The sequence below is a fragment of the Glandiceps talaboti genome, chromosome 21 (genome assembly GCF_964340395.1).
Source record: "Glandiceps talaboti chromosome 21, keGlaTala1.1, whole genome shotgun sequence".
Taxonomy (NCBI): Eukaryota; Metazoa; Hemichordata; class Enteropneusta; family Spengelidae; genus Glandiceps; species Glandiceps talaboti.
The window spans coordinates 17,055,669-17,307,435 of record NC_135569.1 but is presented as its reverse complement, the minus strand read 5'-3'; the positions used below and the strand labels follow the sequence as shown (position 1 = coordinate 17,307,435).

Genomic DNA, 251,767 nt, shown 5'->3' with positions numbered 1-251,767 from the left:
GTCATAATATTACTTGATAAAACTGACATATTTTCACAGCTTGAAGTCTGACGACTTGGGCTCTTTAAGGGGTTAATATCTAAACATCAGCTATTTTCAACTTTTTGGATCGATCACACTATCTTCATAATCTTTTTCGCAGATTTAACTACATAGAGGCAAGGGATTCACTGGGTTGCTAGCAATGTGAAAATCAAGAGTCTATTTTAGCGACCTATATCCAGTGTGACACAGGGATAATTCTAAAACCGACAATCTATTTGAGCGAACTATATTCAGTGTGACACTGGGAAAATTATTATACCTTCAGTGTTACCATGTGGTTAGAAATTACCATTCGACGGCTGCTACCCCGTGTGTACCACAAAAGGGGTGAGGGGAGGGGGGTAATGTGTGATTTTTTTAATATCTTCCTCAAACCACCAACTGAGCATCTTCTCAAGTGATCGAATTGGGTTGGATATAAAATAATGTTCAAGTCGTTAACTTTTCTTTGAATGTTACTGCTTTTATCAAATACGGCATTTGAAAACGAGAACGCTGAGAAAAAAACTATTTATCATGTTTGAGAATGAATGAGATATACTGTTTTAGATTAATATACCAAATATTCTTAGATGCCATAATTCACAGTTCAATTCATGTAACGGTTTGTAAAATATGGCAACACGTTCTCTGGTTATTGTTAGACTTTTTACAAGTCAAGCAAAACCTACCATCTGGTTAGCTGTAACGTGTACGTTCTTTCTATAACTTAGTATGTTTTATTCATACAAAAATATGGTCCCCCTCCGCCGTCAAGATATCAATCGTAACTCTTTATTTTGTTTAATTAAATTTAATCCGTTCATTCAATTGTACATAAAGTTAAATATTTCAATGGTAAAAATCAACAGTTGGCTACTAAATTAATCAAACGACATGAATTAGAAAGACGTAAACACATCATTTGTATCAGAAGGGGAGTCCACATGGTCAGGTCGTATTCGTGTCAACGTTAAACATACTGCTAAACGTGCTGCAGTTGTGTGAAGGGGTAAGAGCCGACTTAATCGTTTTGGGGTCTAATGTTTGCTGCATATCTATTTAGCTACTCGCAGTATTCTACTTACTGACGCACGGTTAGCCATCACTTGAAACTGACTGAACTCAAACCTGGTATTAACGATCATGGGACGTGATTCAGTATACGTGTAAAAAGACGTTCATGAAATGCCTAGCATGCAATCAACAGTTTTAACAACGCCAGAAGACACCTGTAATGTCATAGAAGCCATGCTTCAACATTAACACTATAAAAGAACAGTTTAATGATGGAAGTATGTGGGTTATACTTCCATGGTTTAATCAATAATTTCACTAGTCTAGTTCCTATACGACGCGTTACAATATTAATTACTACGATGATCGTAGGAACGAGACTATATTTTCTCCAGCGTAAAAAGCTTATAAACTCAGTTTGTGGTAGTTAAAGCATAGACGTCACCGGAGAGAGTGTCTCTAACGTCTATGATTTTACCTATAACTAACTGTGTTAGTTGTCTGTGTCTAACTGTAACTAACTGTGTTAGTTGTCTGTGTTTTTACCAATCGCCCTCAAAACAAAAGCGCTCAAACAATATGTCTCATGCTTGACACATCTCATTTTACCTGACAAGGTTGTGAAGCAGTAAAAACGTTCAATTATATTGTTTAGGGAGTGATATTTAAGTCTAAAATATACCATTCTGTAACAATCAATTCTTTAAAAGACAAACTTTATTTGTTTGTTTGCAAGTACTCATAACTGCCTCATATGTGCCTATATCGGAACAAACTCTCAATTTCAGTGACTTGTTCTTGGTCCCCTCCTCCAAACGGTGTTGTTATGTTCTGAAAATAGCAGTAACCATAGACGCAGACCCTAGATTATATAGGGCAAACCATAAAGTTAGTATGAAGGACCCGTCCTACCTACCTCCATGCATGGGCTAACCCATGCCCAAACGTACGTAATATATGTAAAGACAATATAGTTTATTTTGTATTCTTTTTTTACTGTGGACACTTTTTTCGAAATATTTTATTAAAATCGAGTCCATATTTAAATTTCCCCAACATTTTCCTGTCATTATATGGGTTAAAGCATGCACAGGTTCATACAGTCAGATTTCGTTTACACAGCTCTATAGTTAAACACCCACTACCCGATCACGACGTTACATACTCTGGCATTTTTTCACGTGATACACAGCGAACATAATTGATGCGCTAATCCGACCGCTCCCTCAAACACACAAACCAATGTCATCTCCTATTTACAGCCTATCTCTTACTATTGTACACGACTCCTTAAATGAATTTGAAGTAATTCTTGTTTTCAAGGGAGACGGCTTATTTTTCACGGCTGACCAGTCGATCAGGTGAAGGGGAAACAGTTTCTTTACATTTGTATTATCTGTGCTTTGTTACAGGGGTCTTAAGTATCTTCAGGCTGAGCTCTGTCTGAGATCCGGTCCCTTTCTCTGTCTTTTCAATAGTATCAATAGATAGCAAATAATCACTGTCGCCTCTCTATGACCGCTTCGACGAAGCGATAAGATGTGCTGTGCCCACTAGGACGAATTATCTCCCTAAGAGCGACTCAAGATTCTCACCGGGACGGCGGTGTCTTTTATCCCTGGATCGTTCCCAGGGAGATTGCGTACTCTCATGTCACCATTGTTCAAACTTTGTGTATAGTAAGCGGCAAACAACGTACGTGTCTTCACAGAATACCTAGTTCGTTTTTACGCGACGATGGAAAAACACAGTAAACTGTCCTTGCAAATCCATTCCAGAAGATAACAAATGAACAATAAAAATATCTCAGATTAGTTGAACAAAAGGAAGACAAACAGCTGTGATCTGACTGGATGACGTCATTATCTTCGTCGTCTGGGTCTTTCTCAGACAACGATAACAAATGTTTTATCTTTATACGAAGACAACGATTGACTGTGCGAACCTTATATCTCAGGACAATGGATCTACACCACACGTAGTAGAAATACAAAGTTCCCAACTCAAACGATACCTTTCCGACAATACTATGATTTTTCATTGGTCTATATAGTAGAGATTATCAAAACGGGCCATACACGAAATGCTTCTGTGGTTTTATATGATTTTAACATTGTCATACCAATGACCCCTTATTAGGCTCACGTGTCCGCAAGGTCACGTGTACTGAATAGCATGTCAATCTGTTGACAAAGACTGAAATGTGCAGTCGAAAATTTCACTGAGGTAAATTTTCAAGTTGTGTTTGGAACAAAAGTTCAAATTGAATACTATGGTTTACCAACACAAATGAATTTCTATTTGAAGATTGTCATATCAAAATTCAGAAGTGGGTGACTTTTATGATCGTGATGATGATGGCGATTGTGGTGATGGTGATGGTGGTGGTGGTGGTGGTGGTGGTGGTGGTGGTGGTAATTAATGGTGATGATTTCAAATAAATAGTAGGAATTTGAAAAGCATAAAGAGCGCAGGGCCTTCATGAGTATCATTTACCAGAATTGACACGTGACAACAATTGGTTGACACGTGACAAATATGACCTGTATCGTAATGCCTAGCGATAGCGTCAGCCAGCATCGAAACATCTGTCTGTTCCCCTATTTCAGCACAGTTTTGACGATATCAGATTTGATTTTTGTTTCTGCCTGGCTTTGTTGTGTACTTGTAGTAACTTGATTGCCTGTGAACATTGTTAACAACAGTGCTGAAGTAAAGAATTTATTTTTTTCTTCTGTTTATAAATTTTCTTACATTGTTGCTGTTTATCAATTTTCTTACATTTTTGATGTTGAAATTGAATGTATGGCCAGCTTACGTCATAGTCGCAAAACCACTATCCCTCTTTGCGGCAACATTAGAATACATTCCAATAACTCTTTGTTTCACGACAGCGCAAAAAATACAGTTGTGGCTTGCGACTAGTTCAATCGTAGACCCTTCCTGTAGGGTCTATGGTTGATGTGATATATAGACTGATAGGGTATATAATATATATGTGATGTATAGACTGATAGGGTCTATAATATGTATGTGATGTATAGACGGATAGGGTATATAATATGTATGTGATGTATAGACTGATAGGGTATATAATATGTATGTGACGTATAGACTGATAGGGTCTATAATATGTATGTGATGTATAGACTGATAGGGTATATAATATGTATGTGACGTATAGACTGATAGGGTATATAATATGTATGTGATGTATAGACGGATAGGGTATATAATATGTATGTGATGTATAGACTGATAGGGTCTATAATATGTATGTGATGTATAGACGGATAGGGTCTATAATATGTATGTGATGTATAGACTGATAGGGTATATAATATGTATGTGACGTATAGACTGATAGGGTATATAATATGTATGTGATGTATAGACGGATAGGGTATATAATATGTATGTGATGTATAGACTGATAGGGTCTATAATATGTATGTGATGTATAGACGGATAGGGTCTATAATATGTATGTGATGTATAGACTGATAGGGTATATAATATGCATGTGATGTATAGACGGATAGGGTATATAATATGTATGTGACGTATAGACTGATAGGGTATATAATATGTATGTGATATATAGACTGATAGGGTATATAATATGTATGTGATGTATAGACGGTCAGGTTCATTACAATATGTAGCTGAACAAGTTATGCATTTTTATATCATAGTTTGCAATTCTAAATCTTACTATTATTTTTATAACATAGTTTGCAATTCCTTTATTTTTCTCTCTCTTCATAGTGAACTACACAGTCACTTGTCAGTTTTGTGGGCTAGGATTTTATTAATGAACAATTTTAAACCAAAATTTTAGCGATTACATCGATTATGTGTCTATCAAATTATTTCGATTGGTTACAATATACACACGGCTGTGAATTTTATTTTACGAGAATTTAAGATAATTTAACAAGATGATACATAAAATTGATTATAATATAAACACTAAATTGTGGTTATAAGATCAGATTGTTCAATAACATAAAATCCAAAATCCATGTGGTACATATGCTTATATTTACAGACGATAGCGACTACGAGAACGAAGGCACGGATAGAGCAAATAAACACAAACAAACAAACAAACAAACAAACAAACAAACAAACAAACAAACAAACAAACCACATGACAGAATGCTTAAACAGAGAAAAAGGCAACGTGAGCAAATGAGTTATCTAAATATTCAACTAAATATGCGATGAATATACAATGTATACACATTTTTATACAGGATTAAAAAAACTTTCAGTCCAGAATAGAATGGTTATTTGGTCGTCTACAAAATTAAGAACTATGTCTGACAGCAGCATACACAAGTAACCAAACTGAGCTGTAACTGGGACATTTCTTTCATCAAATAACCAAATATACATTCACTAAAATTGGTCACTTACTTATGAAAAGACATTATATCTATCAATTAGTGGTAAGCTTTAAATCTTGCTAGGTTTTCAATCTGTCACTGTGTTAAAGCTATACCATTGCAACATGTAGTCTAGTATAAGTCAGGGTGTAAAAGATGGACATGTTAGAATTGAGACAAGATGTCCAAACTCCTTCTATGCAATATATTTCTATCTCTGTCTTACTCTCTTTCTCTGTTTCGCTCTCTCCGCATCTCTCTGTGCTGTGTATGTGTGTGTCTCTGTCTCTCTGATTCTGTTGTGTCTGTTTCATACACACATACACACACTCCCCCCCCCCACACACACACACACACTCTCTCTCTCTCTCTCTCTCTCTCTCTCTCTCTCTCTCTCTCTCTCTCTCTCTCTCTCTCTCTCTCTCTCTCTCCAATACAAACATTCAAGACTAAATTTCACGAGTCACTATCAACAGCCGAGATTCGTTAATTTTAACGCTTTAAATCAAATACTGTATATTGTAACAACAAACCTACGACTTGTGCAATTCAAAGCTCGTAGAAAAAACATATAACGACTTTTTATTGTTAATTTTGTGTAATTTGCAGTGCATGTGATGACTTGCAACGTGGTCTATTCTATAATATATCCGGTCATACATATGTAGTCGACAATAGTTTATAGTTTAGCTTACATAGGCGTGTTCTTCTTTCACAATGCAAAGAACACAACACGTGGATTGTTCCGAAATGCTGTTCCCATGCTAAAAAGACAATGCCGCGTTGAAATTGAGTAATTGTATAAAACGATCAGGTCTGCTCAAATATTTACGTAATTTTCTAAAGTTTTATGGAAAGGAATATAACAAAGTACAAGTTGAGTTAATAAATTAACAGATTATGGCGAAAATACTATATTATTCTAATACATTCTAGTACATGTATAATATATATTATGCATTAATTACAACTGTCTTCTGTCTCCAAGGTTGGTAGAACTGTTGATTGCAAAGTAGGGATTTCGTCCAAAAATTGTTTATAACGTAATGTGGTAATAAAAATTACGTCATCGGATCGTTTATAAGTTATATCTTAATACCAGGTTTGAGTTCAGTCAATTGATGATGGTTATGGTTGAGTAAATAGGAATAGTACGAGTACCTTATATATGGTTGAGTATATAGAAATACTACGAGTACCTTTCTAACATGCAGCACATCCAAAAACGTCTTTGTCACAATTGTATATAACTAAACGAGTTTAAAATACCATATGTTTTATTTGTTGTTGTTGTTGTTGTTGTTGTTGTTGTTGTTGTACATTTGTATATATTAATGCATCAAAGGGGTACAAGCCGAATGTATATATTTTGAGGCGTATGGAACCTTATAAGGGGAAAGAAAAAGCATTCGAAAATATATTTTCATTCTCTTTATCAGTCAATGTAAGCTTAGATTGTCGATACTTCAAATATTGCATATCTATTGGAAATATAACATACAATGTACAAGTGTACTTTCTGTAGTTGAAGACGAAAATACGAAATCATTTTTGATGTGTGGGAACAAAATTGGTGACAAATAATACGAAATCATTTTTGATGTGTGGGAACAAAATTGGTGACAAATAATAGTTTGATATAAGTTTTGATATGTTTAGACATGCATGGAAACTCAATGCTACAGGTAGAGTAAAAAAAACGGACACATCGATTGCAGTGTGACAATTAACGTTTTGGTGGATTGAAAACCGTTAACCGGGGAAGGGAAGTTAAGAGGTACAGAATTGAAGATAAAAGGGGGAAATCCGTATTGAATGGAAAGTGAAGGATATACATTGAGGCATGATACAGCATGTATCTGTCCGTATTTATATGTACCCTTTGATTTGATTTATTAATATAATATAATAATTTAAAATTTAAAAAATGAGAATAAAAGATATTATATCAATATATATTAAACAGAGTATATCACGGGTAGGGACTGGTTTCGTTGAAAATAACGGTTACGCATGCGCTGTTTCTTTGGGTACGTCTGTTGAATACACAGCGTGAGGGTGATATTGACTACGAAGTGATCCAGTTAATAGTTAATATATGCCGTATTGCCTTGTGTGATGTTTTGCTAGGACGTTGTGCCAAAGTTATTTTACATTAGAGTCCTGTGCTTAAATGTGTCTCAGTATGCTGTCCTAGCACAAAGTGGAGCTGTGGTGTTCTGATGTGATGTGCTGTGATGTGATGTGGTGTGATGTGATGTGATGTGATGTGGCATGGTATGGTATGGGGTAGTCTGGGTCCTGACAGGGAACGTATTCCGTACTGCAATGTACTCCACACTCTACTCCCTGTACGGAATATGTTCCCTACCGGGACCTAGACTAGGTATGTGGTGGTTACTGTGCTGTGACGTGCCGTGACGTGGCTACATGCTGTTACATGGTGTAGTGTGATGTGATGTGATGTGATGCAATGCCTAGTGATGCGATGTGGTATGACAGCAATATGGTATGACAGGAAGTGGTGTAATGTGGTGCGGTTTGATGTGACGTGGTGTAATGTGGTGTGGTTTGATGTGACGTGGTGTAATGTGGTGTGGTTTGATGTGACGTGATGTAATGTGGTGTGGTTTGATGTGACATGGTGTAATGTGGTGTGGTTTGATGTGACGTCGTGTAATGTGGTGCGGTTTGATGTGACGTGGCGTTGTGTGAAATGTAAGTATGAAAGACTATATTTTCACAAGCAATGATATTATTATTTCCAGGAATAGAATTCTCATTATCTTGGGTATGCGGCTTGAAATAAACTGTTCATATACCAGGTGTTGGCATGTATACCAGGTGTTGGCATGTATACCAGGTGTTGGTATGTATACCAGGTGTCGGCATGTATACCAGGTGTTGGTATGTATACCAGGTGTTGGTATGTATACCAGGTGTCGGCATGTATACCAGGTGTTGGCATGTATACCAGGTGTACAACATATCTAAGATACATATGTTTTAATAATCTGAACAAGTGTAGCAAGGTGAAAAGTGAAGATGGTAAAATTATTTTTCAAGTAAGAAATTAGCCTTCTCGCGAACCATTGGATTGTTGTCCACTCTCTCAGAAATATAATAAAACATTAGCCTATCGAATCGGCGCGTGATCTATTGTTGCCGTAAAGAGGGGTGGTGGTCTTGCAACGACCGCAAAGAGGTCTAGTGGTTTTACGACTATGTAAAGAACACACAAAACCTAAAAAAAAAAAGTATACAATCACAGCATTAGCACATACGGGTGTCCGATTCGTTTGAGTATCTACCCTAAAACTGGTTATGGCTCTGTGACTAATGTTTCCGGTATTTCGTCAGAAGCGAAACATTTTTGACGTGTAGACAGCGCAATGTAACGTAAAGTCACACATACTGTTGTTATCGTCGTTTGCTATTCTGTAGGAAGAGGCGGTCTATATTAAACAGAGCTACACAAAAAATATAAGAACGAAATATCAAGGTAAATAAAGGAGTGGTATTCCTACATCAGACTTGAGTTATTTTCATAATATATTGTTCCAAGGAGTTTTGTACAGAAGAAACTACTGTCGATAACAATGTGGTTGTGATGAAAACTTGAATATAAGGCTTATTTATATAGAAAGACAACGTTATCCATCTGAACCGTCAACTACCATATAGACGCACGTAAACGAAAAATAAGGCAAATGTATCGAACAATCCATAAAGCAAACAGTCTAAAAACTGGTAAAACTATAATTTGACGACTGAAATATCATACATTGCCATCTCAATGGCTATACGTCATGGTTTTGGGTTTGTAGACATTGTCTTCACACGACATCGTCAACCCCTGATATGTGTTTCACTACACTATTCAAGTTAACGCCTCAATGATGTGACGATGAGGACTTCACTTCTGACTTTTTTTCTAGTTCGACGTAACCATTTTCATCTAATATTTGACACCAAATGCATGACAAATGAGTATATCTAAACATCCAATCTAAATGTAAGTTTTAGAACTGGAATGTGTTCGTGAACAAATTTTGGCGGGAAAATGAAGGCTTCGCTTTCGACAACTTTTTTAGTTGGATGAAATCATTTCCCCCATCAGTTGACATAAATGCAACAGACTTATTCTATCTAAAACTAAAAACTGAGAAGTGGAAAATTATCCCTGGAAAACAATAATTTTTGTTCAACGATTTTTTTGGTGGTAAAATGAAGACTTCACTAAGATATAATATTTGTTTTCAGCCATCGCTTAGACACCGGTGGTGGAACTATAACGAGTTATTTACAAATAGTAGTTGTTAAAATGCATGGTGATGAGGACTATGTGTAAATACATGGTGATGAGGACTATGTGTAAATACATATCAACTCAATGTTTACTACATGATTTAAATTCTGTGAACAGGTCAGATTTATCGTATCAAAACGTATATTTCGCGACATTTGTCACTGAAAATGATATGGTACACGAATAGGATTTAGGACAAAATAGTTGTCCTTAATATCCGACCCCGACCCCAACCCGACTCCTACTCCAACCCCCCCCCCCCAAACACAGTAAAACACTGTCATTTACAAAATCATAAGTTTATGTAGTGTATGTATGTATGTATGTATGTATGTATGTATGTATGTATGTATGTGTGTGTGTGTGTGTGTGTGTGTGTGTGTGCGTGCGTGCGTGCGTGCGTGCGTGCGTGTGTGTGTGTGTGTGTATGTTTGCTTGCACCAATGTGTTTCTCCGTGCAAGTGAACGGTGATGCATCGCGATGGTAAAATGTTTGAAAATAAAAAATATAAAACGAATGTTACAAAATTTAAAGGGAAATCGACAATTTGAAAACCATGTTTTAAGGTGGAGAAAGAAAGATTCATTTATCAGTATATGAAGGGAGCGATTGAAACGATGATATTGGAGTGGTTAAACCGCAGGCCAAGCTTTTGATAAATGAATTATTGTGGGTGGAGATGCATGCGGTGAACATGTGCCGTGAAATTTCTATACCACAAAGTAAAACTTGAAGAAGAAAAAAGCACAAGAATGCTAAGATCTTGTCGGAATAATTCACCTGTCTCTTTGTGTATTGTATCAAAAGAATGTGATGTATCATTTTTTTTTTTAAATCTTGCAACTAATTACAAAACAAGTATGACTAACATCATCGTAAGCGCCGTTTTCAAAATAAGCAAATGACAGCCATGGAAATAAAAAAAAACGAACCATCGGGTATCATTGTTATAATTCCTATTCAAGAAACACAACGAAGAAGAGTGAGAAGTATGAAGGCAGTGCATCGCCACCTACCTATTGTCTGGGTGGATATAGCGTTGCCAAGAAGTTGTAGTGTGCCAGCCGCTTGCGAGACAGAAGGGCCATCTCCAGTGAGATGCTCGCCATATTCTAATATGATATACAGCGCCCTCTAACGCCTCTGCTCTCGTTGTCGCCTATTACACCCGTTTTGCTACATCAACATTCCTACATGCAATTTATCAGGTTTATTTGGTCTAAAGCAATTGGTATTGACAATACTATAAACCTTAACTTCAATGTGATCCTGTTTTAATGTAAACTATATTCGTCCGAAATTGATAAGCGGCAAAATGGCACTTTAGAGGATTTGCCGCTGTTGTAGTAAAATTAGGACACTTGACAGTATTTCCGTACAGTATTCGTTGTTGTTTGTGTCTACTTGTTATAGTTCACAAAATGTGCACGTGGTTGCGGTAAAAATCAAACGAAAGATAATCATTTTTGATACTAGAAAGGATCTAAGAGTAAGACATCACCTTCCATCTCCCCATCACCTTCTTGATCTTCGTTGTCTTCTTCTTTTTCACCTTCACCTTCATCGTCGTCATCCTCATCCTCATCCTCCTCCTCGTCATCATCATCATCATCATCATCATCATCATCATCATCATCATCATCATCATCATCATCATCATCATCATCATCATCATCATCATCAATCAATCAATCAATCAATCAATCAATCAATCAATCAATCAATCAATCAATCACCACCACCACCACCACCACCACCACCACCACCACCACCAGTATCATCAATTATCAAGAACGCTATCCCCAACATCAGCACCACTACACCAACACAACCATCATCAACCAACAAAAAACAAAACAAACAAACAAACAAACAAACAAACAACAACAACAACAACAACAACAACAACACCACCAACAACAACAACAACAACAACAACAACAACAAAAATAACACAACATGAACTTGAAGGATGGAAATAATGACAACAGATGAACATTTATCTTCTACCGAAAAGACGTTACATTCTACATTTGAAACCCCTTTGACGTGACGAAAAATGTACGTATTCGGAATGTAACGAGTGTAGTATTTTCGAACGTATTCGGAATGTAACGAGTGTAGTATTTTCGAACGTATTCGGAATGTAACGAGTACAATATTTTCGTACGTATTCGAAATGTAACGAGTACAGTATTTTCGTTTCGTTTCGTGTGTAAAGGTTATGTGAATGACACGTGAAAGTATTTTTCTAACAATTACGGAAGTCTACTTCTTTTCAGAAAAGTTCAAGTTCATGTATTTGTTGTAACATTAAAAATCCATCCATGCTGTCAACTCTGGCTGATCTCCGTTAATTTCATTGGCTTAATATGTACAAAATATTAGCATAACACGGCTAAACTGTTAATAGTAAAGTCTATACTGGTTTCATGTCCGTGTATGTAGACAATCCTGATCGTGAAAGATGTGCGGAGGGTACTTCCGTGTCAATAATCTCTGAATCTGTGAGATACCGATAGATTTGGATCACTATAGTAACCACACACGTGCTTCAGTAAGTACAACAATATGAACCAGTCAAACGTTCCAGTTACAGTTTGGGGTGAGGACTGAATTACTCCATAGAAAGCAAGACACACCTAAAATGTGATCACTGCAGACGATACAGAATGAATGTATAAAATGTGATCACTGCAGACGATACAGAATGAATGTATAAAATGTGATCACTGCAGACGATACAGAATGAAGGTATAATTTAATTAGACTTTGATAGGATGGCAATTTTTGAGAACAGTCAAGTCACGTTTTCTGTACTTACCCTAGTTTTCCACTCTCGGGGTCTTTTTTCGTTTCTGCTTTCGGATGATGAAGGAGTGGGGGGGGGGGGGGTGGGGGTGGGGGGGTGGTGATATTTTCTTTGTATTAATAATTACATGGAAACTTGGTACTCTTGATAGCGTCACAAAATACACAATATATATAGTATATATGCTCCGTTGCTAAAAGTATACTGGATCACATTGCCATCACGACTAATGTCACCTTATCTATGTGAATAAAGATCTTTGAATTAAGTATTATACACAGATATCTGCTATCTGTGTCCATTGAAATTTATACCACTACGATACATACCACTCTTAGGGACCGGACAGAATTTACGGCAGGGGGGGGGGGGCTGGGGAGAAATTATCTCTGACTTGGTTTTTTTTCCTGGCCCCCCCATCCACTGTGACCAAAATTTCACAGCCCCCCCCCTTTCAAAAGTATAAAAATTTCATGGCCCCCCCCCAAAAAAAAAGAAAAGAAAAAAAAGTGCACAATATCCTGCCCCCTACAATAACTGAAAAGAGTACACATTTTTTTGTTACTGTAGCACAACTGTAATATTTCTTTTGGTACTACTATTATGTTACTATTTCAGCCCAAACAACTTAGTAGTTGTAGAGGAAGTTTTTTAGAAAACAAAACAAAATAAAACATTTTGACCATACATGTAATCATACACATGTGGTATAATCTTGTTTATTTCCCAACTAGACACCATAAGTAGTCATCACTTAATACCAAGGCATTTGATGTGGTGGTTTTAACTGTCATTCACTGTTACATACACAGAAACACAGACACAGAGTAAACACACATTCACATGCGTGATTTGTGAAAAACTGTAGTGAGGACATTTGTGGGGAGTATCTAAGGACATCACATCACCTACATAGTGTATTCAAATATCTATTTATACTCATAACACAATAACTATCTAATGTCAGACATTTGTGATGTCATGAAGTGCTAGCAAACTAAGGATTTTATGCACACTGAGGTCTGACAAATATAGCTTTCACTTTCCTACACCAAATGCATTACCAATACACATGTAAATGTAAGACATTTGTGACTTCATGAAAGTGCAAAGAAATTCAGAATGTTGTGGAATACTTTAAATGTAATCAATATGCTTTCAGTTCCAAAACCATACATATTTAAACCTATAGTGTCAGGCATTTGTGACTTCATGATGGGGACAGCAAATTCAGAATTGTATTCAATACACTGTACAGTGATCAGATGAGTATTACACACAGTTTTCTAAACCATTCACATTAAGCTTGAAGTGCAGTGTCAATGATGAATAGCCTTTGCAATACAATCCCTTTATTCATAATCTTGAATTTATATAAAGGCAAGTTTCCATGATCCAGCCAGTCTACCTGATCTAGTTTGAACAATAAGGGAGCCATCCTGGTCTTTTCAAATCTTTTCTAATCCTATCTAAATTAATCTGGCCAGACGTTTTTGTATTTACATTTTTCACCAAAAGGTCACTTTTTAATCACATAAATTACAGGTCCTATGCTAGTATATTACCATATATATATATATATATATATATATATATATATATATATATATATATATATATATATATATATATATATATATATATATATATATATATATATATATATATAATATATATATATATATATATATATATATATATATATATATATATATATATATATATATATATATATATATATATATATATATATATATATATATATATATATATATGTTGAGGGTAGAAGAAAATCAAGTCGGGTTTTTCGTCTCTACAAGCCTGTTTCGTGAGTAAATCACTCGTCAGGAGATGTTGATGTACACTCCTGACGAGTGATTTACTCACGAAACAGGCTTGTAGAGACGAAAAACCCGACTTGATTTTCTTCTACCCTCAACATATACTCCGCTCTGCGTGCAGACGTATCGAGCACTGTACTACGGACAAATCTTACCACTGACTTCCTATATATATATATATATATATATATATATATATATATATATATATATATATATATATATATATATATATATATATATATATATATATATATATATATATATATATATATATATATATATATATATATATATATATATATATATATATATATATATATCCTTGATGGTAATTACACACTGAACCTGTTTCCACAGTGCTAAAATGTATGTATGTATGTATGTATACATATGTGTGTAAGTGTGTAAGTGTGTGTGTGTTTGTGAACAACTTGGAGTATATAAGAGTAATTCAGGGTGTATCAAATTAATCTTGAGTAGTGTTTTTATGCTTCACTAAATAGGTAAATACAAACGTACACACTTCCATTTTAATACATAAATGAAAGTGTAGACATTCAATATTAAAGGCGATATCAAGTGCTATCTCATGCAATGCTAAATTTTCTAACATATTAATTTTTTCAATGACAAAATATTTCGCGGCCCCCCCCCCCTTTCAAACCATGAGAATTTTCATGGCCCCCAATTTCTCCCCATGCCCCCCCCCCTTGCCGTAAATTCTGTCCGGTCCCTTAGTAGCTATGATCCATTTGCATTATTTTAATGACGTAAAGAGTATCCACATTTAATACTAATGACGTAAAGAGTATCCACATTTAATACTAATGACGTAAAGAGTATCCACATTTAATACTAATGACGTAAAGAGTATCCACATTTAATACTAATGACGTAAAGAGTATCCACATTTAATACTAATGACGTAAAGAGTATCCACATTTAATACTAATGACGTAAAGAGTATCCACATTTAATACTAATGACGTAAAAGAGTATCCACATTTAATACTAATGACGTAAAGAGTATCCACATTTAATACTCATGACGTAAAGAGTATCCACATTTAATACTAATGACGTAAAGAGTATCCACATTTAATACTAATGACGTAAAGAGTATCCACATTTAATACTAATGACGTAAAGAGTATCCACATTTAATACTAATGACGTAAAGAGTATCCACATTTAATACTAATGACGTAAAGAGTATCCACATTTAATACTAATGACGTAAAGAGTATCCACATTTAATACTAATGATGTAAAGAGTATCCACATTTAATACTAATGACGTAAAGAGTATCCACATTTAATACTAATGACCATTAATATGATGAAATCAAGTGCGCTACTGTAAATTTGTTTGTCCCAAAGTCAACATACTAAATAGAGCAAATAAACGTAGCTCTAACTATACACACATGTAAAATGTCGTGTTTGTGAAACATACTGTAGGAAACAAATGATCAATTTAGCATTGATGTGGATATCCACAGATCTAATTGATTGATGGATTGATTGATTATTTTGGCTGAATAATTGGTCGATTGAACCATTAATTTTTGTGATGAAATAAAACTTATTTTTGTGTGATATTGAACTACCTCTAGTCTCCAGACAGTCAGACTACCACTAGCCTCCAGACAGTCAGACTACCACTAGCCTCCAGACCTTTAGACTACCACTAGCCTCCAGACAGTCACACTACCACTAGTCTCCAGACCGATAGATTACCACTAGCCTCCAGACCTTTAGACTACCACTAGTCTCCAGACAGTCAGACTACCACTAGTCTCCAGACAGTCAGACTACCACTAGTCCCCAGACCATTAGACTACCACTAGTCCCCAGACCATTAGACTACCACTAGCCTCCAGACCTTTAGACTACCACTAGTCTCCAGACAGTCAGACTACCACTAGTCTCCAGACAGTCAGACTACCACTAGTCTCCAGACCGATAGATTACCACTAGCCTCCAGACCTTTAGACTACCACTAGCCTCCAGACAGTCAGACTACCACTAGTCTCCAGACAGTCAGACTACCACTAGTCCCCAGACCATTAGACTACCACTAGCCTCCAGACCTTTAGACTAACACTAGCCTCCAGACAGTCAGACTACCACTAGCCTCCAGACAGTCAGACTACCACTAGTCTCCAGACCGATAGATTACCACTAGTCTCCAGACAGTCAGACTACCACTAGCCTCCAGACCATTAGACTACCACTAGTCCCCACACCATTAGACTACCACTAGTCTCCAGACAGTCAGACTACCACTAGCCTCCAGACAGTCAGACTATCACTAGTCTCCAGACCTTTAGACTACCACTAGTCTCCAGACAGTCAGACTACCACTAGCCTCCAGACCTTTAGACTACCACCAGCCTCCAGACAGTCAGACTACCACTAGCCTCCAGACAGTCAGACTACCACTAGCCTCCAGACAGTCAGACTACCACTAGTCTCCAGACAGTCAGACTACCACTAGCCTCCAGACAGTCAGACTACCACTAGTCTCCAGACCTTTAGACTACCACTAGCCTCCAGCCAGTCAGACTACCACTAGTCTCCAGACAGTCAGACTACCACTAGCCTCCAGACAGTCAGACTACAACTAGTCCCCACACCATTAGACTACCACTAGTCTCCAGACCTTTAGACTACCACTAGCCTCCAGACAGTCAGACTACCACTAGTCTCCAGACCTGTAGACTACCACTAGCCTCCAGACAGTCAGACTACCACTAGTCTCCAGACAGTCAGATTACCACTAGTCTCCAGACAGTCAGACTACCACTAGCCTCCAGACAGTCAGACTACCACTAGCCTCCAGACAGTCAGACTACCACTAGTCTCCAGACCTTTAGACTACCACTAGCCTCCAGACCTTTAGACTAACACTAGCCTCCAGACAGTCAGACTACCACTAGTCTCCAGACCGATAGATTACCACTAGTCTCCAGACAGTCAGACTACCACTAGCCTCCAGACCATTAGACTACCACTAGTCCCCACACCATTAGACTACCACTAGTCTCCAGACAGTCAGACTACCACTAGCCTCCAGACAGTCAGACTATCACTAGTCTCCAGACCTTTAGACTACCACTAGTCTCCAGACAGTCAGACTACCACTAGCCTCCAGACAGTCAGACTACCACTAGTCTCAAGACAGTCAGACTACCACTAGTCTCCAGACCTTTAGACTACCACCAGCCTCCAGACAGTCAGACTACCACTAGCCTTCAGACAGTCAGACTACCACTAGCCTCCAGACAGTCAGACTACCACTAGTCTCCAGACCTTTAGACTACCACTAGCCTCCAGCCAGTCAGACTACCACTAGTCTCCAGACAGTCAGACTACCACTAGCCTCCAGACAGTCAGACTACAACTAGTCCCCACACCATTAGACTACCACTAGTCTCCAGACCTTTAGACTACCACTAGCCTCCAGACAGTCAGACTACCACTAGTCTCCAGACCTGTAGACTACCACTAGCCTCCAGACAGTCAGACTACCACTAGTCTCCAGACAGTCAGATTACCACTAGTCTCCAGACAGTCAGACTACCACTAGCCTCCAGACAGACAGTCAGACTACCACTAGCCTCCAGACAGTCAGACTACCACTAGTCTCCAGACCTTTAGACTACCACTAGTCTCCAGACCTTTAGACTACCACTAGCCTCCAGACAGTCAGACTACCACTAGTCTCCAGACCTTTAGACTACCACTAGCCTCCAGACAGTCAGACTACCACTAGCCTCCAGACAGTCAGACTACCTCTAGCCTCCAGAGTCAGACTACCACTAGTCTCCAGACCTTTAGACTACCACTAGTCTCCACACCTTTAGAATACCACTAGCCTCCAGACAGTCAGACTACTAATTGTAAAGCGCTTTGAGCACGGAGTGGGAAAGCGCTATATAAGAAACCAACATTATTATTATTATTACCACTAGCCTCCAGACAGTCAGACTACCACTAGCCTCCAGACAGTCAGACTACCACTAGCCTCCAGGCAGTCAGACTACCACTAGTCTCCAGACCTTTAGACTACCACTAGCCTCCAGACCTTTAGACTACCACTAGCCTCCAGACAGTCAGACTACCACTAGCCTCCAGACAGTCAGACTACCACTAGTCTCCAGACCTTTAGACTACCACTAGTCTCCAGACCTTTAGACTACCACTAGCCTCCAGACAGTCAGACTACCACTAGCCTCCAGACAGTCAGACTACCACTAGCCTCCAGACAGTCAGACTACCACTAGCCTCCAGACAGTCAGACTACCACTAGTCTCCAGACCTTTAGACTACCACTAGTCTCCAGACCTTTAGACTACCACTAGCCTCCAGACAGTCAGACTACCACTAGCCTCCAGACAGTCAGACTACCACTAGCCTCCAGACCTTTAGACTACCACTAGCCTCCAGACAGTCAGACTACCACTAGCATCAAGACAGTCAGACTATCACTAGCCTCCAGACAGTCAGACTATCACTAGCCTCCAGACAGTCAGACTACCACTAGCCTCCAGACAGTCAGACTACCACTAGCCTCCAGACAGTCAGACTACCACTAGTCCCCAGACCAATAGATTACCACTAGTCCCCAGACCATTAGACTACCACTAGTCTCCAGACCATTAGACTACCACTAGTTTCCAGACATTAGACTACCACTAGTTTCCAGACCATTAGACTACCTCTAGTCCCCAGACAGTCAGACTACCACTAGCCTCCAGACCATTAGAGTACCACTAGTCCCCAAATCATTAGAGTACCACTAGTTTCCAGACCATTAGACTACCACTAGTCCCAGATTATTAGACTACCACTAGCCCCCAGACAGTCAGACTACCACGAGTCTCCAGACAGTCAGACTACCACTAGTCTCCAGACAGTCAGACTACCACTAGTCTCCAGACCTTTAGACTACCACTAGCCTCCAGACAGTCAGACTACCACTAGCCTCCAGACAGTCAGACTACCACTAGCCTCCAGACCATTAGACTACCACTAGTCCCCAGACCATTAGAGTACCACTAGTTTCCAGACCATTAGACTACCACTAGTCCCAGATTATTAGACTACCACTAGCCCCCAGACAGTCAGACTACCACGAGTCTCCAGACAGTCAGACTACCACTAGCCTCCAGACAGTCAGACTACCACTAGCATCCAGACAGTCAGACTACCACTAGCCTCCAGACAGTCAGACTATCACTAGCCTCCAGACAGTCAGACTACCACTAGCCTCCAGACAGTCAGACTATCACTAGCCTCCAGACAGTCAGACTACCACTAGCCTCCAGACAGTCAGACTACCACTAGCCTCCAGACAGTCAGACTACCACTAGCCTCCAGACAGTCAGACTACCACTAGCCTCCAGACAGTCAGACTACCACTAGTCTCCAGACAGTCAGACTACCTCTAGTCTCCAGACCTTTAGACTACCACTAGTCTCCAGACAGTCAGACTACCACTAGCCTCCAGACAGTCAGACTACCACTAGTCTCCAGACCTTTAGAATACCACTAGTCCCCAGACCATTAGAGTACCACTAGTCCCCAGACCATTAGACTGCCACTAGTCCCCAGACCTTTAGACTACCACTAGTCTCCAGACAGTCAGACTACCACTAGCCTCCAGACAGTCAGACTACCACTAGTCTCCAGACCTTTAGACTACCACTAGTCCCCAGACCATCAGACTACCACTAGTCCCCAGACCATTACACTACCACTAGTCCCCAGACCATTATACTACCACTAGCCTCCAGACCGATAGGTTATCACTAGTCTCCAGACCATTACACTACCACTAGTCCCCAGACCATCAGACTACCACTAGTCCCCAGACCATTACACTACCACTAGTCCCCAGACCATTACACTACCACTAGTCTCCAGACCTTTAGACTACCACTAGTCCCCAGACCATCAGACTACCACTAGTCCCCAGACCATTACACTACCACTAGTCCCCAGACCATTACACTACACTAGTCTCCAGACCTTTAGACTACCACTAGTCCCCAGACCATCAGACTACCACTAGTCCCCAGACCATTACACTACCACTAGTCCCCAGACCATTAGACTACCACTAGCCTCCAGACCGATAGGTTATCACTAGCCTCCAGACCATTACACTACCACTAGCCTCCAGACCATTAGACTACCACTACTCCCCAGACCATTAGACTGCCACTAGTCCCCAGACCACTAGCCTCCAGACCATTAGACTTCCACTAGCCTCCAGACCATTAGACTACCACTAGTCCCCAGACCGATAGATTACCACTAGTCCCCAGACCGATAGATTACCACTAGTCCCCAGACCATTAGACTACCACTAGCCTCCAGACCATCACACTACCACTTGTTTCCAGACCATTAGACTATCATTAGTTTCCAGACCATTAGACTACCTCTAGTCCCCAGACAGTCAGACTACCACTAGTCTCCAGACCATTAGACTACCACTAGTCCCCAGACCATTAGAGTACCACTAGTTTCCAGACCATTACACTGCCACTAATGGTCTGGTCTTGGTAGTAGTGATAGTATAACAGTCTGGAGACTACTGGTATTGTAACAGCCTGTAGACTAAACGTAATGTACAGTCTTGAGACTAGTGGTAACCTAATGGTCTGGGGACTAGTGGTAGTGTTACAGCCTGTATACTAAAGGTGACGTAACGGTCCTGAGAGTAGTGGTAGTCTAACGGTCTGAAGATTAAGTTTTAACCAGAATACATTTACTATGAGATAGAAAAATAAAGTGTTGGAAGTAGGACGATATATTTAGGAGTAGAATGACATCACGTATCGTACAGATTAGGACACAGGGGACAGCATGGATGTAATTGATTGATTGATCGATCGATCGATCGATCGATTTATTGATTTATTGATTATTTGATTGATTGATTGATTGATTGGTTGGTTGATTGATTGATTATTTTTTGTGGTTAGATACAACTTTTTCTGTGTGATATTGATCAATTGACTTTTATCGTGATATAAAACGTTTGTCCTTTTATCAATCAATCAATCAATCAATCAATCAATCAATCAATCAATCAATCAATCAATCAATCAATCAATCAATCAATCAATCAATCGATCGATCGATCGATCGATCGATCGATCGATCGACTAGTTACTACGTATTATACCTTGCGTTCATTATTATTTAGTTTAAGAGTGGCGGGGACCAGAAGTGTGAATTTCGTTCTAAAGACCACTAAAATGAATTTATAATTATATAATCGTTGTATCCTGTATCTGTTCACTAAATATTTTCCTAAGTATTTCGTTTCTAGACCATAAAGAAGCAATTATTTGACGTGTTTAAATGATAATTTAATAATAATCCGGAAACCATCATATGATATTTGCCCATGCCAACACGAAGGGATAGTTACGATATCAAAGCTGTGTGGCTTTTGCTTTTTACCACGTTTCCCCGGGGATTGCACGGTATATACGATGAACAGTTCACTGATTCGATCCGTTCTATAACTTAATCAGATTTCGTGTTTTACTATTGTTTTCAATAATATGCGTATAATTTATTATGTTAACTTACATGCCATACAACATTGTTAATCTAACACGAACGCGTATTACTCACTGGAATTCATCACGAGTAAGTTTTGCGTACCGTTTACAAAGAATACACAATATTGTTGTTAGGTGGCGCTATGACCATGAAAGTCTAGGGTGGAGTATAGGGTAGCATCAAGTATAGGGTGTAGTAGCTATTTCAAAACGAACATAGCACCTTCAGTGAGGGTCAGTTGCTCCCACTGGGAAGGCGGGGATGGAGGTGGGGGTGGATTGTTCCATCGGGTCTTTAAAACATCTCCTTCTGTAAAACCCACACAGGCTGACCCACCCTGTCATTAATTTCTAAAACATGATGACACCCCCATATCATATTCACATGCCAGGTACATTTATTATACCCGGATATTATATCGTAACTCAGTAAATGGACTACTTGACTGTGTCTCGCATATCAAATACTTTACAAGATAGCACTATCATGTAATTGACAACATATTTGTATACATAACGTTGAAATATTCAATAAAAAGTTAAAAGGTGGGTAAAAGGTAAGGGAAGAGCTTGAACTGGGAATGTGTACCTCTCATGGGGATCCCATGGGGGTCTTCCCCTAAAAGCTCTAGAAGTTTTTGACTCTTAAAGCCAATTTTAGGCTATTAATTTCTATATAAACGGAAACATTGTCTAAGCTACAGAAGTTGCAATATTGTAAGTTTTCTTGGATGTTTTCATGTCTTCCTCTCTCAATATTCAGATCATGAGAGGGACAATGAAATCTAGACATAGCAATTCTAAATGTACATGGATAGACATAACTTGAATATTTCTCAGGTTGCAAAATTAACTTGAAAGATGAGTAAGTTTGCAGTTTTGGGGAGGACGTTATTTCAACATTCCAAGTTTGCATTGCAGTCTTTCATTCTTTGAGATAATACTATTAAAAAATCGATGGTTAAGCCCCCCCCCCCCCCCATGAAAACCATGTTGGCGATTAAGCTTCCATTGGTGAATTTGGCCTTTATCCACTATATGTATTTTATTTAATGAGCTTTATTAAATATTGGTTAAGAATACTTTAAATGGACCCAAATAGATATCCATACAGATGCTTAAAAAGGTTAGAAGAAAATAAGGAGATAAAATAGTCAGTTTACCGTGTGAAGAATGTGTTATTTCGTTTTAGTTTTGGACACATGTGATTCAATCGTAGAGGAGGCGATCAGGCTAAAAAATGTAAACATGTACCAAGAAGGTCAATTCAGGCAAAATAACGAAGGTAAAATAGCAATGAACGATTAACCGACATCTACATCGGATTTCAATCAGATTGGGTTAAACCTGAACATTCGGTCACATCATTTGCATACATTAACATATTTAATAATCTCCAGGCTCTACAAGACACCATCATCATGTAGTTAGCAACTAATCCTATTACATAGGGTTGAAATATGTTCTTGAAAAGTTAAATGCTATCATTATAGTAACAGTCAGCCCATCTAATGATTTTATCATTGGTAGAGGGAGAGTTGAAGAGTTTGCAATATGTGTGCAAACTGTGCATGGCCTTTTAAAAAATACTTTCACAGCTGGAAAGGGGTTTATTTTTTGTACTCATAACTTGACAGCAACGGATTTTGTGAGTGAGGAGATAAGGGACCGGACAGAATTTACGGCAGGGGGTGGGCCTGGGGAGAAATTATCTCTGACTTGGTTTTTTTCCTGGCCCCCCCCATCCACTGTGACCAAAATTTCACAGCCCCCCCCCCCCTTTCAAAAGTATAAAAATTTCATGGCCCCCCCCCCCCCAAAAAAAAAGAGAAAAAAAGTGCACAAAATCCTGCCTCTACAATAACTAAAAAGAGTACAAATTTCTTTGTTACTGTAGCACAACTGTAATATTTCTTTTGGTACTACTATTATGTTACTATTTCAGCCCAAACAACTTAGTAGTTGTAGAGGAAGTTTTTTAGAAAACAAAAAAAAACATTTTGACTATACATGTAATCATACACATGTGGTATAATCTTGTTTATTTCCCAACTAGACACCATAAGTAGTCATCACTTAATACCAAGGCATTTGATGTGGTGGTTTTAACTGTCATTCACTGATACATACACAGAAACACAGACACAGAGTAAACACACATTCACATGCGTGATTTGTGAAAAACTGTAGTGAGGACATTTGTGGGGAGTATCTAAGGACATCACATCACCTACATAGTGTATTCAAATATCTATTTATACTCATAATACAATAACTATCTAATGTCAGACATTTGTGATGTCATGAAGTGCTAGCAAACTAAGGATTTTATGCACACTGAGGTCTGACAAATATAGCTTTCACTTTCCTACACCAAATGCATTACCAATACACTTGTAAATGTAAGACATTTGTGACTTCATGAAAGTGCAAAGAAATTCAGAATGTTGTGGAATACTTAGATGTAATCAATATGCTTTCAGTTCCAAAACCATACATATTTAAACCTATAGTGTCAGGCATTTGTGTCTTCATGATGGGGACAGCAAATTCAGAATTGTATTCAATACACTGTACAGTGATCAGATGAGTATTACACACAGTTTTCTAAACCATTCACATTAAGCTTGAAGTGCAGTGTCAATGATGAATAGCCTTTTGCAATACAATCCCTTTATTCATAATCTTGAATTTATATATATATATATATATATATATATATATATACATATATATATATATATATATATACATATATATATATATATATATATATATATATATATATATATATATAAATATATATATATATATATATATATATATATATATATACATATGTATCCTTGATGGTAATTACACACTGAACCTGTTTCCACAGTGCTAAAATGTATGTATGTATGTATGTATGTATGTATGTATGTGTGTGTGTGTGTGTGTGTGTAAATGTGTGTGTGTGTGTGTGTGTGTGTGAACAACTTGGAGTATATAAGAGTAATTCAGGGTGTATCAAATTAATCTTGAGTAGTGTTTTTATGCTTCACTAAATAGGTACATACAAACGTACACACTTCCATTTTAATACATAAATGAAAGTGTAGACATTCAATATTAAAGGCGATATCAAGTGCTATCTCATGCAATGCTAAATTTTCTAACATATTAATTTTTTTCAATGACAAAATATTTCGCGGCCCCTCCTTTCAAACCATGAGAATTTTCATGGCCCCCCCTTCAAGCCTCCCATTTTTTTCATGGCCCCAATTTCTCCCCAGCCCCCCCCCCCCCCCCCCCCCCCCCCGCCGTAAATTCTGTCCGGTCCCTAAGCAAGAAGATAAAATTTGTAATTTCTTCTTTTTTCGTTATCTCTGCCTTGACACGACACTATACCCACATGTTTAATAAAGAAAACCAGACTTACTGTTATATTTCCGCATCCAATCATGATAACACACCCCCTTTAAAGTACATAAATTGAAAGAAACGTGTCTTTTGTGATTACCCAACTATAGTCTCTGTTACCAAGACACCTTGTAGCTAGTGGCTCTGCTCTCGACTTCAGGCTACCCAGCAGAGCGCCACAAGTGGTAGGTTTGAGTTGACAAGCCTGTAACACATGTTGAGAATTCTTGGTGAATTATTTTAAAAAAAAGGTAAACAAACAATCTGCATTTTTAAGAAGTGTGAATTAGAATGCCCGTACTTTATTGTATGTTTCTCATCGAAACATCTTAAAAGTTATGGGTAGGTCATTCAGTTCTGTCAGACGTGTCATTCACTGCTTGTTCCATGGCAAATAATTCATTCGGTCTTGAGCTAAGATGATACAAGCGACAACACTATAAACCGATTTGCACAGAAATACTCAATTGTCTCAAGAAGCTTGGGAAAAGTAATGTATTTCAGTGAACAGGGTCACTATGTAGTATTGCGTAAGCTCCAAGTGAGGGGTGCACTCAAGGAAAACAGTATGGGTTTTATGATAAACAGGGTTACTGAGTCTTTAAACTACCACCAAGTTTTTAATTATTTTTTTATAGACATCGGACAAATAACTCAGATTATCTTCAAATAATTAAGAAAACTACATTATATCACTCATTAACCATCCTCCCATTATTTTCTGCTTCATCTCTGTAACGTACATTCTCTTAATAACTAATGCTAACAGATTACAACAAATACAAGAACTTTGACGTTCTTCATTACTTTACATTTCGCTAGTCTGCAATCTTTTGTAACATTTTTGATTCTTATTTTATCATCGAAATATCATTTACAAACAGGAACCAACAACAGCGTTATCTAGTATTCGTTGATTTGTCTACTAATCTCGAATTAATTGGAATTATCTCTAGTAGTGAGTTTTGACATAGGCAGGGCTCCATAGTTTTAATAATTTGAAAAAGACAAATAACGCAATGTTACCCCAAGAAATTAAATCAAATATAATCATGATTGATTTCGACAACAAAGTTATAATTACCTTAGTTATAGTTACCTTATGCTTGCAATAAACTTCCCACTGATGTTTTCAATTGTTTGAAGGAATATAAGATAAATACTAGAGGCTGTTGTCTGGAAAATGTACTCGTCGTAAACCTTCTATAATCGAATAACTGGAATAACTGTTGGACATACAGAACTGTATTCTAATCCATTACCTGTACATTCCCGTCAAAGTTTAAAAGGACAAACTAAAAGAGATGATCTTGAAATCTGATCTTTTAACTCTAGCCACATGGAATGTTCAATCATTGGGCAATAAATCTGTTGAAGTTGCTGATTACATTGTTGAAAAAGGCATAGATATATTTTGTGTTACAGAGTCGTGGCTACCGGAATCTGGAGATGATCCTATTTTCAATGATTGCACACCTAATGGTTATTCTTTCAAACACCTTCCCTGTGAAGCTAAATCAACCACTGCTTCTGCTATTGGGGGCTTAGCTCTTATTTATAAATCAACTCTGAAACTTAATTACTTCTTGGAAACCGGTTCATAATATTTGTACATTTGAAGCCTCAGATCAGAAGTCACCGTTCAATACAGCGGTGTCTCACTAAGGCTGCTTTCACAAAAACTTGTATGGGGGGGGGGGGAGATTTTTTGTAAAACCCTAATTTTTTTCAAGTACCCCCCTGCCAAAGCCCCAAATATTTCAAGTACCCCCCCACCTGAATAAATTTTCAAGTATCCCCCACCCGAATAAATTTTTTTTGGAATACTCTTCCTGTGCGTTAACATTCCATACTAAGTACAAAACTGTACATAATACACTTAATACCAACTTTGTCCATTACATATATAATCAATTTGTATATTGTGTGTATATGTACACAAACACCAGTTAAAACAAAATGTTATGTTAACCAGTGCACTGCCTTTCCAAAAAACAACATATACTTATAAATAAAATTATACATAAAACAAGTCATTGAGAATGACATAGTCCCCGCTATGATTGGGTTTTAAGGAATTATCACTACTCTGATCACGCAACAACACTTGTGAACCTAAATCAAACAGACTTAGATATGTTGTGTCTGCTTGTTGGACATGGAACATGCCTACAACAATAAAGGATTGGTCGGGTATGGGGGATCATATCACGATGAAAATGGATATGCACATGCATGTCATAGAACACTGTCCTAATATCAACTTTGAATGAGATCTGTTCAAGCATGTCTGAGTTATGGCTTTGGACATGGAATATTCACAAACAAAATGGCTGCCAGGTGGCCATATTGGATCGTATCACAATAACAATGAATATGCACATGTATGTCATAGAACACTGTCCTAATACCAACTTTGAATGAGATCTGTTCAAGCATGTCTGAGTTATGGCTTTGGACATGGAAAATTCACAAACAAAATGGCTGCCAGGCAGCCATATTGGATCGTATCATGACAACAATGAATATGCACATATATGCCATAGAACACTGTCCTAATACCAACTTTGAATGAGATCTGTTCAAGCATGTCTGAGTTATGGCTTTAGACAGGGAAAATTTGCAAACAAAATGGCTGCTAGGCGGCCATATTGGATCGTATCGTGAAACAAATTGAGGTGCATATGTATGCCATTGTATGTTGCCCCTGTACCAAGTTTGAAAAAAATTGGTCCAGGCATCTCCAAGAAACGGCTGCGGATGGACGGACGGACGGACGGACGGACGGACGGACAGACGGAACCCAATCCATAAGTCCCCGTCCCGGACTTCGTCCGGCGGGGACTAATTACACTTTGAACAACTCTTGTAAAATGATCAGCAGACCAACTGAGTCTTTGTTTTCTGTTCAATATTGTATTAGTACATTATACTAGTAGTGTTACAGTTGAATGTCATTTTAGTTGTATTTGCAAATATTGTGATGCACATGTTATCTAAAGAGAGTTTTATACTGTATTGTTCCAGTTCAGTTTCCTAAACGTGTGCTAAAAGAAATCAAATTGGTCTAAATAACACTGAAAAAACTCTTAATAAAATGCATTGCCATGTATCCTGTTCTTGTTTGATGTAAATTAGTTCAATATAATGTCAAAAGAAAATAAATGTATGACTCAAAAATGCCAGCCACATTTCATCTAACAGAATAGGAATCAAGTGATGTATATTAGTGGTAATGATAATTAAGATGGCCCTATTATCATAGTAATTGTATATCTTAATGAACCTGGTAATACATTTACCTTGTAAGAGCCTGATTATTGGACTGGTTTTGACGTTTGATTACAAAGGTGAATGCAGGATTTTAAACAAAGTCTCAGAATGTGTTTATTCAATTTTTTGATTTCCAAGTGGTAGCTCACCTTCCAGATCTTGTGTATATAAACATGGCATTGTCATCATCATCATCATCAGACCCAATTTCTCCTTCAACTTCATCAGAGTTGGAACTAGCTGTATCATCATTCTCACTGTCACTGTCATCAGATGACAAATCACTCTCACTTTCTTTAGATTGATAATAGTGGCATCTTACAGCCTCAACTTTGTCTATTTTGTGCATTCCTGCCACAGCTGGAATTTCATAGTTGGAAAGGTACTTATCAAGTTCTTTCACTTTCAATTTGGAAATGTCACTGTTTCTGACAAGCGCATCCCAGTCATATGCATCAAATTCAGATATGTTTTAAGCATTCCAAAAAATTCCACAGTTTGTGCAAACACTACTTTATGAAAATGTTTATTAAGACTATATTGGAGTATTTGCTCATATTGTTTCAGTTCACTACCTCATTCCTGCCATATATCTTTAGGGTAACTTTATATTGAGAGTTATGTCAAAGTTTATTTATTTATCTTTATATTTACAAGTAATAGTATATTCATGCAAAGTTGAAAAGTATGTGCAAAAACTTATTTGACTTTTTCTCTGTTAACTCAGCTTGTGAGATATTGTCTTCTGTTTCACATGTAGCAGACGTTGCCAAAACTTCACCGGTCAGTTGAGTAGTGGTACTAAACGCAGACTCGGAGCTGGTTACTATGATATATATACTACCACTCTTCTTATTTGGAAAACCACAATTATCTTTTTTCCACACTGTTACGTTCTTATCTTCTACAACCTTTCATATTGTCATTATTCTATACTATCCCATCATTGAACTAAAGTGTTAGGATTTAACTGATTCCCGAAACCTTTAAACTGTACCGTGTACATCATACAACTTAAACTTGGTGCACAGCCTTCACGATGAAGGGGTTGACCGATGTATGTTTTCGCAAGGCTATTTTATCTTTTTCCAAATAAATTCAGAAATTTGTTGAATAGTTTCTACAAGAGCAGTGTCCTCCTGTTGAAAAAGCAGGACGAAACCGAAGTACCCGGGGAAAAACGTGCATTGTTCAGCAAGGTCAAAATGAGTATTACCCTTGTCTTTGAAACAGCTATAATGGATTATATTTTGTTTAGCACCTTTGACAATTACTGGGTTATTTCTTGTTCAGAACCTTTGACAGTTATTATGTACTGATTGATTGGTTGAATGTATTTTCAGAGTTTAAAAAGTTGAGTGTATAAAGTCTGGGTTTGGGAGATATTGCTGGTGAGTATAGTACATGTAGAATTGTACGTATTGCAGCATATGTAACCATCATATAGAAAATGTAGAATTCTACATATTGCAGTCACTTGCAGCATATATGTAACCATCATATAGAAAATGTAGAATTCTACGTATTGCAGTCACTTGCAGCATATGCAACCATCATATACTAGTAGTATGTAGAATTCTACGTATTGCAGCATACATAACCATCATATAATACATGTAGAATTCTACATATTGCAGCCACTTGCAGCATACGTAACCATCATATAATACATGTAACATTCTACGTATCGCAACATACGCAACCATTATATAGTACATGTAGAATTCTACGTATTGCAGCACACGTAACCATCATATAGTACATGTAGAATTATAGGTATTGTAGAATTATGTAACCATCATACATGTATAGTACATGCAGAATTATGTAACCATCATGAAGTACATGTAGAATTCTACGTATTGCAGTAGAATACGTAACCATCATTTTTGGCAGAACTCTCATCTAGTGTTTCGATATAATTAAATGACTTGTCAACGTATAAAGTTAGTACATATGTACATATATTAATACACTAAAGGTCAGGCTTGCCTAGAAGACGATTTTCAATGCCTTCAAAGTCAGGCACATTATTTGACACAAGTTCAAGTTTAGTTTTTGTGTTTTTAAAACCTTATAAAACCAGTTTGTGTCACTCTAAGAAAGTTTTGGGATTTTGTATCTCTTTCACACAAGTCATCATTTAACGTGCACACCACAAAGGAGAACCAACTTTAAAAAAAGTCTGGTGGCTTTTATTGACTATGCATACGATATTGAACTTTGAGAAAAAATGTGAGCAAAGAAGGTGAAAGGTCAATGAAGTAAATAGAATGCAACCAGACTTTAGAGAGAAAGAAGAAAACAACCTGGCAATGAGGGTAGGCTTCCAAAAAATACCACCAATGGCGTTGTAGCACAACTGTACAGTTTTTAAAAATGTTTATCCAGGTGTTCATTTGCTGAATGACTATCCAGTTGCCTATCCAACCATGTTGTTATCTTTGCAATATACACAATCATTTGGCTGTTGCTATGGGTGTAGTCATGTTGCTAGATATATTTGCATACATTTTTGAATGTTTTTGTTCACTTGTGTATGAATTCCTGATATTATCTTTTCAATGTTTGTGATCATTTGGCTGTTGCTATGGGCATGGTCTTGTTGCTAGGCACATTTGCATACATTTATTGAATGTTTATTCATTTGTCTTTCAATTCCTGTTATCTACAGTATACATGATTATTTAAGTGTTGCTATGGGCATGGTCTTGTTGCTAGGCTAATTTACATACATTTTTTGAATGTTTATTCAATTGTCTATTAATCCCTGCTGTTATCTTTGCAATATGTGTGATCATTTGGCGGTTGATGTGGGCGTGGTCTTGTTGCTAGGCACATTTGCATTCATTTTTTGAATGTTTATTCAGTTGTCTTTCAATTCCTGTTATCTTTGCAATATACATGACTATTTGGTTGTTGCTATGGGCGTGGTCTTGTTGCTAGGCAAATTTACATACATTTTTTAAATGTTTGTTCAATTGTCTATTAATCCCTGTGAAATATACTGCCATTCGGTTGTTGCTAAGGGCATGGTCATGGTTGCTAGGGCCAACTGTGTCAAAATATTTTGAAGAAAATCTGCAGAATAACACTTCTAAAAACATTTCACCAAGTTTCAGTCTCATTGACAGTACTTTTTGAGATATAAATTTTTGACTAAAATTCACATTTTTTACACCTAATTTGCATATCACTGATGAGATCATTATATGCTTAATATTTCTTCATCTATACACCCCTATGTGCATCCCCATTAAATTTCAGCCCAATCTGCAAGTCACATTTTTAGCCCTAATTTGCATATCATTGATCTTAATCTAAACACCCCTAAGAATGTTCCCACCAATTTTGAGACCGATCTGTGCAGTAGTTTTTGAGTTTGATTTTTTTAAAACCAAAAATCACATTTTTTGACCCAAATCACACACCGGTGGTAATAAGATCATTTTGATTTGATTTCCCAACTAGATACCCAAGGTAATACACCCACCAAATATCATGACAATCGATCCGGCAGTTTTGGACTTTATGTTGTTTACACACACACACATCCACACACACACACAGACAGACAGACAGACACTTTGCTATGCCTGTAGCATGACTGAACCTTATCAGTTCAGTTGTGCTAAAAACAATCAAAGGTTCTCAAATTGCAATCTCAATCTAGTTCTGTCTCAGTAATTTAATGAAGCAATTCTCTTATTTACATTAACAGCACAAAGCTGTTTTTTTAAAAACACAAAATAATCATGACTCAATAAAAGCAAACTGTATGTAGAACATCTCTCTTCTCTTTATATTCAAATTTTTGCAGTAGTTCATCAATTTCATTTTCTAAATCTGTACTGTCCTTCAGCTATATAAGAGAAGAGGATAAAACAAGATTAGACAAGTATAAGTTGAAAGGTCATCAAATGGCTCTGTCAGAAATTCTGTGATTGAAAGCACAACAATATTTTTTACAACATGGTTTGATGTCGGATGCTGGATGATCGCCATTTGTTTAGATTACACTTTAGGATAAGTGTAAAGAATTTGGGTTGTAAGCAAACCTGATTTTTCTATTGACACTTCTTGGCAATATTTGAGTTGAGGAGAATGGAAGCATTGTTTTATTGGTTTTTGTTTTTTCTATAAACTTACCAATTGACATAGATTCAAAATCTGAAATGCTCCTATTACAGCATCCTCATGGTTGTCTTGTATGTCAATGTTTAATACATGTACTGACTGACCGCTTTCTTGCTCTCGGCTGTCAAAATCTGCAGAAAGAACACACAAAGGGAGTGTTTCAGTAAATACATAAGGGATGACTCAATATAAAACACGAGATGGTGAAATAAGATGCACAAATTTGATGTACGATGATGCAATAAAATCAAATATGATGTGACACAATAATATCAAATATGAAATAACGCAATAATATCAAACATAAAATGCAATAATATCAAAGGAAATGACACAATATCAAATACGAGATGTGATAATATCAAATATGAGATGCCGTGATGTCAACTATGTGATGACGTAATATAAAAATACCGCCAATGGCGTTGTAGCACAACTGTACAGTTTCTAAAAATGTTTATCTATATGGTAGTCCATGCTAACAATAAGTTAGTTTGTTGAATGTTGAATGGCTACCCAGTTGCCTATCCAACCATGTTGCTATCTTTATGATATATGCTATCATTTGGCTGTTTCTATGGGCGTGGTCATGTTGTTAGATATATTTGCATACATTTTTGTATGTTTTTGTTCACTTGTGTATGAATTCCTGATATTATCTTTTCAATATATGTGATTATTTGGCTGTTGTTATGGGCGTGGTCTTGTTGCTAGGCATATTTACATATATCATTTGAATGTTTATTCAATTGTCTATTAATCCCCGTTGTTATCTATGCAATATATGTGATCATTTGGCTGTTGCTATGGGCGTGGTCTTGTTGCTAGGTGCATTTGCATACAGTTTTTGAAATGTTTATTCATTTGTCTTTCTATTCCTGTTGTTATCTTTGCAATATACGTGATTCTTTGGCTGTTGCTATGGGCGTGGTCTTGTTGCTAGGCAAATTTACATACATTTTTTGAATATTTATTCAATTGTCTATTAATCCCTGTTGTTATCTTTGTGAAATACACGACCATTTGGCTGTTGCTATGGGCGTGGTCATGGTTGCTAGGGTATTTACATACATTTTTTGAATGTTTACTCATTTGCCTACCAGATGATGTTGTCATTTGACCAAAAAATACTGCCATTTGGTCGTTGCTAAGGGCATGGTCATGGTCGCTAGGGCCAATTTTGTCAAAATGTTTTGAAGAAAATCTGCAGAATAACACTTTCAGAAACATCTCACCAAGTTTCAGACTCAGTGACCAAATACATTTTGAGATATAAGTTTTTGACCAAAAATGAACATTTTTACACCTAATTTGCATATCACTCATGGACTCATTGTATGCTTAATATTTCTTCATCCATACATCCCTAGATACATTCTCATTAAATTTCAGCCCCATCTGCTCGGTACTTTTGGAATTAGAGATTTTTAACAAAAAAGACACATTATTAGCCCTAATTTGCATATCACTGATGGAATCATCATGTCATGAACAAATCTTACTTTACACCCCCTTAAGAATGTTCCCACCAAATTTCGCACCAATCTGCCCAGTAGTTTCTGAGTTTAAGTTTTTTGACCAAAAATCACATTTTTTGACCCAAATCACACACCTGTGATGCGATCATTTTGATTTGAACAATTTCCCAACTAGACACCCAAGGTAATGGACCCACCAAATATCATGGCAATCGGTTCAGCAGTTTTTGACTTTAAGTTGTTTACACACACACACACACACACACACACACATCCACACACACACACACACACACAGACAGACAGACAGACGCCGGGTGATCCCTATAGCACTACTGAACAAGTTCAGTTGTGCTAAAAAATGAAATAACGCAATAAAATCAAATATAAAATGCAACAAGTCATTGAGAATGACATACTCCCCCGCTATGATTGGGTTTTAAGGAACTGGAAGTTTATGTTGTCATTTTCTTGATATCACTACTCTGATCACGCAACAACACATGTGAACCTAAATCAAACAGACTTAGATATGTTGTGTCTGCTCGTTGGACATGGAACATGCCTACTCTTCAAGATGACATGATGGAATAAACCATTTAACAATAAAGGATGGGTTGTGTATGGGGGGGGGGGGGGAACGACTGTTCAAGCGTGTCTGAGTTATGGCTTTGGACATGGAAAATTTGCAAATAAAATGGCTGCCAGGCAGCCATATTGGATCGTATCACAACGAAAATGGATATGCACATGTATATCATAGAACAATGTCCTAATACCAACTTTGAATGAGATCTGTTCAAGCATGTTCAAGTTATGGCTTTGGACATGGAAAATTTGAAAATAAAATGGCTGCCAGGTGGCCATATTGGATCATATCACGATAACAATGAATATGCACATGTATGTCATAGAACACTGTCCTAATATCAACTTTCAGCCATATTGGATTGTATCACAACGAAAATGAATATACACATGTATGTCATAGAACACTGTCCTAATACCAACTTTGAATGAGATCTGTTCAGCATGTCTGAGTTATGGCTTGGGACATGGAAAATTCGCAAACAAAATGGCTGCCAGGCAGCCATATTAGATCTTATCACGATGAAAATGGATAGGCACATGTATGTCATAGAACACTGTCCTAATACCAACTTTGAATGAGATCTGTTCAAGCATGTCTGAGTTATGGCTTTGGACATGGAAAATTCACAAACAAAATGGCTGCTAGGCGGCCATATTGGATAGTATCATGAAACAAATTGACGTGCATATGTATGCCATTGTATATTGCCCCTGTACCAAGTTTGAAAAAAAATCGGCCCAGGCATCTCCAAGAAATAGCTGCGGACGGACGGACGGACGGACCCCAACAGATGGAACCCAATCCATAAGTCCCCGTCCCGGACATCGTCAAAGGAGATGATGCAATATCAAATATGAGATGTGATAATATCAAATATAAGATGAGGTGACGTCAAATATGCGATGACGTAATATAAAATATGAGATGACGTAATATCAAATATGAGATGATGCAATAATATAAAATGAGATGACATAACATCAAATATGAAATGCAATATCAAATATGAGATGTGATGTCAAATATGAAATGACATCAAATATGATGATGCAATATCAAATATGAAATGATGTGATGTCAAATATGAGATCACACAATATACAAAATGAGATGACGTAATATCAAATGAGATGATGTAATATCAAATATGAGATGTAATGTCAAATACGTGATGTCAAATATGAAATGACAAAATATCAAATGAGATGATGTAATATCAAATATGAGATGACGTGATGACAAATATAAAATGAGGAAGAGAAGGGCAGTTTTTAAGTTTTGACTTTCGACACATTAGTATCTGATATAAGCTTACGTGAAAGAAACTTGCGTTTTTCTTTTTTATAAAAACATTATTTTTTGGAGTTCATTTTTTTAAATAGCATATTGCTGAGTCCTGACCCTTGTGTTATTTGGGTGAATCTCAAGTCATGTGACTTAGTCATGGTTCACCTGTGGAATCTCAAGTCATGTGACTTAGTGATGGTTCACCTATGGAATCTCAAGTCATGTGACTTAGTCATGGTTCACCTATGGAATCTCAAGTCATGTGACTTAGTGATGGTTCACCTATGGAATCTCAAGTCATGTGACTTAGTCATGGTTCACCTATGGAATCTCAAGTCATGTGACTTAGTGATGGTTCACCTATGGAATCTCAAGTCATGTGACTTAGTCATGGTTCACCTATGGAATCTCAAGTCATGTGACTTAGTCATGGTTCACCTATGGAATCTCAAGTCATGTGTCTTAGTGATGGTTCACCTATGGAATCTCAAGTCATGTGACTTAGTGATGGTTCACCTATGGAATCTCAAGTCACGTGACTTAGTCATGGTTCACCTATGGAATCTCAAGACACGTGACTTAGTCATGGTTCACCTATGGAATCTCAAGACACGTGACTTAGTGATGGTTCACCTATGGAATCTCAAGTCATGTGACTTAGTCATGGTTCACCTATGGAATCTCAAGACACGTGACTTAGTCATGGTGCACCTATGGAATCTCAAGACACGTGACTTAGTCATGGTTCACCTGTGGAATCTCAAGACACGTGACTTAGTCATGGTTCACCTATGGAATCTCAAGACACGTGACTTAGTCATGGTTCACCTATGGAATCTCAAGACACGTGACTTAGTCATGGTTCACCTATGGAATCTCAAGATACGTGACTTAGTGATGGTTCACCTATGGAATCTCAAGACACGTGACTTAGTGATGGTTCACCTGTGGAATCTCAAGACATGTGACTTAGTCATGGTTCACCTATGGAATCTCAAGACACGTGACTTAGTCATGGTTCACCTGTGGAATCTCAAGACACGTGACTTAGTCATGGTTCACCTATGGAATCTCAAGTCACGTGACTTAGTGATGGTTCACCTATGGAATCTCAAGACACGTGACTTAGTCATGGTTCACCTATGGAATCTCAAGACACGTGACTTAGTCATGGTGCACCTATGGAATCTCAAGACACGTGACTTAGTCATGGTTCACCTGTGGAATCTCAAGACACGTGACTTAGTCATGGTTCACCTATGGAATCTCAAGACACGTGACTTAGTCATGGTTCACCTATGGAATCTCAAGACACGTGACTTAGTCATGGTTCACCTATGGAATCTCAAGATACGTGACTTAGTGATGGTTCACCTATGGAATCTCAAGACACGTGACTTAGTGATGGTTCACCTGTGGAATCTCAAGACATGTGACTTAGTCATGGTTCACCTATGGAATCTCAAGACACGTGACTTAGTCATGGTTCACCTGTGGAATCTGAAGACACGTGACTTAGTCATGGTTCACCTATGGAATCTCAAGTCACGTGACTTAGTGATGGTTCACCTATGGAATCTCAAGACACGTGACTTAGTCATGGTTCACCTGTGGAATCTCAAGACACGTGACTTAGTGATGGTTCACCAATGTTGTAGTCTTGGCATCTCAAGACATGTGACTTAGTGATGGTTCACCAATGTTTTAGTCTTGGAATCTCAAGACACGTGACTTAGTCATGGTTCACCTATGGAATCTCAAGGCACGTGACTTAGTGATGGTTCACCAATGTTGTACATGTAGTGTTGGCATCTCAAGACACGTGACTTAGTGATGGTTCACCAATGTTGTACATGTAGTGTTGGCATCTCAAGACACGTGACTTAGTGATGGTTCACCAATGTTGTACATGTAGTCTTGGCATCTCAAGACACGTGACTTAGTGATGGTTCACCAATGTTGTACATGTAGTCTTGGCATCTCAAGACACGTGACTTAGTGATGGTTCACCAATGTTGTACATGTAGTCTTGGCATCTCAAGACACGTGACTTAGTCATGGTTCACCAATGTTGTAGTCTTGGAATCTCAAGACACGTGACTTAGTGATGGTTCATCAATGTTGTAGTCTTGGAATCCCAAGTCATTTTTACACCAAATTTGCATATCACTCATGGAATCATTGTATGCTTCATATTTCTTCATCCATACATCCCTAGATGCATTCCCATTAAATTTCAGCCCAATCTGCTCAGTGGTTATGGAATTATAGATTTTTGACCAAAAAGACACATTTTTAGTCCTAATTTGCATATCACTGATGGGACCATCATATCATGAACAATTCTTAGTAAAAACACCCTGAAGAATGTTTCGCCCAAATTTCAGCCCAATCTGCCCAGTAGTTGTTGAGTTTAAGTTTTTTGACCAAAAATCACATTTTTTGACCCAAATCACACACCTGTGATGCGATCATTTTGATTTGAACAATTTCCCAACTAGACACCCAAGGTAATGGACCCACCAAAATCATGGCAATCGGTTCAGTGGTTTTTTACTTTAAGTTGTTTACACACACACAGACAGACAGACGCCAGGCGATCCCTATAGCACTACTGAACCTCAGTTCAGTTGTGCTAAAAAAGGATTGTTTTCTGGTGAGTTTGCATCACTTAAATACCCCGCCTCGGTCTTTTTTTTCTCGTATTTGTCCAGCCAATGCGGACTGCAGATCCATGGGTAAACACAAAATATCTCTCCCTACATTAATTGCTACTTCAGGGAAGACAACTGCACAACTAATCATAAACAATTAACAAAAAAAATTGCATCGTCACACTACTTTTGGCAACGTTTCCTGACCAGAAACAACAACTTTCTTTTGTGTGGCCATGGCGTCTCATTACAGAAAATATGCCAATAACTTATGAAAACTAAAAGCTGAATCGATACTATTTTCAGGACAGATGCGCTTTGGTATCGCAAATGTATGTACCAAATTATAATGAATTTGAGGTGTGCATTCTTGAGATATAGCCTAATTACCGAAAACCATTAATTAAGTAAATTGCTCATTAATATTCCTGAGATGTTTACCAAAACTCTTGCCATTACCCTACGGAACACGTGCAGAATTTCGTTTGAATTGAGCCAGCCGTTTTGGAGAAAACAGACAAACAGACAGAATTTCCACCCCCTAAAGTATCTCCTTCCTTATGGAAGGAAAAAATGGGATTACCTTCTACAACTTGGTCATACACCCTTTCTTCGCATGTGACGACAATGTCAAACTTCTCTTTGGAATTCTGAAATCGTTCTGGTTTTGACTTGATTCGTTTATTTCTGTCCAACATATGAAGAATCCCATTCTGAGTATATCTGAGATTAACTGGAGTTAAGGAATTATGCATGTAGTTTGTAATAATTACAATCTTTAATAATCTAATACACACAGAGAGACACTGTCAGACGTGCATACATACAGACATATACATACGCACACTGGCGCACCAACAGACACAGATGCATATATACAAAGTTCTATGTTGGTAATTCACACATAAGTCTTACACCTCTATAGATAGGGATAACATATGCATAGATACAAAGTTCTATGTTGGTAATTCACACATAAGTCTTACACCTCTATAGATACAAAGTTCTATGTTGGTAATTCACACATAAGTCTTACACCTCTATAGATAGGGAAAGTTCTATGTTGGTAATTCACACATAAGTTTTACACCTCTATAGATAGGGAGAACAGATGCATAGATACAAAGTTCTATGTTGGTAATTCACACATAAGTCTTACACCTCTATAGATAGGGAGAACAGATGCATAGATACAAAGTTCTATCTTGGTAATTCACACATAAGTTTTACACCTCTATAGATAGGGAATTCACACATAAGTCTTACACCTCTATAGATAGGGACAACATATGCTGATAATTAATTTCATGCTCTCTTCATCCATGGGCGATGGTGGAGCTTGTTGGTGGAGGGGCTATGGTGTGAGAGGATTATTCAAGGAAGAAAAATACTGCCAATGGCGCTGTAGCACAACTGTAGTGGGCATGGTCTTGTTGCTAGGCATATTTGCATAGTTTTGGAATCTTTATTAATTTGCCTACCCTTTCCACTTTCCATCTTTGCAATATAAATGATCATTTAGCCATTGCTATGGGCGTGGTCCTGTTGCTAGGCATATTTTTTGAATATTTATTCACTTACCTAGCCATCCCTGTTCTTATATTTGTAATATGCATCATCATTTCACTGTTGCTAAGGGCGTGGTCATGGTTGCTAGGACCAATTGTGTCAGCATTTTTCAATAATAACTGCAAAATAATACCTCCAGAAACATCCACATGAAGTCCCCCCCCCCCCCATTCACCATGCAGTTTCAAGATACAAGTTTTTAATCAAAAATGAATTGTTTAGACCTAATTTGTATATTACTAATGGGCTCATCGTGTTGTGAATACAGCTTCATCTGCACATCCCCAGATGCATCCCCATTAAATTTCAATCCAAACTTGGCCATAATTCAACTGTAGCAGTACACACTTGGCCATAATTCAACTGTAGTAGTACACACTTGGCCATAATTCAACTGTAGCAGCACACACTTGGCCATAATACAGCTGTAGCAGTACACACTTGGCCATAATTCAACTGTAGCAGCACACACTTGGCCATAATTCAACTGTACCAGTACACACTTGGCCATAATACAACTGTAGCAGCACACACTTGGCCATAATACAACTGTACCAGTACACACTTGGCCATAATTCAACTGTAGCAGCACACACTTGGCCATAATACAGCTGTAGCAGTACACACTTGGCCATAATTCAACTGTAGCAGTACACACTTGGCCATAATTCAACTGTACCAGTACACACTTGGCCATAATACAACTGTAGCAATACACAGTTGGCCATAATACAGCTGTAGCAGTACACACTTGGCCATAATACTGCTGCAATACACACTTGGCTGTAATACAACTGTAGCAGTACACACTTGGCCATAATACAGCTGTAGCAGTACACACTTGGTCATAATACAGCTGTAGCAGTATACACTTTACTAGTTCACACTTGACCAAAAAGCCAACCTTACTAGTACACACTTGACCAAAAGCCAACCTTACTAGTACACACTTGACCAAAAGCCAACCTTACCAGTACATACTTGACCAAAGCCAACCTTACTAGTACACACTTGACCAAAAGCCAACCTTACCAGTACATACTTGACCAAAAGCCAACCTTACTAGTACACACTTGACCAAAAGCCAACCTTACTAGTACATACTTGGCCAAAAGCCAACCTTACCAGTACATACTTGACCAAAAGCCAACCTTACCAGTACACACTTGACCAAAAGCCAACCTTACTAGTTCACATTTGACCAAAAGCCAACCTTACTAGTACACACTTGACCAAAAGCCAACCTTACCAGTACACACTTGACCAAAAGCCAACCTTACTAGTTCACATTTGACCAAAAGCCAACCTTACTAGTACATACTTGACCAAAAGCCAACCTTACCAGTACACACTTGACCAAAAGCCAACCTTACTAGTACACACTTGACCAAAAGCCAACCTTACCAGTACACACTTGACCAAAAGCCAACCTTACTAGTTCACATTTGACCAAAAGCCAACCTTACTAGTACATACTTGACCAAAAGCCAACCTTACTAGTTCACACTTGACCAAAAGCCAACCTTACCAGTACATACTTGACCAAAAGCCAACCTTACTAGTTCACACTTGACCAAAAGCCAACCTTACCAGTACATACTTGACCAAAAGCCAACCTTACCAGTACATACTTGACCAAAAGCCAACCTTACTAGTACATACTTGACCAAAAGCCAACCTTACTAGTACATACTTGACCAAAAGCCAACCTTACTAGTTCACACTTGACCAAAAGCCAACCTTACCAGTACATACTTGACCAAAAGCCAACCTTACCAGTACATACTTGACCAAAAGCCAACCTTACCAGTACATACTTGACCAAAAGCCAACCTTACTAGTACATACTTGACCAAAAGCCAACCTTACTAGTACATACTTGACCAAAAGCCAACCTTACTAGTACATACTTGACCAAAAGCCAACCTTACTAGTACATACTTGACCAAAAGCCAACCTTACTAGTACACACTTGACCAAAAGCCAACCTTACTAGTACATACTTGACCAAAAGCCAACCTTACTAGTACATACTTGACCAAAAGCCAACCTTACTAGTACATACTTGACCAAAAGCCAACCTTACTAGTACACACTTGACCAAAAGCCAACCTTACTAGTACATACTTGACCAAAAGCCAACCTTACTAGTACATACTTGACCAAAAGCCAACCTTACTAGTACACACTTGACCAAAAGCCAACCTTACCAGTACATACTTGACCAAAAGCCAACCTTACTAGTACATACTTGACCAAAAGCCAACCTTACTAGTACACACTTGACCAAAAGCCAACCTTACTAGTACACACTTGACCAAAAGCCAACCTTACTAGTACACACTTGACCAAAAGCCAACCTTACTAGTACATACTTGACCAAAAGCCAACCTTACTAGTACATACTTGACCAAAAGCCAACCTTACTAGTACATACTTGACCAAAAGCCAACCTTACTAGTACACACTTGACCAAAAGCCAACCTTACTAGTACATACTTGACCAAAAGCCAACCTTACTAGTACATACTTGACCAAAAGCCAACCTTACTAGTACACACTTGACCAAAAGCCAACCTTACCAGTACATACTTGACCAAAAGCCAACCTTACTAGTACATACTTGACCAAAAGCCAACCTTACTAGTACACACTTGACCAAAAGCCAACCTTACTAGTACACACTTGACCAAAAGCCAACCTTACTAGTACATACTTGACCAAAAGCCAACCTTACCAGTACATACTTGACCAAAAGCCAACCTTACCAGTACATACTTGACCAAAAGCCAACCTTACCAGTACACACTTGACCAAAAGCCAACCTTACTTGTACACACTTGACCAAAAGCCAACCTTACCAGTACACACTTGACCAAAAGCCAACCTTACTAGTACATACTTGACCAAAAGCCAACCTTACTAGTACACACTTGACCAAAAGCCAACCTTACTAGTACATACTTGACCAAAAGCCAACCTTACTAGTACATACTTGACCAAAAGCCAACCTTACCAGTACATACTTGACCAAAAGCCAACCTTACTAGTACACACTTGACCAAAAGCCAACCTTACTAGTACACACTTGACCAAAAGCCAACCTTACCAGTACACACTTGACCAAAAGCCAACCTTACTAGTACATACTTGACCAAAAGCCAACCTTACTAGTACACACTTGACCAAAAGCCAACCTTACTAGTACATACTTGACCAAAAGCCAACCTTACTAGTACACACTTGACCAAAAGCCAACCTTACTAGTACATACTTGACCAAAAGCCAACCTTACTAGTACATACTTGACCAAAAGCCAACCTTACCAGTACATACTTGACCAAAAGCCAACCTTACTAGTACACACTTGACCAAAAGCCAACCTTACTAGTACATACTTGACCAAAAGCCAATCTTACCAGTACATACTTGACCAAAAGCCAACCTTACTAGTACATACTTGACCAAAAGCCAACCTTACCAGTACATACTTGACCAAAAGCCAACCTTACCAGTACATACTTGACCAAAAGCCAACCTTACTAGTACACACTTGACCAAAAGCCAACCTTACTAGTACACACTTGACCAAAAGCCAACCTTACCAGTACATACTTGACCAAAAGCCAACCTTACCAGTACACACTTGACCAAAAGCCAACCTTACCAGTACATACTTGACCAAAAGCCAACCTTACCAGTACACACTTGACCAAAAGCCAACCTTACTAGTACACACTTGACCAAAAGCCAACCTTACCAGTACACACTTGACCAAAAGCCAACCTTACCAGTACATACTTGACCAAAAGCCAACCTTACTAGTACATACTTGACCAAAAGCCAACCTTACTAGTACATACTTGACCAAAAGCCAACCTTACTAGTACATACTTGACCAAAAGCCAACCTTACTAGTACACACTTGACCAAAAGCCAACCTTACTTGTACTGATGTGAAAGCACCTCTGATCAGTACAGTTGTCATACAGTTAACTATAATAGTACATACTAAATATACCAGTGTAGACTTAACCTAAACTTACGCTTACCAGCAAACTTGACTATATGCTATCCTTCATATAAATCATATCGTATAATGTGCTAGTAATAATTCTTGTTGGTCTACACGAGTTGGTAATAGTTATTGTTGGTCTACATAAATTGGTAATAGTTACTGTTGGTCTACATAAATTGGTAATAGTTATTGTTGGTCTACATAAATTGGTAATAGTTATTGTTGGTCTACATAAATTGGTAATAATTATTGTTGGTCTACATAAATTGGTAATAGTTATTGTTGGTCTACATAAATTGGTAATAGTTATTGTTGGTCTACATAAATTGGTAATAGTTATTGTTGGTCTACATAAATTGGTAATAGTTACTGTTGGTCTACATAAATTGGTAATAGTTACTGTTGGTCTACATAAATTGGTAATATTTATTGTTAGTCTACATAAATTGGTAATAGTTATTGTTGGTCTACATAAATTGGTAATAATTATTGTTGGTCTACATAAATTGGTAATAGTTATTGTTGGTCTACATAAATTGGTAATAGTTATTGTTGGTCTACATAAATTGGTAATAGTTATTGTTGGTCTACATAAATTGGTAATAGTTATTGTTGGTCTACATAAATTGGTAATAGTTACTGTTGGTCTACATAAATTGGTAATAGTTACTGTTGGTCTACATAAATTGGTAATATTTATTGTTAGTCTACATAAATTGGTAATAGTTATTGTTGGTCTACATAAATTGGTAATAATTATTGTTGGTCTACATAAATTGGTAATAGTTATTGTTGGTCTACATAAATTGGTAATAGTTATTGTTGGTCTACATAAATTGGTAACAGTTATTGTTGGTCTACATAAATTGGTAATAGTTACTGTTGGTCTACATAAATTGGTAATAGTTACTGTTGGTCTACATAAATTGGTAATAGTTATTGTTAGTCTACATAAATTGGTAATAGTTATTGTTGGTCTACATAAATTGGTAATAGTTACTGTTGGTCTACATAAATTGGTAATAGTTATTGTTGGTCTACATAAATTGGTAATAGTTATTGTTGGTCTAAAGGAATTGGTAATAATTATTGTTGGTCTACATGAATTGGTAATAATTATTGTTGGTCTACATAAATTCACCAACTGCTATTCACAGTATGGAGTCCTGCATCCATGATATCAAGGCATGGATGACACTTAATAAATTACAGCTCAATGACAGCAAAACTGAAGTTCTTGTTATTCGCTCAAAATTTAATCAGCTCCCAGATCCTGTTCGTTCCGTCAATATTGGTTCTGCGTCTATCACACCAGTTACAACAGCACAAAATTCGGGTGAACTCTTTGACAATACCCACATGTATAACCAGCACATCAAGAATACCTGTAAATCAATGTACTGTCATCTCCGCCGCATTGGATCTATACGTCAATACGTCTCAAGTGCGGATTGCTGTACTTTAATTCATGCTGTTGTATCCACTAATCTTGTTTACTTTAATTCTTTACTGTATGGTCTCCCTGAATCAGTCACAAACCAACTTCAGCGCGCACAAAACACAGCTGCAAGAATCATCACCTGGTCAAAGAAATATGAACACATAACTCCTACTCTCATCAAACTCCATTGGTTACCAGTTCATTCTAGAATCGACTACAAGATCTTACTCCTGACTTACAAGGCAATTCATGGTCTTACACCAAAGTACATTTCCGACCTTATACAAGTATACATACCAGCTCGCACCTTACGCTCAAAGAACAAAAACCTTCTTACGACAACAAGTTGCAAGCAAATCAACTACGGTGGACTTTCTTTCGCTTATGCTGCTCAAAAGCTTTGGAATTCACTGCCAACTGACATTAAACTTGCACCAACTATTGATTGTTTCAAAAGAAAACTTAAGACACATTTGTTTTGTAAAGCCTACGGTGTGGATTAACCATCCAGCGCCTGGATTTTAGCACTCTACAAATTATTTTGATTGATTGATTGATTGATAAATTGGTAATAGTTACTGTTGGTCTACAAGAGTTGGTAATAGTTATTGTTGGTCTACATAAATTGGTAATAGTTATTGTTGGTCTACATAAATTGGTAATAATTATTGTTGGTCTACACGAATTGGTAATAGTTACTGTTGGTCTACACAAATTAGTAATAGTTATTGTTAGTATACATAAATTGGTAATAGTTATTGTTGGTCTACATAAATTCGTAATAGTTACTGTTGGTCTACATAAATTGGTAATAGTTACTGTTGGTCTACACAAATTGGTAATAGTTATTGTTAGTATACATAAATTGGTAATAGTTACTGTTGGTCTACACGAATTGGTAATAGTTATTGTTGGTCTACATAAATTGGTAATAGTTACTGTTGGTCTACATAAATTGGTAATAGTTACTGTTGGTCTACACAAATTGGTAATAGTTATTGTTGGTCTACATAAATTGGTAATAGTTACTGTTGGTCTACACGAATTGGTAATAGTTATTGTTGGTCTACATAAATTGGTAATAGTTACTGTTGGTCTACATAAATTGGTAATAGTTATTGTTGGTCTACATAAATTGGTAATAGTTACTGTTGGTCTACATAAATTGGTAATAGTTACTGTTGGTCTACATAAATTGGTAATAGTTACTGTTGGTCTACATAAATTGGTAATAGTTACTGTTGGTCTACACGAATTGGTAATAGTTATTGTTGGTCTACATAAATTGGTAATAGTTACTGTTGGTCTACACGAATTGGTAATAGTTACTGTTGGTCTACATAAATTGGTAATAGTTATTGTTGGTCTACATAAATTGTTAATAGTTACTGTTGGTCTACATAAATTGGTAATAGTTATTGTTAATCTACATAAATTGGTAATAGTTACTGTTGGTCTACACGAATTGGTAATAGTTATTGTTGGTCTACATAAATTGGTAATAGTTACTGTTGGTCTACACGAATTGGTAATAGTTATTGTTAATCTACATAAATTGGTAATAGTTACTGTTGGTCTACACGAATTGGTAATAGTTATTGTTAATCTACATAAATTGGTAATAGTTACTGTTGGTCTACACGAATTGGTAATAGTTATTGTTAATCTACATAAATTGGTAATAGTTACTGTTGGTCTACACGAATTGGTAATAGTTATTGTTAGTATACATAAATTGGTAATAGTTACTGTTGGTCTACACGAATTGGTAATAGTTATTGTTGGTCTACATAAATTGGTAATAGTTACTGTTGGTCTACACGAATTGGTAATAGTTATTGTTGGTCTACATAAATTGGTAATAGTTACTGTTGGTCTACATAAATTGGTAATAGTTACTGTTGGTCTACATAAATTGGTAATAGTTACTGTTGGTCTACATAAATTGGTAATAGTTACTGTTGGTCTACATAAATTGGTAATAGTTATTGTTGGTCTACATAAATTGGTAATAGTTACTGTTGGTCTACATAAATTGGTAATAGTTACTGTTGGTCTACACGAATTGGTAATAGTTATTGTTGGTCTACATAAATTGGTAATAGTTACTGTTGGTCTACACGAATTGGTAATAGTTACTGTTGGTCTACATAAATTGGTAATAGTTATTGTTGGTCTACATAAATTGGTAATAGTTATTGTTGGTCTACAGGAATTGGTAATAGTTATTGTTGGTCTACAGGAATTGGTAACAGTTATTGTTGGGCTACATAGGTTGTTTAATATCTATGGATACATATTATTTGAACGACATACAGAGGTTCTGGCTGAGGATGCTTTTTGATGAAAGGAGAGATAAAGTTTTGCATACCAATTTCAGCCCTCACTAGCTGTACCCATCACCTGGAATTGACCTATATGATAGTATATATTGTTCGTAATGTTTCCCTTCCAATGAAGCGCTTTTCACACTTGAACTCAACATTAAATCATGATTGATTGGCATTCACTTCATCTGCCAGCTTGGTTATTCTATCTACAGTGGCTTACCCCTCTCAACCATATTGTAGTTAGTGTACAGGCAACATATGATTACATGTACATACATGCACTACATAATGCACTGAGGGGTAACAAATGTTAATCAGAAAAGCTTGGAGAACTTGCATCTTTATCTTGAATATTTATAGAGGTGGGCAATAGGTCCAGTTTCCTTTGTTTTAAAGTGGATCTAATGTCGTACATTAGTGAGGGCTGGTTTTGACATGATTGTGACTGGCTACGGGGCGAAAAGCTAAAATATTTCAATGTGTGGTCACTGTAAAGTTGGTATTTGAATGACTGTTTATAAACATTTACAATCTATCAAGTCTGTATACTTAATTTGTTAATGGCTGATTGGTCAGTTACAGTGTCAAACAATCTGAGTGGATGTTGACACTACACTGTGTATCTAACAAGGGGTCCAGTGAACACTATACTGTGTGTATCTAACAAGGGGGTCCAGTGAACACTATACTGTGTGTATCTAACAAGGGGGTCCAGTGAACACTATAATGTATCTAACAAGGGGGTCCAGTGAACACTATACTGTGTGTATCTAACAAGGGGGTCCAGTGAACACTATACTGTATCTAACAAGGGGTCCAGTGAACACTATACTGTGGTTATCTAACAAGGGAGTCCAGTGAACACTACACTGTGTGTATCTAACAAGGGGGTCCAGTGAACACTATACTGTGTGTATTTTACAAGGGGGTCCAGTGAACACTATACTGTATCTAACAAGGGGGTTCAGTAAACACTATACTGTGTGTATCTAACAATGGGGTCCAGTGAACACTATACTGTGTGTATCTAACAAGGGGGTCCAGTGAACACTATACTGTGTATCTAACAAGGGGGTCCAGTGAACACTATACTGTGTATCTAACAAGGGGGTCCAGTGAACACTACACTGTGTATCTAACAATGGGGTCCAGTGAACACTATACTGTGTGTATCTAACAAGGGGGTCCAGTGAACACTACACTGTGTATCTAACAATGGGGTCCAGTGAACACTATACTGTGTGTATCTATCAAGGGGTCCAGTGAACACTATACTGTATCTAACAAGGGGGTCCAGTGAACACTACACTGTGTGTATCTAACAAGGGGGTCCAGTGAACACTACACTGTGTATCTGACAATGGGGTCCAGTGAACACTACACTGTGTATCTAACAATGGGGTCCAGTGAACACTATACTGTGTGTATCTAACAAAGGGGTCCAGTGAACATTATACTGTATCTAACATGGGGGTCCAGTGAACACTATACTGTGTATCTAACAAGGGGGTCCAGTGAACACTATACTGTATCTAACAAGGGGTCCAGTGAACACTATACTGTGTGTATCTAACAAGGGGGTACAGTGAACACTATATGTATCTAACAAAGGGGTCCAGTGAACACTACATGTGTTTCTAACAAGGGGGTCCAGTGAACACTATACTGTGTGTATCTAACAAGGGGTCCAGTGAACACTAATACTGTGTGCATTCTATTAGAGAGCTCAAAAATTAGGTCAAAGTTTGGTGTCTGTCATAAAATCTAAATACATCATCAAGACTACACAAAAGGTTTCCTATACAGTTCAGTTTTAATGTGCTTTATGTTTTGTAAATTCTGATGATTAATAATTAGGTAGTGTTCAACTATATATGCATGCAGTCAGAGAGATGTATTTTCATTAATGTGGTCCATATTTAATTTGTTAGCAGCTACCACAACTTAGTGAAATGTGTATGTGTTCATAGGGCCCATGTATTTTTGTGTGTCCAAGTCCATGAATTGATAGTTTGCAGAGCAACGTACAAGAATAATAGTGGTGAAAGGAAAGTTCAGTTAGACTTATTTCTGTCTTTATTTCATTTATATTCATTACTAATCACAAATTACACATGATTTGGGGTGATAAGACAGCAACTTGTTATTAACTCATTAAGCCTTGAATCAATATGGGCACTTCCTGCAAGGGATTCTGGGAAAATCTCAGATGATGACATCACATTTACCATAGTCTTTGTTACGACAAACACAATGGGTGTGTTACCATGGTAAAGAAACTGGTATATGTGGTGCCATAAACCCGTACAGGAAATATCCAAGGTGGCTGAACATGTGTTAATTGCAGTACAGCTTCTTCAAAACATTTTTAACCTGAATTACTTACCAAGGTGCTATTTTATTCTATCACCCAAATCACGTCATGCAAGTTTATAGCAATAACCAATACAAGTGTCGGAACGGCATAAATGTCTCACTGAACTAAAATGTAATTGGTGGAACTCCCCATGGTAAGTAAGGATTACAACACATCTGGTGTTGATCAAGTAATTCAGGTATACTGATGGGATGGATTAATACAAGTATGCAAAGTCTAACACATGTCAGTCCATCTGTTCTGGAATGTGCATTCTACATGTATTTTAACAAACATATATATTACATGTTATCTGTGGGAATTAGGACATGCACCTTGCATTACAAGCAAAGTGGGATCTTAGAAAACATTAAATTTAACAATATAGTATTCACTGGAACAGGTTGTGTGCCAAACTACTTGGACATGCAACCAAGCTTTATACTTAGGTTAATTATCATAGGAATTCAGTAAAGTGGAAGAAAAGAATTCATTACCTTGGAGAATGGAGAGAAACAGACAACTTGACAATATTATAACAGTGCTCTCAATGTATTACAGTTCCTATCTGTACATAATGAGAGCACTGCTACAATATAGTCAAGTTATCTGTATATAACCAAGTACAATTCAAGACACACCTTGGATTACCATGTGTGAACATTCTCAAAGTTTAGGTGTAGTGGACGTTCTAGGGTGATGAGACTTCAACGACAGTCAGCTTCATATTCCATCACCAGCAGCCCCGGCTAATATGGACCAATAAAACTTTGAGTTCTACCATCACTGAATTTCTTCCTTTAGGGCATGGGTAGTGGTAGTTAAAACTATAGTCAACTCACATTGGTTTGTACTGATTTACAGGACTGGACACACTACATAGTCAACTCACATTGGTTTGTACTAATTTACAGGACTGGACACACTACATAGTCAACTCACATTGGTTTGTACTAATTTACAGGACTGGACACACTACATAGTCAACTCACATTGGTTTGTACTAATTTACTGGATTGAACACACTACATAGTCAACTTACATTGGTTTGTACTAATTTACTGGACTGGACACACTACATAGTCAACTCACATTGGTTTGTACTAATTTACTGGATTGAACACACTACATAGTCAACTCACATTGGTTTGTACTAATTTACTGGATTGAACACACTACATAGTCAACTTACATTGGTTTGTACTAATTTACAGGACTGGACACACTACATAGTCAACTCACATTGGTTTGTACTAATTTACTGGATTGAACACACTACATAGTCAACTCACATTGGTTTGTACTAATTTACTGGACTGGACACACTACATAGTCAACTCACATTGGTTTGTACTAATTTACAGGACTGGACACACTACATAGTCAACTCACATTGGTTTGTACTAATTTACTGGACTGGACACACTACATAGTCAACTCACATTGGTTTGTACTAATTTACTGGATTGAACACACTACATAGTCAACTCACATTGGTTTGTACTAATTTACTGGACTGGACACACTGCATAGTCAACTCACATTGGTTTGTACTAATTTACTGGACTGGACACACTGCATAGTCAACTCACATTGGTTTGTACTAATTTACTGGATTGGACACACTACATAGTCAACTCACATTGGTTTGTACTAATTTACTGGACTGGACACACTGCATAGTCAACTCACATTGGTTTGTACTAATTTACAGGATTGGACACACTACATAGTCAACTCACATTGGTTTGTACTAATTTACTGGACTGGACACACTACATAGTCAACTCACATTGGTTTGTACTAATTTACTGGACTGGACACACTACATAGTCAACTCACATTGGTTTGTACTAATTTACTGGACTGGACACACTACATAGTCAACTCACATTGGTTTGTACTAATTTACAGGATTGGACACACTACATAGTCAACTCACATTGGTTTGTACTAATTTACAGGACTGGACACACTACATAGTCAACTCACATTGGTTTGTACTAATTTACTGGACTGGACACACTACATAGTCAACTCACATTGGTTTGTACTAATTTACAGGATTGGACACACTACATAGTCAACTCACATTGGTTTGTACTAATTTACAGGACTGGACACACTACATAGTCAACTCACATTGGTTTGTACTAATTTACTGGACTGGACACACTACATAGTCAACTCACATTGGTTTGTACTAATTTACAGGATTGGACACACTACATAGTCAACTCACATTGGTTTGTACTAATTTACTGGACTGGACACACTACATAGTCAACTCACATTGGTTTGTACTAATTTACAGGATTGGACACACTACATAGTCAACTCACATTGGTTTGTACTAATTTACAGGATTGGACACACTACATAGTCAACTCACATTGGTTTGTACTAATTTACTGGATTGGACACACTACATAGTCAACTCACATTGGTTTGTACTAATTTACAGGATTGGACACACTACATAGTCAACTCACATTGGTTTGTACTAATTTACTGGACTGGACACACTACATAGTCAACTCACATTGGTTTGTACTAATTTACTGGACTGGACACACTGCATAGTCAACTCACATTGGTTTGTACTAATTTACAGGATTGGACACACTACATAGTCAACTCACATTGGTTTGTACTAATTTACTGGACTGGACACACTACATAGTCAACTCACATTGGTTTGTACTAATTTACAGGACTGGACACACTACATAGTCAACTCACATTGGTTTGTACTAATTTACAGGATTGGACACACTACATAGTCAACTCACATTGGTTTGTACTAATTTACTGGACTGGACACACTACATAGTCAACTCACATTGGTTTGTACTAATTTACTGGATTGGACACACTACATAGTCAACTCACATTGGTTTGTACTAATTTACTGGATTGGACACACTACATAGTCAACTCACATTGGTTTGTACTAATTTACTGGATTGGACACACTACATAGTCAACTCACATTGGTTTGTACTAATTTACAGGATTGGACACACTACATAGTCAACTCACATTGGTTTGTACTAATTTACTGGATTGGACACACTACATAGTCAACTCACATTGGTTTGTACTAATTTACTGGACTGGACACACTACATAGTCAACTCACATTGGTTTGTACTAATTTACTGGATTGGACACACTACATAGTCAACTCACATTGGTTTGTACTAATTTACTGGACTGGACACACTACATAGTCAACTCACATTGGTTTGTACTAATTTACAGGACTGGACACACTACATAGTCAACTCACATTGGTTTGTACTAATTTACTGGATTGGACACACTACATAGTCAACTCACATTGGTTTGTACTAATTTACTGGACTGGACACACTACATAGTCAACTCACATTGGTTTGTACTAATTTACTGGACTGGACACACTACATAGTCAACTCACATTGGTTTGTACTAATTTACTGGACTGGACACACTACATAGTCAACTCACATTGGTTTGTACTAATTTACTGGACTGGACACACTACATAGTCAACTCACATTGGTTTGTACTAATTTACAGGATTGGACACACTACATAGTCAACTCACATTGGTTTGTACTAATTTACTGGACTGGACACACTACATAGTCAACTCACATTGGTTTGTACTAATTTACTGGACTGGACACACTGCATAGTCAACTCACATTGGTTTGTACTAATTTACTGGACTGGACACACTACATAGTCAACTCACATTGGTTTGTACTAATTTACTGGATTGAACACACTACATAGTCAACTCACATTGGTTTGTACTAATTTACTGGACTGGACACACTACATAGTCAACTCACATTGGTTTGTACTAATTTACTGGACTGGACACACTACATAGTCAACTCACATTGGTTTGTACTAATTTACTGGACTGGACACACTACATAGTCAACTCACATTGGTTTGTACTAATTTACAGGATTGAACACACTACATAGTCAACTTACATTGGTTTGTACTAATTTACTGGATTGAATGTACTTCATAGTCAATTCACATTGGTTTGTAGTAATCTATTGGATTGGACTAAGGGAAGAGGTCCATTTCAAGTTGCCGGTACCGCAGGTGGTTCCCACAGAAAACACACCTTTATCGCGGTGACAGCGGTACCGGGTTCAGCTGTCAGTAATGAGCTTGTGTGCATACGGGAAACCGTCGTTACCGTGACCACTACATTATCTCCACAGTTTTTAGTGTGGCTTTTCTTTGATTATGCCGACAACACCTAAATTCATTATTCTTGAGAGAACAATAGATCGCAAACATGTCGCACACGATGCTATACGGAGATGTTTTGCAGGTCCAAGTATTTGTCGCAGGTTTTTTTTCCGAATTCAGTAAACCACCAATTATCCGAACTCAATGGGGACATGGGTGATGTTCAGACACTGAGATTGATGTTCTAAACTGACACAACTTAAACAGGTACCGACATGCACTCTCACGTCACAGTATCGATAATATGATTAAAATAATAATGCCCACTTGCCAAATCGTAAAATGTGAATAAAATCTGCAATTTAAATAGGGGGGGGGGGGGTACAAATTTATATTTTCAGCGAAAGCTCGATGATGGGAAGCAAACGATCTGTCCAAGTCACGTAGATTGTAATAATGTGGCGATCAGATCTGTTCACACGTGTAGCTACGTCATGATTACTTCAAGGTCGGTCAGAGGTCATGTTACGTTCCCCTTGCCATGTGCGCTTGGTAAAAAAAATGAAAACTGCCCTTATAATAAAACGTGACTGCTTTATTTTAGGTTGTACATACTTCAGAAAGGATTGGCTGAAAAATCATGAGGTTACACGAGACCAAATCGTCGCGACCACCCGAAGACTTTGTGTATGAAATAGTTGCACATTTTGACTGACATTTTTTTGTACATGTCTTTTTTCTACTTGCGTGTACATGTACATCATTTGTGTCTAAAACTTTTTTATCCTTGTAACCATTTGTTTTTGGTCACATTTCTCAAGTAAAGACTAATTGTTGTCACCATAGACTGGACAATTAATAAGTCGTTTACAACCTCTTACTACACTTTAATACGGAGGGTTTAATTATATGAATATGTGGTCCGTTTCACACTATGTTGCTTAGGCATACTTTGATAATACATTATATCAATTAACACGCAGCATGCACCTTTCTAATTTCACTATGCCGCCCAATATTTTTTTGGTACCAAACGTCGATGGGGATGGTTTAACAATATGAATAAGTCGTATCGTATTGACTGGTATTCTTCGTGCATGTCTTTATTTTGTACTCGCTTGACAATGTACATGTACATCATTTGTGTCTAAAACTTTTTTTATCGTCATAACTATTTGTTTTCGGTCACACAAGGCACTTGTGTCTGAATTTTCGTCGCAAATTGATTACATGTTCCACCAACTTGATTCGTATGGCAATGTTTATTCTTGACTTGAAATCGTCTGATGATTGTTTCACGTACGTCGCAGTTAACCAATTGTAACATTACGTGCAGTGAATTTACACGATCATATAAAACGAGCATATTTTTACCCCTACCATAAACGTTTGGCTTATACACGTCTATATTATCTTTATTATCACCATTTTATCGTTTTCTCATAGAACCATAGACAGTAACTTTTTACTGCCTAAAACCTCTTTGCATTGACGGAAGAAACCGAGGTTCCCACGGGACAGAGCAGAAACAATGATCTGATTAATATTCAGGTACCCCATTCACACTGAATTCATTATGCCATGTCAAGCGGTAATGAGTTTTCATGAATATGCACGGTAACAAAGTAGTAAAACTGCCAGCGGTAAGGGAGGGTTTGGATTCCCACGGGAACTGCCTGCAGTACTGGCAACTTGAAATGGACTTCTTCCCTAATAGCCTTACACTTACAATAGACCATCCTTTAATTAAGGGGCTTGCATAAATTGGAATCACTTGGAGTAAATTTTGTGAGTGTAATTTACGTGTTTACTCAGAGAATGGCAGGAAATTTGGATTTGAATTCTATTTCATTTTGAAAATAAAAGATTAGAACAAGTGGTCTACTGCTACTCAACCCCCCCCCCCCTCCATGTAGCACTTGTGGTCTACTACTACTCTGAACCCCACCCCCACCCATGTAGAACTTGAGGTCTACTGCTACTCTGAACCCCACCCCCACCCATGTAGAACTTGTGGTTTACTGCTACCCTCCCCGCCCTTCATGTAGCACTTGAGGTCTACTGCTACTCCTAGATCCTAGCCCCCCTCCCTCCATGTAGTACTTGAGGTCTACTGCTACTCCTAACCCCCCACCCACCCACACACATATGTAGAACTTGACTATCAATCTTGGGGTACTCAAGGATAGCAGAGGAAAAACATTGGGAATGCCAAAATATAACATTACAAAGTCGAGAATAGTTCTTATAAGCTTAAACGATTTCACATCCCCTCCTTTTATATGACAAATTGATAGATAATAATGTTAGCATGTTATTGATAAGGCCTACTGGTGGAGCCGGGTTATAATTAGTGACCAGTCCTTTACTAAAATTGGCCTTGTACAAAATAATAAATTAATTACCACTCATTTACTAAAATTGGCCTTGTACAAAATAATAAATTAATGACCACCAGTCATTTACTAAAATTGGCCTTGTACAAAATAATAAATTAATGACCACCAGTCATTTACTAAAATTGGCCTTGTACAAAATAATAAATTAATGACCACCAGTCATTTACTAAAATTGGCCTTGTAGAAAATAATAAATTAATGACCACCAGTCATTTACTAAAATTGGCCTTGTAGAAAATAATAAATTAATGACCACCAGTCATTTACTAAAATTGGCCTTGTAGAAAATAATAAATTAATGACCACCAGTCATTTACTAAAATTGGCCTTGTAGAAAATAATAAATTAATGACCACCAGTCATTTACTAAAATTGGCCTTGTAGAAAATAATAAATTAATGACCACCAGTCATTTACTAAAATTGGCCTTGTAAAAAATAATAAATTAATGTCGTCATTTACTAAAATTGGCCTTGTACAAAATAATAAATTAATGACCACCAGTCATTTACTAAAATTGGCCTTGTAGAAAATAATAAATTAATGACCACCAGTCATTTACTAACGTTGGCCTCTTACAAAGACAACTTCGGTGAGAATGTTCTAGATTTTAATAGCAATCTTCGTTTCAACTGTCAATCATCAATATTACCAAGTAGCTAATGCTAATATACCACCTGTAATTATGTTAATTCTATTCTTAGTCCATTTATCAATTGCTAATGGATAATCAATATAAGCTGGGCAGTTTAAAAACCATGTGATGGCTTATATTTTGTCATCACAATGTTTGAAAATAGCAGAGATTTCGGTTTTATTCCAAAATATATTTAAATATCACTGAATGAAGACATTTCCTGTCTAGTTGGTGCAAATCCCTACACATTCTGCAATGCTGCAATCTTTCTCTCAAGTGCTGAAAACCAAAATGTCTACCCACTATCTCTGCCCTACATTTCTTCAATAAGGTTGTAAACCTTGGAATGTGCTTGTAAATATATGTCAACTGTTGATTAAATAATAAAGCACAAGTCAACTGCATTTTAAAAGTTCACTCTACACTGAAGTGCAATAAACACTTGTGAACCTTTTCCAAGTTTATTACTGACAATGCATATAAATTACACCAACCACCTTGTTTTCCCAAGTGAGTTTGTTGTATGTAATGTATCTACATGTATACTGGACTGAAAAATTGGGGGAATATGTGTACTTTAACTGAAAAATGACACACAGCAAAGATATAAAATTAGTTTCTTTATTAAGCTTGCAAAATCAAAATGCATGATACAGTTTGTACATTATCATATGAAGTAACCCTGTACTACGACTCCAACAACGTTGGTGGTCAACTAGTAAGGAGTTACTGTTGCTCCAAACCCTGTCAAGTAGTGTTTTCTCTAACCATTTCAAAATTGTACAGTAGTCACAACATTAAACAGACCAATGATTTTCTACTGGTGCTGCAAAAATGGTAACAAGACGTATAGAAAACAAATGTTCTGCTTTGGCATTTTGACAGAACTTGTTGTAAAATATTTTCATTTTCTAATAATATTCTCTTCTTTCCTTTGGCTTGTTCACATCTTCAAAGAAGGTGATCCCTGTTGTCTTTTTTTTCAGCTTCACTTTTTGACATATCTTTTTGGAAATCTAAGCAACTTGTGAGAGAGAACTACATGCACTGCTATATAGAGGGTTTGGAAAATATCAATAATTCTGAAAAGAAAACATTCTATCATTTCAAGAAGTTGACAATATACAACACTTACCACCCGATGGACTCTCCTTTGAATACACATGTTCAATTGCTTAAAAGGAGGATCTAAGAATTAAAAAATTGTCCATATGTAAACCAAGACACATACACATGCACACACACACACTCCTCTATGTGATATGCCATTCAAACAACAAGCATAAAAATAACGCCAATGGGCGTTATAGCACAACTGTACAATTTTTAAAAATGTTTATCCATATGCTAGTCCATGCTAACAATAGGTGTTCATTTGCTGAATGAATATCCAGTTGCCTATCCTACCATGTTTGGGACCATTGGGCTGTTGCTATGGGCGTGGTCATGTTGTTAGATATATTTGCATACATTTTTTAATGTTTTTGTTCACTTGTGAATTCCTGATATTATCTTTGCAATATACATCCCCATTTGGCTGTTGCTATGGATGTGGCCTTGTTGCTAGGCATATTTTCATACATTTTAAAATGTTTATACATTTGTCTATTAATCCTCGTTATCTTCGCAATACATATGATTATTTGGCTGTTGCTATGGGTGTGGTCTTGTTGTTAGGCAAATTTACATACATATTTTGAATGTTTATTTAATTGTCTAAGAATCCCTGTTATCTTTGTGAAATACACGACCGTTTGGCTGTTACTATGGGTGTGGGTCATGGTTGCTGGGATATTTGCATACATTTTTGGAATGTTTACTCACTTGCCTACCAGATCTTGTTATTTGACCAAAATATACTGCCATTGGGTTGTTGCTAAGGGCGTGGTCATGGTTGCTAGGGCCAATTGTGTCAAAAAACTTTGAAGGAATTCTGCAGAATAACACTTTTAGAAACATTTCTGTCTCATTGACCAAGTACTTTTTGACAAATTTTTTACCACAATTCACATTTTTACACCTAATTTGCATATTACTGATGAGATTACTATATGTTTAATATTTCTTCATCTATAAACCCACAGATGCATCCCTCTTAAATTTCAGCCCAATCTGCTGAGTAGTTTTGGAATTATAGGTTTTTGACCAAAAAGACACATTTTTAGCCCGAATTTGCATATTACTAAGGGAATCACCATGACCAAATCTTAATTTATTCACCCCTAAAAGTGTTCCACCAAATTTCATGCCAATCTGTCCAGTACTTTTGGAGTTTAAGTTTTTTGACAAAAATCACATTTTTTGACCCAAAACCCACATCTCTGATGCAATCATTTTCATTTGAACAATTTTCCAACAAGACACCACAAGTAACATGACCAAAAAATATCAAAGCAATCAGTCCAGCAGTTTTTGACTTTTAAGTTGTTTACATACACACATACACAGACAGATAGACAGACACCGGTTGATCCCTATTATAGCATAGCACTACTGAACCTCAGTTCAGTGGTGCTAAAAAGTATCTGCTCACAACTATTCTGACATCTACTCAATTTTCTTAGTGCTCTTACCAAGGCCTAGGAACTCAAGTAACAGGAAGAGGTAAATCTGGTATAACTGGTGGTTTCTCATACATTATACCATAATACTGGTGGGGACCCCTGGTAGATTTTACTTACTTACTGCCCAAAAACACTGGTAGGGAACTCTGGTAAAATGACAGGTAAACTCAGGTAGATTTTACCTGGTAGGGAACCCTGGTAAAATGACAGGTGAACTCAGGTAGATTTTACATTCTTAGTGCCCGTAACAAAAACAGTTTCTCAAAACCAAACTTTCAAACATCTTAGACTGAATGATTTTGTCTTCATCCACACTCATCTAACCACTCACTTCAAAGGACTCCTTTGGCCATGCAGTTCAAAGAACTCTACATCATGTGATGAAAGGAGTGTACATAATATACAATATTTCAGTTTACCATCTTTGCAAAAACCAAAGATGCAACTATGTGAAAGAACAGGTAGATTACTAGTAAGAACAATTCACACTCATACACATGAAAAAATAAAATAAAATACAATTTCCCTTATTTGCTGACACTGTAGAATGAATGGAAAGCTGGATACAAATTAAAATCTTTGTTTGTGAGATCCTTGTACATTTGGTCATAAGTAGTTTTGAAATCATAGACATTGGGTTTATCTGGTGATGGTCCTGGTAACTTCACATGGGAACCTGTTCCAAATGACTTCACATTGTAGCCCTTCTTGCTGTAACAGAAAAGACAGACTAAGTTACAACTTACTCATGAAGTAAATATATCATGCAGAATCATAACAGAGGGAAATCAGTAGCAAAGACCTTCATATTGGTGGATTTAGACTTTGTATTTTCTACAAACGCTTACACAATTGAATTCAACATTTTACTTTAGATATTGACCAGGAAACAGGCACTAGTGTTTACTGTGACTGTGTTTTAAATCTACCAACTGTGTCAGATGATGTCAGTGGCATCATCATGTGATGAGAACCAACAAGGAGGGTGAAACTGTGCAATGTAATCTCTAATGGTAGACAGGATCAGGAACAAAGGAAAATATTTCATGGTGGACTATTAAAAAATGTATTTCAGTGGAGTTGAGTTGTTGCTATGTGAAATTAGTAGGATTGAATATGAAACTATCCCTGGTAGTCTAAGCGTTTGTAGTGAGGACAATAGTTCAAATCAATCAGCATGAAGGTCTAGACTTGGAAATTATGGTAGTTTTGTGCCATACAACAACAAAGATATAACCTTTTTGCTAAATCAGAACCTTTTGGCCCCTCATCCACTGCCCCTGTGATCATGTAAAGTGTGTTTCTTTGGTTTGTTCAGTGACTCCTTCGCTGGTACACATACATTTAGTAATGTAGTTAATAGTTTTCTTTACTTGTGATATTGTCACCCTATTTACTAACAAGTCATTGAGAATGACATAGTCCCCGCTATGATTGGGTTTTAAGGAACTGGCAGTTTATGTTGTCATTTTCTTGATATCACTACTCTGATCACGCAACAACACTTGTGAACCTAAATCAAACAGACTTAGATATGTTGTGTCTGCTTGTTGGACATGGAGCATGCCTACTCATGTTGTATCTCCTCGTTGGACATGGGACATGCCTACTCTTCAAGATGACGTGATGGAATAATACATTGAACAATAAAGGATGGGTCGGGTATGGGGGGGGGGGACCTGTTTAAGCATGTCTGAGTTATGGCTTGGGACATGGAAAATTCGCGAACAAAATGGCTGCCAGGCAGCCATATTGGATCGTATCACGATGAAAATGGATATGCACATGTATGTTATAGAACACTGTCCTAATGCCAACTTTGAATGAGATCTGTTCAAGCATGTCTGAGTTATGGCTTTAGACAGGGAAAATTTGCAAACAAAATGGCTGCTAGGTGGCCATATTGGATAGTATCATGAAACAAATTGACGTGCATATGTATGCCATTGTATGTTGCCCCTGTACCAAGTTTGAAAAAAATCGGTCCAGGCATCTCCAAGAAACGGCTCTGGACGGACGCACGGACAGACGAAACCCAATCCATAAGTCCCCGTTCCGGACTTCATCCGGCGGGGACTAACTACATGATGACTTGCTTTTATCTGGCAATGTGTGTGGTGAAGACAAAACACCACCAAAAAGTTAATGAAACCTATATTCATTAATCAGGTATGTCATGGCATAATATTAGAATGGATGTCCAATTTTGATTTAACAGATCAATTCTAAAAATAGCATCAATGGTGTTGTAGTACAACTGTATTGTTCATGTGTTATTTAAAAAACAAGTGACCTATCGGTCAGAATAGCTCTGCTGTTTTTTTGTTTTTTTTGTTGTTCTTTTTTTTGTTTTTGTAATGTGGAGAAGTGGTTCTGTTGTTCAGCTCTTCCACTATGCAGTTTTGTTTTTATTGAAGTAATAAGGTGGTTGTGGCTTCATATGATGAAACTATGGTCCTCTTATTTACTATACATTTAAAAAAAAAATCATACAGATTGATTCGAGTGCCTGTGGTCCGTATCGTACGTCGAACTTTCAAATAGTGTAACAATTGCTTAGTACACTGATGCCTTGATACTCGTTACAATGTTACAACAACCGTGTTAACAGACCTACTGTTACAATATTGTAATGCATGGCTGTTATGTCAGCGATATGATGACCGCTGTACACAGCAGCATACATGTACATAGTATGCAAGATCAAACAAATATGGCAGCACCCAGTGAACTGTATACACATGTTCTATGGGCAAAGTATTTCATGGAATGCGTTGCAAAAGACTTTGAAGGTGGGGGTAAAGGCTAGGGCGTCAGTTGAATTTATATACAAGCGACCTATCGGTCAGAATAGCTCCGCTGTTTTGTTTTTTTTATTTTATTTTTTATTTTGGTGACATGTAGAAGTGGTTCAGTTCTTCAGCTCTTTACTATGCAGTTTTGTTTTAGCGATGCAATAAAGTGGTTCGTGGTTTCATATGATGTCTCACTATAAAACACATTTTACACAGAAGTTGGTAATGTATTGTACTTTTATACCATAGTCACCATTTTATAACAAAAATCTACAGTTATGAAAAATTGCACAAAATCTCAGAAAAAAATGACTGGGAAATGCACACAAGAAAAAGAAAAAAAAGAGGATTTTGAGGTTGGCTATAAATAATTCCAGTGTCTTACAGCTTTAACCCTGGAAAATTTTAATGATGAATGAAATAAACTAGGGATCTAAAATAATTTTGAGGCAATTTGAATTTCAATTTTCTAACAAATTTACCAAGTCAACAACATTCAACTTGTACTAGTTGTAGTAGATATATATATAGGGAAGAAATGTATTAATCGCCATCTTAGTTTCCGTACGGCGACAATCCCCAAGTACCCGAAAGAGAGTCATTCTCAGCCATTGACAGGGTTCGACACTGGAGTAAAAAAGTCACTATCCCACAGGACTAGTAAAATTGATAACGAAGTAGTCCTGCAAAAAATCTGTTGGTCCTATCTTTAAGTGCTTTCGCTTGTTCACTTAGGCTCTTCATCTCTCTTAGTTTTTGCTCAACTTCTAATTCACTTTTCCAAACCCCATATTTATTTCAAACCGTGTGTTGTAATTGAACTGTCTATTCCTTTGTAGTTGTTTGTGCATCATCAACTCATTACTGTAATTTTATTCTCTTTTTTATGTTTTGGAGCTTCTTCTCTTTTTTGTTGCTTTCTGTGAGTAGTTTGTCTTAATTGGGGGGGGGGAGTAATAAGATGTTATGTGGTCTTATTTCTAGCTCATAACATTTCTGGTACACATTGATCTAACTATTGCATTTTTAAAAGACAAAAAATTACCTTCCCATGGAGCAAGTCTTTATAGTGTTGTCCTTAGTGCATATTAGAATGTATTTACAACATAAAAATAAATAAATTTGAAGGTTACCAGCAGTTACAGCAAAATTTTGTTACTAATTACATGTACAAGTCACTTCGTCTATTTTCGTGTCTATGTACTTCCGGGTTGACATAAACGTTAAACGTGATACAGTCGGCCCTATAATTACTAAGAAATGACAAAACCGTTCGCAAAATAAAGTTCAGGATTTTAATTTTTCAAACTGAATATCAATATCCACTACACATTCAATAACTGGTTTCGCGTATTTAGAAATGTGCCCCAAAACATGAACACGGAACACGGAACACGGAATCGTACCGTGTCAGTGTTACTAACTAAGTTAGCAGTTTCATTGTAGGCTGTAAGTTGTACCGGTAAAAAAACGATCATCACATCATGTAGGAAGTACAAAAACATAGAACACGTTGTTTTCTTGCTGAATAAACTCACTGAAATAACAACACGGTCAAATCGCGTCTTCGATTTTGACAGCCACCATTGTTATGATTGAGCTTCACTTACTTCCGTTGAACGTGGCCAGTACAGTGTAGAGGCCAGCCTGGCCTTACCCTTATTATACACAAATCATCGTACAACTCATTTTATTGGCTATAATATTAGCTACATTTGAAAGGTCTCACTTGATTGGCTTATCCTTCGCTATTCCCGTTTTCAAGAGACACCCCGCCAGAATAAAGTGCCACGTAGTACAGCAATGGCGCGAGATCGCCTGTTGGGCGACTTTCCCACCGGGTGTGCTTTTCGAAAACTACACAACACATGCTTTTATGACACGGAATCATAGAAAATCTACCCTGTTTCCAAACTAATCGTAATTTTATCGCGAATAGACAACCGGAGTTGGTCAAAATAGCAAATTAAAAATCAAATGAATTTTACTATGACCGTGAATTCATCATATAGCCGGTGGTTTGAATTCTGAGCTCCCTACTAATATACCTATCACAGAAAGTTACTCGACTCGCGGGATTGCGGACCAGCGTGTACGTGTATTGCTATACGTTACAGCATAGACCCTCCTGGTTACAGTGGTAACACTCGTTCATGTTCGATTACCTTTCATAAAGAAAACACAACGAAATGGTTGAAGTGATCTTTTTTTTAAATTTCTTTTCATCACAAAAACAAAATCTGTGTGATCAAAAGTGTTGTAAACTAAACCAGAAAGAATTATCGGACTGGCTAAACTTCCCGCTGAACTGGAGTAAGGTCCAAGCCTCGATAGTACGTGAGCAAATCGTCTCAAACTAGCGATACAACTTTCAAAATATAACTTGACATGTCTTCATTTGTTAGAGTTATACAATTCAAGACGGGTTTTCACTCGAAAGAAACAATTCTGTGAATAATGACATTCTGAATGCAGCGATTTCTCGGACGATGTTAACACTGTAACGTACGTACGGCTGGCAACGACTTGCTTCCGGGTTAGTCCCTCGTACATCCGGGTACTTGAGATTGTCGCCGTACGGAACTACCACATCGGCAATTTTGACGCTGTAATTTTGCCACCAATATTGATCGTACAAAAACAAAACTCCATAAATGAACCACAAAGTACTTTCTCTTTCAAAATGTGGTAATTTTAGAAAGAGTATTATCGTTTTTATTGACGACTGACTGTCAAAAATCGTCCCATACACTTCAGTTCACAGGCATTCAAACTTGATCATGAGGGAGGTGCATATACTGGAATGAACCATTCTGTAGGAGGGGTGGATGGAGAATTGGATTTGAAGTTTACAACCCTTTTTCGAACAAATATTTGTCATTTGGGCGCACAATGCGTAGAATTAAGACTATAGCACATATTACATTGCTTGTTTGACGTCAATAGTGTCTTTTGAAAAGTTGCACTTTACCTAAAGTCTCGCGGAGTGATTTCCAATATGGCGTCGGTCATTATACTCATTAACATATTCATTTTTTTTTCAAATTTCAAAAAAAAAATCATAAAAAATAGAAGAGAAGACGTGCTGACTTGAAATTAACAAATCTAAGTAAGGTACCCTCTGTGCATCAACACACCACATATCAAAGCAATCTGACTTAAAGTTTATGAGGAGTTGATGAAAATGACATTTTTGGAAAAAAAATCATAAAAAATTGAAAATGGCACAGATCAACTTGGCATGAACAAATCTGAATAGCCTCCCCCCAGGGAACATGCACACCAAATATCGAAGAATTCCGACTGTCACTTTCGGAGTAGATCGTGAAGATATAAAAGTTTGACGGACACCTATGATTCACTCTACTCTCTATACCTCAATACCCACCTATACCTAAAGCTACGCTTTCAGCTTTCGCTGACAGCGGAGCTAATAAAAACTTCATAAAAACCTCGAAGCAGTCACTAGAAACTATTTTTCACACACACAAAAAAAATCCATTCATACTTAGAGGCACTACACACAGATTAAATATTCCAACATTGGAGATTTCTGTGTAGCTAGGGGGTTTGATACGCCCTCTACGAGGGAAATTCATCCATGCCTATATGTGAAGTACAGCGACTTGCTCCGAAGTCGAGCATATTACTATGTGGTAGCGATATACCAATCGAGTCTAGTTTTTGTCTAGTGATAAATTTGTTTGTCAATGATGTCTGTCGATATCAATATTATTTAAACGTTTTTATTGTGTTATTCTGAGTGAAATGAATGTCAACAGCAATTTACAGAGAGGCTGAGATAAGTATATGTGGACAGGGGCACTTCCGTCATGTCAACAAAGACACGACTACCAAAAACTAACTAATTTGACAGAAGACATGTTTCTTTATACAAAACTGTCGAATCAAAATCATGCTTTTACTATGTGTATTGAACTGAGTTTGATATAACACATACTGGGTGTTTGAGTTTCTCTTTTGCTTCAAGTTCCAGAGCTTGTTGTTGGTACATGGTGTTGCATGTAGCATGTTTCTCTCTGACGAAGGTATCAGAGTCCTTGATGACTTTTCCTTATTTTTCTTAGATGCTAACTCAAACAGAGCCTTTATGCTTGTTCTTACCTTCTCTATCTTACTTACTAAGCAAACCATTTTGATATAGAGTGGCGAAGCTCAGTAAAATAACAATTTCTTTGAGCATTTAGTGTAAGCATAGCATGTGGTATACGTTGCTAAAGAACTCCCTAGTGAAAAGATGCTATGCATGCGCAGTGTAGTGTCAATTGTTTACGACCCCTTAGCCTAGCTACATTGTATCATTCTGGTAGTGGTTTGACGTGTCATGCTTGAATGGTTTTCTACACCATACAATCAAGGACGCGCCATATTGATAATCTAAACGTTTACTAGAGGGCCTTACAGTGTCAGAATGACAAATACACCAGCTGATCAATGCAAAAGAGGTGCTGTAAAAAATGCTAAAAATACACGAAAAACATTTTTCACCCTTTGTATCTCTTTTTAAAAGCTTTTGATATATGTTGTTACTCATGGCAATGGAATGGCACTTTTTTTGGTCGATGAAACATGATTATAAAAAATACTGCCAATGGCATTGTAGCACAACTGTACAGTTTTTAAAAATGTTTATCCATATGCTAGTACATGCTAACAATAGTTGTTCATTTGCTGAATGACTATCCAGTTGCCTATCCAACCATGTTGCTATCTTTACAATATATGTCAACATTTGGCTGTTGTTATGGGCATGGACATGTTGTTAAATATATTTGCATACATTTTTTTATGTTTTTGTTCACTTGTGTATGAATTCCTGATATTATCTTTGCAATATGTGATCATTTGGCTGTTGCTATGGGCGTGGTCTTGTTGCTAGGCATATTTACATACATTTGTTGAATGTTTATTCAATTATCTATTAATCCGTTATCTTCACAATATATGTGATCATTTGGCTGTTGCTATGGGCGTGGTCTTGTTGCTAGGCACATTTGCATACATTTTTTTAATGTCTTTCTATTAGTTATCTTTGCAATATATGTGATTATTTGGTTGTTGCTATGGCCGTGGTCTTGTTGCTAGGCACATTTGCATACATTTTTTAATGTCTATTAGTTATCTTTGCAATATATGTGATTATTTGGCTGTTGCAATGGGCGTGGTCATAGTTGCTAGGGTATTTGCATACATTTTTTGAATGTTTACTCACTTGCCTACCAGATGATGCTATTTGACCAAAATATACTGCCATTCAGTTGGTGCTAAGGGCGTGGTCATGGTTGCTAGGGCCAATTTTGTCAAAATGTTTTGAAAATCTGCAGAATAACACTTTCAGTAACATCTCACCCAGTTTCAGACTTACTCACTGACGTACTTTTTGAGATATAAGTTTTCGACCAAAAAGGACATCTTTACACCTAATTTGCGTATCACTCATGGGATCATTGTATGCATAATATTTCTTCGTCCATACATCCTTAGATGTATTCCCATTAAATTTCAGCCCAATCTGCTCAGTAGTTTTGGAATTACAGATTTTTAACCAAAAAGACACATTTTTAGCCCTAATTTGCATATTACTGATGGAATCATCATGTCATGAACAAATCTTACTTTATACCCATTAAGAATGTTCCCACCAAATTTCACATCAATCTGCTCAGTAGTTTCTGACTTTTTTGACCAAAAATCACATTTTTTTACCCAAATCACAAACTGGAGGTAAGATCATTTTGATTTGAACAATCTTTCATTAGAACACCATAAGTAATGTCCCCACCAAATATCAAGCCAATTGGTCTGGCGTTTTTTGACTTTAAGTCATTTACATACACACACACACATACACACACACACACGCTGCCTAACATGATCTGATACACATAAGGGGTGGGTTTTTTATTTAGTTGAATGAGCTGAATAAGAAAAAGTAGGTTAATATTATATATTTTGATGGTTATTAATGATTTCCCCCCATTAAAATCAATACTATACACTATTATTTTGAAATACCGACAGCAGGGGGTAGGGGTAAACTATCGTCTTCTGTGCTTTTTATTCAGCATCTTAGGAGCATACTAATACATGTTTCTGATTGCTAGAACATATGTCTTTACAGGAAATATACTTTCTTTGAATAAGTAACTTCTAATGTTGACATACATACCAAAGGTATCATATATAAGGAAAATATCGTAAGATTGCTGAAGGTAAATGGGGTAGGGGTAAGATGTCTTCCTGTGTGCTTAGTACACACCACCTACATATGTAATCAATACAGTAACATGGTTTTCTGAGTTAGAATATATTTCTTAACAAAAACCAGATTTAAACTGAATGCCTCCCGTAAGGGAATCACTAATTATGCAAATAACTCATTAAACTAAAAAAACTATGGTAACAGGCTTTGTTTTTGGACAAGCGTGCTTTCTTCGGTTAATGTATGTGCCAAATTATACAGAATTTGAAGAGTGCATGATATTGCTTAATTACTGAATATCGTTCATTATTCAAAATACTCATTAAAGGTAAAAGTTGTAGGAACAAGCTTCATAGAACAGGTGCTTATTATTATGGTTGATATATGTACCATATAAGATTTAAGATACAACCTAGTTACCTAAAATCATTACTTAATATGCAAATTTTTCATTAAAACTGACTGTAAGCTATATCAAATAGTTTATAGGACATATCTGCTTTATTATGGTTCATGTATGTACTAAACTACATTGAAATTCAAGTCTTAAGATATAGCCTAATTACCGAAAATGATTAATTTTGCAAATTATTCACTAAATCTTCAAACAAAATCAACAACTTTTATAGGAGATATGTACTCTTATGTTTAACGTATGTACTAAATTGTACTGAAATTGAAGTATGCAGTCTTAAAGTTGTAAAATTGTTTAAAATTGCCATTTTTTCAATATTTCAAATACTGTAAAAGATCGTGTAGAACTAACCTTTACCATGTAATCAATTGCCTCGTCCACGGATGCAAGTAAAATTGACCCTTGTAATGATGAACGGCTTCAGAGAATAATTCGATCATAAACAAACTGTTTTGAACCTCCCACCATTACCGCACAAATTGCCACGTCATTTAAGAGACGAGATCCCGCAAGAATTTGGGACGTGACTTCACTATCATGGCTTCCGTAGCGTAGACAAACGTAGAGCTATGTTTGTTATCCTTGAAAGTTGAAAGCTATAATTATTGTGCAATTGTTGTATATAGTTTCTGGTTGTATCGGCAATTGCATTTTACATGACATACAGAAGTGTCACATTGTCACTTTTTATTACTTTTGTGCTACTTTCTAGCTATTGATTTTTGCCCCTGAATAAAAAAACGGAAGTTACCAATGTCGACAGACGATCCCACAAAAATTTACCTCTCAGCAGGTGACTATATAAACTACTCAATGTGCGACTGGTGATGGTATTTATTCAAGGGCATGCAATGAAACACGATGACGTGATACATTGTACAACGGTAATCCATACAGACGCAGACCTCACTGTGTTTCTCGTGACATGCGTTCATTTTGACAATGGTACCGATCTTTATCAGGAGAAAGTGGCTCAACTCGGGAAAAATCACTGTATAAACAAGTTTTGCCTCTGAACACAACCAAATTCACTTTCAATTATTAATCTATTACAAATATTTATGGAAGGAACGTTAGCAAATGCCCAGCTCGCTAAATAGTTCAACACATACCCCTTGCCGAATGCATAGACTTCGATACTTGACGTGCTATCATATGGTAAAACTTTCCATTTTTAGGCTGCAGTGCATCATCACATCCCGGTTCACATACATATAATCATGGATGTTTAACTTATAATGTCGTCAAGATCATCGCTATAAGAAAGCCATGTTGGCATGTATTTTATTTCCAGCAAAATTCCACAATATATCAAGCTGCCCTGAGTTTACTTGCATGACTACATAGTCTAATTATTATTACAATTCACCGCTGGGTCGCGTAGTCGTCATGGCGTGGTGGGGCCGGTGTTCACAGGGACAAGGTTCTCGAGTAAAATGTTGATAATGTAGACGTGTTTAGGCAAATACATATTGAAGAGTGAAAAATACTTTAGTTCTGTGATTGCACAAAGTCACTACATACAAATACTACTAATAGTACTATTACAGTACTTGTCATGTTATCATTTACCGATTTCAGACTTATCTAACAGCAATCTTTGCAACGTCCACGTGTTGTGTCAGACCAGTTTCTTCTTTGACTGCATTCCATGATTTTGCCCTCATTTCTTTTCTCCCATTACTTGTTTTTACTAGCGGAATGGAGCAGTTCCACATTACCATCGATCATGTTCTTCGCCATGTTGTCTATTAGCAACAATATTGTACATGCATGTACAAATGATACGTCACGCGTCAAGTACACATCTTTCGACCATAACATTTGTGTACGTACACCCAAAATATATTTATATTTTTTAAAAATTACAATTTTCACCAGCAATCAATATCAACCAAGTCAATGCAGAATCAATGTAACTTAGTGCATAGAATATGATACCAACGGCAAAATTTGATTTCAAAATATTGAAAAAATGGTAATTTTAACCCTTTCACCACCAATTCCCGCTATTGCGGGAACGCCAAAGGTCATTCACCTACCTCGCCGTTATGCCGTTTAACGGCAGCTATTGCTGCAAAAATTGCAGCCATAACTAGTTCCACACATGCGTATTAGGTTTGTTTATCTACACAGCCATTTTGAAAGCATGACAGTGAACGGTATCTGGAATACGATCCAAATGACGAGCAATCGTAATTTTTTGTGCGTTTTTCGCCCACGAAATCGAATTTCAACATGGCGGAAGTAATTAACGGCTCTCATAACATGGCCTACGATATAATTATGTCACTATCTTTGGATATTTCGACAGAATTTGACTTGAAATACATCGTTGAATACAAGTATTTAGCTATGTACCATTGTACTTGTATGTAAGCATCAAATTCCCGCTAAGGCCGTGTGAGCTGCCGACGGCAGTTTACGGTTGAATTTTTGAATGTCGTTCAAATTTACGCAATCTTGTGACCGTGCCGACGCCCATGCTAACGTTCTGGGGTAATTTTGGGCTATATTGTGGATTATTTTGGTTTTATTTCTTTTTGTTACGGCTCAATAATGACTTGTATTTGTGTTAGCTCAGTGTGTAGAGGTCAGTGGAGGGAAACTTAATCGTGATATGGGCGATTTTCCGATCGGATTTTTTACGCGAGTTTTTCAATGTAAAATTCAAATTTCAACATCGCCAAAGCAAAATCTGTCTCCCCTAACATCGTTTGCAATGTAAATAAATGTGCTGTTCGTAGAAATTTCCAATTAATTTTGACTATGAATACGATGTTTTGTACAAGGAGATGGCTGTGTGAACTCGATACAGTATAATGGAAGGATCAGATTATCGCAACGTAACTTCAAAGTCCCGACTGCATATTTGCTTTTGTGGGTAAGCATGTCGGCAAAAAGCGTCATGTTGGCGTCCCGATTCAGACTCGTATACTACCAATTTGGGAGCATTTTTTACTGATTTTGAGGATAAATTTGGTGATAATTTTTTGTTGTTCTGTCAAATAATGATATATAGTTACACAAACTGATTTTTCAGAAGGTATTGGGGCGACGACTTCAGATATTTTTGTCCCTTTGATTGCCGGTGTGGGGCTGACTATTGCATCGTAATCGGATTAGTGAGCCGTTAATTATTTTCGTTCAAATTTATTACAACTAAAAATAACATTTTCTGACAAATTTTCGCCGATTTTGACCATTTAACCAGTATACAGAAGTTTTGTAGGAACATAAATGTTGGTATTTTGAATTTTGTTTATAATATAAATATTTTGTTTATTTGTGATGTCAATAAATAAACAACCTCTGTTTGTTTTATTAATATTTTATTACATTAATCCATATTTCAGTTATGTGTGTGATATTTGAATGTATGTATTTGGTACTATGATGTAGAAAATTATGCAAATTATTCATTAACACTGTAAGGTACATCAACAAACTTGATAGGACATACGTGTTTTCTTATGGTTAATGTATGTACTAAATTATGTTGAATATGAAGTATGCATTCTTAAGATATACCCTAATTACCAAAAATAATTAATTATGCAAATTAACAGATTAACAAGTCATTGAGAATGACATAGTCCCCGCTATGATTGGGTTTTAAGGAATTATCACTACTCTGATCACGCAACAACACTTGTGAACCTAAATCAAACAGACTTAGATATGTTGTGTCTGCTTGTTGGACATCACACAACAACACTTGTGAACCTAAATCAAACAGACTTAGATATGTTGTGTCTGCTTGTTGGACATAGAGATGCCTACAACAATAAAGGATGGGTCGGGTATGGGGGATCGTATTACGACGAAAATGGATAAGCACATGTATGTCATAGAACACTGTCCTAATACCAACTTTGAATGAGATCTGTTCAAGCATGTCTGAGTTATGGCTTTGGACATAGAAAAATCGCAAACAAAATGGCTGCAATGCAGCCATATTGGATCGTATCACAACAACAATGAATATGCACATGTATGTCAGAGAACACTGTCCTAATACCAACTTTGAATGAGATCTGTTCAAGCATGTCTGAGTTATGGCTTTGGACATGGAAAATTCGCAAACAAAATGGCTGCCAGGCAGCCATATTGGATCGTATCACGATGAAAATGGATATGCACATATATGTTATAGAACACTGTCCTAATACCAACTTTGAATGACATCTGTTCAAGCATCTCTGAGTTATGGCTTTAGACATGGAAAATTCACAAACAAAATGGCTGCTAGGCGGCCATATTGGATCGTATCATGACAACAAATGGATATGCACATGTATGTCATAGAACACTGTCCAAACACCAACTTTGAATGGGATCTTTTCAAGCATGTCTGAGTTATGGCTTTGGACAAGGCAAATATCAACTTTGAAAGAGATCTGTTCAAGCATGTCTGAGTTATGGCTTTAGACAGGGAAAATTTGCAAACAAAATGGTTGCTAGGCGGCCATATTGGATTGTATCATGTAGCAAATTGACGTGCATATGTATGCCATTGTATGTTGCCCCTGTACCAAGTTTGAAAAAAATTGGTCCAGGCACCTCCAAGAAACGGCTGCGGACGGACGGACGGACGGACACACGGACAGACAGACGGAACCCAATCCATAAGTCCCCGTCCCGGACTTCGTCCGGCGGGGACTAATTAAACCTCATAGATTTATACCATTTTATCTAATTATATTTGTAAGTTGAATTACTGAATACTGAATTTCCCTATTCATATCAACGTGGGCATTTAGGAATGTTCCTGTTCTTGCTCAAATTCAGCTGACAAATCCGCGACTCAAATTTTATGACCGGTGATTGTATAGCTAGCAACAGCTGGATAATATGGTGTGTGGAGTGGTTTTACTTCGTCAATTTAATCTTGTTATTCTCGAATTTTTTTGTGAGACAATCATGTTATCAGAAATATTAAGTAGTTCACAATCAAGCTGCACCAAAATCTTGTGTACTTCTCATGACAATCAAACTTTATTCTATATTTTAAATTGAAAGGCACTCTTGTACTGAGCTAGGATGCTCTTGTCGGTACATCTTCATTAAAAACAGATTTGCTCATCCCCGATCAAATTTAACTGTGAAGCAAAATGTATGTATCCCATTGTAATACTGTGTCATTCATTCATATAATAAAGAGTTACAGAATAACTGGATTATTTCATTTACCAAAAATAGAAAAAAATCCAAATAAATTTACAAAATAAAAACACAAGTCTATTCAGTTTTGCTCAAAGAAATTTTTTGACAGCTTAATCCTCTTTCTCTGTAACTTGTACTTGTGTACAAACAAATACCCCTTGGGGAGAAAATGATTAAGAAAGATGTGATGAATTGGTTGATCTAATGTAGGAAGGAACATTTATGTAAATTCACATTTTAGCATCTACAATAGAAATATACAGTAAACTGGCAAAATTTATTGTGAGGTAACAAAACATAGGTATACAAACCTGTTTTATTGACTTCACTATTAGTATTCATGTAGTATATGTATGAAATCAATTACCATTAAACATTCAGCCCTCACCCCCTAAAACTAGTAACAGCACTCACAACACTACTGAGAGGACAGGACCCCAAAATTTTTTGCAGGACTTGCATGTACTGTAGCTACTATAATGTATGTTAACAATTTTACTAGTCCTGTGGGATAGTGAGATTTTTACTCCAGTGTCGAACCTTGATTTGTCATGACAATCAAATTTGCTGACATTCAAAAATTCAATTGTAAACTACCGCTGACAGCTCATGGCAGACTTATCGGCAATTTAAAACTATCACACAAGTACAATATGTTCCCATAGCTAAATACTTGTATTCAACGATGTATTTTGAGTCAAATTCAGTCGAAATATCCAAAGACAGTACCATAATTCATATCATAGACCATGTTATGAGAGCCATTAATTATATCTGCCATGTTTGAATTCGATCTTGTGGGCAAAAAATGCACGTAAAATTATGATCGCTAGTCATTTGGATCGTAGCTCTTGATACGGTTCACTATCACACATTCAAAATGGCAGGCTAGATAAACAAGGCCAATACGCATGTGTGGAACTAGTTATGGCAGCAAATTTTGCAGCAATAGCTGCCATTGACTGGTTTTACGGCAAGATAGGTGAATGAACTTTGGTGTCCTGGTATATTGGGTTCTGGGTTGGGTTTCAGAAGCTGAAGTTGAAGATTTTAGAATTGAACTGGCTGCATTTGGTGACCCTTTTAGATCATTATTATGCTGAAACCATGAAATCTTTGAGTTGATATGTGTGTGGCCTTAAAGGCAGATGTCCACTATATAAAGAGGATTATGGGTAATGTACATTGTATGCATATGCGGGAAATTCAAACTGCTGTAAGGAGCACTGACTTTGCCCTCATATCTTCATCCCATTTTGCACTGAAAAAGTTTCACATGGCTCTCATATTTCATGTATACTGTTTGTAAATATATAGTGATGCAACATGAGTAGAAATAACTGACATTAACTAAGTTTGGTAGTCAATATAGCAGGTTTACCCTCAAACTGACCAAAATTTGTTTCAAATTTATCTACATGTAGGAAAATACCACCAATGGCGTTGTAGCACAACTGTAGTTTTTTTAAAACGTTTATCCATTTGGTAGTCCATGCTAACAAGAAGCGTTCATTTGTTGAATGACTATCCAGTTGCCTATTCAACCATGTTGCTATCTTTACGATATATGCTATCATTTGGCTGTTGCTATGGGCTTGGTCATGTTGTTGGATACATTTGCATACATTTTTTGAATGTTTATTCAATTGTCTATTAATCGACATTGTTATCTTTGCAATATATATTATATGTGATCATTTGGTTGTTGCTATGGGTGTGGTCTTGTTGCTAGGCACATTTGCATACATTTTTTGAATGTTTATTAATTTGTCTTTCTATTCCTGTTGAAATCTTTGCAATATACGTGATTATTTGGCTGTTGCTATGGGCGTCGTCTTGTTGCTAGGCAAATTTACATACAGTTTTTGAATGTTTATTCAATTGTCTATTGATCCCTGTTGTTAGCTTTGTGAAATACACACCCGTTTGGCTGTTGCTATGGGCGTGGTCATGGTTGCTAGGGTATTTGCATACATTTTTGAATGTTTACTCATTTGCCTACCAGATGATGTTGTTATTTGACCAAAATATACTACCATTTGGTTGTTGCTAAGGGCGTGGTCATGGTTGCTAGGGCCAATTTTGAGAAAATCTGCAGAATAACAATTTCAGCAACATCTCACTAAGTTTCAGACTCGGTGACCAAGTACTTTTTGAGATAGAAGTTTTTGACCAAAAATGAACATTTTTTACACCTAATTTGCATATCACTCATGGAATCACTGTATGCTTAATATTTCTTCGTCCATACATCCCTAGATGCATTCCCATTAAATTTCAGCACAATCTGCTCAGTAGTTTTGGAATTATAGATTTTTAACCAAAAAGACACATTTTTAGCCCTAATTTGCATATCACTGAAGGAATCATCATGTCATGAACAAATCTTACTTTACACCCCCTTAAGAGTGTTCCCTCCAAATTTCGCACCAATCTGCCAAGTAGTTTCTGAGTTTAAGTTTTTTGACCAAAAATCACATTTTTTGACCCAAATCACACACCTGTAATGCGATCATTTTGATTTGAACAATTTCCCAACTAGACACCCAAGGTAATGGACCCACCAAATATCATGGCATTCGGTTCAGCGGTTTTTGACTTTAAGTTGTTTACACACACACACACACACAGACAGACAGACAGACAGAACATGCTGAAGAGAACTATGGCTAGTATAGGCATGTCTTACGTATATAGTTTGAGGTTTTTGACGTGGGAGCGTGACCTGTTGAGTGTCCACTTGAAGCTGTGTTTGGCATGTAATTTTCAAGTTAGACACAACAATGGCATCAAAAATTGCAACATTAGTGTTGCGTCTTTTTTACATTGATTGTGACAGGGCCAGGGTACATGTTATTATGTATCAAAATATAAACAATCGACTCTCATTCAGTACGATGCATATCGTCAGTTGAAGGGGCATGTCAAATGTAACAAAATTGGTTGCATACAGGATACGAATCGTTCGATCAAATATGCATAAAACTAATTTCCATTCGGTATAATACGCATGATTTTGCATCCAATCTGCATCTGCTCAGTGGTTTTGTACAGGCTATTTTTCATCCAATTCTTTATTGTAGAAATATTGTAACTTTGTTAAAAATAAAGATATTGACTCCAAATTTTCAGAGTTTGTCCCTTTAATATTCATCATAACATCAAAAACATTAAAATATAGTTTGTTTAAATTATGATGAAATTTGACACCTGTGTATATTATTATATATTTTTCATATTTTCCACGCTGTAGAAGGCAATTTTGATGTTTTTAAATATTTTTTTTCACAGTTGTCATAAAATATACATGTCAAAATCTGTCTAGACAAAATTTTGATCCAAAATGCTTCCAATTAATTGTCAAAAACGCAATTTTTGTTGTATATGTACCCCATTTTCAACAAAGCAGTGCCGAGTGCCTGTTTCACTAACATAAAACCCTCTAACCAGTTTCTCGTCATTCATCTCAATTATCAAATAAAACAAACCCGAATTCCCTAGCATGTGTAATAAGCTAGAAAGAGTAAAATGAAGAAACGTTCAAAATGGTCAAAAAAGCCAAAAAATGCCACTTCTCAACCAGTTCGCGGTACTTGTAAAGACAATATTTGTGAACACATAAGTGATTCTGTCTCTTTGAACCCTCTAGAATGAATGACAATCGTAATATGGCTCGAAAACAGGTTAACACTCTGGTATTTGGACGCTTACATTGCTAATAATGTAGCGTGACAGTAATGCGGTCAACTGTTCAAGGCTAGGGGGACATCAACAAACTCATGCATATTGCACATGCACATCTTTGATTTCAATACGGTCGCTCAGTTACTTTCTACAGCGTGTTACAGGGCATGTCTTTCTAAAATGGCAGGAGAGCTAAAAATCACTCTCCTGAAACCATCCAGGCGAGTGGTAGGCGAGTGATTTAATACCTCTCCTGAAAATAGTCAGGGGAGTGACGAAAAAAAATTCATTTTCATTTCTATTTGTATTTTCAAATGGCCAGTTAACTCCGAATAAATAAAAAAAGAAAAGAAAAAAAAACATGTAAAAAATGTATGCAAAAATATATTTATAAGTAACAGTTCGTTTGGTTTACAACAATTATTATTGCAACAATTTTGTTAAGTCTGTGCACATCAAAATCTTGAAAAAATATTCAGTTTTTTGTTGTGACTACAAGTAGTACAATAGAAAAATAGGTTTTTAATTTCAAATTCTGAGTGGTCTTGTTTTCTTGGAACGTTTTTATAAAAACATCCTACCTGAATATCTCCTCTGGAACAATTTATAGTTGCTACAAAGAACATGTTTTGGAGGGCATTGAAGAAACCACCACTTCTATTTTGCTTAAAATGCAGCTAATTCAAACTTGAGATTGTTTAAATCGCAGTTGTTGTTCATGTTCCGGAGGAGACATTCACGTAGGATGGTCTCCAAAAACCCTGTTCTAACAAAACTAGGCCGATCGGAATTTAAAACTAAAAACTCATCGATAGATTGCTGAAAACGAGAACGCCAAACAGTCATCGTATCAATCGTAATTGCGCAATTTGCAATGATGCGAAAGTTGAAATCTCCCTGCATACTGAGCTGATCAATATTCATGATATGCCATGACATCATGCATGTCCCGCTTCGAATACGTCACTATTTTTCCCATATAAGGGTAGTGGCAATGCAAATTTCAGATACATATATAGGTCATGAATGACAGCGCTGACTTCAGCTGGAGATCGACGATTATGAACACGGAAGTGTGCCACGCTCCCACCACGTAATTTTACCGAACAAACGTTGATTTTTATGGTAACCACATACTGAAAAATGATATAAAATAACATTAGGTTGGTTGGGGCCCACGCGAGGGGAAAATCGCTCTCGTGGATCTTAATTTGCACGAGCGGTAGGCGAGCGGAGCGATCGCTCACCTCAAAAGGCATGCCCTGGTGTTATGAAAACTATTAACTGCCGTTGGACAACTCTCGAAGACTCACTACCATACTTGGCATATGCTACCATATTTGAAGGTGCCGAAATGAAAATAGGTAAAAGACGTTCCAAACTTTGTTACGAGGCCTTGGCTGAGAGTGAAGGGACAGTGTTTCCATGTGATCATATCTAGTCTTGCTTGCTGACGTAACTTGTACGTGCGGGGTCTAGATTATGGACATGACCTTGGAGAAGGACAATTGTCAGATGAGTTCCGAATTACTCCCTCTGAAACTACGCATTGGACTACAACAAATCTTGTGTATTTTACGCATTTTCAAAAAAATTTACGTAGAAAAATTTGTGTCTGCAGACAGCCATATGCATTGTGTGGAGTCATGATGGATGAATGGAATGGTTAGCGTGACCAGCTTGGAATCTACAGGTTGCAGGTTTGAGCCCCTGTTTGTTTCTGAGTGGCTGAAGTCCTTGGGCAAGATTTGAACCACGACTGTGCCTCAGTCAACCCAGCTGTATAACTGGGGACCTGGTAGGATGTACATGTAGGTTGCAATGTGAAGGCTTTAATCCTATACGCTTAAATGGCTGCAATGGATTGTATGCTCCTCGGGGAGTTGAGGAAGACTAAAGGGCTGTTGTGCCATTCTGAACCGAGCCAGGGTTAATAATTGTAAAGTGCTTTGTGCACGGAGTGGGAAAGTGCTATATAAGAACCCAACATTATTATTCCATTTGCCCAAGAAGACAGTCATTTTGCCTACAGTGTAAGCTCACACGGGTGAATGGTACATGCAAACATAGACCCTCCACGGGTCTATGATGCAAATCATTGTTACTGAAATTGACTGTCCGATTGTCCACGAGGACTCAAATGTACAATGTGAGCAAAATTAAAATGTTTCAATGTTTCAATTAGGTCCTCAGTTTAATTACGTGTGTTATGGATCATTCCCTGGGAAAAATCATGATTTCCTTCCACAGATTGCTATAAATAAGCACAATTGCTTTCAATTAGTTTGTTGTTGTGTCTTTGATTACTTGATGTGTTGCCCATGTCAGCATGCAATCTGAAAATGGCTGTTTTATTCTGGAAAGTGACTCTTAAAATGTATCAAAGCCGTTCATAAAATGTTCAATATTTGTTGGCACTATCAGACAATAGTCTCGTCATGACATCGACTAACATCGTAAAGACATACTAGGATTATATTTACCGCTTCGGAGACCAAACTTGGCTCGATCAGTATTCACTGTACCGTATGCATTTGTTTTGAAATACCCCGCTTGTGGTTGTGTAGCTGTGAACTTATACTCCCATGTGATTATGTTATATTTGCCTTAGTCTAGAAACGAATATGACCAGGGTTCGTACACTTAAAGCAAAACAAAATTCCAGGACTTTCCAGGGGTTTTTCGTCAGTTTTCCAGGGGTATTCATATTGATTTTGGCCATTTTCCAGGGGTGTTGACACTAAAGTATATTTTTTGAATAACATCTAATTGTCTGATGTGGACGAGAAGAAAATTAACAACAGTTCCCATAATATGTCACACAACATTTTAAAGACAATCGACACTTTGCAAGATGTTGGTTTCAAAACCACGTTTGCACGCTAAGATTAACGGAGAAACCTCTGTCATACCCCCTAAGTAGCAGTTTCGTCAAGCTGGTGTATTGATCGTGTAAGATTGAGTCGCAGCATTCGTCAGTCTAATTCAGACATATCCAGAAAAATAAATTAAAAACTAAAGTTTGCCCTCGTTATTGTATGGTTTGATGTTACTAGATTTATAAGTCACCTAAAATAATTTTTTTCTTCAAAATTTAGAATAAAAACGTCATTTACGTAACGAAATTTCGAGCTATGAATAACTAAATACATTCATCGCTTGCGTCTCGATGTTTATGTACGGATGCCACAAGTTGCGGAACATCGTGATTTCTCAACTCAACTTGGCCATTGACGAATGTTACTGTATCGACAACATAAAACAGTAGTTTATTCTTTTAGAACATGTAACACAAATACACATTTATCGACGACATAAAAGTCACAACCGTACTTCCACAACCCGGAAATTCAACTGCACTTCCCGAGGCCCTAGCCCTAGTATTGCCATGCCTGAGCCTGTAGTATGTCGACTCGTGCGCCGAACTTGTAACAATTTCTAATCGTGGTTGATGATGCTTTGATACTCGCTACAATGTTATGATAATCTTGTTAGCAGACCTACTGTTACCCCCGGCCGGGACTGTTAATGCAATATCATGTCCCTGAAATGACGACTGGGAGATGGAGTAGCAATGTACGTAAGATCGAAACAAACACTGCGGCGCCCTCCATTCAACTACGCGGCATAGGCACGATCTGTGGGGCAAAGTGTCTCGAGTACCGATCGTTTGACTGTCTGGGTTTAATCGGTGTGAATTTTGATTCACCACCGTGGCGAAAGACTTTGAAAATATTTTCGCCATTTCACATTTACGAGATTCAGAACCATATGAATGGGTGGCTCGAGCAAACATGACGATCGTCAATATTAATCGATCGATTAATCATGATCATTTTCCAGGGTTTTCCAGGGGTAGGGCGCATTTTCCAGGGTTTTCCAGGGAGGGTTTGAAATTCCAGGGTTTTCCAGGACTGTGCGAACCCTGACGACGTGGTAATAGTAATACATTACTCATTAGTTTAGATTGACTGCTTTCAGAGATGACACCATGGGTTTTGGAAATAGATCATGTTTAATCAATCATAAAACAGCCTTCACTGACATTTTGAAACAAAAGTGGAAGGAAAATTGTAGGAAAATCATTTGACTTGAGATTGTGTGTACATAATACATCGAAGCCATACTGCAGAAATACATTGTATGCTAAACTCGGAGTGTGGGCGACACTTCTGCGGTCACCTGATTCTGTCAGAAGCACATGATAAAAAAAAATTGTCATTCATCAAACATTATTTTCTTCTTTAATTTAATTTACAACAATTGACAAAAATACCGACACTCATAACGTTTTACAGTCAGGCATTTATAATACTAAAATATCTTTACGACAGACCCTCACACTCCCCGTGTGTGTGTGTGTGTTACTCAGCAAGTTGTCGTAAAGGGCACATTGGACTCCCCAGCAAAATGTAATTACTCTTAGTTGGTCAAAGTTTGTGGCTGCGTTTACTGCTTATTTACGGTATGCCCTTTGCTAGTTACGACTCCAGTGCGTCTGAATAAAAATGTATGAGTGGATTTACATAGTTTTATTGATAAATTCACCTGGCGTCCTAGCCCACACAAACACTTTTAAGTTTTTTTGACTCAAAGCGTACAAATCTGATGCAATCATTTTATCTTTTATAAATTTTCCATCTACACACCAAAAGTAATATTCCCACCAAATATCAAGGCAACCCATCTGGTGGTTTTTGAATTCAAGTCGTTTAGGGGAGAACCATTTGATTTCTGGGGGGGGGGGGGTATGGAGGAAGTAGGTATGGGAGCAAATTTTTTTTCCAGTCAGAGTGACAGCAATTTTTTTTTCTACTGTCAGTCCTGCATCAATTTTTTTTTCAAATGGAGTAGCAGTGCAATTTTTTTTTTAATTAGTCATTAAGTTTGTAATGTGTTGTTCATACCTTAGTCTGTAAGGTACGCCGTGACGGGGTGCCCTCAAACATCGGCCAACCCCTATGTGAGAGGAGGCCGGTGAGGGCGAAACGTCACGACGTATCTTACAGTCTATTCATACATGTACCTATACTATGTCACAATGGTTCACAACTGTACCTCTAAATAACTTGTTCTGTGCAAGTAGAAGAATTAGCAGTTAGTATGAAAGATGTCTGTCTACCAACCATACTTCTGCTACTTAAATTTGTATGTACAAAAGATGACTGGTAAAATATCCGAGGAGCTGACTGATCTGGGGAGTGCTGTACTCCTGACCCCATCATAGTAGTACCAGGATCCAGAAGAAAATATCTTGCATGTTTAATTTTCAAAAAACGTACAGAGACAAAACAAGATAAATGCACAATACAGACACAAGAAGTAGAAAAGTACAGTTTAACTAATAGCTTTAGGATACTTAGCTTTAACCTTTTCACCACCAGTTGCCCCCTGGGAATGTTTGTTCTCCACCACTCCCCTCACTGACCACCAGGTGAGAGTGAGTGTTATGTAATCAAATTGATATAAAAATACTTAGAGTTGCTCATTTTAAAAAAATGAGGTATCATTTCATTGGAAAATAAATTCTCTACATCACACTTGCAAATACACGCATTCAAATTCCACAAACACAACCGAAATATGACTTAAAGTAATAAAATATGAATAAAACTGACACAAGTCGTTTATTTATTGACATATCACAAATAAACAAAATATTTATATTACAAATAAAATTCAAAATACCAACATTTATGTTCCTACAAAACTTCTCTTTACTGGTTAAATTGTTAAAATTGGCGAAAATTTGGCAGAAAATGACATTTTGAGTCGTAAAAATTTGAACGAAATTAATTAACGGCTCACTAATCCGATTATGACGCAACAGACGGTGCCGCACCGGCAATGAAAGTGTCTTAAAATATCTAAAGTTGTCACCTTGATACCTTTTGAAAAGTTGGTCTTTGTAAATATAATTCATTATTTAGCAGAACAACAAAAAATTATTACTCAATTTATGCCAGAAATCGGCAAAAAATGACCGTAAGTCAGTAGCATCGGCGCCAAAATCGGATGGGCAAAATGGCTTTATTTGCCGACGCACATACCGACCAACGGAAATATGCAGCCTGTAATTTGAACCCTCGTCGCGGTAATGTTTTTGTCACATTGAGTACATTGAGTTCACACAGCCATCTCCTTTCATTCATAAATGCCATCAAAGTCAAAATTAAACAGAATTTTTCATGAACAGAGCCGTTATTTACATCGCAAACGATGTTAGGGGAGACAATTTTCGGTGTGGCCATGTTGAAATTTGAATTTTACCGTTAAAAAACGCATTCAAAAATGTGATCGGAAAATCTTCAGATTGTGTGTAATCTACCGCCCACATTGTACCACTGACCAGTATAAATTGAACTTGTATGAGTATTATTCATTATTGAACATTACCACAAAGAAATATGACCAAAATAATTACTTTTGGAGCTAAATACTGGCCCCAAGGCCATAGTATGAACGAATGCTACGGGTCATCAAGTTACGCAATTTGCCAACTTTCACTACGGCAACGGTGAATTCCCCGCCGGTAGATCACTCGGCCCTCATGGTAGTTCTGAAGCCTATACCGTTCCCACAACTGACCTGATGTATTCAACAATGTTTTTGAGTAAAAATTCAGTGGAAATTTCTCAGGACAGTTGTCAAAATGACATCGTAGGAGATGCTACGTGAGCCGTTAATTACTTCCGCGTTGTTGAAATTCGATCTTTCTGGCGAAAAACGCACACAAAATTTACGATCGCTCGTCTTTCCAATCGTGCTAGAAAACCATCCACTAACATGTGTTCAAAATGGCAGACTATATAAACAAGGCTAATACGCATGTGTGGAACTAGTTATGGCAGCAAGTTTTGCAGCAATAGCTGCCGTTAAACGGTTTGAACGTCGTAGTAGTTGAATGACCTTTGGCGTTCCCGCTGTAGAGGGAATCGGTGGGCGCCCTAGAGCGTTCCCGCTGTAGCGGGAATTGGTGGTGAAAGGGTTAAGATGCAAATCAAGGGGAAAATAATTTTTTTGTGTGAAAACGTTAAATTACAACTTTAAATTATAGAACAGTTCCAAAATCAACTCTGATCAGTACTCAACCTGCTTTTCTTTGAATCAGTCAATTCCTCTAAGTTCTCAGGGAAGATATTATTTTTTGTATTTCGTTATATTTGTTGTTCCTCAATTTTCATTGTCAACTTGAGAAAGATTTATTTGTACATCTTTATAAGAGATTTATATTGAAAGAAAAATATATTGATTGTAACACTAGTTTATTGACTCCTGTCTTGTTTTTTAAATTGTCTTAATTTACAGAAGCCAAATAGTCTCCTTCAGATATTGACTGTGTCATTGAGATATTGCAACAAAAATCCTGAAATATGTTTGCTTGGGTCAGAAAAGGAAAGGAAAACTTTGTGTGCACTTGGGTTTAAAGCAGAGCTATATAGTGCATGCTTTAATGATAAGTGCTGGAAAAAAACAGGAATTTATACTTGTAAAAACATTTGCGCCGTCTAAGAATACATGAGAATAAGGTTTCCACATTTGCTCATTTCTGGTGCATTGTAAAAAAATTTTTTTTCACTTCTGTCTGTTATGACAATTTTTTTCTCTCAAGCCATTACAGGATCAAATTTTTTTTTCTGGTTCACCTGGAAACAAATTTTTTCTTCCCAAAATCCTCCATAACCCCCCCCCCCCCCCGAAATCAAATGGTTTTCCCCTTACATACACACACACACACACACACACACAGACATTTCACCATGCCTATAGCACTACTGAATCTCAGTTCATCAGCTGTGCTAAAATGACTGTCAAATAGAAATATTTACAGGTTCTACATCGCTCATCTCTTTGGGCGTAATCCTCACAGGCATTTGTTTCCCCGAGTTATGGCTCAGAATATTTCTATCAGAATACAATAAAATGACGATAATATCGTTAATATTGACATATTAAACCAACACTATATGAAAGGGGTAAAATTACACTTGTTTCTGTGATCGCGCAGTTTCACTAAATGCGAAGGAAGACACATACTACCTTCCGAGAACGTGATTGGATATCGATGTTTACATGTTAAATGGAGAACCGTTATCGGCCGTAACATGTGCTGCTGTTACATAAAGGGCTAGGACAATATGCAAAATAGGTAGTTAGAAAAAATTTATCTGCTCCAATTCCAGTGTTCTCCACGAGGGGTTTTTGAGGGGCGCACCGCCCCTCTGTTTTCATGGACCGCCCCTCTGTTTACAGAACCGCCCCTCTGTTTGCGTTCAGCGCCCCTTTGTTTTGGTGTGAACGTCTTCAAGAGATTCTATTCAATGCCGTTAATGAAGGAAGTGAACAGCGACACTGCGTCTATCATCATTTATGAACTTATTTATCGCCTTGATTATAACAATGGTAGCCGAAACAAAAACAGTAAATGTAGTACCGTCGTAAAGTAGAAGACGGTACGTTGGTAGTTTCTATGGCCGGGTATATCAAGCCGGTAATTTCCAAGCCTTCCCGTATACGTAATACAGTAAGCATACGATGTACGATGTCACGGCAATTTTCGTATTGTATCGATAAATACGAACAAAATCCTAAAATTTATACATGTTCTTTAGAAATAACTACTCCGGTACGGTTCCATGGTAAAATTTATGTCCTAAATGATCACGTTTGGATGTGAATCGCGATCGTAGTACCACGAGGTAGCTCCGATGTGGCAGCCATGTTTGTTACTGTACATTTGCACTGAACGTATTCGGTTATTCTTAGCCCAAATTCGTCACATTAAAAATGTACGTATTTTCGGCAAATTTGGATGAAAAATCATTTTCCATTCATGAAAATTAAAAGGATATCAAATTTTAGAGAAATAAAGGAAAATGAATTGTTTTCAATTAATTTTTATGAATGACATGCACATTTACAAGGTGAAACCAACAACTCAAAACTAAGTGATAGCCAGCCTAGAGGTGCATACATGTACATCAACAATGCCATGTGTTGTCACTCCTGTGTGTAAAACATGCTTGCCAACATTACTATAACATCGTTTGTGTAACTGTCAACCTCCTTCCTGAAATTTTTACATTGTGAATTATGTGAAAGGTTTGGAAATTGGTGATTACAATACATTTCAGTACATTTTAGTTTGCTGAATGAATAAAATAGGAGTTTTTGATTTTGGAAACTTTTTTCACTTCCTAATATTATGATCTGGAAATATGCTAATGATATGCAAATAAATATGCAAATTAGGGCGCCCCTGTATTTTTCTAAATTGTGGAGAACCCTGAATTCCCCTACATGGCGTTAGAAATCCGTTGATATCTTTGGTAAGCGTGGTCCGATTGTAACAACGACGATTTATCGGAAGATTATTAAATTTGGGAAGCAGGAAGTGATGGAAGGTAAAATCTTCGAAATGTTTGCCCAGTACAACGGCCGGTTGAACGTTCATGTTTACGTACGGTAATGGTGGCTGCCTTTCAAAAGTTTCATACCTTGTGTCTTCCTTCGCATTTAGTGAAACTGCGCGATCACAGAAACAAGTGTAATTTTACCCCTTGCATATAGTGTTGGTTTAATATGTCAATATTAATGATATTATCGTCATTTTATTGTATTCTGATAGAAATATTCTGAGCCATAACTCGGGAAACAAATGCCTGTGTGGTAATCCTCATCACACTAATGCCACTTCTGGTAATATTATTACAAATGAGCCATCTCGTTTCACTTCGGTACCGATATTGTCAAATTAATATAGCCTTATAGCGATTATTAATACAAAGGCAGGAAATATCAGTTATGTGTGGAGGCAATTTATTTTTCATGAGGTACTCAGACCTTCGCTTCTTTTTGTCCGTGGCTTCTGTCGCCGCGCCGCTTACCTCAAAATTGCGTGAGCTTCCATACTTCGATTTTGATTACTTGAACACACGACCGCAACCTTCATATTAGACATTTCCGTTTAATTTAGTTGACAAACACAACGATTGATGGTCTTAATAGTTATTCCCTTTTACAGCAAGAATGGCAAACTGTCGCGGAGGGTAACGATGAAGTTGGATTGCCTGTACATATATCGTACTTGGTGAACCACTGCACTGCGAATATGGACAAAATTTACAATATGGCTGTTGACATGACATACGATGTTATCTTCGGCTTGTTTCGGGAATGATCGGTGATTGTATGTGAAAAGACCAAGGAGATGCAGACTTTGGTACCAAGGCAAACATAGCACGCTTATAGATATATTTGGTTTTGCGACAAATAGTATATATATTACATATTTATTTGGTTTTATATACGTATTTTGTGCTCGGTAAATATACCAAAACACTACCTACAACATTATAGAATATCCTAATCTCCGGTTGTTTACGACATTACCCGGAATCCTTCACGTCCGTAACAATATGGCGTACCTGGATATTTAGGAATATTTTAACAGTTTCGCAGAATTTCCCTTCTCATTGAAAATGTATAAAAAGATAAGTAATTAGTTGGGAATTTCTTTGGTAGAGCAAACGACAGTAAGTATTTACGTACGGTAAGTCTATTTTAGCATTTTTTGTGTTTATACGTTTTAACTTTTATGTTGTATTTCCGTCGCGTTAGAACTTATGTCAGACTGTTAGACTGTATGTAGCTGCAATAATTGTAGCGTTTGATGTGATTTTGAGGGCTTTTTCATCTGTTTTTGTGCCGTTTTTCGTTCCGACGTTTAATCCGAATCAAACGCTACAATTCCTCTAACGCAAATGCAAATAGACGGAAGCGATTCAGATCTGAATCGCAAAGTTGGGCGGACTTTTCTGCTAAATTGCGCCTTACCTGGCAAAATATCGGACATTTCCTAACGCCAACATTAATTACGGAGCCTTCAAGACCGAAGAAGTGTTCAGAGGTACCCCAATTTCGTCAAAATCGGCAAATGTAGCAAGGCATGCAGCAGTTTGAAACGGGTAGTACGTTGACCCCTCGCTCACGTTTTCAATGTGGTCTCGTCTATTTGCGTTAGAGGAATTGTAGCGTTTGATTCGGGTTAAACGTCGGAACGAAAAAAGGCACAAAAACAGACGAAAAAGCCCTCAAAATCACATCAAACGCTACAATTGTTGCAGCTAGACTGTATGGAGCCAGAGACACAGTGCTGTGCAGGGCAGCTGCTCGTTTTCCGAGTACACAGATTTCTCATTCAGGTTTTCGAGGGTCACTTGTTATTATTGTTCGTGTTTGCAGCATTGTTCAACTTCCTTTTGTAAGTTCAGAATATGAAGTAAAATACATGTACCACGAGTAAATAGAGTTTTAACGTGATTGCCATGGTTGTAAATTAACCATGGCAAAACAGGGAAGAGAGCCTCTAAGGCTCACATAATATAATCCCTTGCACAAGTTGCAGTGTTCATGTTCTGGTCCAGTCTAATGTTAAAGTTCACAACAGTTCTGGCTTGGATGATGTGCTCTGGTAAGTTGCTCCATGGAAGTATAACCCACAGGAAGAACAACTGGGGTGGGATCAAACAGTACATGTTGGATGCCGCTGTTTGCACTGCAATCAGTAACCGCTTACTTTAAGCTTGATAAGCTGGCTTTCCTAACGATGTGTGAACAACTTCCGGGTGTCCGGAACGAGCTTAGCATATTAATGACGTAGTTCGGGTGTTGTCGTGGATACTCGTTACACATAAGTCTGAGGTAGAAACGCAGGCATTTGTTTCCCCAGTTATGTCTCAGAATATTTCTATCAGTATAAAATTACAAGGGGAATTGGAGGAGATAATTTTTTTTCTAACTACCTTCCGAAAAAGTGATTGGATATGTTTACATGGTAAATGGAGAGCCGCTATCGGCCGTAACATGTGCTGCTGTAGTTACATAAAGGGCTAGGACAATATGCAAAATAGGTAGTTAGAAAAACATTCTGCTCCGATCCAATTCCCTAGCTACATGGCGTCAGAAATCGGTTGATATCTTTGGTAGGCATGCTCCGATTGTAACAACGACGCGATTTATCGGAAGATTGTTACATTTGGGAACTAGGAAGGGACGGAAGGTAAAATTGAAATGTTTGCCCACTACAACGGCCGGTTGAAAGTTCATGTTTATGTACGGTACTAATGGCGGCTGCCTTTCAAACCTCGTGTCTTCTTTCGCGGCGAGTGAACCTGTGCGATCACAGAAACAAGTGTAATTTTACCCCTTTCATATATAGTTGGCTAAATACGTCAACATTAACGATATTATCGACATTTTATTGTATTCTGATAGAAATATTCTGAGACATAACTCGGGAAACAAATGCCTGTGGATAGAAAGTAAAGGAAATGAAGAGTCGCATTGTAGTCAACAAGTTTAGCAACCATTACAGCAGTCAAATAATAGTCTTACTGACACCAAAACCACCTAAAAAAGTAAGGAAATGCTTCCCTGTGCAACACACAGCGCATTTGTATATAAGCAAATGACAGAAAAGGGGACACGAGCGTACGTGGTGATGTCAAGAAATCAAAATTTTCAACTCGCGTCTGCACACTCCGGAACAAACCGGAACATGTAGACAAAAATACCGTTGGAAAGCATGTAATCTGCGGTTCATTTTCTTCAAAGACAGTTTTTGTTCTGATTTGTTCCACATATTGAAATCGAGAGTTGAAAAACATTCACAAAAACGAGTGTGCAAACTAGAAATTGGTGTAACTTCCGTCAATCTTACTCGATCGCGTTACAACAAACACTGTTTACCTCAGGAAGACGCTATCTTTTCAATGAAACGTTCTGCGCATATGCAGTGAGCTTTGCCCGTAACAGAGACGGCTTAGCAACGCTCACATGAAAAAGCCACGCCCTGGTAACCAACGTCGCCCACTGCCAGCGCGACATCCAACCTAAGATCAGAGGGATTTCACACAATGGATATAAAGGGATTAACTCGGTCTAAAACAAAGGATTTTTAAAGGGATTAACTCAGTTGTTCTTCCTGTGGGTTATACTTCCATGGTTGCTCCATTCAGATATGACACGCTGAGAGAAGAAATATTTCCTAGTATCCAGTCTAACTGTAGATTTAAGTTTCAGTGAGTGTCCTCTTGTCCTAAATCTGTTGGTTTGGTGAAGCTTAAATAATAGCTCATGGTCACTTTTATCAAATCCCTTTATTAAATGAAACACTTGAATCAAGTCACCTCTCCGCCTTCGTTTTTCGAAAGTGATTATATTAAGTGTCCTCAGTCTATCTGCATAACTTAAATTTCTCAGTTCTGGTATCAGCTTTATAGCTCGTCTTTTCGAGAAGGTCAATGTATTTTTTGTAGTGTGGGTTCCAAAACTGAACAGCATATTCGATGTGTGGTCTGACTAAGGAGTTGAACAACTTCATGATGATGAGTTCAGTGGATGTTAGCTGCAATAATTGTTGCGTTTGCTGTGATTTTGTGCTTTTTGTCGTTCCGATGTTTAACTGGAACTGAAGCAAACGCTACAATTCCTGTAACGTAAACGAAAATAGACAGAAGTGATTCAGATTTGGTGAATATTTCTCTTAAATTACACCGTACCTGCAAAAAAATTGAACATTTCCTAACGCCAACATTTAATTATGGAGCCTTCAAGCCCGGGGGGAGTACCGGTGGCCAGCTCTTGTACTCGCCTCAGTCACAATCAGGGTACATTTACAAAATTTTCAATGTTACAAGCATAGTTGCAAAATACTGTGCCAAAGAGAAACTATCTGCCAACTTTATTTTGAAGAGAGCTTTGAGAACTAGAACTCCTGAAAATTTCAAGTGAATCCACCTACAATTGTTCAAACTCCGACTATTTTTAGGTACAAAAATGGGCGTTACGACTTTGCAGTAGAATTTAGTAAATATTTGGCACTGAATCAAAAGAAATAAACAACTATAATAACTTTGTATACTATTAACAGATGATATATATGTATGATGTAAATCTTTTGCAGACAATTTTGAAGGGTATATGCCCGTATTAGAAAATTGTACACATTTACTGTAACATATCCCTTTGTTACACAAATCTGTTTTTTCATATGCCTGACAAAAATCCAGCATTAGATCAAACAGTATCCTTTAAAATATTAGGAAATGGATTATTAAAGATAGATACTATGACTACTTCTTTATTGAAACCAAACAAATAACAGAGTGGCTACCTAATTTAACACTATTGACGTAAATCTTAAGGTATGTGTTACGTCGAAAAAAAATGTCCTGTCCGTACCCCTATATCTAAAACCCATAATAGGAGTGTATTTCATTTTCATGTATCAATAGGATATAAAACATCATCTATCTTTATACTAACCATGTAATTATGGTTAATTATAAAATAATTACCTGATATGTTTAATTTAGTTAACAATTTCATAGACAATGTAAATAGTAATATCAAAGCATAAAGAAATCATGAGTGTGCCAATTATGATTGCTAAATAGCTAAATTGTTAACCATAATATTGCTCCCATGCAAATATGTTTCCTTTACAGTACATCAGTATTTAGTATAATAGATATGTGTGATTTTTCTGTATCATTCATTCATTGTTTACCCTGTAATTTAAATTCAGGCTTCTGTAATTCAAACATTTGAGTGCATTCAAGTATTTTACCTCTAAATGGTGAAGTGTTACAATGGGGTACGGACAGGACACGTTTGCTGCTGTCACAATGATAATATCTGCATGTATCAGTACACCCTATTTATTGAAAGCAAACCCCCAAACCACACATGATTCTGTTGGTATTGAATAGCTGTTGTAATTGCTAGAAATTTTCATGATTATAAACATGAGACCTTTGAGAGAAAAACATTTTACTGTAAGAAGCCATGTAAAATGTATGCCAATTTTTGTATGTTGTTACATATAAAATAAAGCTATTCATCATAGGGCCTAGATACAATTTCTTAAAGTTATCCATGTACAGCCCTGAAGCATTCACAACTTTGAGCTATCCTGCAGAACATTTTTTTCAATGTGCTGCAATGTGCTACAGAACAAACAACTTAGTTTGTCATGTCAGTCATAGATTGTTAGAAGATGTACATGTATCAAAGCACATGTATAAAGTTCAAGATTGAGAAATTTCTGAATAATTTTTCTATACTATTATTGATAAAATAACCTTAATGATTTAAAAAATTTATAATGTGCATTATCAATATTGGCAATCTTGCCCAACAAACAAACAAACAAACAAACAAACAAACAACAAAACAAAATATAAATGGTTGTCAATCTTATGACAATAAATGGCATTTCCAAATCCAGGGATCGTGCAAACCACATCATTTCTACAAATTTAATACTCGTGTGTCTGCAATTTAGAACAATCCTGGTTAAATTCAAACCATTTATCTATAAATTCTTCACATACAAACCAAGTTATTATATATGTTTTTGAATACCAAATGTGTATTCTACACCCAGTATTTAAATGACGTGCAAAATGAACATGCACTATCACATGGCTGAGTTACATGTATCATGTCTGAAACCTACATGTACATTCTGTTGATTAATTGACAGACGTGTGCAGTTTTTCTGGTACAGTATTTTGTTCAGTCAAATCTAGAGATGTTGGTGTTTTATAGGAACTAAGGAAGTGGGACTATTGCCTAACCTTGGGCAAATAGAAAACAACATAAATGTCAGATGAGGGAATTGTAACAATGTACAATCGCAAGTCACACAGCAAAATAACGTACTTTCCATGTTGTAGTGAATTGAATCAAAATGGTGTGAAGTGGAGAGTTACACGTAATGATTAGTGGCTCATTCCATTTTGAGTGTGTGGGTTGCTTGTCGAACTTATAACACAAATGTTCTCAAATCAAAGCATTTATGCTATTTATTATTATTTACTTTGTAAAAGATAAAACGTCATACGATAAAAAATATACAAAATGTACATGGTCACCATCCATTTTAGTTTCCCTTAAATTAAAAAATAACATGCTATGACCCAACCCTAGAGAGAAATGGTATGTTATTGACTACAAAGTAAGCAAAATCAAACATGCCAGCCGTATCTAATCACATGTAGCTTTATAGTCCAGCGCTCACGTCCAGCTTTATAGTTCAGCTGCATCGCCAACTTGTCAGCAGGCCTTCCATGCATATGGTGGGTTGGTGTCCCCAGGATTTTCGTGGAACTCTGGTAACATGAAGGGGGAAATCTGGTAAAACTAACATAGTTACCCATATACATGTATTATATCATGATAATTTTGGTGGGGAACCTCGGTAACATGAAGGGGGAAATCTGGTAAAACTAACATAGTTACCCATATACATGTATTATATCATGATAATTTTGGTGGGGAACCTCGGTAAAATGTCAGGGAACTCAGGTAAATTTATTTCCTGCCCTTAACAAAAACGCTGGTAGGGAACCCTGGTAAAATATCGGAAGAACTCAGGTAGCTTTTACCTACTTACCACCCGCAACAAAAACATTTTTTATCAATCTATCTAAAATTTTGTCATTATGAAAGAGCATGTTTGCTGTTCATCTTACATGTGCATCTGACATGTGATGTATTTATTTTATTATAGTTCTACCGAATTGTATGTGATTACCAAGTAAAGTACAGAATACAAAAGACAAGATGGATGGTGGAGTAGCTACACAGGCATCACCCCAGAGGTTCTTCCACATGCCAAGAATCCCGCAATACCAGAAACAGAACTTCTATAGACATCCTACTGCACAACCTGGTATTGCATTTGATGGCAAACGAATGAGAAAAGCAGTTCATAGACGTACGATAGATTATAATGCATCATGTATAAAGACTTTACAGGTGAGTTTAAAATAAACATCCAACTGATATATCCAATTCTAGTGGTCAGGAAGACAAAAGATTGTATAGTTTGGCCACTTGAGTGCTGTTGAATAATAAGAGAAGTTGTATATACATGTAGGTGTACACAGGAGCACGGCAGGGGTGCAGAGCATGATGGGTAAACAATAAGTGATGGCTCATTACGCTGTGAGCCTCCATTGTGTACACATCAATCGTGTGGTATGTTTACAATGATGGCTGGCTCAGTGCTCACCAGCCGTATTTTGGGGTATTTTCAACTCACCGAAACTTTCACAACAATTCACCATTTTAGATACTATAAAAGCAAAAATCTTGACTGATATTTCTACCTCTGTATTACAAGAATCAGTTTTGGAATTACTGATAGGAACACTGATTTTCGGCGATTTCGTGAAGAATACTTGACCCCGAGGTTGTAAATTTAAGCTCGGTTTTTTGCCCATTTGTTGTTTTGCCCAAAATTTACAATTTTGCAAAATAGATGGATTCTTGTGTACTTTTAAATGACTATAGTTAAAAAAAGACAAGTTCTATTCAAGATTTTCGGTAGAAAGCAGTTGATTTGACCAGAGTTGAAGGTGACCTTGGTTGACAAGCTATCTGTCACAAGGCGAACAGACGAGCTTCTCACAACTTGCTCAAGTACTAAATCACTGTTCGTCTACCTTCTAAAATGCAAACATTTGCTCAATAAGAATAAATACAACTACAACTTGACTTCGGCCTTTGTATAATCAAGTTATCTATTAACACAAATTGTGCGAGTCTCTCAGTTTTGATATTTTGGGGATAACAGATTTATCCTTTATTCCATGTAATCAATTACCACAGTATGGTAATGACAAATTAGAGATTTTATTAATCTCTCATTATGGTGTACAGAAAGTAAACAAAGCAGGGGAAGTTTGTCATCCAGTCATAGTCCCAGATGAAACAAGGAATGAGTGGGCAATAATAAAGCCATTGGTATTACAACAAGCATATCCTAGAGATAAGTTTATTACACTGTGGAGATTTATCAATGCTAACCATAAAGATACAGTGACTGTGCCAAATTTAATAAAACTAGCAAAGATCTGTGTTGTGTTACCAGTCAACACAACAATTTGTGAGCGAGGTTTCTCTGCACAAAATAAAGTGAAAACATCATTGAGAAACAGACTAGAAGAACATTCCTTAAACAGACTGCTAGCAATATTAATTGAGGGACCACCTCTTCTTGAGTTTGATGGAGAGAAAGCCCTGAAGCTATGGAGAGGTGTCAAATCAAGGAGGATTTTTTCTATGTGACTGTGCTAGCCATGTAATGGAACATAATACTGAATGTGAATAATATAAATAGGGACTGTCTGTCATCATCTTGAAAAATCATGTTGTTTACTAGTTAGTATTACTATCAATAAATGATGAACCTGTCATTTTACCTGGAACAAAATGAAAACAAAACGTCTTTATTAGTAATGTACAAGTAATGACATTGACAAGACTAATGTTGTGTTGAGTTCATGACAAACAGATACATGAATGATTGAAATAAATGTAAATTCTATGTATGATCACCTAAAAGTGTTGTCGACTTGTGTTTTAATAAGTTACAATCATTATCACTCACATGCAGATTTAAAAAATGAAATTGTTCTGTCTCTCCCTCCCCCCCCCCCATTTTGAACCAGATCCCCCCAAAATTTGATGCAAGGGGGGACAATCCCCCCCTGTCCTGGAAACCTGGAGAAAACACTGGTTGACCACATCTTCCTCATTCATTCACTACCAGAGGAACTACATGTATCGTTACTGCCAGCGGTCGGTTCGAATGAATTTGGCTAAATCACACCATCAAATGTTAATGCTGGAGTGTATTGCTCTATGCTTGAGGAATCTGACCAATATTCAATGTCGGGTTCTGGCGAAAACGGGTTGTGAAGTTGACCTTCTGGTTTGACCATTATGGCTTTGCATGTAAAGATACACTGACGAACGCGTTTGTGTTCCTGAAGTGACGTCACAATGTTCCAAACGCTGTCCTATCCATATGCAAATGAGAGGTACATGTACTTACCTGAAGGTGCTCTGTGGCTGAGCTGAGAGTGCCTCATTTATCATGCAATTTCTTGTGTTAGAATTATATTGTATTATTACAAACCCGATTTCCTTTTTTTTATGGCAGAGTTAATTTTTAACTGGTTTTAAATCCTGGGCAGAAAGGCCTCATGGGTACTGGCTAGTTAACCAATGAGTTTTGAGGATTTAGGATTATCTACTTTACTCAATAACCAGAGTTGGCTTGTAAACTTACTTTTAAATTTAATATTATTCTGCTACCAGCCACGCCAGCTTTGCAAGCTGCTTTATTATTGCTGTAAGAAACTGAGTTTCGCTTGAGTTTCACTAGTTCTAGTTTGCTAGTTCTAGTTCTCACTATGTCAACTGATCCAGATTTCGGTGCACAGTCTCAATTCCCACGTTCAGTTGACCTCTTTGCAACGCCAGATCGTCGGCAATTAATATCTGAACTACACACTGATGTCTCCCTTGACCTTCAACACTGGCCGACGACTTCCGACGTCGGATCATTCACGATCGACAAGCTTGCCACTGGTGGTTTTATGTCGTTGTCATCTATCTGCCTTATATGAGAAGAGGGAATCGAGCACTTGGCTCAACGTAGGATTTTAGCAGCAGCTGTGGCTACTTTGCAGAAATCACCACGAAACGATAATCACGTTTGTCAACAGACGCCAAGGGACTCACAGAGTCAGCAGGTCACCCACCCAGCATCCTCCTACTCTTCCGGCTCCGCCATCATATCGGTCATCAGGCATGTGCACCAGCACCAACTTCAACCAATATGGCGGTGCCCAGTGCTAGTGTTCCAGCAACTCCGGCTGCGGGTACGACATCAAGGGCTCCCACCGGCAATACCGCAGATCTCCGGCACTTACTGGCCTCGTTGGATCCCCAGTCATCGACCACTCCCACGACTACAACGATAGACACTCTTCTGGACAAGCAGTGCAACTTTTTCCCTAGGCTCAATGCTAACAGTAACAAGGACTTGAACTCAGACATTCCATGTAATTGTAACACCAATGTTACTAGTAACAATACCTGTGGACAGGGTTCTCCTTTTAATAGGGCTGATTTAGACCCATTATGTAGTTTATTTGTAGCTTAGAGTATTTGTACACAGAAACCAGTGCTCTCCCATCTTACCTATCAGCATCCTATGTTGTTAACTTTTGCTCAGCCTAAGGGAGAGGGCTGGAATCTTTTAGTTTGTAGTATTAATAAACTACCCCCTACTTGACCCAAACACCATGTTGTGTGCATGCCTGTTGTTTGTGTGTTAGCTGGACTAAGTGCCCGCAACTCCAGTTGTTTTCTGACTGCCCAGGATTTAAGGCAAAATAAACATAATTATGAAAAAAATTATCAACCTCTGCATGTACACTTAAACATAATGTAATAAATAATAATAATAATAATAATAACATTTATAGAGCGCCAGTATAACAAATAGGGTTTGCTCAGAGGCGCTGAACAAAACTAAAAAGGTGAAAGGAATACATACTGAAAAGGGATAAAAGTTAAAAACGTTCAAAGTCCCACAAGTTCAAAGTTCATAGATAAAAGTAGCAACTAATGAAACAAAATTAAAACTAGGCATACGCCTTCATAAAAAGATGAGTCTTCAGTTTTCGTTTAAAAATGTCAACAGAGTTACAAAGTCTAAGTTCTGTTGGCAAACAATTCCAGAGTTTAGGAGCAGCATGTGAAATGGCACGTTGACTGTAAGACTTGGTGTTAACTGACGTCGGTGTCAGTAGACATTGATCCATAGATCTGAGAGTGCGGGTAGGACAATAGCGAGTTACAAGGTCACAAATGTAAGTTGGAGCAAGTCCATTTAAGGCGCGAAATGTGAGCAACAGTATCTTGTATTCAATCCGATGTTCAACTGGTAACCAGTGAAGCTCAAACAGCACTTCAGTAATGTGATCATATTTCTTCTTCATGGTGACAATTCTCGCTGCGGTATTTTGAATCATTTGTAGTTTTGTGATGGACCTTTTTGAGATTCCACACAGTAGACCATTGCTAAAGTCAAGCTTTGATGTTATAAATGCATGTACAAGGCGTTCACTGGTGTTCCTATCCAAATATCTTCTGATCTTCTCAATGTTACGTAAGTGGTAATTTGCTGATTTACATGTGAACTTGACTTGGTCATCCATATTCATGTAGCTATCCAAGATTGCACCAAGGTTTCTAACAGATGTCATTGCCGAAATTTTGCAACCATTTATTTCAAGGCTAGATGTATCCAGTTTTAACAAGTTTTGTTTAGACCCAAAGAAAATCAGTTCCGTCTTATCAGAATTCAGCTTGAGTAGATTAGATGACATCCAACTATGAATATCAGAAACAGCGATTTCCATCTGATTGATGTTGTCTTGTAATTGTCTGATGTGGAAGCATAAGTACAGTTGGCTATCATCAGCGTAAAAGTGAAAATCCAGGTTGTGTCGGCGTATTAAATTTCCAAGTGGCGAAGTGTAAATGGCAAGTGTGTGTAAATGGCACTGGACTTAATCTCTCCTTGAGGTTGCTTGGAAACTTTGTCTACCTAACTTTAACAAAGAACTACAGGTTGGTTGGTTCAAGGTAAAATGTCTGTCTGTCTGTCAGTCTGTCTATCAGTCTTGTAGCCGATGAGAGTGATTGTGGTATTGAGCCTTGCCTCTCAAACTACCTGGGATGAAATTTGGTTATGATTCTGAAAGTGTTACTGTAAGTCTGCAAATTGTGAGTGTGTCATAGTTATGTAATTGGCCCTAGCAACCATGACAACACCCTTAGCAACAACCAAATGGCAGTATATTTTGATTAAATAACATCTGGTAGGCAAGTGAGTAAACATTCAAAAAATGTATGCAAGTATCCCTAGCAACCATGACCACACCCATAGCAATAGCCAAACAGTAGTGCATTTCAGAAAGATAACAGGGATTCTTAGACAAGTGAACAAACATTCAAAAAGTGTATGCAAATATGCCTGGCAACAAGACCATGCCCATGGCAACAGCCAAATGATCACTGATATTGCAAAGATAAAAGGAATTGATAAACAATTGAATAAACATTCAAAAAATGTATTCAAGTGTGCCTACATGTAGCAACAAGATCACGCTCATAGCAACAGCCAAATGATCAAGTATATTGCAAAGATAACGACGTATATAGACAAATGAATAAACATTCAAAAAAAATGTATGCAAATATACCTAGCAAGACCGCGCCCATAGCAACAGCCAAATGAGTGCGTATATTGCAAAGATAACATCAGGGATTCATAGACAAGTGAATGAACATTCAAAAATGTCTGAAAATATGTCTAGGAACATGACCATGCCAATAGCAACAGCGAAATGATTGCGTATATTGCAAACAGGGTTGCAGTGTTTCTGCTGCCCGCTCGCCAAATCCCCAAATGCGAATAAATCTGCATTTATATTTTCGATACAATTAGCCAAACTTGCAAAGCCAATTTAGAATAGGGCACCAGAGAATCTATGCGTAATGGTTGTGGTTGTCTTACCATGGAACATCTGTAATTTAAACTACATTGTACTACATTTAGAAGGAAATGTACACATGGTGCAGGGCATGTCTTTTGAAAATGGCAGGAGAGCTAAAAATCACTTTCTTGAAACCATCCAGGCAAGTTGTAGGCAAGTGATTTAATAGCTCCCCTGAAAGTAGTCAGGCGAGTGAAAAAAACAAAACAATTATCATTTCTATTTGTATTTTCAAATGAAATGACATTTCATTGTCTTCATTCAACAATAAATTGTTCAACAATTATCCATTACACTCAGAAGACTGTCAGAAGTCAGGTAAGTATGTGAACTGTCAGTACTGAATTATTGTCTTCAACAATTGTTCAACAATTATTCTGTACACTCAGAAGATTGTGCTTTACCTGTTTGTTTGTTTCAGTGTTTGTATAGTCAGACCTGTAAGTGGGTTTTTGGCCTGTTGGCTCTGAATAAAAAAAATTATAAAAAAAAATTAAAAAATGTATGCAAAAATATATTTATAAGTAACAGTTCGTTTGGATTATTTGTACCACAATTATTATTGCAACAATTTTGTTCAGTCTGTGCACATCAAAATCTTGAAAAAATATTCAGTTTTTTGTTTTGACTACAAGTAGTACAATAGAAAAAATGGGTTTTTAATGTTAAATTCTGAGTGGTCTAGTTTTCTTAGAATGTTTTATAAAAATATCCTACGTGAATATCTTCTCCGAAACAACAACTGCGATTTACATGTGTAGTCGTTACAAAGCAAATGCCCAGAGTTCCGACAATATCTTGTCGATGTTTTGGAGGGCATGGAAGAAACCATCACTACTATTTCGCTTAAAATGCAGCTAATTCAAACTTGAGATTGTTCAAAACTATAATGAATTGACAAAAACTAACGTACCCAGATGACAAATGGCTCCTGACGTTGAACTTAGTCACACAGTTTGTACCGGTTGCGTAGATTTGTACATCGTTTTTTTACCTGGCCTCTGATCGTGGAGTCTGCCAGTATTTTATCAATAAATTTTGCACAAACTTTGCAGTACACTTCAGTGACCATTTGCCTGCTAGTTTCTGAATTATCAACACGATACCCGATTGTATCGCCCACAGACCATTTAAAAAAAGTCACTAGCTGGACACTTTATATCTTTGGAGCTGTCGCCATTATAAACGAATGAAATAGCCCACGCGAAACACAGGTCTTATTTACGCATATGTCACTAACTTTTTGAACAGTAAATTGCTTGCTTTGATTGACTAATTTGTAACCATTCACTCTGAGACAATAAAACACGTAACCCCACCTAGTACCTGCACACGGATGACTGCCGTCGCCGACTAAAGTAACGAAATCTGTTCACGTCTGAGCAGCAGACCTACTTTGTTTTAGAAATCACGACAAGGCGAAAATTCAAGCAAATATATGTTACAGCAGTTGATAAAGTCATGGAGGTAACACAGACGTGGTTGGCAGTTGAATATATGACAAAAACAATGAAACTGCGTGTTGGACATGTATGAAATAAAAACCCTGGGAGTTTCTCTGAAAACTGCATGAGAATTATAAGATAAGATGGAAAAATATCGACAGATTATTTTTACTTTTATTTTGTAAAATAATCGATCTTTTTTTATTGTCATTCTTTTGTGCATTGCGATTAGTGGTGGCCCTGAAAATGGCCGTTTTTGAGCAATGCATACGATAGCAGACTTTCGACTAGCATTCTTCAGCGTCGTCAAAAAAGTATGCCAGCCGTATATCAGTGTTCGAAATTCGTGGAAAATATCAACTAGTCAACAGGACTGGTAACTTTAAAAAGTTGCCTGTCCTGCCAAAAACTTACCTGTCCTGATATTATGCCTTGCAATTAAACGAAATCAAATACAACTAAGAGTTACCTATACTGTAGTAATAGGCTATTACCTTGTCTGTGAACAAATGAAGATGGGATGGAATCATCTTTTTCTTTAAATAACCTTTATTTGTAAACAATCATCAATTGCAAGGTACATACTGCACAATACAGTACTTTACTTTGTATTCACAATTCATACTGTCAGTTTCCATGTATAACATAATACAATAATATATTTAAAGTCATGAGTCTGGGAGAAAACAGGTACACAATGTACACAGTTTTGCTTGCTTTGCATGCTAAACATCAGACAGATCACCAGTACTATCATCTGTTTCAAGCAGATCTGAGAAGTCCGAGTCATAGTCTGAGTCTGGGTTGTAAGCATCTCCAGATTTGTCATGGGCATCTTCATGTTCAGGTAAAACAGCAGCTGCATCATGAAGTTCATCAATCACCTGTTCTGGATCTCTGGTCCTACTGTGACTCCTTTCAATGAAGCTTGGCCTTCTCTTTGCATGCTGGTTCCACTGATGGATGGCAGGAGTAGGGTCAAACTCACTGATATCTGGTGAATGGAGTTGAACAGTCATCAGCAGAGTCATTGATGAACTCTTCAGTTTGTTCCTGTATTGGGTTTTTGTTATCTTCATGAGAGAAAATCCCCTCTCACACTCAGAGGTACCTGCTGGTAGTGACAATATCAAATCCACAACTTCAAGAAAGTTTGGGCACTTGTTGTAGTACAGCTCGTTCACAAGTTTCCATGACATACTGTGCACTTGGTGGCTGAAAAAAAAATATTTAGGCAGGGTTTATTTCATTTTTATGTTAATTTTCCATCCAAAGACACAGAACTTTTAAAGAAAATGTTTTACAGCTACAGTCAAAAATAATGATCATCTGGTGTACCATGCTCCATGCTACTTTTTGCTTTGAACATCAGCAATTTTTTAACAAACCTTTGCTAGCAAACAATGAAGTAAACTTACTTATTGTATAGATTTTGCTTTAGCACAGTCCATTCTGCTTCAATTGTGCCAATATTCACTCCAGTCTGTACAAGTTTGTCCCTGAAGTGGTCCACAATTGTTGCAAGATACTCATCCCCAAAGTCTGTAAGCTTAAACATGGATTTCTTTGCCAAAGCATGGGCATTTCTGAAGAGTTTAGACAGCTTATCAATTGTTGCAGTGTTCATCGATTGCAGTGCCCTTTCCGCTACCGATTCACCTGGAGCAGCATTTTTTGCATCGAGGTATTGCTTGGCATATTTATGCCCGTCTGAATTTTCATGTGTTTTCAGAGCCTCGTGTCTGAGATTTGTAGAGCCTCTCACGAATGAACCATTCGAATATTTTTTGTACTTGTCAGCATGTTGTGTTTTTTTGGCAATGGGCGCGTACACAGTTCTGCATAATTTGCAGTACAACTTCTGCTCGCGGGCACTATCGTCGGTGACTAACCAATCTTTAAATTCAATTTTCCATGACTGAACAATTGTTCTCTTACGTTTCGTGGCATCATACTCCCTGTTTGCGCTTAAGGTTTCCTCCGGTGTTCTTCGTTTAGCCGGGAGAGTTGGTAGGCCAAGATAATTGCGGAGCATAATTCTGATAATTCCTCAAACCTCACCACCGCGCCATTCCATGTTATCGTTGATTGACGCAGTACTTTACAGCGCTGTAAAACTCATGCAAAATCTACTTTGATTGGTTGATTTTCAAGGTCGTGCGTCATTCTGTCCAATCGACTTGTTTCTTACTCGCAATACATGAACTGAGGAGTTGCCAAAAGATGGCGTTGGAGGCGCTATCCAGGACGGCCAGTGTCACATCACAGTCTATGAAGTACATGTGTATGATCGCCCAAAGTTAGTTGTCGACCCACGCTGAATTCAACCTGTCCGACGGACTGGTAACTTTTTTATTTTACCAGTCCGGTGGAAAAATAGCCAGTCTCGGACTGCCGGACAGGCGTTATTTCGAACACTGCATATATACCTTTTTATAAAGTGTTGACGTGTCCGATTATTAGTTTTCTGTTCAATTTTATTCTGAAAACAATTTAGTTAGTTGTTTGACATCGTACATAGCATGACGATGAAAACATGTATTTTGCAATTTCGTCTAGACGCGATGCGTATGTGTGGGTATACGCAACTTTTTAGAGTTTTGAAACTGCAGTCGTCTTTGGATATTTAGTTCGAAACAATTTTAGCTTTTCTGAGAAAACTAATTAACTTTTTCGTTGGCAACTTTGATCATACACCATGTACCCTGAGTGTACCATTAATTTATTCATGAATATTAATTATGCAAATTAGCATGAATATCAATTAGCAATCGGGACTATTCTCAAGCCGAATACAACACTAAATTTGTTGGTTGGTCTTGATGGCATTATTAATGCACAGACTATTGCCGGTGCCTTGGATTCTGTCAAGTACTTAGATTTTATTACGGACTGCGTTGATTCTGTGTCAGAGATTGGATACCAAGCACTACAACCCGGCGATGTGCTTGTTGTCGACAATTGTCCAACCCACCACAGTGAAGAACCATAGCGGAGGGAAGATGTGTTGAACCTCGTTGCATATACATCCAGAGCTACCGGCTGGCATGAGTAGGACTGCTGTCAACGGACAAGCGACTTGGCGTGTAATAATATGCACACAATGGGTTGGTGCGCCATCTTGAAAACATCGAAACTCAACAAAAAGTAGTGACAATTTATACACATTATAAAACAGGGTATTTCTGCAGAACCATGAACTTCATAATGATAATTAATTGAAAAGTAAAAAAAGCATACATAATTTTATGCTAAAACGACTGACTTGGAAAACCCGGAAATGTAGAAATTGATAACATTGACTTGTCGAGTACAAAAGGTTTATGTTCGTTTTAGACACACTATAAAACTGGAAACATGATTACCATGTTGCATTATACTCGTAATGATCATTTAACAAATACTGATCTACTGAATGAAAAAAAAAGCAAATGGTAAGAAAGCGGATAAAAGCATGAAGTACTCACCTAAAGGTCATGAGCGTATGCTCTATTGTACAACGGTCACATGGGTGTCACATGAGACAGGGCATGTCTTTTGAAAATGGCAGGAGAGCTAAAAATCACTCTCCTGAAACCATCCAGGCGAGTGGTAGGCGAGTGATTTAATACCTCTCCTGACAATAGTCAGGCGAGTGAAGAAAAAAATTCATTTTCATTTCTATTTGTACTTTTGGCCAGTTGGCTCCGAAAAAAAAAAATTAAAAAAAACAAAAAAAAAACAAAAAAAAAAACATTTGAAAAATGTATGCAAAAATATATTGATAAGTAACAGTTTGTTTGGTTATTTCTACAACAATTATTATTGCAACAATTTTGTTAAGTCTGTGCACATCAAAATCTTGAAAAAATATTCAGTTTTTTGTTGTGACTACAAGTAGTAAGCTTACAATAGAAAACTAGGTTTTTAATTTCAAATTCTAACTGGTCTTGTTTTCTTAGAACGTTTTTATAAAAACATCCTACCTGAATATCTCCCCCGGAACAATTTATAGTCGCTACAAAGTACATGTTTTGGAGGGCATTGAAGAAACCACCACTTCTATTTCGCTTAAAATGCAGCTAATTCAAACTTGAGATTGTTCAAAACTATAATGAATTGACAAAAACTAACGAACCCCAGATGACAAATGCCTTCTGATGTTGAGCTTTGATGTTGACGTTAAATTGCTTGCTAATTTGACTAATTTGTAACCATTCACTCGATCCGAGACAATAACACACGTAACCCCACCTAGTACCTGCACACGGACGACCGGTGTCGCCGACTAAAGTAGCGAGATCCTATCACGTCTGAGCAGCAGACCTACTTTGTTTTAGAAATCACGACAAGGCGAAAATTCAAGCAAATATTTTATATGTTACAGCAGTCGATAAAGTCATGGAGGTAAAACAGACGTGATCGGCAGTTGAATAGATCATCGGACAAAAACAATGAAACTGCGTGTTGGAGATTATGAAATAAAAGCCTCGGGAATTTCTCTGAAAACTGCACGAGAAATATCGACAGATTATTTTTATTTTTATTTTGTAAAATAATCGATCCTATAATATTTTATTGTCATTCTTTCAACGCCCTCCAAAACATCGCCAAGCTATTGTCGGAACTCTGGGCATGTACTTTGTGTAGCGACTATAAATCGCAGTTGTTGTTCATGTTCCGGAGGAGACATTCACGTAGGATGGTCTCCAAAACCACGTTCTAACAAAACTACGCCGATCGGAATTTAAAACTAAACTCATCGATGGATTGCTCAAAACGAGAACTCCAAACAGTCATCGTATCTATCGTAATTGCGCAATTTGCAATGATGCGAAAGTTGAAATCTCACTGTATACTGAGCTGATCAATATTCATGATATGCCATGACATCATGCATGTCCCGCTTCGAATACGTCACTATTTTTCCCATATAAGGGTAGTACAATGCAAATTTCAGATACATTAAATAGGTCATGAATGACAGCGCTGACTTCAGCTGGAGATCGACGATTATGAACACGGAAGTGTTCCACGCTCTCACCACGTAATTTTACCGAATAAACGTTGATTTTTATGGTAACCACATATTGAAAAATGATATAAAATAACATCAGGCTGTTGTACAGGTTGGTTGAGGCCCACGCGAGTGGAAAATCGCTCTCGTGGATTTTAATTTGCGCGAGCGGTAGGCGAGCGGAGCGATCGCTCGCCTCAAAAGGCATGCCCTGATGAGATCGTTCCAGTTGCCTCTGGGTGTACAATAGATTATAATGCAACATGCATAAAGACTACAGGCAAGTTCAAAATAAAAATCCAGCTAATAGAGTCTTGGTTTCAAAGACACCTTTGCAGGCTCTACATTTCACTATGGGCCCTGTCAAATTTTCACATGTATATGAACCTGTAAATGCTCAATATTTCCTGTAAATTCCAATGTTTACCAACATGTGATAAGATTTTCTTATGTCCACATGTTCATGTCACTATTAATGTCCAATGATATATATATCCATAATACTAAGTGAGAGTTTTGTGTAGTGGTATTTGCTGAATCGACCAAATGGGATTAGAAAAATATTAGCAAAGTAATGTTCACACAACAGTTCATGAAATTTGTGAGATTCATTGCTGTCGATGATGCCTGTCGAGTGCTGCTACTCACATGAAGCGATTTGTCTTCAGACCACTAAAAGAACAGACTAGCAACGCCTATCGTATTAGGTGTGAATGTGGCTCGTAATCCCTCTTCCTTCTGCCACTATTGTCCATTAAGCATGCCTTTGTTTTAAACTCTCTCCAAAAACTGCCAAACATTGTGATACTTCGAGTCTTTTTGGTTTTTTAGCACAACTGAACTGAAGCTCAGTAGTGCTATAGGCATCACCTGGCGCGCGTGTGTGTGTGTGTGCGTGCGTGCGTGCGTGCGTGCGCGCGCACACAACTTAAAGACAAAAACAAATGAACAAATTGCCAGTTAAATTTCCTGCATGTACCGATTGCCATGCTCTTTGGTAAGTGTATTATCTTGGGTGTCTAGTTGGGAAATTGTTCAGATAGTGGGTTTTCACCTAAGCGTAGACGAACGATATATGCAGACAGACAACTATTGATATGCAAATACAAATGTAAGCATAAATATATGCCACGTATAAATCGACTAAAACCTCATTAATCTATTGACAATATTTAACGTCTTCAGCCTGAGTGGGTGAAAGAGAACATTTCCATTGTCAAGTAACTTGCATTTCATTATCAGAAGCTTACAGATTTAATAATACATTTCTTGTACACCTGTTTGCAGGTGTTAATAAATTAAAAGAACATGGCGATTGGTTGATGGGCTTGCAATTGCAAGCTTGAGACGAGAACGTTTTGCATGATTTGAACCATCTGTTCACTTTCCTTCTAATTCTTTTTAAATATAGAATTCATGTAATATGTTAGAATTAGTTATCAAAGTAATTCGAACACGTGCTCCAGGGAATTGTCATGCAAAAATGGCCGGGTGCGGACGTGTTATCCGGGTTCCTGTGACACATACCGAACGTCAATTGATTTTGGAAGCTATGGGTCAGTATGCTAACAATTATCAACTGATAGCAGATCATGTCTGTGCAAATTTACGCATTCTTTCTTGAGATGTGCAAGACATTTACATTATTCGTTAGATCTGCTACTGTAGTAAGACGTAGAATAAGGATGTTGTCCAACGTCATCAGAACAGGTCATTGTTCGCACAAATAGCAAACGACCACAATTTATGACAGGGTGGACTCGGAATATTGTGATCATGTTGAACCCGTTATAATTATTGATACCATGATAGCCAGTTATAAAAGATGTGTAGTGGGTTTCATAATGGTGCTGGTCGACAATAACACAACAACTCGATCGTCGAATACATACGTCATGACTACATCGATTCAACGTTTGTTAAAGTTTCACAGCTTTTTGCAACACTTTTGGACTAGAGATCGGTTATTTGTTCCCGGCTTCTTCACCTCATTGGCCTCATGCATTCACAAAACAAGTTACTTGACTGTGCAGACAGGGAAAAAAATATATATATCGACGAAACTCATTATCTTTCGACAATATTTAACGTCGACGAAAGTGGACATATGCAAATTTTAGAACGAAAACAGACAAAGACAGATTTTAGAACGAAAGCCGACGAAAATCTATTGTTATGCAAATACAGTGACTTATAAATCGACTTGGCCGACGAAAAGCTCATTAATCTATTGATAATATTTAATGTCGACGAAAGTGAACGTATGCAAATTTTAGAACGAAAACACATTTTAGAACGAAAGCCGACGAAAATCTATTGTTATACAAATACAGAGCGACGTATAAATTGACATGGCCGATGAAAAGCTCATTAATCTATTGACAATATTTAACGTCAACGAAAGTGGACGTATGCAAATTTTAGAACGAAAACATTTAGAATGAAAGCCGATGAAAATCCATTGTTATGCTAATACATGCAACGGATAAATAGAAATGACCAACAAAAAGGTCAATAATCAATTGACATATTTGTCTCCAACGAAAGTTGGCGTATGGAAATTATCGTGACAAAGACTAAGTATAAATAACGGTAAAAGGTTGCGTAACTGAGCTGCTCGACAACCTACTGGGGGGGGGGGGGGGTTCAAAGCTTGTCGAATTCAAAGTAAGCTTATAACTTTGTTATGCTACTTATCCTCTCCAGTTTCACCTACGGCAAAAATAAAAGGTTCATAAAAATGTCTTGTCCAATCCATTGAACAAACACAAAACATCAATACTAGTAGTACTCTCGGTTAAAACAGTTTTTAAAGGCTTCCTTTGAAAGTAGTCAGGGTAGATAACTGATAAATACAAGTCAAAATGAGGAATAATTGTTAATTGCCACAAATATTTCAACATTTTAAGTTGAGGGGTAGTACTTTCTAATTATTAAAACAGTACAATCACATACGTTAGAGAAGTCTCCAGCGTATAGTATAGTAAATACAGATACTTTAGGAAGTTAAATTAGAAACGAATGCGACGTTTTGACCAGGACCATGATTTCATTTTCAGAAGATGGATTGAAATATCGGATTCGTTTCAAAATAGCTGTATTGTACTGTCCTATTGACTCTCTCGGAACAATTAACAATACATTTTCTATTCTAATTATTGTTTTTCGCTTGGCTATTTCAAATGCACCGGTGTGTATTGAGCAGTTCTACCAAAATATAGCTCTGTCATATACAAACCAAATAGAAATAATTTTTGGTAAATTTCACCCCAAACATTTCAACTCTTTTGTTTTGATACATTGCATAGTTTCTTTTCCGTTAAAGATGGTTGAACTGGTTGAAACTGACACTTCAATATTTCAACGGACATCTCATAACATTAATTTGCATACCAACTTGTACAACGTAAGCTAATGATGTCACAATGTTATCAGGTTGAGAGTTTCTTAAAACTATGATAATACCGTAGTTATTGACGTAGAAGTTTATTAGTCCCTGCCGGACGAAGTCCGGGACGGGGACTTATGGATTGGGTTCCATCTGTCCGTGCGTGCGTCCGTGCATCCGTCCGTCCGTCCGCAGCCGTTTCTTGGAGATGCCTGGACCGATTTTTTTCAAACTTGGTACAGGGGCAACATACAATGGCATACATATGCACGTCAATTTGTTTCATGATACGATCCAATATGGCCGCCTGGCAGCCATTTTGTTTGCAAATTTTCCCTGTCTAAAGCCATAACTCAGACATGCTTGAACAGATCTCATTCAAAGTTGGTATTAGGACATTGTTCTATGACTTACATGTGTATATTCATTGTTGTCATGATACGATCCAATATGGCCGCCTAGCAGCCATTTTGTTTGCGAATTTTCCATGTCCAAAGCCATAACTCAGACATGCTTGAACAGATCTCATTCAAAGTTGGTATTAGGACAGTGTTTTATGACATACATGTGCATATTCATTGTTGTTGTGATACGATCCAATATGGCCGCCTGGCAGCCATTTTGCTTGCGATTTTTCTATGTCCAAAGCCATAACTCAGACATGCTTGAACACATCTCATTCAAAGTTGATATTAGGACAGTGTTCTATGACATACATGTGCATATCCATTTGTTGTCATGATACGATCCAATATGGCCGCCTAGCAGCCATTTTGTTTGCGAATTTTCCATGTCCAAAGCCATAACTCAAACATGCTTGAACAGATCTCATTCAAAGTTGTTATTAGGACAGTGTTCTATGACATACATGTGCATATCCATTTTCATCGTGATACGATCCAATATGGCTGCCTGGCAGCCATTTTGTTTGCGAATTTTCCATGTCCAAAGCCATAACTCAGACATGCTTGAACAGATCTCATTCAAAGTTGGTATTAGGACAGTGTTCTATGACACACATGTGTATATCCATTTTCTTCGTGATACGATCCCCCATACCCATACATGTATATCTAAGTCTGTTTGATTTAGGTTCACAAGTGTGATCAGAGTAGTGATAATTCCTTAAAACCCAATCATAGCGGGGAGTATGTCATTCTCAATGACTTGTTCATCTGTGCTTTAGACTGGGGCAAACATTTTGTAATTATGTTATCGCAAAGCATGTGCTCTTATGAGAAAGTCGTGAGAAGAATGCTAACTCTCAGGTGCACACATGAGGAAATATTCACTCTTGGCCAAAATTATCAAACACGCTATATATTTGGCTCACGACCAAAATCTCACCAAAATTTGCCCTCACAGGAGAGGAATTGGCATGAGGAAATTGTCACCAGTGAAATTTTACTCAGCTGATTGTTCTAGTGTGCTCCTGGCTAAATTAGTGCCTCTACAGGTGAACACCCACTAAGTAATTCATTGACAATAGTTAGCGTCTTCGACAAAAGTCGACTTATGGAAATTTACATGACAAAGAGTAAGTACAAGTAATGGTACGATATGGTTGCGTAACTGTGCTGCTCGACTACGTACTGGGGAGAATCACCAGAGCTTGTTGAATTCCAAGTACATGTATAACTATAACTATGTTTTACTACTTTTACTCTGGAGTTTCACCTTTGAGAAATAAAGGTTGCCACAAAAAATGTCTTGTCAAATTCATGGAATTAAAGCAGAACATAAGTAGCACCATTAACGTTCTTCACTTCCACTTTGAAAGCAACCAGGCTAGGACAACCTACGAATGCATGTCGAATGAGGATTAACGGTTTATTTCCGCGAATATTTTGACCTTTTAATTTTCATGGTTCGTACTTTCTAATTATTATGTCAGTAAAATATTAGATCTTAGAGAGAAGTCTCTAAATGCCCTTGCCAATCAACACAGTTGAACTGTGACAGTTCTACTCTTTGTCTAGATACAGTGCAAAGTTTGTCTTCCGTTAAGGATGATTTAACCTGATACTTCAATATTTCAATGGACATCTCATTATAATTTGCATGCCAGAGTCTTCCAACGTTAGCCAATGACGATACAATGTTCTCAAGTTGAGAGAACTCCTGTTTCTAAAACCGCCAGCTACTGCTGCAGTGTCTGAGCAATACTACAATTTTTGATTGGTGGAATCTAAAGATTTGCATATAGAATTTCAGATGGTTTCAATGACGTTAAATATTGTCAAAAGACTAATGAGTCTGTATTGTTGTTTAGGTCGTGTTCATTCAGGTTAACGTCCGTATTTGCATATGAATATCTCATTAACGAGGGGATTGTAGTTGACCGTGGGTATAAGTGCTTAGGTGAAAACCCGCTAATCAAAATGATCTTACTACCGGTGTGTGATTTGGGTCGAAAAATGTAATTTTTGGTCAAAAAACTTACTCAAAAACTAATGGACAGATCGGTCTGAAATTAGGTGGGAACATTCTTAGGGGTGTTTAAGCATTCAAAAAATGTTTGCAAATGTGCCTAGCAACAAGACCACGCGCATAGCAACAGCCAAACTGGTGAGGTATTTCACAAAGATGACCACTGGGATCCGGATTAAAAGACAATTGAATAAGCATTCAAAAAATGTATGTAAATTTGCCTAGCAACAAGACCACACCCATAACAACAGTCAAGTCATCACATATATTACAAAGATAACAACAGAGATTGATAGACAAATGAATAAGCATTCAATGCATTCAATATGCCTATCAACAAGACCATGCCCATAGCAACAGCCAAATGATCAGATATATTGCAACGATAACAACAGGGATCATTACTAGATAGTAATTGAATGAACATTCCAAAATGTATGTAAATTTGCTTAGCAACAAAATCATGTGTGTATTTTATAAAGAATAACCATGGAGATATAGACAATTGAATAAACATTCAAAAAATGTATGTAATTTGCCTAGCAACAAGACCATGCCCATAGCAACAACCAAATAGTTGCAAAAATAACAATAGGAATTGATAGACAAATGAATAACCATTCAAAAAGTGTATGCGAATATGCCTAGCAACATGACGACGCCCATTGCACTGCCAAATGATCACATATTTTGCAAAGATAACACAAATGAATAAACATTCAAAAAATTTATGCAAATGTGCTTATAGCAACAAGACCACACCCATAGCAACAGCCAAATGATCACATATATTGCAAAGATAACACGGATTTATAGACAAATGAATAACATTCAAAAAATGTATGTAAATGTGCCTAGCAACAAGACCACGCCCATAGCAACAGCCAAGTGATCACATATGTGGCAAAGATAACGGATAAATAGACAAATGAATAAAAATTCAATAATGTATGGATAATCATTCAGCAAATGAACTTCTATACCCAGCATGTATCAGCATGTGGGAAAACATTTTTAAAAACTGTACAGTTGTGCTCCAATGCAATTGGGGCTATTAAAAAAAAAAATTTTGAGTCAGAGAGTTTCTATCGGAAAAGGTCAAATATTAGTAAGTGTCCTGTATGACCGAAAACGAAGACTATCATGCAGTCAGAATCAAAATCACTGCAGTATCAGATGAGTTATGCTCTGCTTGTTCCTAGCAAACTTTATTTATGAATATACATTTTGTATGATAAGTGATTTTTAGCACGACTGAACTGAGGTTCAGTAGTGCTATAGGGATCGCCCGGCATCTGTCTGTCTGTCTGTCTGTGTGTGTGTGTGTGTGTAAACAACTTAAAGTAAAAAACTGCTGAACCAATTGCCATGATATTTGGTGGGTCCATTACCTTGGGTGTCTAGTTGGGAAATTGTTCAAATCAAAATGATCGCATCACAGGTGTGTGATTTGGGTCAAAAAATGTGATTTTTGGTCAAAAAACTTAAAGTCAGAAACTACAGGGCAGATTGGTGCAAAATTTGGTGGGAACATTGTTAAGGGGGTGTAAAGTAAGATTTGTTCATGACGTGATGATTCCATCAGTGATATGCAAATTAGGGCTAAAAATGTGTCTTTTTGGTTAAAAATCTATAATTCCAAAACTACTGAGCAGATTGGGCTGAACTTTAATGGGAATGCATCTAGGGATGTATGGACGAAGAAATATTAAGCATACAATGATTCCATGAGTGATATGCTAATTAGGTGTAAAAATGTTCATTTTTGGTCAAAAACTTATATCTCAAAAAGTATGTGGTCACCGAGTCTGAAACTTGGTGAGATGTTTCTGAAAGTATTATTCTGCAGATTTTCTTCAAAACATTTTGAGAAAATTGGCCCTTGCGACCATGACCATGCCCTTAGCAACAACAGTAGTATATTTCTGTCAAATAACAACATCATCAGGATCTGGTAGGCAAGTGAGTAAACATTCAAAAAATGTATGCAAATACCCTAGCAACTATGACCACGCCCATAGCAACAGCCAAATGGTCGTGTATTTCACAAAGATAACAGATTAATCGACAATTGAATAAACATTCAAAAAATGTATGTAAATTTGCCAAACAACAAGACCACGCCCATAGCAACAGCCAAATAATCACGTATATTGCAAAGATAACAACAGGAATAGAAAGACAAATGAATAAACATTCAAAAAATGTGTGCAAATGTGCCTAGCAACAAGACCACGCCCATATTTACAGCCAAATAATCACGTTAACGGTTTATTGCAAAGATAACAACAGGAATAGAAAGACAAATGAATAAACATTCATAAAATGTATGTAAATATGCCTAGCAACAAGATCATGCCCATAGCAACAGGCAAATGATCACGTATAATGCAAAGATAATATTAGGAATTCATACACAAGTGAACAAAAACATTAAAAAATGTATGCAAATATATCTAACATTATGACCACGCCCATAGCAACAGCTAAATGATAGCATATATCATAAAGATAGCAACATGGTTGGATAGGCAACTGGATAGTCATTCAATAAATGAACACTTCTTGTTAGCATGGACTACCATATGGATAAACATTTTAAAAAACTGTACAGTTGTGCTACAACATCATTGGTGGTATTTTTAAAAGGATTTTGACACGGGAATTCAAACATTAGGGTTTTTTAGCACAACTGAACTGAGGTTCAGTAGTGCTATAGGGATCGCCCGACATCTGTCTGTCTGTCTGTCTGTCTGTGTGGATGTGTGTGTGTAAACAACTTAAAGTAAAAACTGCTGTACCGATTGCCATGATATGTGGTGGGTCCATTACCTTAGGTGTCAAGTTGGGAAATTGTTCAAATCAAAATAACCTTACCACCAGTGTGTGATTTGGGTCCAAAAATGTGATTTTTGTTCAAAAAACTTAAACTCAAAAATTATTGGGCAGATTGGGCTTAAATTTGGATGAAACATTGTTCAGGGTGATTTTACTAAGAATTGTTCATGATGGTTCCCTTTAGTGATATGCAAATTAGGGCTAAAAATGTGTCTTTTTGGTCTAAAATCTATAATTCTAAAACCACTGAGCAGATTGGGCTGATATTTAATGGGAATGCATCTTGGGGTGTATGAACAAAGAAGTATTAATGAGTGATATGCAAATTAGGTGTAAAAAAGTTCATTTTTGGTCAAAAACTTATATTTTAGTATCTCAAAAAGTACTCGGTCAATAAACCTGAAACTTGTTGAGATGTTTCTGAAAGTGTTATTCTGAAGATTTTCTTCAAAAACCATGGCCCTAGCAACCATGACCATGCCCTTAGCAACAACCAAATGGCAGGATATTTTGGTTAAATAACAACATCTGGTAGGCAAGTGAGTAAACATTAAAAAAAATTATGCAAATATCCCTAGCAACCATGACCACGCCCATAGTAACAGCCAAACGGTTGTGTATTTCACAAAGATAGCAACAGGGATTAATAGACAATTGAATAAACATCCAAAAAATGTATGTAATTTTGCCTAGCAACAATACCACGCCCATAGCAACAGTCAAAGGATCACGTAAATTGCAAAGATATTATCAGGAGGTCATACACAGGTGAACAAAAACATTAAAAAATGTATGCAAATATATCTATCAACATGACCACGCCTATAGCAACATTTGCACTATTTTAGGGAGTTCTTTTGTATGTGTGAGTAACAGTAGTATTTATCTCCCAAAGGGATTCAACCTTTGTGAGCTACTACGTTGGGTCCCGTCCGTCCGTCCATCCCTCCTTCCTCAACTTCCGTGTCCACCTGTATCTCCAATATACATCCACCAATTTCAACCAAACCTTGTACAAATGTCAGATGTTATAGAGGGCACAAGCACGTCACTTGGTTTCACAACCCCAACGATAACAACGAAATTGCGGCCATATTTGTTCGTAAATAATCACACTTTGCCCAATAACTCTTGAAGTTTAACAGATAGAGACCACATTCAAGGCTCTTCACCCATGTTATCAATGATGAGTTTTTTAATGGCACATTGACATTTGACCTTGACCTCCATCTTCAAGGTCAAATAGCCATATTATTGTCAGAGTGTGCATTATATCTCTGATATGAAAGGACTGATTTCAACCAAACCTTGTACAAATGTCAGATGCTATAGGCTGCATATACACTTCACTTCGTTTCACAACCCCCTAAGATAACAGCAGAATGGCGGCCATATTTGTCATAATTATTCACATTTTTGCCAACAACTCTTGACGCGTAACAGTCAAGTGCCTCCGTCATGGTAATCAATGATGAGCTTTATATTGACACACTGACTCTTGACCTTCATCTTCAGGGTCAAATAGCTATGTCTTCCTATTTGAAATCATTAAGATAAAAGAAATATTAATGCTAATGTGCCTGGAATTGTCAAGGATCTACACATAATAGATAAGAAATGAACAACCCTATCAGGTGTTGTCAGTGTATCTTTTTGATTGGCTTAAAGGCCATGCCATAATTGTTGTCCTTTTTGAACTGAAAGCCTGTGACATAATGTACAAATTAAAGAACTTGTTGTAGTCACTACAAGAAATACTTTTTTTGGGTCTATGTCTTCCATGAAGACTTGTACTGAATTGTGTTGCCGCAAACGTTGCCATAATTCGCCATAACATGAGAGGCCATTCTTGTTATGATTCTGAAATGCATTCTTTGAGAGACAGACTTTGATTGGTCAGATTATCATGATGCCATTGCTTATGAATATGTATTACGTATATGTGAGGTATGGCTTTGACAGCCATAAGATGCTAGAGTTTTATTTTGAGGTGTAGTGGAAGAAATAACAGCTCTGGTTAGCGAGAATGCTGTAATGTATACTTCACAAACACTCCATGTGTGTTATTCAGAACAGTGTATTTACTGCAATGTACATGTATACTGCACAAACACTCCATGTGTGTTATTCAGAACAGTGTATTTATCAACTATTTCAATAGACACTTACATGTAGATGTCATTCCCCAATATTTTCTCGTTCAGCCAAGGGGGCCTAAGAGGGTTTGTCACTTTCCATCTAGTGACTCATAGTGACACAACCCTCAGGTCACAAGTATTTTTCGGCTGAATGAAGAAAAATATTGGAGAACAATATAATTATACCAGTGCCAATAATATCAAACAAAAATCAGGGAAAGTAATAGGCAATGTTGAACGTTTTGACTCATATTTTGAACACAGCAGAACCTGTGACGTAGACATGTGTTGTCGTGACATACATGTAGAGTGCGCTGCCGTGACATAGCACGACCAGTATAAATTCCATATTTTTTGGTTCAGCTTGGCTTGTGCATGGTATAATGATAGTTTACTTCTCACTTCACAGAATCGGATATGGCAGAGAGATTACAGGGATATGCGAGCAATTCAACCAGACAATTCTTACCTGACAGACGTAAGTATTATTGTATACAAAAATGTATATATAGAAGAACAGTATGCATATGATGACAGATTTGTTAAATTGATGAACTCAAAACTCTTGTTGATCATATCAGTAAATGTTCTGGTGCTTGTCAACGTGCAAGTAATACATATGCCAATGTCAACATTTAGGCAGTTCTTACATTGAACTAGCATTAGCAATCACTCAATAGAGTGCATACTTCCACCAATACTGAGCACTTCTAATACATTTACTACAAATGTACATACAAAACAGAGAAGGGCACCCTCACAGATTGGATCTTGATAGCCTCTCATTGCTTGTAGTAAATGCAATATCAATAAAATATTCAAGAAAATCCAGATCTTGAATTTGATTGCTAACAAATTTTAACATATCAACCTCCTCATTCTTTCTGTACCTTCAGTTGCCACTTCCATTTGCCATGGGCTACAACCCGATAAATGCTGTCACAACTAAGTTTGTGCGAACATCTACTAACAAAGTGAGATGCCCTATATTTGTTGTCAGGGTAAGTGAACCATATGTCATTGTTACTATGGTATAATTACAGTGTTCTCCCCACTGTATAGAGAAAGCATGGTGCTCACATTATCCTTGCCACCCAGGCCACCATGTTTAGCAGCTTTCAGTGTTTCTTCAGTGTTCTACCATCCTTGAGCTTTAGTAATCTTTGACTGACATTGTAATAATACTACTTTCACATGAAAAGAAACATTCATTAATCAATCAATCAATCAATCAATCAATCAATCAATCAATCAATCAATCAATCAACCAACCAATCAATCAATCAATCCCTCCCTCAGTCAGTCAGTCAATCAATCAATCAATCAATCAATCTGTCAGTCAATCATTTAATCAATCACAAAACTTGCTTACAATGCTGAACATTATTAAACAGAAATGTTCTAAGGCACTGAAAAACAAAGTGAAAGATATGGTTGAAATACAAAAAAATGTAGCCTTGCAACGAGATAGCCCTAATGCCTGTATTGAATTTATCAAAAGTTGGTGACTGACATAGCTCAAGTGGCAGACTGTTCAATATGAGTGGGATGAGACTGTTCAATATGAATGCAGTGAGACTATTCAATATGAATGCAGTGAGACTATTCAATATGAGTGGGGTGAGACTGTTCAATATGAGTGGGGTGAGACTGTTCAATATGAGTGGGGTGAGACTGTTCAATATGAATGCAGTGAGACTATTCAATATGAATGCAGTGAGACTATTCAATATGAGTGGGGTGAGACTGTTCAATATGAGTGCGGTGAGACTGTTCAATATGAGTGGGGTGAGACTGTTCAATATGAGTGCAGTGAGACTATTCAATATGAGTGGGGTGAGACTGTTCAATATGAGTGCGGTGAGACTGTTCAATATGAGTGGGATGAGACTGTTCAATATGAGTGGGGTGAGACTGTTCAATATGAGTGCAGTGAGACTGTTCAATATGAGTGCGGTGAGCCTGTTCAATATGAGTGCAGTGAGACTGTTCAATATGAGTGGGGTGAAACTGTTCAATATGAGTGCAGTGAGACTGTTCAATATGAGTGCAGTGAGACTGTTCAATATGAGTGCGGTGAGACTGTTCAATATGAGTGCGGTGAGACTGTTCAATATGAATGCAGTGAGACTGTTCAATATGAGTGCGGTGAAACTGTTCAATATGAATGCAGTGAGACTATTCAATATGAGTGCGGTGAGACTGTTCAATATGAGTGCGGTGAGACTGTTCAATATGAGTGGGGTGAGACTGTTCAATATGAATGCAGTGAGACTGTTCAATATGAGTGCGGTGAGACTGTTCAATATGAGTGCGGTGAGACTGTTCAATATGAGTGGGGTGAGACTGTTCAATATGAGTGCAGTGAGACTGTTCAATATGAGTGCGGTGAGACTGTTCAATATGAGTGCGGTGAGACTGTTCAATATGAGTGGGGTGAGACTGTTCAATATGAGTGCGGTGAGACTGTTCAATATGAGGTGGGTGAGACTGTTCAATATGAGTGGGTTGAGACTGTTCAATATGAGGTGGGTGAGACTGTTCAATATGAGTGGGGTGAGACTGTTCAATATGAGTGGGGTGAGACTGTTCAATATGAGTGGGGTGAGACTGTTCAATATGAGTGCGGTGAGACTGTTCAATATGAGTGGGGTGAGACTGTTCAATATGAATGCAGTGAGACTGTTCAATATGAGTGGGGTGACACTGTTCAATATGAGTGGGGTGAGACTGTTCAATATGAATGCAGTGAGACTGTTCAATATGAATGCAGTGAGACTATTCAATATGAGTGCGGTGAGACTGTTCAATATGAGTGGGGTGAGACTGTTCAATATGAGTGGGGTGAGACTGTTCAATATGAGTGGGGTGAGACTGTTCAATATGAGTGCATTGAGACTTCAATATGAGTGCAGTGAGACTGTTCAATATGAGTGCAGTGAGACTGTTCAATATGAGTGGGGTGAGACTGTTCAATATGAGTGGGGTGAGACTGTTCAATATGAGTGGGGTGAGACTGTTCAATATGAGTGCGGTGAGACTGTTCAATATGAGTGCAGTGAGACTGTTCAATATGAGTGGGGTGAGACTGTTCAATATGAGTGGGGTGAGACTGTTCAATATGAGTGGGGTGAGACTGTTCAATATGAGTGGGGTGAGACTGTTCAATATGAGTGGGGTGAGACTGTTCAATATGAGTGGGGTGAGACTGTTCAATATGAGTGCAGTGAGACTTCAATATGAGTGCAGTGAGACTGTTCAATATGAGTGCGGTGAGACTGTTCAATATGAATGCAGTTAGACTGTTCAATATGAGTCTGGTGAGACTGTTCAATATGAGTGGGGTGAGACTGTTCAATATGAGTGGGGTGAGACTGTTCAATATGAGTGCAGTGAGACTGTTCAATATGAGTGGGGTGAGACTGTTCAATATGAGTGCAGTGAGACTGTTCAATATGAGTGCAGTGAGACTGTTCAATATGAGTGCAGTGAGACTGTTCAATATGAGTGGGGTGAGACTGTTCAATATGAGTGCAGTGAGACTGTTCAATATGAGTGGGGTGAGACTGTTCAATATGAGTGGGGTGAGACTGTTCAATATGAGTGGGGTGAGATGATGTATCATAGGCTTTCCTACGGTCGACACATCGATGGAAACAATTTATTTTAGTTCGGGTAGTGTCAGTTCATCAAATTTTATCGAAGTCTGAGAAACCACATGGCAGATGCATGTTGAATAAGATTTTACATCATAGCCGTCCCCGTTCCTGTACAACTGGGTACGTATTTATTTATTTCACTGATGTTTTCATTGATTTTCACATTTTGATAGCAATACTATTTGTTTTACAATAAATTCCACTAGGTGACCGTGATAAATCATCAGATGAGAAGTAAACTAATATGATTCACCGTTGCATCGCTACGATATAGAATATTATTATGAATAACAAGTTTGTTATTGACGAAAAAATGGTTTGATTTGTATCCTCAATGGTATTACATACCAATCACACGTCTATTCCATCAATACAAATAAATGCAAAAAGTAGAAACAGCGCAATTTATAGCATTTTACGGTATGAGAGGTCACTTGTTTGACTTGCAGGATACGATGTATCAAAAAATGAAATAAAGCGTCCTGGCCTGCACGGTGTGTAATTTGTTGACGTATGTACGTACGTACGTGCAGTGTAGAGGTGTACAGTAGGTAAACTGGGGAAGGCAAAAAAAAACCACACCACCCCTTGAATTCACAATTTTAAATGTCAGTCGTGACGACCGTTATAAGTGCAAAACTCAACGGTTTTCTAAAATAACGGTCGCCATCAATTAATCATTCACTGCACACGACAACGTAAGTCAACTGCAACGTACCATATCATTTCTATTCTAAATTCTTTTTCTTTCACAAGTAATGCACATTGAAAAAAAAGAAACACATATTAGACTTGAAAAAATAGACACTCGTTTAAGTTTACCTCAAACAGTACAGTTATTTTGCAGATTATTACTGTCAGATACTCTCAGAGTATCAATTTCTGATAATCATAATCGATTAATCATAACAATAACTTATGGTAATAAAAAAACACGTTATTTTCTTTCTGAAGTCCAGTTGATCAACAAATACTTCCTAATTTTATGTTTATTTTTTTCTATTTGTATATTTATTTCAAACTTGCCTAGTCAGTGTTAACTTTGTGGCACTAAACAAGTTGTATACGTAGCTCTCCAAGAATGGGTATTTCTTTGTCTGGCATTTACAAGCAATACACCCCACACTGACAAAAGTGAACCAATATGAACTGTGAAGCCAGTGAAGCCCAGATTTTCTTTTTTAAATAGCAAATATAGAGACGCAAACAATAAATTCCTAGACCATAGAATTTGTAAAGTTCGTTTGCATACAACTACACAATAGTAATTGACATTTTTTTTACAATCTCTGATTTATTACACAAGGAAAAGAACTTGAAACTCACAATTCATGAAGTGATTTAATTATCCAACACCAAATACAAAATCTTAAAATGACAATAACAAGTCCAATGTTTGTTTGTCTTTGATAATGTCTTGTAATATTTATAAACAGAAAAGAAAGTTCAAAGGAATTATTACTATTGATTGTCATGAAAAAAGGTGTAGCAAAGTATGAAAGGAGCATGTAGCTTGTAGAATATTTTTGATACATAAGCCATGTTATTCATCAGCTGCAAAATTCTTAACTTTAAATCAGAGACACTACAGGATCTCCTTTTTAATTCGTAGTCAGAGGATTTCAAATGTTAAGACATTTTCATGTGGTTACTTTATCACTCTGCAAACCAACATCCACTAGAAACCACTCCTGAAATTATAAGAAAGGAGATGACATTATTATTCATGTTTCATGTATATTTTTGTTTTATTTTACAGGCAGAACTTCTGTATCTAATATTCAAGGCATCAATCGACTGCAACATTGTTTGTGGAGATGTTGTTGCTAAAAAATATGTGTTGACTGTTGTCAAGTTGCTATGACAGCAATGGGTAGCTATGCTGAGGTCACCATTAGGTGTTAGATGAATTATCAACACACAAGTCATCAAAGGAATATGAATAAAGGAAATGTATATGCATCAACTTAGAACACTAAGTCTTCTGAAAATATTGAAAACAATCGTTCTTTTTTATTTTCAACATTTCATAGTGTCACAACAGTGAGATATACATTACGTCTATGATGCATGACACACGAGTATAAATTAATTACTTGTAATAAAATTTCCTGACAATCTGAATGAAGTACCATTTTTCATTTGTTTTGACATGATATTGCTTTTAAACTGATACTACAAAGGGTTATATAGAAACAAATGTAGTAATGTTGTTTCACTATATAAAAACATTCTTTTCACTTTAATTTCTGATAAAGGTCACCTTACTTTTACATGACTAAATTATTACGCTAAATGAGAAATAAGGTACCAGTTGTACAAATTAAAATAGGCCACTACTGTACAAGTATAAATGCTTTCCCCATGTACAAATCATCTTTGTTTTTTGTTTATTATTTACTTACATTTGTTTATTCATATATTTTGGGGGTTGCTCTTGCAGAAGATATTTCTTACTTTTATTATTTCAATAAAAAATTTACTGAAAATGAAATGGATCAGATGCACAAGTAGTGATGTAAAATATTTCAACAATTTAACTTTGATTTTGAGCCATGTCAGTGGTATTTACAAATTCTGATAATGATATCTAATTGCAATCTTGTTGCTTGACATTTTTGTTTTGTATCTAAATTCACTAAAGCAAACAGGAAATACACCTAGAGATAAAATACCTCTTATTCCATCTAAAAGAAATTTGATAACTTCTTTGTCAAAGGGACTATAAAAACAGTCAAAAGTAAAAAAAATGGTAGTTACTAAAATGCATATATAGCCTATGTAGGCCCAACAATATTACATATACTTTCACCATTAAGATATATCACATTATGATAAAAATTCAGTTATTGATCGTATGATCCCTGAAACCAAAGAGTACATAATGGTGAGTAATGAATATAAAATATAAACAATAAATAAAAACATACAGGTCACCCAGTGTGTCAATCCCGTCAAAAGGTCACAAATTGAAATGACGACTTTCTTTCAAAGGGCAATATACCGATATTACGGGAAGGCCAGTATACAAAATGAAGAAATGGTGTTCATTGATGTTACCAAACTATGTCCCTGCACATTTACATTGACTCGTGTTTGCCTGTCAAACCATGGATGTAGTACGGTTCAAACACAGGCCGAACCATTCACTGCATGCACTCGTACTCAGAAATACAAGTTTCACTGTCGACAATGGATTTATGCGGGCCAAACTTGAGAGAGGAATGTTTAGCATTAGATGTCTTTAGTTGAGTATAAAATTTGGCACACAGAAAGCACGGGGTACACCGCCAATAACTGCGTATGCGTATGACACCATGACATTGCACGTCTGTACACCAGAAACTACGGCAATACGTATGCGGTATAGCCAACATTTAATTTGGCCGCCACCATGACCGACAAGATAAAGCACTAATCATAGGCAATTTTGGGCTGAAAAAATCTAATTTAATTAATAGATCGATGGAATAGTTTGACTCACAGTAATATCAACATACATACCTCAGAACAAATGCGCGTAAATTGCCGTAATGGCGGCCCATCTTCTTGATCGTGTAGGTCAACATTGTCGATATTTTTTCGGCTTCAGAAACTGTAAAAATAAGATTCAACCTCTCTATCCTTCGGGATAGTGATCATTGATATTTTACCGATCCCATGACTAGTATTTCACGATAATTTTAATGTTTGTAAGCAAATATTATATACGAGAACCGATCGTAAGGTCAAGGCCCTTGCATTCAATACACGCTGAGAAACTACGACAGATTGCTTTGGTTGTCGTAGGCAAGTGCACATGGCGGAATTACGCTCTTTGATTGGTCAATGGAATCTGTCAATCAATCTCGGCGATCGGTCAATATGAGTGGGGTGAGACTGTTCAATATGAGTGGGGTGAGACTGTTCAATATGAGTGCGGTGAGACTGTTCAATATGAATGCAGTGAGACTGTTCAATATGAGTGCAGTGAGACTTCAATATGAGTGGGGTGAGACTGTTCAATATGAGTGCAGTGAGACTGTTCAATATGAATGCAGTGAGACTGTTCAATATGAGTGCAGTGAGACTGTTCAATATGAGTGCAGTGAGACTGTTCAATATGAGTGCAGTGAGACTGTTCAATATGAGTGCAGTGAGACTGTTCAATATGAGTGGGGTGAGACTGTTCAATATGAGTGCGGTGAGACTGTTCAATATGAGTGGGGTGAGACTGTTCAATATGAGTGGGGTGAGACTGTTCAATATGAGTGGGGTGAGACTGTTCAATATGAATGCAGTGAGACTGTTCAATATGAGTGGGGTGAGACTATTCAATATGAGTGGGGTGAGACTGTTCAATATGAGTGGGGTGAGACTGTTCAATATGAGTGCAGTGAGACTGTTCAATATGAGTGGGGTGAGACTGTTCAATATGAGTGGGGTGAGACTGTTCAATATGAGTGCGGTGAGACTGTTCAATATGAGTGCAGTGAGACTGTTCAATATGAGTGGGATGAGACTGTTCAATATGAGTGCGGTGAGACTGTTCAATATGAGTGGGGTGAGACTGTTCAATATGAGTGCAGTGAGACTGTTCAATATGAGTGCAGTGAGACTGTTCAATATGAGTGGGGTGAGACTGTTCAATATGAGTGCGGTGAGACTGTTCAATATGAGTGGGGTGAGACAGTTCAATATGAGTGGGGTGAGACTGTTCAATATGAGTGCAGTGAGACTGTTCAATATGAGTGGGGTGAGACAGTTCAATATGAGTGGGGTGAGACTGTTCAATATGAGTGCAGTGAGACTGTTCAATATGAGTGCAGTGAGACTGTTCAATATGAGTGGGGTGAGACTGTTCAATATGAGTGGGGTGAGACTGTTCAATATGAGTGGGGTGAGACTGTTCAATATGAGTGGGGTGAGACTGTTCAATATGAGTGGGGTGAGACAGTTCAATATGAGTGGGGTGAGACTGTTCAATATGAGTGGGGTGAGACTGTTCAATATGAGTGGGGTGAGACAGTTCAATATGAGTGGGGTGACACTGTTCAATATGAGTGGGATGAGACTGTTCAATATGAGTGGGGTGACACTGTTCAATATGAGTGGGGTGAGACTGTTCAATATGAATGCATTGAGACTATTCAATATGAGTGGGTTGAGACTGTTCAATATGAGTGGGGTGAGACTGTTCAATATGAGTGCAGTGACACTGTTCAATATGAGTGGGGTGAGACTGTTCAATATGAGTGCAGTGACACTATTCAAAATGAGTGGGGTGAGACTGTTCAATATGAGTGGGGTGACACTGTTCAATATGAGTGGGGTGAGACTGTTCAATATGAATGCATTGAGACTATTCAATATGAGTGGGTTGAGACTGTTCAATATGAGTGGGGTGAGACTGTTCAATATGAGTGCAGTGAGACTGTTCAATATGAGTGGGGTGAGACTGTTCAATATGAGTGCAGTGACACTGTTCAATATGAGTGGGGTGAGACTGTTCAATATGAGTGGGGTGAGACTGTTCAATATGAGTGGGGTGAGACTGTTCAATATGAGTGGGGTGAGACTGTTCAATATGAGTGGGGTGAGACTGTTCAATATGAGTGGGGTGAGCCTGTTCAATATGAGTGGGGTGAGACTTCAATATGAGTGGGGTGAGACTGTTCAATATGAGTGCGGTGAGACTGTTCAATATGAGTGGGATGAGACTGTTCAATATGAATGCATTGAGACTGTTCAATATGAATGCAGTGAGACTTTTCAATATGAGTGCGGTGAGACTGTTCAATATGAATGCAGTGAGACTGTTCAATATGAATGCAGTGAGACTGTTCAATATGAATGCAGTGAGACTGTTCAATATGAATGCAGTGAGACTGTTCAATATGAATGCAGTGAGACTGTTCAATATGAATGCATTGAGACTGTTCAATATGAGTGCGGTGAGACTGTTCAATATGAGTGGGGTGAGACTGTTCAATATGAGTGCGGTGAGACTGTTCAATATGAGTGGGGTGACACTGTTCAATATGAGTGGGGTGAGACTGTTCAATATGAGTGGGGTGAGACTGTTCAATATGAATGCAGTGAGACTGTTCAATATGAGTGCATTGAGACTGTTCAATATGAGTGGGGTGAGACTGTTCAATATGAGTGGGGTGAGACTGTTCAATATGAGTGGGGTGAGACTGTTCAATATGAGTGCAGTGAGACTGTTCAATATGAGTGGGGTGAGACTGTTCAATATGAGTGGGGTGAGACTGTTCAATATGAGTGGGGTGAGACTGTTCAATATGAGTGGGGTGAGACTGTTCAATATGAGTGGGGTGAGACTGTTCAATATGAGTGGGGTGAGACTGTTCAATATGAGTGGGGTGAGACTGTTCAATATGAATGCATTGAGACTGTTCAATATGAGTGCGGTGAGACTGTTCAATATGAGTGGGATGAGACTGTTCAATATGAGTGCAGTGAGACTGTTCAATATGAGTGGGATGAGACTGTTCAATATGAGTGGGATGAGACTGTTCAATATGAGTGCAGTGAGACTGTTCAATATGAGTGGGGTGAGACTGTTCAATATGAGTGCGGTGAGACTGTTCAATATGAGTGCATTGAGACTGTTCAATATGAATGCAGTGAGACTGTTCAATATGAGTGCAGTGAGACTGTTCAATATGAGTGGGGTGAGACTATTCAATATGAGTGGGGTGAGACTGTTCAATATGAGTGCAGTGAGACTGTTCAATATGAGTGGGATGAGACTATTCAATATGAGTGGGATGAGACTGTTCAATATGAGTGCGGTGAGACTGTTCAATATGAGTGGGGTGAGACTGTTCAATATGAATGCAGTGAGACTGTTCAATATGAATGCAGTGAGACTGTTCAATATGAGTGCAGTGAGACTGTTCAATATGAGTGCAGTGAGACTGTTCAATATGAGTGCAGTGAGACTGTTCAATATGAGTGGGGTGAGACTGTTCAATATGAGTGCGGTGAGACTGTTCAATATGAGTGCAGTGAGACTGTTCAATATGAGTGCAGTGAGACTGTTCAATATGAGTGCAGTGAGACTGTTCAATATGAGTGGGGTGAGACTGTTCAATATGAGTGCGGTGAGACTGTTCAATATGAGTGGGGTGAGACTGTTCAATATGAGTGGGGTGAGACTGTTCAATATGAGTGGGGTGAGACTGTTCAATATGAGTGCAGTGAGACTGTTCAATATGAGTGCGGTGAGACTGTTCAATATGAGTGCAGTGAGACTGTTCAATATGAGTGCAGTGAGACTGTTCAATATGAGTGGGGTGAGACTGTTCAATATGAGTGCATTGAGACTGTTCAATATGAGTGCAGTGAGACTGTTCAATATGAGTGCAGTGAGACTGTTCAATATGAGTGCAGTGAGACTTCAATATGAGTGCAGTGAGACTTCAATATGAATGCAGTGAGACTGTTCAATATGAGTGGGGTGAGACTGTTCAATATGAATGCAGTGAGACTGTTCAATATGAGTGGGGTGAGACTGTTCAATATGAGTGCAGTGAGACTGTTCAATATGAGTGCAGTGAGACTTCAATATGAGTGCAGTGAGACTTCAATATGAATGCAGTGAGACTGTTCAATATGAGTGGGGTGAGACTGTTCAATATGAATGCAGTGAGACTGTTCAATATGAGTGGGGTGAGACTGTTCAATATGAGTGCAGTGAGACTGTTCAATATGAGTGGGGTGAGACTGTTCAATATGAATGCAGTGAGACTGTTCAATATGAGTGCGGTGAGACTGTTCAATATGAGTGCAGTGAGACTTCAATATGAGTGGGGTGAGACTGTTCAATATGAATGCAGTGAGACTGTTCAATATGAGTGGGGTGAGACTGTTCAATATGAGTGCAGTGAGACTTCAATATGAGTGGGGTGAGACTGTTCAATATGAATGCAGTGAGACTGTTCAATATGAGTGCAGTGAGACTGTTCAATATGAATGCAGTGAGACTGTTCAATATGAGTGGGGTGAGACTGTTCAATATGAGTGGGGTGAGACTGTTCAATATGAGTGGGGTGAGCCTGTTCAATATGAGTGGGGTGAGACTGTTCAATATGAGTGCGGTGAGACTGTTCAATATGAGTGGGGTGAGACTGTTCAATATGAGTGGGGTGAGACTGTTCAATATGAGTGGGGTGAGCCTGTTCAATATGAGTGGGGTGAGACTGTTCAATATGAGTGCGGTGAGACTGTTCAATATGAGTGCGGTGAGACTGTTCAATATGAGTGGGGTGAGACTGTTCAATATGAATGCAGTGAGACTGTTCAATATGAGTGCGGTGAGACTGTTCAATATGAATGCAGTGAGACTGTTCAATATGAGTGCGGTGAGACTGTTCAATATGAGTGGGGTGAGACTGTTCAATATGAATGCGGTGAGACTGTTCAATATGAGTGCGGTGAGACTGTTCAATATGAATGCAGTGAGACTGTTCAATATGAGTGCGGTGAGACTGTTCAATATGAGTGGGGTGAGACTGTTCAATATGAGTGGGGTGAGACTGTTCAATATGAATGCAGTGAGACTGTTCAATATGAGTGCGGTGAGACTGTTCAATATGAGTGGGGTGAGACTGTTCAATATGAGTGGGGTGAGACTGTTCAATATGAATGCAGTGAGACTGTTCAATATGAGTGCAGTGAGACTTCAATATGAGTGGGGTGAGACTGTTCAATATGAGTGGGGTGAGACTGTTCAATATGAGTGGGGTGAGACTGTTCAATATGAGTGGGGTGAGACTGTTCAATATGAGTGGGGTGAGACTGTTCAATATGAATGCAGTGAGACTGTTCAATATGAATGCAGTGAGACTGTTCAATATGAGTGCAGTGAGACTTCAATATGAGTGGGGTGAGACTGTTCAATATGAGTGGGGTGAGACTGTTCAATATGAGTGGGGTGAGACTGTTCAATATGAGTGGGGTGAGACTGTTCAATATGAGTGGGGTGAGACTGTTCAATATGAGTGGGGTGAGACTGTTCAATATGAATGCAGTGAGACTGTTCAATATGAGTGCAGTGAGACTGTTCAATATGAGTGCAGTGAGACTGTTCAATATGAGTGCAGTGAGACTGTTCAATATGAGTGGGGTGAGACTGTTCAATATGAATGCAGTGAGACTGTTCAATATGAGTGGGGTGAGACTGTTCAATATGAGTGGGGTGAGCCTGTTCAATATGAGTGGGGTGAGACTGTTCAATATGAGTGGGGTGAGACTGTTCAATATGAGTGGGGTGAGACTGTTCAATATGAGTGCGGTGAGACTGTTCAATATGAGTGGGGTGAGCCTGTTCAATATGAGTGGGGTGAGACTGTTCAATATGAGTGGGGTGAGACTGTTCAATATGAGTGCGGTGAGACTGTTCAATATGAGTGGGGTGAGACTGTTCAATATGAATGCAGTGAGACTGTTCAATATGAGTGTGGTGAGACTGTTCAATATGAGTGGGGTGAGACTGTTCAATATGAGTGCGGTGAGACTGTTCAATATGAGTGCGGTGAGACTGTTCAATATGAGTGGGGTGAGACTGTTCAATATGAATGCGGTGAGACAGTTCAATATGAGTGCGGTGAGACTGTTCAATATGAGTGCGGTGAGCTCATGGAAATGCATGTTCCCATCAGCGTGCGAAATTAATGCCGGTCCTTTGGCCCGAGACCAACAGATTTCCGTTTGGACCGACAGTTTTTCAGAATTACAACGACGTATCGGTCCTTATGACCGATTGAAATTTGGAGTAAATAATAACATTTATTCAAAGATATATCCAATTTCACCTACATGAATCTGATCTTGTGTTACCTATTTTACTCTCGACATCTCGTTCAAGTCAAGCGACACAGAGCTAGCTCGCTACGTGTTGTTGTCAATGTTGATATCATGTCTACATATGACGTAGCATGCAGCATTTACTTTATGAAATTATGTTAGCAAACACATGATTGGCTGAATTCTCTAATTATTTTTGTCTTGTCTAATCGGAACGTCTTAGACATGCAGACTCATTTTACGTCTTTTTCCGCCATGATATCGTAAAGTTTACTGTTCGAAGTGTATGAAACTTTTAACGTGTTTGAGACAGACCCACGTTGCATTTATAAAGTATGTGGCGATATTTAGAAGGCGGCAATGAGCTTCCGAAGAAGAAGACAACACAGACACTGTTTTTTAAAGGCTGGTATTAAAGCCGGTAAATGTTAGCGGGTTTCCCGATCAATTTACCGGAGTTCCCCGTCTGTGGCCATGATCAAAACAAACTGACGGAAAACATATAAACTACTCTGAAAATGGCGTTTTAACTAATAAAGAAGGCAGGTACACTTCGTAAAATATCTTCAGTACGATAGGTTTTTTTTTGGTAAAAACAGTAAAAAAAATGTGTAGTCTGATTGCTTTCAATTTGATGCGATAATGTACGTCCTATCATGTTGTAATCAACGTATAGATTTAGAAATGTTGCATTTTTTGTTGCCATTGTTGTATCTGGAAAATTACTGCATCATGCCAAACACTGGTACATAGTGGATGACACATTACAGTACAGTTACCATATCACGTTCCCACGTCTAAAAAACTCGTATTGTAAGACATGTTTAGCCATAGTTCTCTTCATCATGGTCAGATTTCTGACACAAACAGTCAGAGACGATACTCAATACACCACGGTAGGGTATACGGGTAGGGCTTTATTGGGGGGGGGGGGGGGGGGCTTCATGACATATTTGTAAAGACTGAAGGAAGACGAAACTGCTCCGTGTCACTGTGTGGATGGAAATTGAAATAAAGCAAATACACAGTTTTCAAGAGGGATAGTTATGCGACAAAACTTTCTGCTATGATGAATTTGTGGGTCTACGTTCGAGTTGGAAAGCTACATCAGCTGTTGCCACAGACGATGAATCAGACTTTGGATTATGTGATTCAGAATTTAGTGAATCGTACAGAGAGGAAGGAGAGGACTGTGATCTCTTAGAGATTGCAGATAATGTAGATTTATTGATTCATTCACCATATTATCTACAATCTATGGATATGTATTTCTATGGTGGAATGAATACATTCAGTCTCAGACCACTATAGTCTATAGGAACAGATTATGCGAGAATGAATATTCATAGTCTCTGGGTTCATAGTTACAAATGAAAATCTCTACTCTCAGAGTCAAAAATTACTTGGTTGTGAATCCAAAATTTACATCCAAGTTATTTTTTGACTCAGTCTGTGAGTGGAAATTTTATGAAATAATAGTGGATAGTGAACAATTCGTTGTGCTTTCTTTTACTTTTATATCTAAAGATATGTTGTATCATATTAAAGTTCAAAATCATTTAATCTGTAAATGGGGGGGGGGGGGGGTGTAGATACAGGTCGTGAACATGAACTGCATTTGAGTATGGACCAGCAGTTTCCCTTAAGGACCAGCAGCATTTGCTACATGTCGGTCCTTATGACCAGTAGTCATTTTCCCTTAAGTTCACACACTGGTTCCCATACAATTTAAGTTGACAATGTTGTTACTGGAAGAAAGTATACAACTGATCAGGTAAGGTTCAGTAGTGCTATATGCAGGCATCGCTAAGTGTCTGTCTGTCTGCCTGTTTGGATGTGTGTGTGTGTGTGTGTGTGTGTGTGTGTGTGTAAACAACTTAAAGTTAAAAACCACTGGACTGATTGCCATGATGTGTCTTGGGTGTCTAGTTGGAAAATTGTTCAAATCAAAATGATCTTACCATAAGTTTTGGTCAAAAAACTTAAACTCAAATTTGGGTGAAACATTGTTCAGGGTGATTTTACAAAGAATTGTAAGATTTTACTAAGAATTGTTCATGATATGATGGTCCCATCAGTGATATGCAAATTAGGGCTAAAATGTGTCTTTTTGGTCAAAAATCTATAATTCCAAAACCACTGAGCAGATTGGGCTGAAATTTAATGGGAATGCATTTAGGGATTAATAGACAATTGAATAAACATTCAAAAAAATGTATGCAAATGTGCCTAGCAACAAGACCACGCCCATAGCAACAGCCAAATGATCACATATATTGCAAAGATAACAGTGGGGATTAATAGACAAATGAATAAACATTAAACAAATGCATGCAAATGTGTGACCAAGCCCATAGCAACAGCCAAATGATCACATATATTGTGAAGATTAATAGACAAATGAATGAACATTTAAAAATGTATGCAAATATGCTTAGCAACAAGACCATGCCCATAGCAACATCCAAATGATCATGTATATTGCAAAGATGATATCAGGAATGCATACACAAGTGAATAAAAATATACAAAAATGTATGCAAGTATACATATATCTAACTAACATGACCACGCCCATAGCAGCAGCCAAATGATAGTGTATATCGTAAAGATAGCAACATGGTTCGATAGGCAACTGGATAGTCATTCAACAAATGAAAACCTATTGTTAACATGGACTAGCATATGGATAAACATTTTTAAAACTGTACAGTTGTGCTACAATGTCATTGGAGGTATTTCTTTTTATAGCCCCTATTATGACAGTAAAAATAGTGTTGTCAAAAGTTTCGCCAAATCGAAATGTGAAACTTTTACCAGTTTGGCTCCCAAATTTCTATAGAAGTATTTTAATATGTTGACAAGAGATTAACCCCTCTTCCTCCACCTCCCCAGCTGAGCAGGTAATTTGGAATAATGTCAATATTGTCGCCAACAATAAATCAGTTTTTAGTGCTTATCTGTATAAAAAGGTATCATAGACATTTCTGACATATTTGGGAATGACTCTAAATTTAAAAATCAAGCCGACCTTAAGGATTTTGGATGTAACCTAAATCATTATATGTTGTGGATTGGTATTCTTGATGCTATTCCAGCACACTGGAAAACATGTAAAACAGTACTAGTTAGGCCTGAACTACCAATTGGATTTTCTCAAAAACAAGTTTCGTTATTTACTTTGCTGTAAGGTCAAAGATATCAAGAAACACATATCATCCATGTATTTTATACCTCCAAAATGCAAACTTTATTTTTCACAATTGTTTACAATCAATAATGAAGAATGGTCAGAGATATTTTTTGTTAGTTTTTAAAGTGTCTTTGGATTCGAAACTACAAGATTTTTAATGGAAATTAGTACATAATATAATTTATACAAACAGAAGACTGTACAGTATGAATCCTAGTAGAACACAAAGTAGTCTTTGCACTTTTTTGTGGACAATCAGAAGAAACTTTAATACACCTTTTAGTTGAGTGTAATACGTTAAGTGTATTTGGAATAGCTTCATTATGTTGTGAATGAGAGATCATTGCAAGCCACACAAAAATCATCAGCAAAGCAAATTCTTTTGGGTGACACTTCTATTTCTTTGCTTTTAAATCATTTGTTGTTGATTGTAAAAAAATGGTCTATGACTTTTCATCTTTTAATGAAGCTATCAGAAATATCAGAACTGCTAAACAAATTGATCTACATATCGCAAAAAGAAATGAGCACTACAGTAAATTTGTAGACAAATGGTCTGTTTTGACTGTGTGATATCCGCTTACCTCCTTTCAAAAGTGGACAAATCTTGTATTTTCATGAGTAACTGGAAAGGTGGCCTCTTTTCTCGGGCAGATTTTGTAACTTATAGAGTGGACTTGCAATTAAATTAAATAAGAATTAAATAAATAAAATAGAAAAGTTTCGCAAAATCAAATTTTTTGTAACCAGCTTGAATTTTTATTCACATTTGGTGAGTGGATAGTGGGAGCCCTGAATATATATATATATATCTGTGTGTGTGTGTGTGTGTGTGCGTGTGCGTGTGCGTGTGCGTGTGTCTGTGTGTGTCTTCTAGTGACCTCAGCTACAGACTGTATAGTATTTGATGCTACGTACAAAGGGGTCAGAAAAGTGATAAAATCTATTTCATTCTCATTGACAGTGGACACCAGAAGGGAGAAGGTTGGTTACTGGTGCATCTAGTGGAGAATTTACTCTATGGAATGGATTGACATTTAATTTTGAGACGATTTTACAGGTAAGAAGATTGGAATAAAACCACACTTTGAACAGTGTTAATTTTGTAAAATAAATAATGTGCAGATGATGCGATATTGAAACTCTCACCTGAACCTGTGCAGAATCTTGCTGAATACAATAATCTGATGCACTATGGTAAAGTTACCTCAAGAAATATTAATATTGGACAGGTGTATTCAGACTATAGAGAACTACATTTATAACTTGTCTATCTCTCATCTTGGGAGGACACATCATGGCACTACATTATAAATATTACTAGTAGGGGAGAAAACAATATGTGTTTAGTTTAAAGGGCTATGTTTCAGACCTGTGTCATTGCATTAGTGTTATCTTAATAAGGATTACTTGGGATCATTTGTGTTTTCTATAGCATGGCTGGGCAGCCATTTTTCACACATATTTAATCCTAATCGGAGGTGGGCCTTTAAAGGCCTTGGTTACAATCTCAGGTTCTCACATTATTGTTATCTTATCAGTTAAATGCCAGGGTTTCAATCTCAGGTTCTCACATTAGTGCTATCTTATCAGTTAAAGGCCAGGGTTCCAATCTCAGGTTCTCACATTAGTGCTATCTTATCAGTTAAAGGCCAGGGTTCCAATCTCAGGTTCTCACATTAGTGCTATCTTATCAGTTAAAGGCCAGGGTTTCAATCTCAGGTTCTCACATTAGTGTTATCTTATCAGTTAAAGGCCAGGGTTCCAATCTCAGGTTCTCACATTAGTGCTATCTTATCAGTTAAAGGCTAGGGTTCCAATCTCAGGTTGTCACATTAGTGTTATCTTATCAGTTAAAGGCTAGGGTTCCAATCTCAGGTTGTCACATTAGTGCTATCTTATCAGTTAAAGGCTAGGGTTCCAATCTCAGGTTCTCACATTAGTGTTATCTTATCAGTTAAAGGCCAGGGTTTCAATCCCAGGTTCTCACATTAGTGTTATCTTATCAGTTAAAGGCCAGGGTTTCAATCTCAGGTTCTCACATTAGTGTTATCTTATCAGTTAAAGGCCAGGGTTTCAATCTCAGGTTCTCACATTAGTGTTATCTTATCAGTTAAAGGCCAGGGTTCCAATCTCAGGTTGTCACATTAGTGTTATCTTATCAGTTAAAGGCCAGGGTTTCAATCCCAGGTTCTCACATAATTAGTGTTATCTTATCAGTTAAAGGCCAGGGTTTCAATCTCAGGTTCTCACATTAGTGTTATCTTATCAGTTAAAGGCCAGGGTTCCAATCTCAGGTTGTCACATTAGTGTTATCTTATCAGTTAAAGGCCAGGGTTTCAATCCCAGGTTCTCACATTAGTGTTATCTTATCAGTTAAAGGCCAGGGTTTCAATCCCAGGTTGTCACGTTAGTGTTATCTTATCAGTTAAAGGCCAGGGTTACAATCCCAGGTTGTCACATTAGTGTTATCTTATCAGTTAAAGGCCAGAGTTTCAATCCCAGGTTGTCACATTAGTGTTATCTTATTAGTTAAAGGCCAGGGTTACAATCCCAGGTTCTCACATTAGTGTTATCTTATCAGTTAAAGGCCAGGGTTTCAATCCCAGGTTCTCACATTAGTGTTATCTTATCAGTTAAAGGCCAGGGTTTCAATCCCAGGTTCTCGCATTATTGTTATCTTATCAGTTAAAGGCCAGGGTTTCAATCTCAGGTTCTCACATTAGTGTTATCTTATCAGTTAAAGGCCAGGGTTTCAATCCCAGGTTCTCACATTAGTGCTATCTTATCAGTTAAAGGCCAGAGTTTCAATCCCAGGTTCTCACATTAGTGTTATCTTATCAGTTAAAGGCCAGGGTTCCAATCTCAGGTTCTCACATTAGTGTTATCTTATCAGTTAAAGGCCTGGGTTTCAATCTCAGGTTCTCACATTAGTGTTATCTTATCAGTTAAAGGCCAGGGTTTCAATCTCAGGTTCTCACATTAGTGTTATCTTATCAGTTAAAGGCCAGGGTTTCAATCTCAGGTTCTCACATTAGTGTTATCTTATCAGTTAAAGGCCAGGGTTCCAATCTCAGGTTCTCACATTAGTGTTATCTTAGCAGTTAAAGGCCAGGGTTTCAATCTCAGGTTCTCACATTAGTGTTATCTTATTAGTTAAAGGCCAGGGTTTCAATCTCAGGTTCTCACATTAGTGCTATCTTATCAGTTAAAGGCCAGGGTTTCAATCCCAGGTTCTCACATTATTGTTATCTTATCAGTTAAAGGCCAGGGTTTCAATCTCAGGTTCTCACATTAGTGTTATCTTATCAGTTAAAGGCCAGGGTTCCAATCTCAGGTTGTCACATTAGTGTTATCTTATCAGTTAAAGGCCAGGGTTTCAATCCCAGGTTCTCACATAATTAGTGTTATCTTATCAGTTAAAGGCCAGGGTTTCAATCTCAGGTTCTCACATTAGTGTTATCTTATCAGTTAAAGGCCAGGGTTCCAATCTCAGGTTGTCACATTAGTGTTATCTTATCAGTTAAAGGCCAGGGTTTCAATCCCAGGTTCTCACATTAGTGTTATCTTATCAGTTAAAGGCCAGGGTTTCAATCCCAGGTTGTCACGTTAGTGTTATCTTATCAGTTAAAGGCCAGGGTTACAATCCCAGGTTGTCACATTAGTGTTATCTTATCAGTTAAAGGCCAGAGTTTCAATCCCAGGTTGTCACATTAGTGTTATCTTATTAGTTAAAGGCCAGGGTTACAATCCCAGGTTCTCACATTAGTGTTATCTTATCAGTTAAAGGCCAGGGTTTCAATCCCAGGTTCTCACATTAGTGTTATCTTATCAGTTAAAGGCCAGGGTTTCAATCCCAGGTTCTCGCATTATTGTTATCTTATCAGTTAAAGGCCAGGGTTTCAATCTCAGGTTCTCACATTAGTGTTATCTTATCAGTTAAAGGCCAGGGTTTCAATCCCAGGTTCTCACATTAGTGCTATCTTATCAGTTAAAGGCCAGAGTTTCAATCCCAGGTTCTCACATTAGTGTTATCTTATCAGTTAAAGGCCAGGGTTCCAATCTCAGGTTCTCACATTAGTGTTATCTTATCAGTTAAAGGCCTGGGTTTCAATCTCAGGTTCTCACATTAGTGTTATCTTATCAGTTAAAGGCCAGGGTTTCAATCTCAGGTTCTCACATTAGTGTTATCTTATCAGTTAAAGGCCAGGGTTTCAATCTCAGGTTCTCACATTAGTGTTATCTTATCAGTTAAAGGCCAGGGTTCCAATCTCAGGTTCTCACATTAGTGTTATCTTAGCAGTTAAAGGCCAGGGTTTCAATCTCAGGTTCTCACATTAGTGTTATCTTATTAGTTAAAGGCCAGGGTTTCAATCTCAGGTTCTCACATTAGTGCTATCTTATCAGTTAAAGGCCAGGGTTTCAATCCCAGGTTCTCACATTATTGTTATCTTATCAGTTAAAGGCCAGGGTTTCAATCTCAGGTTCTCACATTAGTGTTATCTTATCAGTTAAAGGCCAGGGTTTCAATCTCAGGTTCTCACATTAGTGTTATCTTATCAGTTAAAGGCCAGGGTTTCAATCTCAGGTTCTCACATTAGTGTTATCTTATCAGTTAAAGGCCAGGGTTTCAATCCCAGGTTGTCACATTATTGTTATCTTATCAGTTAAAGGCCAGGGTTCCAATCTCAGGTTGTCACATTAGTGTTATCTTATCAGTTAAAGGCCAGGGTTTCAATCCCAGGTTCTCGCATTATTGTTATCTTATCAGTTAAAGGCCAGGGTTCCAATCTCAGGTTGTCACATTAGTGTTATCTTATCAGTTAAAGGCCAGGGTTTCAATCCCAGGTTGTCACATTAGTGTTATCTTATTAGTTAAAGGCCAGGGTTTCAATCCCAGGTTCTCACATTAGCGTTATCTTATCAGTTAAAGGCCAGGGTTTCAATCCCAGGTTCTCACATTAGCATTATCTTATCAGTTAAAGGCCAGGGTTTCAATCCCAGGTTCTCACATTAGTGTTATCTTATCAGTTAAAGGCCAGGGTTTCAATCCCAGGTTCTCACATTAGCGTTATCTTATCAGTTAAAGGCCAGGGTTTCAATCCCTGGCTCTCACATTAGTGTTATCTTATCAGTTAAAGGCCAGGGTTTCAATCTCAGGTTCTCACATTAGTGTTATCTTATCAGTTAAAGGCCGGGGTTTCAATCCCAGGTTCTCACATTAGTGCTATCTTATCAGTTAAAGGCCAGGGTTTCAATCCCAGGTTCTCACATTAGTGCTATCTTATCAGTTAAAGGCCAGGGTTTCAATCCCAGGTTCTCACATTAGTGTTATCTTGTAACTTAAAGACCAGGGTTTCAATCCCAGGTTCTCACATTAGTGTTATCTTATCAGTTAAAGGCCAGGGTTTCAATCCCAGGTTCTCACATTAGTGTTATCTTATCAGTTAAAGGCCAGGGTTTCAATCCCAGGTTCTCACATTAGTGTTATCTTGTAACTTAAAGACCAGGGTTTCAATCTCAGGTTCTCACATTAGTGTTATCTTATCAGTTAAAGGCCAGGGTTTCAATCCCAGGTTCTCACATTAGTGTTATCTTGTCACTTAAAGACCAGGGTTTCAATCTCAGGTTCTCACATTAGTGTTATCTTATCAGTTAAAGGCCAGGGTTTCAATACCAGGTTCTCACATTAGTGCTATCTTGTCACTTAAAGACCAGGGTTTCAATCTCAGGTTCTCACATTAGTGTTATCTTATCAGTTAAAGGCCAGAGTTCCAATCCCAGGTTCTCACATTAGTGTTATCTTATTAGTTAAAGGCCAGAGTTTCAATCCCAGGTTGTCACATTAGTGTTATCTTAGTAGTTAAAGGCCAGGGTTTCAATCCCAGGTTCTCACATTAGTGCTATCTTATCAGTTAAAGGCCAGGGTTTCAATCCCAGGTTCTCACATTAGTGTTATCTTATCAGTTAAAGGCCAGAGTTTCAATCCCAGGTTGTCACATTAGTGTTATCTTATTAGTTAAAGGCCAGGGTTTCAATCCCAGGTTCTCACATTAGTGCTATCTTATCAGTTAAAGGCCAGGGTTTCAATCTCAGGTTCTCACATTAGTGTTATCTTATTAGTTAAAGGCCAGGGTTTCAATCCCAGGTTCTCACATTATTTTTAAAAAAAATTATTTATTTACTTCGAGAACATGCTCATAAAAATAAAATATAAAACACATACAAAAGACAAAGTGAAATACAACAAAAACACAAGACACAGTCTCGGTAACATGAACAAGTGAAAGGAAGGTTATACTGAAAGAAGCCTAAAATTCCAAACACTGTCAATTACAAGTCAAAAACAATCTCTAAGGACAACAGCCATATATTTGCTATCCCTGATTACAGTCGGTGATAAAGTATTCTGACTGTTCAGTAATCTCAAATAGAACTTTGATTGTGCCATCCGCTGCATACATGAAAACGTCAATATGTTATCACTCACAAAGGTTTCAGAAATAGTGATACGTTGCTTTACCCCTAGCAAAATACGAAAAGCATTATTATATGCAACTTTGGCTTCACTTAAACAAGTTGGAGTAAAGACATTCCAGAGATGAGCACAGTACAATGAAGAACAATACACTTTAAATAAATTAATCATCACTGCAAAAGAGCAACGATTAAAATTACGGATTAAACTATTAGCACTAGCATAAAAACTTCTCATTTGCTGTTTGATATCATCTTTGTCGTTTCCAATATAATTCAAGATGACTCCTAGGTAAGTATGTTTTCTAACAAATACCAAGGTTGAGTCGCTCAGATAAACATGTGGTACACGAGAGATTTTGCATTGCTTTGGCATCACATAAAGACACTTGGATTTCTTTGCATTAAAAATGATATCACGGGTTACAGCATAGCTTGAACAAAAGCGTAACAGTCTGTTTAGTCCCTTCACAGAAGGACAAATAAGAACGATATCATCTGCAAATAACAAATGGTTAAAACATTTACCAGCAATGTAACAGCCAGTATTTACTTCGCCCAAAGAATCACTTAACTTATCCATATATACTGCGAATAGCCGAGGTGATAAAATACCCCCTTGTCTTACACCATTACTGACTTCAAAACTGTCAGAGATTGCTCGACCCCCACTAGTGTTAACTTATCAGTAGAACCAAAATGATAACATAAGATCAACTTTTTTTACAGGTCTGTGAGACAACTGTTTTTGACACGCGAATGTAATCCTAATCCAAACTTGGCCTTTAAATGTGCATATAAAGAAATGTATTTATAATTATTTACAGGCCCATGAATACCCGGTACGTACTATGACTTGGAGTCACAATGACATGTGGATGTGTACGGGAGATCACGCTGGCTACATCAAATACTGGCAGTCTAACATGAATAATGTTAAGATGTTTCAAGCTCACAAGGAGCCGATCCGTGAGGCAAGGTGGGAAGTCATGCTAATCGCGACTCACTACATGAGTCATGACGAGGTGTATCTCAGATGTTATTTCTTCATCATTAATTTATAGTTCTTGTTATATATACTGGCTTGCAAATATCAAAGTTTTATAACAACAACATGTTAGCTAACATTGAATTCCAACAACATGTTAGCTAACATTGAATTCCAACAACATGTTAGCTAACATTGAATTCCAACAACATGTTAGCTAACATTGAATTCCAACAACATGTTAGCTAACATTTAATGTAACTCAACATCGTGAGCTTTGTTATTATAAACATTCATTTATCAAAATCTGTTTACATATAAATGGTCTGAAAAATCATGCATTTCTTTGTACTTTTTTAACTGTGTTGATAGTGGTTGTATAGCTTTGCATGTGTTTGTCAACACTTGTTAAAGTAGCCGCACCCTAATTTGCAAATGAATGAGAACCGGAAATTTATGGGGGTAAATGTTGGCAGCCTGCCAACTAATCAAAATTACCCATCAATATGTTTAGTAACAGCTATGAAAAATTTTAAAAAAATCAAAATTGTGTAACTTGATTTATTCATTTGAAAAAAATTCTTTGTATACATTATGTCAATTTACATTGCATACATATTTATTAAAAGATTATTTATTATATTTTTGATATGAAAGAATAATTTGAGTGTTGTTGGTAGGATACTATGATATTTGAAAAGCCATCCATTGTCAATAAAGATGTTGATGTCAGTAAGCTCTTGGGGTTCCTAATAAAGACAGAGCTTGCACCTCATATGCACAGTTCAAATCAAGTTTTTGGAGTTGACACAATATTCAATAAAGATCCTAATAAAGATATTCAAATAAAGATTTCAATAAAGTTTTGAAATAAACAACTTTTTGCAAATAAGTTCCAACTAAGGCAAGGGGAATCAATATTTTTGGACGAAAAGTTTGAAAATAAAGTTTTTGAAATTCAAATGTTGAGTTATAATAAATTTTGAACTCCTAGGTTAATAAAGGTGCAATAGCGTTCTATGATTCTAGATGTACATGTATGTGATAAAGAATATGTGACTTAGGGGTCTTCTTCTGTTTTCAGTTCGACAACAGCCATTTTCCTCATATTCAGACCCTCTAGCCCAATTCCCATCCCATTATTAATTTCAAAACATTTATATTTCTCTTTTGTCAACATACAAGAGAATCTAATCCTTATTTATTGTCTGATTTTTTGGGTGAAACACAACACGTGTGTCAAGATAACCGAGTGGGTTTTGTGGCGTAATTGCAGTCTAGAGGGTGGGGAACCAACCGTTTCTAAGGAAAAGAATGCACGCATACACACGGGGTCACAGGTTTCACTTAAAGAACTTTGTTATGTTAACGCAAGTCAAAAAATAATGTACAACACTCAGTAAGACTAAAGAATTAAATAAGTTCTAGTACATTGCATGTAACATGAGTTAAAGGTTAAGTTAAAGGTTGGTGGTGGCAACTTAATTAAAGTCACAACTAAGAGTTCAGGTTGTCTCCCGACACGTGCACGTCCGCGTTGTTCGCGTGAATTACTTACAAGTTCGGTGCTATCGAATTACTTTCGTCGAGCGAATCCGAAGCAGTCACACACTGTTGTTTGGGTTGCCGTCAGCGTTTCAGCATGCCAGCCCGTAGCAGGATTCCATGAAGTTCTACAGTGCACAGTTAGTGTACACTTTCAGGGTCCATACAGCAACAACAACCAGCAAGGCTCCAACCATGATGATGTTCGGTCGTCAGCCGTCGAAGCAGAAGTGATCCGTTCCCCCGAGGACGGGTTTTCAGACCTTTGTATAGTGCCCTATCTACCACCAACCACCTGTACTCTAATATGCTAATAGCCACCAACCATCCTATTAAATCTACATAAACGGGATATCGACCGACTAAGGGTCAGTCTAGTATACTTTACAAAATTCACCTTGTGACAATAACTCCCCCATTTAAGACGAAAAGTAAGTTTTGTCTCAAAAGTAAAGTATACTGAAATTAAACTATGGATATTAAAGTTTGTTTGCTTTGAGGGAAACACTAGTTTCCGAATGCAAAATGATCTACTCGTTAGTAAAGCTACGACTTAGGTAGTCCGCTCCAATATTCATGCTACCTTTAATTGCTACAATCCTATAATTAAATGATTGCAAATATAATGCCCAGCGCATTAATCTACTATTAGCTACTTTAGCTCTTTTCAAATAAATCAATGGCTGGTGATCGGTCTCCAAAATAAACTCTCTACCATACAAGTATTGTTGTAATTTCTGCATAGCCCATATGATTGCCAAGCATTCACGTTCAATAACAGAATAAGACTTCTCTCTAGGGTGTAACTTCCTACTAGCATATGCCAAAGGGAATTTACCGTCATCAAATTCCTGCATTAATACAGCCCCTAGACCAACATCAGAAGCATCCGTTCTCAGTATGAAGGTCTTCTCAAAATCTGGTAAACGCAAAACTGGTTCTCTACTTAAAATTTCCTTTAACAATTTAAATGCTCTATCTTGAGACTCTCCCCAATTTACTCTCTTGGGCTGTCCCTTTCTAGTTAAATCTGTCAATGGCACTGCAATTGCTGCAAAGTTTGGCACAAATTTCCGATAATAGTTTGCCAACCCTAGAAATGACTTAACTTCTTTAATGGTTTCAGGTTGTTTGGTATTAACGATGGCATGCACTTTGTCTGGCATTACCCTTAGCAACCCTTGACCTATGCCATGACCTATAAACTCTAAATTTGCATATCCAATATAACACTTCGAAGGTCTAGCAGTTAAACCTGCTTTGCGCAATCTAGACAATAATTCTACTACCAGTTCAGAATGTTGTTTCCACGATACTGTGGATATCAACATGTCATCCATTAAATTTTCCACATCTTCCATGCCTGACAGAAGGACTCTCATAACACGACAGAAACTTGCGGGTGCATTCACCAACCCAAATGGCATTCTGCGAAATTGGAACAAGCCATCAGGCGTGAGGAAAGCAGTTTTTTCCTTTGCCTCATCAGTGAGCGGGATCTGCCAATACCCCTTAGTAAGGTCAATTTTCGTGAAATAGCACCCTTTAGCTTGTCGTGCAAGTAGTTCCTCTGGGTTCGGCATTGGTTCCGCGTCAAACACTGTGACCCGGTTTAACTTTCTAAAGTCAATACAAAAACGTACACTCTTGTCTTTCTTTCGTACTAATACTATTGGGGATGCATAAGGCGACTCAGACTGCTCTATCACTCCCATGTCTAACATTGCTTTCACTTCATTCTGTACTACCTCCTTCATAGCAAATGGAAGCGGATATGGTTTAGATCTGACTGGTTCTTTTGTAGTTAACTTTATGTCATGCCTTCCAATCTTACATTCTCCTGGCAAATCAGTCAACACATCAGAATACGACTTCAATATTTTCTTTACTTCTCTCCTCTGTTCCACACTTAATCCATCAGAAATATTTACATCCTCTATAGTTTCCTTTGCTGCTATAGGTATCGTATCTACTAATTCAGGTGATTTAATAGCATTATTTTCATCTATTTCGCTTTCAATCACAGCTGCTGCCACACACTGCATCACTCCCATCACTGTTACAGGTTTTTCGTTCTTACTGTTACTTTCATCACTCACTCTTTCCTCGTACTTCTTTAACATATTGGCATGGTATAATTTCAACTTCCCATCCATATCAATTCTATAATCTGTGTTACTGACCCTTTCTACCATTCTATATGGACCTTGCCACTTCATTAACAATTTATTATAATTAGTTGGTAATAATACCAAGACCTTATCACCATCACTAAACTGTCTGTCTTTAGCCCTCCTATCATAGTATTGTTTGTATCTGACTTTAGACTTTGCCAGCTCTTCCTGTGCTAGCTTACATGTATCCTCAAGTCTCTCTCTAAGATCTAGTATGTACTGATAAGTACTCTTCACTTGTGGATTGTCCTGTTCATTTGTCCACAATTCTCTCAATATAGTCATGGGTCCCCTGACTGTGCGCCCATACAATAGCTCGAATGGCGAGAATCCCAGACTAGCTTGTGGGGCCTCCCTATAAGCAAATAGTAATGCATCCAGGTACCTATCCCAATCTTTTGGCCTCTCTGTGCACATACGCCTTAGCATACTCTTAAGTGTACCATTAAAACGTTCGACGAGCCCATTGCATGCTGGGTGATATGGAGTAGTCGTTAATTGTTTAATAGACAACAACCTATCGACTTCCTGCATTAAGTCTGAGATAAACTGAGTACCTAGATCGGACAATATTTCTTCGGGTATACCTAACCTGGTGTACATAGATACTAGTGCTTCTGCAACTACCTCAGTTTGAATTCGTTTCAGAGCGACTGCCTCTGGATAACGTGTTGCATAGTCTACTAGGGTTAATATATAACGGTTACCTCTGTCAGTTACTGGATGTAAAGGTCCAACTAAATCTACAGCTACTCGCTTAAATGGTGTATCGATTAATGGCATGCTACCTAAGGGTACTTTGCTAACTTTACCTTTCGGACTAGTCTTTTGACAGATATCACAAGACCGACAGTATCGCATTACGTCATCATCAATTCCTGGCCAATAGAATTGAGTAAGAATCTTATCACGTGTTTTCTTTGACCCCAAGTGACCTCCCACTATCGACTCGTGAGCCAATCTTAACACATTCTGACGAAACTTTAATGGTACAACTAGCTGAGTGAACACCCGACCATGGTCTATATTAGGGGACTGAAATTCCCGATAAATTAAACCTTTCCTACTGACAAACTTTGCCACATTACGACGACCAGAGTGAACCTCTTTACCACTAGCAATATACTCACGTACTCGTTTTAATGTTTCGTCTTTCTGCTGCTCCAACTGCAACCCTTGTGCAGTCACTGGCTCAGTTTCTGTTCCAATATCAGGGACAACTAACTTACGAACTGGCCTGTTTTCTGCAGCTACCTGCGCTCTAGTTTGAACGGCTTGTATCACAGTTTCTGGACTAGCCTCCCCCTTTGTTTCACCACTGACCTTACAATCAACAACCTCACCACTAGGAGAAATACTCATTTCTCCATCCCCTTGGCTTAGCTTGCTCACTTCATGGCAATGCCAGGCAGGATCAGGATCATCAGGTTGTCTAACTCCACTAAAGTTTCCTAAGATTAGATCATATAATGGGGTTTCCATACACAAAGCTTCTACTACTCCCGAGTAGAAAGGAGTGTCCACTGTAACCTTGGCAACTGGCGCCCTTCTACATGTCCTATCCATCATGATAAATGTACGCACCTCGCCTGTCATCTGACTATTGTCAACTAGTCCCTTTCTAACTACTACTGCATTACAGCCACTGTCTCGCAAGACTTTAGATTTCTGACCATTTACCAGACCAAAAACTACTGGCATATCCTGTTCTATTTGCCTAGACATTGCTGTCATACTCATAACTGGCAATTCATGACCACATTTTAATTCAACAGTGTCACGACCCTGCAAACAGAAACAGTTATCCTCCCCACACTTTACATGGGTAACCTGAGCACAGAAGCCTACTTTACCAACTTTGACATTCGACTGTTTATCTGAGACTGACCTTTGACCCGACTTTTCCGTACCTATCATATTTTGCCTACAATTCGCCTTGATATGACCGACTTTCCCACACCGATAACACCGTAAAGGACCTGGTTGTCGATCACCTGTATTGTCCTTATTCTGCCTACGTGTTGTATAGTTACCGCTACTGGTCTTACCCACTGACTGCCCTTTGGACTCGTACTGCTTTCTTGCTTCCCTATACCTATCTGCTAAACAAGCCATGTCTTGAATAGATTCAGGTGCACGTTCATTTAAGAACAGAGCTAACTCTCCATCGCAGGTATTTAGAAATTGCTCCCTCAACAACAAATCCTTAACGTTATTATACTTTCCATCAACTTTACCCATTGTTAGCCATCTATCGAGGTAGTGTTCCAATCTAACAGCATATTGACTAGCGGTCTCACTAGACTCCTGCAGACAACTACGAAATTTAACTCGAAATCCCTCCTCATTTAATTGGTATCGTTTTAACAAAGCATCCTTCAACTTATCATAATCAACCGCTTCATGGGGGACCATACCCGAGTAAACTGTCAAGGCCTTTCCCTTTAACAAGGCACTTAAAGTGGTTGCCCACGTTTCTTTTGGCCACTGTTGACCCCCTGCAAATCTTTCAAACCTACACAAGTATGCATCCATATCGTCTATCCCCTCATCAAATGCAGGTAATTTAGGTGCACTAGCCTTAACCTCAGGACGAGCTACTCCTTTTCCACCACCTTCTGTTCTTAACTTTTCCATTCTAAGTTCATGCTCCCTCTGCTCACGTGCTCCTTGCAATATCGCTTTCTCATGCTCTCGTTCTCGTTCAAGCCCTTTCTCTTTCTCTCTCTCTTCACGTGCAATCTGTCTTTCATCCCTGACTTTAGCCTGCTGTTCATTAACAAATTTGACTAAATTGGCTCCTTCCAAACCTAACTGCTCTTTACCCCAAGCTGTCAACTCTTTCAAATCCATACTGACTATTTAACGGACAGCATGCGTTGCGTTCCTTTCCCTTTTGTTTCCACACAATGTGACCAAACAACAGTTCCCTAAATTTAGAATGAAGTAACGATACTACTTTTGAGTAAGTATCCCACTTCTGACACCAAATGTCAAGATAACCGAGTGGGTTTTGTGGCGTAATTGCAGTCTAGAGGGTGGGGAACCAACCGTTTCTAAGGAAAAGAATGCACGCATACACACGGGGTCACAGGTTTCACTTAAAGAACTTTGTTATGTTAACGCAAGTCAAAAAATAATGTACAACACTCAGTAAGACTAAAGAATTAAATAAGTTCTAGTACATTGCATGTAACATGAGTTAAAGGTTAAGTTAAAGGTTGGTGGTGGCAACTTAATTAAAGTCACAACTAAGAGTTCAGGTTGTCTCCCGACACGTGCACGTCCGCGTTGTTCGCGTGAATTACTTACAAGTTCGGTGCTATCGAATTACTTTCGTCGAGCGAATCCGAAGCAGTCACACACTGTTGTTTGGGTTGCCGTCAGCGTTTCAGCATGCCAGCCCGTAGCAGGATTCCATGAAGTTCTACAGTGCACAGTTAGTGTACACTTTCAGGGTCCATACAGCAACAACAACCAGCAAGGCTCCAACCATGATGATGTTCGGTCGTCAGCCGTCGAAGCAGAAGTGATCCGTTCCCCCGAGGACGGGTTTTCAGACCTTTGTATAGTGCCCTATCTACCACCAACCACCTGTACTCTAATATGCTAATAGCCACCAACCATCCTATTAAATCTACATAAACGGGATATCGACCGACTAAGGGTCAGTCTAGTATACTTTACAAAATTCACCTTGTGACAACGTGCATTTAAAAGCACTTTACTTTTTTTTTCCGTAAAGTACAAAAAGTGAAAATATTACAAAAAAATGTTTTTCCAGAAACAACGCAGGGTTATGAATTGAAAATGTTGTATCAAACCCCAAGTTTTAAATTTGGCTATATCTACTCCAATATTGTATCCAATCCCAAGTTTTAGATTTGGCTTTTTCTACTCCAATATTGTACTAAAATGAATACATAAATAGAACAGATTGATTGTCTGTGTTAAAACCCTCCCCGCCCCCAGTACACTTCAGAACTTTTCAAAATTCTCAACATCTGTGAATTAAACCTTGACTGCCAAGTCCAAAAAGACTGTGCATATTAAAAGCTGTTCTGTTACATTATCTATGAAAGTCCAAGTTTTATTTCTGTCAGATCCACATTTTGATGAGCATTGGTTTTGTGCTGTCTCTCATCACTTTACTCTTATCTAGACACTCCATACCATACATCCATACATGCAAGAATCCAGGTATGTAACAAACTTCTATATGTTGCTAAAATGAATAAAATACAAAATACTGACTGTAATGTATCCAAAAGCTGATCAAAAATTGGTAAAATTTTCCAAGAACAAAACAAGATTAATTGGAATAATTAGATATATTATTAGAATGATGTTTTTAAGACGAATCAAATACAAAACTTTCACTCAAATTTATCCTGCTCAGTGCAATAGTCTGTAAAATTAGGTTTCCAAGACAAATTCCACACAAAATCTTTGATTATCCTGAAACCATTTGAAAAATTCATAAACTTGTTTCCAAGTTGAATCAAATATAAAATAATACCTCAAATTTATCCTAAAGTCAATTGAATAATCAGATGTATTAGTAAAACTGAGTTGCGAGGATGAATTCAAATACAAATTATTTACTAAAATTTATGTGGAAGTCAAGGCAAACATCTGTAAACTCTTTTCAACACAGACAACATTGAAATCGTAACTATTTGATTGTGAATCCAAGAACAAACTAAGCAATCAAAATGAATAACAAGTCATCAAGTCATTGTGTATGATTAAGACACAGTGTGTGATACCTGGATTCTTGGAACACATACACAGGGGTAACAACTTGTTCATTTGTCCAGTGTTGGGAATGTTGCTACCAACAAACTCAATAACTTGTGTGTTTCTTCATAATGTGAATCAAGAAATCAGTTTAGAATAAAAAAGCTAACTAACTGTCAAGGGGAAAAACAAGTTGCGTAAGTTGTTCAGTCATATGCATGACTTAATTTAGAACTGTATCCTGCTGCAGCAAACTATCAAAATACAATAGATTGCAAATAGTAGCACCTTTCCTTTCAATTATAGTATCCATAGGCCCTCCTGTATTTTGTGAATGTTCATACCCCCTCCCCATACCCCACCTATCTGTGACGTAGCTGCAGCAACAGGACATGTCAGAGAAGCCACCCCTTAGCTCATCTCGAGGCATGGTGTATCAACAGTGAGATGAAACCTTGTCTGATGTATCCTGAAGTATACACCACCACTATAAGGTTTGATAACTGAGGTACATTTTGTTCTATGTTGCCGATTGGCATATTCTGCACCAGAAGTTGTGAGCTTCCCAGCCTACAGGTAGGCGGCATGTGTTTGAAGAAAAGGACTAGCTATAGCATATAACTGTACACAGAACAATCTGTCATGCTCATCTGTGTAAGTAATCACTGGGCTTGGTAGTGGGTTCCACCATGTGATTTAATGGCCTATGATTCAGTTCCCATTTCTGCCATTAGTGTCATCTGATCATTTAAGCCATGGGATTAGATAGGATTATTTCATTAACTATTTCTACATCTGCCAAACAATTTTCTCACTCAGAATTGAATCCTAATTCAGCATAAGCATTTAACCCCTGATTTCACTTACTGGTTTGTTGACTTTCTTTCAAGGCCTTTTGTATATATTAGTTGATTCTGCCCTGTCATTTCACCAATCTAATTTTCAGGGTTCTTCCCAGACCTTTATAGAGTATTGGATTCCTTGTGATTTCACCAAGTAAGTGTTCTTCACATAGTGAGTTCCACACTATGATATTGCCAAATAAACTTAGGGCTTTCCTCAAGGCCTTTACAGAGTAGTCACTGGGTCCAACCCTATGATTTTACCCAATAATCTGGGTTCTACCCAGGCCTTTATAGAGTAGTGGGTTCCACCCTATGAATTTGCCCAATAATCTGGGTTTAACCCAGGCCTTTATAGAGTAGTGGGTTCCACCCTATGAATTTGCCTAATAATCTGGGTTTAACCCAGGCCTTTATAGAGTAGTGGGTTCCACCCTATGAATTTGCCCAATAATCTGGGTTTAATCCAGGCCTTTATAGAGTAGTGGGTTCCGCCCTGATTTTGCCCAATAATCTGGGTTCTCCCAAGGCTTTTATAGACTTGTGGGTTCGACCCTATGATTTCACATATTATCAGGGTTTACCCCGGGCATTTATAGAGTAGTGAGTTCCAACGTATCGGATTACATCTAATGATCCAGGTTCTCCCAAATACTTTATAGAGTATTGGATTCCTTGTGATTTCACCAAGTAAGTGTTCTTCACATAGTGAGTTCCACACTATGATATTGCCAAATAAACTTAGGGCTTTCCTCAAGGCCTTTACAGAGTAGTCACTGGGTCCAACCCTATGATTTTACCCAATAATCTGGGTTCTACCCAGGCCTTTATAGAGTAGTGGGTTCCACCCTATGAATTTGCCCAATAATCTGGGTTTAACCCAGGCCTTCAAGAGTAGTGGGTTCCACCCTATGAATTTGCCCAATAATCTGGGTTTAACCCAGGCCTTTATAGAGTAGTGGGTTCCACCCTATGAATTTGCCCAATAATCTGGGTTTAACCCAGGCCTTCAAGAGTAGTGGGTTCCACCCTATGAATTTGCCCAATGCTCTGGGTTTAACCCAGGCCTTTATAGAGTAGTGGGTTCCACCCTATGAATTTGCCCAATAATCTGGGTTTAACCCAGGCCTTCAAGAGTAGTGGGTTCCACCCTATGAATTTGCCCAATAATCTGGGTTTAACCCAGGCCTTTATAGAGTAGTGGGTTCCACCCTATGAATTTGCCCAATAATCTGGGTTTAACCCAGGCCTTTATAGAGTTGTGGGTTCCACCCTATGAATTTGCCCAATAATCTGGGTTTAACCCAGGCCTTTATAGAGTAGTGGGTTCCACCCTATGAATTTGCCCAATAATCTGGGTTTAACCCAGGCCTTTATAGAGTAGTGGGTTCCACCCTATGAATTTGCCCAATAATCTGGGTTTAACCCAGGCCTTTATAGAGTAGTGGGTTCCACCCTATGAATTTGCCCAATAATCTGGGTTTAATCCAGGCCTTTATAGAGTAGTGGGTTCCGCCCTGATTTTGCCCAATAATCTGGGTTCTCCCAAGGCTTTTATAGACTTGTGGGTTCGACCCTATGATTTCACATATTATCAGGGTTTACCCCGGGCATTTATAGAGTAGTGAGTTCCAACGTATCGGATTACATCTAATGATCCAGGTTCTCCCAAAGGCCACTGTAAAGTAGTGGGTTCAACCCTATCATTTCATCTATTATCAGGGTTTTCCCCAGGTGTTTATGGAGTGTTGGGTTTTACTCTATCAGATTTCATCTATTATCAGGGTTTCCCCCAGGTGTTTATGGAGAAGTGGGTTCTACCCTATCAGATTTCATCTATTATCAGGGTTTTCCTCAGGTGTTTATGGAGTAGTGGGCTCGACTCTATCAGATTTCCTCTATTATCAGGGTTTTCCTCAGGTGTTTATGGAGTAGTGGGTTCTACCCTATCAGATTTCATCTGATAATTATATAAACTTCATAAGTGAGCAATTTGACTAATTTTAGATATCTCTACCATGGAAATGCAATCCAAAGGGAATTCCAGTATTGATCTTTTTAAACAACTTCATATTTTAACACTCGAAAAGAGATCATTTCTTTTTTAACAAGTATATTCTGATATTTAAATGTATACATAATCTTGCTCCAATGTACCTTTCTGACCTCCTTCATGAAAGAAGTTCAAATACTCAAATGAGTACCCATTCCTGCACCAGCAATCTTTTGTATTTGCCACTTTCAAATTGTTGTTGGTTTACTCAGTCATTTAGTTAGTTCCTGCCGGACGAAGTCCGGGACGGGGACATATGGATTGGGTTCCGTCTGTCCATGTGTCCGTGCGTCCGTGCATCCGTCTGTCCGTCCGCAGCCGTTTCTTGGAGATGCCTGGACTGATTGTTTTCAAACTTGGTACAGGGGCAACATACAATGGCATACATATGCACGTCAATTTGTTTCATGATATGATCCAATATGGCCACCTAGCAGCCATTTTGTTTGCAAATTTTCCCTGTCTAAAGCCATAACTCAGACATGCTTGAACAGATCTCATTCAAAGTTGGTATTAGGACAGTGTTCTATGGCATATATGTGCATATTCATTGTTGTCATGATACGATCCAATATGGCCGCCTAGCAGCCATTTTGTTTGTGAATTTTCATGTCTAAAGCCATAACTCAGACATGCTTGAACAGATCTCATTCAAAGTTGGTATTAGGACAGTGTTCCATGGCATATATGTGCATATTCATTGTTGTCATGATACGATCCAATATGGCTGCCTAGCAGCCATTTTGTTTGTGAATTTTCATGTCTAAAGCCATAACTCAGACATGCTTGAACAGATCACATTCAAGGTTGGTATTAGGACAGTGTTCTATGACATACATGTGCATATCCATTTTCATCGTGATATGATCCCCCATACCCGACCAATCCTTTATTGTTGTAGGCATTTTCCATGTCCAACAAGCAGACAAAACATATCTAAGTCTGTTTGATTTAGGTTCACAATTGTTGTTGCGTGATCAGAGTAGTGATAATTCCTTAAAACCCAATCATAGCGGGGACTATGTCATTCTCAATGACTTGTTTTGAAAGCTCCAAACTTTGGAACAATTTATAGAGTAGTGGGTTCCTACCTATGATTTCACCTGACAATCAGAGTTCTACCCATGCCTTTATAGAGTAGTGGGTTCAACCCTATGATTTCACCTGACAATCAGGGTTCTACCCATGCCTTTATAGAGTAGTGGGTTCCATCCTATGATTTCACCTGACAATCAGGGTTCTACCCATGCCTTTATAGAGTAGTGGGTTCCTACCTATGATTTCACCTGATAATCAGGGTTCTACCCATGCCTTTATAGAGTAGTGGGTTCCACCCTATGATTTCACCTGACAATCAGGGTTCTACCCATGCCTTTATAGAGTAGTGGGTTCCTACCTATGATTTCACCTGACAATCAGGGTTCTACCCAGGCCTTTATAGAGTAGTGGGTTCCACCCTATGATTTCACCTGACAATCAGGGTTCTACCCATGCCTTTATAGAGTAGTGGGTTCTATCCTATGATTTCACCTGATAATCAGGGTTCTACCCATGCCTTTATAGAGTAGTGGGTTCCTACCTATGATTTCACCTGACAATCAGGGTTCTACCCATGCCTTTATAGAGTAGTGGGTTCAACCCAATGATTTCACCTGACAATCAGGGTTCTACCCATGCCTTTATAGAGTAGTGGGTTCAACCCAATGATTTCACCTGACAATCAGGGTTCTACCCATGCCTTTATAGAGTAGTGGGTTCCATCCTATGATTTCACCTGACAATCAGGGTTCTACCCATGCCTTTATAGAGTAGTGGGTTCCTACCTATGATTTCACCTGATAATCAGGGTTCTACCCAGGCCTTTATAGAGTAGTGGGTTCCTACCTATGATTTCACCTGACAATCAGGGTTCTACCCAGGCCTTTATAGAGTAGTGGGTTCCACCCTATGATTTCACCTGACAATCAGGGTTCTACCCATGCCTTTATAGAGTAGTGGGTTCCTACCTATGATTTCACCTGACAATCAGGGTTCTACCCATGCCTTTATAGAGTAGTGGGTTCAACCCAATGATTTCACCTGACAATCAGGGTTCTACCCATGCCTTTATAGAGTAGTGGGTTCAACCCTATGATTTCACCTGACAATCACGGTTCTACCCATGCCTTTATAGAGTAGTGGGTTCAACCCTATGATTTCACCTGACAATCAGGGTTCTACCCATGCCTTTATAGAGTAGTGGGTTCAACCCTATGATTTCACCTGACAATCAGGGTTCTACCCATGCCTTTATAGAGTAGTGGGTTCCATCCTATGATTTCACCTGACAATCAGGGTTCTACCCATGCCTTTATAGAGTAGTGGGTTCCTACCTATGGTTTCACCTGACAATCAGGGTTCTACCCAGGCCTTTATAGAGTAGTGGGTTCCACCCTATGGTTTCACCTGACAATCAGGGTTCTACCCATGCCTTTATAGAGTAGTGGGTTCAACCCTATGATTTCACCTGACAATCAGGGTTCTACCCATGCCTTTATAGAGTAGTGGGTTCCATCCTATGATTTCACCTGACAATCAGGGTTCTACCCATGCCTTTAATAATAATAATAATGTTGGGTTCTTATATAGCGCTTTCCCACTCCGTGCTCAAAGCGCTTTACAATTATTACCCCTGGCTCAGATCAGAACAGCACAATGGCCCTTTAGTCTTCCTCAACTCCCCGGGGAGCATACAATCCATTGCAGCCATTTAAGCGCATAGGATTAAAGCCTTCACATTGCAACCAACATCCTACCAGGTCCCCAGTTATACAGCTGGGTTGACTGAGGCACAGTCGTGGTTCAAATCTTGCCCAAGGACTTTAGCCACTCAGAAACAAACAGCAGGCAGCGACGGTGCTCGAACCTGCAACCTGTAGGTTCCAAGCCGGTCACGCTAACCATTCACCCATCATGACTCCATAGAGTAGTGGGTTTATAGAGTAGTGGGTTCAACCCTATGATTTCACCTGACAATCAGGGTTCTACCCATGCCTTTATAGAGTAGTGGGTTCCATCCTATGATTTCACCTGACAATCAGGGTTCTACCCATGCCTTTATAGAGTAGTGGGTTCCTACCTATGATTTCACCTGATAATCAGGGTTCTACCCATGCCTTTATAGAGTAGTGGGTTCAACCCTATGATTTCACCTGACAATCAGGGTTCTACCCATGCCTTTATAGAGTAGTGGGTTCCTACCTATGGTTTCACCTGACAATCAGGGTTCTACCCATGCCTTTATAGAGTAGTGGGTTCCTACCTATGGTTTCACCTGATAATCAGGGTTCTACCCATGCCTTTATAGAGTAGTGGGTTCCACCCTATGGTTTCACCTGACAATCAGGGTTCTACCCATGCCTTTATAGAGTAGTGGGTTCCTACCTATGATTTCACCTGACAATCAGGGTTCTACCCATGCCTTTATAGAGTAGTGGGTTCCTACCTATGATTTCACCTGATAATCAGGGTTCTACCCATGCCTTTATAGAGTAGTGGGTTCAACCCTATGATTTCACCTGACAATCAGGGTTCTACCCATGCCTTTATAGAGTAGTGGGTTCCTACCTATGGTTTCACCTGACAATACACAACGTTTAGCAGTATACAAATAAATGGGATATGGGATATCTGCCACAATCTCCTAACACAGCGACATTTGGAGCATTACTAAAAACACCTAGAAAAGAGCGACATGCCAGATGATGAATTCTTTCAAGTGAATCAAACTGCTCGTACCCCCAAACTTCTGACCCGTAGGACAAAATAGGCAAAATCATCGTGTCAAACAGTTTAAAAAACGTATCGTATGACAACATTCCTGTCTTTTTGGTTGCCCTTACTAAACTAAACAGTACTTTTCTAGCTTGTTGAGCCAACGTTTTCGTAGCCATAGACCATTGCAAGCGACAAGAAATTAATAGACCCAAGTACTTATAATAGGAGACAACATCAACTGGTTGACCCTTGTAGGTCCACCTCTCCATCCTGGAGAGAGGCCCACCTGCTTTGAATGTAACAACTTTGGTCTTTGATAAATTGACAACTAGTTTCCAATGGTCGCAGTAATTACTTAATGAATTTAGTTGACGCTGAAGTCCTATAATTGAATCCGAAACAAGAGCTACATCGTCTGCAAAAAGAATACAGAAAATTTCAGTCAAGTCAGGGTACAGTTGTACACCTCTAGATCCTCCTTTGGCTAGTTCTTTAGGCAATTCATTTATAAAAAACGAAAACAAGAAAGGGCTCATCATGCAGCCCTGACGGACTCCAATGACACAGCTAAAATAATCAGTAAGCCCTTCGGAGGTTCTTACACATGCCTTAACATCTTGATAAATAGCATAAAGGATTTTGAACATTTTACCATTTACACCTCCTTTTAACAGGAGATACCACAAACGCTGGCGTTCAACTGAGTCAAACGCCTTTGAGAAATCGACGAAAGCACAGTAAAATTTGCCACGTCTCAACGTGAGATATTTCTGAACTAAGCTTTGCAAAATAAAAATATTGTCAAACGTTGAATAGCCTCTCCTAAATCCAGCTTGTGCTTCATCTACCTTGCCAAGGAGTTCCGCCCAGTATGTCAAACGAGTGTTCAAGATGGAAGTAAAAATTTTGCTGAAAATACTCAATAATGAAATGCCACGATAGTTATCTGGAGAATTGATAGAGCCTTTCTTGTGAATAGGAATCAATATCGCCTTTGCCCAATCACTTGGAAATTTACCTGATTCAAACAAATCATTAAAAATGATACACAAATACGGCACAAGGAAGTCTACATTGTACTTAAAAAATTCACCAAGAAGACAGTCCAAACCCGCAGATTTTCCGTCTTTAAGTTTGCTTATTGCAAGTATAATTTCGTCGTTCTTAATTGGACCATTCAAAATATCAAAGTCAATATCGAAATCATGTAGATCATTTCCGGCAGAGTCTAACATTTCTATCAATTCATCAGAAGTAGTAAATTCCTCAAATTCGCTAGCATTTTGTAAAAACAGATTTTGAAAATAATGAAACCAGTCATTTTGACTAATCGTATTAGTTGGTGCACGGCAAGACAATAATCTTCTCAAGGTATTCCAGAACTGTTTTGGTTCAGTAGAATTTAAAACTAGACACTTCTTCATATCGTTAAAATACGCCTGTCGCTTACTGAACACTGTGTTTTTAAACCTTTGCCTGGCACTTTTGTATTCACGAAGTATAGATATGTCATTTGATTGCCGGAAAGATCTTAAAAGACGGTATTTCTCACGTTTTAGTAGTGAACAATCCCTATCATACCAAGGTGGTTGTTGACGAAAATTCTGTGGCCCGGACTTAACAGATTGAAGCATACCAGAATGTTTTGCAACAGAAAGAAGTTCACGTGTCATCAAATCGATACCAGTAAATGCACCCATACCTGGCCTCTCAATAATAGTATTCAAATTCTGTGCAGCTGACTTAAGATGGTCTGCAAAGATCTGCCTATCACCTGGGTGCCAAACGCATTTCATTATTAAATTATTCACACGTGTTACATTTGCATCAGGGTTCTACCCATGCCTTTATAGAGTAGTGGGTTCCTACCTATGGTTTCACCTGATAATCAGGGTTCTACCCATGCCTTTATAGAGTAGTGGGTTCCACCCTATGGTTTCACCTGACAATCAGGGTTCTACCCATGCCTTTATAGAGTAGTGGGTTCCTACCTATGATTTCACCTGACAATCAGGGTTCTACCCATGCCTTTATAGAGTAGTGGGTTCCTACCTATGGTTTCACCTGACAATCAGGGTTCTACCCATGCCTTTATAGAGTAGTGGGTTCCTACCTATGGTTTCACCTGACAATCAGGGTTCTACCCATGCCTTTATAGAGTAGTGGGTTCCTACCTATGGTTTCACCTGATAATCAGGGTTCTACCCATGCCTTTATAGAGTAGTGGGTTCCTACCTATGGTTTCACCTGACAATCAGGGTTCTATCCATGCCTTTATAGAGTAGTGGGTTCCTACCTATGGTTTCACCTGACAATCAGGGTTCTACCCATGCCTTTATAGAGTAGTGGGTTCCTACCTATGGTTTCACCTGATAATCAGGGTTCTACCCATGCCTTTATAGAGTAGTGGGTTCCTACCTATGGTTTCACCTGACAATCAGGGTTCTACCCATGCCTTTATAGAGTAGTGGGTTCCTACCTATGGTTTCACCTGACAATCAGGGTTCTACCCATGCCTTTATAGAGTAGTGGGTTCCATCCTATGATTTCACCTGACAATCAGGGTTCTACCCATGCCTTTATAGAGTAGTGGGTTCCTACCTATGATTTCACCTGACAATCAGGGTTCTACCCATGCCTTTATAGAGTAGTGGGTTCCACCCTATGATTTCACCTGACAATCAGGGTTCTACCCATGCCTTTATAGAGTAGTGGGTTCCTACCTATGGTTTCACCTGATAATCAGGGTTCTACCCATGCCTTTATAGAGTAGTGGGTTCCATCCTATGATTTCACCTGACAATCAGGGTTCTACCCATGCCTTTATAGAGTAGTGGGTTCCTACCTATGATTTCACCTGACAATCAGGGTTCTACCCATGCCTTTATAGAGTAGTGGGTTCCACCCTATGATTTCACCTGACAATCAGGGTTCTACCCATGCCTTTATAGAGTAGTGGGTTCCTACCTATGGTTTCACCTGACAATCAGGGTTCTACCCATGCCTTTATAGAGTAGTGGGTTCCACCCTATGATTTCACCTGACAATCACGGTTCTACCCATGCCTTTATAGAGTAGTGGGTTCCTACCTATGGTTTCACCTTATAAAAGTAGGGTTCTCCTCAAAGCATTTGTAGAGTTGTTTTTATTTATTTATTTATTTATTAACTTTTATATACAGACACCATTTCAGTGCATTAGCACTGTTCTCCCGGCCAATGGAACCTGTTGCAAGATTACATACACAGAAAAAAACAACAACAAAAAAAGAAAAAAAAAAGGGAGGCCCTGGACAAACCAGGACAAAATGTTACAGATGCACAGTATACTTTAAAAGTTATCCAATTACTCTACCAGACTTCATTCTTAAGATGTCTTTTAAATATCGATGAGTTTGAAGCTAATGTTATGGATAGGGGTAGATTGTTCCATAGAACAGCGCCACTATAGTGAAATGCCCATTTCCCACATTCACTTTTAGCTGTAGGGATGTATATGTTACCTTTACTGGCCTGTCTTGTGTTATGAAGATGAATTCAGTTGGAAAGTCTGAACATTTCAGTGAGGTAACTAGGTGCATAACCTGTTATGGATTTGTAGACGAGGGTTGCCAGTTGGCACTGGGGCCCACTCTATAATTTTGCCCCGTTATCTGGCTCTCCCAAGGCCTTTAAAGAGTAATTGGTTCAACGCTGATTTCACCAAATAATCATGGCACTCCCTAAGCATTTAGAGTATTAAATGGGTTTCACCCTAATATTTCACCTAATAATCAGGGTTCTCTCCAGGCTTTTATAGAGCAGTGGGTTCTCATCTATGATTTCACCTAATAATCAGGGTTCTCCCCAGGCATTCAGAGCCAAGGGTGCCACCCTATGATTTCACCTAATAATCAGGGTTCTCCCCAGGCATTCAGAGCCAAGGGTGCCACCCTATGATTTCACCTAATAATCAGGGTTCTCCCCAGGGTTTTATAGAGTAGTATTTTGTACTCTATGATTTCACCTAGACATGAACTCCCTGATTATATACACCTCTTGTTCTGCTTTGTTTGCCTGTGTCAACATCCAGATGCAGATCAAACTAACTGTAGCAATGATCTGGTGATACAAATGTACAAGTAAGAAAACAAAGTGTACCTCAGTTATGGTTTAGATGAATCTTATCAAAAATGCTGATAACTTTCAGATTCAACATACAAAGTTCAAACTTCAAACTGAATGCAAAGACACGTGACAAATCAGTATGGTCCTATTTTGTCCCTATTTTGTGGGCTTTTCTCTATATGGCACTGTAACCATTTATGTCCCAACTCAGTGGTTTGGGGTAATAGATTGTTTGTTCACCTTTCCCAAGACCCCCCTTTCAGACAAAATAAATGCAAACAGCAAACCCCCATCTGAGACTCAAATCGCCCAAAAGTAAACCTTTGGCCAACACATACCTATGTATCTTTCCAGTGTGACTATTGTCCCCCCCCCCCTTCTGTGTCACGTGCTGTCCTTGTTTTGGGTCCCCTTGGATATGTTGTCCAGTTTGAATGCAAATACACATCTTTGTGCCAGCTTAGTATGAATGATTCCAGGATAACAGGTTATGGGGATGAATGTGCTAGCTGAATGGTATGCAGTTGGCGCAACTTAACTGATAAGGTTCAGTAGTGCTATAGGCATGGCAAAGAATTGTTCATGACATGATGATTCCAATGTATGCAAATATAAATGTATGCAAATATATCTAGCAACATGACTATGCCCATAGCAACAGCCAAATGATTGCATATATTGCAAAGATAACAACAGGGTTGGATAGTCAACTGGATAGTCATTCAGCAAATGAACACCTATACCTAGCATAGATGTGGATAAACATTTTTAAAAAGTGTACAGTTGTGCTACAGCTCCATTGGTGTTATTTTTATACAACACAATTCCTTTCATTATCTATTTTGACAGTTTCTGCCCAACTGATAATAAATTTGCTACCTGTTCTGATGATGGTACAGTTCGTATATGGGATTTCATGAGATGCCATGAGGAGCGGATACTCAGAGGTAGGTTTCTATGGCAATTGTAATGTACTTGTAGATCACCTTTCTCTTGCTATCACTTGGAAGTATTTTTTTGATAATCCTGATTTGGGAATACACTTTAATAAAAAATAGAAATGGAAATCTTTCATTTGGCAGTATTATGACAATTTGTACCAAGCTTTAAGTGTGTGTGTGTATGTGCGTGTGTGTGTGTGTGTGTGTGTGTGTGTGTGTGTATGTGTGCGTGTGTGTATGTGCGTGTGTGTGTGTGTGCATGTACATGTATGTATGCGTGTGTGTGTGTGCATATGTGTGTATGTGTGCCTGCCTTTGTGTGTGCATGTGTGCCTTTGTTGTGTGTGACTCTGTCGTGTAGTCTGGCTGGCTGGGTGTCTGATGGATTGACAGTCACATGTATACATGTATATATGAATATTCTCAAAAAGTTGTATGTTAGAGGTGTTTTGGGGGACTAGCATGTTTTCCTTTTAAATTTCAGTGGTCCAGAACTGGGTAGTTTAAGCTATTCTCGCTTTGGTTTACTAAATTAAATACATTGCAAAACTACCAGGATTATGATATTTAATAAGCACAAAACTGATGATACTCTCGCCTACCTTCATCTTCAATCACTGTCACTAATAACAATAAGTTCACCATAGTTGACTAATCTGTACAACGTGGGCATCCGGACATATTAGATGGACAGTGTCATGATGTGATACTCATTGTTAGTTAGATATCTAATTGCTCCATATACCTTTCCTACTTTCATAAAAAAACTTCCAGATTTCATTGGAAATACCATGTTATTTTATGCATTTTATTTCTTTTAAAGTTAAGTACTGTTTTTGACATTGAAACAACAATCATAATTACGTTTGAATAAAGCTGAATGAAAATTGTTGGGTATTAAACCGTCCATGCTTGGTGTGTGGTCGTTCATGTATACACATGGGGACACTAAAAAGTATTCCCCATTTTTCCCCATTGTCCAATCTTCATGTGTTATGCATCAATGAAAAACTTACTTTCAGTACTACAATGTTTTGATGTCTGCATTTACTGTCTGCATGGTGGCACTTTAAGTCATTTCTTTGAGATAAAATGTCAAATAATCATTCATTAAATCATGTGATTAGTAGCATGTCCAGTTTTCAAAATTAATGGTTACTGTGGGGTTAAATCAAAAAGAGCTGTTGAACGGTAACTTGAAATGGGCTGTATAATATAGGGATAAGTAATAATAATAATAATAATAATAATAATAATAATAGTACATAGAAATCATAATTTTTATAATAATCGGGTTTATTCGAATATTAGCCACATTACCTGGGGTAGTTTTGTATGCTGAGTTCAAAAAAGGGGGTCATTTTATGAACATCTGTTGCCATGGTAACCAAAATCCCCTTAATATGTTAAACCTTTTTCCAAAAATTGACATAAAACATTGAAAAAAAAAGATAATACAGTGAAAAAATGTCCTTGTATTAGACATGTATGAGTTAGTGCTACCTGGTGTAACATAAATTGTATAAAATTGGATGGCTGTTTCCATGGAAACATAAGGTAGACGTGAAAATTATGTTTTCATTATATACACATACATCTCACAAACAACATTATAAATCTGATAAATATCTTTTTATTTGCACATTGACCCCACTACCAAGGGTAGTTTGTCATGCTGAATTCAAAAAAAGTGGTCATTTAATGAACATCAGTTGCCATGGTAACCAAAATAACCATATTATGTGATTTTTTGAAAAATTAGACATAAAACACTTTAAAATTTCAAATTTAGGAAAAAACATCATTGCTGTTTGAATGTATTGGTTGGTGATATATGTTGTAACAAGGTTTCATGAGTTTTGAAATTATCTGTATCAAACCTATGCAATTCTAAAACTCTAAAACCACCAGAATAAATTGTAAATACCTAAAATGTATCAGCAGTCCTTGACAATTCCATTTACGCAGCTTGGTTCAGTCTTTTATCACAAAATCTTCAAAGTAAGTGTACACACACATTTGAGTACAAGTTGACATGATCGTTGACTCCAACTGTATATTATTGTTTGTACTTGGATTTTATCCAACAAAATATCGTCTGCTTTAAATTCTCCAACTCAACTGACAACATCATGATTTGCATATGCGTACGTACATATTTCCAGGTCCCAGTGATACATGCCAAATTCAAACGATAAGGACACAATATAGTAGGGATCGATCACAGTATCACTACATCGATTGTTACAGGAATATCAATATTATTATCCAGAATTTCTCAGTCGTGAAGATTGCTGACAAGTGCAGAATTATAAAGATGGCGACTGGTTTATTTTGCGCGTGCAAGACGACTGACGTCACTAGAATGTATTACAATGTAGCTATAGTTATCACGCGAATCACGCATGTTATGTGCACTGCATTTATGTGTGTATGCAGCATGCAGAACGAGGTGTGCCGTACACACATCATATACACAAAATGATAGGCAATGAAAGCAACCAACTCACTAGTTTATTGTTTACATGACTTTGCCGAACGACTAGGAATAATCATTAATTTACAAGTTGCTAAAATTTACACGAAGTTGACTTAAAAACAGAAAGGGCATTGCAAATATTTTGTAATGCATGGTAGTCCCGATTGTTTGTCTTGCTTTCAAGCAGACTACCGATAGTTGATTGCTTTTATTTTGATACAATAACATGTACCACTGACGCAGTCAATATAAAAAGACACAACAATGATGTTGTGTCTACCTTGAAAATTACACATGGCGAAAACACGTTCATATGGACATAGCACAGACGCACAGTGCAGTGAATACCTCACGCTCCCACATCAAAAATCAAAACAAAATGAGAAAATAAATGAAACAAAAAATTGCACTCTAAGACATGCCTAGCCATAGTTCTCTTCAGCATGTTCAAATTTTATTTTATTTTAGGAGACAAAAATAGTGGTAGATGATATACGGCACCATGACACACTGTTTCGGGTAGTTTTTTGAGAGATTAATTGACTTGACCTCGTTTCCTTCCCCAATACGAATTAGCACTTACGATTTTATGTGCATTTCACCTGCTTCTATTTCAATCGTGCACAATGAACCAAAAAACACAACACTCCAAAAAAATACAAGTATACACACTATACTTGCCCATCACAATAATGACCTTTACCGAGCCAGTAAGCATGTAAATATAACTGAGTTCCCTGACCGATTTAGGAGTTCCCCGGTTGTGGCTCATGATCAAAGTGAAATCGAAAATTGTGTTTGAACTGATATAAAGAAGGCAAGTCAGCTTCATGATAATGTTTTGTTTTGTTTTTGATTTTGAACAATAATGCGTAGTCCGATTGTCTGCCTTGCTTTCAAATAGACTGTTGATTGCTTTTATTTTGATACATAGCATGTATCATAGTCGAAATCAACATAAAAAGACGCAACGCTGTACTGATGTTGCAATTCAGTGTTGCCATTGTTGTGTCTACCTGGATCATGGCAAACACAGGTTCATATAGACACAACACAGTACAGTTACGTCAAAACAAAAAAATAAATAAATAAAACAAAAATAAGACATGCCTGGCCAAAGTTCTGTTCAGCATGTTCAAATTTTATTTCATTTTACAATTAATACAAGGCAAATATAGTCGTAGACGATACACCACGCCACATGTACAGTAAGTCTTCAGTACGAACGGGACGGGTACGTTTTTGAAAGACAATGAAACTGCTTCGTGTCACTGTGTGGATGGTAATGAACCCAATCAAGAGAAAGTGAAATAAAGTGAGTACATAGTATTCAAGGTGGCTGGTTATCAGACAAAACTAAAAAGCCCAAAGTGTAGTGGGTTTACCTTCAGTTAAATTTTCTGATGGGAAGCAACACAATCATTTAGTGTGACATCTGATAAGCGACATTGATGATGGGTACAGCGACGTAATTCGTAAACAAATCTAACGTTGCGTTGGTAACTATTATTTCTGTAAATGATCCTTAAATATCAAGCACACCTGTCTTCATAGCAAACAGAAATCTGAGGCCAAGTTTTGCAATGAATGGATACATCATTTGACTCCACCACAACGGCACACAAATATATTGTGAACAATAAAGTAAGTACCAATAGCTCAAAAACCTGGCTCAATTTTATCACACTCGCACAGCTCTGAGTGCCTGCAGGGTGTCGGAAAAAATCGATAATCTTTTCAGTAAACTTTGCAACACTGTATAATCAAAATAATTGTACCTGTCAGCGATTTGGGAATAATAATATTACAAATATAGTAAGACTCATTGCAAATATTGTTTTCAGGGAATGTTATCGGCAACATTATAAATCATAACAGAACAATGTATTGCTTGGTCATGATGCAAGCTGTTCAGACAAATATCGGGGGGGGGGGGGGGGGGGGCACTCCCTTATTTGAGTATACATTGATGTGCCGACCTTTTGGGTTCGTTTTCAAGTCATTTGGTCTAAAATGAGGTCAGGGTTTTTTCGAACTCAAGAGTCTAAAACGGGTCCACTTTGCATTATATTTGATTTTGCTCGGTCTAAAATGTGGCCCTTTGTCCTTTGCCAAATCGTAATTGCCATAAATTGCCCCAAAATGTGGCCTCCTAAGGAAAATGTATTTTGTATTTCATTGACAATAGGACCAACAGGCACCATTCCTCTAAATTGTCTCTCACACAATGCTTTATTATTATATACTATTTAAACCCCTCCACTTGTAATAATAATAATAATAATAATAATAATAATGTTGGATTCTTATATAGTGCTTTCCCACACCGTGCTCAAAGCGCTTTACAAGTATTACCCCTGGCTCGGATCAGAATTGCACAACAGCCCTTTAGTCGTCCTTAAATCCCTTCGGAGCATAGAATCCACTGCAGCCATTTGAGCGCATAGGTTTAAAGCCTTCACATTGCAACCTACATCCTACCAGGTCTCCAATTATACAGCGTGGTTCAAACCTTGCCGAAGGTCTTTAGCCACTCAGAAACAAACAGCAGGCAGCGACAGGGCTGGAACCTGCAACCTGTAGATTCCAAGCTAGTCACGCTAACCAATTAGCAGTAGTCCAGGACATATAGACTGCTATTACTAAACATTGTATCTAGACTACCAAATTAGCAGTAGTCCAGGACACATAGACTACTGAACATTGTATCTAGACTACCAAATTAGCAGTAGTCCAGGACACATAGACTACTAAACATTGTATCTAGACTACCAAATTAGCAGTAGTCCAGGACACATAAACTACTGAACATTGTATCTAGACTACCAAATTAGCAGTAGTCCAGGACACATAGACTACTAAACATTGTATCTAGACTACCAAATTAGCAGTAGTCCAGGACACATAAACTACTGAACATTGTATCTAGACTACCAAATTAGCAGTAGTCCAGGACACATAGACTACTAAACATTGTATCTAGACTACCAAATTAGCAGTAGTCCAGGACACATAGACTACTAAACATTGTATCTAGACTACCAAATTAGCAGTAGTCCAGGACACATAGACTACTAAACATTGTATCTAGACTACCAAATTAGCAGTAGTCCAGGACGCATAAATCTGAGCTTTGCTATATCCTTAACTGACATAGTTCATTTGACTAAATCTGAGCTTTGATGTATCCTTAATTACAGGTCATGGTGCTGATGTAAGGTGTGTAGATTGGCATCCTCAGAAATCATTGTTAGTTTCTGGTAGTAAAGATAGTCAGCAACCTGTCAAACTATGGGACCCTAAGTCTGGTCACAGTTTGGCTACACTACATGCACATAAAAGTACTGTGATGGAGGCTAAATGGAACCAGAATGGTAATTGGTTGTTAACAGCATCTAGAGATCATCTCATTAAGTTATTTGATATCAGAATGATGAAAGAAATGTTTACATTCAGAGGACACAAGAAAGAGGCAACTGGTAAGTAGTAAATAATGATGGGGAAGGAATTGAGAGTCTTTGGAGAAATGTTAATCTCTTTGTGTGGAGTTTGTTATTGTGTTATATGGTAGATCGATGTGTTCAATATAGTTAGCAATGGCGGCTCTCTTTGTGTGGAGTTTGTTATTGTGTTATATGGTAGAGAGATGTGTTCAATATAGTTAGTAATGGCGGCTCTGTGTGTGTGGAGTTTGTTATTGTTATATATGGTAGAGTGATGTGTTCAATATAGTTAGCAATGGTGGCTCTCTAGATGTGTGGAGTTTGTTATTGTTTTATATGGTAGAGAGATGTATTCAATATTGTTAGCAATGGCGGCTCTGTGTGTGTGGAGTTTGTTGTTAGTCCCTGCCGGACGAAGTCCGGGACTGGGACTTATGGATTGGGTTCCGTCTGTCCGTGCGTCCGTGCGTGCGTCCGTCCTTCCGTCCGTCCGTCCGCAGCCGTTTCTTGGAGATGCCGGGACCGATTTTTTTCAAACTTGGTACAGGGGCAACATACTATGGCATACATATGCACGTCAATTTGTTTCATGATACGATCTAATATGGCCGCCTAGCAGCCATTTTGTTTGCAAATTTTCCATGTCCAAAGCCATAACTCAGACATACTTGAACAGATCTCATTCAAAGTTGGTATTTGGACAGTGTTCTATGACATACATGTGCATATTCATTGTTGTCATGATACGATCCAATATGGCCGCCTAGTAGCCATTTTGTTTGCAAATTTTCCCTGTCTAAAGCCATAACTCAGACATACTTGAACAGATCTCATTCAAAGTTGGTATTGGGACAGTGTTCTATGACATACATGTGCATATTCATTGTTGTTGTCATACGATCCAATATGGCCGCCTGGCAGCCATTTTGTTTGCGATTTTTCTATGTCCAAAGCCATAACTCAGACATGCTTGAACAGATCTCATTCAAAGTTGGTATTAGGACAGTGTTCTATGACATACATGTGCATATCCATTTTCGTCGTGATATGATCCCCCATACCCGAACCATCCTTTATTGTTGTAGGCATGTTCCATGTCAACAAGCAGACACAACATATCTGAGTCTGTTTGATTTAGGTTCACAAGTGTTGTTGCGTGATCAGAGTAGTGATAATTCCTTAAACCCAATCATAGCGGGGACTATGTCATTCTCAATGACTTGTTTTGTATGGTAGAGTGATGTGTTCAATATAGTTAACAATGGCAGCTCTCTAGATGTGTGGAGTTTCTTATTGTTTTATATGGTTGAGTGATGTGTTCAATATAGTTAGCAATGGCGGCTCTGTGTGTGTGGAGTTTGTTATTGTTATATATGGTAGAGTGATGTGTTCAATATAGTTAGCAATGGCGGCTCTCTCGATGTGTGGAGTTTGTTATTGTTTTATATGGTAGAGAGATGTGTTCAATATAGTTAGCAATGGCGGCTCTCTAGATGTGTGGAGTTTGTTATTGTTATATATGGTAGAGTGATGTGTTCAATATAGTTAGCAATGGTGGCTCTCTAGATGTGTGGAGTTTGTTGTTGTTTTATATGGTTGAGTGATGTGTTCGATATAGTTAGCAATGGCGGCTCTGTCTGTGTGGAGTTTGTTATTGTTATATATGGTAGAGTGATGTGTTCAATATAGTTAGCAATGGTGGCTCTCTAGATGTGTGGAGTTTGTTGTTGTTTTATATGGTTGAGTGATGTGTTCGATATAGTTAGCAATGGCGGCTCTCTAGATGTGTGGAGTTTGTTGTTGTTTTATATGGTTGAGTGATGTGTTCGATATAGTTAGCAATGGCGGCTCTGTCTGTGTGGAGTTTGTTATTGTGTTATATTGTAGAGTGATGTGTTCAATATATTTAGCATAGAGGCTCTCCTTGTATGCAATTGCCAGTCATTAGGAATTAAAAGACAAATTTATACCAAAGAAGAAGGTGATGATGATGATGATGACGATGATGGCAATGGCGGCAGTAGTAGTGGTGGTGGTGGTGGTGGTGACTATGGCCAATATGATGATAATGATTCAGATTCAGTTAGATAAGGATTCAGTGACTATTTGATAAGAAGGTGTTATTTAGATGTTTCATTAAGACTATTTGATAATACCATTGTTTATTTGTGAATGGAACAATCTTTATTATTGTGAAAGTGAGAGAATTCAATCTTATTCTTTCTTCAGCCATTGCATGGCATCCTATCCATGAAAACCTGTTTACTAGTGGTGGATCTGATGGTGGTATTCTGTTTTGGCAAGTAGGGTAAGTAACTATCTATAGACTTATAACAAGGTAAAAGAAATCAAAATGTTCAAACTCCTGGCTCTATATCAGATTAAGTCAAGTTCTATAGGTATAGAACAATTGTTCCAGCAGGGTGAACAGTCTTCATTGTAACTGCTATAGAACAATTATCCCAGCAGAGTGAATAGTCTTCATTGTAACTGGTATAGAACAATTGTCCCAGCAAAGTGAACAGTCTTCATTGTAACTGTTTAAGGATGAGATGTAGGTTCGTTGTTGAATTTTGGCCTTTTTTTTTTTAGCTCCGCTGTCAGCGAAAGCTGAAAGCGTAGCTTTAGGTATAGGTGGGTATTGAGGTATAGAGAGTAGAGTGAATCATAAGTGTCCGTCAAACTTTTATATTTTTACTATCTACTCCGGAAGTGACAGTCGGAATTCTTCGATATTTGGTGTGCATGTTCCCTGGGGGGAGGCTATTCAGATTTGTTCATGCCAAGTTGATCTGTGCCATTTTCAATTTTTTATGATTTTTTTTCATAAAATGTCATTTTCATCAACTCCTTGAAAACCTCTTATTAGATTGCTTTGATATCTGGCGTGTTGATGCGCAGGGGGTAGCTTACTCAGATTTGTTAATTTCAAGTCAGCACATCCTCATTTTTATTTTTTATGATTTTTTTTTTGTAATTTGAAAAAAAAATGAATATGTTAATGAGCATAATGACCGACGCCATATTGGAAATCAGTCGACGAGACTTTAAGTAAACTGCCACTTTTCAAAAGACACTATTGACGTCAAACAAGCAATGTAATATGTGCTATAGTCATAATTCTACGCATTGGGCGCCCAAATGACAAGCGTTTGTTCGAAACAGGGTTGTAAACTTCAAATCAGTCCGCAACATCCTCATTTGCATACTCTATCCTGATTCGACCAGAAGCTGAAGGTGACCTCATTTGACCGAGCGATTTTCCACAGCAAGTATCTTGAGTATCTTGAACGTGTCTTGCCTTTCCAAAATGCAAATATTTGGCAAGTAAAAATAATTAAAATAATTACAACTTTAATTTGGCTTTAGACTTTGCATTATGTTTTGCGTATCTTTCCCCGTTTTACATGTAAATCCGAAAAGGTTCTCTCTCATCATGTCATCAGTGTCAGTGATCATACCGCGCGGGGCTGCTTTGAGTACGAGCGAAGTGAGGCATGTTGAGGTATTTTGTTGAGAATTATAAATATTGCGAAATGTCAAGTACAAGGTTTAAATACAATGGAATGATGAAAAAAATGGCAGAGTCTGCTGACAGGCGCCGGTCACAAGAAACACTGTGAATTAAAATATCAGACGATGTATGTATTAATCGCCGACAATCCACCCGTATGCACGAGGGACTAACCCGGAAGCAAGTCGTTGTCAGCCATACGTGTACAGTGGTAACATCGTCCGAGAAATCGCTGCGTTCAGAGTGTCATTATTCACAGAATTGTTGTTTTCGAGTGAAAACCCGTCTTGAATTGTATAACTCTAACAAATGAAGACATGTCAAGTTATATTTTGAAAGTTGTATCGCTAGTTTGAGACGATTTTCTCACGTACTATAGTACTATCGAGGCTTACTTGGAAGTAGTAGGACCTTACTCCAGTTCATCGGGAAGTTTAGCCAGTCCGATAATTCTTTCTGGTTTAGTTTACAACACTTTTGATCAATCACGCAGATTTTGTTGTTGTGATGAAAAGAAATTAAAAAAAAAAGATCATTTCAACCATTTCGTTGTGTTTTCTTTGTGAAAGGTAACCGAACATGAACGATTGTTACCACTGTAACGTATGGCTGAGAATGACTCTCTTCCGGGTACTTGAGATTGTCGCCGTACGGAAACTAAGATGGCGATTAATACATTTCTTCCCTATATATATCTACCACAACTAGTACAAGTTGAATGTTGTTGACTTTGTAAATTTGTTAGAAAATTGAAATTCAAATTGCCTCAAAATTATTTTAGATCCCTAGTTTATTTCATTCATCATTAAAATTTTCCAGGGTTACAGCTGTAAGACACTGGAATTATTTATAGCCAACCTCAAAATCCTCTTTTTTTCTTTTTCTTGTGTGCATTTCCCAGTCATTTTTTTCTGAGATTTTGTGCAATTTTTCATAACAGTAGATTTTTGTTATAAAATGGTGACTATGGTATAAAAGTACAATACATTACCAACTTCTGTGTAAAATGTGTTTTATAGTGAGACATCATATGAAACCACTAACCACTTTATTGCATCGCTAAAACAAAACTGCATAGTGAAGACCTGAACCACTTCTACATGTCACCAAAATAAAAAATTAAATTAAAAAAAAAAACAGCGGAGCTATTCTGACCGATAGGTCGCTTGTTGCTCATTATGAAGCTTCATGGTATGTGCCATCATTTGGTTAAAAGATTTTTTGAAAATCATTTATTTTTTCCATTAATAAATTTGAAATGAAAAAAATGACATGAACTCTAACGCTATGTATGTTTTATATGGTTTCATTCCTGAATGTTTATGTACAAGGATTTGCATATGTAAAGAAGATTGACAGATATGTTGATTACAGAAGAGTGTCTTTACATATGCAAATAGCTAGTAGGTCTCTGTGCAATGACTGACGTGACATGATCTCTTAGCTGGGTTGTTGTACAAAAGCAATCAAACTCGGTAAATTTGGTTATAACCAATAAAAAGCAAAAAATACCTCTTTGCATGTAAATTGCCAATTTCAAGCCGGACTTATGCACGTTGACTTTGACCCTGGATTTTGACCAGTGCATCAGCTAAAACGTTACAGTACAGCCTACAGCCTTGTACTCGACGATGATGTATTATGATGGTTTTCAAGTATCATGCATGTAAAAAACCAGAGGAGGCTGGAAGGGGTGCAGAGCATGATGGGTAAAAACAACTGTGAGAGCTCATTACGCAGTGAGCCGCCATTGTGTACACTTCGATGTGTGGTACATTTACAATGGTGGCTGGCTCAGTGCTCACCATCCGTATTTTGGGGCATTTTCAACTCGCCATAACTTTCACAACAATCCATGATTTTGGATACTTTAAAAGCAAAAATCTCGACTGATATTTCTCCCTCCGCAGCCGTTTCTTGGAGATGCCTGGACCGATTTTTTTCAAACTTGGTACAGGGGCAACATACTATGGCATACATATGCACGTCAATTTGTTTTATGATACGATCCAATATTGCCGCCTAGCAGCCATTTTGTTTGCAAATTTTCATGTCCAAAGCCATAACTCAGACATGCTTGAACAGATCTCATTCAAAGTTGGTATTAGGACAGTGTTCTATGACATACATGTGCATATCCATTTTCGTCGTGATACGATCCAATATGGCTGCCTGGCAGCCATTTTGTTTGTGAATTTTCCATGTCCAAAGCCATAACTCAGACATACTTAAACAGATCTCATTCAAAGTTGGTATTTGGACAGTGTTCTATGACATACATGTGCATATCCATTTTCGTCGTGATACGATCCAATATGGCTGCCTAGCTGGCAGCCATTTTGTTTGTGAATTTTCCATGTCCAAAGCCATAACTCAGACTCCATTTTCATTGTGATATGATCCCCCATACCCAACCAATCCTTTATTGTTGGAGACATATTCCATGTCCAACAAGCACACACAACATATCTAAGTCTGTTTGCTTTAGGTTCACAAATGTTGTTGCGTGATCAGAGTAGTGATAATTCCTTAAAACCCAATTATAGCGGGGACTATGTCATTCTCAATGACTTGTTAGAAATAGACAAGGTCTGTTCAAGATTTTCAGTAGAAAGCAGGTGATCCGACCCAGAGTCGAAGGTGACCTCCATTGACAAGTGATGTGACATGACAGGCGAGCTTCTCACAACTTGCTCAACTACTACAGTAATTAAAATCAACGTTCACACCCATTTTCACCATTGACCCTACACGAAAGGGTCTGTTTTCGCACATGTTGAGATATTTTCAAGTTAAATGAAACTTGCCAAATTCGATATCACCCTGCAATCGTGTGTAATAGTGACACCAGAATAAAGGCAACTCGCGTAAGCAGGTCGTATTTTTGAGTGCAGTGTCCTGAGTGCAGCGCTTCGACTTTACTCAGTCTGCCTAACTAAAACGTTAGATGTCTACCTTCCAAAATACAAACATTTACTCAAACATAATAAATAAATAAATGAATAAATAAATGAATAAATAAATAACTAAATACAACAACAACAACAACAACAACAACAAGACTTCGGCCTTTTTAGCACAACTGAACTGAGGTTCAGTAGTGCTGTAGGGATCGCCCGGCGTCTGTCTGTCTGCCTGTCTGTCTGTCTGTGTGTGTGTGTGTGTGTGTGTGTGTAAACAACTTAAAGTCAAAAACCGCTGAACCGATTGCCACGATATTTGGTGGGTCCATTACCTTGGGTGTCTAGTTGGGAAATTGTTCAAATCAAAATGATCGCATCACAGGTGTGTGATTTGGGTCAAAAAAATGTGATTTTTGGTCAAAAAACTTAAACTCAGAAACTACTGGGCAGATTGGTGCGAAATTTGGTGGGAACATTCTTAAGGGGGTGTAAAGTAAGATTTGTTCATGACGGGATGATTCCATCAGTGATATGCAAATTAGGGCTAAAAATGTGTCTTTTTGGTTAAAAATCTATAATTCCAAAACTACTGAGCAGATTGGGCTGAAATTTAATGGGAATGTATCTAGGGATGTATGGACGAAGAAATATTAAGCATACCATGATTCCATGAGTGATAAGCAAATTAGGTGTAAAAATGTTCATTTTTGGTCAAAAACTTATATCTCAAAAAGTACGTGGTCACAGAGTCTGAAACTTGGTGAGATGTTTCTGTGTTATTCTTCAAAATATTTGGAGAAAATTGGCCCTAGCGACCATGACCACGCCCTTAGCAACAACCAAATGGCAGTATATTTTGGTCAAATAACAACATCATCTGGTAGGCAAATGAGTAAACATTCAAAAAATGTATGCAAATACCATAGCAACCATGACCACGCCCATAGCAACAGCCAAACGGTCGTGTATTTCACAAAGATAACAGGGATTAATAGACAATTGAATAAACATTCAAAAAATATATGTAAATTTGCCTAGCAACAAGACCACGCCCATAGCAACTGCCAAATAATCATGTATATTGCAAAGATAACAACAGGAATAGAAAGACATGAATAAACATTCAAAAAATGTATGCAAATGTGCCTAGCAACAAGACCACGCCCATAGCAACAGCCAAATGATCACATGTACTGCAAAGATAACAAAGGGGATTAATAGACAATTGAATAAACATTCAAAAAATGTATGTAAATATGCCTAGCAACAAGACCACGCCCATAGCAACAGCCAAATAATCACATATATTGCAAAGATAACAGGAATAGAAAACAAATGAATAAACATTCAAAAAATGTATGCAAGTGTGCCTAGCAACAAGACCACGCCCATAGCAACAGCCAAATGATCACATATATTGCAAAGATAACAATGGGGATTAATAGACAATTGAATAAACATTCAAAAAATGTATCTAAATATGCCTAGCAACAAGACCCAGCCATAGCAACAGCCAAATGGTAGCATATATCGTAAAGATAGCAACATGGCGGTATTTTTATTATAAAGTTTTCTATTGCCATAAATTGTGCGAGTCTCAGTTTCGCGTATTTTAATCCTACATGGTTTTGCTCACTTGTCTGGCATGTGTAGCAAAATGTGCTCTCAGGCTACGTAAATTGTGGTAACGTATGACTCTGATGAGGTATTTTGATCATGTAAGCATTGCGAAATATTATATAACTAGCAAGGTAGATGTAATATATACAATTTTGAGCTGGAATGGCGAGATTTGTAGATACTGACATATACCCTTTGATATTTTGAGTGACTGGCATGAAAGTCATGTGAAGAAGAAAATATTCACTACATGGATCCGTAATATGAGTGTTTTCTGAACATATTAAAGCTTAGACATAAAATAGGCCTTGGAGGTCTCAATTGTCTATCATACTTGTAATACATGACGTTGTTGTACATTAATTTTTTTAACAATTAGTTTGTAAGTCATCAGGGGGTAGGAAAGGGGTTTACGTTTAAATACATTCAGGTCTTTTTCTCACGCAAGACAAATTTATAGAAGTCAACACAGAGATGGTTTAATACGAAACAAAATGTAACATGAAGAACAGAAGAAAGTCCAGATGTGGCACAGCAAATCGACTAGCGATAGCGACGAATCTGAAAATAAACAGAAAAATGACTTGATAAGAGTGAAAAGAGCAAAATTCTAAGGATACAAGATAAAATGCTGAAAATTAGTGTTACGGGTAACGATCACTGCACGACATAAGAGTGTCAATAAGCACACCTGGCCAGCAAGTGTACTAGAACAGCCATCAACAGCCAAGCCACTTCGCGTGTTATATGCAAGTACATATACGTACGCACATACGTACCACAATGGGTCGCAAAACATCCAAAATCAACAAAAAGTATTTATACACATTAATAAAGCGGGGTATTCGGGAGATCGCTGCAGAACCACGAAATTCATGACAATAATTAATGGAAAAGTGACAAAAGCATACTGTTACTTAGAAACATAATTTTGTGTTAAAACGACCGAGGTGAAAAACCTGGAAACTGAGATATCAATAACATTGACTTGTCGAGTACCAAAGTTTGTGTTCGTTTTAGACACACTATAAAAACTGAAAAAATGATTACCATGTTGCATTACACTCGTAATGGTCATTTAAAAAAATAGTGATCGTCTGAACGAAAGACTAATGACGCAAATGGTAATAAAACGGATAAAAGCATGAGATACTCACCGAGGTCATCAGCGTATGCTCTCTTGCGAAACGGTCACATGGGTATCACGTGAGACCCTTCCGGCCTCCTCTGTAAAAAACATACAAATCTCGAATATCTAACAGTATTGCAGGCTAATTGTTTTAGCATTCAAAAATTTTGATGTTTACATTAATAAAACGATTTAATCATAATAGTTGGAGCATCGAAAATGAACCATGCTATCTTCGAGACTTGAGAGTTCATGTCAGATGTGTGACATTGCATCGGTGATTTTGGGGTTTTATATTTCTGTATCACACAACGTGGTCTTAGACTAGCTTCGAACTTTTGCATTGGTGGATTTTGACAATGTCCTACATACTATATTATATTATTAGGGTGAAGGTCATATAAATTGTGGCATCCACACTCTAATGATTGGCTTATCACGGCTTGATCCCTTCGTGAACTTTTGAGACACCAAGTGATGTGGTAATTTAATTTCAGGGAAAAGGTTCGCTTTTATATTGTGTGTCTTCAACGAAACACCAACAACAACTGCGTAGCAATGCCTAATACATTACCAGGAATATGGCTTCAAATAAAAACTTAGCCCATATTCGAGTCAGGTCTGATCCTGAGTCTGAGCCCATAGCCATATGGGGATACTAATTAATTATGCATACTAGTTAAAAGACTATCTAAAGTCTCCACCCCATTGATGACTAATTAATGCAGTGACACCTTTTTGCGGGAAACAAACACTTTTCGATCTGTTGACTGTGTTGTATCTCCTTTCATCACGTTCTGTGGCCCTCCCAAAATACCACATTTTCTCCATGTCTGTAGGAAAGGAGCTATACACAACCAAACGGCAAGGTTAAATAAAGGAATTGCAAGTCACAGGAAACAGCTGTTGAAGTGTTAGTCGAATTTGAGAGGTTTTATAGCGCAGAAAGGGTCTAATTATGCAAATTTGCCATTTTCTCAGCTCTTTATTTAGTACATGTTATGAAGTTCAAAACTATTAAGCTTAGCGTTGGACCGTCCCAGGTGTCTCAAATTTGTAGACAATTCTCGGAGACACTATACCTAAAAAAGTTCCTCTGGATAGTGAAAATTTTGAGGGAATGGAGAGATATCATGTAGTCACGTGTGAAAGATGTAAATTTATGAAAAAAATACAAAAAGACAACTTTCGATGATTATCACAAGACATTGAGAGAAAAACTAAGCTAATACAGGTAACCTTTTTTAGTTTATGTACTCAAGTTTCATTTACTGTTGAAAAATGACTAGACTGTTTGTTAAAGTGAAATAATTTTAAGTGATAATTGACAAAAACTGCAGTTTTTGGGTAACAGTCAGTAATATGCTTGAAAATGTAAAGAATCACCACAGAAACCACAACTTCAAATATAGGCTCAACATAATACATGAAACACAGAGTGTATTTATCTTGTCTTTATTGTGAAATATTATGAAGGAAAAGTGAGCCAACGAACCTGCATCTCATCCTTAAACTAGCCATGAATACTGAAATATAGTTTTGAAATACAGTACTGAACAATTGTTGCCCACATTTCTTGTCAAATTTTAAGATCTACTTTGGAATAGCACTGCAAGTGACCAAGCTGTGCCCATCTTTTACCTTTTGATAACTGGAATTTTGCATATTTGAATATCTCTCTGTACAGAAATGATAAAGAAGTTGGAGGTATGGAGCAGGCACATGAAGGAATGGTATGGAGCTTAGCCTGGCATCCTTTAGGACATATACTGTGTTCAGGATCTAATGACCATACCACGTATGTCATTTACCTTTATCTTGCTTCATATTTTAAGTTGTTTGTTTAAATTACCTGTTTATTCCAAGTTTCCTCTCATCAGATACTTTTCTTTGAACAAAGTGATGCAGCCATTGTAATAAATCGGTTGTGCAGGTCACAAACACATCTTACTTTTTGTGTTCATTGTAATCATGAGTGTTTGATCAGCCATGACAAAATAATGCTTACAATGCCTGTCAAATAGTTCTAAGACATCACCTCAAGAAAGAGATCAAGATTGAAAGATCAAGATCAAGAGAGAGAGAGAGAGAGAGAGAGAGAGAGAGAGAGAGAGAGAGAGAGAGAGAGAGAGAGAGAGAGAGAGAGAGAGAGAGAGAGAGAGAGAGAGAGAGAGAGAGAGAGAGAGAGAGAGAGAGACAGACAGACAGACAGACAGACAGACAGACAGACAGACAGACAGACAGACAGACAGACAGACAGACAGACAGACAGACAGACAGACAGACAGACAGACAGACAGAGGGGGGAGGGGAAAGGCTTGATTGACATGATTTACCTATGTACTAAGTGCTGTGATTTGACAAAATTTGTAAGTGAAAATAATTTCACTTTACAGTTGCAAATACATGATTCTCCTTTGAATTGATTAATATTCTTCCATTGTTCATTTTGACTACTATTTGTATTGTAGGAAATTTTGGACAAGAAACAGACCTGGTGATAAAATGAGAGACAAGTACAATTTGAATATCCTGCCAGCAGGGACTTCAGAAGATGCTTTAGAGTATGGTGAGTTGTCATTCTGAGGTCAAAGGTAAACATTAGCACAGGTCAAAGTTCAAGAGTTCAAGATGTATATTTTAACCCTGTTGACATCAGGCATGCCAGTTGATGCATCGAAGTGTGACAAGTTGTCAATCTGACAGTCAAAGGGTAGGATTAGCCTAGGGTAAAGTTCATAAATGAGAAATATATTGTGACTGTTCTGACAGTAGGTATTTCTGTCAGAATATATTTTACATACAAGTCATGTAGAGTAGTCTCAGTTACCCAGACTCATTTGGCTTCTGCCCCTAGAGAGTCTGAGGGAATATATTGTCAGTGTCTGGAACATAACATGGTGATTGTCAAGTCTTGTAGAAATGATCAGAATCAGATTCAGGTTCAGATTGACATTTTGATCTCGATTCTACAGTGATGGCTTTAATCAAAGGGACATAGCAGCATTCTGCTGTATTACATTTACTGTAGTAAATCAAAGTCTTATATGTCTCCACATTACTGTTCTGTGTACTTTCAGATGATGAATCGGTGAATGCCCCTCTTATACCTGGCATGGGTCTAGAACATGGATTACCAGAGCATTTATCAAAGTCGGGTGATGGTGAGTTAACGTAGCAGCTTTGATTCTTATGTTTTGTGAAGTATGTAGGGTTTGTAAGATAGCTGCTTGGCTGTGTGAGATATTTGGTAGGGTGTGAGGAATATTTGGCAGGGTGTGTGGGATATTTGGCTAGATGTGTAAGATATTTGGATATTTGGTAAGCAGTTTTTGTGGTGATTTTTTTTCATTGCATATGTTGTACTCAAAGGCCATTGAAATTTGTGTATCGACCTAATTTTGATGCATCGCCAATTTACTTCCGGGTTTATGGTACCTAGAGAACATACCCTGAATAATGGAGATAGTGTTAATTGATGTGGCAGTTGTGGAAATTTAGTTTTGTCATATGTAAAATCAATGTTTTTTTAGGGGCAAAATCAAAATCAAAAACATTGTAATTATTACTAATAGTTACTATGTACTACTGTGAATATTCATATAGTCTCTACGCATATTCACGAACCTTTAGGTTGTAGACAATGAAAAATAAACACCTATTGTCTGTTATTCATGAACCCAAACTACGATCATTTCGGCGTAGTCTTCAGATATTTATCCATTATGCAAAAAAATTCATGAAACACAAATAGGTTCTTTCCTGTGCGATTCACATTCACGCCTACTTTTTTCAAACTAGTCATTCATTCTACAGCTTTCAAACAGTCAACATGTCTTTCCTCCGTCATTTAGCTCAACGAAGATCAGGAGGTACAGGGAATATTTTTCACATCGGCCCTTTTCAGGGCGAACTTGAAGCTGACTCAGATCGATGGATTGTTTGCATGTAAACACACACTGTCTCGTGTTTACGGTACAAAAACAAGATGAAATATGAAACGTTGAAAGGCTTGTGTTGTTCACTGACACCATAGGGGCGTGTAATATTTCATAGATTGTTGTTTTCCAGGTCTACAGACTAAATATAACAACCTTTTGATAATATATTCCTACATGTAAGGGGAAGAGACAAGGGGACATCGATTCACGACCCTGGATAAACTCCTCTGTACGTCTAGCTATTTTGAATAATCAGATCGTTGCCGATTGGCTGATCGAAGCTACGCCTATGTAACGAAAGCCCTTCAAATCCCCCAGGAAGCATCACTACTTTATGGGCCACCAAAATGAAATAAATTTCAGTATACACAGATTCACAGTTTGACACGGTAAAAATGCAGTTGTATTGGAAATCGTACAAGTATACTCACCAGGAAGCTGTCATGAACTTTTCGCGATCCATGGTTCCGGGTTTAGTGATAGGGACGTGCTTCTGAATTTGAAATGTAGCAGTCATCTGACGTCATTAGTCAACGCCCCTTTCTCGGCCAATCAGTAGTGTTGCGTCTTTTTAGTCCCCGCGGACGAAGTCCGGAACGGGGACTTATGGATTGGGTTCCGTCTGTCCGTCCGTGCGTCCGTCCGTCCGTCCGTCTGTCCGTCCGCAGCCGTTCTTGGAGATGCCTGTACCGATTTTTTTCAAACTTGGTACAGGGGCAACATGCTATGGCATACATATGCACGTCAATTTGTTTTATGATACGATCCAATATGGCCGCCTAGCAGCCATTTTGTTTGCGAATTTTCCCTGTCTAAAGCCATAACTCAGACATGCTCACACAGATCTCATTCAGAGTTGGTATTAGGACAGTGTTCTATGGCATATATGTGCATATTCATTGTTGTCATGATACGATCCAATATGGCCACCTGGCAGCCATTTTGTTTGTGAATTTTCATGTCCAAAGCCATAACTTAGACATGCTTGAACAGATCTCATTCAAAGTTAGTATTAGGACAGTGTTCTATGACATACATGTGCATATCCATTTTCATTGTGATACGATCCAATATGGCTGCCTGGCAGCCATTTTGTTTGCAAATTTCCCATGTCCAAAGCCATAACTCAGACATGCTTAAACAGATCTCATTCAAAGTTGGTATTAGGACAGTGTTCTATGACATACATGTGCATATCCATTTTCATTGTGATACGATCCAATATGGCTGCCTGGCAGCCATTTTGTTTGCAAATTTTCCATGTCCAAAGCCATAACTCAGACATGCTTGAACAGATCTCATTCGAAGTTGGTATTAGGACAGTGTTCTATGACATACATGTGCATATCCATTTTCGTCATGATACGATCCAATATGGCTGCCTGGCAGCCATTTTGTTTGTGAATTTTCCATGTCCAAAGCCAACTCAGACATGCTTGAACAGATCTCATTCAGAGTTGGTATTAGGACAGTGTTCTATGACATACATTTGCATATCCATTTTCATATTGATATGATCCCCCATACCCGACCAATCCTTTATTGTTGTAGGCATGTTCCATGTCCGACAAGCAGACACAACATATCTAAGTCTGTTTGATTTAGGTTCACAAGTGTTGTTGCGTGATCAGAGTAGTGCTAATTCCTTAAAAGCCAATCATAGCGGGGACTATGTCATTCTCAATGGCTTGTTTACATTGATTTTGACAGTGCCAGGGTACATGTTATTATGTATCAAAATAAAAACAACTGACTCTCACTCAGTATGATGCCGTATCGTCAGTCGAGGGGCCGGGGCATGGCAAATGTAACAAAATTGGTTGCGTACAGGATACAGATCGTTCAATCAAATATGCGTATAAGTAATTTCCATTGCGTATAATATGCATGATTTTGCCTCACTGCTAACACTGGTAGGGCATGTGAGATACTTGGCAAGGTGTGTGAGATATTGACAGGGTTTGTTGGATATTGTGCAGGTTGTATATGGGATATTTGGCAGGGTGTACAGGATATTTGATAGGGTAAATGAGGTATTTGCTAGGGCGTGTGAGATATTTGGTAAGGTATACAAGGTAATTGGTATGGTGTGTGAGATATTTGGTAGGGTATACAAGGTATCTGTTAGGGTGTGCTGTGCTAGTGGTAGGTTTTCAAAAGCATTAGCCACTGTGGCTAAAAAGGGCATTTTTAGCCACATCCAAAAACAATTAGCCACAAAAAATTGTGCTGAAATACAGAGTATTTGCATTTCATTCACATGAACTTACAAATGTCATCACTTATGAGCAACAACCAAACAAATTCATACCAAAACAATAACATCTTGTAACATGTTTTTATTAAGATGCACAAACCTTTAATTACAACCTTGCACACATATGAAAATGTGACAAGTTTAACTTTCTATCATGATGACACTGGAATCATGTGATATATTTCTGTCATGATGTAGTTACTACCTTAGACACTGGAATCATGTACATACAAGACATGTTTCTCTGTCATGATGTACAAAGTTTAATACCTTATGGACACTAGAATTATGTACATAACATGTTTCTGTCATGATGTACAAAATTACAACCTTAGACACTGGACTCATGTACATAGATACATGACATGTCTCTGTCATGATGTACAAAATTACAACCTTAGACACTGGACTCATGTACATAGATACATGACATGTCTCTGTCATGATGTACAAAATTACAACCTTAGACACTGGACTCATGTACATAGATACATGACATGTCTCTGTCATGATGTATAACTATAAAGTTACTACCTTAGACACTGGACTCATGTACGTACAAAATGTAGATACATGACATGTTTCTGTCCTGATGTACAAAATTTCAACCTTAGACACTGGAATCCAGATGTAAGACCTTAAGTTCTAGTAGATTTCTTTTTCTAGAACAGAAATGTCATGTGAAAGTCTATTTTGTTGTCATAGTCACATTAATCATTTATGATATGGACATCTACACATGTGCGAATGGGGGCATGCACCTTCCTGTTGTTCATGTGCACAGGACAGTCACGACGTAACAATTGGTCTGAACTTTAGTAGTTCATTGAGCTTTATTGCAAGCTTACATTGGTAGCAGAGCAATGGCATCTAACAGTTACAAAAACCAACTGGCCTTGGGCCCGGACACGGTCTACGAGACATGGAAAAATGAGCTTGCTGTTTAGAGACTTTTGGGTTGGCTTATCCCAAAAAGACCGTTAACTTGCTTTGAGTGCAGCACCAGACTTAAAGTTTGATTCAATGAAGTCAGCACGGAAGTGGATTTTCAGTGAAAGCCATGCAGTAATGGGAGACATCACTGGTGGTAAGTCAACATTTGGTATGTCCATCAAACAGGAAACGGCTTATATAACGGAGTGATACAATGCCGGAAATGGTTCAAATAGGAGACGAAGTAACCAAGGTTGGTCACCACTAAGTAATAATAGTACTGGCAACAAATCAAGCGGGACAAATCCAATTGATAGATTTGGTAGGCATAGTAGATGTATGGTGTGTCAATCTGTTTTCCACTGGGCTAAAGACTATCCACATCAACAAACGGCTGATGTCAAAATGAGAGAAGAAGATGATGGTAATTATGATATATGTCGTTCTTAGGATGAACAATGTAATCTGACTTTATTTGCAAAAGAAGAGTCAGCAGATAATGAAGTTTTGATGGCTGAAGCATTAGGATGTGCTGTGATAGATACTGCCTGTACTTGTACAGTATGTGGTAGAAAATGGTTTGATAACTATGTTTATAATTTAGATAGTAAACAAAAGTCCTAGGTTCGTACAACACCGAGTGATGAAGGATTTAGATTTGGAGATTGTGCTCAGGTGAAGTCCATAGTGAATGTGAATCTGCCAGCAAAAATAGGTGACACTTCCTGCAACATTGACACAGAAGTGGTGGACTTGGACCTTCACTTATTGCTAAGTAAAACCTCACTAAAACGAGAAGGGACAGTGTTAGATCTGGCTAATGACAGGGCAGAGATGTTCAACCAACCTGTTGATTTGAACTTCACATCCAATGGACACTACTGTGTAAATATCCAGGACAGAAGTAACAATGAGACTCAAAATGATGTACATGATGAAGAGAATGAAATACTAATCATCTCTGAAGAGACAAGCAAAGAAGGTCAAAAGAAGATATTGACCAAACTGCATTGTCAATTTGGACATGCATCATCTGACCAACTTAAGAAACTGTTGTTGAGTGCAAGAACAACGGACACTGAGGTAATTAAGACCTTGATACAAGTAGTCAATGATTGTGATATATGTCAGAAATATAAGAAACCATCACCAAAGCCTGCAGCAGGGCTCCCACTAGCAAGTGACTTTAATGAAACTGTAGCAGTGGATCTTCATGCGTTAGAGAGAAATGTATGGTATCTACACATCATTGGTGAATTCAGTCGATTTAGTGCAGGAGCTATAATGACAAGTAAGCAATCATCAGTATTTGTCAAAAACTTCATTAAGAAGCGGATAAGTATCCATGGCACTCCTAAGAGATTATATAGTGACAACGGAGGAGAATTCAACAATGAAGAAGTCTGTGATATGTGTGAAGACTTCAACATAGATTCAAAGACAATGGCAGCATTTAGTCCATGGAGCAGTGGCCTTTTGGAGAGACATAATCAGACACTCACAGAAATTATGAGGAAAGTTAAAGCAGACAGAAACTGTGACTGGGAGACAACACTCAACTGGGCTTTAATTGCAAAGAACAGTTTATGTAACATTCATGGTTACAGCGCGTACCAGCTGGTGTATGGAAGAAATCCTAATGTGCCATCTGTCTTGGTAGACACCAGCCTTGGAGGGTACAACAAGTCAAGTGGTTAGTAACCATATTAATTCCATGTATGCTGCTAGGAAAGCATTCACAGAGGCTGAATGTGCAGAAAGAATAAGAAGAGCACTCAGAAAACAGACCCATCGAACACCAGGTGAATGTTTGACAGGTGACAGAGTATATTACAAGCGCCATGACAGTCCTGAATGGAGAGGATCGGCAACAGTGATAGGACAAGAAGGGGCTGTAGTTTTTGTACGATATGGTGGAATAGTAGTACATTGTACGTGTCCATCATGGCCATCTTAACAAAATTAGTAAACCAACTATTATCAACTATCATGATAATGACAATGGTAGGAACAATATGACTAAAGGTATGACTAAACAAATAGACAATGAAAGTGAAAAGCTGGCTGTAAATCAAGCAGATACAAGTAGTATAATAAATAGGAATTTTGGGCCACTTAAAGCGACATACCCCATTTTTTCATTCGTTTTAAGGCAAATTAGGCGTTATATTTGTACTAAAATTAATTTTAAAACCGATTTAAACCAGTTTAAAACGACATGTCCCATTTTAAATCCGTTATAAGGCAAATTAAGCGTTAGTGTGTAATCATAGAAAGCAATCGTAGAAAGCTATTTGAAGTATATTATTCATTGCAGTGCAGTCAATCGTTTACTATTGTGAATACATTGTTATTTTGTCATGCTTCGTTATATTGTATGAATACACTGGTAATTCAATAAGCCGTGACAGCTTCAAGGATGTCCAGTCAAAGGTTAATATGTTTATAATAAGCTACTTAAGCTTACAATATACTGTTTACAATAAAACTGTTTATGGTCCGTGACTCATTTGTGTAGTGTTTACGCACTCGAGATTCAACTTTCTGTGACTTTTTACTTCTGGGTCCAAGTATGCGTTCCAAATTTGTCAGAAAATCGGTATTCTTAAATGTAATTCTAAAATTTGTGTTGTTAACATGAACGAAGAGATGTCAGTAGAAGTTTGGGTGTTTACAGTATCTAAAATGGTGGACTCTAGTGAAAGTTACGGCGAGTTGAAAATGTTGAAAATAAGGTCGCTGATGATATAATCTAACTCTGACTAATAGTACACTCATTTTTTCTTAGAAATACCCATGATGCTGTTCGGTTACTGTTAACAAGAAAAAAACAAATTAATGAGAATTACACAAAATTTAGTTAAAATTTTATGGTTTTAATTATATAATTATTAATCTATAATTGATTGTATGTTTGTACAATATTTTCATCAACATTAACTGTTAATAAAAGTATTAATAAATGCATTATTGAAAACACTCAAACCAACACTCAAACCGTAGATAGAGTAAAAAACTCTAAATAATTTTACTCTGGGTAGTACCTATATAAAGAAAAAAAAATGTATATAAATTGGCGCTTTGCGCAGCGCCCGCTATGGTTTCAGAATCTGTCAGCCGACGACGGGTAAGTGTACTCGTGTGGGTAACAACCTAAGACAGGCGTAGCGAGAAACCATAGCAAAAACCTAGTGCTTGGCCGCTGTTGTAACAGACAGAAAAAATTTTGTGTACACATAATATAAAAATTGTTATGTGTACACAGAAGTCTCGATCTCAATAAATAATTTAAATACGCCGTATTCCGGTTATCGAAGAAGCCCCGAAAAGATAAAAGATATGATTGTTTGGCCACTAGGGGCGCTGTTTTAGAACTGGAAGTGAGGGCCAGAATTGTAGAGCATAGAGTCTATAGGCATCGTAACCACTGACTAAAGATTTTCTGTCATTCCCCGTAACTTTACGCTATAATATTGCATTATCGCCCATCAAATAACGAAATAGCAAATTAACCTCTTGTTCTCCTAATATTTCGCGTAAGTTTGGCTCTGCAATTCGACCGTGAGGAAAACCCAAAAGTAGCAACATTTTGAAACGGGTAGTACACTGACATCTCACTCACGTTTTCAGTGTGACCTCGTCCATTTGCGTTACCGTTGGAGAAATTGTAGCGATTGCTTCCAGTCAAACATCGGAACGGAAAAAGGTACAAAAACAGAGGAAAGAACCCTCAAAATCACAATATACGCTACAGTTATTGCAGCTTGTATAAAACCAATCTGATTAAAATCCGATGTAGATGTCGGCTAATCGTTCATTGCTATTTTACTTTCGTTATTGTGCCTGAATTGACCTTCGTGGTACATGTTTGATCGCCTCCTCTACCGATCAGGACAAAAACGTAAACATGTACCACGAAGGTCAATTCAGGCAAAATAACGAAGGTAAAATAGCAATGAACGATCAGCCGACATCTACATCGGATTTTAATCAGATCGGTATAAGACATGGTATGATGAGTGAACCACATAAACGTTACATGGAAGGCCGATTCATTGAAGGGGTGGGCGGTGTGGTACATCAATCATAATAACAATATTTATGATTCGTTGCCGACTTCAATGGGTTTTTTTATACACTGATGGTCCTGAATGAAGAATAGCAAGCTAATCAAAGTGTGATAGTAAAGATGAGTATATCAATACAAATATGTTTATGCCAACTTATAACCAGTACATGAAATGTTTTTTTCCGGACAAAGTTTTATGATTTCACCCGTGGTGCTACACCACTGTTCTAATAAACAAGAAAGGCCTAAGTATGCGGCGACATCAGTTACAATATAAACATGTGGCTTGGTAATTGTCGACCGAACTCTCAATATTGCAATGACTGTAGCTGGAAGCTGTTCAATCTGATTAAAATCCGATGTAGATGTCGGCTAATCGTTCATTGCTATTTTACCTTCGTTATTTTGCCTGAATTGACCTTCTTGGTACATGTTTACATTTTTTAGCCTGATCGTAGAGGAGGCGATCAGGCAAGCTAAAAAATGTAAACATGTACCAAGAAGGTCAATTCAGGCAAAATAACGAAGGTAAAATAGCAATGAACGATCAGCCAACATCTACATCGGATTTTAATCAGATTGGAAGCTGTTGTCAGATTTGTAATTTTCTAATCGTTCTTTTGTCAAGCAACAGACACCAGTAAGGTAAAGAAATATGTTTATCATGTCTACATCGGGTATATTTCGAAGGTCCTCCGTCCAACTTTCAATGTTTCCGCTGTCGATTAGTTCTATCTTTTGATGCTTGACATCCACTATTCGTCTCCTCTTCCGTTCTCTCAGAAAATTATCATTTTCTAGTGTTTCAAGACCAAGGTTGACAGCATTTCTGGCGATATCTAGTAGATTTAGAAGTAGTAATTTTCCACTCTTTTATGAATGCACGGAGTTCTTTTACGCCCATTTTGTTGACAGCTTCATACATCGCCATACTATTAGATGCCATGACGAAAATTCTGGCCCTCACTTTGTCAGATATGGTGCGCCCTCTCGCGATACTTTCCTGCGAAACAACCGGAAGTTCGATAACCGGAATACGCCGTATTGACAATTAACAAAAAGTAATAAACCCGTACTAATTGTACGTGAGTAAATTGAGATTTGATTGACACCAAAAAATAGAAAAGAAAAAAAGTCTGTTACAACAGGGCACTGGGTTTTTTTTTGTTTTTTTTTAAATGTTTAACAACTAACATGAACACTACTAATTATGTCATAACTATGTCATAACTATATCATATCTATTTCATAACTATGTTATAACTCTTAATTAAACAAATAACAACACAGGGTATATATATACATTCAAAGTATTTATGAATATACAATGCGAGTTAAATGTGATTCTTGTAATCGTTCAGCACCTGAGTATATATGCGAAATATGTAATAGACATTTTAAACATCAGCATAATTTAAATAAACATGAAAACACATGAAAATGTTCTGAGAAAAATAAAATTCAATATATTGATGCATGTCCAACATGCGAACGCATTTTTCCTGAGTTGACTTGTGATAAATGTAAATTTGCATACAAATATGAATGTCATTAAAAAAAACATTTTAACAGAAGTACACCTTGCGTTAAACAACCTAAGAGATATATTTGTGAATGTAGTTTAGAATTAGGGAGCTATTTTGCGTTATATAGACATAGAAAAAAAACTTGTAAACTTGTAATTTACAATTAAACAAATAAATATTTTAATGGATATAAATCAAAATTTTTCATTATATAACATGACAAATATTTTGAACCCACGCACTAAGCGAATGATAAAAGTTGGTGGGCGTGTATACAATAAGCTTATACGGAATGGTAAACTACAACCTATTCCTGAGAATATCTTAGATTGGTCAGTTCCTACCAATCTTCCTCGACCATTAACTGAACAATACATAATGAATCCAATCACTAAACGTATGGTTAAAATAGGTAATGATACATATCAAACTCTTATTAACAGAGGTTATTGACATTTAGGTGGCATTCTAATACCACCCAAATATCATGAACTTGAGAGAGCTTTTAATGGATATGTGAAGTCGTATGAAATTGTTATTACCGAAAATGAACTTCATATACAGTTAAATGAAAATAAATACTTAATAAAAGAAATCTTAGAACAAAATTTACAAGATACGGGTGGAATAAAAGCTATATTAACCTTAAAAATAAAATTTGTTAAATATGATACAAATATGGAGATAGAAATAACAAATGATGATTATTTTAATAGTAGTCCATTACAAATTATAAATATTGATCAAATAGATGAACAAATTAATGTAAGTTACGAAAGAATAATTGAGCATATCGTTAATGGTCATGTGAAGGATCTGGATGGCACATAAAAACACTTCTTAATTTTTATGTAAATATTGTAAGATACGAACCTTTACAAGGTAACTCATATATCAAATTACCCAAAGAATTACAACATCCAATGAAAGGTCTCGTTAACATACAAAATAATGAGAATGAATGTTTTAGATGGTGTCATTTAGCATATAAGTTTCCAGTTGAAAATCATAAATATAGGCCATCTAGATACAATCAACATATCGATGATGTAGATTATAAAGGAATAACATTCCCAGTTACTACAAAACAAATACCAAAAATTGAAAACCAAAATAATATATCTATTTCCGTATTTGGTTATAATCAAAATAAGGTGAAACAACAATCATATCCAATTTATGTTAGTAAACAAACTTGTGAAGATCATCTTGATTTACTACTAATAACTCTTGGTGATAGTCAAAATCATTATGTTTGGATTAAAGACTTTAATCGATTCATGCATGGTATAACAAATTATAATGGAATAAAACATTTCTGTAGATATTGTTTACAGCATTTTACAACTGCAGAGATTTTAAATCAACACATTCCTATTTGTTTTGAAATAAATGGGACACAAGCTATACGAATGCCAACTGAGGAATATAAATGGTTATCATTTAAAAATTACCCAAAACAATTAAATGCACCATTTGTTATTTACGCAGATTTCGAATCGATAACTGAAAAAGTGAATACCAGCCATCCTAACAATAATACTGTATTCACGCAACATTATCAAAAGCATGAAGTATGTAGTTTCGAGTTGTTACGATGACACATTCAGTAAAAAAAGTGTCATTTATAGAGGACCAGATGCATCTAAGAAATTTATGGAAATGATGTTATCGGAAGTCGACTATTGTAATAATATTAAACAACAACATTTTAATAAACCTTTGTGTATGAGTAAAAACGATGAAAACTGTTTTAAAAATGCGACGCAATGTCATATTTGTGAAAAATCATACGAAGATGATACAAAAGATGACATACGAGTCCGTGACCATTGCCATATTACTGTGGTTCAGCGCATGAATCCTGTCATATCAATTTTCAAGTAACGAAGAAAATCCCCGTTATATTCCACAACTTAAAGGGGTATGACTGTCATTTCATCGTACAAACTCTTGAAAATTTTGATGAAAAGATCGATATTATTCCTCATTCTATGGAAAAGTTCATGGCTATAATGGTTGGTACTCATTTAATCTTCATAGATAGTTTAAATTTCTTGAATGCTTCATTAGAAAAACTCGTCAGTAACACAAGTGATTTCAAATACACAGAACAGGAATTCCCCAAATAGCTTAAAATTACTAACACGGAAGGGTGTATACCCTTATGACTATATGGATTCCATCGAAAAATTTAAGGACGTTAATCTTCCACTAAAAGAAACATTCTATTCTATTCTAAATGAGACTGGTATTACCGATGAAGATTATGTGCATGCGCAAGATATTTGGAAGCATTTTAATATGCAAACGATGGGTGATTATCATGATCTATATCTTAAAACTGATGTATTATTACTAACGGATGTATTTGAAAATTTTCGAAAGACATGCAATCTATACTATAATCTCGATCCCTGTCATTACTTCAGTGCTCCAGGATTATCTTGGGATGCGTGTTTAAAAATGACTAAAATTAATCTTGAACTATTAACGGATATAGATATGCATCTCTTTATAGAAAAAGGTCTTCGTGGTGGTATCTCTTATATATCCGCTGGTCATGCAAAGGCAAACAATCCATACATGAAAGATTATGATCCGACTCAGGAATCAAAATATATCACGTATTTAGATGCTAATAATCTCTATGGTTGGGCAATGGTTCAATCTTTACCAACGGATGGATTTAAATGGGTTGATGTAAATGAGCTTGACTGTAAATACTTAGATAATTATACCAATGAAAGTGACCATGGATTAATCCTTGAAGTTGATCTTGAATATCCTAGCGAGTTACATGATCTCCACAATGATTATCCTTTAGCACCTGAGAGATTATGTATTACTGAAGACATGTTATCACCACATAACAAAAAGATACATGACTTATTTAATATCAAATGTGGAAATATAGAGAAATTAACTACAACTTTGAAACCAAAAAGAAATTACGTACTTCATTTCCAAAACTTAAAACAATATTTATCACTCGGTTTAAATGTCACTAAAATCCACAGAGCCATTGAGTTTAACCAATCAAAGTGGATGTCGCAATACATCTTATTTAACACGGAAAAAAGAAAAAAAGCTAAAAATGCCTTCGAAAAAGATTTCTTCAAACTAATGAATAACTCTGTATTTGGACAAACCATGATGAATGTACGTAAGCATCGTAATATAAAATTATGTACAACAGAAAAACAAATAAAAAAATTAGTAGCTAAACCAACGTTTGTTACGCAAAAAATTATAACTAAAGGATTGGTTGCTGTTGAAAATAAAAAGGAAAGATTAACTTTAAATCAACCTTTAGATCTGTAAAAGGTTACTTGATGACAGCCATGATGAACCTGTTCAGAACTCTGTGGTGTACAAAGATAAAGTTATTAAGATGGCGGATAAAATAATGAAAGATCCTAATCATCCACTTCATACAGAGTATGAATATCTTCCAAGTGGTCGTCGCCTTAGGGTTCCACGTTCTCGCACAAATAGATTTAAGCACAGTTTTGTACCAAGGTCAATCCATCTATTGAATCAGTAGCAGTCTGACGTGTGTTTATGTATATGTATGTATATGTAAAGTAAGTTGAAATAGTCTCTGTGTGTTCTTCCCTTTCCCCCTGCCAATGTACATCGAATTTCATGTAAATTTAGCATGACAATAAAGTATATATATATATATATATATATATGTTGGGATGTGTATTCTTGATTTGTCCAAAACTTTAATGTATGACTTTCATTACAAATATATCAAAGAAAAATATGGGTCAAAAGCAGAATTACTATTCACAGATACCAATTCATTAATGTATGAAATTAAAACTAATGATCAAGATAAAGACCTATTCGATAATAGTGATTACTCATCTGAGAGTCCATACTATTTTGATTATAATAAAAAGATAATCGGTAAAATGAAAGATGAATGTGCCGGTGTACCAATCACTGAATTTATTGGCCTTCGTAGTAAAATGTATTCTTATATCACAGAAACTTCATCAACTCGAAAAGCAAAAGGAATGAAAAAAATAGTTATTAAAAAGAATATCACCCACGAAGAATATAAGACTGTACTTTTTGAAAATTTACAAATGAAACATTCCATGAATACTATACGATCGATAAATCATCAGATCGGTAGTTACAAAATCAATAAGACTTCTCTAAGTTGCTTCAATGATAAACGTTATGTCCTTAATCATCGTAACACGCTAGCATATGGTCACGTTGATTTAGGTAAACTGTAAGTAGACTACGTATTCAGTCACAGGAACAAAATCTGCTTGTTTGGACTAATTATAAATACCCGATAAACTATATTCTTTCTCTTTAAAACCAAGTATTTTCGCAAAATTCTTAGGTTTTGAAAAGTCTACTTTAACGTTATCACCGAGTACCATTTGTGTTTTTCCTGTTGGCAAAATTCTCTTAAAATTAATCAATTTTGATCTACCAATCGCTAGTGATAATGTTTCTACATTGTAATAACCTGGTTCTATTTTTTTAACTGATGTTTTATTGTTAACGGTAAAAGCAATTTCATTGTTTTCTTTCGTAATATTATACCAGGAATTATATAGTTTACACTCTAACAATCGTATCTGTTTACAACCAGTCAGCGTTTCTGTAAAACTGATAGTAATATCATTAGATTCTTTGTTTATATACAACTTCATTGTTTTTTTAATATTATATATTATAGTATATATATTATATATTATATACAAAATACGAAAATTATAATATGTCATCGCCATCAAATTTTGGATTAGGTATGATAACACCTCAAGGATATACACTTAATGATCTTAAAGATGTTTTCACAACGAATTTATCCGGACGACATAATAATAAAGATTTTGTCCTTAGATGGAAAAATGAACCTAAAATATTTAATTTAGAACAAGCGGCAGTTCAATCACATGAGCATACTAACAATTTAGTAGACCTAAATGACGTAGATGAAACAATCGAAGAATTTAAAGCAACGAAACACCATGTACCATTTGGCTTTGCATATAGTAACAGAGATAATAAGTTCTATGCTTTTGATTTACCATGAGACTTTGTTGAATTGATCGAAAAACCATTAACTAGTGATCATGGTTTAATTGGCCGAGTTCCTTATGTGTTGATTTATAATAACAATAATAAGACATTTAGTTTAGCTGATATCAGACATTATTTACCGGAACCAGATCCTAGACTAGACTTGATGAATCCCAAACTGCATTTAAAATTGGATACTACAACAACAATAGAAAAAAAATGACAATACTTTTAATAAAATTATGAATTCAGGGGAATGGTATTGTAATTATTATATTGACGAAGGAAATATTAACTTATTTTATGATGCGCAGTTTAATGTACTTGGTTTGAAACCTATTGATGAGGCTAAACTAAAATTGTCTACTGCTAGTGGTGCGATGACGAACAATATAAAGAAAGTAAGCAGTGGTACCATTATTATTAAATGTATTAAATTAAATACTGAGGGTGAATATGATACTCTTTTAGATGGATTTTCAATAAAGTGTGACCGACGTACATTATTAACTATTGAAATTCATATTGATAACGAGAATATTAATGTTACTTTTACAGAAAATAAAGTGTCATCTAAATTAGCAGAAGCGTTAAAAGAAGAGGAAACAAATGAAGTGTTATATGCAATAACACAAGGGTTATTGTTTCTAGATATCAAAACAATAATTTTGAAACGTATGATTCTTATAGATTTTAAAGTATTTTAATATTGACATCATACTTTGAGTGCGTCTATTTAAATAAATATATTTTCTATAGTATATACACACAAAAAATGCAAAGTCAAAACCTTCTGAATCCAAAACTATATTTAAAATTGGATGCTTCAAAAACAATAATAAAAAATAACAATACTTTTCATAGAATTATAAATTCAGGAGAATGGTATTGTTTTTATTACATTGACGAAGGAAATATTAACTTATTTTATGATACTCAGTTTAAAACATTGGGTTTAAAAACTATTGATGAGGCTAAACTAAAATTGTTTACTTCTTTTGAAGCGATGACTGATGATATAAAGAAAGTAACTAGTGGTATTATTATTATTAAATGTATTAAATTAAATACTGAGGGTGAATACGATATGCTTTTAGATGGACTTTCAATAGCATGTGGCCAACGTACATTATTAACTATTGAAATTCATATTGATAACGAGAATATTAATGTTACTTTTACAGAAGCAGAAGCGTTTTAATATTTAGTATTATATACAAAATGAATAAATCATTAAGTTTATCTCAACGATCTCAGGGATTTTAAATTACGGAAACCAATCACAGATGATAAATATTACTTAGAATGTAAAAAAAAATATTTAAACTAAAACCGGTGCCTCCTCCAAAACCTAAAACAACAGAAGCGAGAGAAGTGAGAAGAAAGTGCAATAATTGTATTAAACCGTAAATTCATTGTTAAAATACCAGTACTTGAAAGTTTTCATACAATAAATACAGATAAAATAACTTATGAAGATGGTAGTTATGTTTTAAATTTTGGCAGTTTTCTAGGAGTTCATAACGTGCAACGAGGAAGTTATCATATTCTACCAGGAAGTTATCACATTCAACATTTTCTAGCATCCAATGATCTTTTTAAAATTGATGATAATACCAAAATATATGCCATTGAGATAGAATTCGATAATAAAAAACTAGTTCATTCAACATATATTGTAAATAAACATGTTATATCATCATCTAAGTCTTGGTTAATTAATGTTGAAAAAAGGTCCAGAATCTATACTACTTTTGAATATTACTGGGACTATCAACAGGATGCTACCTGGACATCCACTTTGATTATCAAACCTCTTAAAAATAATATTGTTACTTTTATAAACTGATACACCAGTTGTCCGTCATGATGATTGATCGATTTAATTATCAAAAATAATAGTAAACAGTAAACATATTTCATATTTTATATTTTATATTTTTACATATATAGTAATACCACAAAATGATTGACCAAGTTACCACAATACAAGATTTGAGTAATTATCTTACACGAGTATGTAGTGCGTATAGGTGTTCTTACAAATTATTAAGTCGTATTAATAAAGGAATACTTATTACTAGTGGAATTATTTCAGGAACTGCCACATTAGCTATAGTTCCCGCGATACCTATTTTTATCAGTGCATTAGCTGCAGTTCCCATAATTGTTACAGTTGTTAACCAAAACTTAAAATTATCGGATAAAGTATCGAGGTTGAAAACGCAGTATCAGAATTTCAAAGAATTACTAACATATACGCAGGCAAATGTAAAACACTGAAACACCTCAGGAATTTATTTAGGAAGTATTCATGAAGTCTCTCGAAATGCAGAAAGCTGCTAATTATACTCCACCTTTGGAGCGTTATTTGAAGTATTATAACCTGAATGGTTATTCAGAAATGAAATCAGAAAATAAAATAATATAATTAAATATAGTAACTTTATTAAATATTACTTTATAGTTTTTACTAATATGGACCAGTATTTGCGAGACTTGTATTATAATTCTGATTTAGCATATAGCGGCATCGCAAAATTGTGGCGTAAAATCAAAGCAGATCAGAAAGATAGTAGTGTAAAAAAGAAACAATGAGGTGTTTGCTAGGGTGTGTGAGATATTTGGTAGGGTATATGAGGTATTTAGTAAGGTGTGAGAGATATTGGATAGGATGTGTGAGATAGTTATTGAGATGTGTGAGATATTTGGTTAGCAAAATTCATTTTAGTCCACATTTGCAGAAGATTTGTGATATTTTCTGTGTATGCATTTGTAATCAAACACCTGTGAATGTTGTCATGTGGGATAGTTTTCTCCATTAGCACTGTTAGTTTGGTTACAGTGAACAGTGTTGTTTTATTGATGTGTTCTACAGATGATATGGGTAGGGAAATGGAGGCAGCCATTCCAGGACTAGACTCAGAAGGACATCACCACCAACCATCTCACTTTCAACATCATCAACAGCACCATCATCATCATCAACAACAACAGATCATGCAGAAGAAAGTACCATATGCCAAACCTATTCCTGCCCAGTTCAAGAAACAGTGGGAAAGACAGAAGGATGCTCCTTTGTTGGAAAGAGAAAAGGAAAATGAAAGGGAAAAAGAACAGGAAGGGTCAGTAATGAATCCTGATGGCCAGAATGCACCACCACCTCTCATGTCAGCTCCTATTATACCAACATTTGAACAAGGTAAGATACTATTACTAGGGATTTAGGCGTCAACATCTTGCAGTCAGAAATATCTCCTGAGTGGGATTGGATAGTGACCTTTAGGGAGCAATCAGTTTTTATGGGGGGGGGGGGAAACCACCTTAATTTGGGACTCAAAGAAGGTGGGGGGGGGGGGTCATCATTTTTACAAAGTGAATAAAGGGAGGGGGGAGGGTTACCTTATTTTCAACAACTGAGAGGTAGCTAAATGGTCCAAAATTGAACAGTTGCGGGACAAAGTGCTAGATCTAGCACTTCGCCACTTTTTGACAAAGTGCTAGATCTAGCACTTCGTCAGTTTTCGCCGAAGTGCTAGATCTAGCACTTCGCCAGAAAACAACAAAGTGCGGGACTGTAAACAACGAAGCGCCTCCAACGGCTTGATATAACGTGGTCGTTAGCATCGATAAACGTCACATTCATTCGTCATGTCAGTAGTCCGTGTACGTGGTCGTGTGGCGCATGATCGACTCCAAAACTTATCTTTGGCCGATTGTAACAACGACACGATTCATCTGAAGTTTGTTAAATGTTTGCCGAGTCAAACGGCCGGTTGAAAGTTCACGTTGCCGTACGTACGGTTGTATCCTGGGGGTTGTGTGTTCTGTTACGAACATGCCTTGTGTCGTCAATACTACTAGTACCTCGCGGTGGATGGACTTGCGCAAGTGTTATTATTTTACCCCTTTCATATACAATTGGCTAAAACACGTCAATATCATCGATATTGTCGACATTGTATTGTATTCTGATAGAAACATTCTGATACATATCTCGGGAAACTAGTGCCTGTGCTGTGGGCGGGACTGTACTTCAGAATCTGCAATCTACTCTGTAAACAAGGACTAGCCACTCAGTATTTCTTGTACCATGTCTATTTTAGAGCGGGAAAGATCTATCAATCATAACGTCTTGAAATAAATTTGAAAATTACTGAAATCTTTATCCAGTATCATGTCATAACTCTGGTGATTTACACGAGGTAGAGCGCGCCTCCGGGGACACATTTATTCTATAAATATCTTTAAAATTTCTCCAAACTGTTTGAACGGATAGTTTTATTTTGTTGATCTCTCTGAAATGACAAAATCAATATGGGGGTCATTGTGTTTGTTTTTAAACAAACCGACACCCCTTTCTTTCCCCCGGATCCTACATGCTGGATTCTAAAAAGATAAGTTTGACAATATGCACTTTATTTTCGGGATGCATTCCATGTTAACTTGCGATGTGCTTTTAAGACATACTATAGTCGTTCCCACTTATCACAACCCTACCTATGAGCTCCCACAATCTCTCTCGTATAAACCATTTCCTATCGCTATTTCTCGAATGGTCGTCATCTGTATTTCTTACTTTTGTTAATGATATGCAATCCAGTTCACGAAGTCATGTGATATAAAAACTTGCATGTGTAGCTGTACACATAACACATAAATGAAATACCTTGAAATTTACGGGATGGACTGACTCTAAAATCTGTGCCTACATTGACCTGAACATGTTGAATTGCACACAAACATAGCCGATACAGACACGCTTTCAAATAAATTTAATGAATTTGTATCTCTAATCTAAATGGTAACTGACCTCCACTGTGCATGTTTTCCCCAAATTTTCTCACTTTCTACTTGATCTTTTTATTATTATTATTTATGTCAATATGACTTGAAACAAGTTAATCTTTTGAAACCCTAAAATTAGTGATACTTTTATGATTTAACTAAGTTGTGTTTTACTTCTGAATGGTACTCTTAATGTCCTCCAAATGGTGTTCATTTTTCTAAAAGCACTTACCATGGGAGGGGGACACCCCCTCCCAACCTCCCCCCTAACGCTTGTTTAACAGGTGCTCATGTGTGTAGTGTGCACTTCTTCCCATACTGTTTCCAGTTCTCTCCCTACTTTGAAACTTACTGAAACCCCTAGGTTTACATTTATATTAACTCCATTTCTAATATTGTACTGTGCAATTAGCTGAATTAATTTTATAATGGTAATAGTTAACTCAATCTAAGAGATATCCTAGAACTTTTGGTTACCAAACCATGAATATTTTGCATGTCCATGAACAGACAATCATACTTCTCATAGGGTTCCTGTCTAAAGAGCTTTATACTTGTGAAGCAATGGATTTGGGACGGCAATTTACCAGATACACTTAAAATTACTGTAAATGTAAGAAGTAAAATTAACTATGCGGTGTGCTGTATTGTGCTTTGAGAATCTAAAGTGTCTTTTGTAAGCACAAGAAGAATATTTCTTGTCAACAGATGTCAGGGGGGGGGGGGGGTTAGTGTGTTTTTTTTTATTTGTCAGAGGGATTGTTTTGTGGATGAATCACAGGGGGGTCACTATTTTTAAGTACAACACAAACAAGAAGTCACCGACCCACCCCGGCCGTAAAAACTGATCCCTCCCTTAAATACTCTGGTGCACATAACTATGACAGGTAAAATTGGAAACAGGCAGGAATCAGGGTTTGAAATAGAATTTTTTTTTCACATGCACAGTGTGCACCTGTACTTCGATATTTACCTGCACACAATGTGCACCCAATTTCTCAGTTATAGTTTGTCCAGTATATATGAAAGTTTATCATCATCATTATTATCCCAGGCTGGCTCCTGTAGCTGGGGTCTACGTCCTTATGGCCTTGTTTTAGGCCATCTTGATTTACCATCTTTTAACCACAGTTCTTGATCAAATGTCTCTATGGTGTCATTACTCAGATTGACTCATCAGTGATGTTAGAGATTCTGGTTTTAGACAACTTTTCCAATCAGTCTTAACCCTAAGAACCCTGAGCCCCTGAGAGGGTATAAATTGGGTTTAAGTATCATGTAACATAACCCCTGGTGTCCAAACTGACCAAGGATGACCCAAGAAAACTATATATTTATGGAATCTATATATATCATAGTTCCAAAAATATGCAAATTTTTGTCATGTGACCTCATTAGATATTCAAAATGGCCACCAAACCAGTAAAGTTATGAAATATTTTTCACATTTTTATAATTTGTATTGGTGAAAGTACAAAATTCTCAGTTTTTTATAGCATTTTAGCCCTCAATGTTACCAGCCTGTGGAATAATATAGAAATATTACATAATATGTAAAGATTTATGTATAAAATTTTGATTTTCAACCTGGTAAACATGTGGTAACTCGTTATTTTTGCATTCAATTCAAGGAGTGGAAGTACGTACCATATTGCAGGATTGTTTGAGTTATAGTCACTTGGTACTCTTGAACGGGGATTCTGAGAGTGACAGTGCCATATTACAGGATCATTTGAGTCTAAACTGACCATATTTGACCATACATAACCAAGTATTTTTGGAATTACCAAAAGAAAGCGGTCCAAAAAATATGCACATATCAGTCACATGACATCATTAAATATTCAAAATGGCTGCCATTACAGTCAAGTTATGGAATTTTATGCACATTTTTCAAATCAGAGTAAAATATTTTCAATTTTTTATTGTAATTTTAGCCCTCAATGTTGCAAGGCTGTGGAATAATATGAAAATATGACATCAGATGTAAAGATTTGGGCCAACAATCTTTGGTTTTAGTCATTATGTACTAGGCAAACATACAGTAATTTGATATGTTTGGCATACCATTCAACAAGTGAAATAGTCGTATTACATGGGTGCCTGAGTCCAAACTGACCATGTTTTACCATACATAACCAAGTATTTTTTGGATACATACAAAGACAGTGGTCCTAAAAATATGCAAATTTTGGTCATGTGACCTCATTAAATATTCAAAATGGATGCCATTACAGTCAAGTAAGTGATGTAAACTCACCAGAAAACTTTTTTTTTTTTCTTGGCCTTAAAATAGGTTTACAATGGGTGCGGAGTTTACAAACAGGTGAAATATTTGTCATCGTTTCAATTTCGTCAAATATAGACTTATCATTTTTAAATTTCACACACTAATGCACAGATGAATTAAGAGAAATCATATCTTTTTAGATTTTCGATTAGAAGTTTAGGAAGTATTGTATTGACCTTGAACTGTCTCCTTTTTTACCGTGTTCTTTTCTGATTTCTCCTGATAACAAACTACCGCTGTTTGTTGCAAGGCTTGTAATCGTTTATCTAGCTTGGTATCTCAGGAAATAAATACACTCTCACATATTTATCAAGTGTAATAATCTATAATTTATACCAAAATGTATGTGGTCAAAATATGGAAAATAGACCAAGCCTAGCCTATGGAAATTTTTTCGCAACAATGTATCAATACTGTTGACCTATACATTGACCTTTATATAATAATATGTAGTGAGGGTGCGCTACTCAACAAAATCTTGACAATTTTCCTGTAGTGATTCAAGGAGTGTGAAATAGTCTACATGCGACAAGTAGACAACCCGATGTGTAAACTTGTGGTGGGACAGAAGGAAGTTCAACACTTGAATTTTGTTTATTATTTGCCGTGGAAACGGATGTGCATATCCCGGTTATGTAGGGGATCATGAAAGCCAAGTGAAGTTGAGGATGACAAGTTTTTCTGTGCTGAGAATAGGAGGCGGGCATTTGAACAACATTTTTGACAACTAACTTTCATTGGCACTTGAAAAATCACAGATATAGAGCTAAATTTCTTGCGTAAATCATGAAATTGCAAGACTATCCCCTTACGGAAGGCATTCAGTTTAAGTCTGGTATATTTAATATGTAAATTGAAGAGTTGGATGGTTCTACCAAACTTTATTTGAGGTATAAATGTAATGAGTTTTTGAGAATTTTATGTCTTCCATGGACTAACAACAAAAAAGTTAGTGAATTAGAATAACTGACCCAGTATATTTGTTCAGCACCAAATAATTATGGCAGACTACATTTTGTATTGGCTGACACATAATTTTTGACTAAGATCTACTTTTAGTCATATCACTTGTGTAAGTTAGTGTATTGATAAATGGATCATCATTACATTTAGTTACTCAGAATTTACCAGTCACAGTAATTCCATTTTGACACTTGGTTTATTTTTGTGATAAAATGGTTTCAACTTCACAAAGTAAAATAAAATAGATTTAGAAGCAAAATATTTAGATTCTCAGTATGGGTACCAGCATGATGAAGCTGAAACTTGTCACATGAAATATTTAGATTCTCAGTATGGGTACCAGCATGATGAAGCTGAAACTTGTCACATCAACTATATTTTTCTAATTCCAATTAATGTATTTTTCAACCACAGGCAAACAAATTGCAATGCAGATGCTTCTGAGTGGTGCCAGTCTTCCTCCTCCCAATGTTGGAAATCAGCCGCCACCTCCACCCCCACCACCACCCCAACCACAGAATCAACAAGTACAAGCACAGGTACAGGCACACAGTGCTGCATATGCCAGTGTACAGGCACAAATACAGGAAAATATTGCTACAATGGGGCAGGGGCCTCCTCTATCTATGATGGGTGCGGGACCACCTGGACCACCTGGTATGGGACAACAAATGATCAGAGGTAGGAATTTAGGACCAGGACTCCTTGGTGAGCCACCTGGTGGATTTCCACAAGGTATGAGGCCACCGATGCCAGGAATGCTAATCCATGATAACATTCATGAGTCATCACCACCACCACCTCCTCCTCCTCCCCCACCAAAAGATGGACAAGATAGGAGAGATCCAAGGCAGTATGCAAAAGATCGAGACATGAGGCAGCCACCGATGTCAGACCGAAATGACCCTCGGCGACATCATCACAATCAAAGACCTCAAAGAAATGAGTTCAACCAAGAACCAGAGTTTGGAATTCAAGATGTGGATCTGCGACAAAACATGGGATATGAAAATAGGCCACCACAAGATGAAGACTTGAGAGAGAATAGATTTGAACCACGTGAACAGTGGGGTGGGCATGGCAGAGATATGGATGAACGTAGGCCATTTCCAAGCAAACAGTTTTACGGTGAACAGAGTGATAACTTTGGACAAAATTTTCCACAGGATTTAGATGAGAGGGGAGATTTTCCTGGAGGGTTCCAGGGTGGAAGATTACAACATGGTCCAGGGAGAGAATTACCTGAACAAGACAGTCAAGGTAGAGGCTATCAGAATAGACCTCCAGGACGAGGACGCATGCCACCCTCAAGAGACCAAGATGATAGACATCCTCCACATCACGATTATTTTAATGACTTTGATGAACGTTCTAGACAACAGCCTGACATGAGATCCTCAGATCTTAATAAGAAACCACCCTCCCTTCTAGATCTCCCACCACTTCCACCCCCACCTCCACAAAAACGACCCTGGGAAGAGGGACCAGGAGATGAGCATGGTAACCGTGGTGACCGCTCGCACTCTCGTGATGACATGTCACCAAGAGGAGGTAAACATGGTAGATTTGACGATGAAGAGGAGCAACAGTTTTCAAATCCAGCTGCAAGACAATTTCCACCACCAGGAAGAGATCCAAGAGCACGGGGTCTAGGGAGGGGTGGTGGTATGAGGGAGGGTGGCAGTGATAGAGGTAGAGGTAGGGGGGGTATTAGAGGGGGTCGAGGTCAAAGGGGAGGGGGTCCACCAAGTAGAGGTCCTGGTAGAGGTAGAGGGATCAGAGGTGGTAGGTAGATAGTATTAAGATTGTACTGTATTTTGTAAAACATTCCTTATAAAAAAAAAATATTTGGGCGGTTTATTTCTTGTGATTGAAGACTTCTAGTAGTAATATGTCATGACAAGAATTTATCCACTAAGTTTGTCAGATTTTTGTGTAGATGATAATCTAATCAAAGAACACATGGAAGAGCAATGTAATATACATATAAAGACAGATTGTATTCCAAACTAGTTTGAAGGTAGTCCACAGTGAAGTCTGCTTTACACATAGATTCATGTTAAACTGTACTGAACCTCTTTACATTGTACAGACTCTGTTAGAGTAAATATACTGATATAACCGACACTCTTTCACATTTCCCCAAAGGTATCTTTCCAATATAGTTAGTGTACATTTCACTATAATAACAAACACTTCATTATAACAAACCTTTGTTAATTCTCTTACTGAGTTTGTTTATATATATAGTGTTGCCATTCCAGTCATTTGTAGCACAACTGAACTAAGGTACAGTAGTGCTATAGGCATACACGGTGAAATGTGTGTCTGTAAACAACTTAAAGTCAAAAACCGCCAGACCGATTGCCATGGTATTTGGTGGGGACATTACTTAGGGTGTGTAGATGTGAAATTGTTCAAATGAAAATGATCACAAGAGATGTGCCTTTTGGGACCAAAAAAAGTGATTTTTGGTCAAAAAACTTAAACTCCAAAACTACTGAGCAGATTGGCCTGAAATTTGGTGGGAATGTTCTTGGGACTGTTCAGTTTGAGAATTCTTGATGACACGATGCTCCCATCAGTGATATGCAAATTAGGGCTAGAAATGTGTAGTTTTGGTCAAAAATCATTAACTCCAAAACTACCAAGCAGATTGGGATGACATTTAATGGGGATGCATGTGCGGGTGTATAGATGAAGAAATATTAAGCATATAATGATCTCATCAGCGATATGCAAATTATGTGTAAAAATGTGAATTATGGTCAAAAAATTGATCTCAAAAAGTACTTGATCAATGAGATTGAAATTTGGTGTGATGTTTCTAGAAGTGTTATTCTGCAGATTTTGTTTAAAACATTTAGACACAATTGACCCTAGCAACCATGACCACACCCTTAACAACAACCAAATGGCAGTATATTTTGCTAAAATAACAATCATCTGGTAGGCAAGTGAGTACACGTTCAAAAAATGTATGCAAATATGCCTGGCAACCATGACCACGCCCATAGCAATAGTCAAAAGATGGTGTATTTCACAAAGATAACAGGGATTCTTACACAAATGAAGAAACATTCAAAAAGTGCATGCAAATATGCCTAGCACAAAGACCAGGCTCATAGCAACAGCCAAATTATCACATATTTTGCAATGATAACAACAGGGATTAATAGACAAGTGAATAAACTTTCAAAAAATGTATGCAAATATACCTAGCAACAAGGAATGCCCAAATGATCACGTAAATTGCAAAGATAACATCAGGAATTCATAGACACGTGAACAAATGTATGCAAAGATGTCTAGCAACATGACCACGCCAATAGCAACAGCCAAATGATCACGTGCATTGCATAGATAACGACAGGGTTGGATAGGCAACTGGATAATCATTCAGCAAATGCTTAGCATCAATCAGCATGTGGATAAACTTTTTTTTAAAAGTGTACAGCTGTGTTACAATGCCATTGGCGGTATTTTTATACAAAATATATGCAGACTATGTGACAAACTACTAGTATTTGGACAGTAGTTTATGGGTAAACGTGCAAAACTATGTATAGTTGGATATCCAAGTCATTCTTGTATATGCAATTATTACAGATGTTATTTCATGTGCAGTTCTAAAGTCCTTAAAGCAGCACTAGCTACAACTGGAATATTTGATACATATAATGACGTACTCATAATACACTGTAAACAGTATTGGGTAAACACATTTGTGTAGCTTTACATCAAAATGTAATTTTCTGTCAGCACCCTGAAGATCAGCACCCCAACGTGATTCACAATTTCAACCTGTTGCTGTATTTCTGGATGCATATCGACCATTAATTTACATGACTGCATTGACATTTTTTAAAAATTCAGTTAATATATTGTTTGTTGTCATTTCAGTTACAACAAGTGCAGCTTAAACTAGTTTTGTGCTGAGAGATTTAATGATGAAAAGCTTATCATACATTAACTGTAAAACAGAACATATTATATTAAGGCCAGTGTCAGATTATGAGTAAACAGTGGATGTGGAAAACAGTTATCTGGCAGAGTTACAGAGGCATGTTTGTCTGGAACAAGATATCCTTTTTACTCCACATGGTAGTAGTAGAATCCAAGACCATGGGATCCAAACATTGGGATTTCAGTTAAATCTCATCAACGAGTGGCTATTGCTTCATGGTTTGTGTAGTCAGTGATCTCGAAATACCTTAGTCTAGTGCTATCCATGCATCGAATCTCAAGATATATCTTAGACTAGTGCTATCCATGCATCGAATCTCAAGATATCTCTTGGACTAGTGCTATCCATGCATCGAATCTCAAGATATCTCTTGGACTAGTGCTATCCATGCATCGAATCTCAAGATATCTCTTAGACTAGTGCTATCCATGCATCGAATCTCAAGATATCTCTTAGACTAGTGCTATCCATGCATCGAATCTCAAGATATCTCTTAGACTAGTGCTATCCATGCATTGAATCTCAAGATATCTCTTAGACTAGTGCTATCCGTGTATTGTCTTAATCTATTATGGTATCATTACCATTTACACCTCCACTCACATAGTCTAGTTCCTATACAGTATCATTACCATTTACACTTCCACTCACGTTCAGTCAAAGTCGTTACTCTAGAAGTCCTGAGATGTATGAGATGCAATTTAAAATTCATCCACAGCCACAATAACACAGTCCCTCCCTTTGAACCATGACTGTGCCTTAGTCAACCAAGCTGTATAATTGGGGAACTGGTAGAATGTAGGTTGCAATGTGAAGGCTTTAATCCTATGCACTGAAATTGCTGCAATGGATTGTATGCTCCCCAGGGAGTTGAGAAAGACTAAAGGGACGCTGTGCCGTTCTGATCTGCGCCAGGGGTAATAACTGTAAAGCGCTTTGAGCATAGCATGGGAAAGTGCTATATAGGAACCCAACATTATAATGTTAATAATTATTGGGGCAGATATGTAATGTCCAAATATGGAATATTTGTCAGCCCAGGATGCTACTTATACATTGTTAGGGTTATATAACAGTTGGGGTTCACTGTTTGTGCTGATTGAGGGACTTTGACCAGACATGGGTTAGCTGGAGACCACATTGCCATCCAGACTAGTATCATCTAGAGTAGGATTTGTGTCAAAACTAACCAGATAGTAAATATTGACTGTATTGATACTGAACTATCACTGCCATGTTCACCAGTTCTCCTTTTTTTGTAGGGGAATATTTTTGAGAAGTGAGAATAAAAATTACCTTGGTGGTGTTTCAAGAAACCAAATTGTCAAATTTAAAATTTTGTAATGTGTTTGTCACTATTTCTTGTAATCAAGTAGTAGAAGTACAGTTAAGATTGTGTGTATGTTATTCTTGAATAAGGAAAGATTCCCATGGATAAAATTAAGATCCTGAGGAAAAAAATTAATAGCAAAACCATTGGTAAATGTGAACAAATAATATAGACCACAAGATTAAATGTATTCTTATCAACAGCATACCAACATGTCATCCCCTCCCTCCTGATATAATGAGGGCATCAATTTTAGCACAACTGAACTGATCAGGTTCAGTAGTGCTATAGGCAACTCAAGGTGTCTGTCCATCTGTGTGTGCGTGTGTGTGTGTGCGTATGCATGTGTGCGACTTAAACTCAAAATTGCTGGATCTATCGCCTTGGTATTTGGTGGGAACATACTTATGGTGTCTAGTTGGGAAATTGTTCAAAGGAAAAGGATTGCATAATTGGGTCAAAAAATGTGATTTTTCGTCAAAAAACACAAAAACTGCTGGTTAGATAGGTTTGAAAGTTGGTGAAGTTGTTGATATGGGTGTGTACACAAAGAATTGTCGATGACTTGATGATTCCATCGGTGATATGCAAATAAGGACTTAAAATGTGACTTTTTGTAAAAAAAGTCTTTAATTCTGAAAATCCTTGGGTGATTGCAGGGATGTTTCTTAAGATATACAGATCAAGAGATATTAATTATATGATGAACCAAAGAGTAATTTGGGCTAAAGAACCATGATGCTTTGAGATTGATTTTCAAACTAGGCATATAATTATGTCCTAGTTAGTCCCCGCTGGACGAAGTCCGGGACAGGGACTTATGGATTCGGTTCCGTCTGTACGTGCGTCCGTGTGTCCGTCCGTCCGCAGCCGTTTCTTGGAGATGCCTGGACCGATTTTTTTCAAACTTGGTACAGGGGCAACATACAATGGCATACATATGCACGTCAATTTGTTTTATGATACGATCCAATATGGCCGCCTAGCAGCCATTTTGTTTGCAAATTTTCCCTGTCTAAAGCCATAACTCAGACATGCTTGAACAGATCTCATTCAAAGTTGGTATTAGGACAGTGTTCTGTGACATACATGTGCATATTCATTGTTGTTGTGATACGATCCAATATGGCTGCCTGGCAGCCATTTTGTTTGCGAATTTTCCATGTCCAAAGCCATAACTCAGACATGCTTGAACAGATCTCATTCAAAGTTGGTATTAGGACAGTGTTCTATGACATACATGTGTATGTCCATTTTCATCGTGATACGATCCAATATGGCTGCCTGGCAGCCATTTTGTTTGCGAATTTTCCATGTGCAAAGCCATATAAACTCAGACATGCTTGAACAGATCTCATTCAAAGTTGGTATTAGGACAGTGTTCTATAACATGCATGTGCATATTCATTGTTGTTGTGATACGATCCAATATGGTCGCCTGGCAGCAATTTTGTTTGCAATTTTTCTATGTCCAAAGCCATAACTCAGACATGCTTGAACAGATCTCATTCAAAGTTGGTATTAGGACAGTGTTCTATGACATACATGTGCATATCCATTTTCGTCGAACAATTACTGTGTCATGCCAATCACATATCCAAAGTGGATGGACACAGCAAAGTACTGTCAGCACTTCATGCTCCCAGGTCAAATAACTTCCACAACATAAGACATGTCTATCCATCAAAAACTCAAACAAAAATGGTCGGAGACAATTACGTGATACACCACAGTACGGCCGGTTTCAGTGAACACGGGTCGTGCTTTGAAAGAAGCTTTCATGTCACTGTGTGGATGGTAATGAATGCAGTAAAAATGAAATAAAGTGCGTGTACACATACAATGTAGCTTTCAAGAGGGATGGGTATCCAACAAAACGTTCTTGCTCTAACGAATTTGTGGGTCTACTTTCGTGAAGATTTTGAATGGTCAGAATGTACTATTCCGACACATGCTACATCTGAACAACTTCAGAGAATATTATGGGGAACACAGGGGGCGTGTAATATTTCATAGATTGTTGTTTTCCAGGTCTACAGACTAAATATAACAACCTTTTGAATATATATTCCTACCTGTAAGGGGAAGAGATTTATATTTATAGTATACGTAGTACTATAGAGATTGATACATTTGTAGCAGCAAGATTTGTATAATATTTTCCTAAGAAAACGGAAATCTAAGCAATAATACTCACCCCTGTGATGGGGAACTCTTGAAGTCATTCTCATCCGATCTCTGTATGTTCAATGGGTACGGAAATATTAGATAATTTTCATTTCGATTAGATTGTCTGTGGGAGCTGTTTTCCACCCATTGAATAGTTATGTCAACAAAGGATGCTGATAACAGCCTTCACTTTATGTAAACAACACGGCTTCACTAGGACATAAACAATACGCTGGATGGTCCATGTTGCGGTACAAGACAACAAGGCATAGTCAGAAAACAACCACTAAACTTGCATGGTGGATATTTAAACACAGGTATACTATTACATATAATGTGTACTAGCCATGACTACATTTGTCTGTGAAATTTACATTGGAAAAAAAAAACTTATAAAGCAGTGTCATTCAGTCTCTGTGGTTGACCAGACCTTCCTCACTCATTCACTACCAGAGGAGCTATCGATACTGCTAGCAGTCGGTTCAAATGAATTTGGCTAAATCACACCATCAGATGTTAATGCTGGAGTGTATTGCTCTACGCTTGAGTAATCTGACCAATATTCAACGTCAGGTTCTGGCGAAAACGGGTTGTGAAGTTGACCTTCTGGTTCGAACATAATGGCTTTGCATGTAAAGATACACTTACAAAAGTGTTTGTGTTCCTGCAGTGACGTCATAAAGTTCCAAACGCTGTCCTATCCATATGTAAATGAAGGTACTTAACTGAAGGTGCTCTGGCTGAGCCGAGAGTGCCTCATTTTTTGTGCAATTTCTCATGTTAGAATTATATTGTACTATTACAAACCTGATTTTCTTTACTTTTATGGCAAAATAAACATAATTGCGAAAACATTTATCAACCTTTGCATGTACACTTTAATGTAAGTGATTATCTAAATAAGCAAGGCAATTCTTTCCTGTTGAGAATAATATTAAAATGACAGAACATCTAATAAATATATAAAGAAACATATACATAATTACATTTATCTAACCTAACATTTATTGTATAAAACATATTAACTACTATTATTCTAGTTTATACATCTATTAGTTTGTTCTGGCACCAAACACTGTCACAGATGAATGTTGTTTTAAGATGCAATAAAGATTCTACTCTATTCTATATATCCTGGTTTATACATTCAACTACACTGGCCATTATATTTCAACCAACAGTGATTAGTACCAGGCCAGACCAAAAGGCATGTTGATAAAAGTATTAAGTGTGTTGAAGTAAGAGTGTAAAAAATGAAGCAACAAACCCTTTTCCCACTTAGGGTGTTTGGGAATCATGCTACCTCTATGTCTATCTTATACCCTTTATCTTTCATAATGTTGACACATTGTTTAACATGTACGGGATTAGCAGTACACTACCCGAGCTAATATTAAAGTTTGTGTAGCGGGTTATAACCAACTCCTTGTCTGAGTTGCTGCTGAAGTCTTATCAGTATTGGATAGTGTAAGACAAAGGGGGATTTAGAAGGTGTGAATTTGGTTAACCTTTGTAGTTCAAGTAAAACCAGTCCAGCAAAGTCAGAAATCATATGCCTGCGCATAGAAGTATAGGGGAAGCGTCCATGGTCTCAAGAATGAAATGCAAGAGTATGGCCCTGACCAAAATAGTTTGCCAAAATTGCGAGAACTTAATTACGGAGAAAAATAGTTGTGGCGAGTAGTATTAAAAATAAGGGGTAGACCATTTGATATCCTGGGTTGGGCTTGGAAGATTGGTGGAGAGTCATTATTTTTTTTCCCACCTGCTTGCCTGAGAATTATTTTTTTTCTCCTTCGCCTATGCTAGCAACTATTTTTTTCTTTGCTTCTTTGAGATATCCGGATTTTTTTTACGTCAATGTTGAACACCTACATTTGTTGCCACAATTTTCTGTTTGGTTTTCGCACAGGGTAATACAAAGAGTCTCCCCTAGAAGCTTTTTTTACCAATTTTGGTGAATTTTATTGTTGGTTTAACGAATGAGTGGCCTCTAGGGTGATGGAGTCCAAGGGGTTCCCCCTGCCAAATCTGTAGTCTTTTGTTTCTATTTAGGCAATTTTTAGGTTATTCATAGCCTCTGAGATATATATTTGCCAAGCATCAAAAAGCTAAAGTAAAGGTATAACCTTTTTAAATAAGTTTTCCATGTTATAAAAGTGGGCCTGTAACATTGGTATAGGGGCATTGATATTGCATGCATAGTAAAGTTACTGATGTGTGAGAGTACTTTAGGAGGTCATACCTAGTGTACAATTAGTCTATCAGCTAGCCCTCGGATGTTCTTCCGATAAAATACGACACACAGCCGAACAACGCTATCGAGGATGGAACATCCGAGGTCTAGCGAATGTCATCAGGATATAAATAACTGCCAATCAGAGAACCGTATTAGCGACAAGCACAAACAGAGGACAATAGCTAAATTTTCATGCATATTCATCTTAAGGAGGGGCTTGTAAAAATAACCACCAATGTGTTAACTAAAACGTGTGAATGACAACGTCTACACGCTCATCAAACACAATTACCATAAACTGATAAGACATAGTAATGACATAAATGTGTTTGTCAACACCTGCATGCAGAGATTGAATATATTAAAGTATATATATATGCATATATGGCCCAACCCACCGCTTATCGTAATCTCAATGGAATGTCCGGTCTGAAAATGACATTCGCTAGACTGTTCGGGCAAGCCCTCACATGCGAACTTCGTTCGCTTATAGTTATAGCATCGAAAGAAAGCCCAAACGTCTAGCAGCAAGACTAGTGTACAATAGAAACTTGAATTTGAGTTGTGGTGTCGATACATGTAGTGTCTGAAATAGGAAGTATATCATCCCTTCTGACAAATTCATACTGAAGAGACTAGAACAATTTAGATTAAGTTCTTTTTTTTAAAACTATCCAATAGTATGATATGAAGATTACCATTACAAAACCTTCAAGTTCACTTTTGCCCCAAAGTACAAGATAAGTGAAGCACTGATTGTGAAACAGCCAAACACTTACATGGCATGTTCTGTAACTGTTGTGGTAGCTAGGTAATACATGTATTATATGTATTATCACATAAATATGTGCACATCTTATACTGTGTGACGTGAAATGGGTGAATTCAGAGCATATCACCCCTGTTCTACCGAACTATTTTTTCTCTGTACTGTTCGCGTGTTCGTGTCAATCCTATGCTACGATCAAGTTTATCGTAATAATTATGTGCTTTCAAAACGTAAATGCATACATTACGTTACATATATCCTTGGATAGCATGAGTTTGATATGTAGAAGTCCTTTTCTTTTATTTGATACATTTTATTCTATTTAAAAAATTATGTAGATTATCGATGTAGCAGCCGGCAAGCTTCCGATTTTCCGTCAAGCTCAGATCTCCGAACTTACACAACCCGATTTGATTAAAATGACGGCACAAAAGTCGTATTCAGACAATTCTACTTACGTTGTAAACTAAATTCGATATTACATGTACATCGCAAGGTTATATTCACCATTAATTTTGGTTGAGAAACCACCCAACAGTATGACCGATACCATACATATGGTAAGCTTGACCTCGTGACAGGTCACGCGATTATGTAATTTGCAGAGCCGTCGGGCGCCATTTTTAGCACAACTGAACTGATGTTCATTAGTGCTATAGGGATCGCCCGGCATCTGTCTGTCTGTCTGTCTGTCTGTGTGTGTGTGTGTGTGTGTTAAAGTCAAAAACCGCTGAACCAACTGCCATGATATTTGGTGGATCCATTACCTTGGGTGTCTAGTTGGGAAATTGTTCAAATCAAAATGATCGCATCACAGGTGTGTGATTTGGGTCAAAAAATGTGATTTTTGGTCAAAAAACTTAAACTCAGAAACTATTGGGCAGATTGGTGCGAAATTGGTGGGAACATTCTTAAGGGGGTGTAAAGTAAGATTTGTTCATGACACGATGATTCCATCAGTGATATGCAAATTGGGGCTAAAAATGTGTCTTTTTGGTTAAAAATCTATAATTCCAAAACTACTGAGCAGATTGGGCTGAAATTTAATGGGAATGTATCTAGGGATGTATGGACGAAGAAATATTAAACATACAATGATTCTATGAGTGATATGCAAATTAGGTGTAAAAATGTTCATTTTTGGTCAAAAACTTATATCTCAAAAAGTACTTGGTCAATGAGTCTGAAACTTGGTGAGATGTTTCTGAAAGTGTTATTCTGCAGATTTTCTTCAAAACATTTTGACAAAATTGGCTCTAGCGACCATGACCACGCCCTTAGCAACTATCAAATGGCAGTATATTTTGGTCAAATAACAACATCATCTGGTAGGCAAATGAGTAAGGGACCGCACTGTACAACATTTTACCCACAACTCTCTCTGATTTGTAGTGTTGGACACCATCTCCTTGAAGTCAGACAAATCTCACCAGTGTATAGGGTTTTGTAAAAACATTTTTTCCATTTGGCAAGCGTAGAATTGCCACTGATGAGTTTCTGAATACCCATTTTCATCGGTTCTGGTATCAGTGATTTATTGTAGAAGGAGTAGCAATTTTAGGAATTTGTCAGCAGATTTTCTTGAAAGACATGAAGAATATTTGCGACGAAACTAAGGAAAATAGATGCACCTGTTATGACTTTGCCAAAGATATAGATTTATTTGAATAGGTATGACAAAAGAAATTTACATACTAAAACTCATCATACATACTGACTACCCAAGTTATTGACACTTTGACCGTGAAAAGTGTTTTATGCACAGCACATGCTTAATTTAGTTGTTAGTTCATTTTTATACAAAATTTAGAACTTTATTTTTGATTCCTAAGCGTTCTTTTGCTACATATTAATTAAACTTACTTACTATGTTTAAAATGTTGAAAAGTATGGATTATTGAAAAAGTTATAAAATATAGAACCTCCAAGCATACCAATCAGAGAGAGTTATGGGTAATATCTTGTACAGTGGACCGGTCAGTTTCTTCGGCCTGGGGGTGGGGGGGGGGGGTGGATTGGTAGGGGGGTCACCCTGTTTTTGAAATTGGCAGTAGGGGGTTCATGCTGTTTTGAAAATTGTGGATAGGGGGGGGGGGGTCATTGTGTTTTAAATTGTGATGGAAGAAAAAAATCCTTTCTACAATGGCATCTAAGCCTTGTCTGAAATGTGGTACATGTCAATATTTGTTCTTGTCCCTGTTTCTTACATGAACTCTTTAATATTACTTATTAATATTAGTTCAAACATAACTATACATATACATATACATGTATTACCTAGCTACCACACTAATTACAGAACATGTCATGTAAATGCTTGGCTGTTTCACAATCAATGCTTCACTTATATTGCAGTTTGGGGCAAAAGTGAATTTGTGACTTGAAGGTTTCGTAACGGCAATTTTCATAGATAGTTTATAAATGAAGTTAATCTAAATTGTTCTACTCGTCATGTTATTGACACTACAAATCACCACATCTCATCAGATTCCAGTTTCTATTATACACTAGGTATGACCACCTAAAGTTCTCTAACATACCAGTGACTTTATTATACATATATTAATGCCCCTATACTAATGTTACATGTCTATTTTATGTGATATAGGAAACCCATTTAAAACATACATTTAGGTTAGCTTTTCGAAGCTTGGAAATATTACCTCAAAGGTTATGAATAACCTAAACATTGCCTTAGTATCTCAAGCAAAAAACTCCATATCTGCCAGGGGGAAAACCCCAAGGACTTCCTCACCCCCAGAGGTCACTCATGCATTCAACCAACAATCAGATGCACCAACAACATTTTTACTGTCATAATGGTATTAAACTTTTCTTAAATATTTTCACCCTATTCTAATTTGAGATGATATTGTCTTTTCAAGATGTGAAATGTTTGCCAAGATAGTCTAAAATTGCCTTAATCTCCAAATCTCCCCTACCAATGATACTACCATTAGATGTGCTGATAATAGAAAGATGAATTTGGACGCACAGCTGCAAGAACTAGAAGGTGCTGAAAACGACCTGTCCCATACAAGAGAATATACCAATAACGTGATGCATTATGGGAGTGCCGGTCAGCTGATGGTTGCCAAGAAGGGTATCTCTGCACAAGTAGAACTGTTACTGAACGTAGAGACAGAAACAGAGCCGAGAGAAGACGATTATTTGAAGTTCTTACCATTTGATGACTTCTGTGATGCAAGGTGTGTTGGTGAAATACAGACACATGATGTCAGCTACAAGCTAACCAACGTGCCAGAGTTTGTTAAAGTAGGTGATGATATAAAAGTAACCATGACAACTGACACTCCACAAGAGACGAACAGAGCAATCAAGGTTGAGTCTTTCTTAAAGAAACCTGATGACAGCATAGATGATGTAGAAGTGACGAAGAATAACGATAACACATGGACGCTAAACACACGTGGAAATATCTGTGGAAAACATGAATTGTCAGTCTCTGTACGTAAGAAAGCTGTAAACGGGTCACCAGCTTGTATTGATGTTATTCCACAGAAAGGATTAATTTGGCAGACTGGCAAATCTGGGAGTGGATTAGGGGAGCTGAACTATCCCTGGGGCATTCGTTCAACAAGAGATGGACATTTACAACTATGTGACTGTAACAATCATAGATTACAAACATTCACATCAAAAGGCCAACCAAACACTATAATAAAGTTCAGTAACATCTCATCCACTGTTAACCCAGTCTATTCAGTACAGGCAGATAATGGTGATATATTTACCACTGATAATGGAAGTAACCAGGTTATCGTCCATGATGAAAACGGTCACGTGATGAGAAGTTTTGGGAAGGGTACGATGAAAAACGCGTACGGAATCGCCATTAGTCCTCTGAATGGAATGGTTTACGTCGTAGATTTCAATGGTCATTGTATACATATATACAACCAAGATGGAAACCTCTACAAGACTTTCGGTAGTCAAGGTCAAGGTCAGCTTTATCATCCTCTTGATATCAAGGTTGACCATGATGGTAAAGTGTTTGCGTCAGATTGCCATAATCATCGAATCCAAGTGTTCAACTCTGAGGGTTAGTATCTGTATTCATTTGGAAGTCAAGGTTCAGGTGATGGACAGATGAATAACCCGACAGGATTGGCCCTTGATAGGGCTAGTAATGTCTATGTCTGTGATTACAACAACAACAGAGTGCTGAAATTTACTTCAGATGGTGAATTTATCAGTCGTATTGACAGTGACGATAATCCATGCAGTAGTCCACGTGGTGTATATGTTACTGATGACAAACCATTGGGAAATGTTGTTGTAGTTAACAGTGGTAACAACTGTGCACAGATGTTTGCACAGTAAGTGACAAATCACAACTGACAGAGAATTGAACGTTATCTAAGCGTCGTCGTAGTAGAGTCACGTGTTAAATCACTACGTACCTTCAGAAAGAGAGTGAATGACTATGACTTTCAAAAGAAATATGTACACTTTGCTATTTTTAAATACAATGACAGTTTATGTATGTTAAACAATTATCACGTGTCAATTCGTATAAGCCCCACATGTATGTAAAAATTTATATTAATTACATATTTGTAAGAATATATATATATCGTATTATCTTTACGGGTTCCATACAGTTCAAAGGTTTGCTACTAATAGGGTTGATGACCGAGATATCCATCTCTCTCGTGTGTGTGTGTGTGTGTTCTACATCTTTGTAGAACTTATAGAAGAATGCTAAGCTAACTTTTGTGATTATACCAAACACAATTGCAACAGAAGGTACGTTTTTGTCGAATTCACATAATCTCCAAATTTTGTATTTTTCTGTTCATAAGTTAATATCAATAAAAGTTAGGAATGTCATCAAAAAGCTATCTTCTGCCCGCAACGGGGGGGCAGAATTCGATATACACCTCTCCCACTCGTGGTATACGTAGTAGTAAATCTTTCCCATGTTTTGAGGGGAAACGGACAAACTATTAGCCAAGATGTACTTGATCTTGCACGACAGCCAATTAAGGTCACAATAAAAGTGAATCCAAATAAACAAAATTATTGACATCCACTGCTAAAGCATGCACCCCAACAACGATGGAACGGAGGTTATGTTTTCTCGTTTCATTCTTGTTCACATGACGAGAAGGTTTAGCCTATATGTAATACATAAAGATCTTCTTGAAATGAGAATTGTGTATCTGTTATATGACGCATAGTGAGGAGGGAGCTGAGGGGGTGGGCTAGTTTGGAGTAAGGTGGGAGGTTGCATATAATGTGAATTCCAAGAGAGAAATCGACCAACTTAATACTCAGTATCCGGGTTATTCTGGGTTACAAACGAATATATAATCAATTGATGGCACTAGAGGACACATTAATGAGAGATGTGATCACGATCACAACCCTGGATGACACTGAGTATATAAACAATGTTAAGGTTTCTACAATTCTCGTGGTTCATAACATAACCACCATCACATCACCCTCCCCACCCCACCACCCACAGGGGCGTGTAATATTTCATAGATTGTTGTTTTCCAGGTCTACAGACTAAATATAACAACCTTTTGATTAATATATATTCCTACATGTAAGGGGAAGAGTAGTATAGAGATTGATACATTTGTAGCAGCAAGATTCGTACGATCTTTTCCTAAGAAAACGGCATTCTAAGCAATAAGAAAACAACAATCTATGAAATATTACACGCCCCTGTGCCACCACCGACCCTAATTACGACACACTGCTTTTGACATGCTCGAGCCCATATCAATCGAGGTTTTAAAAGAAAACCTAGTCGAAAATACGACATATTTTCATTGACTTCATTAAATTTGATTTGTCAACTTCCGTGTGCTTATCGCTGAAGACGATTTACAACAAGATGATGGATTGGAGATAGCTCGGAAGAGTACCGTTAACAGCACACACGCTTCGTCAACAATTTAGAGTATCCGGGTTAAAAACAAAAACAATTTCAAGGGTTATGTGGGGTTCAAGCAGGAGTTTACACACTCACATATCACGTTCATCAACTTCACCATGGTGCAGTTATACTGTAAACCGATAAGGCCAAATAAAAACCCAACCCCACCCAGTTTTTCCCACCGACCATAAACTTTTTTTTACGTAATCGAGAAAAAAATAAAATCGCGAAAATCGTGAAGTTTCGCAAGAAACAGTGATTGCGGAAATTGACATCAACTTAAAAAGACTATATAAAACTGTTCTTCCAATCTGTAATGGCTGTACATCTGATAGGAAGAAATAAATAACACAGAGACCATTTGGAAAACAATGGAAAACCTGAACTAGACACTCACACATGAAAACAAATATAATGAAATAAAATAAAAAATCTACCTACCCCACCTACTTTAAAATTGAATGTAATCGGAACCCAACAACTTTTATTTTTGCGCCTAACACTCCTTCACTCAATAGCTGATGCTACGATAGGGACTATCACTACATTCATGTGTTTACCCATCAGACAACTTTCAGTCATTGTATGGGATAATATGGAAAGCCACAACTGACTGTGTGCAATTACTATTATTGTATGTGCAAACACTATGTTATTATGTGCATTCGATAGTTTATTATGTACAGTTACTATTATTGTATGTGCAAATACTATGTTATTATGTGCATTCAATAGTTTATTATGTGCTTACCTTAAGTTATTATGTGCATACTGTATTATTGTATGTACAGTTACTATTATTGTATGTGCAAACACTATGTTATTATGTGCATTAAATAGTTTATTATGTACAGTTACTATTATTGTATGTGCAAATGCTATGTTATTATGTGCATTAAATAGTTTATTATGTACAGTTACTATTATTGTATGTGCTAACACTATGATATTATGTGCATTAAATAGTTTATTATGTACCAACCTAAAATAATTATGTGCATACTGTATTATTCAATGTACAGTTACTATTATTGTATGTGCTAACACTATGTTATTATTTGCATTAAATAGTTTATTATGTACTTACCTTAAGTTATTATGTGCATGCTGTATTATTTAATGTACAGTTACTATTATTGTATGTGCAAACACTATGATATTATGTGCATTTAATAGTTTATTATGTACAGTTGCTATTATTGTATGTGCTAACATTATGTTATTATGTGCATTTAATAATTTATTATGTACAGTTACTATTATTGTATGTGCTAACACTATGTTATTATGTGCATTAAATAGTTTATTATGTACAGTTACTATTATTGTATGTGCTAACGCTATGTTATTATGTGCATTTAATAGTTTATTATGTACAGTTGCTATTATTGTATGTGCTAACATTATGTTATTATGTGCATTAAATAGTTTATTATGTACAGTTACTATTATTGTATGTGCTAACACTATGTTATTATGTGCATTTAATAATTTATTATGTACAGTTACTATTATTGTATGTGCTAACACTATGTTAGTATGTGCATTTAATAGTTTATTATGTACAGTTACTATTATTGTATGTGCTAACACTATGTTATTATGTGCATTGAATAGTTTATGTACAGTTAGTGTTATTGTATGTGCAAACACTATGTTATTATGTGCATTAAATAGTTTATTATGTGCAAATCTTAAGTTATTATGTGCATACTGTATTATTATATGTACAGTTACTATTATTATATGCGCTAACACTATGTTATTATGTGCAAATCTTAAGTTATTATGTGCATACTGTATTATTATATGTACAGTTACTATTATTGTATGTGCTAACATTATGTTATGTGCATTAAATAGTTTATTATGTACAGTTACTATTATTGTATGTGCTAACATTATGTTATTATGTGCATTAAATATTTTATTAAGTGCAAATATTAAGTTATTATGTGCATACTGTATTATTATATGTACAGTTACTATTATTATATGCGGTAACACTACGTCGTTATGTGCATACAGTAGTAGTTTATTAAGGGTTTTCGTTAAGATCCCCCGCTAGAGGGCACACTTTCTCGGATTCAAACATGCACGCGCCGACTCGAGTTGCTGTTGGGTTATCCTTTTGTGAGCACGTCCCGTCGCGTCGTCTGTCATGGAGTCTCTTCTGTACGGTGGACGAGAAGGACAATTCCGCGCTCTCAATGACTGGGCGTTCAAAGCAATTTCCGCGCTCTCAATGACTGGGCGTTCAAAGCAATTTCCGCGCTCTCAATGACTGGGCGTTCAAAGCAATTTCATCGCTCTCAATGACTGGGCACTTCAAAGCAATCTCAGCGCTCTCATTGACAGAGTTCAAAGTAATTTCCGCGATGTCAGACATTTCCCCAACAGAAGCGATTTCCCAGACGTACAGAAGTGGAATCCCCACAAGTCACGTGTTAGTGACGTATCTTGACCCGGAAGTACATGTAACTTGATAAAAATTGTGGACACGTGCTCGTTTCATGTGTACGGACTTGGCTGTTTTGACCCTAAAACTAAGGTAAGTCAAACATTGAATTAACCACTGCGTTTATAAATCTTGCATTCTTGCTGTTGAAGTATCGCATATTGTATGACACTTAACGGTATATCATTTGCAGATATGGTGTACCTGTATAAGGCTATCCATAAATTCTCCCCTGAAAAGGAGGGAGATCTACGTCTCCTAAAGGGGGACATTGTTGAAGTTGCTGGGCTGCCTTGGCAGTTCCAAGGCACGCCATACAACCCAAAGGGATGGATGAAGGGGCGGCATAGAGTACTGCAAACAGAGGGGTCTGTCCCCAGCACCCAGCTGCAGTTCTTTGAAGAGGTGGGGGAATCTCCCGGAATGCAAATGACACCTGTTCTGCCATTGCGAACAAAGGCTGCAAGTAAGATTTCCGTTGTCTGTATCACACTGTATCACTTTTAGGCTGCATTCACAAACAACGACTTGGGGGCTGGGGGAATTTTAGGTGGGTGGGGTACTTGAAAATATATGGCACATGTGAGGGGGTAATTGAAAATACTGGACCTATGTGAGGGGGGGGGTACTACTAAAAGATATGGTGAATGTCTTGGTCAGATTTTGCAATATGTTTTTAAAAAATCAAATGTATGAGACACACGTTTAAATTATCTTTGACATGTTTATTGTAACAAAAATGAACTTGTCATCCATTGCAATAGTGTGTCAAACTATAAATTATGAATACTGAAAAAATGAATGATGTCAATATAAATATAAACTTTAAACAAATACTCTTGAACATATATTAATTTAATAAACAACAATAAATATAATTTCAGCAATACTATTGTTGAAGATTAAGTATATTTTTAAGGTTATGAAATACATATACTAACACTACATAAAATTATAACAAAATTAAACATCAAATATTAAATGAGGACAAAGAATAAAACGAGAGGAACTTCTTACCTTCTCCACATTTCAACAAACCTGAGTAGTAAATAAGATTATATATAGTTTCTCTCACCACTACCATCACCCAGAGCCTCCCCCTTACCACCACCATCATTCTCACCACTACCATAACCCCATAGAGACCATACTGTGAAAATGTTATGAATATATATTTTCTAGTCCTCAATTGAAAATCTTTTTTCACAGTATTGGAGCTGAATCTATTAGTCTGTCATTTATTTTCTGTCATGTACTTAAAAAAAAATTCATGTATAGTAGGGGAGTACTGCAAATTGTTTTATGTGTAGAGAGGTGTCACATGCAGTTTGTTATTCTCTTTTTGACACTATCCTTTTTTGTATTTCTGATAAGAGGGGATGGGTTTAAGGTTATATGCAGCCTGTGGAAGGTAATGTACAACCCTTCAATTTATGATGTGATGTGGTTTGATCAAAAAGGGAGGGTTATAGCTATGGTTGTCTTAAACATCCTGAAAACTCCCTTATATATGTGTACATTCCAATAAAGAATCATACATACATATATACATACATGTATATTGTGATGCAAAATATTGCCGGGGATGCAAAATGTCATGGGGTAAGGGCCAAGTTTTAGAATTTTTTTTTTTTTTTTTTTGGGGGGGGGGGGTGTCACATTTTAAAAATGAGGAAAGGGGAGGGTCACATTTTAGAGTACAGGTGCGTGCTGCCCCCCCCCCCCATGTAATTACTGAAGGCTCCCTTACTAAAGTGCAGATGTTTCATTAATTTAACAGGATCATTTACAGAGACCAAGGCTGCAGCGCAGCTAAAACGAAAACGTTTCTTCAAGAAAGAAACATCAGTCAAAGTATAGTTTGTGCTATCGCTCTAATGGTTTTGTTAACTAACATGTTAGCATAATTATTGCAATAGATATAAAGGTGCATGCATGCATATGTTAATCAAATCTTGTAACATATAGCATGACAGATAAATGTCTATGCAAAATATCAAGTGTCATGGCACCCTACTAATCACCAATTCGTCTGTTTTGCACGAGTTTGTTTTGAAGTAGATGTATGCACACCAATTCTTCCACCTCCATGCCAGTTTTGGACAATGTTTGGTCAATCTAATTATTTTGGAATATTGATTTAAAACAAATGAAATGTCATGCACAAATATGTATTACATATTTTTTGTTGGTAATTCATATTTAATTTGCGCTTTACATTCTAAAGAGACTTTGTTCAGTGCAAAACAAATGTCATAAAATTAGTAAAATGTTGTTTATATAATGTACATTTATCATGGCAAATAATATCACATGAGTTTGATAATTGACCCCTTTGTTTATTTGTCCCCACCGGACAGGTCTTATATAGAATAGGTTCTGTGTGTGTGTCCCTGGTTTCCATCCAGAGTCATTTCTCAGGCATGACTGAACTTATTTTTCTCAAACTTGGCACAATGACAATATACTATGAGATACTTATGCACATGAATTTGTTTTGAAAATGATCTCATCAGAGATGTGGATTTTGGGTCCAAAAATGTGTTTTTTATTATTTTTTTAAAAACTTAAACTTCCAAAAGTCCAAAACTACAATCCAAACTAATGAACACCACCACAAGATGAACCGCTGTCCTTTTGACAAGAGATACGATAGTAATATAGATAGTAATATCACAGTATGTATCACAGTACTGAAAATCTAGTGTAAGTATAGACATCTACATGTTCATTCTGTATATAAATGTGGTAGTACTATGAGGGGTACGTTTGTATAGTATGCAAGATGCTATTGACAAAAATCATATTCATATTCTCTCATTTTGGTTGACCTAAAACATAGACAATAGAGATTGCATATTGGGAAGTATTACCTGTAAAGGAATGTGATTTCACTGTACCTATGTCAATAGAAAAAAAAATAGATGGGTATTCCGATTGTATACTTCTTCTTGACAAGTAGGCAGGTGTGTGCAAGTCATGTAAACATTTACAGACTACCAGTAAGCTAGCATGGATAGGTAATCATTGGTAATATTAGAGGTGATTAGCAGATTTATTTTGAATTTCCTTTCATTGTGATTCTATTGTCTATGGCAAAACAAAAACATATAATAGTCATTCCATTCCATGGTGTTATTTTTAGTCATCTCCAGTGTTCATCATATCTCTTTGATTTGTTTGTTTGTTTGTTTATTGACAAAATGCTATCTTTCTCTACTGAAGTTAACTGTGAATACAGTCACCCTCCAAGGTGGTCTCTTGAAACCATCCAGAACCTATGATACAGGTTTTCGTGTAGCTGTGATTGTCCCTGTCTCAGGTTTGTTCAATAATATTTATCTGCATACATACATGTTTATAATATACCTAGTGATAATGCTGTGCCATGATTCGCTAGAATCAGTCACGTGATAGGAAAATAGAATGACTATTTCCCTAGGGAAATAGTTCCATCAACTTTTACATGGTCACGTGACCACCGCGCGTTCACAGCAGGTCAAAATGGCAGCTTCTGACGATGTCGTCTGTCACCACGAGTTCACAGCATGAGGTATATTATAAAACATATATTGCCTGGCCTATCAGGGGTGAACAAATCATTTTGTGAACTGGTGGTCCCCGGACCAGTGCCTTAAAAAATCCAGTGGTCCTGCTGAAAGAATTAGTGGTCCGTGGTCCTTGGTCCCGCTAACGTGAAACATTAAATCTTGCCTATGAATCTATATATTTAGACGTACACCACTTATAGTTGAACAATACCCAATTTATAATGATAAATATAAAGTTGACATGCTTGGTTTCAGTCAATTGACAATTCTATTATATTTGTAACGGTTATTTTTGACGCATCGACGAAACGAAAAATACTGAACGGCGACTTCACTTGGATTTCACGAAGGATTAGAAATTTGACAGAAATATGCGACAAGAACATTGAAAAACAGTTTTACTTGGTCATGATTGCAGTATGACGACAAAAGTTGTACTACGTTTTGTCAAACTTGTCTGGAAAACCCAGATATTGCAAGCAAATCATCACAATTGTACAAAGAAACTAACCCCTTCAAAGTTGATCCTATAAAATCTCACGAAAAAAAACTACGAACACATACATTGCCTGACTAGGAGTCCTTGTGTCCATGGTGTGACTGTGTCAAGATAAAATCAAATTTACCAGTTGTCGAGGCTTTGGAAAAAGACCTAGGAACACAGCGATTGCCTGACTAGAGGGAGTCCATGTGACGGTGTGGAGATAAAATCAAATTCGCCAGTTATCGAGGCTTTGGCAAATATCATATCACAGTGCTAAAATAGATACTTCGTTGACTATCTGTAAGTGTAACCCTAGAATCATTTGGTGTCATGCTGGTCAGTTGTTTTCCATAGCTCAAAAGATTGACCATTGTCCGTGTTGTCCATTTAAAACTTTACAGCCCTTCGCGTTTCAGATGGGTCTAAATTATTTACGAGATGGATAGCCACACATTACACAGCAAATCTATTTGGGAAATGGTCGTTTATTTGAGAGGTACTATACGTAGTGTGGACACTGACGTCCTATGTTTACAGATAGTAACAGATAAGATATCGTGGGAAATGCCTTGGCGCATACCATTTCTGTCTAGGGTTGGTCTTAGCACATTATTTTTACTTAGACCTAAATTACATGCAAGAAGAAAATGAAACAGGTGGTGTATATTTTTGATCGTGTAATGTTTTATCTATTACAAAGTAAACGATAATAAGCAGCATAAATGCTCAGATTTGGAGTGCATTTGTGTTATGTGTCTAACAAGCAACCCACACACCCAGTGTGTGAACTTAAGGGGAAATGACTACTGGTCATAAGGACCGACATGTAGCAAATGCTGCTGGTCCTTAAGGAAAACTGCTGGTCCATACTCAATGCAGTCCATGTTCACTACCTGTATCTACACCCCTCCCCCATTTACAGACTAAATGATTTTGAACTTTAATATGATACAGCATATCTTTAGATATAAAAGTAAAAGAGAGTACAACGAATTGTTCACTATCCACTATTATTTCATAAAATTTCCACTCACAGAGTCAAAAGTAAATTTTGGATTCCCAACCAAGTAATTTTTGACTCTGTGAGTAGAGATTTTCATTTGTAACTATGAACCCAGCTAGAGACTGCATATTCATTCTGTTCTTATAGACTATAGTGGTCTGAGACTGAATGTATTCATTCCACCATAGAAATACAGATCCATAGATTGTAGATAATATGGGTGAATGAATCAATAAATCTACATTATCTGCAATCTCTAAGAGATCACAGTCCTCTCCTTCCTCTCTGTACGATTCACTAAATTCTGAATCACATAATCCAAAGTCAGATTCATCGTCTGTGGCAACAGCTGATGTAGCTTTCCAACTCTTATCGAACGTAGACCCACACATTCACATCATAGCAGAAAGTTTTATCGTGTAACTATCCCTCTTGAAAACTGTGTATTTGCTTTATTTCAATTTCCATCCACTCAGTGACACGGGGCGGTTTCGTCTTCCTTCGGTCTTTACATATGTAATGAAGCCCCCATAAAGCCCTACCCGTATACCCTACCGTGGTGTATTGAGTATCGTCTCTGACTGTTTGTGTAAGAAATCTGACCATGATGAAGAGAATGGCTAAACATGTCTTAAAGTGCGAGTTTTTTTGACGTGGGAACGTGATATGGTAACTGTACTATAATGTGTCATCCACTATGTACCCGTGTTTGGCATGATGCAGTAATTTTCCAGATACAACAATGGCAACAAAAATGCAACATTTCTAAGTCTACACGTTGATTACAACATGACAGGACGTACATTATCATATGCATCAAATTGAAAGCAATCAGACTACGCATTTTTTTTTACTGTTTTTACAAAAAAACCCTATCGTACTGGAGATATCTTACGAAGTGTACCTGCCTTCTTTATCAGTTAAAACGCCATTTTCGATCGCGGCAACAGACATGGGGAACTCCGGTAAATTGATCGGGAAACCCAATAACATTTACCGGCTATACCAGCCTTTAAAAAACAGTGTATGTTTCGTCTTTTTCTTCGGAAGCTCATTGCCGCCTTCTAAATATCGCCACATACTTTATAAATTCAACGTGGAACTGTCTCAAACACGTTAAAAGTTTCATACACTTCGAGCAGTAAACTTTACAACAATGATTAAATGAGTACGATATCATGGCGGAAAAAGACGTATGCGCTGAATGCGTAAAATGAGTCTGAATGTCTAAGACGCAGATGATTAGACGCTGCATGCTACGTCATGTAGACATGATATCAACATTGGCAACAACACGTAGCGAGCTAGCTCTGTGCCGCTTGACTTGAACGAGATGTCGAGAGTAAAATAGGTAACACAAGATCAGATTCATGTAGGTGAAATTGGATATATCTTTGAATAAATGTTATTATTTACTCCAAATTTCAATCGGTCATAAGGACCGATATGTTGTTGTAATTCTGAAAAACCGTCGGTCCGAACGGAAATCTGTTGGTCTCGGGCCGAAGGACCGGCGTTAATTTCGCACGCTGCACACACCCGAAATGGAATGAGCAACATGTGTGCACACATCTGAGCTCTGCATCTGAGGTTCGAGACCAGCATATTGCAGAAAGCAATGCAGGAGGACTGGTATGGTATCGTCAACCCTTGTAAGTCATTGGAAAAACCAAGATGACAGTCAGTGATTGCTATCATGGAAGTAACTGAGGTTGGCAAAAATGATGAAACCTTTGTTATTCACTTGCCCAGTGGACAAACTTGGTAACTTTTGTCCCGGACTTTTGTGGGATAACATGAAGTTTGTGCGTCATTTGGATGACTTCATTTCATAAAAGGGGTTCTACTACAAATCATTTGAAGCTCCTTTATGAATAAAAACAATAATACAGTCAATGCTGACAGAATGATATCAAATAAAATGTTTCGTTTGATACATTTGAATTATTATACAATGAAATTATTACTCTTGTCTTCCTAATTCTCGTGTCCCTAAACCGGTATGTCCCTACTAGTAATGATATGAGCCACATGTGCGTTGAGTGTTATCTCCTGTCTATCATTTCACATTGTTGTTGATTCAGTGAAATAAACTACGATGTACGGCCGCTACTATGACGTATTGACGCACCCACCAGTCATTCAACTGTCAAAGTTCACGCCCCCTCTCTATAGCATATTGCTGGTTTGAAGTCGGAAGTCACCTGATAATACTTCATGACCCATCGAAAGGTCATGCAAGGCTTGTAGTTTTGGCTCCATCGTGATCGTATTTCTTGTTTGTTCACATTCAGTTGTTGCTGTTCCTACTTTTTAGCATGATTATTTACAGTTTAAGGTACTGGTCCGACGGACCAGACAAGGTCAAATTTGTGTGGTCCGCCCAAAAAAATCACTGGTCCCGGACCTCGGACCAGTGGATTTGTTCACCCCTGCCTATATTCGGGCTATAGCACCCGTTCATTACCTTCTCGTGACTGTGAGTTACCAGAATCACATGCTATTTCCCTCGACCTTTGGCCTCAGGAAATAGCATGTGATTCTGGTAACTCACAGTCATGAGGGGGTAATGAACGGGTGCTATAGCCCTCATGGCCAGGCAATATGTGCTCAATATGCACTTAAGTTAATCATCCATTACGTTCATCATGTAGAAGTAGAACCTATCAAAGTAAATGAATGTAGGTGTATTTTTAAGATACTAGTTCACTTAACCTGTATACCTGCTTTATTGTACTTGGTGTGACTACATTAAATACAATTGCAGATTGACTACTATGAGTCCAGGGGGGGGGGGGACGATACCTACCACGTGATATGGTTTGACCCCTAGAACAATAGAGCGTGACCCCGCTGCACTACAACTTATAGTACAAGCGAGTATTTCCCGTTTTTCAATGAATTTTGAGTGTATATGTAAATAATTTCTCAAGATAAATTCCACATTTGTTGTAAAGCTATAAAGCATCATCCCAAACTGCTTAAATAATATCAAAAACGTCCAGTTGTGAAATTATTTATGTTCGAATGCAGGAGACAGGTCAAACTACTTAGTCATAGCTTTCGACGAACGCTATTTTCCGATGGTTTTTTCACAGAAGAACACCATGTATTCAATGAAAAAAATCAACATTTATACATTTTGATTCATGATATTTACGTTATATCTTGCCACCACTAAATGCTCCACGAATAATGACTATACGGCAGCGTCAAAGACTAGTCAAAACTGTCTTAATTTGCAAGATGGCGACGCACGCCTCGTCATATTCCTATAAGGGTTGGACCATTTGATATCCTGGGGGGGGGGCTTGGAAGATTTCGGGGGGGAAAAAGATGCCAAGTGGAAAAAAAATCCGGATATGAGTGGGTGATGGAAAAAAAAAGATGGACCACTGCTTCTAGAAAAAAAAATATCTTGATAGGGAAATGATGCACAGGTTTGAGTATACTGTTCAACCTGCTCGTACCTCTCCAACCAGGACACTTGTCAAATCATGACAAACAGTTTCAAACACGTCAGGGACCAGTCAGTTTCGTTAGCCTGTGGTACATATATATATTTGTTCTTGTCTCTGTTTCTTTCATGAATGGTTTAAATATTACTTCATGTAAGGGTTCAAACATAACTATACATACAATTATACATATAATACATGTATTACCTAGCTACCACACTAGTTATATGTAATTTTTTGGCTGTTTCACAATCAGTGCTTCACTTATCTTGCACTTTGGGGCAAAAGTGAACTTGACTGTTTTGTAACAGTAATCTTCATACTATTACTATCACTATTGGATAGTTTATAAAAGAACTTAATTATTGTCTGAAAGTGTCTGAATGGCCTAAACATTGCCTTTAGAAGTAAAAATCCTCCAGGGCCCTAGAACCCCCCCCCCCCCCCCCATTCACACACACACACAAGAGGTACACATATTCCAGTCTCAAAGCTCTTCCTCTACAGCTTACTGTCAGATGCTATGAAACTTTATTCATGGGGTCAGTGACTTTTTGTTGGCCCAATGGAAAATAACACTGACACCCCCCATCCCCCCAAGCTGGAGAAACTGATCGGTCTATCTAAATGTCTGAGCTCACCAATCAAGTTTCCGATTTGTATTTTCAGTGTGTCATCATACCATGGCATAAAAACTGTCAATGATGTTTATTTAATTAAAAATCAAATATGTATGAAATATGTAGTTTTCTAAATAAAATCTGTGTGTGATAGAACAGCATCTTTTTACTCTCTGTATTACCCTGTGTGAAAACCAAACAGAAAATTGTGGCAACAAATGTAGGCGTTCAACGTTGACGTAAAAAAAATCCGGATATCTCAAAGAAGCAAAGAAAAAAAAAGTTGCCAGCATAGGCGAAGGAGAAAAAAAAAAATTCTCAGGCAAGCAGGTGGGGAAAAAAAATAATGACTCTCCACCAATCTTCCAAGGATATCGAATGGTCTACCCCTAATGTAACGTTGTACTAGTAATAGTACCATACACTTTCGAACAAACCACTTTGCCAGAAATGCTGTTATAAATACAAAAAAAACACCGTAAATCTCACATTTTTATTTTATTTTATATAATTCATTTTTTCGTGTCATTGTCGTATAACTAGGGCCACCCTGGATACATTATGCAGCGATCACATATAAAATTTCTTACGGGAGTACTCCTCACACTCTCTGCAAGAAATGCGTCGAAGGCACAACCAGTTTCATTTCACTGGGAACAGCACGTATCTGAAACAATACACATGTAAAAATGTTAAACAACTACATAGTTTACTTGTCGACACGAGTGAAACTTCATTTTTCAGTAAGTACGGCAAGACAGAGAACGCAGAAAGAACGTAAACTTATGGGCGTTAGACCGGGTGCGGTACGTTATGCCAGGCGTAGTGCACTGATCACCTGACCTCGAGCTTGCACACTAGCGTACTAGACGTAGACGTCGCTTGCTGGACGTTGAATGTCACAACTATCACAGTCATTAATTATCAATGGACATGTAGGTATCCAACAAATGCTGCCTTGAAGTTGATTCTAGAAAATGGAATATCCATGTGCTTTTTTCGTTTTGGTAAAAACGTGACCGCAACCTACCGTACCGAACTACAAATACAATGAACTGCAGGCCGGCATGTACACGTACGGTACGGTATACACGGTCACGTCGCTGAATACTTTTCGATCTGATTTGGTACCAGTACACATAATAAATTACGATGGCAAAAATAAAGGAAAGACGAATTTAAAACGTATGAAACGTGACAATGTACGTACCTTGTCAATCTGTTGTCAACAGCGAATTTGTATCCAGCAGTACACAGTGCTAGGGGTAGGCAGGAAGTGCACTCGACAGTGTATCAATACTGAATGAGCTTCATTGCGCTGACGCGATAGCGTGTCACGTGACTGGCATTGTCCCCCCCCCCCTGTATGAGTCCTACTAGAATATGTGCATTTTGTTACCCCACAACAGAGACTCTCTTCCCAGAGTGTTATGGTCAGGGTGACATGGCTGTATGATAATTATGCTTACATTTGTATTTACTTTGAGTTTGTAGTATTTTCTTTTGTTTAATTACTCCCCATGACGAAGACTGGGATGGGGACTAATAGATTGGGTACCGTCCGGCCGGAGCTGTTTCTGCGACAAGTTGTGGACATGTCTGCTTTTTACAAACTTTATACAAGAGCAGTGTACTATGGCATACATATACACGTCAAATTGTTTCATGATACGCTCCAATATGGCCACCGAGGGTCAGTTGTTAATGATTTGTTCATGTACAGAACCAGTATTGGGGGATAAGTGGAATGATTTTTGTCAAACTTGGTACAAGAACAACACACAATGACATACTGTATATACATATTGTATGCATAGCTAGCATTGTCATATGAGTGGACCGATTTCTCTCAAATTTGGTACAAGAACAACACACTATGACATGATACACATGCATGTCAAATTGTTTCAAGATATGATTTATTAGTCCCTGCCGGACGAAGTCCGGGACAGGGACTTATAGATTGATAGATTGGGTTATGTCCGTTCGTCCGTCTTTCCATCCGGAGCTGTTTCTCGGACATGCCTGGACCGATTTTTTTCCAACTTGGTATAAGGGCAACATACTATGACTTGCATATGCACATCAGAAATGTGGATTTTGGGTCAAAAAATGTGTTTTTGGTAAAAAAAATCCTAACTCCAAAACTAATGAATAGATTGACATGAAATTTGCTGGGAACATACTTAGGGGTGAGGTAATTGGGATTTGTTCATGAGATGATGATTTCCCCAATAATATGTAAATTAGGGCTAAAAATGTGTCTTTTTGGTCAAAAATGTGTAATCCCAAAACCACTTGTCAGATTAGGCTGAAATTTTGGTGGAACATTCTTCAGGGTGTTTTTACTAAGAGATATTCATGGTACAATAATCCGATCAGTGATATGCAAATTAGGGCTAAAAATGTGTCTATTTGGTAGAAAATCTGTAATTCCAAACCCCAAAGAAATAGTAAGCATATAATGATTCCATGAGTGATATGTAAATTAGGTGTAAAAAATGTGAATTTTTGGTCAAAAATATCCACTCAACAAGCACTTGGTCAATGAGTCTGAAACTTGGTTGAATGTTTCTAGAAGTGTTATTCTGCACATTTACCTATAAAGTCAACAAAATTAGCCCTAGCGACCATGACACACCCATGGCAACAACTAAATGGCAGTTTATTTTGGTCAAATAACATCATCTGGTGAGCAACAAAGTAAACATTCAAAAAAAATATGCACATACCCTAGCAGTCATGACCACGCCCATAGCAACAGCGCAACTGCTGTATTTCACAAAGATAACAACAGAGATTCAGACAGGTGGACAAACGTTCAAGAAGTGTATTTAAATATGCCTAGCAACCATGACCCACACCCTTAGCAACAACAAAATGGGAATACATTTTGGTCAAATAATGATATCATCTTGTAGGCAATTAAGTAAACATTAAAAAATATATGCAAATATCCCTATCAAACATTAATTCATTCCTAAGGATGTTCTTGCCAAATTTCATGCCAATCTTCCAGGTAGTTTTGGAGTTTAAGCTTTTTACCAAAATCTCTGGTGCAATCATTTTAATTTAAACAATTTTTCAACTAGACACCAGAAGTAACATGACCACCAAATGTCAAAGTTCCCTTTTCACATCAGTAGCAATCACTTGCCACAATGCAAGCATTTGCTGTTCTATTTCTATTGTGATACAGTCTAAAATGGTTACTAGGTAGCCAGTTTGTTATGATCTTAATATGTACAAAGTCATTACACAGACATTATTTTTGATACTGTTCAGTAACATGTTACATGCATTAAAGATAAGAATTTTTCATAAACATGGCAATTCCATGCGCTTTATTAAGTGGCAGTGATAATCACCACTATTAGTCAATAATGCCTGCAAGGGGGGAGGGGGGGGGGAGACTGTGTCATGTAGTGATTTGTTATTATGGCTACCAGGTAGCCATTTGGTTATTAATTTTTCCTGTACAGAGCCAGCATTTGGACATTAGTGGACTGATTTCTCTTGAACAACACACTGTGGCATATAGTCTTACATATGACAGAGCAAAAAATGTGCTTTTCACAATAACATCACGTACAGTGTTACCCATTAAGCTTTCACCACAGTCACCTTATATCTTCACTGGGAAAAACAGTGCAATAATTGCCACATTGCACTTTGATCAAACTATGTCTTCAAGATCAAGATTTCCTGTTCACAATAGATTAATTGCCAACCCATAATCACTAGTAGGGACTTACGCCATCGATGATGACTTGATTATTTTATTATGTATGTCCTGCAGCTAATGCTGAACAACTAAAACAGGCTGCTGTCGAAGAGCAACTCAGCCAAAATCAACGATTGACACTTGATGATGTGATTCTACTGTACAGAGATATGTCAGAAGTGATAACAATCCCTGGAAGCAATGAACCATTCACTTTGTTGAAATATAAGAACAAAGTGCAAACAAATTATTCAAAGATGATTTTCTATCTGTGTGATAGAAAGACACACCATGGTAAGTGTTGATTTTAATTGAGACTAATTCATTAAACTTGTTGCTGTCAGATACTTACAGTTTTGTATACTGGCAATCAGTGACAGTACAGGCTTAATCAAATCACAGTGAGAGACTTATCAAAAGGAAAGCTCCTAATTTATCATGTGCTGTATGAATGTGGTGAACTGTTTGTGTCAATGTGCAGCAAAATAGTCATGCTTTGTAAATCACTACTGTGTGCATGAATACACTGTTAACCCAGGAACACTGTTTACAGAGTCTATGAACAAATCTTCATAGATTCTGGTTTGTTGATACCTGGATACAGTTTAGATTGAATGGGACAGATTATTCTACATTCAATATTTATTATCTGGCTCACAGTGAAACATGGACATACCAGATTGTGAATGATGACACTTTTATTGAAAGTGGGTTTCATTGCATCATTGAATAGTTATTTTTGATTTCAGAAGATGTTGTGAAAGTCAAATAGCTAAATCTGTGTTACATTCAGCTTGTCTATAGTCTATACCCCAACTTCAGCATTAAAGGCACAATACAAATCAAGGTTTTTGGAAAGACACCATAAGTAAAGACATCATAAGTGAGCTGAGCCGCCAGATGTGAAAAAATACAGGCATGGTTTGCCTGTAGTTTTAAGGTTCATCCCATGCTACTTCATTACTGCCTTACATTGTGGTTTGTACTTCTATGGGTCTTCTACAAAATTGAACTTTAAATTTACTGCATGATACTTACTTTAGAATGAAATTTTGTGAACATGTGAATCGTGTAGTTAGTCCCCGCGGACTGGGTTATGGATTGGGTTCCGTCTGTCCGTCCGTGCGTCCGTGCGTCCGTGCGTCCGCAGCTGTTTCTTGGAGATGCCTGGACCGATTTTTTTCAAACTTGGTACAGGGGCAACATACTATGGCATACATATGCACGTCAATTTGTTTTATGATACGATCCAATATGGCCGCCTAGCAACCATTTTGTTTGCGAATTTTCCCTGTCTAGAGCCATAACTCAGACATGCTTTAACAGATCTCATTCAAAGTTGGTATTAGGACAGTGTTCTATGACATACATGTGCATATTCATTGTTGTCATGATACGATCCAATATGGCCGCCTAGCAGCCATTTTGTTTGTGAATTTTCATGTCCAAAGCCATAACTCAGACATGCTTGAACAGATCTCATTCAAAGTTGGTATTAGGACAATGTTCTATGACATACATGTGTATATCCATTTTCGTCGTGATACGATCCAATATGGCTGCCTGCCAGCCATTTTGTTTGTGAATTTTCCATGTCCAAAGCCATAACTCAGACATGCTTAAACAGATCTCATTCAAAGTTGGTATTAGGACAGTGTTCTATGACATACATGTGTATATCCATTTTCATTGTGATACGATCCAATATGGCTGCCTAGCAGCCATTTTGTTTGTGAATTTTCATGTCCAAAGCCACAACTCAGACATGCTTGAACAGATCTCATTTAAAGGTGGTATTAGGACAGTGTTCTATGACATACATGTGCATATCCATTTTCGTCGTGATACGATCCAATATGGCTGCCTGGCAGCCATTTTGTTTGTGAATTTTCCATGTCCAAAGCCATAACTCAGACTCCATTTTCATCGTGATATGATCCCCCATACCCAACCAATCCTTTATTGTTGGAGGCATATTCCATGTCCAACAAGCACACACAACATATCTAAGTCTGTTTGTTTTAGGTTCACAAATGTTGTTGCGTGATCAGAGTAGTGATAATTCCTTAAAACCCAATTATAGCGGGGACTATGTCATTCTCAATGACTTGTTTTTCACTGTCTCAACATTTCCACAGATCTGCATGTCTATGATGATATCTGAAAAAATACTCCTACCCAAATAGGAAAAGAAACATAAAACTTAACCATTTTAGATGTCTTTACTGTAATACGGTTCATATTTACAATTGCGGAATATTGTGAATGATGTGAGATAGATGCTAGTAGAAATTATGATATTTTAAAATATGTAGATGCAGCACATGTGACATACTAGACCTTTTATGCCCGTTTCATACTTTGATATTACTTTCTTTCAGAGTACCAAGAAATTATTGGCACAAGACCAGTGGAAACCAGGGTAAGTCCAAATTAAGTTCCAAACATTATAATTGGTGACCCACAGTCACTTGCAGGGAGTGTGTCATCAATGATGACTTGATTCCAAAAGCATACAGCTGGTCGTTCTTCAGATTCAGAATTGCAGATATAGAAATTTGCGATGATATAGCAGTCTGTTCACCAGTGTGTGAACTTAAGGGAAAATGACTACATGTACTGGTCATAAGGACCGACATGTAGCAAACACTGCTGGTCCTTAAGGAAAACTGCTTTGTGAAATACAACACTGATTGGCTGTTGCTATGTGCGTCGTCATGGTTGATACAGCATTTTCATACCTTTTTTGAATATATCCTCAATACCCCATCAGATAATGTTATTATTTAGCCAAAATATACTGCAATTAGTTTGTTGATAAGGGCGTGGTCATGGTTGCTAGGGCATTTTTCGTCAAATTATTTGAAGAAAATCTACAGAATAACACTTTCAGAAACGTTTCTCCAAGTATCAGATTCACTGACCAAGTACTTCTGGATATGTAATTTTTTACCTAATTTGTATATCACTCATGGTATCATCGTATGCTTAATATTTCTTCATCCATACATCCCAGGTTGCATTACTATTAAATTTCTCTTCAATCTGTTTAGGGGTTTTGGAATAATAGATTTTTATCACAAATATTCATTTTTAGTCCTAATTTGCATATGACTGACTGGACAATCATACCATGAACCATGCTTTGTAAAAACACCCTGTAGAATGTTCCACACAAACTTCAGCCTAATCTGACGAGCAGTTTAGGGATTATACATTTTTTCAACAAAAAGACACATTTTTAGCCCTAATTTGCATATCAATGGGAAAATCATGATATCAATTACCTCACTCATAAGTATATTCCCACCAAATTTCATGCCAACTGAATCTGTAGTTTTGGAGTTAAGTGGGGTTTTTTTAAACCAAAAAACACATGTTTTGACCAAAAATCCACATTTCTGAATTTCTGAATTTTTAAAAAATGCATGTGCTATGTCCCATAGCATATACCCATTAATACAGCCAGTAATACCTCTAATACATACCCATCAATACAGCCACTAATACAAATGCCATATGGTTTCAATTTATCATACCTGTAAAACAAGAGAAGGTATAATAAATTACAAATGAAACAGTTACTATTGATCTGGTGAAATACAGTAACATAATCATAACAAATTAGAAATAATGTGAAACAAGTCGCTGATAGTGACACAGTCCCCACTGCTATTCATGGTTAATAGGGTATTTGCATACCTTTTTTGAATGTTTAGTCAATTGCCCACCAGATGATATTGTTATTTCACCAAAATATGCTGCCATATTTGTTGCTAAAGGCATTGTCATGATTTTGTCAAATATATGCAGAATAACATCTCACCAAGTTTCACACTCACTGACCAAGTCCTTTTGGAGATGTAAAGTTTTTGACCAAAAATGAAAATGTTTACATGTAATTTGCGTATCACTCATGGTATCATCGCATGATAAATACTTATTCATCCATACATCCCTAGATGCATTCACATGAAATTTCAGCCCAATCTGATCAGTGGTTTATGAATTATAGATTTTTTACGAAAAAGACACGTTTTCGCCCTCATTTGCATAATACTGATGGGAACATCACACCATGAACTTTCAGACTAATCTAATCAGTAGTTTTGGAATTATACATTTTTCACCAAAAATACACATTTTTTTTACCAAATATATCTCTATATCTCTGATGTGATCATTTAAGAGAGTAAATGATGTGCATATGTAGTCCATAGCAGGTTGTCCTTGTGCCAAGTTTGAGAGAAATCAGTTTTCAGTCAAGTGTGAGAAATGACACAGGACAGATGGACGGAACCAAATCTGTAAGTCCCTGTGGGGACTAATAAGGAAAAATATGCGTATATATTGGCAATATATGTGTCAGTGTTTTGTTAGCTGTCCTCAATGTCACATAGCATGTAACATTTAATATAATGTAGCACTGGATTAGTGGAATTGACTGAAATTCTACTTCCATGTTGTATTGGGGCCATATTTATTGTCTCATATACCTGTGTAAAACATGCATACGTATCTAAAACTACAAATATTGATAGAAGAATAATGCATTGAAATAAAACATTCATCTCAATTTGCTTATGATTGCACAGAAAAATGATTGCTGCATTACATTGCATTCATATATACGTCATTTGTTGAAGTTAATAATTAGCCAAGCCAAAAGAAATGTACATTTGTACCCACTAAGAATGCAGTGGTAACCAAGCAAGGATAATCGCATGATATGTAACTGTGAATAGGCATACAGATCAGATCATACATGCATAAGAGAATATAAATGAGGTATGGTTGCAAACCCAATGATGCTATGTGAAAAGGGTGAAAGCTAGTCATTTTTTGGAAATCTTTTTCAGTTGTGTAATGTTGTGACCATCCAGTGCTCAAGTTTGTTTATAAATATGTGTGATCAGAGTTTTTTTTCAGACAGGGATCATTTTGTATTTGAATCTGATCAATGGATGCTCATATAGCATCTAATGATCACACTTGCTCTCATGTTCACTTTCTCATCTTTCTAAATTATCAAAACCAGCGGTTACACAATTTTGACTGTTTACATTACATTCAAATAAGATCATAACTTCACCAATGTTGCCACTTGACACTTGACATATAGCCTTAAGAAGTGGAGAGACATGATTCAAATCTTGCACTGGTTTGTTTATAAATGGACAAGTTAGTGAACATCTAAACACTGCCCCTGAACATAAATTGTTGTTGAAAATGCCACTGAATGTCCATTTTGAAACCAAAACCTCATATGGCAACTCATCACACAACAATATGAATCACATGCAATTGTATGCCCAATTATTGGCCATTTCACATATTCTATCAATGCAATAATACTGCCATAATGCTCAATAATACCCCCTACACACATATACATATAAAAGAAGAACTTACCCATCCAGGTGCCATACTTGATTGGGACCCTTCAAAGAAAACATATATTGTGCTAGAAAGTCACCATCTAGAACAGTTACACACTAACATGGCAAAGATGTAATAGAAATAGATAAAAACTTTGTTTAGACACAGGAACTATGAAATTGTAAAAATTAAGGTCAGTTTCTTCTCTCTTGATGCATATTGATGACTTATCTGCGGCTATTGGCCTGTTGACTTATGAGTACCTGTTAATAATGTTCCTTTTCCCCATCAGATGTAGGATGTACCTAACAAAATTTAGACTTGCCATAATTGTCAATAAATACCAGTGTGAATTTTAGTGAAACGACTCAATATCACAAAATGAAGAAAACTCATTATAAGGAATCCCTTAAATGAATTTATTTTGCAATGTTTTCACATTTCAATTAAATTAAACTCTGTATATTGTGTAACTTTAACTTTATTGAATATGAAGGCTTTGAAAAACTGTGCAAACTGAGCTAAAACTAAGCTAAGTGAACAGTGTAAAGTCCATGATGCAAAAAAAACCCATTTCTCTGAGTCATTTGGTGTATGATTTTGACAGGATGAGTTCACATTAATATACACAAAAAGTATCACAAACAAACTTACGATGCTTCTGTACAGTCCACGTTTGAACCTTTTTTTTCCTCTGGCTTGAACACCATCGGGGTCAAGGATCCTTAATTTAGTAGCTACAGAATCTCTATGATATGAAAATAACATAACAATATTAAAATGATTTATAATAATAATAATAATAATAATAATAATAATAATAATAATAATAAGCTATCTATAAATAGATCGATAGAGCTCCACTGAAAGTTACTCATAGCTAGGAAGTTGCCGAAAGATGAATGCCAGATCACGACCAATTGCAAATTCAAGGGTTTGATGCACCACTTCTCATTGGCCCTGACACATGTGCCAAGTTAGATAATTATGCTTGCAGCAAGAAAAAAAAGAAGAAAACCCCACTAATACCAATAGAGACCCATGCCTTGCATAGTGGCTGACATCCTTCAAAACATGCTAAATGGCATGCAAAGTGTACAGAGATGCCTGTTTGAATTAAAATGTTGTGGGTGTGGATTTGAAGGTCAAATATCAATCATGAATTCACAATGTTAGACCAGAGTGAATAATAGGGTCACTTTATGATTTGAGTATGGTCATGGATATTTTGAGCAGCTGTGTGAAACTGGATTAGAAAAACCGGGCTGGATTAATTTTGTGGAAGCTATTTGAAATGTGTGCTGTAAGCCCATGGTAAATATGTACATGGAAATAATAGCTAGATTTTACTTTTGACATCAACAGAGCCACACACATGCATATATGCCACCATCAAAGAACAAAACACACATCTCTGATGTAATCATTTTCATTTGAACAATTTCTCAACTAGACACTAGAAGTAATATAACTATGGAATATCAAAGCAATTGGTGTGGTACTTTTTTTACTTTTAAGTTCTTTACAAACAAATACACACACACACGCACGCACGCACGCACGCGCGCGCGCGCTTTGTGATGATAGAAATATTGTAAGGCCTGGTATCACGGTATTGATCTAATAAACTTGCCTGGAGACATTTAACTTGTACTTCTTTTTAAGTCGACACCACATAGCTCTGTAGCCACATTTGGATCCAGAACCATTAAGTTCATGCTGAAAGTACATGTTGAGAAATATGACTTACATAGTTTCTTATTAAAGGTACAGGCAGTGAGAAATGTAGCTCTGTAACTAAGTAACTACACTGTAACACACATGTGTATACAAACAAATTAGTCAAATTGTTCAAAAATATCTTATAGTATCGAACAATAAAAACTTGTCATGTTTGTATACTTACTAATATAGCATTGTCTACATCTTCGTCACTGGACCGTGACGTTTTCACCAAATTCAGTTTCTTCATTCTGTACTTCAGCTGTCTGGAACTGAGCAAATAACATTTGTAAAAAATTAGGTAGGTATGATTTAATATTACAAGCACTTGTGCATACGGTACTGTTAATTGATAGCGAAGTTAATGCACATCATAAAGCACTCAGGAGTCAGGGCATTTGAAAATCACAGATGTCTACATAATCGATGTATAAAGCCAACAGCCACTTCATTTCTTTTGAAAACAATAATAATCATAAATAAATTTTGTCAAAATAATTGCCTGTAGGAATACTAACTCACAAATAAATTTTTGAAAAAGACAACACTTTAAGGCTTTCATCTATACTGTGAACACAGATAACATGAAACAAACAGAGCCTGATTGCAACTTTATATATTGTTCACAATTATGGTGGTATGATAATGGTAGTGGTTGTTTGATTAATTGAAAGTTACTAAGGTGTAAAACCTACTTTTAGAAAAATTTCATTCAGTGACAAAATCTATAATCATAATTTATCTTTATAAGGATTCATCTATCATTCACTGCCTGGTTTCATTTTATGACAATCAACATCAAGAATGCTTACCTGAGGTATGTATCATGGTAAATTTCCAGTAACATTTTTATGTGATATGATGAATATCCAGCATGCCAGAAGGCTTGGATGGCAGCATTTTCTGTTAAAGAATATTATTTTAAAAAATGAAACTATGTGGAAGGGAACACGTTGATTCAAGCAGGAACACAGGTACTTTTTTTTTTAAAGGTAATACAATGTATTAACTGTGGGTTTTGATATCCAAGTTATAATATCAAGTGACTAGTTGATATCTGATCAGCAAATTTCTGACCAGTCAAAGTGACTCAAGTAGCTACATGACAAGATGACTACATGAACAAAGTCATCATATACTATAGTATAGGCAATCATGGAATATGTTATCAGCTTTCAAGTTTAATATACACATACAAACAAGCCATTACATGGACACTCACCATCAGTGAAGTTTTGTAGGAACACGTACTGGTAAACTCATGGCATCTGTAAATACAAAAATATATCTCATGATTGCAGTGGCGTGAAATACTGTGTCACTGTTCCTATCTACCTTACTTGATTCTTTATTACATTATAATAATAAACCACTTGTCATATATTTGGGTGAAGTTGTATATGGATTTACACTTCAACAATCACTGTGATTATGTAACGATATACCAACCGTATAAATACGATATGTGATACTTCAACAGCAAGAATGCAAGATTTACAAACGCAGTGGTTAATTCAATGTTTGACTTACCTTAGTTTTAGGGTCAAAACAGCCAAGTCCGTACACATGAAACACATGTGTCCACAATTTTTACCAATTAAGTTACATGTACATGTACTTCCGGGTCAAGACACGTCACGAACATGTGACTTGTGGGGATTCCACTTCTGTACATCTGGGAAATCGCTTCTGTGAGAGAAATCGTTTCTGTTGCGGAAATGTCTGACATCACGGAAATTGCTTTGAACTCTGTCATTGAGAGCGCGGAAATTGCTTTGAATGCCCAGTCATTGAGAGCACGGAAATTGCTTTGAACGCCAGTCATTGAGAGCGCGGAAATTGCTTTGAACGCCCAGTCATTGAGAGTGCGGAAATTGCTTTGAACGCCCAGTCATTGAGAGCGCGGAAATTGCTTTGAACGCCCAGTCATTGAGAGCGCGGAATTGTCCTTCTCGTCCACCGTAGTTCTGTCAGATTTAGGTGTGTCAGCTTTGACAGCATGTTTCTTGACAGAGGGAGTCACTTTCTCTCATGTGCTCGACATGACTGAGGAAAATTTAATAAGTTTTGGTGTCAGAAGATTGGGTGACCGACTTGATTTAAGAAATCGGTGGCGGGAAGCTTTGAGGCGGGCCAGGCAGAAAGCAGGGAGCTGGCAGGGGGTCCAACTCGTGCGGCAACTAGATCATCTAGATCGAGATCTACCGTAACTAAGAGGAGAACCATTTGATTTCTGAGGGGGGGGGGGGAGTATGGAGGAAGTAGGTATGGGAGCAAATTCTTTTCCCAGTCAGAGTGACAGCAATTTTTTTTCAAGTGGAGTAGCAGTGCAATTTTTTTTTAATTAGTCATTAAGTTTGAATGCGTTGTCCATACCTATACCACGTCACAATGGTTCACAACTGTACCTCTAAATAACTTGTTCTGTGCAAGTAGAAGAATTAGCAGTTAGTATGAAAGACGTCTGTCTACGTTAAATTATAACTTTAAATTATAGAACAGTTCCAAAATCAACTCTGATCAGTACTAAACCTGCTTTTCTTTGAATCAGTCAATTCCTCTAAGTTCTCAGGGAAGATATAATTTTTTGTATCTCGTTATATTTGTTGTTCCTCAATTTTCATTGTCAACTTGAGAAAGATTTATTTGTACATCTTTATAAGAGATTTATATTGAAAGAAAAATATATTGATTTTAACACTAGTTTATTGACTCCTGTCTTGTTTTTTAAATTGTCTTAATTTACAGAAGCCAAATAGTCCCCTTCTTCAGATATTGACTGTGTCATTGAGATATTGCAACAAAAATCCTGAAATATGTTTTCTTGGGTCAGAAAAGGAAAGGAAAACTTTATGTGCACTTGGGTTTAAAGCAGAGCTGGAAAAAAACAGGAATTTAAAACATTTGCGGCGCCTATGGCGCCGCGCCACCAAAGAATACATGAGAATAAGGTTTCCAAATTTGCTCATTTCTGGTGCATTGTGACAATTTTTTTTTTCACTTCTGTCTGTTATGACAATTTTTTTTTCTCAAGCCATTACAGGATCAAATTTTTTTTTTCTGGTTCACCTGGAAACAAATTTTTTCTCTCTCAAAATCCTCCATACAGAACAATGATAGTACTATGTTGAGTATGCACATAATGTCCTAAAGTCTGTCCATGAACATAGCGTTAGCACATACAATAATAGTAACTGTACATTGAATAATACAGTATGCACATAATAACCTAAGGTTGGTACATAATAAACTATTTAATGCACATAATAACATAATGTTAGCACATACAATAATAGTAACTGTACATAATAAACTATTAAATGCACATAATAACATAGCGTTAGCACATACAATTATAGTAACTGTACATTGAATAATACAGTATGCACATAATAACCTAAGGTTGGTACATAATAAACTATTTAATGCACATAATAACATAATGTTAGCACATACAATAATAGTAACTGTACATAATAAACTATTAAATGCACATAATAACATAGCGTTAGAACATACAATTATAGTAACTGTACATTGAATAATACAGTATGCACATAATAACCTAAGGTTGGTACATAATAAACTATTTAATGCACATAATAACATAGTGTTAGCACATACAATAGTAGTAACAGTGAATAATATACTATTAAATGCACATAATAACATAGTGTTTGCACATACAATAATAGTAACTACATAATAAACTATTCAATGCACATAATAACATAGCATTTGCACATACAATAATAGTAACTGTACATAATAAACTATTAAATGCACATACTAACATAGTGTTTGCACATACAATAATAGTAACTGTACATAGAATAATACAGTATGCACATAATAACTTAAGGTTAGTACATAATAAACTATTTAATGCACATAATAACATAGTGTTAGCACATACAATAGTAGTAACAGTGAATAATACAGTATGCACATAATAACATAGTGTTTGCACATACAATAATAGTAACTGTACATAATAAACTATTAAATGCACATAATAACATAGCGTTAGCATATACAATAGTAGTAACAGTGAATAATACAGTATGCACATAATAACATAGTGTTTGCACATACAATAATAGTAACTGTACATAATAAACTATTTAATGCACATAATAACATAGCGTTAGCATATACAATAATAGTAACTGTACATTTAATAATATAGTATGTACATAATAACTTAATGTTAGTACATAATAAACTATTTAATGCACATAATAACATAGTGTTAGCACATACAATAATAGTAACTGTACATAATAAACTATTAAATGCACATAATAACAGTGTTTGCACATACAATAATAGTAACTGTACATAATAAACTATTCAATGCACATAATAACATAGTGTTTGCACATACAATAATAGTAACTGTACATAATAAACTATTAAATGCACATACTAACATAGTGTTTGCACATACAGTAATAGTAACTACATAATAAACTATTAAATGCACATAATAACATAGTGTTTGCACATACAATAATAGTAACTGTACATAATAAACTATTCAATGCACATAATTAGTCCCCGCGGACGAAGTCCGGAACGGGGACTTATGGATTGGGTTCCGTCTGTCTGTCCGTGCATCCGTCCGTCCGTCCGCAGCCGTTTCTTGGAGATGCCTGTACCGATTTTTTTCAAACTTGGTACAGGGGCAACATGCTATGGCATACATATGCACGTCAATTTGTTTTATGATACGATCCAATATGGCCACCTAGCAGCCATTTTGTTTGCGAATTTTCCCTGTCTAAAGCCATAACTCAGACATGCTCACACAGATCTCATTCAAAGTTGGTATTAGGACAGTGTTCTATGACATACATGTGCATATCCATTTTCATTGTGATACGATCCAATATGGCTGCCTGGCAGCCACTTTGTTTGCAAATTTTCCATGTCCAAAGCCATAACTCAGACATGCTTGAACAGATCTCATTCAAAGTTGGTATTAGGACAGTGTTCTATGACATACATGTGCATATCCATTTTCATTGTGATACGATCCAATATGGCTGCCTGGCAGCCATTTTGTTTGCAAATTTTCCATGTCCAAAGCCATAACTCAGACATGCTTGAACAGATCTCATTCGAAGTTGGTATTAGGACAGTGTTCTATGACATACATGTGCATATCCATTTTCGTCATGATACGATCCAATATGGCTGCCTAGCAGCCATTTTGTTTGTGAATTTTCCATGTCCAAAGCCATAACTCAGACATGCTTGAACAGATCTCATTCAGAGTTGGTATTAGGACAGTGTTCTATGACATACATTTGCATATCCATTTTCATATTGATATGATCCCCCATACCCGACCAATCCTTTATTGTTGTAGGCATGTTCCATGTCCGACAAGCAGACACAACATATCTAAGTCTGTTTGATTTAGGTGTGTTGTTGCGTGATCAGAGTAGTGCTAATTCCTTAAAACCCAATCATAGCGGGGACTATGTCATTCTCAATGGCTTGTAACATAGTGTTTGCACATACAATAATAGTAACTGTACATAATAAACTATTAAATGCACATAATAACAGTGTTTGCACATACAATAATAGTAACTGTACATAATAAACTATTCAATGCACATAATAACATAGTGTTTGCACATACAATAATAGTAACTGTACATAATAAACTATTAAATGCACATACTAACATAGTGTTTGCACATACAGTAATAGTAACTACATAATAAACTATTAAATGCACATAATAACATAGTGTTTGCACATACAATAATAGTAACTGTACATAATAAACTATTCAATGCACATAATTAGTCCCCGCGGATGAAGTCCGGAACGGGGACTTATGGATTGGGTTCCGTCTGTCCGTCCGTGTGTCCGTCTGTCCGTCCGCAGCCGTTTCTTGGAGATGCCTGTACCGATTTTTTTCAAACTTGGTACAGGGGCAACATGCTATGGCATACATATGCACGTCAATTTGTTTTATGATACGATCCAATATGGCCACCTAGCAGCCATTTTGTTTGCGAATTTTCCCTTTCTAAAGCCATAACTCAGACATGCTCACACAGATCTCATTCAAAGTTGGTATTAGGACAGTGTTCTATGACATACATGTGCATATCCATTTTCATTGTGATACGAACCAATATGGCTGCCTGGCAGCCACTTTGTTTGCAAATTTTCCATGTCCAAAGCCATAACTCAGACATGCTTGAACAGATCTCATTCAAAGTTGGTATTAGGACAGTGTTCTATGACATACATGTGCATATCCATTTTCATTGTGATACGATCCAATATGGCTGCCTGGCAGCCATTTTGTTTGCAAATTTTCCATGTCCAAAGCCATAACTCAGACATGCTTGAACAGATCTCATTCGAAGTTGGTATTAGGACAGTGTTCTATGACATACATGTGCATATCCATTTTCGTCATGATACGATCCAATATGGCTGCCTAGCAGCCATTTTGTTTGTGAATTTTCCATGTCCAAAGCCATAACTCAGACATGCTTGAACAGATCTCATTCAGAGTTGGTATTAGGACAGTGTTCTATGACATACATTTGCATATCCATTTTCATATTGATATGATCCCCCATACCCGACCAATCCTTTATTGTTGTAGGCATGTTCCATGTCCGACAAGCAGACACAACATATCTAAGTCTGTTTGATTTAGGTGTGTTGTTGCGTGATCAGAGTAGTGCTAATTCCTTAAAACCCAATCATAGCGGGGACTATGTCATTCTCAATGGCTTGTAACATAGTGTTTGCACATACAATAATAGTAACTGTACATAATAAACTATTAAATGCACATAATAACATAGTGTTTGCACATACAATAATAGTAACTGTACATAATAAACTATTAAATGCACATACTAACATAGTGTTTGCACATACAATAATAGTAACTGTACATAGAATAATACAGTATGCACATAATAACTTAAGGTAAGTACATAAACTATTAAATGCACATAACATAGTTTTTGCACATACAATAATAGTAACTGTACATAGAATAATACAGTATGCACATAATAACTTAAGGTAAGCACATAATAAACTATTGAATGCACATAATAACATAGTATTTGCACATACAATAATAGTAATTGCACACTTAAGTCAGTTGTAGCTTTCCATAGGATAACCTGTTGTACTATCTACGTTTTATTAGAAGGAAGATCCATATGAAATGATACAATATGACTCGAATAGTCCTAATAAACTGAAGATGGTATGTTTGCACTCTTACGCTCACACACACCACATGCTCAGCGCTGCAGCACACATATGCAATACATGTTTACACATACACCCCCCACAGTAGTAACACACACACACACACACCACAAACTCGCCCACTCAATGATGATATGATGGCAGTCTAGCATCTGCAGCAATATTTTGTTTTCCCGAAACTGTACCTCAAACCAAACTAAAATTGTTTCGTCAGAATAATTAATATTCTTACAATTAAAACTATATGATAATTATTATAACTATCAATTTATGCTGAGTTGCATCAAAGCTTCACAGTATAGGTGATCACTGAGTTTTATACTTACTAATATCGGTAGAGGGCGCTGTTACAGGCAATAGCATTAAATATATTGAAATTAAACATTCTTATGAAAACTATGTGATGATCATCTCATAGTTTAATACAAAATTTATTTCACCATACAATACAATATAAAACAAGCGACCTATCGGTCAGAATAGCTCCGCTGTTTTTTTGTTTTTTGTTTGTTTGTATTTTGGCGACATGTCGAAGTGGTTCAGTTCTTCACTATGCAGTTTTGTTTTAGCGATGTAATAAAGTGGTTACTGGTTTCATATGATGTCTCACTATAAAACACATTTTACACAGAAGTTGGTAATGTATTGTACACATGTACTTTTATACCATAGTCACCATTTTATAACATAAATCTACTGTTATGAAAAATTGCACAAAATCTCAGAAAAAAAATGACTGGGAAATGCACACAAGAAAAAGAAAAAAAGAGGATTTTGAGGTTGGCTATAAATAATTCCAGTGTCTTACAGCTTTAACCCTGGAAAATGTTAATGATGAATGAAATAAACTAGGGATCTAATATAATTTTGAGGCAATTTGAATTTCAAATTTCTAACAAATTTACCAAGACAACAACATTCAACTTGTACTAGTTGTAGTAGATATATATAGGGAAGAAATGTATTAATCGCCATCTTAATTTCCGTACGGCGACAAGTACCCGGAAGAGAGTCATTCTCAGCCATACGTTACAGCGGTAACACTCGTTCATGTTCGATTACCTTTCATAAAGAAAACACAACGAAATGGTTGAAGTGATCTTTTTTTTTAATTTCTTTTCATCACAAAAACAAAATCTGTGTGATCAAAAGTGTTGTAAACTAAACCAGAAAGAATTATCGGACTGGCTAAACTTCCCGCTGAACTGGAGTAAGGTCCAAGCCTCGATAGTACGTGAGGAAATCGTCTCAAACTAGCGATACAACTTTCAAAATATAACTTGACATGTCTTCATTTGTTAGAGTTATACAATTCAAGACAGGTTTTCACTCGAAAAAAACAATTCTGTGAATAATGACACTCTGAACGCAGCGATTTCTCGGACGATGTTACCACTGTAACGTATGGCTGGCAACGACTTGCTTCCGGGTTAGTCCCTCGTGCATCCGGGTACTTGGGATTGTCGCCGTACGGAAACTCACTTGTCGTGCATTACCACATCAGTAATTTTGACACTGTAATTTTGCCACCAATATTGATCGTACAAAAACAAAACTCCATAAATGAACCACAAAGTACTTTCCCTTTCAAAATGTGATAATTTTAGAAAGAGTATTATCGTTTTTATTGACGACTGACTCTGTCAAAAATCGTCCCATACACTTCAGTTCAGGCATGCACGACTTCTCACTTGATCGTGAGGTGCGTATACTGGAATGAACCATTCTGTAGGAGGGGTGGAGAATTTGATTTGAAGTTTACAACCCTGTTCGAACAAATATTTGTCATTTGGGCGCACAATGTGTAGAATTAAGACTACAGCACATATTACATTACTTGTTTGACATCAATAGTGTCTTTTGAAAAGTTGCAGTTTATCTAAAGTCTCGCGGACTGATTTCCAATATGGTGTCGGTCATAATGCTCATTAACATATTCATTTTTTTTTTAAATTACAAAAAAAAAAATCACAAAAAATAGAAAAGAAGACGTGCTGACTTGAAATTAACAAATCTAAGTAAGCTACCCCCTGCGCATCAACACATCAGATATCAAAGCAATCTGACAAGAAGTACATGAGGAGATGATGAAAATGTCATTTTATGAAAAAAATCCTAAAAAATTGAAAATGGCACAGATCAACTTGGCATGAACAAATCTGAATAGCCTCCCCCCAGGGAACATGCACACCAAATATCGAAGAATTCTGAGTGTCACTTTCGGAGAAGATAATGAAAATAT

General features: G+C 37.2%; 2 protein-coding genes across 5 annotated transcripts; one reads left to right on the top strand and one right to left on the bottom strand.

The window, feature by feature from the left end:
* Positions 1 to 25,316: 25,316 nt before the first annotated feature.
* LOC144451463 (RNA polymerase II subunit A C-terminal domain phosphatase SSU72-like) lies at positions 25,317 to 88,751 on the bottom strand. 2 transcript variants are annotated; one of them, XM_078142304.1, is made up of 5 exons: positions 88,495 to 88,751; positions 60,892 to 61,035; positions 39,391 to 39,530; positions 32,809 to 32,927; positions 25,317 to 25,591 (listed from the first exon to the last, which is right to left on the bottom strand). In XM_078142304.1, exons 1-5 carry the CDS (start codon positions 88,566 to 88,568, stop codon positions 25,445 to 25,447), a joined length of 624 nt encoding a protein of 207 aa, XP_077998430.1. In that variant the 5' UTR covers positions 88,569 to 88,751; the 3' UTR covers positions 25,317 to 25,444. The 2 variants fall into 2 exon arrangements, with proteins under 2 accessions (XP_077998430.1, XP_077998432.1); XM_078142306.1 differs by lacking the exon at positions 25,317 to 25,591 and adding an exon at positions 30,854 to 32,521.
* Positions 87,885 to 208,736, top strand: LOC144451462 (uncharacterized). 3 transcript variants are annotated; one of them, XM_078142303.1, is made up of 14 exons: positions 87,885 to 88,011; positions 95,187 to 95,434; positions 118,682 to 118,750; positions 119,169 to 119,273; positions 135,902 to 135,997; positions 142,242 to 142,393; positions 162,468 to 162,565; positions 168,239 to 168,517; positions 170,711 to 170,789; positions 179,335 to 179,445; positions 180,119 to 180,216; positions 180,728 to 180,811; positions 198,310 to 198,633; positions 203,887 to 208,736. In XM_078142303.1, the coding sequence occupies exons 2-14, from the start codon at positions 95,240 to 95,242 to the stop codon at positions 205,263 to 205,265; spliced, it is 3,069 nt and encodes a 1,022-aa protein (XP_077998429.1). In that variant the 5' UTR covers positions 87,885 to 88,011; positions 95,187 to 95,239; the 3' UTR covers positions 205,266 to 208,736. The 3 variants fall into 3 exon arrangements, with proteins under 3 accessions (XP_077998429.1, XP_077998428.1, XP_077998427.1); XM_078142302.1 differs by lacking the exon at positions 87,885 to 88,011 and adding an exon at positions 88,945 to 89,142; XM_078142301.1 differs by lacking the exon at positions 87,885 to 88,011 and adding an exon at positions 88,945 to 89,159.
* The last annotated feature ends 43,031 nt before the right edge of the window (positions 208,737 to 251,767 follow it).

What these genes read in the sequence shown, in the direction of transcription:
- LOC144451463 (XM_078142304.1), bottom strand. Translation starts at nt 88,568, where the DNA reads ATGTCTAATATGAAGGTTGCGGTCGTGTGTTCAAGTAATCAAAATCGA. An exon ending in GAAGCTCACGCAATTTTGAG is followed by an intron (nt 61,036 to 88,494) that starts GTAAGCGGCGCG and finishes TTTCTGTTACAG; the next exon opens with CAAGAAGGGCTACAATGTGA. An exon ending in ACAAACAAAGATTTTAATTT is followed by an intron (nt 39,531 to 60,891) that starts GTATCCAGCTTT and finishes AGTTAATCTCAG; the next exon opens with ATATACTCAGAATGGGATTC.
- LOC144451462 (XM_078142303.1), top strand. Translation starts at nt 95,240, where the DNA reads ATGGATGGTGGAGTAGCTACACAGGCATCACCCCAGAGGTTCTTCCAC. An exon ending in GGATCTAATGACCATACCAC is followed by an intron (nt 179,446 to 180,118) that starts GTATGTCATTTA and finishes TTTGTATTGTAG; the next exon opens with GAAATTTTGGACAAGAAACA. An exon ending in TTTATCAAAGTCGGGTGATG is followed by an intron (nt 180,812 to 198,309) that starts GTGAGTTAACGT and finishes TGTGTTCTACAG; the next exon opens with ATGATATGGGTAGGGAAATG.